This window comes from Salvia splendens, chromosome 16 (genome assembly GCF_004379255.2).
Source record: "Salvia splendens isolate huo1 chromosome 16, SspV2, whole genome shotgun sequence".
NCBI classification, from domain to species: Eukaryota; Viridiplantae; Streptophyta; class Magnoliopsida; order Lamiales; family Lamiaceae; genus Salvia; species Salvia splendens.
Genome location: NC_056047.1, coordinates 1709532 through 1930948, shown reverse-complemented (window position 1 = coordinate 1930948; position 221417 = coordinate 1709532). Strand labels below are relative to the sequence as shown.

Here is a 221417-nt window from a genome sequence, read left to right as displayed (position 1 = left end):
GCTGCTTGGGAAAGGAATCGATTCAGTGCGGCTAGACATCCGGTTAGCCTTTGCACGTCATGTATGGACTTCGGCATTGCCATGTTCTGAACAACTTGAACTTTTGAGGGGTTTGCTTTGAGTCCGTCCTTTGAAACCCAACAACCCAGAAACTTTCCCGAATCTACCAAAAAGGTACACTTTTGGGGATTAAGTTTGAGGTTGGCTTTCTTGAGCACGTTGAGAGTGGACTTGAGGTTGTGCTCGTACTCCGAAGTGCTTTTGCTTTTGACGACTATATCGTCAACATACACTTCGACCTCCTTTCCAATCAGGTGCTGAAAAAGCTTGTCTACCATCCTTTGATAAGTGGCTCCGGCATTCTTTAAACCGAATGGCATCTTTTTATAAGCGAAAATGCCGAAATCAGTAATGAAGGCCGTTTTTGAAGCGTCAATCTCATCCATTAAAACTTGATGGTATCCTTTGTACAGATCAAGAAAACAAAAAATTTCAAAGCCTATCAAAGCTTCTACTTTTTTATCTATGTTCGGAAGGGGATAGCAATCTTTGGGACAGTGCTTATTGAGATCGGTGAAATCTATGCACATCCGCCATCCTCCTTCCTTTTTCTTGATCATGACAGGATTGGCCACCCACGAAGGATACTTCACTTCGAATAACACATCCGCCTTCAATAATTGACGGACTTCGTCATGGATGACTTGACTTCGTTCTGCCGCAAAGAGTCTTTGCTTCTGTTTTATCGGCCGGACTGAAGGATCAATATTTAACCGATGAGTGATTACCTCGGGGGGCACTCCGGTCATGTCCAACGGAGACCATGCAAAGACGTCTTTATACTCCTTGAGGAGCTGGATGGTTTTTTCCCGAAGTAGGGGCGTTCCCGCGAAGCCGATCTTAACCGTTCTGGATGGATCGTCTTCGTACAGCTGAACTGTCATCGAGTTCGGCTCCGGTATGACTTCGGTCATCGCCTCTGACTCCGGCTGCTGTGATTGCTATGCTTGGTGGTGCCGATCTGACTGCTCGGCACTTCTAAGCGCAATTTGCAGACATTCCTTTGCTCTCTTTTGGTCACCTCGGATGACCGCTATCCCTCCTTTAGTAGGGATCTTGATGGTGAGGTGAAAAGTGGAGCAAACGGCCCGAACTGTGTTGAGCCAGTCTCTTCCCAGGATGATGTTGTACGGGGACCGAGCTTTCACCACGAAAAACTCAATCATCGTACTGGAGCTAGTAGGCGCTTTCCCCACCGTGATCGGAAGGCTGATAATACCTTCAGGGCGGGTGTCCTCCTGGGCGAAGCTCTTCAGGGGAAGCGGAGCCGGACTGAGCCGAGCTGGGTCCACTTCTAGTTTGTCAAAGCACTCTTTAAAAAGAATGCTAACCGACGCTCCTGTATCCACAAACACCCTGTGGATCAGTTTGTTTGCCACTCCGGCTTGGATGACAATGGCGTCTTGGTGAGGAGAGATGGCCGGGACGGGATCAGCATCCGAGAACGTAATCACTTCGTCCTGCTTCAGCCTTTTATGCGTTGGCTCCTCTCGATTGGAGCCTCTGCGCTCTGACTTTAGGGACGACTTGGTCTTCCCGGCAGGGAGAGCGTCAATAGTCTGGATTACTCCATCATATTGCGGCTCGTCATCGTCTTCGGGATCCGGCTGCCTTTTCGGATCCTGAGGAGCGCAGTTCGCGCCACTCTGCTTCTTATTCTTCTTTGGCTGCTTGCTTTGGTATTTTTTCAATGTCCCTGCCTTCACAAGAACATCGATACCTGCAGCCAAGTTTCTGCACTCCTCAGTATCGTGATCGTGGTCTTGATGGTAGGAGCAGTAGCTATCCTGTGGTCGGCGCGCGGCTGATTTCGTCATCCGCTTTGGCTTTTCGAATAGGTCAGAGTGCAGTTCGAAAATTTCCGCTCTCGGCTTGTTCAGCGGTACGAACTGAGCGGGCGGCTTCTCGGGATTGAGACGGGGTCCCAATCTGTCTTGCACCGGAGCCCTTTGAATTCTTTCAAATGGAGTCCGGCGAGGATGCCCCTGATCGCTATGATCGGGCTTCCTTCTGTCTCCTCGGGTCGATGAGCTGTCTAACGACCGTTTGCGACGGTCTGCCTCATCGGCCCGGGAGTATTGGTCCGCAATGTCCCACATTTCCTGAGCTGTCTGCGGACCGCACTCAACGAGCTTCCTGTAGAGAGCTCCGGGCAGGATTCCATTTTGGAATGCCGAGATGACAAGCAGATCGTTGAGATCGTCTACTTGCAGGCATTCCTTGTGGAATCTTGTCATAAAGTCGCTGATTTTTTCGTCGCGACCTTGACGAATGGAAAGCAGCTGAGCCGAAGTGATTCGGGCTTCCGCTTTCTGAAAGAACCTCCTGTGGAAGGCATCCATTAGATCTCGGTAAGATCTGATGCTGCCCTGGGGGAGGCTATCGAACCACCTTCTCGCGTTCCCGATGAGCAGCTCGGGAAACAGCTTGCACATGTGGACCTCGTTGAGACCCTGGTTCGCCATGTTATATTGATAGCGCCCCAAGAAATCGTGAGGGTCCACGAGCCCGTCGTAAGTCATCGACGGAGTTCGGTAGTTCTGTGGTAGGGGAGTTCGGGTGATGTCGTCCGAGAACGGAGTCTTCAGTGCTCCGTACACGGCGAATCCGATATCTCGTCGGTATGGAGGAGATTGAGTTCTCCTGTGATTCCGGTACCGAGGAGGAACTGGAACATGTTGGGGACGGGGATTCTTTCTCCTGGGAGATGCGACACTACTGCGGTAGTGACTTTCTTGTGCGGAGGGAGAAGGAGAATCCGCCGTTTTCGTCTCCGGCTGCTTTTGGCTTTTTTGCAGGAAGGTTAAGAATTCCTCCTGCTTCGCCGCCAAAAACTGCTTGACAGCCTCATTCAAATCGGGCTGCTGGGAAGACTCAGTGGGACGATTTTTGGAGCGGCTTGTTCCTTCGCCATGAGAACTGGTGGTGGTCTCCCGAGGCTGTTTTCCAGACCTATGGGATGGATTGGCTTCCTCCTGGTTCTCACGGGCAGGAATACGGGTACTCTGCGATCTGGTATGCATTTTTTGGGTGGAAAAAATGGATCAAAAATTCGCTTTATCACAAATTTTGTTCTCTGTTTCCCACAGACGGCGCCAGTGATGGATCCGCGAATTTCTGATGTTAGTAAAAGCTGGTAGAGAAAAAAGACTACGACACAAGGAATTTACGTGGTTCGATTTACTGAAGTAAATCTACGTCCACGGGAAGAAGGGAGGGCAAGATTGTATTGCTTGATCTGGGATTACAGCTTACAACACAGACTTGCTATATGATATTTTATCTCTAGAGAGCTCAACCCTTTTCTATCTGATCTAAGTTCTATTTATACATTGAACTAGGATCGTGGTTTGCAGCCCCACTAACAAGATCGTGGGTGAGCAATAACTGCTCAATAACTGCTTCGTACCACTAAATAGATCGTGGGTATAGTGGAGGTCGTGGAGGCCTTTCATGAGTCCACTAACTCCTAGTTCGGTCGAATGCTGAGACCGAACTGCTGGACTTTACCGATCAGCTCTTGCCGATCTGAGAGGAGAGCTTGACTGGTCGGCTTTTACCGAGCTGTAGGCTGAGTCCGAACTCTTTGGTCGTGCCGAACAGATACTCTTTCTTGGGCTCTGGGCTGATGGGCCGTCACTGTTATTGGGCTTGCCATTAGGGTTTAGTTCGTACCCCATCACTACCCCCCCCGAAAAGCGAAGTGAATCACTTTGGCGAGGTGAGTCACTTCGGCATTCTGGATAACGGTAAGGGGGAGGCTGACGTCAGGGGACGTGCCTTGCGCGTGCCTGCATTAAATGCGACAGTAAAATCCGGCCGTTGAATCCTGAAAAGGTGGGATTCGAAACGGTGCGACGATTTTGAAATCTTCGCCGAATCTGATAAATACCTCCTTTCTTCATCATTGAAGTACTTTTGCGACTGCTTCTTCTGCACTCTCTCTTTTTTGCGAAAATTCTCTCTCCGCTTTCAAGAATTTCTTCAGACTTTCTTCACCTTCAAAAAGTAAGAAAAATGTCTTCTTCTTCTTCTTCGGAGTCGGGTAGCGGTAGGAGAGGCGGTAAGGGGTCTTCTGGCCGGAAAGAGTCCGGGGAGAAGACCGTAGAGTATTTCCATAGTATTTTGAGTAAGGATACTGTGATATCCCTACCCGAAAAATACTTTTTTCCTGGGGGGAAGGTGGTGGTACCTGACGGTGATCATAGGGCTGACTCCCCGCCGGAGGGTTACGCCACCGTGTACGAGGCCTGCTTAGAATGCGGGCTTCGTTTCCCCCTCCCTTCTGCCTTTATAGATTTACTAGATTTTTTTCAGCTTCCTTTAGGCCAGGTGACTCCGAACTCTTGGAGGCACTTGTCGGCCTTCGCTGCCGAACTCCGTAGGTTAGGAAGGGATTTGTCTTTGAAGGCGATCCTTAAATTCTTTCAATTTAAGAGGAAGGGGTCTTGGTTCTACTTGATCCCTGTACAGCCCTTTAGGGCCTTTTGTAAAACGAAGTGGCCGAAGTGGCAAAACCGCTTCTTCTACTATGATAGGACCGCGGCTCCTAGTTTTCCCTGGAGAGGGCCGAAGTCCGTTATCCGTCATCCTCGGCCTGAACCGTTGGACGAGCTCGATGGCGAGCTCAACAAGATTCCCATAGTTAGGAAACAATACACGGAGTCTGAGCTCGTCAAGGGCGACGTCGTGTTCGACATCTCGTCTTCGGACGAAGAGGCCGAGGGTGAGGATTTCTCTTTATCTTTATGCTCTACTGCTTTAACGAAGAAAACTAACCTTGCTTTCTTGCTTTTTGGCAGTGTACATGTTGAATAAGGCTATCCGAAAGTCCTCCGAGCTTGTGGAGCCGGAGAGGCAGAGAGCCTCTCGCTCGGCGTCTGAAGCCGAGAAGAATCCGAAGAGGCAAAAGACCTCTTCTTCGGATCCGAAAGAGCCGGAGCCGTGTTCGGCTAAAGGGAAGGGGAAATTTCATGAGTCCCCAAGAGTGCCGGGGAAAGACCTGGTCATCTCCGAGGTGGTTGCAGACATCCCGGAACACGTCCCTGAGCCTTTTCAATGGCCGACGAATTTTGTGGAGGTAAGCTTTCTGACTTGGCTTCTTTTCCACATTTTTTGATGGCCATTCTGTTGAGTTTTTTCCTTGTTCATCTTCAGAGAGCCAAGCTCGTCTCTGTGGAGCTCTCCAAAGCATCCCACGACTACGAGGAGATGCAGAAGAAGTTGCATCTTGCTCGTAGTCTGGCCGAACAGGCTGAGGCCAAATTTGAGAGGGCCCGAGCTGCTAGGATCTCGGCTCAGGATGAAGCCCGGTCAGCCAAAAACCAGCTCATCATCCTGCAAGAGCAGACGAAGCACCGGGAGGCTCAGAAGGAGGCTGCCGCCGTGGCTGCCCAGGGGGAGGCTCTCCGTGTTTACACGGAGAAACTCTTTTTGAGCAGCCAGTTCTCGGCCTTTGTCGGTAGTCTGGTAAGGCTAATTACCGATAAGGGCGAGCAGGGGGCCGACGTCGTGCTGCCTCTGTACAGCCGAGAGATAGCAGCTCGGCTTCAGAATCTGCCGCTCCTTGAGGAGCTCGCTTCATCCTCGGTCCTGCTTTCTGCAGACCGAGTCCGGAGTTGTCGAGCTGATCGGGACGAGAACCTGGAGGCTATCTTTGCCTCCGTGGGACCCGTTTCACCCGCTTCGACTTACAACGGAGAGGGTGAGGCCGAGCCGCTGGAGCGGGAGGCCGAAGTCGAGCGGGCCGGGCATCCGGAGAAGGAAGCCGATCAGGAGGCGGAGGCGAGGCCGGCAGGATGCGAGGCCGAGGCTGAGGTAGCTCAGGAGAAAGAAGCTGAACCAGACCAAGGAGCCGGAGACGAAGCTGGCGGAGTATGATTTCGTCTCCCTTCTCTTAGTCTAGTTTCTTCCTTGTAAAATGGCCTTGAAGCCCTCCTAGTGTAAAAAATTTTCCTTGTGAATGAAAAATTCTCTACACTTGTCTTCGTATAGCTTTTCGTACTCGCCTTTATTCCTGTTGTATTTTACTATCTGCTCGGTACAGCTGCCGAACTAATATAGCTGCTTTGTACTCAAGGAGATGGAGATACTTCACTGGAAACGGCTGTACTCTTCGGCTTTAGACGAAGCTGAGAAAAGAGCTATAGCCGATCAGACGAAGAATGACGAGCTTCTGGCTCGTTTAGTGAAGCTGGAGGCCGATAATAAGGACTTAGAGTCCGATAAGAAGGATCTGGAGGCCGAGCTGAATATGACCATTGCTGAGAGGACTGCGTACGAGGATTACATCCGTGTGCGCGGGGGAGTGACCATATCAGATGTTCAGAGTCGAGTTGACGAACTGTGGGAGGAATATCATGTACTCCGGAGGAACAATGCGCTGGAGAGCTCGGCTTGCCAACAAGTTTTGAAATCATTACGGCGCTGGGCTTCTCGGTACGACATCATTCTTTCCCGGCGTCCCTCAATCGAGAGATTCCTTAGGCATTTCCCGCCAACAGATGCTCGCACTCCAGATCAAGCCTCTGGTTCCCTTGTTCAAAATCCTACTCCAAGTCAACAACGAACTCCGGAACAGCCGGAAACGTCAAGACGAGAACGGGCTCAGGAGCAACCGGAATCGTCAAGACAGGGACGGACTGAAATTCGCCGAGGAGTTGTGACTATGAGCGAGCAAGATCAGCGGATGCTTATTGCAGAGACTCTTCATCGCCGAGGGGTTAGAGCTTCTGGGGCTCGGGGAAGAGGCGTTGGGTCGAGGATAGCATCTCGTCGACCTGCTTATTCTTCATCTGCTCGGAACAACCGAACTCGGCTTCCAGAGGATTTTGCAGATAGGTGGCTTAACTTCAGCAACCCTGGACAGTAGAATAGTCCTTTGTAATAGCGTAACGCCATTTTGTAGGGTAGCGGAGTTGTATGCCGAACAAGATTTGAAAAATGAAATTTTGTTTTCGCTTCTAACACTGTATTTACAGCTTAGCGAAAAAATTTCATCGTACTTGTCCTCGGTCTTATGAAGTAAACTTCTTTGACCGGACTTGGTCCTTGGTCTTATGAAGTAAACTTCTTTGACCGGACTCGTCTTTGGTCTGATGAAATAAACATCTTTGACCGGACTCGTCTTTGGTCTGATGAAATAAACATCTTTGACCGGACTTGGTTTGTGTTCTAATTTGGCGATTTTTGTCGCCGGGATCGAACTTTCCCTTGTCCTAATTCGGCGAGTTTTATCGCGTGGATCGGACTTTCCCAGTTAACCGAAGTGGTCTTATGCAGTAAACCTCTTTGACTAGACATGGTCGTCCCCGGTCTTATGAGGTAAACTTCTTTGACCGAACTTGGTCGTCCTAATTCGGCGAGGTTTATCGCGTGGATCGGACTTTCCCTTATTGCAGCTCGTTTCAGACGAAGTGCTTATTTCTTAAGCCGAATTGTGGTCTTGTATCCTCCTTGGAAGCTTGGACTCACAATCGTTGGCTTATTGCAGTTCGTTTCAGACGGACTGCTTGTTAAGCTGAATTGTGGTCTTATATCCTCCTTAGAAGCTTGGACTCACAATAGTCTTTAATAATCGATCTAAAAAGGGGATCAGTCTTTAAAGAACGATATACCTTGGTACCATTTGTAAGAGACGACAAGCACATAGAGACAAAACACATAGAGAAAAAATGAAAAAGATGAAAGAAAAAAAACTTTAAACTTTTTATAAAACGACAAGTAAAAGGTACAAGTAAAAAACAAACAAATAAAAACATGTACCCCTATGACCGAACTAGACACAAGACAGACTGACCGGACTTTGTCTCTTACAAGTGGAACTTCTTGAGGTTGGAGACGTGCCATGTTCGGGGTACTTGTTCTCCTGACATGTGAGTCAATTTATAAGACCCTTTGCCGAGGACTTCTGACACCCGATACGGACCCTCCCATGTGGGCTCGAGTTTGCCCAGCTTTTCTGCTCGGCTTACTTCGTTGTTTCTCAAGACGAGATCTCCCACTTGAAATTGAAGCTTTTTCACCCTTTGGTTATAATACCGGGCTACTTGCTCCTTATACTTGGCTGCTTTTATGCACGCCAATTCTCTTCTTTCTTCGGCGAGATCTAGTTCTGCTCTCAGTCCGTCGTCATTCATTTCTGAGGAGAAATTTAGAGTTCGGGGACTGGGTACGCCGATCTCCACCGGAATTACGGCTTCAGTGCCGTACACCAGACTATACGGAGTTTCACCGTTGGAGGTTTTGGGTGTAGTTCGGTAGGACCATAGGACTTGAGGGAGATTTTCTACCCATTGTCCTTTGGCTTGTTCTAACCGAGCTTTTAACCCTTTCACCAGAATCCGGTTCGTTACTTCCGTTTGTCCGTTTGCTTGGGGATGGGAGACCGAAGTGAACCGCTGTTGAATGTTCAGCTCTTGGCACCAATTCTTGAACGTCTTGTCGGTGAACTGAGTCCCATTATCCGAGATGAGGATGTGGGGTATGCCAAATCGGCACACTATGTTCTTCCAGACGAAGTCCAATGCCTTTGAGCTCGTTATCGTAGCTAATGGCTCAGCCTCCACCCACTTCGTGAAGTAGTCCACGGCAACGATAAGGAATTTCATTTGCCGAGGAGCTTGAGGAAGTGGTCCCACTATGTCTATGCCCCATTGCATGAAAGGCCAAGGGCTTTGCATAGTGTATAGATCGGTCTGCGGCATCCTTGGGACATTTGCGTGAATTTGGCACTTCGTACACTTCTTGACGAGCTGCACTGCCTCTTGTACCATGGTTGGCCAATAATATCCCCATCTCAGAACTCTTTTAGCTAAAGCTCTGGCTCCGATGTGGCTACCGCACGATCCTTCATGAACTTCTCTGAGGATGTAGTCCGTCTCTTCTGGTCCTACGCACCGCAATAACGGCTGGAGGTAAGACTTTCTAAAGAGGATTCCTTCATGAAGTTCGTACCGAAGTGCTCGGCACGTGATCTTCCGAGCTTCTCTCTTATCCTCGGGCAATTGTCCTTGATCCAGATACTGCAAGATCGGCGTCATCCAGTTCGGCGAGCTGGATACTGAGTGTACCTCGGCTTCATCAATGCTTCGATGCATTAATTCTTCCGCCTTTGAGCTCGGATCTGAGGCCAACTTACTTAAGGTATCTGCTCGGCTATTTTCCGCTCTGGGAATGCGGATTATCCGAAAATAGGAGAAACTTCGGCTGATGCTTTGCGCTTTGTCCAAATACTTCTTCATTCTCTCGTCACGGGCTTCACTTGTACCCAACATGTGATTTACTATGACTTGTGAATCACAATGGACTTTGAGAGATTTGACGAGCAGACTTTGCGCTAACTGGAGTCCGGCCAGGAGGGCTTCGTACTCGGCTTCATTATTAGTAGTGGGGAATAGGAACCGAAGTGAGTAAGCTACCTCGTGTCCGTCGGGAGCGACAAGTAAAATACCAGCTCCACTTCCCATCTTTTTTGAAGCTCCATCTACGAATCCGCTCCAGCAGTCCGGCGGCTCTACTTCGGATTCCAAGGGCTGTGCTAGTTCGGCATTGGCAGAATTCTTCTGTTCGGCAATAACAGGAATTGCTTGATCGAACTTCGCTTCTGCAAGAAAATCTGCCAAGGCTTGTCCCTTGATGGCTTTCCGAGGTAGATATTCAATTGTGTGCTCTCCCAACTCTATAGCCCACTTGGCGATTCTGCCTGATGCTTCTGGTTTGGTCAACACTTGCCGAAGTGGCAGATCAGTTAAGACGCATACCTTGTGAGCATAGAAGTATGGCCGCAGTCTCCTTGCTGCATTTACTAATGCCAGAGCAATCTTTTCCAGAGGTTGATACCTGGTTTCTGGACCTCTTAATGCTCGGCTTGTAAAATAGATGGGAAGCTGCTTTAGGCCTTCTTCTCGTACAAGCACCGCGCTGATGGTTTGATCCGATGCCGCTAAATATAAGAATATTACTTCGGCTTCGGTTGGAGCAGAGAGAATAGGAAGCTCGGCTAGATAACTTTTGAGCTCGTCAAAGGCCTTTTTCTGCTCGGCTCCCCACTCGAACTTTGGTGCCTTTTTCAACACCGTGAAGAACGGCAGTTGCTTTTCGGCTGCTTGAGAAAGGAATCGATTCAGTGCGGCTAGACATCCGGTTAGCCTTTGCACGTCATGTATGGACTTCGGCATCGCCATGTTTTGAACAACTTGAACTTTTGAGGGGTTTGCTTTGAGTCCGTCCTTTGAAACCCAACAACCCAGAAACTTTCCCGAATCTACCAAAAAGGTACACTTTTGGGGATTAAGTTTGAGGTTGGCTTTCTTGAGCACGTTGAGAGTGGACTTGAGGTTGTGCTCGTACTCCGAAGTGCTTTTGCTTTTGACGACTATATCGTCAACATACACTTCGACCTCCTTTCCAATCAGGTGCTGAAAAAGCTTGTCTATCATCCTTTGATAAGTGGCTCCGGCATTCTTTAAACCGAATGGCATCTTTTTATAAGCGAAAATGCCGAAATCAGTAATGAAGGCCGTTTTTGAAGCGTCAATCTCATCCATTAAAACTTGATGGTATCCTTTGTACAGATCAAGAAAACAAAAAATTTCAAAGCCTATCAAAGCTTCTACTTTTTTATCTATGTTCGGAAGGGGATAGCAATCTTTGGGACAGTGCTTATTTAGATCGGTGAAATCTATGCACATCCGCCATCCTCCTTCCTTTTTCTTGATCATGACAGGATTAGCCACCCACGAAGGATACTTCACTTCGAATAACACATCCGCCTTCAATAATTGACGGACTTCGTCATGGATGACTTGACTTCGTTCTGCCGCAAAGAGTCTTTGCTTCTGTTTTATCGGCCGGACTGAAGGATCAATATTTAACCGATGAGTGATTACCTCGGGGGGCACTCCGGTCATGTCCAACGGAGACCATGCAAAGACGTCTTTATACTCCTTGAGGAGCTGGATGGTTTTTTCCCGAAGTAGGGGCGTTCCCGCGAAGCCGATCTTAACCGTTCTGGATGGATCGTCTTCGTACAGCTGAACTGTCATCGAGTTCGGCTCCGGTATGACTTCGGTCATCGCCTCTGACTCCGGCTGCTGTGATTGCTATGCTTGGTGGTGCCGATCTGACTGCTCGGCACTTCTAAGCGCAATTTGCAGACATTCCTTTGCTCTCTTTTGGTCACCTCGGATGACCGCTATCCCTCCTTTAGTAGGGATCTTGATGGTGAGGTGATAAGTGGAGCAAACGGCCCGAACTGTGTTGAGCCAGTCTCTTCCCAGGATGATGTTGTACGGGGACCGAGCTTTCACCACGAAAAACTCAATCATCGTACTGGAGCTAGTAGGCGCTTTCCCCACCGTGATCGGAAGGCTGATAATACCTTCAGGGCGGGTGTCCTCCTGGGCGAAGCTCTTCAGGGGAAGCGGAGCCGGACTGAGCCGAGCTGGGTCCACTTCTAGTTTGTCAAAGCACTCTTTAAAAAGAATGCTAACCGACGCTCCTGTATCCACAAACACCCTGTGGATCAGTTTGTTTGCCACTCCGGCTTGGATGACAATGGCGTCTTGGTGAGGAGAGATGGCCGGGACGGGATCAGCATCCGAGAACGTAATCACTTCGTCCTGCTTCAGCCTTTTATGCGTTGGCTCCTCTCGATTGGAGCCTCTGCGCTCTGACTTTAGGGACGACTTGGTCTTCCCGGCAGGGAGAGCGTCAATAGTCTGGATTACTCCATCATATTGCGGCTCGTCATCGTCTTCGGGATCCGGCTGCCTTTTCGGATCCTGAGGAGCGCAGTTCGCACCACTCTGCTTCTTATTCTTCTTTGGCTGCTTGCTTTGGTATTTTTTCAATGTCCCTGCCTTCACAAGAACATCGATACCTGCAGCCAAGTTTCTGCACTCCTCAGTATCGTGACCGTGGTCTTGATGGTAGGAGCAGTAGCTATCCTGTGGTCGGCGCGCGGCTGATTTCGTCATCCGCTTTGGCTTTTCGAATAGGTCAGAGTGCAGTTCGAAAATTTCCGCTCTCGGCTTGTTCAGCGGTACGAACTGAGCGGGCGGCTTCTCGGGATTGAGACGGGGTCCCAATCTGTGTTGCACCGGAGCCCTTTGAATTCTTTCAAATGGAGTCCGGCGAGGATGCCCCTGATCGCTATGATCGGGCTTCCTTCTGTCTCCTCGGGACGATGAGCTGTCTAACGACCGTTTGCGACGGTCTGCCTCATCGGCCCGGGAGTACTGGTCCGCAATGTCCCACATTTCCTGAGCTGTCTGCGGACCGCACTCAACGAGTTTCCTGTAGAGAGCTCCGGGCAGGATTCCATTTTGGAATGCCGAGATGACAAGCAGATCGTTGAGATCGTCTACTTGCAGGCATTCCTTGTGGAATCTTGTCATAAAGTCGCTGATTTTTTCGTCGCGACCTTGACGAATGGAAAGCAGCTGAGCCGAAGTGATTCGGGCTTCCGCTTTCTGAAAGAACCTCCTGTGGAAGGCATCCATTAGATCTCGGTAAGATCTGATGCTGCCCTGGGGGAGGCTATCGAACCACCTTCTCGCGTTCCCGATGAGCAGCTCGGGAAACAGCTTGCACATGTGGACCTCGTTGAGACCCTGGTTCGCCATGTTATATTGATAGCGCCCCAAGAAATCGTGAGGGTCCACGAGCCCGTCGTAAGTCATCGACGGAGTTCGGTAGTTCTGTGGTAGGGGAGTTCGGGTGATGTCGTCCAAGAACGGAGTCTTCAGTGCTCCGTACACGGCGAATCCGATATCTCGTCGGTATGGAGGAGATTGAGTTCTCCTGCGATTCCGGTACCGAGGAGGAACTGGAACATGTTGGGGACGGGGATTCTTTCTCCTGGGAGATGCGACACTACTGCGGTAGTGACTTTCTTGTGCGGAGGGAGAAGGAGAATCCGCCGTTTTCGTCTCCGGCTGCTTTTGGCTTTTTTGCAGGAAGGTTAAGAATTCTTCCTGCTTCGCCGCCAAAAACTGCTTGACAGCCTCATTCAAATCGGGCTGCTGGGAAGACTCAGTGGGACGATTTTTGGAGCGGCTTGTTCCTTCGCCATGAGAACTGGTGGTGGATTTATCCCTAGGCTGTTTTCCAGACCTATGGGATGGATTGGCTTCCTCCTGGTTCTCACGGGCAGGAATACGGGTACTCTGCGATCTGGTATGCATTTTTTTTTTGGGTGGAAAAAATGGATCAAAAATTCGCTTTATCACAAATTTTGTTCTCTGTTTCCCACAGACGGCGCCAGTGATGGATCCGCGAATTTCTGATGTTAGTAAAAGCTGGTAGAGAAAAAAGACTACGACACAAGGAATTTACGTGGTTCGATTTACTGAAGTAAATCTACGTCCACGGGAAGAAGGGAGGGCAAGATTGTATTGCTTGATCTGGGATTACCGCTTACAACACAGACTTGCTATATGATATTTTATCTCTAGAGAGCTCAACCCTTTTCTATCTGATCTAAGTTCTATTTATACATTGAACTAGGATCGTGGTTTGCAGCCCCACTAACAAGATCGTGGGTGAGCAATAACTGCTCAATAACTGCTTCGTACCACTAAATAGATCGTGGGTATAGTGGAGGTCGTGGAGGCCTTTCATGAGTCCACTAACTCCTAGTTCGGTCGAATGCTGAGACCGAACTGCTGGACTTTACCGATCAGCTCTTGCCGATCTGAGAGGAGAGCTTGACTGGTCGGCTTTTACCGAGCTGTAGGCTGAGTCCGAACTCTTTGGTCGTGCCGAACAGATACTCTTTCTTGGGCTCTGGGCTGATGGGCCGTCACTGTTATTGGGCTTGCCATTAGGGTTTAGTTCGTACCCCATCACCGGGCATATGGGGCCGCTCGTCAACACACCTGTGTTACAAATTAAATTTAAAAAGTAACAAACAAATATCACATAATATGAGTATAGGTAAATGTTTGATTTTGTCATTAGTTTAACAAAAATGTCACTACTTTAAGATAATTGCAAAGAAATATCTATTTAACTTGAAATGTCCCGCATAATTTTTTAATGCTAAAGTGATAAGACAAAAATCAATTATTTACCGGAAAAGAAACAAAAATTTGTCGAATAGATGAGAGATTAATTACCAGCTGTAAATCGAGCTGCATCGCTAGTTGGCAAGATGGGAGATAAAACGACGACGGAGAGGAAGAGAATCACCATGAACGACTTCAAATTATTGTTTGCCATTGAAAATTAGTTTAAAATTACTGTATAATTAAAAACTGTAATCTAATGCCTGCTTCTTTGGGAGGATAGAAAGGTGTATTTATACGCGTAGTTGAAGAAAATATTGTTATAATAATTGTAATTATTAATAAATATGTCCACGAAAATAAGCAGTTTAATTGTTGAATGTGGAGTTTTGGATCTACATATAGCTGGCGTTGATTAATTAAATTACGTCTTGTTTTTCTTTGTTGCTACAGTAGTATCTTTCAACGTGGATTAATTTAACTGGATTTCAAGGAAGAAATTTGATCACTTCTATTATTTATAAATTAATGTCCTATAATATTAGCAAGATAGTTGACTATATATTTAAATTTTAAATTAAGAACGTTCATAATAGCATTTAGCACATCTCATATTCCTCCTGGTAGTCATTAGCCTATCTGATGGTCTATATTCATTTTAATTGTAAGTGTTTATTAAATATTAAATGTTAGATTGAGTGAAAAAAATAAATAGAATTATGGCTTCACACTACTTCACCACTAATACTTTCTTCTGTTTCACTCGAGAACATTCTTGAATGACATGAGATATTAGAAGGAGTTTTAGGTGTAGTAAGTATATAGAAAAAAGGTAGTTTAATATTTTAATAAGGAGAGACGGAAGAAAGATTTATTTTCAAATATAGAAAATGGATATCTTGAATGAGACAAATTAAATGAGAATGATGTAAATCTTGAGTGGGAGACGGAAGGAGTAGTTAGATAAGAAGGATGTTGTATGTTAACGGGTTGTAGCGCAGTTGGCAGTGCAGAGTTGTGGTGACCTTGAGGTCACCGAGCAGGATTAGGTGGATTCACGAAAACGGATTCGTACATCCGTGATCAAACCTAAATAAATGTATGCCGACGAATTTATTGGACGACGCATGGAAATGTACTATATTGATACAAAAGGAGAAAGAAGTCGATAAGGAAATGTAAGGTGTATTCCGCTCTCCTAAATTGAACATCATACTCTCTCATACGACGCCGTTTCGGGCTCCATTCCCGTCGGTGGTCACGCCGCCACCGTGCCGCCGGTGTTGGGCATCTTCGACGAGGCAAGCTTTATCTTTTGTATTCAAACTGTACCTCACTTGTCCTTATGTTCATTCTCGATTGTACTCTTCTTTTTTCATTCAAATTGAAACCTAGTTTTAGTGGATTTTGGAGTTGCAAGTTAGCTGTTGAACCTGTAGAGCCCTTAGACACCTTTAGTTTTGGTATCTTCGAATTCGAATACTAGAAAAGTACTGAAACGTGACAATATTTATTCGATTGTAATTAGTCAAGTAAGGGGCAGTATTACATAATCAATGTTTCAGATCTTAAAATTATTCAAAATATGCCATTAAATCATTAAAGCATTAAAAGCAATTTGTCAATTAAGTAAAGTTGGGACCTTTTCCATCTTACAATTTTTAACAATTGTTATTTGATTATAGTTACCTTGACATGAGTTTACTTTTCTGTGTTATTCTGATTATTTCAGCAAATTTCCCAAGTATTAGTACTGCTTTAAAACTGTGTTGAAGAAGTGTTGAAGAAGAGTCAGATATGGCGTATGCTGCTCTTCTTTCTGCTTTGCAAGCGCTGAAGAAGGCAACACAGCAAGATTTCATTTCCAATCTCTTCTCAATCAAACACCAAATCACAATTCTTGATGAAAAGTTCTGTTTCTTGCGAGATTTCCTCGAAAACGATCCACCACCAGCAAGTCGAGACCTCACTCATATTCTCGAAGGACGAATCAGAGAAGCTGCTTATCGAGCTGAAGACATCATAGATTTCCATATTCAGAACCAGATTGTCCCTGTGCCTGTCCCTCTCACTGTCTCTGTCCCTATCCCTGTCACTGTCAAGACAAGTTATTGGCGAACTCTCTCTGCTTTCTGGAGGTTCTTGTCGTTATCAGACAAGCAAAGGAGAATTAAGGATTTTCGAGCTGACAACTGTGTGAAGTTATGTCATGTTCGGGCTGACAGCTGTGTGAAGTTATATCAGGAGTTTCAGAAAGTGGTGGATGAAGTTGAGTCCATTTTGCAACAAGTGGAACTGATCAAGGAGAGTCGAGAATTTGAATCTTTGCATATGAATGATCACCACCCTACTGGTGATGCTGATGATGTTGGTTGCTCAAGAATCACACCAATGGCTATGGTTGGATTCGATGATGAAATGGTGGAAATCAAGAATCAGTTATGCGGAGGTTCATCCAGTCTCAAGATCGTTTCATTTGTAGGAATGGCCGGGATTGGTAAGACGACTTTAGCCACTAATCTTTTCCACGATCCGCTAATTGAGTATCACTTCCATGTCCGTTCTTGGACAACCTTATCACAAGATCATCAAAGGCCAAACATCCTCCGCAGCCTTCTTCGTTCGATGACTGAGAATCTAGGCCTGGGGTTGGAAGAAGTAGATGAGCTTGTGTACAAGAGTTTGAAGGGGAGAAGGTATCTCATTGTGTTGGATGATATGTGGAGTATTGAGGCGTGGGATGACGTGAAGATGCTGTTTCCAGATGATCACAATGGAAGCCGGGTCATCATAACCACGAGACTAGCTGATGTGGCAGCTTACACCAACTCTGGTGCCTATTTTCACCAGATGAAGTTCTTGAATGACGAGCAGAGCTGGGACCTTCTCCGTGGGAAGGTCTTCGAAGAAGACTGCCCTGATGAATTGGAAAGTGTTGGGAAATGGATAGCGAGCAACTGTCGCGGGCTTCCCCTTTCGATCATTGTGGTTGCAGGGCTTCTCAAGATGGACATGAGGAAGCATCAATGGGAGAATATCGGGAGGGATGTGAGTTTAGCTGTGACAGAAGCACGAGGCGAAGAAGAAGAAGACGAGCGTCTTCCATGGAAGATATTGTCTTTGAGCTACAACCATTTGCCTCATCATCTAAAGCCATGTTTCCTCTCCATGGCTGCTTTCCCAGAAGACTACCAAATCCCAGTTTTCAACCTCATAACCTTGTGGGTTGCTGAAGGCTTTCTCAAACCATTGGAGTCCAAAAGCTTAGAACAAGCGGGCGAAGAGTACTTGGAGGATCTTGTCAACAGAAGTCTAGTTCTGGTGACGATGGAAGGGTCTAACCGGAAGCCAAGATTATGCAGCATACATGATCTGTTGAGAGATCTATGTGTCAAGAAAGCTCAAGAAGAAAAATTCCTTCACCCCATGATTAGAATTCAAGAAAGCATGAAGCACAAGCGCCGCCTTTGGTTCTCCAAATCTGTGGAATGCCTCCATTTCAAGAGTGCGATCGCCACAAACCCCCCGGCCCGTTCTGTCTTCTGCTGCTCTTACAAAGGTGAGGTGCTCAATGGCTTTAACCAGCTCAAGATACTTCACATTCTTGAAGTGAACTTCGAGTCCTTTCCTTGTGAGATACTTCAACTCCGTCGTCTCAAGTTTATAGCTTTCTCGAGTGGATTCATTCGCTATTGCACACTTCCTCCATCACTGCCTAAACTTGAGCATCTGCAGAGCTTGATTGTGAGTTCATCAGTTAAGTTTAGTCCACATGAGTATAGGGCAGTTGCACCTTTGCCAATTTGGGACATGCCACAGCTCAGACATCTTGTGTTTCTTAACATAACCTTGTCTCCTGCTTATGGTGTCTTAGAAAACCTACAAACACTATCAAGAGTGAGAAACTTCATCTTCAGTAGAGAGGCCATTGAGAGGCTTCCAAATTTGAAGAGACTGAAAGCTATCTACACTGGTCATGACCCTTCGTTATATGAGCTTGGTAATCTCATCCATCTGGATAAACTCGAGACGTTGAATCTGTTCTTCGCCCCATCTTCGCGAATGGAACGTGTTGAGGGTGTTAGGTTCGGTGTGCCCCTAGGGATCAAGAAGCTGACTCTTGGGGGGTGTGGGATTTCTTGGGAAGAAATGAGGGGTATGATAGGTTCTTTGGTGAATCTTGAAGTGCTCAAACTGGAGTATTTGAGTGTTGTGGGTGAGGAGTGGGTGGCTGTGGAGGGGGACTTCCCTATGCTGAAATTCTTGCTCATGGAGAGGCTTGATCTCAGGTGTTGGATGGCTGAGGGTGTAGATTTCCCGAGCCTCCAGCGCCTGATCATCAGGCATTGCTCGAGGCTCGAGGGTATCCCTTGTGGTGTTGGAGAAATACCAACGCTTGAAGTGATCGAGGTGGATCATTGCACGCCCATGGCCGCGGATTCGGCGAGGGAGATACTCGAGGAGCAAGTGAGTATGGGAAATGATGCCCTCCATGTTCGTGTTAGCCCTCATTAGTGTTATATCAAGGGCTGATATTGATAATTGCCGACATGGCATACATTTTCAGGGGTCGCATACGTTGCAAATGGTAAAGTTAGGGACCATTTTTGTAGTTCCCTTTTCCAAAAATATGATTCTGAAATCAAATTAAATTTAAAAATAATAAATTGTTAATGTGGTTGAATTGAAATATGTGATTGTGTTATTATTGTTTTTATATACCTACAAATCTAAGATCTTAAATAAACAAGTGAATATTTGATTATATCATAAACTATTTGATTCGTACCAAAAATATTTTTAATTTTCAAGAAACCATGATTAGTTGTCGATTTCATATTTATTTGGTCTTTTTTTTTAATAGTTATTGAATAGCTAAAAGAATAAAAAATATCAAAGATTAGTGCAAAAGTCTCTTTAACTGATTATATACTAAAATATCAAGAAACCGAAAAGATTAAATACCAATTGTCCAAAAAACTAAAATATACTGTATTTTGCCTTCATGTGCGATGCTATACACCAGTTAATTATAGAGTCCGAAAGGAAATAATTGAGGGACAATTTATTTCCTATTATATCTTCACACGATATTTCCTTGTGAAATATGTTTTCTAATGTGACTAAAATCAAGACTCTAGTATATAATGAAATCACTGGTTTGATATCGCCTAAATAATTCGTTGTGTTATTCTCCTGTATATTTGTGATTGTATACTTATTTCCCAACAACATCATCACTGCAATTTTTTTAAATTCACATTTATAGTCTAACCAAAAAAACTACCAATAATTAATTTAGCAAGTTGTTAGCACTATAAATCAAATTTCCACGATATACACTTGGCAGTTTACTAATTACAAAAATACGTCAAAAATACCTAATACCTATGTGTTAGCTTATTTAAATCAAAGATTGCATTACAAAATAAATCATTAGTCAATACTCACACTTAGAAAAATTCAAACTGATCTTTTCGTAATAGATTGAAAGTGAAAACACCAAACTGCGTCATCTTATTACATACAATAACAAACTCCTCTCGATTAACCAACAGGGATTCATCGAAATTAAGCACATAAAACGACATGAAAAATCCCAAAGGACGAATGAAGACGACGTCGTATTCCGAAGCTTAGTTTTTTTAACGTCGGCGAGGGCGGACGTTGGTAGCGCCGGTTGCGGAGGAATGGTAGCCGGCAGCGTAGAAGGTGGTACAGCTCCGAACTTCCGTCGACTTCAATTTGTACGTACCATTCCTTGACTTTTCCACAGTGATGCTTGTCTCTTTTTTGTATATGTATGAGATTGATCTGTTGTATGCACTATGTAAACTTCCATCAAAGTCTTTTAGAAATAATACTATATTATATGGAGTACTTCATAGTAGTACTTTTAATTTAAATCTTTAGGCAGATTGATGAAAAAATTAGTACTCCTATAAATATTGCCCAATTTTTAATCATTACTTATAATATTGATGAAAAAAGGAGTAAATAGAAAGATGCATTAATTGGCAATCCATTTGTCTTTCACATTACCTATATGTGGATGCGCTGCTTATCTGTCCCGTATTCCCTCTACCGGGCCCAGCATCTATCCGGCCCGTATTCCCTCTACTAGTCCTCGGTTTAGCCCCAGTCCCGACCCGGCCCGCCATATATAGAGAGAGAGAGAGAAAGAGAAAGAGAGAGAGAGAGATTGTGAAAATATGAAGTGGGATTGCGATTTATTTAGAGAATGCATGGCTATTTAATTAGGAGCTCCAAAGGATTATAATAGTGAAAACAATGTTTTAGTCTATGTTTATAATTTTTCATTAATTTGTCAGGTATGACGTTTAAGGTTAACAGCAAGATCAGTTTAAAAGTCGATGATGGAATTATAAATAAATATTATGACGTCGGTGTATATATATTCAACGGTTTTAGGTAAATGATGCGTAATCAAAAAAAGAAGTTATTGGATAATTTTATTCTTTGAATAACTTTTTTATATTACTAACATTTTATTTCTCTTTCTCTCTAAATTCTTTCAACTCTTTTTTTTTAAAATTTATTTCATACGTTATAAGGAAGTAGTGAGTATTTAATACACGAATCCCTCCAAATGCGACTTTTAATTGCGGGCTTGATCATTTAGACGGACAAATTTACCCTTTAGATGGATTAAGAATTTAAAGGTATGAATAGTCTTAGACTAAAGGCCCATTTTGATCCTTAACATATTGCGATTTTTTTTTATTTTGGTCCAAAACATTATCTTTTGAATTATTCGATCCCTCACAAATAAAAACAGGCCACATTTGGTCCATTTTGGACGGTTCCGTTAAAATTTGACGGAAACCTAAAATTTGACCTAAACCTCACGAGGAGGACTTTGGCGCCACTAATCTCGATGAAGATCAGCTCCTCTAACGAGGAATTGCGGGGTGAGGGTGGAGTTAGGGTTGGGGGGTGTAGTCGGAGACATATCCGAAGCTGAGCTCGGTGACGTGCGAGGCGGGGGTGTAGAAGAAGTCGCAGACGACGCCGTGGGGGCGGAGGAGCAGAGGTCGTCGGGGAAGAGGCGGCGCCAGGGGGTGCCTGGGCTGACGGAGTTGAGGATGCGGTCGAATTGCCTGCCCTTGCACGTCGCCGTCCACTCGAGGACGATTTTGGCGGAGCTTGGGGAGGGGCAGTGCGGCAGCGGTGTGTAGGCGGCGAGGACAGGCGGCTGGCCGTAGGTGAAGGAGAAATCGTGTTGGAGAAGGAGGTAGGAGCATGGTGCGGTGGCAGTGAGCTGGATTGGTTTGGTGAGGGAGGAGGAGAACCGAAGGTGATGGTACGGTGGAGCTTGGTGGCGGAGATGTTGGAGGGGGGAATTTCCGTCAAAAAATTGACGGAACCATCCAAAATGGACCAAATGGGACCCGTTTTTATTTGTGAGGGACCGAATAATTCAAAAGATAATGTTTTGAACCAAAATAAAAAAATCGCAATATGTTAAGGACCAAAATTGGCCTTTAGTCATAGTCACTCTAATGTAACTACTACAAATTTTAATTGTCCCAACAGAGACCGTTAGTTTAGTCTGGGAAAATTATTCATTAACATAACTCTCTTTAAGAAATCAAAGATCCAAAGTTCAAGTGTCTTGGTCTTTATTTATAATTTCTTAGTTTTTCTTTGCCAATCTCTACACTTCTCTAAGTATCCATCCTCAATTAAAAAAGAAAGTGACTCAATTATTGTCTTGAGCCATTATAAACGAACGATACCGAATCCATCTAATAGAGCTTATGTGTTCGAACACATAATGAAGATGCAATCCTCGGAACGTATAATTAAGCAGTGTGGCGACCAACACTATTAATTGATGACAAACGAAAAACGAATTTATTTATTTGTAAATGTTTATTGATATAGAGCTTACATTTTATTTTAAGTAAGACGATAACAAAGGACGTTACGGAGATCCATTGGTAGTCTCTACCGAAGCAGAAGAAGCCGAACAACACTTGCAACACGACTGCGGTGGTGGGGGTTCGCAGCATAAACAATCTGGGCATATAGGGTGCCTCGACACATCTGTGTTATACAAATTAAATTTGAAAAGTAATAAACAAATATCACATGTACATAACTAGGTCTAAATGTTCGAATTTGTCAGTGTTTTAAACAAAATGTCTGGACTTTAAGATAATTGCAAAATAATATGTCCAGCGGAATTTATTTCAAATTAATTTTAAGCTAAAATTGAAACGTTGAGTACTTTTTGCAATTCTCATAATTAAGTTTAAGACATTTTTATTAAAATTATGCATAAGTGATAAGACAAAATCGATTTTTTACCCCAAAAAAAATAAAAATTTGTCGAATAGATGAGATATTAATTACCAGCTGTGAATCGAGCTGCATCGCTAGTCGGCAAGTTGGGAGATAAAACGACGACGGAGAGGAAGAGAATCACCATGAACGACTTCAAATTATTGTTTGCCATTGAAAATTAGTTTGAAATTATAATTAAAAACTGTAATATATGTCTGTCTGCTTCTTTAGGAGACTAGAAAGGTGTATTTATATGCGTAGTTGAAGAAATTATTGCTACAATAATTGTATTATTAATAAATTTTCCAATGATGTCCAGTTTCCAGGAAAATGTGAAGTTTTGGATTTATTTCTACCCTGATTTGATTTATTAAAGTACGTCTTGTTTTTCTTTGTTACTAGTTACTACAGTAGTATATTGCATCGTTGATTAATCTCACTGGAAAATTGGGTATCAATATCAGAAAGGAAGAAAATTGATCACTTGTAGTATTATTTATAAATTAATGTCGACCCTCTCAATTAAAACGTCATAATTTACTAAAAACGAAAAATTAAACCGAGATTCATACAAGTTGATCAATTCAAACCTTCTTTTCGTTGTTAATCTTCATTGTAACTTTTTTTTAATTCTCATTTGTTGTCTAAGAAGAAATAAACAAATAATCAAGTTATTAAATCAAATTTACACGACAGACCATTGAGGCCTTTGGAATGTGTGATAGTCCTAAATTGACCAAGTCTCCTCGTCTATTTTCATAAATTCTTTCTCTCTAGTACTTTTCAACCATGATATTTTATAAAATAAAATATTATTTGAACGACTTTTTTCTAATTCTCTCCCAATTTCAGATCTCATAAAACTTTCCAAAGTTTAGAAATTTATATACTTTCCAAAATGCATCTAGTTATTTAAATTTGAAATAATTGAAATGAATGGCTCAAAACGAGTCATCACGTAAAAAATTGATCTCGCGTGAATTTTCACTATTACGTGAAATCGTTCAATTCATGCTATTTATTGCATGGATCATTGATTTTAGTATAAACACTTTATTTTAATTTATTAAGGATTAAATAATCTATTTACACAGAATAGTTAGAGTATAATATAATTAAGATTTTAATTATTATTTATATAATCTATTCTTCCATAATTAATAGTCATATTTATTCCATTTTCGATATTCACAAAAATATAGTTGCATTTTATTTTTGGTAAGTTTGTCTCTATTGGAATTAATCTCATTATTCATTTATTAATAATACTTTAACCATATGTTCTTGACATTTATTTGATCATATCAACGGTATATGGCAACATATACAACACATAATACATAAATCACACTATAAAAAACAGGACAATTTTTTTTTGGTATAGTCGCATCACGGTAGATATGGGCAGGCGCAGATGCAGCAAGGCGGCGTGTCGGCCTGGCAACACGAGCAAGGTCCACACGACCCGTCCCTAAATTGAAACCCTGCACGCAACAACACCCACAAAATTTTAGTATGATGAAACAAAAGTATAGACAACTTTTGATATGATTTTGGTAAGAATGTTACTTGTCTTGTTTGTGGCCCGAGCCGCCTCGGATGGAAGAACAGCCGCGGCGAGGATGATGAAGAAGATGATGAGAAATGATGCGATGATCAAATTACTCTTCTTCATGTTTCGCTATGCTTTGATTTTAAGTATGCAAGTCTAATTGTAGGTGATGAGTTTTTGCCAAAATTGAGCCTACTTTTATATAGTGGTGTGTAAATGCAATGATTTTGACTCAACTTGTGATTTTCATGTTTCTACGAATTTGCTGGTGAATTTCTTGGTCCTATTTTTCAAAGTCTCATACATTATTTAAAGTTGACGTTGTGTTATACGCTTCACTTGGAAGTTGGAAGAGACCTTGTTTGTGGAAAAATAGGTATGTGAAGACGAACAAATTAAGTAGACTTAATTAGTCGATGCACAATTTCTTTTTCCAAAAAGGGAAAAAAAATCCGATAAATTACTGTAGAAGCTTTGAATTTTACCTTTGAAATTTGTGTCGTTGGTACGATTTTAATAATTAATAGAGATAATAACCACTTAAATCGCAAAGAGTTTGATCTTCTAATCCGTTCTTTGAAGTTTGAAAACTTACAAAGTTTCAAATTTTGTTATTGTTCTTTCCGTGTATAAAACGACATCTTTAATGATGCTAAAAACAACGTTGTTTAATTAGAATTAGCTCCAATTAAAACGTAGTCTTCACTCTATTAAGAATTGACTCCAGTTAAAACTTAGTCTTCACTCTATTAAGGGATTTTAATACTTTAATATAAGGGATTTTCAGTTCAAGGGTTACCATTTCATTAGTCTTCAATGTATTAAGGATTTAAGGGAGTTGAATTGACTTCATTTATCGCGATGGAAACTATTTGTATGCATCACGAATTCACTATTTGTATGGAAACTATTTGTACATTTGTCCAAATAAAATTCAATCAGAATTCACTAATCCAAATTTGTACATCTGTCCTAACCCTAAACTATATAGAAATGTTATGTCACGTAACTTCGTTGAAGCCTCTCTCATTCAGTTTGTGTTAATTTTATAATTTATTTTGTTTTATATATTTATTTTAATTTTAATAATTCAAAATTAATATTGACGTTGTTAATTTTATAAATCTTATAAAAAACATAAGCCAATTTTGCTCATTTTTCTATAATTTCAAATAAATAATATATAAAAAATAAAAATTTAGTTTATGTAATTAGTTAAAGCATTGTATATTAACTTAAAATTATTATATAAAAATTAAATTAAATATATAAAATAAAATACATATAATAAACGTGGCGACGTGGGTAAAAATTTTGGTGGGCTTAATTGGGCCATGTGTAAAGTATTTTATACTAGATCAGACCTGATAAAATATTGGGCCTCTTATACCTAGACTTAAGCATGAATCCTTAATGAATTTCAGTTTCAAAATTACTTTTACTCTGTTATTGAAACCAACACAAATTACAATACATATATATATATAAAAAGCATACAATAGTACCACTCAAAAACTTTACAATCTCATTACATCACTCTCACTCCTCACAAGATTCCAACAATTCTTCACTTTCACCACCTCAATTTTGCTGGGAAATACTGTATGAGAGAGAGCATCATATGATCAGAATCAACATAAAACCCAAAAAAAAAAAAGATTATCACATACAACCAAAGATAAATAAAATCCAAATGTATGGCTAAAAAAATTCACCTTTTCAATGAGAGAGAGGTAGTAAGGCTTCACTTCTTCCACATTGATCCTCACCTTACTCTTGCTGTACAAATCATACTTGCTGCAATTCAACAAAATCACAAACCACCAAAACAAGTAAGCAACAAAGGGAAAAATGGATTCTTGATTCTTGATCACTAATTTAGGCAATTCCTTACTTGAATATTTGAAGCCACTTGAGATTTTCTTCATCTTCCTCATTCATCAAGTGCTTGTAGGCCCCGGATCTGTGCAAAGCTGAGGCAACACACGAATTAGATCGTGGGCCCCACCACCGAGATTCGATGAATATTTTGTTTAAATTATTTATGTATGTACCGTAGAATGAATGGTATCGGATTATGAAAAGGCCAGCAGATGCCAGACTTGATTTGTTTTCCTTAGCCACCTTTAAATAATAAGAAAAAAAATTATATGTCGAATTAATGCCGATAAACATATGATATGAAAAGATGTAACACGAACATGTAACATAAGTAATTAAGTATGGTGTGTACCAAATACATGTAGTCATCGTGCCCCCACGACATTAGTACTTTGTCGAGCCCACAACCCTCCTTGTACACTCCGAACTTCGTGTTGTAAGTAGGGTTGTTGTAATCCGGATTTTCCTTAAAATGCTACACAAAATTAAACAACAAAAGTAATTAAGATTCAAAATCTCTATAATGTTTCAAAGCCTAAATAGTTCAAATTTTAGCTAAAGACCTTGTGATGAACAATTGATTCGTCGAAACCACATCCAACGGGGAATGTATCTCCCACGACCGCCCATTGCGGTAGCTCCCCAAAGCTAGGGTGAAGAAGAACTTTTCCAAGATCTACGCGAGACAAATTCTGTTAGATTAGATTGACAATATATATGACTGAATATTCGGATGAAATCATTTATACCATGAATTAGGCCAGTCAAGTGTAGCCAGTCTTGATCAGGATAGTCTTTTCGGATGGCTTCAGCGGTTTGCAACAAGTGCTCAATTTGAGGCTCATCCAAATCAGGATCACTCTCATCAACAACATTGTTTAGGAGTTCACAACACTCCCATATGCTCATTTCCACCTTGTCCAATTTCCCATATTCTGCTCTCATTCTTTTCACCTGCACCCGAAATAAAATAAAATTAATAACAATATTAATTCTCCTGTGAAAAAAATATTAATGTGAGTGAGAAATTACAAAGTCATAAGTCTGGTTAATGTGATTGGTTCTATAGAAATTCTCCACCCCTTCCTGCCTCTCACTTTCAGCATCATAATCCCTGTTTCAAATAAAACACACAATAATTAATTCATTAAATTATGCAAATAAAATTGAGTGAATTAAAGTCCTACACAGATTATTATTATTATTATTATTATTATTATTATTATTATTATTATTACAAATAATAAAAAATTAATTATATATATATGTGTGTGTAAATTGATTGAATTAAGTCCTGAGAAAGGTTCATGATTATTCCTGGTCCAGTAATATGAATTTGTCATATGTCCAAACATAAAATTGATGTCCAGAATTTTGTCGGTGGCGCTATCATGTCATGAATCAGTGCTTACCCAGAATTTAATGATGATTAACAAACAGTTAATTAAGCAGTGTTAATTGAGTTTATCCAATTAAAATTAAACGAATTATGGGAGAGAGAAAAACACCTAAAGTTATGGCCAAAGGAATTGGCATGTGGCATCACAAATCCTTCATTGTAAATCAAATCATTTTCACTATGCCCCTTTTCCTCCACTTCAAGCCCTGTTTTCCAACCACAAAAAAAAATACACAAGAATAAAATTTAAAAAAGACTGAAATTAAATTAAATCCATAATAAATTCTTTAAATTAAGAACTAAATAAACATATAAACTCAAGAAAAAGGGTCAAAACTACATCTAAAGGGGGAAAATAAAAAATATGAAGTAAAAAACCAATAATCTCAAGAAAAAAAATGAAAATTACCAAAGTGAGGATGGTGAGGAATGAGGATAGTCATCTTTAATCACAGAAAATATGAAGAAACGAAAAAGAAGAAGAAAAGAAATAGTTGTTGGTGGCATTTTTGAGGAAGAAAAAGAGCAGTATTTATAATTGCCGGAAAGTCCTTCCCTGAGAATTCAGAGGAATGAAGTCCTTCACTGAAATTCTGCAACTCTTATATACTTTTTCCTTCATTATACTAATATTTATTATTAATTTAATATTGTAGGAGTATATTTTGTTTACTATAGGAATTCATTACTTATTAAACCGCCAGCTGTCCAGGCAATAAAAAACAAAACGTGAAAAGATATTATTGAGAGGCGCGTGGGGACCACGCTGAGTCAGACTCGCGTTGGATTATCACATTTCCTTCTGATTGGAGGTGGGCCCCAGTGACGTGGATGCCAGCCAAGGAGTTAGACATTTCAAACCTTAAAACAGATTCTGTTAAACTTGTGATTAATCTCTCTGTCCTTTCCCATTTAAATTAGCATTTTTTATTTTTTTTTAAGTATAGGAGTATATTTCACTGAAATGATATATTTTTAATATTGATATTCTTATTGTATTCTCTCATCTGTAACATTTTGTGCTGATAAAGGAATATTTAGTTACTAATGAAACGGATAAGTACAAATTTAGTGCTCTATCTTTTATTAATTTAAAAAAGTACGTAGTATATCATAGTATTAATTATCTTATCTGGTAGTATTTTAATATTTTTATTTTAGAAAATGATTTCGTATTTTATTTTATATTCTTGATCTCAAGTTAATTGTGTATTTTTTAACACAAGATTTAATAAAGTGATATTTAGTAGTAAGTTAACTAGAGATAATAATGTATAAGTATTTAATTAAGTAAGTAAGGGATTGAAACAATGTTAATCTGTGTTAGATTTTTTATAATATTGGTATCAATACCAAAATAGTAGTTGCAAATAGTACAAATTGATTCAAAATTTTGAATTATAGTGTACTAATATTAATGAGATATGAGTACCTAATATAATGTGAGTGTGGTATATATAGTTTATATGTCTTCAGCAAAACTTACATAAAATGCGTCCGTGCCTCTCCAAAGAAAAATTGCATCTGAGATTATTGTAATCTATATATAGTAAATGCGTTGATCTTCTTCAAATATAAAATGGCTGCAGGCATAAAGTTTCGAAGTAATCAAAATATATATATTGGATAAGCTTATCCTCTAACGTTTAATATACAACACAAATTTATAATGCATATTAAAATTCATATATAGATATATTATTATTTTATTGAAAGTTGAAACTGTATATTTATAATTATATCTAAATATGGAGTACTATTTTTGCCTGAATCAATTTTATCTTAATATTTTTAATTTGTTAATTACTGTCAATCTTATGATCATAATTTCATAATGCAACTCTTGTTCTTTCTTGTAAATATGAGAATTAGGTTATTCGAAGTTTGTTCTTGACATAAAATATTTGGCTTCGATCATATCCCATCTAATTTTTAATGTTTGTTTCATCCGTGTAGAGTTCTAGTTTCGTCAAACTCTTTACAACCAAATATAATAATGTGCCTTTATAAAGTGATGATAATAAAACATAAGTCATGTCCCATCTATTTTTTAATCGAATGTTAAAGTCTCTTACCAAATATTTTTATGAAAAGAGAATGAAGTGTTACTTGTAAGATTGGAAAATGTAGAACACACAAGTCAATCGATCTGATCTAGTAGTAATGCGCAAATCAATAGTGGTGGTCAAGAAAAATTGTGAAGGAATTCTAAGTTCAAAAATATATTATGCAAAATTGATCAAGATGTGGAATTAAGCCTATATTATAGGTGTATTTTTATTGGGATATTTGCATCTAATATTATAAAAAACTTTATAAATTTATTTTTTTCACATGAATGTTAAACTTGAAACATAGTTTTGATTTTTTTCTATTAACGACAAAATCCGACTATATATCATTTGTTATTAAATCATACTGTATAAGATATGGTTATCAGTATCACTGAAAAATGCTAGTAATGTGATTATCAAGTTCCTAGAAGTCAAATGTTATTATCCATTTCATTTTAATGTAGTTGGATTGTATAGTCGATGGAAAAGAAATTAACAATTGAAATAATATTTAAATTTATGATATTATATGTCAAGTTCAAAAATCCTGATAAAAAAAATTTAAATTTTTTTTGTAATATTAGACATTAATATCCTATTTTTATTTATATTTTCCATTTGATAACTAGATGATCTAGCACAAGACAAATTTCGCCTAATTAAACATTTTGACTAGAAAAGTTTGTATACGTACTGTTGACATAAGTTGGGTTTTCGTGGTACGATTGATGGCTGATTTTGATACGTACTAGCTTTGATTAGTCACATATAAAAGGTTATATGTGTGAAATCATTTTATTCATAATAATACTATAATCTACTAATTAGAAGAAGGGAAAATATATCTTAAAAAGTTAATAAAATCACCCCACTCTTACATGCATCAATTACATAATCAGGGCGCAACTAAAATTATAAAATTTAATCAAATTATGGTACATATCGATATTTTAAAATCATTAGAAGAAATTATAAAGTTTGTTACTTGTTTATAGTATCTTATAAGCAAAAAATTGATTAAATTGAATCCAATATAGCAGTAGGAATCATAAATGCAATTATTGCGACGAGTATTTATTTTAATACAATTGTTTAGTTGAAAAAATCAACAATATAATTCAATTAATCCAAAATTTTCAATTGATTTTAAATTTTTTTTTTGACATATCAGAATTTGATAAAATCAGTCTTTCCAATTATTTAATCGGACAAATTAAAGAATTATGTGGTTCAAACTCATGTCATAATTTGGACGGTGAACATTCACGAGTTGAAAACTTTGTTTTGGACTTTCTCCCTATATTACCATATCCACTTTTGTCCCATTCTCTTATATAATCATTTCCACATGATAATCAGTGTAGAAATAAATCTAAGGCCATTTATTGACGGAAATCCGACTCCTATTTATATACGGATTAGTAGATTTGACCATCTTAAAAAAAAGTTTTTTATGGGATATAAAATACTCGAATCAAATCAAGAACATATAATAGCAGTACAGAGTTCAGAATATAAATAACAAAAACTAAATAAACATAAAGTATGTCGTGATATTGAATGCTAGATTGTCATCAATTTTATATTTGAATATATTGATGTTACATTGTCATCATACATCATCATGTAAGCTTTGTCATTTTAATATTTAGAGTTTAGATTTTAGAATAGTAAATTATATTCAAAGGTAGGTAGTAGGTACAATGCAACATTTGGCAATTTTAGATTGTAAAGGTACACGTACCATTGCTAGATATTTATAACTTCGGAAGAGTGGCATAAATCCCTAACTCCTATTTTTATTTCTGGACCGTTACAGTGTACTATAATAATAAAACTAATCAAAAATTAGAGCGACTTTTACTTTAGTGAAGGTTTTGACTATATATCTTAGTGATAATCCAGTTTTAATAAAATTTACGTCACATTCAATAGTGTTAGTAAGTAATTTAATTCATTTTTCTGAAAAAATAACTTTAATTTTTTCTATTTTATTATTAAATATCACTTTCTTAATATATTTACCCAATAGAAATTGTTGGTATATACTCCCTCCGTCCCCCAATTTGAGTCACTCTTTTCCATTTCGGGCCGTCCCCGAATAAGAGTCACTCTTCTCACTTACCATTTTTGGACATCAAAATTACCCTTTATTACACAAAAAGTCAAATGGGCCCCACATTTCACTACCTAACTCCATTTATTACACCACATATTCAAACTTTTCCTTAAAACTCGTGCCGAGTCAAAGAGTGACTCAAATTGGGGGACGGAGGGAGTAGTTTTAGTTGAGATAGAGAAAATAATAGATACGCTACTTCGTCGGTCACCGTCTAAGCAACTATTGTTGGTATTGCCACGTCATTGCACAAAACAGTTATGCACCACAAACTCGCTGCACGTGGAATTTAACGAAATGTGTGATCTCCAGTCTTGTACAAGTGTTTATATTCAACAAATGAGTGAAAAAACGTGATAATTTAGTAATGCTCACAAATTTAGCTTCATCTGGTATAAAAATAAATTAAACAGTAGTACTATTATTATATATAAAACGAGTAAAAGAAAATCCAATTTCTTACTTATTTAAAATAATTACTCCTTCCATTCTCATTCAAAGTGACCACATGATTTGATTTTAGATGGAATTATTAAATGTGATAATATAAAGTGAAAAATGTGATTGAATATTTTAATTTATTTTTAAATACGAAAATGTAAACATCTTAATTAGGACTAAAAGGAGTATTACCAAAGCTGAAAACCGACAGCTTTGTGCAAAAACCGCTATGCATCACTGCCCGATTAACCGATAGAACCGGCGGTTTTCAACACGTTTTCTTTGAACCGTAACCGGCCTGCCCCATAGGACTGGAACCGTGGGTGATGCAAGACCTTCGTGAAGCCATGTAGCTAAGCAAGAATAAGATCAAAAGCAACATAACTCTTAATAACAACATATTGAAAACGAAAGCATAAATGTCGCAACTAACCAGCATTACTCAAAACTGCCGTTCTACTCCAAAAGGGGCAAGAGGCCTAAATCAAACATATATTCGAATATTCCATAGATATCAACTGTAAGGAATGAGAAAACCGGTTCTAACATACACAATGACTATACCTGTCTATGTTACAATGTACTATCAAGTGTCGGCATCGGCCATCTGTTATCAGGAGTTAGAAATTGACTCGTACTGGAAGTTGAACTGAACGACTCACCGTTGGTTTCTTAGGATTTGTTGGCTGCTCGTGCCCTCCAAATTGAATATGTGCAAGCAAATCTATTGTTATATTTTCATTCTCTTGGATGGGCCTTGATCGATGATGGGATCAACAGTCGCCAACTGCTCCTGCTGGGTATCGGAGCTCTTCTCTCCCTCGGGAGTGGGAGGAGCATAACCCTCTGGAAAAGGCGGTGGCGGGGGAGCAGGAGGCAGCTGCGAAGAAGTATAACTTAGTTGATATGCATCACAGAAGAAAATGGCTAAGAGCCTAGCATACATTTACTGTTCAATGAGAGGGGCAGCGGTACATGAACTATTTTTACATCATTGAATTGACACGAGAGAAAAGAGAATACACGATCAAGAGATAAGGTTGCCCAAAAGATAACCAATTGCATATCCTATGTGATGCTTTCCTTTTACCCTCGCTTCAAACTTTTTAACGAACGTAAAAAAGTTGATAACTTGAAATAAATTGATACAATTTGCACCAGTAAAGCAAGATTGTGCTCTACCTTGCGTTGCAGTGAAGCAAGAATATGGTCTACACGCTTAAGTTCCTTGAAGTTAATGGTCTCTTTAGGAGCTTTAGGTTCAGAGCTTGCACTCTCATTTTCAGCATCAACTGTTTCAGAGAAAAGCACAAATGAATGCAACACTCTTGAAAGGTAGGATCCCATTCACGAGCTTCCTCTATTTATGGAAGCCTGAGCTTTCAACTAAGAAGGATCTACAGGTTAATATATTGTAAAATTTCTCTCTTTTCTCTACCAAGTAACAGTTCTCCTGCTTGTGAAATGTGAATCATATCTAGTAGAAATGGAGGGCATGTTTTGCTTAAGGTGCTTTTTCTGCCTCATGCATGTGCAGATCAAAGTGACGAGCAAAATGCTGCATATAAAATACAATTAAGAACAAATATGGATTGTTTTGAAGATGCTGTTTTTGCAGTAATTTTTTTCATTGCAGCGGTTATGGGATTGCAGCATTCTTTGTCATAGGAATTGAAATTGAAAAATACCGTATCCAATTTTCTCTAACTTCGATGCTGCAGTGTTGAATGCCTTCGATATATGGTACAGCGCACGTCCCTGGCAGAAGATAGCTCAGCATTAGACAAGGAAATACCCAAAGCCTAACATACGCAAGCTACTACATACCATTTCAAATTTATGAACATCTGATCAAAAATCAATAGAATGGTGGGAAAGAACATGAACACTGAATCTTTCTAGAGGAGCAAAGGGATATGATCAATATCATTCCCTTTCTTCCTATCCTTTGAACCTAAGAACTCGAAATCCCACAATAGAAACTTCAGAATGAGAAAATTGGATATGGTGGCAATGTGCATACACCCAAAAACATGTGAGCTTGCAACAAAGGCCACTGCACATGAGAAATTAAACCAAACTACCCCAGAATCTACTGCCAATTCATATCGCTATTTAAAGCTCAGAAAATCAGAAGGGGTAGAGGAACACTAACAACTCGAGAAGAAAATACGTTGCAGAGCTGAGGCGCCTGGTACACCGATCCATCCAAGATGTAGTAAGTCAGCATAGGCATCACCTTCTCAGGTCCATCCCTCTTTTGTTATTTAAAAACAAATAAATGTGGCTCCAACACTTCACTCAACATAAACTCTGTTCCTGTCATCTTCCTTGATGCAGAAAATTACTAAATTCGTTACATCAAACTTCACCTCAACACACAATCTTCACAAACTTCATCTCACAAACTCCAAATATTTTTATAATTAAGCTCAATTTCAAGCAGACCAAAGGAAATTACACAATGAACACCTTATACCCAAAAATGTATAATCAATAGCCATCTCTACTAACCAGGATTGAATTAATGTTTACCAAAACACTGTTTCAACTTTCCAATCCTAAACAATAGCAATCGAACTATCTGATACTCAATAAAAATTGAGACTTACGAGAGGTGAGAGATGTCGAGGGGGTGAATAGCGCGGACCCGAAGCTGCTCATTATTGCACGAATAGTCGTAGAAGGGGGGGAGAGGGCGAAGTAATCGAAAACTAGGTTTCGGTCGAGCGGATATGTGTTGAGCCATAGCTGATCGCGAAAGCAAATGCTAGTCATGTCTGTTCCCGGCGGCGGCGTAGCCATGGTTCCATCCGCCGGCGGTGGAATCATCGGCGTCGTCGCCATGGTTGTGTATCTTGCAGAGTAGAAGCTCAAATTTTAGGGGCGAGAAGTCACATATTTTTGGTCGATTTTTGTTTAATAAAAATCCTCTATTAGTATCATTTCGACTTTTCCAAATCCAATTGATATCATAACCTTTCAATTAAATTTTTTATTTAATTATATAATCAATTAGAAACAATTTAGACCCGAGGCGAGGAAGTCTTTCGATTTATGTCCCTTCCTTTTGAGGAGTCTTCTCTCACGAAACTGTTTTTCTTCCACAAATTTCCTCTTGTTTGTTTCCTTTCTCACAGAAAAAAAAAGAAAAGTTAAAATAATCCCCAGGTGAAATTTCCATGAAAATTTCCTAATAGCTATCAACCTGTTGGAATTCAACTCTGTGGATTCCAACAGACCAATACTCTTCCATCCAATCCACCCCAACCCAAATCAGTTTCCCCTAATCCAAACATATTCGCCACCTGTTTGAAGAATTGCCCCAGAGAGAAAGAATCGCTTAATCCTGATCAAAATTGCAATCTTTATTCACCATACGAAGAAAAAAGGGAATAAAATATGTCTAGCATCTATTCGATTTCCTCTGCGAATCAATCTCCGGCGAGATCAAGTGATCAGAAAATCACGCAGTGCACGGTGAGCTGCGTGTATCAGACGCACATTGCCGGATACTGGCGCAATGTGACTGTGGTGTGGAGCAAGAACATCATGATGAACTCGTTGCGGATTTCTGTGGAAAGCGTTGAGCGTGATCAAGTTTGCACGTGCAAGCTCGAGCTTAAACCTTGGCATTTTTGGTCAAGAAAAGGCAACAAAAGTTTCATGGTTGATGGGAATCAGCTCGAGCTCTACTGGGATTTCCGATCGGCCACATTCTCTGGTCCAGAGCCGAGTAAAGACTTCTACGTGGCATTGGTTTTCGGTGAGGAGATTGTGCTGTTGCTCGGTGACATGGAGAAGAAGGCGTATAAGACGACGAAAGCTCGAGCTGCAATGGTCGAGGCTCTGATGTTTTACAAGGAGGAGCATGTGTTTGGCAAGAAGTCGTTCTCCACGAGGGTGAGGTTCGATCAGGGCAGGGAGCACGATGTGGTGGTGGAGAGCTCGACTGCGGGGGACAAGGATCCAGAGATGTGGATTAGCGTTGATGGGATTGTGTTGGTACACATTAGGAACTTGCAGTGGAAATTCAGGGGCAACCAGACTGTGGTAGTGAATAATCAGCCTGTGCAGGTCTTCTGGGACGTGCACGCATGGCTGTTCTGCTTGCCTGGGATGGGCCACGGCCTCTTCATCTTCAAGGCCGGGGGCGAGGGGGACAGTGAGGGGGATGACGACACTCAGTGTGATGGGAGTGACTGCAGCGGCCCCAGCAGGTACTCCTCTGCGAGGAGCTACTCAAAGTCCGTGGAGACGTGCTTCTTTCTGTATGCGTGGAAGATTGAGTGAGGGAGGAAAAAAGGCTTAAAAGAGGTAAGGGGGTGTAAAGGCAAAGTGGTGTAATCTTGTGAGGTTTGTTAGGTAAAGTTTTATTAAGAATGCACCTTGTTTTTTTTTGTTTTTATTGCTTGTGTTCTTGATGATTGTTTTAACACATGTTTTGTGCTAGAATAGAACATAAACTGATTTTTTTTGTCAAGTTATATACCCTTCATTTAGGCCAAGAAATCATTTTTCTGACTATACTTTATCATCAAAACTGTTGGTTTTCAAGTCTTTTTGAAGTTGTTTTAGTACTACTATTTCAAGATTTCTAAGTTCATCATGTGCTCTCTAAAATTAGCAGTTTTTGAGATGCCTGAGCTTCTGTCTTAACATGTCTCTGTTGATTGTTATTGTATGTTACCAGATTTGACTATATCTTGTCACCTATTCTATTGCAGGATTAATACGTTCAACCAAAGACTAACCGGCTGATCTTTCATGGGGAAACTCTATATGCAAACAAGGCTGCTCCCCTCTTTAAGAATACTCCAATTTTTTGTTCCTGATATTAATACACCAATTTTTATTCTATAGTCCATGATAAACAACTAACTCTACCTTGTATCTGCTCCATATGACGGCTCCCTGTACAAGAAGTTTTGCAGCTACAGAACTATGTAACAAAAGATCCCTACCCATTTGTTTGTACCAGGCAAGTTAGAAATGTAAATAAACTTCAAACATTTTGCATTTGTGAAAAAGACTGCATTTTGGATACCATTTCATTCACCATACAGTGCTAGCCCATCTTTATTAATGCCCTCTTCTTCATCATTTCATCTAGCAGTACATCTTAGAAGGTGCTACCAAAGTCATTGCTATTTGTGTTGTATTATGTGAATATATATATGAATATGAACCTGCTGTTGTGTGAATCTTGCTCAAATGTCGAAACTAGGATCTTGCAACATCATGTATGTGTATCTAGGAGTTCTTTTTCCCTCTAAATCAATATGAATCTATTTGAAAATTATGTGGGATTTGATCAAATTCGTTTGCATCGTGTATTTCTGTGTGTTGTGTATGTGTGCAAAGACACCATAGCCCATACAGAGTTGCATTGAGTATTAGTATTTATATTTTGGTGAGTGACAGATGATTCATGTATTGGGCTTTTAAAGCAATTTCTGAAGAATGGGCCAAATAAAAGTGTGATCAAGTCCTAGTAAAGGTAGCTTTTGAGATGGGCCTTTCAGAGAGGTTTTATCTAATTAATAATTAGCCAAGGATTAATTTCATAAATTGCTACTCCTACTAAATTGTGGCATTTGTATAATTGTAACATGGGTAAACTGCCAAAAACCACAAGATTTTAGTGTTGTTTTTGCTTCTGCTATTGCCATTTATAACAAATGTACATGGTAAATTAATAATTTTCCTCCCTAAATCAAGAGCACATTTTCCCCTAAAACCAAACAAAAACACATACATATTTCTCATACAAATTAAATTTGGTAAGCCATGGTCTGATTAATAATCTAGTGGCCACAAAAAATTTGAAGTGTGAGTAACAATAGATGTATGCACGTGCAAGTTGGGGTGATGAGTCCAAAAAAACAACCTCAAAAAATGCCAAAAAAAGAAGCATAAAACATGTGCGTAGCATTAATGTTTTTGTTCCGAGAATGGTGAGTTTCAAGGATCACGCTTTGGATTGAATCAAGGAGACAGGACCACTGACTAATAACACACTACTCTTCATTAAGAGAATGTTTACCACTGTGGTTAATTACTTAAATTAAAACTACCTTAATTATTTTAATACAAACAAACTAGATCTCTCCTAAGATAAAGTGGCACTTAAGTACAAAGCACTTCAATATGTATAATATTGCAAGTACAAAAAGGTCTTCAATATAAGCTGTTTAGGAGCTTATAAATTTTTAAAATATTTGGAAAAATAAGTTACTCCTAATTATAAGATGTAAAAATAAGCTCCAACAACGATGAAAATTACCATTATATTTATATATAACACTTGTAAAAAATCATTATAGATGGAAAAGGTGATCGGAAATCCACTTATAGTGGTCTTGCATTGTGGGTGTCATGATTGTACTCATCATTAAAAGATGATTTATACAAGTAACAACTTAAAGCAATAAAAAAGGCAATGCTAATGATGGCTTCATAATTATGATCCTTCAACCTTTTAGCATGTTAAAGCACAATTTTGCAATCATATAATATCATTATCTAATGATGAAAGAGTGTCATTACAAAAGTCATAAAACGGTTAATAATCATAAAACGGTTAATAGTCGTATTTTATCATGTCAAATATACTCATACCTAGATCAAGAAATTAAATTGGAAAACCAATAAAAAAGAAAAATTGATTAAAAAAAGGTAAATATTTGACTTGGACTCATCTTCTCACACTAATGAAGGTAATACCATACGTTTCATTTCGGAAATAAAATGTCCCGAGAAAAAATTTCTGGACGAAATTGCCTTATACTCGTCAGAATATTTTTAACGGGGCATTTATATTCAAAATAAAACGTTGGGTAACTTTTTACAATTAACAGAGACATTTTCGTTAAAACGCTAAAACGGCTCGAACCGGGGCTGCTGCTGCATGGCGAATGAGTAGCTTAGCAACGGCGAAAATGCAAACTTCGTATTCGCGGGAAAATTATGGACCGTTGGATCAATCAAACTCTTCTTCCCCAACGCTTCGAGAGCTCTGACCTGCGATCTGAGGGATTTGAGATAATTCGCCGCTTCATCCAGCATCGACGCCGTGTCCATTTTCCCGCCGCCGGGGACCAGCTTCTGCAAAACCCTGATTCTCTCGCTGATCCTCTCTCTCCTCTGCCTCGCCGCCACCGTCTGCGGATCGCTCGAAACCCGCACGTTCTTCCTCCTCGGCCTCTCCGCCGCCTCCTCGCCGAAGCTCACCGGCCTCAGCGCCGCCGCGCGGTAGATTAGCTCCTTCATCTGCGCGATCGCCTCCGCGTCCGGCTCGTCGCCCGACGACTGGAAATTGATGTTCGAAGATGACGGAATCGGAACCGGTTTTTCTAATTTTTTTGAAATTTGCCGGTTTTCCGATGTGAGGTGGAAACCGCCGCTGTGATCGGAAAATTTCGACCGGAAATCGAGATTCGTTGATCGGATCGGCGCCTCTCTCTTCCTCTTTTTGTCATTAGCTGAAGATCCGTGGCGATCTTGAGTGATTTCTTCTGAATTTCGCGAAAATGAAGGAGCTGTTTTCCTCAGTTTCGCGAAATTCCAGAGGTTTTCGCAGTCCGAGAAGATGAGGGAGATTCCGTCGTCTTGCTCGGCTGATGTGGCGGTGGTGTTGGCAAGGCAGTCGAGGGATGCGAATGAGGCGGTGTTTGCTGCCGATCCAGCATTGACGGCGACATCCCAACCGTTGTTGTTGTTGAAGCAGAGAGGGTTGTAATTTGTGCTTGACATTATGAAGCTTTGCTGAAGCACATTGCCCCAATCAATATTATCCATTTGATTCTTCTTTGTCACTATTAATCATGAAAACAAAATGGTTTAAGGTAGCAAAATTGGGACAAGTATATATGGTGTAAAATCAAGAAGAAGAAGAGATAAATTATGCAGATGCATACCTTAAAGAGGAGCAGAATCAAGAATTAGTTATGAATTGTGCTGATTTGGGATAGAAGCTTATATAGAAAGAATAATAGGAGGGTTTATGTATATTTTAATATACTACCACACTAAAAAATGAGCAGTACTTGGAAACTAGTACTACATGCTATTTGAATGAAGCATTTTATAATTTAGTACTACTATTATTATTTTATTTTTGACAGTTGACAGGAGATGCATTTGGTTTTTCAAAAGATAAGGCTTTGTGAAGAGCATGAGATTTCAGAAGTAGTAGTACTCCTCCAAAAGCTGTTTTAGCATGCGCTCTGTAAAGGTTGTAATTTACAAGATTATATTTTGATCTTCAAAGATTTCCACTAATCATAGTTTAATCATAGCTATTTATCATATGGAAATGGAAAATGACCTTTTAGATAGAAGTAAGGAGGTGAGTAGTGGGAATGATTCGAAATTTTAAGAGGATTTTAGCATGCAATACAAATTGTGTTTTGCTATCATTGATAAGACACTAGCTAGATAATACAACTTCCAACTTGCTCATAGGATTTTGTCTCCTTCATATTTCAACTCTATTAGTAGTATTCTTCTCATTTGTTTAGTTTATCATCATTATATCACCACCCGAATTGGGTGATACAATGTCAGGGGTCGATCGATCCCACTATCAACCCATGATCGATCCATGAGAACCACAAAATTTCATTAAGTTCATCTTTCATTGAAGATGTCCCAAATTGGAGTTCACTTCTGTTCTTCATCCGCCATTCTTACCTGCGCCAGTTGTCGTTCTACACCTACCTTACTATTTTAGCTACGATCTTATCCATTGTGTTCAATTCCACAAGTTCTGTTTACTGGATCCTGTCATTGCATACACACATGCACACAAAGCTGTAGACCTTGCCACACTCTCTCTCACACACATATCAAGATTGGTTTTCACTTCTATTCTTCTTCACTTTGTTCGATTACACACGAGTTTCGCTTCCTGGATTAGTCATCTCACACACCCAATTAAAGTTAGGCATGACCACTCTCTCACTCATACACACACATCTCTTATTCTCACACACTAGTGGCTAGATAGGCAGGCATTGAGAAAATCAGGGAAGGTTGTTTCAGATGGGTTTCCCACATGCACCCTATCAAATACAGCTCACCAAAATGGGCTGCCATTGCAGTTTCAGCTGCTTATTTGCCAACTCATTATTTAAAATGAAACCAACAATTTTAAATCCCTAATCTTTTTTAAAAGATCTATATATATTTTTTAATTTTAAATTCAATTATCAGGCTTACATTATAAATTAAATCTACTATCTTGGATTTGACTGTTTGCTATCATCAACTACATTAGTTTTTTCTTGTTCATAATTAATGGTACAATGTCGGTGGTCAAAATAAATACAGTTTGAAAATCATCAACAATAATATTATCTTCTCAAAATCAGTGATACAATTTGCTAATTATCCAATACTTATACCAACCATATTGATCAAATAAAAATATTCTTTGATCTATAGTCAACTTATTCCAGGAATGAAAACAAATCATATCAAATTCTTGAGATTTAGTCATGTCACATGCGAGTAGTATTTTTGACCCATCTTTAATCTCCTTATAAAATTACAACTCCATATATCAGATTTAAAAGGGGGCCCAAATTTAACCCGGCCCACTTAACTCTAAATGGTGTTGAAGTATGAACAATGAAATTATAGAATATTCAAATTACATAATATTGCTATTAAAGATAAATAATTATAAAGTATGAATATCGAATAATGGGTTGTATATAATGTGTTTTTGAGTTAAAACTAAAAGTAATTAACAAATTAGGAGTATTATATAGTAATAAAGTTTATGATACTTTTATATATGAAAAATAATACTATCACTTGATTGTGTTGCGTTGTTGCCGTCGCTTAGAAACCGGTTGTTCTTGTAGAACCGGAACGGAATCGGCTCGAAGAAAGGAAGACGATTCCGACCCCACTCTATGTTCAAAATCAGTATATTTTTCCGGTTTAAGCTAGCAATCACCAAAACGGTCGATTTTTATGGCCAGCTCAGCAAAAAAACCATCCAATTATAGTTGTCGGAACAAATGCTGAAGAGAGGTAATTGAATTTTATATATTTGTTTTGGATTGCCATATTTAGATATACTAGTACAATTCATTATGTGAATGGGACACATTCCCTTCTTTATCTTAATGTATTTATTGCTGTTATTATTTTTTTATTTTTTAAAAGAGTAATTTAATCAAGTGCATGTCTTGATTTTGTGTCGACCGTCGGATATAATTTGGAAATAATCCCCCAACATTTATTATACGAATGGATGGGGGCAAGAAAATCAAAATCTCAATATGATAAATTTGAAGGGGACCCTTTCTTTCATGATAGAAATTCGGATTTAGTAGCAACGTCATGATCATTATGAAATTATCTCAAAGTTCAATATTTCTTGTTAAATACTCCATTCGTCCCTTTAAGTTTGTCCCACTTTTTCGTTTCCGTCTATCCCATAAAATTTGTCCCATTTCACTTTTACAATTTTTGGTGGTGGACCTCATATTTCACTAACTCATTCCTACTTACATTTTATTATAAAATTAATATATAAAAGTGGACCCACATTCCACTAACTTTTTCAACTCACTTTTCATTATATTTCTTAAAATTCATGTCAGATCAAAATGGAAGAATATTTGGGGGACGAAGGGAGTAATGATTAACATATACTATATCATATTTATAACAATATAACGATGATAAATCATAATATTGAGTAATTTTAGGAAATGTCATCCCAATCATAATCATACTAATTAACATTTATACCCTTTTATAATTAAATCAAGTAAAAAAAATCTACACGTCATTTTTAAGCCATTAGATCAATAAATCTAATGTCTGTCAATTGCTCTTTATTACTTCATCCTTACCATAAAGTTTGTTATAGTTTGACCCAACACAGATTTTAAGAAATTATTTGACTTTGAATTAAACGGAGGTGTGCAGTGGAATAAGAGTTCCACATTGAGGAGATTGATGAGTGTATTTAATGTCTATTTTTTATTCCAAGTGGGATAGACTAAAATGGTAAAAAGAGACAAACTTTGTGGGACATAGGGATACATTATTTAGATCTTAGTTATTATTTGAAAAAAATATTAAATAAATAAAAATACATGAAAAATAAACTCTCCAAATAAATAAAATAATAAAGGTTAATTCTTTTTTAACAAGGAGAATTAGAAATGCATTACAATTTCATAAATTGGGCCAGATCTTGATCTAATTTGGTACGAATTCGGGTTAGCTGTGTACCGTAGGCCTACCCACTAGCAAATCTAAGGCCCATTAAAATATCGGGCCGGTCCAGTTAAATGGAGATCCAAACTCCAATCATAGTCGACCCAAAATACTAATCATTCATATCGTTCAGTTATTTGCCGCCGGTTTTCACTTCCCCGTCGACCACTGAATTTATCCTAACCATGGCGGCGGCGGTTCCCTCCGGCGGCGTTCATCTGCTTCATCCTCGCCCGTGGCTACGGCACCTCCAGCGAGCAGCTCGGCCGCTCTCGGGTATCGCGGCATCTTCACGAGTCGACCACGCTGAAGAACTCAATTCCACGGCCGAAACGCCTGAACCTCCAATGAGAAGAAGCGAGGAAAAGGATACGGCGGCGTATTACCCGAAGCGAGGCCAGATTCTGGAGCTCGTGTGTGAGAGCTTAGCTTACAAAGGCAAGGGCTTGTGCAAGGTCGCCGGAACCGGTTTCGTCGTCATGTGCGACCGCGTGCTGCCTGGGGAGAAATTCATCGGACGCGTGACGCGGAAGAAGGACAATTATGCTGAGGTGTGTTTAATTATTTGACTGATTTTGATAATTTCATTGATGAACTCAAAAATTGTGGATTTAGGTTGAGTTGCTTACATTAGTGATTGCTAATCTGCATCTGCTGGATTGATATTGGATTATTAATGGTAGTATTCTGAAATTAGGAGATGGAATGGCTGAATTTTGAGTTGATTATAGTGGCTTATTGAAATGGCAGGTGAAGAAATTGGAGACAATTAGTCCGCATTGGGATATGGTAGAAGCGCCATGTGAGTATGCATCACACTGTGGAGGTTGTAAAACACAGAACTTGTTTTACGAAGCTCAGGTCAGGGCGAAGGAGCAGCAGGTGCTCGAACTGGTTGTGCATGTTGGAAAGTTTTCTAATAAAGACCTCGAAGTTGATGACGTCATGAAGCCTATTGTTCCTTGTGATATCCAGTTCCACTATCGGAACAAGGTCAGTGTGTATAGATAATCCTGCTATACCTCTATGTACCTGATTTTTCCATTGTTAGGAAGGAAATTCATCCGAAGATTACTAGTAGTTGTTATGTATTTCAGCTGCATGTTTTTAGCGTAATGCAATCAAACATGAGATCGTCATGTTTCATAATCATGCAATACTAATCTACAGAAATGAGATTTGCAAAATTAATGGGGGCTGAAATAGGGAGAAATGAGAGAAATTTACGAGTCTGATCATTTTTGTGGCTATGTAGATGGAATTCTCCTTTGGGACCAAAAGGTGGGTGCCGGCAGAGATGTTATTACAAGAGGTTGAAGAACCCAACAAATATGCTTTGGGATTGCACGCTCCTGGATTTTTTGATAAGGTTCTTAATGTCGATAAATGCTTGTTGCAAAGTGATCCAGCAAACAAGGTATACAAGTTCATTTCTCATAGCTTCTCATTTCCCATTAATAAAACCTATCATATTCTGGTATAGTGTGATTGTTGCTGGATTTGTTCAGATGTTTCTATGATTTTGAGACAAGTTGTGCATGTCCGTTGACCCTATGATGAGATATAGACATGCTAAGTAGGTTATTTTATAGTATCATATTCCTCTATCAACAAGCATAAGAATATAATCTACCATCACTTACCTTTCCGTGACAAAAAAATTGTCTAGCCATATAACAAGAATGGGAATGTCTGTTGTCTTCTTGATATATTGATTATATTCTTAGTTTTCCCCGATTCAGAACTTCATTTGTTGGTGTCACAATAGGGTGTGTGTGGTAGAATATGCTAGATCTTTTCTTTTTAAAAAATCTCTCTGATTTATAGGTCCTTGCAGCTATTCAAGACATTTGGAGAAACCCAGAATTCGGTCTTTCTCCTTATGATGTGCACTCCCATCGTGGATTTCTGAAGCATTTCATGCTCAGAACTGGCAGGTAATAGAGTTAGCTGTCTATGTTATTATTTGCTGATATTTGGTTTTAGTTTGAACCCTGTAATTATGTTGCTTGAACTTCTCTTTTACAGAGAAAGATAACACTGTGCCAATAACCTTCTATCCTTAGAATAGATGGAAGGATCAACTTTGAATTCTTTTTATAACCATTCCCATGTAGCCTAATATTTGAAAATAAGATGTTGAATTCCTAGGATGTACCTGTATCAGATACCACTAGGATCTTTTCTGTTTCAGTGCCCATCTATCTAGAAATGGCCATTGGCATTTGAATATCAATCTGACTGCACTGTTGCAGGAATGTCGAAACTGGCCAGCCTGAACTTATGGTTAATTTTGTGACTTCCTCTTACCAACCAGAACTGCTGAAGCCCCTTGTAGATAAAATTTCCCCCTTCCCTGATGTGGTGAGTGGTTAAATATATGTTTTGCTGATTTTTTCAGTGAGCTGCAGAGGACTCACAGGATCTAGTTCTCGCCAAAATTATTATAGTTCACTTTTTGATTTGTTTTATACACTTTACTCTGGAAATATTTTCTCTTGAGCTCAAACATATCAAATTGTCATAGCATGACTAAATGGGTGCAGAGAGATTAATGTTATCAAGCTCCCTGTCTACTAATTTTTTCGTAAGTTTATTTCCTTGCCACATACGGGTCATATTCCTTGTGATTTGTGAAGGCCCTGTTATTCTGATCAAGGCGGATTACACCCAAATTAATTTTATAGTATGTAAATGTAGTATCACTGTGAAACAGTGTAGACCTACCAAATATCATTTGATAGACATAAGTTTTGATGATAGTAAGGTGTAAACTTCATACTGCAGGTAAGCATCATGAACAATGTAAATACTTCTGTGGGAAACACATCCATGGGAGAGCAGGAGTATACACTCTTTGGCAAACCAACAATTACAGAGAGCCTTAGAGGTTTAAACTTTCAAATTTCTGCCAACTCTTTCTTCCAGACTAATACGCACCAGGTATGCAACAGAAAGATCAGAACAGCTTCATAGGTTTTGTTATTTTGTGTTTCTCTCTGTTGCATGCGTTGATTTTACAGTCTTTATGACTAGATTGATCTTCTTTAAGATTATTTCCTATTCATGTTAACAATTGATGCAATCTGTGAATAGTTATATACTGCAGGCTGAGATTCTGTATAAATTGATAGAGGACTGCTCTTTTCTGAAAGGAGATGGATCGGAGATCGTTTTAGATCTCTTCTGTGGGACAGGAACCATTGGTTTAACACTTGCCAAGAAGTAATCTTTTTAAGCCTGCTCCATTATTTGGATGAGAGTTTATATAGCTAATGATGTTTTCCCTTAATTGTTTTATCTCTTCTCAGGGCGAAACACGTTTTTGGGTTCGAGATAGTTGACCAAGCCATAAAAGATGCACGTCGTAATGCTGATCTTAATGGAATAAGTAATGCCACATTTGTTCAAGGGGATCTTAACAAAATTGGGGAGAATTTCGGCGAATATTTTCCAAAGCCTGATCTTGTCATCACAGGTTATTATCTTTCTCGATTCAGTTACCTTGTTATCTTTGAAAAAACTAGTACTGGTTGCAGTTTACTAAATCTTGCATTGTATTTAAGTCTATTCTATATTTTTCTGGAGAAAATGCTTGAGACATTTATAGTAGCATAATTCAAAAATGCTAAATATCAAGTACATAGTATTAATTATTCAACTGATACATTCATATAATTTGTATCCAACACCTTTAATATCCGGGGATCAATGACTAAGAGTAACGTCTTTGATACAGCATCATTGCGATGACTGATGTATTTCCAATGATGCAGACCCTAACCGGCCCGGCATGCACATGAAGCTCATCAAATTTTTGCTAAACCTAAAGGCGGACCGGATTGTCTATGTATCATGCAATCCTGCCACGTGTGCTCGTGACCTTGATTACCTCTGTCATGGCGTGGTAAGTCATTATTTCTGTATGAAGAGCTTGTGATGTTAGATTGGAGCTCATCCCGAAATTCTCAATCACGCGAATTGTTGATGCAGCCGGAGAAGAGTATAGAAGGATGCTATAGACTGAAAAGCATTCAACCAGTGGACATGTTTCCACACACTCCCCACATTGAATGTGTTTGTCTGTTAGAGTTAAATGGATTCTGATTCTACCCCATGTCGCAGAAAGCTCACTATGACAGCGGAGTCTGAGATACATGATCGGTAAGCCATTCGAGATATCCTATAGCTTGTTCAAAAATGTGGATAAGGTGTGAACATGACAGAAAAATACAAGTTTCTAAGTATTTATTTTTGATCATTTAGAGAAGCTGCAAATGGACTCCTAATCACTATGAAAAAGCAGAGCATTATATTTGTTTCGAACTTTCTGATCATTCAACACGTTTAGCGTCCTGATTTAGAAGCTTTGAATCTTTAATGGAATTTTTTCTTGTTATTATTGGAGCAGTTAGTTCTTTGTTAGAGTAAATCCTCATCGCCCCTTTTCCTAGCTCACAGCTTTGAACTCTATTTTTGGCAGTAGCATTTCCTCAAATACCTGTTGTGCATTCTCCTTCAAATAACGACATTAATTATGTAGAAGCATTTGACTATATTTTAATGGTTTTTCAACTCAACTTGGTTTAAAATTTACAGTAGAAATTCAACATTGGTTTAAAATTTTAAATAAATCTCTAATACTATAAATTGAAACTGAGTTATCAATCCGGAGACTTAGGATTGAATCAAAATCACGTAATAACTCTCGAAAATTTTCGTAACTCAACTGATTTAAACCAAAACTTCCGTAATCTGTCTAAATGGAATGTTTGTGTCAGCCTCGCTCCTAAGTTTTCATATAGCAAAACCTCAACTCATTCTCTGATAAATATCTTGAACCAACTGTTTGATGAAATGCCTGAACGAAAGTTTACCCTCCAAGTGTTTGTGAATAGTCATGATCTATTTAATTTCTGTTTTTCAAATCGTTGAAATTTCTTACTCCCTCTGTCCCACGCTACTTGAGGCGTTTCTTTTCGGCACGGGATTTAAGAAAGTTGTGTTTAGTGAGTTCAATAAAGTAGAGGAGAGAATAAAGTAAAAGAAAGAAGAGAAAGTAAAGTAAAAGAAAGAATAAAGTATATGAGATTAGATGTTTTGTTTTTAGTCAAAAAAGGAAATGTTTCGAGTAACTTGGGACGGAGGGAGTATTAATATTAATTTAGATTTAGTATCCAATTAGCTCGTATTCCATTACATTACATGCCTTTGAAATGGTTCTACTATTTGGGCTACTAATGATTTGAATCGAAGATGAAAAAACAAAAGGTTGACGTTTCCACAATAATTCAAAACTTTGTTATAAATTTTTCTCTTCCTCTTAATTAATATAGTACTTAGTATATAAAATATCGTAGTAGAACCTTGATTGTATTTTGAGCCCAGAGTAAACAAAAAAAAAGAAAAGAAAAGGAGAGAGACAAAAAATTAACACACAACACAAGAACACACCATTTTATTCATATCTATCATCAGATACATGTATCTTGGAGATGATGAGAAAGGCAAACCACACAAATTGGAAATTGGAAAAGCAGGAAATTATTGGAGATGATGTGATGATAAGAAAGGAAAAACACACAAATTGGAAATTGTTTGGACGCCACACATATGGAAGGAAAGGGAAGAGTGAAGACGCATGCCAAGCTAGAGAGGTATGGGTTTCCCGACCTCAAAGTCCATGTTGTAATAATTGGAGCCGTAGTAAATACCATCATTGTTATGTGTTACAGTGTGTTGTTGACCGGTGGCGGAATCAACGTCTTCCTGCGAGTAAGAGAAGAGCACACTGTAGCTTCCCTTAGTTCCAATGTAGCTAACTTTGATGGAGCTGTTAGCAGGCACATCAGCTGAAGCCATTAACCATAGTTGATTTTTTCGTCTCTGTCTCTTCCGCCCACGACCACTCCTTCTTCACTTCCACAGATGCTTCAACTTTTCCTCTGACAACTTTGGCGATGTTACCTTCGAAGGCCACCTTCAGTCCTCCCGTCACACTCTAACTCTAACTACTCGTAAAAGTAGACGTCGTACGTTATGGTGCTCGTCAAGGTTGTCTTCTAGTTCGATTTGTTTGTAAGCATGGCTGACCCAGCTATGAATGGCTACCGTAAGGAATGTGAGGCCTATTTTTATATATTAGTTTTATACTCCCTCAGTCCCACTCAAGATTGCCGCATTCTTGAGTGACGCGGAGTTTTAGGTGGAATAGTTGTGGACATCTTGAATGAGACAAAGGAAGTATAGAATATGAGTTGAATGAGTTAGTGCAAAGTGAGGTGTAGCTACTATTTATAGTAAAAGTGAACAGGAAATCCTAATGGCGGATGGACAAAAAATAGTAAAATGAGACTTCTAATGGCGAATAGAGGTGATGCAGTTCTAAAAGACAAGACCTGGAAGCTAAGCAAATTATATTTTGGGTTTTATTTTTTCCTAGTTAGGTTCCTTTTTACCAGTTCAGTCATTCCCTATACGTTTCTGTATCAGGAAGGTGTAATATTTTTGTATTTTATTTTGATTAAATATTGGGTCGAGCTTTAAAGCTCCTTCCAGTTTTCTAATTCCACCCACTATTTCAACCCACTTTCTTTCACATTTCTTAAAATCATCTCTTTTACTGTATCTATTTTTTCTCTTGTATTTTACGAAGTTCTCATTAAAACTTGTATCTCATGTCCAGAGATCTGATACGAAATTTACACTAGAAATTCAACATTGGTTTAAATAAATTGAGTCATCAATCCGGAGACTTAGGTTTGAATCAAAATCAGGTAATAACTCTCGAAATTTTAAGTAACTCAACTGATTTAAATAAAAACTTCCATAATCTGCTGAAATAGAACGTTCGTGTCAGCCTCGTTCCTAAGTTTTCATGGAGTATAGCAAAACTTCAACTCATTCTCTATTAAATTTTTTGAACCAACTGTTTGATGAAATGCCTGAACGAAAGTTTGCCCTCAAAATGTTTGTGAATAGTCATGATCTAGTTATTTTCTGTTTTTGCAAATCGTTGAAATTTCTTATTAATGTTAATTCAGGTTTAGTATTCAATTACATGCCTTTAAAATGGTTTTATAATTTGGACTACTAATATAGGTAGGTGACTGTGAACAAAATGATTTGGATCGAAGATGAAAAAACAAAAGGTTGACGTTTCCACCATAATTCAAAACTTTGTTATAAAATTCTCTTCCTCTTAATTAATATAGTAGTAGAGCCTTGATTGTATTTTGAGCCCAGAGTTAAAAAAAAGAGAGAGAGACAAAAAATGAAACACACAACACAAGAACACACCATTTTATTCATATCTATCATCAGATACATGTCCTAAATAAAATAAGATTCTCTAATTACTAGTTATTTTAAGTAACATCTACGACATGGGCCATATACCAAGTCAATCATTTGACTTTTGAATGGGCTGTTTGGTTTTATCAAATGAACATTTTTTTAGCTCAAAGGATAAGATTATATCTAAATTTTTTGAAGGCCATGTCTATGGCGAGCAATAATATTAGACATTAACTTAATAAAGATTGAATCATTCAAAACAAATTCAGGCCATTCCCACAACTCAACCAAATTAAGGACATTCAAAACAAATTCACTTTCAAAGATTCAAATTTCTTCACTCTCTTGTTCTCATCTATTATGAATGATGTTTCTGTTAAAGGATATAATCCCATATATTTATACACATTCACCCTTTTATGTACTAATTGATTTCTTCATGAGTTTGGTGTAATCAATTTGATGCTAGATTCAAGAGAAATGAGCGAGATATAATATACTCCATCCGTCCATAAAATTTGTCACTTATTTCTATTTTCGTCCGTCGCCAAATATTTGCCAACTTGCACTTTTACCATTTTTATTGTCTCGAACTTTTTGATCATTCAACACGTTTAGCATCCTGATTAAGAAGCTTTGAATCTTTAATTGAATTATATAAAGGAATGGAAGTACAGAAATCACATATAATATTTTTATCCTCGCTGAGGTATAAAAAATATACTAACAAAATAGTGACTGAATATGATGAAGTTCATTTTATAGAGAGATTGCAATTAAAGGCCCAATGATTTATTTTGGTCCATCAATCAATTTTAAACTTGCTGGTGTGCACAAGGCTTTGCTCAGACTCTCAAATAATAGAGACTCAGACTGTAATTATAAGCTAGCTTCGTTGGTTCTTACGAAATGGAAACGTGCTATCTATCAACAAACTAACAAATCACTTATTACTTATATTAGTAAATCAAATTGGATACTAAACCAAAATTATACTACTAATTAATAAAAAATTTAAAGATTTAAATAAACACAAAAACTAGGTCATGAATATTCACAAACATTTGTAGAGCACACTTTCATTCAGGCATCTCATCAAACAGTTGGTCCTAACAAAATTTAATCGAGAAAGAGTTGATGTTTGGCTATATGGAAATTTACGAAGAATGGTGAAACAGAACTTCTACCGAGACAGATTATGGAAATTTTGAATTAAATAAGTTTAAATTATCAAAATATTCGTGAGTTATATTTCTTAAAGATGGTAATCGAGAGAGGCGATGAGTAGAAGAAGATTCATGGTGGCTGGAGTTTGAAGAGGAGAATTGTTTTTATTTTTTGTTGTTGTTATGTTTGATACAAAACATTCCCTTTTATAGGGATATTACAACTCTTAGAAACTCCCACTAATTAATTGTGTGTCTAGGTAAATACCACCTATTAAATGTAGCAGCAATTACCAAGTAGTTGGTACTTGGTATTTGGCCAACTAGCCGTTGTGCATCTCCTTTTGACACTCCCCCTCAAGTTGAGCGACGGTATCTCTGATGTTCAACTTGGTCGATATTTCTCTAAAACTCTTTGGATTTACTGTCTTGGTTAAGATATCAGCTAATTATTCTTCCGATGGAACAAACGGAAACTCTATAATTCCTCTTTCCAGTTTTTCTTTAATGAAGTGGCGATCGACCTCGACATGTTTGGTTCTGTCGTGTTGTACTGAAATGGATTTTCTGATATGCTGATTGCTGCTTTATTGTCGCAGAATAGCCTACTTTTACGGTTCGGGGAAAAACCGATCTCAGTAAGCAATCTTCTTAGCCACATAATCTCCATGAGCTCACTTTTAATTCCTCAGAACTCTGCTTCAGCACTAGATAAGGCAACGACTTTTTGCTTCTTACTTCTTCAAGTGACCAGGTTGCCTCCAATAAATGTGAAGTATCCGCCGGTTGATTTTCTATCGACCAGATTACTTGCCCAATCAGCATTTGTATAACCATCTACTTCAAGATCCTTCCCTCTTTTTAAGAATATTCCAAAGTTTGATGTGCCCTTGAGGTACCTTACAATTCGTAAGGCTGCATTCATATGTTCTTCTTAGGGTTGGTGCATGAATTGGCTAACAACCGCAACTGCATAAGCAATGTCTGGTCATTGGGATGTGTGGCTGGAGGAGGGTCTGTAACTCCATTTATGTGAGACAATAGACCCTTTCCTCTGAAAGGAATGGATTTTGCACGCGTGTCATAGGCACGTGTCCCTTCATATTCAACAATATTTATAAGTTCCCACTTTCCAAAATACTATTAATTAGCATATGGTAAGTTAGGGTGTCGAACCCACGAGGAACGGTAGCATCCGTTATGTATTTCCACACTTAGGAGTTGGTTTTGGCGATGCCGCCACGCTCTAAATCAGGGGTGAGAACTAAACTAAGAAATATAAATAACACTTAAGCTAAGGTGGGAACTAAATGTGCAAATAAGATGCAATTAGAAGAAAGCATATAAACTGTGAACGCAGACTGGGCAAGTTGACAAACTGGGCAGTTTGGCAGGAAAATAAAAGCAGTGGCGAGAAAATTACAACACTTAGCGAAAATAAGAACATTCGGAAATAACATGCATGAGCATTCCTAAGATTAGAATGCAAGAGAGACTAAGGTAAAAGGCTAAGGAAAATAAACTAAGTGTTAACTCCTGAAGAAAGCTAGAAACTTGGAAAGTGACCCTTAAAAGTGGCTAAACTAATTAAGCCCTAAAAACTAAACTAAATCACATGTAAATGGGAGGTGGAGTGCAGAAATTAACTAAGCTAAATGGCTGCCAAAAGTGAAAAGAAAGCATGTCCTTGTTGTCTCATAAACCCTATTATCCAAGGTGTAAAACCAATAGATAAAAACCTACAACTAATGGTTCTTTCACTTACTTCTAAAAGCTGATTTTATCTACTAATCATACACTAAAGGCACATAAATCAAGTGAGAGAAAAGACTACATGACTGCTACACTACTAACCAAGCTAGAGAAACACAAGATCAACAAGTAAACTAGCTAATCATGCATTGGAAACACCAAATGAAAAGCTGAAAATTAAAGCACTCAAACATGATGAAAGAAGCTTAAAAACAGCAACAATGGAGGATGAATAACAAAGCAAGAAATTAAACCACAAACATTACACCTAAAACATGCGAAACTAATTAATCTAGGTGATCCAAACTCTAAACATGAACACAACTCTTTTTTTTTTCTTCTTTTTTTCTTGAAAATTTCAAAATTAACAACTAACTAAAGCAATTAAAACTGACCTAAAGACATTGGGAAAGATTTTTACAAAGCAAAAAAGTTTAACACACTAGAACAAGATAAAATAGAAAACTAAACAAGAGCTAAACTTTAAAGCACATTAAATACTCAAACACTTAGAGAAATTACTACTTGAAATGAGCTTTTAAACCAAGAACAACAACAATAACTAAGAGTGAGATTGATGCAAAAGAACTCCAAACGTTAAGAACAAGCAACTAGAAAAAAAATAAACACTACTACTAAATTACTACTACTTCAACCCATGGTGAACAATGATCTTCGCAGCCTTTAGTTTGAAATCTCTCTTCTTAAGGAAGAGAGAAGTTTTCTAGAGAGAAATAAAATTAAACTAAACTAAAGAAAGTGATGAGTGACTAGTGGTTGTTGTCCTTGGAAAGTTAAGTACTTTTAATACATATCTCCAATAAAAGATATTTCCCCTTCTTTTTTACTCTTCAAGGGCAGATATGGGCGTGTGTAGCAAGTGGGATTTGTCCTTGATAAGTGTGTGGAAGTGGCTTTAATCATTTTCCCGCCGGGTTCAAATTGGCCAATCCAACAGCTTGGGCAGTTAGTCTTCTTTGCCTTCTTCCTCCCCATTCTTCCATTTCATGACATTTTGCCCTCTTTCTTGCATGTTTTCCTCTTCGTGCCTTCATTAAGCAGCTTCCGAACTTAATGATCCATACCCTGCCAAAAAGAATTTTTTTTTATATGCAAATATTCAACTAATAAGTGCGAAAAGTGATCAAATCCGAGTGACGAAAACTAGCCTATCAAACCTCCCCACATTTGGATCATACTTGTCCCAAGTATGTGGTTGGACTTTTCACTCAATTGCTAGTTTAAGTCACTCCCCTCTACTTTCTACACACACACACTAACTAAAACAAAACATAACACAAAGACATTTACTAAACACAAACACACACAACGACTCGAGAAACACATGAAAGACAAACCAAGTAAGTTGTATGAAAAGCGTAATGATACCCCCAAGAACCAAGCTGAAAACAGATTTTTAAAACATAATTTTCTTCATCGAACAATGTGGTTCCAACCGTCGGTCTCATCAAGATAGTTAAGCACATATCACAAGCAAAAGATTCACTCCCTGGCCCTCTCAAAATGTAAGGACAATTCTCTCAATAATGATGACGAAGATACAATCAAGGAGATATCACTTTATCACATGTAGCTCAAGAGGGTCTTGCATGGGATGTAATGGGGCTTTGGACCATTTAAATATTGTCGGTTAGATCCTAGGGGTCCTAAGCTATTGAGTGTAGTACAACAAAAACTTGCGCTTATTCTCCAAATGGGTACTTAGAAACTCCAAACGCAATCACCCACAATCAAACCAAATGTAGAGATGCACTTCTTCTTCTTCTTCTTCTTCTTCTTCTTATTTGATCTACATTTCCACTCTTTCCTTGTCATTTTCTCTTTGTTTTTCTTCCTTCCCCTTTTTTTTCTTCTTTTTCTTTTTCTAATTTTTTTCTTCTTCTTTATGTTTCCCTTTTTCTTTTTTTTTCATGGTAGCCACTACTTTCTTCTTTTTTGGGTGGAGGGAGGCATATTTTTTTTTGTTTTTTGATGTCCACATTTGCTATCTCTTTCCTAAAATGTGGTGATCATGTAGGGGCAACTAAGCACATTTATTTTGCACAAGAGGGAAACCATTTTCTAACTTTAAAAAAAAATGTAGGCTCAAGGTTTCAATGGGGCAACTAGGGGTAGCTCTTTTTGGTTGATGTAATCACAAAGAATAAGGCTCAATTTGGCTTTTCCTAGTGCCCTCTATTTATGCCATAGTGACCAAGTGATATCAACAATCATGCAATGCAATGTCATTCCACGCTCAAATACATGTAGAAAGTGTTCTACTTTGAGGCTTTGAACCTTACCATTTGTGGGTTTTTACGCAAGTGGAAGTGCTTCACATTTCCATCACACTCAACTTCATTCAATCAAAACCACAAGTTCTTGAATAAATTTTTCAAAACAAAGCAAGTCATTTTTTTTGCTATGATTCAACAAGTCATTTTTTTGCTACGATTCAATAGGGGGACCATTACCAAATTATGCATCAAGGCTTGGGAAAAAGATAAAACACAACTCCTTACAAAAACGACACAACACAAACACGACCGAACAACAAAACAAACCCCCTCCTCACACTTAGACTTTGCTTACCCTCAAGCAAGTTTGGTTAAAATGTTGGAAAAGGAAACACATCACATAAAACTTAGAAAACCAAGAACAACACACAAGAATCCCACCTCCTCACACTTGGACATTGCTTGCTCGAGAGCAAGTAGACCAAGTGTTTAGAGAGAGATTACTAGCAACGCAAAACATTCACAAAGGCCGGCAAGGCCACAAAACATGCAAAACAAGGCCGGCAAGACCACAATAACAAAAACTTTTAAGCAAACACTTACGTCACACACACAACACATATATACAACAAATAAAAAAAAGGGTTGGATAGAAATCACCTCCCCCACAAAGCGGGGGGTACGGGCTTATGTGGCAGGTGGTGGTGGAGGTGGTGCAACTTCCTCCTTGGGTTTCGATTCCAAGCTCATGTGTCGGCTTCACGGCTCCTCCAGTTATAAATGGCATATCAAGACAAATTCCCTTATTACAGACTGCTCCATTATCAAGCTTATATTTTATCATAAGCTTACTTCCATCAGCCGTATTTAGGGTTTATGAAGTTTTAGAAAAGTATCGAGAAGGTATTAATCCTTCATTGATGCAATTCATATCAGCACCTGAATCTACCATAGCAATAGCTGAGAATGAGAATTCCCTTTTAACTATGATAGTAATCAGTATATACCATTTGAGAGTTATGATTTTATTAATCATATTAACATAAACAAGTTATCCAAGATTACCTTCTTTAGGTGTAGAAGAAGACTCTGCTTCTTCATTATCAGAATTATTATTCTGTGCAAGTTCAAGGAAAGAAAATCCATTTCTTAAACTATAAGTTCTTTTTTAATAGACTTAATTTCTTGAACTAAATCATTATTACTGACTTCTTTCTCCTTATTAGGAGTCCTTATTCTTCCAAGAATTTCTTTTAAGATATAAGCTTCAGGTTCTGCAATTTTAATTTCTTTCGAGGAATTTTTTGAAGTATAATGTTCTAAATATTCTTGAAGAATTTTTCTTCTTTTGTCCTAATCATCTATTTGATCAATGACTTCGAGGATAAAATTATCTTCCTTGGTTAAGACACATAAACCATTAGCTTTACAAAGAGTTTTGTAATAGTCACAATTACCATTACAGTCTGAATCACTAGAGTCAGGTGATTCTTCAGAATCACTTTCATCTTCTGCGATAGTAGCAATTTTAAAATCTTCTTCCTCATCTGTTTCGGACAGGAAGAGTTTTTCTAACGTTTTCTTTAAACCTTCATCATTAGATAAACTATTGATCTTTCTTTTCATTTTACACTTATTAGCGTAATGTCCTGTAATGTCCTGATATGAGACATATATAACAGACAGGCCTTTTGTTTTTTTTTTTGAATAAAGAACATCTTCATTAGATGTTTTTCTAAACCCTTTTTCTTTTTGCTTTTTTCAAGGTTTAGAATATTTATGAGATTTAATGAACCTTATTCTTTTCTCGATGATTATCGAGATTACTAGAGTTAATTGGAGGTGAACCAATTTGTTCACAAAAATCTCCAATAACTTTCTTTCCAAGTACCTTTTGTTTTTTTTGAATAAAGAACATCTTCATTAGATGTTTTTCTAAACCACCCTTTTTCTTTTTGCTTTTTTCGAGGTTTAGAATATTAATGAGATTTATGAACCTTATTCTTTTCTCGATGATTATCGAGATTACTAGAGTTAATTGGAGGTGAACCAATTTGTTCACAAAAAACTCCAATAACTTTCTTTCCAAGTACCTTTTGTTTTTTTTTGAATAAAGAACATCTTCATTAGATGTTTTTCTAAACCCTTTTTCTTTTTGCTTTTTTCGAGGTTTAGAATATTTATGAGATTTATGAACCTTATTCTTTTCTCGATGATTATCGAGATTACTAGAGTTAATTGGAGGTGAACCAATTTGTTCACAAAAATCTCCAATAACTTTCTTTCCAAATACCTTTTGTTTTTTTTTTTGAATAAAGAACATCTTCATTAGATGTTTTTCTAAACCCTTTTCTTTTTGCTTTTTTCGAGGTTTAGAATATTTATGAGATTTATGAACCTTATTCTTTTCTCGATGATTATCGAGATTACTAGAGTTAATTGGAGGTGAACCAATTTGTTCACAAAAATCTCCAATAACTTTCTTTCCAAGTACCTTTTGTTTTTTTTGAATAAAGAACATCTTCATTAGATGTTTTTCTAAACCCTTTTTGTTTTTGCTTTTTTCGAGGTTTAGAATATTTATGAGATTTATGAACCTTATTCTTTTCTCGATGATTATCGAGATTACTAGAGTTAATTGGAGGTGAACCAATTTGTTCACAAAAATCTCCAATAACTTTCTTTCCAAGTACCTTTTGTTTTTTTTTGAATAAAGAACATCTTCATTAGATGTTTTTCTAAACCCTTTTTCTTTTTGTTTTTTTCGAGGTTTAGAATATTTATGAGATTTATGAACCTTATTCTTTTCTCGATGATTATCGAGATTACTAGAGTTAATTGGAGGTGAACCAATTTGTTCACAAAAATCTCCAATAACTTTCTTTCCAAGTACCTTTTGTTTTTTTTGAATAAAGAACATCTTCATTAGATGTTTTTCTAAACCACCCTTTTTCTTTTTGCTTTTTTCGAGGTTTAGAATATTAATGAGATTTATGAACCTTATTCTTTTCTCGATGATTATCGAGATTACTAGAGTTAATTGGAGGTGAACCAATTTGTTCACAAAAAACTCCAATAACTTTCTTTCCAAGTACCTTTTGTTTTTTTTTGAATAAAGAACATCTTCATTAGATGTTTTTCTAAACCCTTTTTCTTTTTGCTTTTTTCGAGGTTTAGAATATTTATGAGATTTATGAACCTTATTCTTTTCTCGATGATTATCGAGATTACTAGAGTTAATTGGAGGTGAACCAATTTGTTCACAAAAATCTCCAATAACTTTCTTTCCAAGTACCTTTTGTTTTTTTTGAATAAAGAACATCTTCATTAGATGTTTTTCTAAACCCTTTTTCTTTTTGCTTTTTTCGAGGTTTAGAATATTTATGAGATTTATGAACCTTATTCTTTTCTCGATGATTATCGAAATTACTAGAGTTAGTTGGAGGTGAACCAATTTGTTCACAAAAATCTCCAATAACTTTCTTTCCAAGTACCTTTTGTTTTTTTTTTTTGAATAAAGAACATCTTCATTAGATGTTTTTCTAAACCCTTTTTCTTTTTGCTTTTTTCGAGGTTTAGAATATTTATGAGATTTATGAACCTTATTCTTTTCTCGATGATTATCGAGATTACTAGAGTTAATTGGAGGTGAACCAATTTGTTCACAAAAATCTCCAATAACTTTCTTTCCAAGTACCTTTTGTTTTTTTTGAATAAAGAACATCTTCATTAGATGTTTTTCTAAACCCTTTTTCTTTTTGCTTTTTTCGAGGTTTAGAATATTTATGAGATTTATGAACCTTATTCTTTTCTCGATGATTATCGAGATTACTAGAGTTAATTGGAGGTGAACCAATTTGTTCACAAAAATCTCCAATAACTTTCTTTCCAAGTACCTTTTGTTTTTTTTTGAATAAAGAACATCTTCATTAGATGTTTTTCTAAACCCTTTTTCTTTTTGCTTTTTTCGAGGTTTAGAATATTTATGAGATTTATGAACCTTATTCTTTTCTCGATGATTATCGAGATTACTAGAGTTAATTGGAGGTGAACCAATTTGTTCACAAAAATCTCCAATAACTTTCTTTCCAAGTACCTTTTGTTTTTTTTTTGAATAAAGAACATCTTCATTAGATGTTTTTCTAAACCCTTTTTCTTTTTGCTTTTTTCGAGGTTTAGAATATTTATGAGATTTATGAACCTTATTCTTTTCTCGATGATTATCGAGATTACTAGAGTTAATTGGAGGTGAACCAATTTGTTCACAAAAATCTCCAATAACTTTCTTTCCAAGTACCTTTTGTTTTTTTTGAATAAAGAACATCTTCATTAGATGTTTTTCTAAACCCTTTTCTTTTTGCTTTTTTCGAGGTTTAGAATATTTATGAGATTTATGAACCTTATTCTTTTCTCGATGATTATCGAGATTACTAGAGTTAATTGGAGGTGAACCAATTTGTTCACAAAAATCTCCAATAACTTTCTTTCCAAGTACCTTTTGTTTTTTTTTTGAATAAAGAACATCTTCATTAGATGTTTTTCTAAACCCTTTTTCTTTTTGCTTTTTTCGAGGTTTAGAATATTTATGAGATTTATGAACCTTATTCTTTTCTCGATGATTATCGAGATTACTAGAGTTAATTGGAGGTGAACCAATTTGTTCACAAAAATCTCCAATAACTTTCTTTCCAAGTACCTTTTTTTTGTACTTACTTGTGTAACTTTAAATCGTTACACAGATTTATTCCTTCAGAGATAATTTCTGAAGCAAGGTCACCATAAGTGTAATTATGGAATGGAATTAATCCACCATGTTTTTGTTTAATCCTATTACGGACCTTTTTAGCAAAGAAACTAGGTAGTCCTGATAAGAACTTTTCTTTATTAAAGTCGTGATTACAATCTTCTCGAGAGAAGACTTTTGAAAAGAAAACATCTTTATACCACTTAAGAAGATGATAATTTGTTTACCTGCAAATGATCAGGCGGATCTGGAGGAGGGTCACGATTGATAACCATGTTTTTGAATTGATTAAAAATCTAAATCCTGTTCTGACTCTTGGTCAGTTTCAAGATTTAAAGGAGAACAGTCTTTAAGATTAAGGTTATTAATTCTCTTTGCTATTTCTTCTATCATTTCAGAAGAGGAATTAGGAAAGAGTTTCAAATCAATTTTTTCAGATGACATGGGTTTGAATAAAATTTAATCATCCTTAATGACCTTAAAAGGTTCATGAAAAGTTTCTGGAATTTTTTCAATTCTACAAAGTTGATCTCCTATTGATCGAAGATACAAATTTGTAAAATTGTTCTGGGAAATAACATCAATTTTCCCAGTTGTTTTTTTGATCGGAGAAGCCAGAACTTCCTTGTCTCCAAACTTGATACAGAGATTTAACTCAGGGGGATGAACACTTTTAAAGGTTCTTCCTGTTTTACTTTTGAATTCTCTATAAGAAGATTCAATAGTAAGAATACAATCAATATCCTTAAAATTAGGATAGTTTCTTTTTTCAAGCTTATAAATTTTTTCAAGAAATTCAAAGAAATCGTGAAAACTTCCGTAATCCTTTTTCAAGAATTTTTTATAAAGTTTAAACCATTTCTCTTGACTTTTTACTGGTTTAAGATAAAACCATTTTCTTTCAAATCTATAATTTGGAGAATAAAATAATTCTCTAGATTTTCCTTTTAAAGGACAGAAATATTCAAAAGGTTCTGAATCTTTCTTCTTTTCTTTCTACTCTTGTAAGGACACTAAGTGAATAATCTGAATGTCCCATTTCCGAAAGAGTAGGAGAAGTTCTAGTATTACTAGAAGAAGGAATTTCTACCTTATATTCAGGATGATTTAATCCTGATGATGAAAAACATGTTCCTTTAATATTTTCCTTTTCAAAGCTAGACAAAGGAACATAAGATGTAGACATTCTATCAGGCTGTCTTAAATTTAGACGAGCGATTCTCTTGTCAGAGAACTTGATTACGACATCACCATTAGGGTATTCAATAATGTCTTCAAGTTTTCTTGGTTCAGGTTCTTCAGGTTCAATGGCTTCTTCGAGGAGCCATTTTTCAGGTAATTTAACCTGATCCCAGGTAATAGTTTGGGGAATCTTAACATTACTTTTTTCTAAATTAGTAACAAAAAGAGTAGTCTGTTTTTCAGACCTATGAGAAATTTCTCTACATCTTGGAAAAGGAGTATTCATAAGTTTATATTGTATTCTATATGTAAGAATAACATTTTCTGCTTCCTTAGCCATATTAAAACCTTCAATTTGAATATCTAAGCATAAAGCATGCATCAAGGTCTTGTCTGTTATTGACAGCACAAAATTAGGAAAGCAACTGAAATAAATTGGTCCATCACAAAGGCTAGTTTCTACAATTCCTAACAAAGAATCATGAAACTTAAGATGTCTTTTGTCACGGACTGCAATTAAAGCAGAGGTATTTAAAACAATTCTAGTTGCAGGTTTTAGTCCAATTTGAACTAATCCTAAATGGAGGAATCTGTAATTCTTTCTATGTTCTTCAATTAGAGACTTAGAAAGAAGTTTAAAAGAGCTAAATCCAGTTCCTAAAGAAATGGATTCTTCAACAGTTTTTACGATATAATCGCAAGGAGTTATATCAAAAATTCCTTTTCGTTTATAAACGGAAGGTTCATCTGGCATTTTCCAGTTTTGAATCGATTTTTCAAAATTTTTTGAAATTATTATTTCTTTTTTTTTAGTACTATGTGTACTACTACTGCTACCATCATGTCTTTTAGACAGTGTTTTGCCTAAGAAATTCATTTCTCGATCAACTGTCAACGTTTTACGCCAACATCCACAACACTCCTTGGCTTAAGTATGTTATACAGGCTACGTGACGAATGGCCAGAGCTGTTTTCCCAAGAAATAAAAACTTAAAAGCAAAATAGTGTAAAATACAGGAAAGGAAAGAAGATAATAGTACAAAAAGTAAAATTACAAACTTAACTCTATTTAAACAGAATTATAAAACATACGAAACTTTACACATGAGTTACATACCTGCCACTAACGAGAAGAGTAGGGAGAGAGTGTAGGAAAGTATAAGCGTACAAAATATTACAAAAGGATTATATTGTAAGTGTGTGGAGTTCTCAACACATGAGAGAGTGTGTGAAAGTGAAACGCGAGAACTCCAAATGAGATGATGCCTATTTTTAAAGCATCAGCCGGACCCCAAACATTCTTCTATTTGAATTAGAAGAAACGTCATTGCATGCGTCAGGCCTGGTGAGTTGGAATGCTGAGTCACCTACTTTGCTCTTGCAGTCAAAAGGTAGATGCTTCTTTGTCAAAAGTTGATCAGTGCAATAATATATGCTGCCACGGATTTCAAAATGTGAATAGTCTCTTGTCGGCAATAATTTATGCTGACATGATGAGTGCGAGTAAGAAAGTCTCTTTGTCTTTTAGCATTATTGATAACTTCAAGACAAAAAGGAATATTTTCATTAACATCCGTTAATGATAAACAACGCCTCCTTGGATCTTGTTCATAGAATTCAAGCTCTTCTGTCTAAAGAGAAATAGTTTTATTGAGGCTGCTAATTTCACTTCCCCAATCATTTCTTTTAGAAAAATAGATTTTCATGGGAAACTTGAAAAGAAACTGATAATTATCAGTAAGGTTGAGTGTCTTGCATAAGATCATCAGATTGATGGCCCTTAGCAGAACCATCCTCGGAGATTTTCTCCATAGAGTCATCGTCGGAATCATCCTCACAGAGAATTTTTTTTAAGATGTTTCTTAAGATCACTCTTATTATTAGAACTCTGAAGGAGTTCTTTGATAATATCTGCAACATCCCTATTTGGAATCTTTGGAGCTGATTTAATTGGTTCAAGATTAAACATTCCCTTTTTTTGGAGAACATTGAATCTTCGAAGAAGTTGAACTTGTCCCACCATTTGATGAGTACTCTTCTCTCTAGATAAGGGATATGACATTGGGTCACTTCAAATTTCTTAATCGGAATATTTCTAATGATAATATTCCATTTAAGAATCCAGGGAACTTGGCAATCAGAGAACCAATAGATAAACCACTGTCGAAGTCCCTAAATTGAAGGACTAACTGTGCTTCATTATCCTATTGTCGTAGCAGAAAGTGTCGGCAATTGAAACATAAAAATGAATATAATAATATCTCACATTGGTGTATACAAAGAGCTTAATCCACTATATAAGTCTCATGGGTCTCTCCTCTTATCACCAATTGGTTTTAGGATGGAACCCATGGATTTCTATCATGGTATCAGAGCGGGTCGTTGACTGTGGGTCATATTTAACTGACACAACAGTATATCTGAGCTGAAACCGAAAAAAATGACTGACCCAGCAATATAACTGGGCTGAAAATTTGGGCCAGTGGTCCAACCGGTCGAAAAAAAAATTGGGCCGATTGTCCAATCGATCATAAAAAAGTCCAACCCCTAACCCCTCATAAAAAAGTCCAACCCCAACCCCTCCAAGATTCACCTTGAAGGGTTTGAGGGAGGGTGTTGGCAATTGAAACATAAAAATGAATATAATAATATCTCACATCGTTGTACACAAAGAGCTTAATTCACTATATAAGTCTCATGGGCCTCTCCTCTTATCACCAATTGGCCGGGATGGAACCTGTAGATTTTTATACCATGCTTTGATATAATCAAAGTAATTGAACCATGGTCTATTATCATAGTGACAGAATCAAAATCCACCGATTTAGTGGTTTCCAGGATATGGAAATAAAACTGGTGAGACTTTGGATGCAGGAACGGATTTGCATGATCCTGCAAATAAAATGATGCTACCTCATTTGGTGCAAGGTTAGAATATTTTTTCTCAATAGGACATACCCATTCCGTTGACAGCGGAATATAAGGGTATAAAAATTCATTAGTCTGATTTGACTTAATGCCGATGTTATAAGCATCTTCTCTCAATTTGAGCTTTGATGGAGTATTTTCCGTAATCTCAGCTCTAAGCTGCTCAGGAGCTTTGGTGATTGCTGCCTTATAAGGTTGCAACTTGACTGATGATTCAGAAGACTGATTAGTCTTTTCTTTTCCCTTGTCGATCCTTTTCTCAGGCCGATTCATTTGAACCCTGCAAAAATTCACGAGTTAGAAAGTCAGGTAGGGAATTATTACTTCCCTTAATAAACTCTATATCAAAATCGAAAACAGATAAGATTCCTTGCCAACGGGCAAAGATCTGCTTAGAGGCTAAATTTTTAACATCTTTTTCAAGAATATCTTTAGCCGATTTACAATCTATCCTGATTAGGAATTTTTGATTTATTAGATCACTTTCAAATTTTTGAATACACAGAACCAAAGAAAGAATTTCTTTCTTGACTGTGGAGTAATTTTTTCTTGCTCCTTGCCAGACTCCAGAGGCAAAACGAACAAGAATCTCCTTTTGGTTAATCCTTTGTTTTAGGATTCCAACCGTAGCCAACATCTGATGCATCTGTTTCGACAATCTTAGGGGCATCAGGGTTAGCAATAGTAAGACTAGGAATTTCTTTAATTTTTGCTTTAATCTTTAAAACTGCCTCAGTATGGGCGCTACTCCATTCTGGGGGGTTCTTTAGCCTGTCAAATAAAGGTTTAGCGTCGAGAGGTAAATTCTTGTAAAAGTCTGCAACATAATTTAGACTTCCGAGAAATCGTTGAAGTTGATTCTTATCCCTTATTTCATTTGGGAATTTATCAGCATAACAAATAGATCTATCAATTGGAAAAATAGTTCCTTCCTTGATAGGATGGCCAAGAAATCTAATTTCAGTTTGAAATAATTTTATTTTCTCGGCAGAAACAACCAAACCGTTATAAACAGCAGCATTAATAAACGCTTTTAAATGTTTAAAATGTTGATCGATAGAATCAGAAAAGATTAGCACATCATCCATATAACATATACAAAATTGAGTATATGGTTATAAATTGTCATTCATAATGTGCCGAAATTCAGAAGGGGTATTTTTTAACCCAAAAGGTATCACATTCCATTCGTAATGTCCAAATGGGACTGTGAAAGCAGTTTTGTATCTGTCTTCTTCAGCAATTTGAATTTGCCAGAAGCCAGATTTCATGTCAAATTTTGACATAACTTTGGCTGAATATAGCCTATTAAGAAGATCTCTTTTATTTGGAATAGGATACCTAATCCATCTAAGAGCTTTATTTAAAGGTTTGTAATTAATAACAAGTCTAGGCACTCCTCTCTCGAGTTCTGTAGCATTCTCAACATAGAACGCTGACCAGAGGCGGACGCAGAAAAAAATATGATTGGGGCTGTGATTTCTAAATTTTGTTCTAAAGTTATATTTTTGGGGTTTTAGATCATTTATAAGGGCTTTTATATAATAATTTACATTAAATTTGAATAAATTTTAAAAATTTATAAAAGAAAATAGTTTAAAAAATATTTTTATTAAGGGCTTTAGCCCTACCCTATTTCTACATGGATCCGCCCATGCGCTGGACAACTCCATGGGCTATAAGATGGCCTAATTAATTTTTTGAGTAATAACTCATCGATTTCTTTTTTGCAAATTTCTAAGTGTCTTGGCCTCGTAGCGATAGGCCTAGCCTTAGTAGGAATTTGACTTTCTTTAAAGTCGGGTTCATAAGGGTATTCGGTCGGTTCGGTTCTAACCGAACCGAATACCCGGTTAACTGAAATCAAAAGGAACCGAAATTGAAGCACCGAACTGAAACCGAATTTGCCTCGATTCGGTTCGGTTCCTAACCGAACTAGGTCTGTTCGGTCCCGGTTAACTGAACCGGAACCGAAATTCAAAAAAAATGTGATTTAGAAATTAAACTTTAATTCTTCATTAATTGATCATTTGTTAATGGAATGGGTTGATAATAAAGATCAAGTCAATTTGATTTGTTTTTTCTTTTCCGAATTCTCCTATTTGAAGATTCCCCATTTTGAAGAAATTAATATGTTTAATAGTTTCGTGCCGTGTTCGTATAAAATTTGCAATGATTACGGCAATTATATAGGAAGGAGAACTTGACCTTAATTTAATTGGAGAATGAATAAACAATTAAATTGGTAAATATCAAACAATACAAAAGCTTTCAAATATCGATGTGTAGTATTAAAAGGGTGTAACAATCCATATATAGATGAACAAAGAAGTAATTAAAAGGGTGTAGCGGATATAGATGAACAAAGAAGTAATAGAAGGATGCTCCATATGAATCAAGGAAAAAAACCGAAGCAAAACTAACTTTCTTGCCATAGATAATTCTGGAAAAAACAGAATAAAAAACTAACAGTGAGGAAGAATGCAAACAATTAATTCTCGGCCCCTTTTCAATTCTTGCAAACAGAATAAAAAACTAACAGCAGATAATTCTGAGGAAGAATACAAACAATTAATAAGTCCCATAATCAATCCAAATCAAGTCCTACTATTCTCGGCCCCTTTTCTTTTCAATTACCAAACTTAGGATTCAATTTCATTCTACTCTATCCTCCAGAGACTTATTACGTGCCAAATCCCAACAAATAAAATAAAAAAATCAAGAGAATTGGGGTGAGATTCTTCAAACTAGGTGAATCAATTTCTTACCTTGGAATTTTGCTAGAACTGAATTTCGTGGATAGTGAAGGAGAAGGAATGAATGAGGGCACACCATGACGCTCTCGGCTCAATGGCGCGACTACGTTTAATCGGTTCCAATGGTTAATCGGTTATTACCCGTCGGTTATCGGTTCCGAACCGATAACTGATCAACACCTAAATCCGGAACCGACCCGATAACCGATATCGGCGGTTCTCAAAATTATTGTTTTTCGGTTCGGTCATCGGTTAACCGACTAACCGATGGCCGAATACCCGCGCTAGTTTTATCGTTGCTGTGTCGAAAGAGGACACAGTGATGTACCATGTTCCAGGCGATTGATTGATGTCCGGAGCGGTGAACCGACTAACCGACGGTGAATTTGAAGTTGTAAGCATTGACGCCATCGATCTGATCAGTCACACTGATTTTGCCTGTGGGCTGTGGTGGAACTCCTATCCCTCTGCGTGTAGGAGAACGGAACATCGCAGGTGTGCTATAACCAAAACTAATTCCATACTTCTGCAAAATTAACACTAATAACTTTATATACAATCATAATACTACTACTACTACTACTCTATTTTGCCTCTCAAATCCATACTCTTTTCTTTTGCGTATATTATCCCAATTATATTAAAAATATTCTTTGACATTATATTATTCTATATATCCCAATTAAGTTAATATATTTATTTTAAACATGGATATTTAAATATTATATTAAATTTAGACGATTGTTTTGAACACGGAATTAAGAAATTATATTAACGTTAAATAAAAATATATGAGAGAATGTAATAAGAGAAATAATTAAGATATATAAATGAAAATTAAGAGAAATTGTAATAAAGTAAAGTGATTAGATGTTTTGTTTTTTTTTCAAAGAAAATAACTTTTGAGACATCATAAAAGGAAACACGACTCAACTTAGATTGGATAGAAAAACTTAATTAGAGAATTAAAGGATGAAAAAAGGATTAAAAATATACTCTTTTTTAATAAAGTAGAGAGTTTTAAAATCAAATCCTATGATATATATATATATAGAGTTGTGATCAATGTAGAACCAATTTTAAAGACCGAACTAGAGACCAAATCTGGGCCATTAGATCTAGTTTTTTTGATGAGATGTGCTGCTGTGTAAATTTTTCGGTCTTCATTACAAGCCCATTTTACTTCATTGTATAGGTTTATTACTTCATTCAGTACGTAATACCTTGAAACTACAACATGTTTTTACTTTCTTCCAGTAGGTTTTGAAATGATTCAACATATGTTTCATTTGAATTCATTGACCTGCGTTTTTACTTTATTTACATTAAAAAATGCAATTTATTCAAGTGTGTTTATTACTTCATTCAGAAACGTTATTACTTCATTTGATAAGGTTTTTACTTCATTCCAGTAGGACTTCAAATGCTTCTACACATACTGCATTCCAATAATTTATCACATCATTCCATGTGTTTATTACACCATATCAGCGTTGTGGCGGTGGTGATAGATATTGTAGAGAGAAAGAACGGCACGCGGCGGCGAAACCGCATTTACGTACTGGAATGAAGTAATAATCCTACTGGAATGAAGTAAAAACCTACTGGAATGAAGTAAAAACTTCGTAACATGTTAGTATGACTTATTTACCTTCGGATGAATTAAAATAGGCTCGTGATGAAGGCGAAAATAATTGATAAATTTGTGTCTCTCATCCATAAAAAAGTAGATCTAAAAACCCTAATTTGGTATGGTTCGGTGGTTCGGTATTTAAGAGTGGATTTGTGAATAATGGGACTCTATATATATATATATGTATAAATTAATTCAGCATAACTATCTTAAATTCTATAAATCCTGTTTTTTGTTCCATCGGAGCTAGTATTTTCTCACATGATGAATCCAATTAGACTAATAATACTTCGATTTTTTTCATTTTAATCTTACTTCAACAATTTTAAACTACTAAAATTATTTTAAAATTTTATTATCTCTCATATTCTACTTTCTATTTCTCTCTCCTACTTTATTAATTCATGATCTGTACTAAAAAACATGTAATTTCGCAAATAAAGCAAGATATCAAAACCTGTAAATTCCATAATTCCAAGCAAACCACATCCGGTTATGAAATGTCCAAGTTCTTGCATAATTACCACAGTTGAAGCCCAGTCTAATTGCCACAGTGGAAGCCCATCTATCAGATAGCATTAATAGGCCCAATCATCTTAGTGGTTTTATTTAGGGATATTGGCGTCTAATATTATGAAACTTTCTAAAATTTTGTTTTTTTCACGAACTTTAAACTTGGCGTATAATATCATGTACTTGCATAGTTGTTGAATTTTTATCGCCGGTGACAAAATCCGACTACATTTCACTTACCTTCACAACATGTCGGATATGGTTATCACTGAAAAATGGTAGTGACGTGATTACAACATCCTTAGAATAGAGATATGATGCAAAACAAATTTATTATAGGGGCTTGGCCTTCCGCCTTTGTAAGAGAATTATTATATATGGAGTACTAGCTAATGGATAGTAGAAAATTCTTAAATTCACTACTTCACTAGCCTTATGCCATTAGGCCCAATACAATTTCGGCCCAGCTAAGCCCAGAAATTTTATTCTACCATTAAAATATAAAGGTGTTTGCATTTACTAATGTGGGAACCAAACTATACATCTTTCAGTGAAAAATGTAGTAACAATTAAAAGTGACCCAAAACCCAAATCAAAACCCAATCTGCAAATATGCAGCCAATTCTCACATAAGTTTGAGCACACCAACCCATCACCATACTCACAGTTCATCGTGTCGATGGTGATCGATCACGGGAGCTCCCATCCGGCTGTCCGATATGTACCGGACAACTAACGATGCGTGAAGAGCTGCGCCCACAGCAAGGCCGCCTTCGTTGATGGTGAAATGCGGGGAATGATGGAAGGTCGGCTGCTCCAGCGTCTCGTCTTTCATCCCAACGAAGAAGAAGTAGCCGGGGATGATCTCCTGATAGAACGAGAAGTCCTCCGATCCCATCAACGGCTGCATCTCTTTGACTCCGGCTGCGCCAAGCATTTCGCCTACAACTGTCGTAAAGAGTTCGTGCAGGCCGTTGTTGTTCACGGTCGGAGGGAAGAAGATCTTGTTTTCTGCTTCGAAGTTGACAGTTGCATTGCATCGTAGAACCGCAGCTTGCCCTAGGATAACCTGTGAAAAAATCAACGTTTAGCCGAACCTAATCATTCTTCGTGTTTGCATGCTAGCTCTAAACCTTCAAATACTCGATCCTATGTTTTCAAGGTGGCTGGCCGGTGAAATTCGGATCACCGCTTTTCTAGCTGGCCGGAATCGACAGCTCTACTCAGAAGACAAGAATCTCGAACAAAACAGAGAATCATTGAAGAAAAAGAAAGCATTGGTGGTAGATCTCCGAGTTTATAATGTGACCGATGAACAAGGGGAGTTTTCTTTTTAGTTCCAAATGTGGAGAAGTCTAAGCAAAACGCAACTAACTCAACATGTATAAATGAGTGTGGATCTTGAAGAAATGCGAAGGCATAGTTCGAGGTTCCCAGCATTGTTACCTGTTCTATTCGCTGCTTAAGATGCAGCAAGCTCTCGCTGGAAAAGGCACGGAAAGTGCCACCAATTGTAACAGAATCCGGGATGACATTAAACGCGTCGCCGCCTTGAAACTTACCGACCGTGACAACCTGATCAGTCAAAAGAGTGAATTAAACAAGTGATGTATGGTCTGTGTTTTTCATGATGAAAGAGATTTTTACCTGAGAGTCGAGAGGATCAGCCTCTCGAGAGACTAGATGCTGTAAGCTGATAATCACATTTGATGCAGCTAATATTGGGTCTATCGAGTGCTGAGGAATGGCTGCATGCCCGCCTCTCCCGCTTATTACAGCTTCAAAGAAGCCACTCCCTGCCAGGAGAGGACCGGGCCTAGTCGAGACTTCGCCTGGTGGCAGGAGAGTACTCGAATGGATGCCAAAGATGGCCTCGACATTCTCAAGTGCCCCGTCTTCTATCATCTTCTTTGCCCCTCCGCCTCCTTCCTCTGCAGGTTGGAAAACAAGCACAACTGTTCCCTGAAATATTAATTCAACGAACCTCAGTAACTAGGATTACCAATTCTGATTGTGGTATAGATTTTCTGATCTCCCAGCGCAATTAGGTCTATATGTACCAGAGCTGAGACACGACAAAGCTACAGCTAAAGGGATGAAGCTTCTAAAAAGATAAACATCCACAAAAGGGAGGGAGCTGTTCTACTTAGCTTCTCGTGATACTCGATTTGCCATTTTTATACTACCATTTCGATTCCAGTTTCAGAATTCTTCCAAGATCCAAAAGCTATCACGGCTTGCCTTTCTTCCTTTTTCTCACTGCCTGCTTATAGAAAGATCATTTTCTAACTAGCTTATTCTATCCTTCCAAAAGCTTCATTGATATAACGTACATGATTTATAAGACGGCCCAAATGAAACAAACATATTATGGCGAACAAAGACCAAGCCCAACAACAAAACGTTCCGAACAATAATAATGTCTACTAGGGATCAAGCCTCAACTAAAGCACCCTCACTAGCTCAAATCGACTCATTTTCCATGACCGGAACTATGATACTCCTACACGAGCATACTTATGCACGCATATCTCAGAAAAACAAGACATTTCGTGTATAAAACAAAATCAGGCACAGAACATAATCAATTATGATCTCATGAACCATTCAAGAACATCAAGTAGCGATGATCAAACGCGTGAAAATCATCGAGAAGAAGTATACCTTCAGGAGGTGGGTGTGCTGTTGAAGAATCTTAGCTGCACCAAGAAGCATAGCAACATGAGCATCATGCCCACAGGCATGCATCTTCCCATGGTTCTTACTCTTGTGATCCCATTCCACCATTTCCTGCCCATATCAAACCCATTCATATCCAGCACAACAAAGGGGGAAATCCAATCCAATCAAATCAAATCAAATCAAATCACCATTACCAATTCAATCAAAACAGCAAAAGCAACAAGAAAACAGGAACCCAATTCAAATCACTAAACAAACCGAATCTCAATATCAAACAGTCAAAATACCCAATCAATCACTTCAAGGCTCTCTCTTGGAATCACACACACAAACACAAAAACACACATACCTGTAAGGGAAGGGCATCCATATCTGCTCTAATTGCAACAAAGGGAGGTTCCCCTGTGCCAATATAACCAACCACACCAGTAATTGCAAAAGGGTACTTGTACGGAATCCCCATCTTATCCAACTCTCTTCTCACAAGTTTGCTCGTCTCAAATTCTTCATATCCCAGTTCAGGATTCTCGTGTATCTCTCTCCTAATCCCCACCATCCAATCAAAAACCTCATCTTTCTTGGCGAAGTTGAGGAAACTCTTGGGAATTTCAGAAGGACTCCAAAAAATTTCTGCAAAAATGGGTTTGCATAAAAACAAGTGGATGAAAAATAAGAACAACAGCTTTGAACAACTCATGAGTTCTTGAATCCTCTCTCCCACAATAGTTTTTTTCTTAATCTAAAATTGTTTGGGGCATCGGCCAAGTATTATTCAGGCCCCAAGAAAAAAGATCAGTTTTTGAGTTGAAAATTTGCGATGTGTATGATGTATCTGTCTCCAATTTCGTAGTTAATTTATAGTGTCCCATTAAATAATTTATCATTCTTTTACTATCCAAATGAGCTTAATCTTAGTTGAATAAATGGTGTGTTGTCCACTAAATTAATTAGAACTAGTAATTACAAGAAAATATTCCCCCATGCATTTTACACATGTAGCATAACACAATCGGTATTTATATTATAAATTTAATTCATAAGTCATCCAAGTGATCTAAAGTGTCATAGCGTCATAGGAAAGAAAATACCATAAATTTATAATATAAGTAAAGAAAAAAAATACTTACTCCTCTCCGTTCATAAAAAATAACCTCATTTATGGATAAAATAGATTTTAATGAGAAATTGGAAAATTAGAGAAATGTAAATAAAGTAGGAGAGTGAAAAAGAAAAAATAAAAGAGAGGAGAAATTATGAGAGAATGTTTTCATTTTTGAAATAAGACTAGTTTTTATGGACATCCAAAAATTGGCAAAATGAATTTATTTTTCATGGTGGAGTATTAGTTTAAGTTTGGAAGTAGAATTTATATTAAGTTAACAAGTGTGTGTATTTAATAGAAATTAAATTGAATTCAATTGGATTGGATGAAAATCAGTCTACGAATGTAGACATGTAGAAGAAGTATTACTATTGACTATTAGATGGCACATACATCAATCAATGATTAGAAATAGGAGTAGAATTACTAAAGAAAAGGTGGTGGCAATAATAAAAAGAGGACAATTAGTCCATAAAACCATAAACTTTGTCTAATTGTTGGTATTTTACATAAATTTTAAAATTAGTATACTATATAACATCACAAACTTTGCACTTTATTTAGTATTTCTCTAGGCATGTCTATTATTATATTTGACTAACTTACGAGGCTTTTTTATCATACTTGACACAATTAAATCAACGTGGTTTTCAACGCGTCTTTTTATCCTACATGTTATGAACTTATAAAGTGGTTTAAAATATCACAAATCGTATTACGATTGCCTACGTAAAATAAGATTTTGATGAAAATATATTATTTGAGTGAGCTTGGGAAATACTAAACAAAATGCAAAGTTTGTGATATTATAGACCAATTTCAAAGTTCATGGGAAATACCAAATTTTAGGCAAAGTTCATGGTTTTAGCGATTAATATCCCATAAAAAAAATACTACTATGTTGTATAATTTGCACAAAACGTTTATGATAATTCAGATGCAAGATTCTCCTAGTGAAACTAACCATATTTATGATAACTTAGATCAAAATGTAACACGTAATTTTACATAGTTCAATTTAATAAACACAACGCTTTCCAACAAGATAATTAATTATGTGCATTTTTTTGCCATGAACCCTAATACGTACAAAATAGAATTTTATGCACGTGCGTCAAAATCTCAAAATCGTGGAGTAATAATTTTTGGAATATAACAAAAGTAGGCGTAGATTTCTTAGAATTAGAAAGGCCTAACACTATACAACGTGTTGCACCATCACAAATTCCACTATTTACTTCACGTGTAGAAAATCATGTTTCTGATTGGAACATATCATAGCTCCCTTTCCGGCACATGATTAATATGAAAAAAATGCTTTTTTTTATTCGCAACGAGGATCAATACGTCATATGCCACGTAGACCAATACGTCATATAGTATTTGTGGACATTTTCCCATATATTAATGTTATAGTACTCCCTCCGTCCCACATAATTTGACCCAGTTTTCTATTTTGGACCGTCCCACATAATTTGACTCATTTCACTTTTACCATTTTTGGTAGTGGACCCCACATTTCACTAACTCATTCCTACTCACATTTAATTATAAAACTAATATATAACAGTGGGACCCACATTCCACTAATTTTTTCAACTCATTTTTCATTACAATTCTTAAAACCCGTGCCCGGTCAAAGTGTCCCAAATTATATGGGACGGAGGGAGTATCATTTAGTATCCAACATCTCAATAACAAAGTACTATCATTTAGTATCCAAAATTTCATGTTATAGTATCATTTAGTATCTCAAATCTCAATAACAAAGTATAGTACATTTACTACTTATCAGCAATAAACTAATGATGCAATAGAGACCAAAATCAAATATACTAATATGAACACCTTGATTACAAATTTAAGGGTTCAAAAGTAGCAGTGCCTCTCAAAATTTGTTGATAATGGAAAGCCTCTAACTCAAGTAGCATAAAACATTCACTCGCTTCGCGTACCAAGTCGTGTAGGGATTTGATTCGAGACGAGTATGATTGCTGTCTTACCAAGGCTTAAACCTTCTGTGTTGTATCTGGTTGAGCGTTTAATGTGCTAAAGAAGCAAAACCATTTCACGCCCATCGAATCATCTTTAAGATTCTATTTGTTCAGTTAAGTAGTGCTCGATCATGTCATCCTCATCAACTGCGCCAGCATAATAAAATGCGTGTCAAACTATTTGACGGAAAGATGGAAGAGGGATTGGGGGAGGGGGAGGATGACTCACCTTCGAAATCGTCATCATCAAAGTCAATATCTTCATCGATTTCTTCATCGTCTTCAGCAGCAGCTGCAGCACCTTTCTGGATACACCAAATTGATGCAAGGAAAACTTGTTACTATCTCAACCGAGGCATGTCCTAACAATAACGTGTTGTCCTAATAGTTGAACATGCCTAGAAGGAAAGGTCTATACTAACAGGTATAGATATATACGCATATTTTAACGACTACAATTTGCATGGTGCCATGATTATATAATAATATGTGCAGAATATCACAAGAATTAATGAACTGGAAGGAGGAAATACCGCGGAAGCCCTTCCACTTTCAAACCACTGCCTGCCTGAAAGTCTTTTCTCCTTTGGAGCAGAAAGTGCAGAATCTGGCATTAGCCTAAAATGGTAAAGAAAATTATTTACTAAGAAAATCATATCTAGCCAGCTTGCCGTAGAAGGCATAATGGGATTCAAATCCATAAACCAATCATCAGATCACCTAGACCACCCCTGGGGGTTCGTTCCCCACTTCCCCTAATTCACGTTTCCATGGGATTAAATCATTAAAACAGATGTAAGATTATGAAACTCAATTGGCTCTTTCAAGAGCTAATTCTGCTTCAATTTTCTCACGCCATGCCAAAAATGAGTCAACAGTAACAGGTTCTCCATGTGGTATAATAACCTGAAAAGCACCGGAACCTAAAATATTAAATAAAGCAAGGTAGAAAGCGAGATTGATTCCATAAAAAAATTCCCACGAGGCCTTTGTTTTTTGAAATTTCCACAAATTTTTTATCCCTATAATAAGAAATCCAACAGATCATACAACTTAAAAAGGTTTTTAAGTACATAGATCTTCAATGGTTTCTGCCAGCGACACAAGATTATGTCAATCCTTAAAACTGACACTATCATGCTCAAAGAACACAAGAATGAAAAGTCAGCTCGCATAAACTACAAAGGCATAACTTCAGCTTGTAGTTCCATTTTTGGTGGCAGATGTGAAAAATCATTAGGAAATATAGAAAGTGCGGAACCACCCTCTTAGCTGAAGGAATTTAGCATGATAGGAAGTATGAACATCCTTACATAAGATAGTGATGGCACAGGGAAAAGCTTAAAATCTTCATATAGTTTTTTAATGGAAGGATAGATCAGACACATTTAACTCAGGAAAAAAGAATACCTCGTCTTTTGCTGCCTCATCTTCCTCATCATCATCATCCCCAGCATCTTGGGCAAATCTTTCAGAGAGCCATTCCTGAGCTGATGTAACCAAAGTGTAAACCATTGCCATACCAAGATTTTCTGCTGCCTGTAAAATGAGCATTATAAGATACCTTGAGGTGTATAGACTTGTAGTCGTGCGGAAGACTACATATATAGAGATCAAGATAGCAGCTTTCATGAATCATGATTGAACAGAGAAGAAGCAATGCCACATTATATCCTCGCATTCACCCAGCACAAAGGGCTTTCTCCTTTATTTTCATGTAATCATTCTGGTCAAGTTCTTGCATATTACTCTTAAACTCAACCAGTCACTCATAGCTGATGGAATGAAGCCATCATATGTAATATTATGTGAGAAAAAGAAACTATAAAGAGTCATTCAATGAAGTTACATGCAGTTTTATGTCTCACCTCCTGTTCAAGCTTTTCCTTGAGAGCTCTAAGATCTGATGTGTGGATTCCTTTCAAACTGTAAGAATATGCACTCTTCAGCTATAGAAAATTTCATCAGAAATTTGTTGGAACTTTTGGCAAAGTATTTTCATGTTGTAGGTGTAGAATTAATTCCTACCAAATTCTGAAATATGATTCAACATTTACTGCTAAACTAGTGAATAAACACAGACATAAAAATCCACAAAATAAGATATAAGTGACCTTTTAAGATTGAGAAGCGGAGGTTCATCAGGATAGTTTTCTGTGTGTGAGAAAATCAAGGCCAACCGTACTGCCAAAAACAGATTTATGCCAAGAGCTATTAGTCACTGAAGAAAAAGCCATCATCAGGTATGACTTATGAACACTAGCAGATAATCTTCAAATAAGAACAAGGGTGGCAAGGAAGTTGTAGAACCTGACGGGATATTTGAATCATCCACCTCATCATCCTGTTGAAGTAAAGTAGCAATAAGACCAAAGAAGTGAGCTATATAACTTAAAGCCTAAAGGTTGACTCGTAAGTCGTAATGTTTATTATGCTCCAGTACATCGAAGATATGTTTACCTGGGGACAGATGGTTATCTCAAAACAACGATTTGAAGTATTCAGACCACTTTCGCTTGAATGAATTTCTAGTAGAAGCAATCCACTAGACCGATTAAGTTATAGGGTTTAGGCGCATAACAAAAGGGAAAAGAAAAGGAATAGCAAAACAGAGACCTTTGAACTCATCCATAAGAATTGCTTCCAAGGCTTCGATCTCCTTGTCCTGCTCCTGCTTGTAGTCTTTAAAAATCATTGTTGCAAATCCAAATGAAAATAAACCGGAGAGTTAGATATTTTGCAAGGGAAACCAGCTCATACACATTACACAATCAAAACTAAAGACGTCCAATCCAGACCATTGCAAATCCAAACTCCTAAACCTTTCTAACATTGCAATTATAGAGTATACTTTTTTTTTATTTATTCCAACACAAGTAATATAACAGAGTAATAAACTCAGCCACCAAATTCAGCTCATATGATCTAAAATTGGGAGGTGTCATCACAGTCTACTAAACCAATTCATATGATCAGTTTTTCACATTTTCCAATTTGAAATTTTCTCCCCTATCTAGAGCTTCGCCAAAACCCACTCGATAGCATTTTTATAACATTTGTACCAGCTAACCACGCCTCAGATATTCGAATTCCGAAGAAAGAGAAAATATTCAAAATCAAACCTCATTAAACCCAGCAAATCAAGACAAATTTTGACCCACTGAGAGAGAGAGAGAGAGAGACCGCTCCTCAACATTGAATGCATAGAACTATTAGCTCAAAGCCATTCCAAAATCTAATTGTACAAGGAAAGTTGAAACCTTGGAAATACTACTCAGTGCAAAAACCAGTCTGAACCCTAAAATCAATCTTCGTTATCAACAAAAAATCCGATTCAACTTTCACGAAGAATACCTGTCATTGCTTCGTTGATGAATTCTCCTCTCCTCCTTCGATTGCAGAAAGAAGTAATGAATACAGTACACTTTAGAAAGATTGGAAAAACCTAATCAGAACAGTGGAGGCCGTGGGACCCACAGACATTGTCTTTCTAATCTGCTGTGCTCAGCTGCACAGAGCCTCATACAAAAGGCCTTAATCAAATTCACCTGAAATCAATCAGAGCCGTCAAAAACAAATCTTGATGAGAATTTTAACAGATTTGATGCATGTAAGACAGGTGTAGCGAAATCAATATACACCTTGCCGTGCCTGATCACAAAATTATAATTAAAAAAATTATTGTTAGGATTTTCAAGAATCTCTCTTCCATGAGCTCTCTTCTCCTCTGTTTCATGATACTAAAAAGGTTTAGCTATTGATCCCATTTCATCACCCACTTCACAGAGAGCACACACACTTCTCTACATCTTCTGGTTGTTTCTCTGCATCTATAAAGCTAATATTTTGATGATGAAATCCGAAACGCGTCGGAGGAGAATAGCAGAGTTTTCTCTTAGAATGTGAGATGAAACAATTAATAGATTCTGGATTTTCCCTGAAATTGAGGGAGGAATAATAGGGAAAAAAGCTTTTTTCTGCCTAATTTCTATAGCCAGATCTAGCTCTCTCTTTCTAATCCCGATTAGCCTGCGTTGTCGGTCTATCTTTTCCTTTTTCTAATTTTGGTTTGTTTCATGCTCTAATTTTACCGGATTAGCCCTCCAATCTTCTACTCTAGCTTGTACCAGTGTGTTTTGTGGAAATCTTTTATCTGATTTCTGTTTTTCCCCTAAATTTTGTAGATATTAGAAGGAATTCAGCTGCTGGTGCACGAGGGTTTGGGATTTTGCTCGAGGGCTGTATTTGATGGTGTTTTGCTATTTGTTCAATTCGGTTTAAGATACCTAATTTTTTTGGGTTTTGGTTTCTGAATGGGAAGCTCCAGTGAGGAGCCTAGCAAGGCCATTGATATATCTGTCGGCGGGTTGGTTTGGGTTCGAAGGAGAAACGGTTCGTGGTGGCCCGGCAGGATTCTCGGCCCTGAGGAACTCCCCGAGGGCTGTGTGCCGGCGCCGAGATCAGGGACCCCTGTGAAGCTCCTTGGCAGAGAGGATGCGAGTGTGTAAGCATTGAGTTTAGCCCTACTGTTTGTTTCCTTGATTGAATTTTATGATTTGATAGAATGCTGATTGTGTGCTTCTGTTATTGAATTGTTATGATTTATTGGATGCTGATTGTGTGTTCAGTCATATAAATGGTTCTGGTTATGCTTTTGGATGGGAGAGAGGGAGAGAATCAGTCATAAGAGAATGGTTCTATTAAAAAAAAATTGAAGAAAAAAGGATCACAAGAATGGCAAATGGTTGTGATGATGATTCGAGTTTTGGTGAAGTTATCTCATATAGTATGACTTAGTATTTCTGTTGATAATCAGAAATCATTAAGCATACAAACTTTTCTTTTGCTAGAGGAACAGAATATGAAACTTATGCTTTCCCTTTGTCTCTAGAAACGAAGAAGAAAGAATATCGATGTTCGTTTCACCAATTTGTTATCTGAAAATTTTAGTTGAAGTGTTTTGATTTATACTGTATTTCAATTTTACAATGATGCTTCTTTGGTTGTTTTTGCTGTATCCACATGTTTCTGGAAGGAGATTTTTGGTAACGTGTTATCGGTTTATTGATAATGTGCTGAAGGGTTATCAGAATTCTTAATTCAGTTACAAAAGTTATTAGTATTACTCTTTAACGTTCTGTTTGGTTCTAAAAATGGTGAAAAATATCTGGTATGATGGAATAAGTTTGATTCGGCAGATAAATATGCAGCTTCTTCTCCCTACCTTATTCTTTGCATATACTCTTTAACTCTATAATAAAAGGTAGGATTATTACAGGGAGAAGATTGTCTTATCTTGTTGGTTTTGTAGTTTCCCTATTGTCTGGCCTCCTTCCTTGCTTCAGTTGGTATGAACTTGAAAGGTGTTTTTAGATGACAAACAGAAATTGTCTTTCCTATACATATTATTCATGCTGACTGCATATGGATCTAAATTCTTGTCAATATTTTTCCAGGGATTGGTATAATCTAGAGAAGTCGAAACGGGTGAAAGCTTTTCGATGTGGGGAGTATGATGATTGCATTGAGAAAGCAAAGGCATCTACAACTCTACTTTCCAAAAAGGCAGTCAAATATGCTCGAAGAGAAGATGCTATCTTGCACGCACTTGAACTGGAGAGTTCTCGTCTTGGGAAAGACTACCATGAATTGGAATTGCCTTCTGAACCAAATTCACAAGCTGGGGAGCAACCTCATGCTGAGGAGTCACCTTCTTCATCTCATCGTGTTGAGGGGGATGAAGATATGGATGAGAATTTAAGTATTTCCGTAGATGATCCAGAGTCAGCCCCAGAACCGTCACATTCCGGGGTTTCATTTGAGGAACCATATCATGCAGGTGCAGTTAAGGTAGAGCCTAAGCGGCAGAGAACTCCGAATGACTCAGATGATGGAAGCGAAGGAGTAAAGCGTATGAGAGGACTTGAGGACCTGGGGATGGGTGTGTCATCGTCAACAAGGAGAAAGAGATCTCAGGTTGCACATGTTCATGAATTCCTGAAAAAGAGAAACCGCCGGCGCCCGCTAGCGAAAGTTCTGGAGTGTACGCCCATGTTATCTGCTCCTGTTGTTTCTGATCAACAATCTAGTCCTACTGGATCTTCTGTTCCTGTAGCATCTGAGAGCAAGGTTTCTGAATTAGAATCGAATGAATCGAAGATAAACAACAATCTTGCAATGAATAACAATTCAGATAGTACATGCGAGAATGTGATGTCATTGAGCACGCATATACATGCAGATGCAGATGCAGATGCAGATGCCTTCCTTGGATCCAAACCGAAGGAGAGTGAAATTTCCAGCATGCTAGAGATTCCAGAGAATGGATCTTCAAACGGGATGTTCGATGTGCCTCTTGTTGCTGAAGAAAAGCTATCTGCAGGTATAATAAATCATTGGCTGGGGATTACGTTGCATTATCTGTGGTTCTTAGCTCTCGATGCTATTTTTCTTTGTTCCTGCAGGTTTATCCACGACTCATTGTGGTACATCAGAAAAGGCTCAGGTTGGAGCTGGAGCCCAGTCGAGCCAGAGTAGTCATGTCGAGACTATGTCTTTAGGAAATGAAGAGCACAATGAGACGGGTTCTACTAGTTCAGGCACTGCTGATGTTCATGCTGTCGGCCAGAGGATAGAGAAAGGTACTTCTGAGTGGCAGCTGAAAGGGAAGAGGAATTCTCGTTCGAGGAAGGTGGATATGGATGATGAGGCCGATACACATGTGACTGGTCACAGACGGGATGACTTTTCAGCCAGCTCTAGTCGGAACGTGGACCCTAACCGGGTTGGTGGATCCCTTATATCAGATATACAGCTCGAAGATTTCTGTGGGTGGAGCCGGAACACTCACAAAGACTCTCAAACACGAGGATCAACGGCTGAAATGGCCACGCCCCAGAGACTGCTTCCCTATCGTCAGTCTCGTTTGACAGTTAACCCGAAGTACAGCTCCTCCGATTTTTCGCTCAGGCACCATACCGCAGGTTCTGGATTGTATGATGTCAACGTGGAGGTGAAAACCAGCTACCGGCCGGAGGGTGTCCCGTATATCTCTCTGATGAGCAAATTGCGGGGCCAGCCCATCATTGGCCACCCACTGTCGATCGAGGTATTGGACGACGGCTTTTGTGATGATATACTCGGTATTTCTGAATGTTACAGCAGCAGCTCGGAGCTCCAAGGCAAACTGAGTAATGCCTACACTTTTCTTCTAAATGACGACACGGCCTATGACCGGAAGCCGCGCGGGAGGCCGCCCAACAAGCGGCGCTTGGGGACGAAACGTCCGAAACCGAGGAGGAATGAGCTCTTGTCGAAGAAGATCAGGACGCTGTCTTCGTTAACAGGTGCTCACAGGCAACGCCAAGTACAGAAGAAGAAGCCGGCGGGAGAGAAGCTCAGGGGTCCTTCGATAGCCTGTGTTCCGTTGAATGTAGTTTTCAGTAGGATCAATGCAGCCTTGAACTGCTCTGCGCCTCATCGGGCTGCAACGGGTAGTGTCTGAAGATTATCTCCTCTGATCGGACAGACGGGGAGTGAGTTGCGGGAAGTGTACAGTGGCCGGAGTGGGGAGATTGGGCTGCTTTGGCTGTGTATAATTAGTTTCAGGTGTTCATCACCTTGCTAGATGAAATTGTAGACTGCTTGCAGAATTTTGTAATTAACTAACTTTTGATATTTGTTGATTACTGCATTTGTTTTAATGAATCATTCTGTGTGTGTGTGTGTGTGTTTAGTAATCTGCTAAGAAATGATCTGAATACGGATAGTTGATGGCATGATCCGTTTCCTGTGTCGTTAAGCGCTTTCATCAATATGCGTAACGCGTTCCATAATGTATATCTTGTCACAACTTTTGAAGATAGTCGATAATATTATGACTTCCATAATTTTCTCAATTGTCACGTTAATTTAATTTTTTAGGATGCAATGTAACACAGTTTTGGTGAAAAAATTGTTCATTGGTTGAAATGTATTCATTAAATAAATAATTAATTGAAAAAAGAAAAATAAACTATTAGTCAATATGGTTGTCCAATGAGATGATAGCGTAGAAGTTTAAACCTCTATAAAATTAACATTTACAAGTTCCATGAATTACACAGAAAACAACAAAAGAGCATTAACTCAGAAACCAAATCAATACTTGAATCAACCAAGAAATCTGCCGGAGCACACCACCACTGAAGCCAGCAAAGCAGGTGCAGGCGGGAGGAACGGTAGCTAAGCTGTGCAGAAGGAACTGGCTAGGCAGGAGGCACGACGACGAGGCTGTGAGGAAGGAGTGCCGGCGAGAGCCGCCCGACGACGCCATGGCCGGATAAGAATAGAGCCAAGAGAAAGGGGGAGATGGATGAATTGGGAGTTCAACCACGGCGAACAGCTCGCGACGGTCCGACATCAGTAGCGGTGGTGGATCGGTGACGAGAGGGAGGTGACGACAGCTCTTATTGTCGGCGAACTGAACGGGAGATGAGTTAGAGGGTGTGATGTTTAGAGGGTCTTCAATTTGGGGAGAGAAGAAAGCATGGGAGAGAGATACCGAAGAAAGAGAAGATCGGTGGACGGGGGAGGAGCTGAACCGCTGAGTACAGATCGTAGGCGGAGAGATCTGTATGTTCTGGTTTGGGGGACTGTGGAGGACCGATAGAGGGGAAGAGGCATATGTATTTGTATGTATATTATGTTTAGTTTGTAGGATGGGTATTGGGGGGATTTAATAGTTTAAGTTTTGTATATTTAAATTTTAAGCTTTTTAGTAATATATCACCTATCTATATTAATTGGATATGTGTAATTTAAATAGACATATAAAAAAAAGACTTAAAACATTATTGATTGCTTTCTGTAGCTTTATTTTTACCTGTTCCGCGTTCTTCTAATTTGTTGATAAACTACACGAATTAAAAACTTAAATTATACTCCCACATTTTATGTTTTAAAACATTATTATGAGATTTTAAATTTTAATAAAATTGCAGCCTACTGGTTCACAATAAGATGAAAAAGACACTGACGTACGAGTTACGACATTAATTTATAAATTTAAATCATCATCCAAATAGAAATTTTGATAAATTGAATAATATTTTTTATCTTGAAAAATACATTACAAAAATCTGCAGTATCTTTGCATTCGGTAAAATCTTTCAAAAAAATAAGTATTTAGTGACAAATTAAAAAATATTGGAAGAGTAAAAGATTAACATGCTGAGACCATATAAAACTGGAGTATCATTTTCCTTCTTAAAGGTGGAGCTTGCACACGCCTCTATTTTCTTTTTCTTTTTCTTTTTTTATAAATTGTACACATGTCCGATTAATATCCCTTCTAACTTTCAATTATATGAATAAAATTGAGTGGTCATAATAGACATTTGTTATTACGTATTTTACAAATTAGAATGATTTTCAATTTTGGCAATTTACTCTAAACTGATATTTGGATTTTATGAAACTAGTATAAATGTACTCCACTTTATTGCATATCATTATAATTGAGCATTTATTTTTTTGTGTTTTTGCAATAGTGATATTACTAATAAAAATATTAAAAATTACTCCATTTGTCCCGCTTAAGATGACACATTTTCCTTTTTAGTTTGTCCCAACTAGGATGACACATTTCCTTTTTTTGAAACTTTTTCTCTCCAGTTAATACACTCAACCACTTTTTCTCACTCATATTAAATTATTCATTTTTCTTTCTCTATCTATTTTAATACTTACACCCACCTTTTCTCACTCCAATTTAACACTTTAACAAATAACTTCTAAAATCTCGTGCCGACCAAGAAATGTGTCATCTTAGTCGGGACGGAGGGAGTACTATTATGTACTGTATTGTATTTGGACCGTCTCCCATAGTTGATAAGTTATTACTACGCAATAGTTTCACACTGTAGCTCTTTTCGTGCAGAGAGCCTATTACTACAATTTAAATTCAAACTATAAAACTAAGAACAAAAACCTTTAGGGCGTGTTCACTATAGGAGATTTCCATTTCTAACATTTGGAAGAATTAAATTTTTCAAGAATTGAACCATAATTAGCCACATATATAATTATTTTCCCCATTGTTTAGTATCCTAGAATTGGCCAAGAATTGAACTAAATATTACTCAAAATAAAGCCTTTGAACCAATAGAATTATGGATTGACAAATTTATCCATCCAAATGGAAAGGTGGAAAAGTGGAAAAGTGGAAAAGTAGGGCAAATGTGTAAAACCAAGTCCATTTCTTGGAGCATTTTTCAATATACAAACAAATCTTACCTAAAAGGCAAGATTTCAATTCTTCCTCAATTGGCATGAATAGTGCGGACCCCACCTCAATTGTAAGGACCCCAACAATTAATTAGTGGAAGGTAGGGGTGAGCAAAAAAACCGGTAACCGAATATCCGAACCGAACCAAACCGAAATTTTGAAATTCGGTTCGGTTATTTCGGTTTTTCGGTTCGGTTCGGTTTTGAAAATACAAAAATTTCGGTTTTTCGGTTCGGTTCGGGCGAAGAAAAAAACCGAATAACCAAATTATATATATATTCTATTAATTTAATATATTATATTATATATAATATATAGTATATTCTTTTAATAAATTCTAATATATTATATATATTATATGTATTATTAATTTTATATTATATATAAATATTCTATTAGTATATATAAAATAAAATAAATTACACACATATATATATATATTAATATTATATTTATTTTTTCGGGTTTTTCGGGTTTTTCGATTTTGTTCGGGTTTTTCGGTTTTTCGGGTTCAGTTCGGTTTGGATTTTGAACTAAATTCGGTTTTTTCGGTTTTGGTTCGGTTTTGATAAAAAACCGAACCGAAACCCGAATGCACACCCCTAGTGGAAGGTAAACACCATAATTCCCCCAATTGGATCAAGAATTGACCAATTCTTACATAGTGAACATGCCCTTATAGATTTGGAACAATACCAAAATATCATTTTAGAATATTGAAACATATCTTATAATAATATAATGCAATCTTTTTGAAGTTTGTTTGAATAATTATCTATTGATTAAAAAGACTAATTCAAACCTCTTCTCCAAAAGAATACCTTTAGCCGGAAAACTTTTTTAGAAAAGTGTGCAATTTGACTGATTTATATTACTCTCTCTGTCCCTTTTTAGTATCCTATTTGAGTTTGGCACAAGTTTTAAAAAATATAAAGGAAATTTGGTGAAAAAGACAGTGTAATGTGGAACCTACATTTGTGTATATTAGTTTAATAATAAATGTGAGTGAATAAAAGTTAGTGGAATGTGAATCCTATTACCATTTATGGAATAATGCTACCGGAACTCCTAAATTGAGACACCAAAAAATGGTAAACCGGGACTCCTACATGGGACGGACGGAGTACAAGATATTAGCATGTGGTTATTGGAAAGCAATGTTACAACAACTCACAAAAATAAAATTTATTTTTTTACGTATTTGGTTAATAGATTCAAACGCGAATCAATCAGTAATTCTTGAGCATTTTGCCATGCATAATTTCATTCTTCAAAGTGCTAAAGAAGCTACGAAATATTGCAATGCCGATTTTCAGTCTTTAAGGTGCAGAAGAAGTTAAGAAATATTGTATTTCCGATTTTCAGTCTTGAGTGTTGTTTTGTTTTAAGTTTTTGTTCCTATTTATGAACATCAATGTTTGATTGATCAAAATTAAACTATTTATTTATTCAAATTATATGATTTTTTCATCTTTGATCCTTAGTAGAATAGTTTCTTTGTTTGTATATGTTATTCTAACTATGCCACAAGCTTTGATTCTTAGTCACATATCTCCTATTTGTGTTTATAGTCTTATAACTACTTATATAATTAACACATATTCTTAAGTATGAACTTCATTATATTCTTTTTATCCTTTGTTTACTTACTTTATAATTTATTATCATTATTTGAAAATTCTATGTCCCGTGCATAGTACGGGTGATAAAACTAGTTTGGTATAAGAGCATCTCCAATGGCGGACGTCCGGTCGGACATCCGGTTGGACATCGCGACGGGCGACCGGGACGTCCGCCATTGTGGCGTTTAGGGTCGGATACGGACGTCCCGTGAGGACGTCGGGTGTCCTCGGACGTCCCGGCGACGGGCGGGCGGACGTCCGCCACTGTGGCAAGGGTCGGACGTCCGGAAATTATTTTTTTTTAAAAAAAAAACTCTATATATACGGCTCGTTGAATATGTATTTTTGCCCGTATTTTGCTTTCCCGTATTCCGTGTCAAAATTATATTTCCGTTTTTACGTAATTAAATTATTGTGATTTTTTTTATTGCCGGATGTCCTAGTGGGAAGGGCGATGAGAAGGGCGGATTGTGCAGGGGATGTCCTAGTGACGTGGCAGTGGGATGGGAAGTCCTAGTGACGTGGCAGGAGGTGTTTTTGGGATGTCCTAGTGGATGTCCTAGTGGGATATCCGCCCACTGGAGATGCTCCAACGTGAAAGTTGAAACCCACGACTTTTATGCAAATTTGTATATCAGTGACACAAAAGTCATGGATTTTAAGTGTAAACGATTAAAAAAACACACAAGTTTTAAATTATTAGGTGGATATGTAATTAGCAGAGACTGATCCATGAAATGCTTGAATGCAATATTGAAAATTTTATATGAGTTATAATAAAATACTCCCACCGTCCTAACTAAATTAAGAAATTGTGTTAAATAAAATAAAAAAAAGAGAATAAAGTAAAAGAGATAAAAGAGATGAGAGTAAGAGAAGAAATAAAATAAGAATGACCAAATATTTTGATTTTATTTAAAAAGGAAATAATTCAACTAAAAGTTTAGGACATCCAAAAAAAGGAATACGATGCAATTTAAAGTATTGGTTGATCTTTTATTAGTGGAGAAAGTTTTCCATCAACTATTCTAATACTCAGTTTGCAATATAGGAAACATCCACCAGATGACTATAATAACAAAAGTTTTAGTAATAAAAATACTACTATTAGATACACTAATAAGAAAAGTGTCTCCACAAAAGCAGATAGTGGATAGAGTCTAAAACATTGAAAATGGCATGAGTTAAACAAGTTAATCAGTGTATGATTGCAATATAATAAGCAAAAGCATACAATACTGGTCATCTTTATAATGGATCCAAAATATTCTGTTCTTGTTCTTCATTCACCTCCAATGTTTCTCCTTTACCAAAACGATCATTGGATGGAACTAAACTAAGGAACAACCTGATATAATCAGTATGTAAAAACACAATTTGTTTTTCACAACATTATATTAATCTGTATGTTTAATTTAATATTACCTCATGATTATCAGCCTCAGGAACATCTTGTTCAGCCTGAAAAACAAAGAACATGTTATAGTAATAGATTATCAATGCTAAATCTGATTTGAATAACGTTATTCACCTCAATAGCATTTGTAGCCACAACGTCATCATCCCCAACTCTCCCGCCCTCAGGCTCAGGAACCTGACAACAACAACATAAAAATCAGTAGCAAGTATATTACATATTGAAATATGCATTACAATTATCAGCAATATGTTTACCTCATCCTTTGGCATGTGAAAGTTCCGTATGAATTCAGATTTGCGTTCTATGGTCTCCACTATGCATTCCATGGCCTCAATCCATTCTGGGCAATCAAACTTCTCATCCTTCAGTGCCTGCCTCAGCATTGAGACAAGATCTACTTCCTTTCCATTTTTTGGTTGAGCTTGTGACAACCCCAAAAGCTTCATCGTTGCGTAGCATATAATCTTGGTGGACTTTAACCTCCTTAGACCCGGTGGCAAATCTTTTAAAAGCCTAAAGAATGCAGATGTTGTTTCCCTTACGTTATGCATTGCGTCCATTAGCTCATTCTGTATTTTCTGGGACTTTAAGGTGGCAGCATCGGACTCAATATCCGAGTAATGGGCAGCAGGTCGTTTGGTACCTTTAAAAAAAACCAAATATGTGAAAAATTATGTTAAAATAAATATGTATTCCTAGAGAGGAAAATCTATACACCAATCAGTACTAAACCTGTATATATAACCAATCAACAGACAAAGCATACGATTCTAAACTACGAGAAGATATAATATCATTGAAAATCTGTAAACATGAGAATCTGTACAAAGCAAACATTCTATATAGTGAGCAATATGTATATCAACAGTTATAAAATATAGTACAATCTAAACTCTTTCCTTTTTTTCAGATTAAATACTGTTCATAGACATTGAATGTCCAATCATTTTTTTCAAAAAAAGTAAATATAATTTTCAACTTTTATGCAGATAAGAACATTATATATTATGGGTGAGCTTTACAGTTTATCCTAAACTACTGGTCATTTTGTCAGGAATTCATTTCATATTTTAAGAAGATAAAATTAATGAAATTCTACACATGATTTGTGATTTAAAAGTTGAGCTTGCCATTCTATAACCGATTAAATATCCACATTAACTGTAAATTATCTGAACGATAATGCAATCAGTAACAGTGATCTTCAACCGATAATTGAACAGTAATAAGTTTAGGAATTATAAATAGGTAATACCTTTTGATTTTTGAAGATTAGTCGATTGTCCCATTTTCCGATTGATGAACTGAAATATCAAGTTTGAAATGGATACGGATTTCTAGATAAAAATGAGTTTCAAAATATCGAGAATCAGTTTTGGAGAGCAAATGATTAACATTAACAAGCGTCGTGGAGAAGAAAAGGGGTGAAGATGAAAAGACGTGTCTGGTTTTTACCAAATTACCCTTTACAGATTCCGCCATGCAATTGCAGATTTCGTTTATAGATTAATCTCGGTCATCAAAAAATCCAATCTAACGGCCTATATATAATCTCAGTTATTATCTCTGATATTCCGATAACAGGATCCGTAGGGGCATTTCTGTTATTTTGGTAACAGCATATGGAGGGGCAATTCTGTCATTGAATCTCGTTAGGGTTTATGCCCCGATTCCCAAATCACACATATATTTCACAACATCGTCTCCATCAGTCTTCCTCAAGGCCGCCTCACTGTGAAACCCTCGACTCCCCATTCTCTCTATCAGGTTAATCCTCGCTCGTCAGCAGTGTGTAGATGCAATTCAAGCATTGATGATTCTTATTTGATTCTAACTTTGCTGTTTTGCATCAGAAATGGCGACGGTTCCTGGGCAGCTGATATGGGAGATCGTGAAGAAGAACAATTCGTTTTTGGTGAAGGAGTTCGGGAACGGAACCGCCAGTGTGAAGTTCAGCAAGGAGCCTAACAATCTCTACAACTTGCACTCCTACAAGCACTCTGGTTTGTTTCTCGAACTTTCTTCCTTGTAGCGTGATTTCTCGCCATGAAATTTTGTTCGTGTTTTTTTCGATTAAAGAGTGATAGGATTGATTCGGTTTTTGTAAAAGATTTTTGGATTTATTATTCACTATTAAATTGTAAAATAGTTCCTGTTGTGAATCTCAGACGATTTTAATGGCTTCTCTGCCGTCTACTAAGGACCTCTCATATCGCAAATCTATGTATGGCTAGCATTTGTACGGACAATTTTCAGTGCATCTCTATTTTGGTTCTGTTTTACAAGAGTATTGCTTATTGTTTATGCACCAATTGTTAAATAGAGAGAACAGAGATTTTGATTGTTTTTGTGCTACATTTGCTGGATTGCTGAATTTTCCTGATTGGTTATCGATTGGATATCTGTTGGAAGTTGGCTGTGTATGCACATCCATCAAATTGAACTCTGCTCTGCACATATTTTTACTAATGGATTGTAAATAGGATTGGCAAACAAGAAAACTGTGACCATTCAACCAGGAAAGGATCAGTCTGTGCTGCTTGCAACAACTAAGACCAAGAAACAGAACAAGCCCTCCACTTTGCTTAACAAGTCTCTCATGAAGAAGGAATTCAACCGCATGGCAAAGGCTGTTGTCAATCAGGTAATATAACATAGACCCTGTTTCAGCTAGTGCTTCATGTATGTTATTTCCGCGTTTTGCATTGTTTGTCTACACTAGTGATAAACTCATCAATGAGAACTCTTAATGTGGCAAAACTGTTTTAGCAAAAATGTTACTAGTGTTGTTTATATGCTCAGCTCTCTTTTATGGTCTTATCTCATGAGTTTTAGAATCCTTTGCTGTTTTAAGTAACACTCTTATAAGATGATGATCTTTATGATGGAAATCGATCAAGTAGATAATGTTGCTCAACTAAGAACAATCATATTTGTTTCTACAACTATTATTGCTCAAGTCCATGCGGATGATGTTGATGCATGTCATGTTAACTGCGTCTCTTGTGATTGCAGGTGGCTGATAACCATTACAGGCCGGACCTGAAGAAGGCCGCACTTGCAAGGTTAAGTGTTGTTAACAGAAGTCTCAAGGTTTCCAAGTCTGGAGCCAAGAAGAAGAACAGGCAGAGAATGATCGCCTAGATCTGGGTTAGAATATGTTGAGCAGCCGATGGATAAAGCTTGAGTTTCTTTTCATGTCTATTTCGTGCACTTATACGTGCCATGGATACCAAATTTTTTGCAGTTGTCTTTTTCGTGCACTTATATATGGTTCAGATTTTATTGAGTGGAGCTATGGTATTTATTTTTTGGACCACTATATATGCATATAAATCGCCCTGCTCCTTTATTTACCATTTTCTTCTCATTTTCTGCTCCTTCCAATCCAAATAAAAATCACATTTTTTTATGAATCTCGTATCCGTTCGTTCTTGGCATGAGGCGTGTTGGAAAACTCTCCTTCCAGAATCTAAAATATTTCATGAGCCAGGTCAGCAATAGGGGCCGGCAAAATATATTGAAATATCGAAATACACTTATTGTATTGAAAAATACTGAAAAATACCGAATTTTTGGTATGTCATATTTTTTGGTACGGTATGATACCTTACCGACAGATTTAGGTACGACAAATGTATGAATTTTGTATATACCGCAATTACGGTATATACTGCAAAGTTACGGTATAAATTATATACCGTAACTTTGCAGCTGTAAAAAATTTGCACTTCGTCTTTTTTTCACAATAAATCTCTCAAAAATCAGTATTACTTGATATTTTGTAAATGTAAAGTTGCTCATGGTTTTCAATTTATGTTTTTTTTCCTAAATTGGTTATGTTCAATACTCCACTAACATTGGTGGAATTTTACTGGGTGAAAAATGAAAGATACGTGGGAATAAATATGATATTGAAGTATAGACAGAAGATGAGCAGATTAACTGAAAGGTTCAAGCTTAAGGTTGTTGGAACTTATTACTTTTAACACAATTTGTATATTTAATATTCGAATTAGTAATAAGTAAAATTAAACCTCTAATTAACTAGCATAGTCTAAAAAATATTGATGATAAATTTTCAAATAAATAATTTATACTACTACTGTTTAAAAGGGACATTTGAAATACTAAGCCCAATTCAACTCAATGGAGGATCCACTACCTAGGGTTAGGTCGTCGACTGATCCTATCGTCGCCCCACGAGGGCAAAAATACTCTAAATAAATTCGGTATCTGGGATTGCGGCCGACTTTATAGTGAAACAGCTCTGCCTAGCTTTTCGGGATTGGGATTCTAATCCTTTCTTCTTTAGTCTTTACCATCCATTGTCAGTGACAATCACCACACCGTTTTTTGGCTTCCGATATAGGTGACATTTTTTTTCATCATACGAGTTCCGCAATTGATTCAATTACACCATTAAATATAAGCTTGTCAATGACGTGACGTGATGATGCCAAATTAAAATGAAAAATATTACTATTACAAGAATTTCGATTATAAGGAAAAGCAGCGTGTTGGAAAACTCACACACTTCTACGAGCCAGGTCAAAATTCCTCCCTCACACGCAAAATAAACAAGTCAAATTCTAAACAAAATTCGAAGATTCCCACATAAATTATATGCTTCCCTTAAACTCAACAGATCTAGCAGTTGGAATCATTATCAAGTCAACTCGTTTTTAATTAGAAGTTGGTAGAGTTAATTAGATCAAGTTGAGGTACTTGAGGTGCAAGTTACATAACAATCACCACTCTATTTCATACTATATTTTGTGTCATATAAATATATCAACGAACATAGTTAATATCGATTAGATGGAAGTGAATTCCATAGGCAAATCTGTATCTTTTAAGGAAGCATCAGCACATTCACAGAGCATCAAGAACTCCGGCAATGGAGTGAAACGAAGGCGTTCGAGTTCAAACTCAAAGGCCGGCTTCTGGTTCACGGAGATATACATTGATCCCGGTGTGAAGTCTATCAAGCACTTGGATTCAGCCAAGATCAAGGATGAAATCAAGAAATGGGCTAAAGCAATAGCCGAGCAGGTCGACAGAAGGAAAATGACCTAACCTTCAGATAGGAGTCTGAGACCAAAGGTCTCGGATTTAGTCCACCATGACATGATCTTTAAATTTAATATTGCAATTACAAAAAAAAGAAAAAGAAAGAGTGAGATAACAAATTTAATGGTAGTTCTAGTGATTTTAGAGTAGTGTGGAACTTGTTTTTCCACATTATGCAATGGTGTTTTCTTCAAAAATATAAATGTATATATACACATTCCTTTTTTACATACAGACAAGCAAAATCATAGGCAAACAATAACTATTTTTGTTACATAACACATACTCTAATTGCAAACAAAACCCTAAGTAATAACACACACATAACACAACAATCTGTTCCGTTCGGACAACGACCATCACACCGGTCACTCTCACCTCTTCCGGGCAGATCCTACAATAGGCGAGAGCTGGATCATATTCCACGACTCACGAGGTCTCAGAATCGAAGCCGGTTCTGGCGATTCAACGTCCCTAGGCATCCTTTTTGGATACATGAGACCTTACTTCATCGAAGCATTTCTCATCACCGTAAAGGCTTCTCAAAAGTTGTCTAGTACACACCTGTTCTGCTTGAGTCGCATTCTTCACCCGAGCAGCTTTCACCCATGCCGGCTCCTGTTAGACGAGTAATTCAAGAAAAAACGAGTTAGCAAATTTTACTACAACCGGGAGGGAGAATGCACACGTAGAAGTAGAAATGAGGCGCCTACTTCTGGGACAATGCGCGAGAATCCAAATTTGATGAACAAGAGAACGTGTTCCATGACTAGGATTGCAGCAAGCCCGGGCGACAGGTTCCAGTTTCCTTCGCGATCATACATGCATACTAGGAGGGCGCTATTAGTGCATATCGACATCACTATCAGAAACTGAAAACAGAACACAACCCGAGTTCACAAGCTGAAAAGATGTTAGGAAATGGAACTTAGTCATGACTCGGGTAGGGAAAGAAACCTGAAAAATATTTAGCCATGCTCCAATCGTCTCTTCAGCACGAGGTGTGGGCCTTCTCATCATTGCAAGCAACTTCAGAGCATCTGCTCTAATCTCTGTTATGTTAGTCTGCAAATCAGCGCGAAAACAAGAGATCGTTATGCAACAGATTTGCTCTTTTTTCACAATTTCACACGAATTACAAAGCTCATATATACTACCATTGCTGCGAAGGCGAATGCAAGAGGAAATGCACAAGCAAACATCATGATCATTCCGAACTGCAGCACCAACTCCAGAAAATCTGCCAGCATTTGTTAATATCCCGAATAAGTCATCAAATATGAACAGTTTAACATGCAAATCGAAGAGACTTCTGTTTTTTGTCTTATTAAAGCGATTTAAGATGTCGTGTATTACCATCAAAAAGTCCATCTTCGATTTCCTGGCCTATACTTGCATTGTAAGCAGGTTTAAGGTACTCCTTCTCGACCCTAGTAAAGCGCGATTTGCCAGTTGATGACTCTTTGTCTCGCTTTCCCTTGTTCCTTCAAGTGGTGCACGAAGCTCACTTGTTTCAGATACAAACTCGATCACCCCAGAGGTGGACTAGAAAGATAGTTGTAACGTTATGCAGTCGAATATACCTGACAGCTCTGTATTTCTTGAAGCGATACGACAAATACGGAATAGCATTTTCCAGTAGATTCTCAATCACCTAAAACACAGTTACCGGGGCAGCAAAACCACAAGAAATCGAAAATGACTAATTGAAGTAAAATCTGCAAAAGAAAGATGTCAATTAATCCATTTCTACCTCGGATATTACCAGGCGTTGGATTAGAAGTTGTCGGAGAGTTGTGATATTACGATGCAGTAGAGCATGATAAAATACTCCAATATACGATTGCATGAAATAGACGCCAAATACCTGCTTAGGACAAAATTAGAGTCGCATAGCTTTCAGACGACAAAGACTGTGCATTCATCTTTCTAACTACCTTGTATACTAAGCTGTTTGCTTTGTTCTCTGCAGTGTCGAATTTTTCGTATTTAATAAGTTTCACAGCAACCTTGCCACCCATCCTTGTGAAGTACTGGATCACGAGGAGGTAAACTGCCGTTAGACCAAACCTGGGAAATACAAACAGAGGAACACATTTACAGATAATAATAATTTGCCCTCAAAGTTTATTCTTCATAATAATTACTAATGCTTGAGTTTTCTTCATTTGATAACAATGAGCGTAGAGTTGCGGGTTTTGTTTGTCCAATACTTACTTTAGAACATCTGTTCCTAGATCCTCGTAAAGATGAGCATAAGTTAACTCGAACGGTAGCTGGAGACATATGATGCTCAGTATGATGAAGGCGTCGTTCCTTACTCTTAGCAGCCAAGTAAACCACTCTTGCCTCTGGAAATTCGCCTTTTCTCTCATTCTATCTATATTTTGTTTCCTCATGTGTTCTGAGGGAAACCGAGACAAGCTTGGCTCCGGTTTCATAGATCTATACTCGCATTCCAAAGAGGCTGAATTATATATCTGCAGCCTGCATCACACCGACAAGAGAAAACAAGAAGATATAACACGGGAGAGGAGAAATAATATGATGTCATTGAAGCAACACCGGATACACACCTAGCTGAAATGGCTGCATTCTTGCGTTTCCAGAATTGGAAAAACAGGACAACCCATGATATGAAGGACATGAAGAAAAATGGAAGAACCGCAAATTGCAACGATCTACACAAACAAAGGTAGGGGATTAGAGCTTCTAGGGGTTGATTTAAGTTAATAGAATATGCACTTGCAGAAAAAAGTTCTAGATTTTACCCAAAGTCCATCAACTGCACCACAAGACCCAGCGAAGCCGGAAATAGTAACCACCTTGTATACATCCCAAGGAACGTAAAATAGGTGGCGATCTTCACGACATGCATTGTTTGAGTAAAGCAAAGTTAGAATAATCCCTTAACAATTATGTCCAACAACTGGGCATTAGCATTTACCTTCATCCCATAATAGGCACAAATATCATCGATTGGCTGGTGTGTGACGTCTGACCAGTTCATCGCCCAACTTTTTAAGAGTTGCTTTCGCTTCTTTTCATCTAGGAAGAAGATATATGATGGTTTATTGTAATATCTGCATTGGAACAACTTAAACATATGAGATAGATGAGTACCATGCAGTGGAAATACTTCTTTGACGACGTCCATTGCCTCTAATTTCAGGAGTAGAGATTCCCCCGGTTTCCAGTTTTCTTCTTTACTATCAGATCTCAGCACTACAACAGACTCTGCAGTGTTTACCTGCCAATTTCTGCTTTAATCAGCATAAGCTCCGGAAAGGGATTAAAACTAGACTGAGTCCAATTTTACTAATCACAGATGCACTTCTTGCACAATAGTATGTAACAAGATTGGCATTAGAGTTCAACCCTCTAGTTTTTATAACGAAACGGAAACGAGTTCAATGGAACTATCACAGTAGTTCCATATGAACAATGGATTTACCCCTTCACTAAATCGTACTACTAACGCTGATTTAAACGAGTTTTAGGTATGTACGACTTACAATCCCGTATATTATATGATTGTAGCAATGGAATCGTTCGCACCAACTGAACAAGGAGCCGTCTGGTAGCCTAATGAAAGCCTCGGCCTCCTCCCATTCAAATGGAAGATCCATCCCTGAAGGAGACACGGGTCATTGCAAGAATAAAATCAACAGAATATATATATGCTAAAATGAGAGCTAACTGAACCAATCACCTAAATAAGTTGGCTTTCTGAACTGCAATGCAGCTGCAGCCCTTCCAATGACTTCATCCGATGCTGCCAACTGCAAATAAGGGCAATATCGACGTCGTTTGGCATAGTTTTGGAAGACAATCACAGAACCAAGAACTCTTAACATATGTAAATCAAGAATGCAGCAAAATGTGACTGATTTCATACGTGATTCGATGAAAAGATCGAAACTTGAAAATAGGAATCCAAGAGACAATGAAAAGATAAAATTATTACCTTGATGAATTCATTTTGAAGGCCATCATCTCTTTCAACAATGAGCCCATTTTTCCTGAGCTCATCAACAAGAACATCAACGCAATGAGCTCCCTCTCTCTCATCTCCTCTGTTTTCACCCCATTTGGGAACCGCCAATGCTATCTCAAAACACACGCCCTTCTTGTTCCCTGTCATTATCGGTCATTTCCAACGCCCCAAATCAGAAAAATGCACCTCCAAATATAATAGTACTATTAATTTTTGTTCAATAATCTAAAAGATAAGCAAAAAGGGTCTCTTTTCTCCCTCATAACTGCACATACTCTCTTCTCTCTAAAAAATGTCAAATCTACACGAATCCTTGCCTCCATGTTTTTGTCAAAACAGAAGGGATGACAATGAGGGAAAAATAGGAAAAAGACGAAAATCGATCCTACTAGTAATAGACACACGAGCTCAGGGAGGGAGAGGCTTACACGTGGCAATCAAGACTGCTAATTTTTGTTTCTATCAGGAAAATAAATAAAACCAAAAATAACCACTTAACAATACACCATTGATTTCTACAGAAACAATTTAAGTAGTGGTAAAAGGGGGAGAAATTGTATCTTCATCATCATACCTCTTTCTTCCTCAGTGTTGCACAATGACTATGGAAAAATGAAATTTTTGGAATAAAAAATTGTTCTTTTACACGTGGACCTTTTCACATCTTGCTCCATGCAGAATCTTTGTTCTAAATTTCGTTTTTTTGGTTAGGTGTCTATCATAATTTACAAGAAACTACAATTTGTAATTGGAACTTTTGTTCCATACAAACCTTCTTCTTTAGTAGTACTATTCCAACTTTTGTTAATCATTTATAGTCTGGTGAAATTATGCAGAATAAATATCATTAAATAATCAAATGTTAGGAATCACATGGAAGATAGAAAGTTGAGATACAATAAAAGATCTAAAATGGTGAAATGGACAAAATAAAAAGTTTTTCATAGCTAGGATGATAATAGAAGTACTCCCAACTAGTACTATATTTTTATGTAATATAAATAGGTTCATGATTCATGAATTTATCTATACATTGATGTAATGATGTTACTTATAAGTACAATGTTAAATATCAGTAATGAAGTGTATTAAAAAAACATAATTATTAAAGAAAATGTAATATTTTTATTTAACTGGAAGAACTAATATCCAATAATTTTTTTGGGTTCAATTTATATAGAATTATTTTTTATACAATTAGAATAATTTGTCTACGCGTTTCGGAAAAAGTCGTTGTAACGGTAACTTACCCGACAAAATCCATCCAATCAGAGCGCAACATATCAAGACCCGACCCATTTCTCCTAATCCGGATCGGATAGATCCTCCCAATTCGATTACAAAATATCTTCCTCTGCACCCGTCCCACCCGATCCATGCTCCAAAAGCGAAGACAATTTAAAGGCTAGAAATCCCAAACCCTTCCCCAAAATTCTGAAAGCCAACAATTCCATTCAATCCGAATCCAATTCCCAAAATTTTCAAATCCTCTTTCCAGAAATCGCCATGGGCAACGCGGAGAAGTTGATGCAGCAGATCATGGATCTGAAATTCACGTCGAAGAGTCTCCAGAGGCAGGCGAGGAAGTGCGAGAAGGAGGAGAAGGCTGAGAAATTAAAGGTGAAGAAGGCGATCGAGAAGGGCAACATGGACGGCGCCCGGATCTACGCCGAGAACTCGATCCGCAAGCGCAACGAGCAGATGAATTACCTCCGCCTCTCCTCCCGCCTCGACGCCGTCGTCGCGCGCCTCGACACGCAGGCGAAGATGAACGCGATCAGCAAGTCCATGGGCAGCATCGTCAAATCGCTCGAGTCCACGCTCGCTACCGGCAACCTGCAGAAGATGTCGGAGACGATGGACCAGTTCGAGCGCCAGTTCGTCAACATGGAGGTGCAGGCCGAATTCATGGAGAGCTCCATGGCTGGCAGCACCTCGCTCTCGACTCCCGAGGGCGAGGTTAACAGCCTCATGCAGCAGGTCGCCGACGATTACGGCCTCGAGGTGTCGGTCGGCCTCCCGCAGGCGGCGGCGCACGCCGTTGCCGTGAAGAGCAGCGAGAAGGTCGACGAGGACGATCTCACCAGACGCCTCGCGGAGCTCAAGGCGCGTGGTTAGGGTTTTGAGCTGCTTTGAAGATCTTCGGCACCTAGGCTTTTTCTATATCGATTTTGCTTAGGTTTTGCTGTTTTCTATCTCTGTGATGTACAATGAATCCGTGATTTCTCCAGTTTATCTGATTATTCTGGTATTATGTGTATAATTTCCTTTTGACAATCCGTTTATCTCTCTAATTAATCAAATCTGTGTTGCTGGTTTACACAAGGCTATCAATTCTGCATTTTCATTTTGATTTTGATTAAATTGATTATAAATTGATTATTATCAGAAGTTTATTTCTGGGATGTAACATTGAGATCTCATTAATCAAATTCAAACCTTCGTTACAGATTTATTTAAGGCTATGAATTCTGCATTTTGATTTTGATGCATTTGATAATTTGGTTGCAATCAGAAGTTTGTCTGGATTAACATTGATTCTTGATTTTGTTGAGGGATTATGATTTTTCATTTCCATTACATCAATAGATTCCCAAATCAAAGTAGCTATAACCAGTCTAATGTAGCTATGAAACACAATTTACAATCAAGTGATTCTCAACTTCTCCGGTCTTCAACCTTCAAGGCCGACGATCAGCGCCCACTGCGAATCCATCGACTTCTGGAGTGAAGTTTTGTGGCCATGAGCAGCGGTGGCCTATTATACACATCCTTGGTCGGCCATGCTGCTTGCGATTGTCAGGAAAGCAGATATGGCAGCTCCGTGCACCAATGACCTGCAGTAGAAGACAGCGAATGAAGGGAGGTAAGATGGCTGGGTTTTAGAGCAGACACATACAGTGTTGGATACGAAGTTAGCCTTACTCGGGGCTTTCTTTCTGGTAACCGAAATCAGCTGCTGATTTCAGTGCTCTCTGGTAGGTTTGCTTCATCGCTTCCTGCAAATGCAAATTAATCATGTCATGCATAGAGGATGTGATACGATCCTCGTCAGTCACAGACCTGCAATTAAGACGCGTAGCCTAGGAACTTCACAACAGTGTGGACACTCTAAACAGCCTAAAGTTAAAAGTCCTAAATTTGTAGCAATAATCCCAAGTTTATTTGAAGGTTTCTCACCTGTAGCTTGGATTCAAAATCTTCAGGTGACCAATTCAAGTTGCACTCTTTTAGTTCAAGTTCTCCGGCTACTACCTGCAGTACCATATTAAGTTTCGAACATTGTTTGAGCGTAAGATAGTAAGAAAAATAGAGCATACCAATGGAATGACAAGATTGTGTGTAAACATGTAAATGCTTTAGCTTTCAAAAAATTAACTTGATTTTAATCACATGTATCACATCAATCAACCAACAACTAAACAGTTGTTCTCGAATTTTCAAGAAGCATTCATCAGAAATGTAATGCAACCTTAGGCATTGAAACTGAACAATGTTATGATAAGCATCAAAAAGCATACCCCACCCACTCCAGCAGCCATAGAAGGAGCTACTAAGACATTGGCCTTCCTTAAGACATCAACCGCTTCTGGTGTACAAGGCATATTCGATCCTAAACGGATAGAAAGTAGTTTAAGACGACTATAAGAGAACAAAAATCGTGTCAAAAGGGGTTGCTAAATGTCGGGCATTACCTTCTACAAGTATGCGGCATCCTGAATTGACCAAGTTGATAGCATCGGACTGGTCAATCTCATTTTGGGAAGCACAAGGAAATGCAACATCACACGTTTCATTCCAAGGCTTTGACTCATCATAGTACTTCGAACGAGCATAAGTCTTCGAATAGTCTCTGCAAGTAACGGCAGTAATATTAAGTTGGTAATTTCTAAAAACTGTAGTGCACACTGCACACCACAGAGCTTACGAACCTCAAACTTCGATTCTGAGCTTTAATGTCCCTCAAGAAAGATATTTTCATGAAATCAAACCCATCCTCATCCACCAAATAACCTTTTGAATCTGTGAATCATAAGCAAATAGAAGTGGAAAAATGAATGTAGTTCTGTAGATAATTCACCAGCCATTCAGCTACTACAAGCGAATCTAACAGCTGGGACCTCAAATACAATGGCATTAGATATCCCATAGGCAGCCTATTTTCGATATCCAATGAGTAATTTGCGCCAAATGCCAAGCGAAAGCAAGTCCGTTACATACCTGAGACTGTTATAGGAAGCGCACCATAGGCAATAAGCTTCTCCAGGACATGCATCGATATCTTTCCAGAACCACTAACTGCACATCTGGGAATTGAAGAACAGATGAAGATAAAACATGTTATTGCAAGATTCTAATAGCACCAAGTTATGTATCACTCAACCAAGGCATGCACATAACAGAATTCTCTCGAGAACTAGGGCACATTTTAAGATATTCAAGATTCAAGAAGAGTTTTGTCTTTCTCCATGAGACAATTTAATATGTTTCCCACTCATTTTTCACAAGTAATAAAGTTATATCAAAGTACAATTTCATTCCTATAGAAAAGCAATCTAGACAAGAGCATGGACATTGCACAACAGTGGGGAAGAGAAAATCTGAGAAAAGCCAACATATGCGGTACAAATATTATATTAGGCAAGATATGTTTGCACAATATAATTGGTGAAGAGTAGAACCTTAGTCCTTTTAGTTCTTTATTCATGTCAGCAAGCATAAGTTGAGCGAAAAATACCTGCAACGAGCAAGAAGGTAGAGTTAGCAACAAACTAAGATTCAAGATTGCATACAAAAGATAAGAGAATGTTATTCACCAATCCATAGCCAGTAGCTTCCGTTCTGAGGCTGGAGCCAGGCCAGTTTACTCTAGGCCCGGTAAAACTTCCCTACACAAACATGAGTTTCAAATGATTAGTTATTAAGTAGCAACGAGTCTAGAACCTTTCATTCGTCCAATAAAGAAAAGTATATGCAGTACACAGATTAATAAAATCGGATTTAACCTGAGAATGCCCGGTCAGACGTCTATATTGTCCATACAAATAGCCCATTTCACGAGTACCAACGCCCATCTCCTCTGAAGGGAGGTCCTACATTGTGAGGAAGCAATCATAAAGCCAATAATGTAATGGGAAGAGCCTTCATGAAATGTAGTACCATGATAATACCTTGTCGGGACCAAGATAGCGGTATAGCTCATTCATGAAGCTCTGGCAAAACCTCATGATCTGCACATGTGGTTCAGAATTTCAATAAGTAAAGGTTAATCACATAATTTCAATATATTGACTCAATCAAAAGTTAAATACGACCTCATTGTCACTTTTTCCCTTAGGATCAAAATCGCTTCCACCCGAAGAGCCTCCAAGTCTGTATGGAGATAAAGCATTTTTAAAGGTCTGCATGAAAGAAATTAGGTGTTGTTAAGGTGTTTACTCAAAGTCCATTGAACTTCAACTTCTAGGGGTTACTAATGAAATTTTACATACACATAACAATGAGAAACGAATGGGAGATTTTCAGTGAAGAAAAAGTTGAAAAAACTCATGAAAAGAAGAGAAAATGAGATGTACAAGGGTGACAAAATACTAACATGAATTTGTTTAAACATGGCAAAATTTACAAAGAAATTTGGGATTTTATAGATCACAAGCATGAGAAACCTGTTCAAAGCTGAGAAATTTTGCAATGCTCAAGTTCATCAATGGATGGAAGCGTAGGCCACCCCTGCATGGACCAAGTGCCTGATTAAAGTGAACACGATATCCACGGTTGACATGTGTTTCACCCCTATCGTCAATCCATGGAACCCGGAAAATAACCGTATGCTCAGGTTCTAAAAGCCGCTCCATGGTATTTACAGAGCTGTAGTGTTGCAGTAGTTATAATAATGTCAATAAACATCATAAGACAACACAAATTCAAGAGAAGATACACTGCTCCGAAAACATATGTACATAGCAACTTACTTGGAATTTTTTGAAATTACTCTCTCTAGAGAATGAACCACTTCTTGCACAGATTGAATGAACTCGGCTTCATGAGGATCTCTTCTAAGTGCGGCCTCAACAATAGATCCAGCCGTTTTTGACATGAGAGCTGTGCTAGGAATCATGGTATGATTGACCGAAATAGTAAAAACCTCACATTTAGATATGAGATGTAGCCCAAACACAATATAGAAACCAACCAGCCATGCTTCATATACAGATAAAGGATATAAGAAACAAGAATACAAGGTTTCTTTAGCTCCACTTAAAGCAAGAAGAATATATGTACCAAATGGAACAACATTGAAAACATAAAAAAGAAAAAAAAAAAACATTTTTGCTAGTAGTTTAAACAAAATAGAGACAAAAGGACCCACCTTTCACAAAAATGGGTTTGTCAATGATTAATTTCTCTTTAGAGGCTTGCTGTAGGCGAAGAGCCTCTTTGTGAAGCAAGCTATTATTATGCTCCTCCAGAGCACTCATCTGCATATTCCTACTCCCTTCGTTTCCATAAGGGTTACGTCTATGCTTCCTTCCATACTCTCTACACACGGAACAGAGTATCCTTGGTGTCCCATCCTTGACATCAACGTACGCCCACTTATACGTATCAGCCCACTCTTCCCTCCATCTTTTAACGACCTTCTTTTTCCTTTTCGCAGATTGGGCCTTCGACAAATCCTGATCCTCATTAGAGAGCTGAGAACTCATCATAAGCTTGTTGTCAGCAAGGTCTTTGCCAGAGGGCTCGTGCGATTGAACACCAAGAAAAGAGTTATGCACAAAAGAATGTTCATCATCTCCGGGGCCTATTTCCAAATCAATCTCTTCACCAAGTTCCCGAACAAGATGATGCCTCTGAGCCTGTTGGATCAAGTTCATCTCATCCATTGTAGAAGGCATCCCAATCCCACCAGCTGGAAGCAACATTCAGCATGACAATGCAGCCGTTGGCTTAAATTGTTTATCGTCTGCAAAACCGAACAAGCACTGATCTACATGACTTTCTTTTAGGGAAGATATATCTGTGCTAACAAATACTATGAAATAAATGGGATAATCATATACCAGATAGAACTACTTCACAACCTCACATAAGATCATATTATACTTTTATCAGTATTATATCAGCAAATAAGTTATTAAAGCTTGAGCATTTAGCAATTTCCCTAATCATAATAAAACAAGAATGTAACAAAAACAAGCTACAGCGCAAGAAAGTGAAACAAAACATGACATACATGGCTTCCAAGTTGAACCAATTTCATTTAGAGATGAAACCAATTAAGCGAAAAAATACTTACTTTACATGAATTAATCCAAGTAACCAAGTTCAACGTTCCCACATACAACCAAGCCCAAATTGAAAAAGATTTGATTTTTTTACCTCAAAATGAAAATCTCAATCAATTAGCTCGGGACACACTGCGATAAATCACAATTCAAAGAGAGGGATCATAATTCCAATCGGATTTTAATGCAGAAATTGAAAATAGGGACTTTGGGCGTTCTTCTGTGTGAGATTGCGAGAAAGAGGGGTTTTTTTAGGGGGACAGAGAATGATTGGATGAAAGAAATGATTTTTTGAAAAATTAAATTACAATTACTTTCGTCGTAAATAAAATACACACCAATTTCCATAATTTATTACTCCTAGAATAGGAATAGGATATTGATTGCGTTGTACTGTGAATTTAATTGCAATTTTTGGGAATTAAATATCGATAAACTGAATTATTTTTTGCAACAGAATAAATCCTATTCGGCAAATGTATGCATTTTTTTAGTTTAAATGTACCTTCGAAATTGGGATCTCTATATTTATATACGTATACTGTATGTTATAATGATTGCGGATAGTCTTAGTAAAAAAAAAATCGATTAATTTTCATATGAAGTGTATGAAAATCATATGTACTTATTATCTTAGTACATTGATAGATTTGAATCAAAAAATTAATAACAAACTTGTACACTAGCATCATTCTTGACGGCAGATTAATTGACAATTATAACAAACTTGATACTGATGCACTAAAAACTTAATTTTACAATTCACTTCCAATTTCAAAAATGGTCTACATTTCGTCTATACATAAGATTAATAACCCAATAGTGTTTTAAAAATGACAATACACAATTAAATTATCATTAGGATAAATATTCGATTTTCTTCACTTGCCTTTGACAATGGAACACGAGGAGAAATCCAAAAAACTAAGAGGGGAAAACAGTATGCTGCTTTCCATGTGCAAAATTTGAAACTATGCATATCTTCCAAAATTTTCAATTAACTAAAACAAAAAATCAAAGCAGCCACAAATTATTTAAGAAATTACGAATATCTCAGGCTTCTGTTTATTAATTTCAAGTACCAGTATATAGTACTCCTATTAAGATCACATATTGCTCATTCGTGTCATGCTCTATTGCAAACATAAATGAAGGAAATGTGGTAATATTATTGGTTTGGGATTTACTAAGATTTAGTAAGGAGATTAAAGGCTGGGAAACACAGTATCAACAAGACATTGTTAAAGATACACAAATGTCACGAATTCCTCCCCGAGTTATTGCAATGGGAGCTTCACAATTTTTTCTTTCTTACCTAAACAAGAAATCGTCACATTATAACCATAAATGAGCTCTTCAGTAAAAGTATCCAATCACTTGACCACCAACATTTTGCCGAATAGCCTCCTCATGATCCAGAACGCCGTTTGGCGTTGTGACCACTACATAGCCCCACTGTGTAATAAAGCATATGAATCATCAGCCTGGGGCCATTTACTGTAGCTTCATATCCATAAAAGTCGAAAAGGTATCCGTTGAAAATGTGACATTATCATTTACAATATAAACATACGGCTGCATAGTAGCATCAAAAGATAAACACACAGCATATAAGGCTGTAGGATAGAGATAAAACCAGATACTAACCTCTTTAAAACGATTGTTCGGGATGTGCCCGGATCAACGTCTTAAGAACCAATGTTTATTCAGCATCATTCATAAAAACCAAAATTTAGTTCCCTAATTGAACATTAACCAAAAAGTCTCTTGCTGGTGTCATTAAATTATCAGGTGATTCAGGTCTCTGACTACATATAGAAAGCAATGACCTAAGTGAAACATTGATCCATATTCATTAACTAGATTAAACTACCAAATTCAAGAAGACGAGACCAAAGCCCTCACATGCAAAAACATGTGATGGCTTTGAACAATATAGGCAATTAAGAAATCGAATCAAATAGGACAATATCACATCATTCAACTATCACAGCCTAGATGGAACAGCACATAACAGGATTCAAATCACCAACGTATAACATTGTGCAGGAAACAATCAAACCTGGCGTGTTGGCAGCATGCGAGTTTTGTAGGTCTCCATATACTGAGCCTTAATGTCTTGCCTATAAGTAAGAGCCCGACAATCGTTCACCCTCCCCTGCAGCTGCACTGTTATCCTCCCCACCCTATGTGGATCATGAACTTGAAAATCCTTAACATAACCTGTCATTTGACTCATTTCACCATCACTCTAAGCTTATTCACACCATTTTACACTTTTAAAACAAGACTAACCCCCGAAAAACAGAACCAAACATCATTTACACACTGAAACATGGTTGATTTTGTGGATGTCTAAAATCTAAAAATTGATGATTATAGCGTTTGTTCAGTCAAACCTCTAATCAATACTACATGATAATAATTTATAAATTCTTCTAAGATAAGATTTATGGATCAATAACATGTCTCCCTCACATATGCTTAATACGCCATAAACGCCGAATTAGAATCCAGTTTTGCAACGAATCATTTGAATATTACGAAGTAGAAAACAATTGCAAGACTAAGACTAGCAGCTGTTAAGAAAAAGCATTGCATACCTCTGTATTTCATGATTTGGAGGAAAGAGGCGACAACATTAGAGATAGGCTTGAGCTCAGCCGAAGCGAATCCCCGCTTTTCAGCATTGACAATTGTTCTCAACGCATCGTTCAATATTCTTCTTCCCATTTTGCATCCGTTTTCTTCACTTCTGCAGCTAAAACCCTTCCGCGATGCAGATAAGGAGAGAGAGAGAGAGAGAGAGAGAGAGAGAGAGAGAGAGATGCTAAATTTGGGAGATTTTGAATTTGGGTTTGGGCTATAAACAGTATTGACTCATTGGGCTCGTAAAATAAAATTATTTTGAAAATGAAAAAATATAACATTAAAAAATTAATTTAAAATCATAACAATTGATTTATGGTCAATTTCATATATTTCAAACCTTGCAATTTTTATTATGACTTTACTATGATTAATAATTGCCCCACGAAACTATTTTTCAATGAATTTGGTAGTTAGCTGAATTTTTCGATTCACAAATGTGGAATAACCTCATTATTAGATAAGCACTATAGTAAAAATGTGGTTTAATTCGAAAAAATTGAAAGTTATGAAATCAATTAGAAGTCAATAAAATTATTATTTAAATGATATTTTTTCTTTTATCAATGCTCATAAAAGTGTGAATATATATAGAGTATATAATAAAAAAATTTATTTTTAACAGTATTTTATCGAGATTGCCCTCGCAACAAAATATGGGGCAAATTATTTTATTTTTTGGTATTGATATATTCCACTATATTACCATAGTACACGAAAGATGATAATATGAAGATTGTTTATTTCTAAAAAGAGAAAATTGAAGGACGAAAAATGAAAACAAGAATGTTCAAATTTGAAATCATATTAAAATTCAAAAGAAACAAAATGTGGAACCACTTTTGGTTCCTGTTATGTGTACCAGCATCATCAACAACTATGATACTAAAGAAATGTCAAAATTGGGAGAGAAATATAAAAAACTAATGTCAAAATTGGGAGAGAGAACTGTATAAAACTATGAGGTTCATCTCCCTCAAGAAACCACAAGAATATATACTGTACCACAAAGAACCAAGACAAAAACAAATATATTACTCACTCATATATACAAGTTCAGTATCTCTTTGCAGCACGAGCTGTTGCCACCGGCTTTTTGAATACGGAGGCTAGATCTGGGAGCTTTTTTCCGTCAAGGTTTTGTCTGGAACTCCGCTAGTAATGAAGGATGATCATGAGGCAGTGTTTGTATAAAAGAATCAGTCCTTTTTATATGAGGTGGCGTAGTCTTTGATCATCTGTTTCAAATGCTGCAATGAACATAGACAGGAGTCGTGTTAAAACAATGGACAGAATCAAGTCATGAAGTTTATAAAGAGGAAGAGGTTAGACACCTTCAACTCTTCATAAAGCACAACGAATATTTTCTTCAAGCGTTTATGTTTCTGCAATACATTAAGTGTTAGTCTTAGAAGAACCAGAACTCGTCCACACAAAAAAGGCTCTAGAATCTAGACATCAACAGATTTGGCACTGTTCACTGCGATGGTTGCAGTCACCAAATTATACTTTGGAACACAGTTATGAAGCTACAACAACATGAACGACCACGGGAATAAAATGGCCACATAAGATTCTTAAAATTAAACTCCATGAAATAAACAATAAAGTGTACCTCCCCACATTGACGAAATGATGACCTCATCTGCTCCAAGATGTCATTATATTTTTTCACATCCCTACCTTTGTAAGCCTCAAGATCCTTACCAAGTTTACTAAACTCATCCCTAACAAACAGGATATATGAAAGTCAGTGGACTCAATTAGTCCAGAATCAACAATCAGAACTAGTAGGGCTCGACATACCTGTATGACTCCAAGATTTTGTTCAAGGAGCAATAGCTCTCGTACTTTTCTTGATATTCCTTCACATATTCTTTGTACCTGAGAAGTAGACATGCATATATAACTAAGCCAGAAATGTAAAAGAACATATAAAAAGGTTTGATGCTGAGGAAAATTTTCAGATACTCCAGGAAAACCATAAGATCACTGTTTGTACTTACTGAGAAATATCCCTTATCGGACCCTTCAGCTCAGGCTGCTCCTTCTCAAATTTAGTGAATGAACAACTGGTATCATCTGAAGAAGAAAATTTCTTTTGTTGCTGGCTATCATTGCTCCCAGTCAAAGCATCTGTTCGTCTATCATTCGAGACAGTTGGCCTATTGGACTTCTGTTTCTTGCTTTGCTTAGTGGCACGGGGTTCGACTCCTTGTATTGGATCATGCTGCTGTTCTATTGAATTACCTGGAATTTTCCGGGAAGCATCTCCATAGGCTTCAATGCTAGCACCTCTGCTCATCCCAGCTTCCGCAAATCTAGTTTTACCACTCACTTCTGGTGCTGTATTTTGCTGGGAGTTGATATCCACTTGGGGCTGATGATGTGCATCAAGAGGTTGGGTGCTTCTATGATGAGGTCTTGTCCGGTCATCAACATAATTTTCTTGGGCCTTCCTCCTATAAGGTCCATCTGGATTGCTGGAAATAACAGCATCTGGATTTGGTGAAGACATTTTTCCCGGATCCGCTGGGATCTTATCAGAAGTCTTTCCTCCACTGAAATCTGAGTTCCAGTATTCAGCATCCTTTCGTTTGTTTTCCAAATGTTTAAAAGAATTTTTCCTCTCAAATTGCTTCTTAGATGCTGGAGCTTCCTCATGGGAGGGTTCTCGAAATTCACCCAACTCTAAGTCTGACTGCTCTCTTCGAAGTACACCATTCCGTCCATTCATCATCGGAGATCTATCGGCAGTACTCGGAATGTCAATCTTGGGAGAATACCCCCTGTGTGAGTTGAAACCAGGGCCTGTTTCCTTCACCTTACCTGTCATTTCAGATTTTCTGATATTGGGTTCTATGATTGGTGCATGTTTGTCTCCAACTCCGGTGGAAAACTGTAACTGCTGTTGCTCATTAAGCAAACCAGGACGTTTACCAGCTCGTTTTTCTCCAGAAGGAGCCTCAGTCCATCCACGACCTTCAGAAGATTTTTGCGCTGGCTGAGAATCGGAAACAGGTCTATGTGATATTGGTTGATAGTTAGGACCTGTTTGTTGATCGAAATAATGTCTATCATTTTTGTAGGTTCTGTCTTCCATTAGGTCAACAGGCTGAGTGTCTATGCCTTGCAGAGGCCTATCAGGCGAAAATGAGTTGTAAGGGCTCTCGCCAAAAAGAGAGTTTATAGTCCCCGAAACTGGTTCGCTTGAGTTTTTAATCTTTGACTTCTTTTTGCTGTGTCCCCTGTCTTCCAAATTATTATCATCAGAGCGTCTTTTAGACTTTCCCTTTGATGATCTTCCCTGAGTATCCGACTGGCCATGTTTGAAGCCATCATTGACCATGCTACCTGATTCTTCATATCCTTTTCTCTCAGAGACTCGTCTTTCTTCGTCTTCTTTACCGGCAAGTATATTATTAGCCAGGGGCATTTGCAGACCATGGTCACATTCAGGAGAGTCTTTCTCAATCTCAATCTCAATCTCACCAAAGGGATCTTGAATATCTGAATTCCCTATATCAATAGGGTCGTTATCAGGATCTTGCAATTTATGCTCGGATTCATTCTCATCATCACTATTCATAATATCTAAATCCTCATCAGATGCCTGCTTGCTGCTCGAAGATGCATCGCTATCACTGTCACTACTACTACCCACTGGGCTTCGGCTTTTACTTTTGCTAGGACTTCCACTATCACTGCCACTGTCACTACTATCACTGTCACTTCCACTATCACTGGAGCTGCCAGCCACACCTTCGTTATTGTTAGAAGGATTTTTGTCACTTATATTTTCAGGCGAATTCTGAGTACCTATTTTCTCTATGATGTTTGCTAGATGAGTAGGTGTATAATTCAATTCACCCGGTTCATTATTGGTATCTGTACTAATGTGAATGCTAGGATCTTCCCTAGGAAGTTGGTCAAACTTCCTAGGTGCAGGAGATTGGTCACGATTAACTTCTGGAGAACTGAAGACATATATAATAGTTAGAGCCCAACAAACAACCATATGCATACCAAAAGAAAGAGAGAACAAAAAAAAAATGAGACAAGTAAACACACACCTTCTGCTTTGAGGTAGCTTCTTGGAGCTTTCCATCTCCACTCCTGCGTTTAGGAAATATCTCCCAGGTGCTTGATAAATTGCAATCTGTCAACAAAAATTTGATAGTTGAAAGTATTTAACACTATTGCTAACCATTGCTATCAGGAATATCCTTACTTGTTTCAATATGGGCTCAATTCTCCGAGCCGAGTTGGGCATTGGATCTCCAATAGCTCTCTCCAAGGCCTGACAAAGAAAGGACATCAGAGCATACTCACCAAAAGGCGGAAGGAAACTACAAAGTTGCAAATTTAATTTAGAATCTTAATGTAAAGTGCATTCCCCTCCCACATCCTCTATCATCTCAAGTACAAGTGGCAAGCGTGTCTTTGTAGTTCTTTAGTTATGATTTTCAGGGAAGATTGAAGTAACATAATAGAGACAGAAATTGCTTAAATGCCAGCTCACCTTAAGGCTCATTCCTGTAGACTGATGCTCCAGGAGTAGAGAAGTAATCCGACTCTTTAAATCAGTAGGTTTGGCCTCAACATTCAACTTAGATCTATCGCTGATGGTACTATTCCTTCTGTTGGCTGTATCTTTTTCAGAGCTCAAAACTTTATTCAGATTTTGAGTTGCCGCAAAATCCGAGACAACAGTTTGTCCCTTCCCAAAATCACCAATTCCGATTGGAGATGTTGAAGGACCACGTTGCTCTGGCTGGGAAGATAAAGGTGAGCGAGAAGAGAGCCTCCCCTTAGGTAAACCAGGCTTAAAAACAGACTTTGGAGGTCCACCTGCCATAATCACAGATATGGCTTGCTAGTTACTACTATATTAACAGTATAATGAAGCCACATACAGAAATTTCTCAGTTCTCTTTCATGAATATACTCAAGAAAAAGAATGAAATGAAGATGTCCTTCATTATTCAACTCATTTCTATAACATTTCAAGTTAAATTCTACACATTACCTGAAGTTGGTTCAGATTTTGGCTTCTTGAAAGGAGGTTCTTTCCGATTCTTGAAACTTCTCCATTGAGTAGCTGAAACAGAATCACATAGAATCAACACATAAAGCTGGTAACAATCAGTCATAATACTGCAGAATGCTCTTCTGCCATACTACTTCTATACCATCTCAAAATTCTTATCTATCAATTTTGACTCATTACAGATTTAAGTCGAGTGCCAGAAAAAAAAAAGTCTTAGATACAAGCAGATTACTATCCTTAAATTTAGTGGTTGGTAAGCCCCACATTATTTTTTAGTGAAGAGGGACATCCTAAGGGGGAAGCTCCAGATTATGCAATTAGCCTTAAGAAATGTTGTGGCTGTTTATTGAAACCAATATTCACTTCCAGTAGTAATTGACAAACCAAACCTAGAAAAAGTACAAATTATGGAGAAGCTGACAAAGAGAACTTTCATCAAATTAAGGACCACTTACACTCAGAAGCAGCAAATGCCTTCATTTGATTCTTCATAGCTGGATTCTGATGATCTAAAACAATTGATCTGTTATCACGAAAAGAAAGGATTAAAGAAACAAATAAACTGATAGGGATAAGTTCAACTTTGAACCCATGGAACCATCATGCTCAGTGGTTACAAGTTAAATTTGAACAAATTTTTATAGCTGACAGAATATGCAGAAATTCATTCTTGCACATTCAAGGTGGAAAACAATACAATAAATACCAGTGGGTTAGGTAGATGTTACCAGTATCTCATATCCTTACTATTGGATCTTCTTTTATCATATCATCGAAACTGGGAGTGCATTAGTCTCTGGAAAGTTCCAGCAAAGGTAAGAAAAATTAATTTTTTTGGAATATTAATTAAGTTCTTTCACAAGCACAAGTTGACGCGTAAAATTTTGATGTTCAGGCCAATGGATTGAAAACCTCTCTAGTGTTTCGCTCTCAAGACTGGGATTGGGTATACATCAGGAGGGACTATTTACTATTAGAAGTGACACTGACACCCATAACAAATATGCACATGTAATCATATTATTCCAAAAAACACACACGTCATTTAATGCATGCCCGTAACCAAAGCTCACCAGCCATCCCTCCCACAACCTATGAACCCAAAAAAATTAATAAAGTTATACACAGAATGAAATGAAGGAACTAGTTAAAGAGCAAGAAAAAGATAAAGAAAGAAAAAGCAATGGCAGAATATTTTTAACCACACATACCCCACCTTCCGCCTACTCCCCCAAACAAAAAAAAATTCTCAGAGAAGCAATATTTTTTTAGGATAATAACCTGCTAATATCATCAGCCATAGCAGCAGGAATGTTTCAGATTATTCAGAATCTTCATTTTACCTCCCATAAATGCAAATCATTATAATATATTGTAAAAACTACTAAAAATTATTTTAATCTGAGAAGTCAGTGCGCGAAGGCTGAACTAATTCTGACACCATGAAAGTTCTGGAAAATGACGTACTTTCGTGATTTCATTTTGCGTTCGGCTTCTTCTGACAGCCTTTTGACGTGATTTTTAGTTGATTCGTCTAATTCTCGCTCTACATTAACCTTACGCCAAGTGCCTCCTGACTCTACAAGCAAGCCATTTCCATCATCACCACTCTGACGTTCTTCATATACATCACATAAGTCCCCTGGTTCCCTGGACCAAGTGAATTTGATGGCTTTGTCCCCTACTTGAATAACCTGTTGAAAGAAAATAAGAGCACTGAGCATTCAAATGTTGTATTGTCATCAAATATAAAGTCAAACTTTATAATCTCATATCTATCCTGTGAAATCACCTACAGGTAATTATATCTTATAAGCACTGTCAATGTATCAATATGCAAAAAAACTTATCATCCTATGTAATACTAATCTATAAACTTATAAATAAGATGAACGGGGAAGTGCAACTCATACTCAAGGGAGGACGCGCCAGGGTGCCAATAAAATGCTAGGACGAAACAAATAACTTCTTTCTGGTATTAATAGAAAAAAGAAAGAGGCACAGCATTGCAGGTGGCTCTTCGGCTCTATGGCATTCTCAAAATGTCACCCATTTGGATGAAAGCTAACAACAAGTAGGCAAAGGAGGAGGGTAGCTAACAAATAATTTCTGAACAACAATCGACATGATATTAATGTCAGCTAGGAGAAGAACTTACTTGTCCCAATGTAAAAAGGGAGCCTTTATGCAATTCACTGTCTTCAAATGTTTCTAAATTGAAATACCTACAAATGATTACTATTTTCAGAGGCTCAAAAGGTTTTCCCTATAACTATTGTATAACAAAGACATGGGACTGACGTTCTAATATATAATTGAAGGGCAATCCTCTTATACAGTCCATATTCTGAATTTTACCACAAAATGATATGTTTCCTATAAAATGTATCAACACAAAAACTCATGGGCTTCTCTGTGGGTAAAAGTCATCAATTGAAGGACATTAATCTCTAGTAATCCAAAGTCATCAATTGAAGGACATTAATCTCTAGTAATCCAAAGTCATCAATGGCAAGTCCTTTTCCCTCTTTGTTTCCTTCATTACCAGATTCATTGCGTTTCTCAATCTAGGCTACTAAACTCAAAACTAAGCAATTTATGCTTAAGTTATTCATATCAAACGAAAGCCAGCAATCTGCATCATGTTGTCGCAATAAGAAACCATCAGATAAAATAAAATAAAGAAACTCATATATTTTCTGTGCCAACCATCTAATTCGAGCAATAAATATGGAGCTCGGAATACAGTCTAATCTCCGATTTGCAGTTCAACCCTATTTTCATGCTTCAATATAGACAGGCAAAAGCAGAAGTCTACTACGGAACTAGAGCAATTAATCACAAAAACCAAATTATCTAATTGTTCCCTAAACCCTCCTCCCCAAATAATCAGCCTTAACCGCATTTGGAAAAATTCAACCAGAACGCCACAAATTGAATCCAAAAACTCACATTCCCACTAGCATTAGCACCGAATTTGATGCGCGCCGCACCACCCTGCGCCTCCACCCGCTTGATCTCCTCCACAAGGTCAGCAGTTAGCTTGATTGCCATCCCGAAATTCAAAGGGTTCTCCCTAACAAGGCTGAAGCTCTCCTCCACCTGCAGCGAGGAGGCCGGCGGCCCGCCGCGACCGCGTGGGCCCCCGCCCATGGATAAGCGGCTGGCCGGGGTAGGGCGGCCGGTTGGCGGCGCGTGAATGTTCCTTTTTCCGCCGCTTCCGCCGCCGCGGCCCATCTTTCCGGAGGCTCCATACATTGATTCCCGTTTTGACACCGGGTCGAGGCTTCCGCTCGATTTCTGCGGCGTTGGAGAGATTCAATCGCGGCGGATTCGGAAACAGTGGATTTTTTTTACCAGTGTTCTTCAACAAGGCAAGGGGAACTCGGCGAAGAGCCGACCAACAATGGTTGAATTTGGGCTTTTTTGCAGTTTTTTTCTTTTTTTTTATAATTCACGGTTTTTCCCTAATTTCCATATATTCCCTACTTAATTACCCATTCGGATTAATTACCTGTTATAAATGCTATCTTAACAATGTGATTTAAAAATTGTCTAAATAGATTTTATAAATATTGTTTTTCCGTATAAATATTAAAATGATTGAACGTTATACATTACATTGAGGCTATATGTGCTTTGTGAAAATATCTGCATAGATCGATTAAATATAATTAATTTATAACCAACTTATTATCTTCAATATTTTTATTGTCATTAACATAGTTAACACACCACTTAGTATCAAATTATCAATTTTCTATATACTATGATTGTCTATAAATATATTGATAGTATGACTTATGCTAAACATTGGACTATTAGGAAGTGTATGGTTGTTACTTATGTACTTTGAAATTTGTTGTGCTACTTTGCGTTAGATTAATGTTAGCAAATAGCAAGTGTTCTCATTTTAGACAACTACTTCAAAATTGGTGTTGTTTCAGATTGAACCAATCAATAACTCAATAGGTTTTTTATCACTCCCACCCTCCGTTTCAAAGGAGACGCTCTTATGTGGGCAAGAATTATAAAAATATAACAAATAGTGGATTAGAAAAGTTATGGAATATGAAATCCACTTTTATATATTGATTATATAATAAAATGTTGGTGAACTGATTTAGTAGAATTTAAGATCTACTATAATAAAAATGAAGCGCAACTCTTATTGTAGGATGAAAAATGAAGTGCAACTCTCGTTGCGGGACGAACCAAAATGACATGCGTGACTCTAGTTTGATGAAAAAATGAATTATAAGAAGCAAATATAGTACTACTACAAATTAAAGTCACATATTTTTATCGGTTGCCCTATATCAATTTCAGGAATCAGTTGCCCTTCTGCGCAAGCTAAGAAACACGCACGACACATAGTAAAGCTTCGATCTTTTCCTCACCGTACTCACCCGCTACCATGTTGAAAGGTACGATCAGCATCATTGCAATTTCGATTTGTATTCGGTGGTGCTTTTTCTGCGACGAATTCGCTGTTTAGTTTGGGATTTTGAATTGTCGCCACCGTCTAGATTGACTGTTCAAGTTTTTGGTTTTTGTGGTGCTCGTAGTTTGAATGTGTTTAGTTTAGAACTGTCTCGATGAAGATTTAGTTGTTTAGATCAAGCGAGGCAAACTTTAGTTTTGAACTTCCAGGATGAATTGAACTTTTTTATCGGCTTGATGTGGGGTGAAGAGAATGTAATTTTTGGTACAGCCTGGGCATCTGCTCCGGTTTTGATACATGATATGCTACATCGGGAATTATCTAGCAAAGCTACGGTTTTGAATGGGGCAGAAGTATCGGGAAATAATTGATTGTCAAACTAAGGTGAAGCTGAATGCTCGTGTTCTGGAGTTAATAGATATAGTTTTTATCTTTTTAATTTTGGATGGTAGCGAAAGCTGGCATTTTATGTAAACTGCTAAACTCTCAATATCATAGTGAAGAGAACATATATATTATATCTGGTGTATAGGAAACGATGATTGAGTAGGATTTGCCAAGCTTGGCACACATATGTTAGATGATTGCACCTTGCATATTTAGGAACTCGTTTCATTTTATACATGACATGCTTATCTCCTGTGATATTTTTATGCAATTTGTGCTATCTAGCACCCGCTGCTCCAAAATCGTAATAATTTATAACGATTTTTCAGTAAGTGTAAAGTGGCAAAAGGAAGTGTTTTCCAATATGGAAATTGACACTACCCAGCCCCCATACGTTTTCAAGTGCCAGTTATATGACTTAACAGGAGTTCCACCGGAGAGACAAAAGATTGTGGTTAAAGGTGGCTTGTTAAAGGTATAGAAGCAGTTGTTTATTAAGTGAGGGCGTCTTATTGACCTTTTAAAGAGTTTTGTGGTTTTGTTATAATTTTTATCAACAACAACATGCCTTATTTTGCTGCGGGAACAATTTTGAGATTTTCAATATAGTGTGAGTTCATAATACTGATGCATTCCCTTGTGACTTTATAGGATGATGCAGATTGGTCAAAAGTAGGAATCAAGGAGGTAGTCAACTAACTACTCTAGTCTATTTGTTAATTTTGCCCTCATTGTAATTCTAGCTTTACATGCCACTTTTGGGCATGAATCGTGTAAATGAGCCTCTTATGATATGAAGGGATGAGGGACCCACGAACCCTCCACCGTAATGGTGTTAATCTAAAAAAAGGAGGTAGTTGTTTTCTTAATTGGATAAGACCCTTCATAATCGTAGTAAACCCTGAGTCATACTTCCTCTGTTTGCTCAGGGCCAGAAACTAATGATGATGGGAACGGCAGATGAGATTGTAAAGGCTCCAGAGAAGGGGCCTATTTTTGCAGAAGACATGCCAGAAGAAGAACAAGCGGTTGCTGTTGTAAGTCCATTTGTATTTCCACAACTTCAAAGAAATAGTACTAAAGAGTGAAGACGAGTGATATCTCGGGCGGGTTAAAGCTTTTTCTATGTACTGCCATGATTTGGTCAAATGGGGAAATATTGCAAGTAAATACAGTCGAAGGTTTTTAGAACACTGTAATAATAGATATTACTCCCTCTGTCCCATAAAAATATGGGCACTGGGTATGGCACGAGAATTAAGATAAAATTGGTAAAGTAAGAGAGATGAGGAGAATAGTATGGTAAAGTAAGAGGGAGGAGGGGAATGGTAGTTAAAGTGGAGTCAGTGGATTGTGTAACCTACATTATTTAATTGATTTAACTTTTCCAAAAATGGAATGCACATATTTTTGTGGGACGGAGGAAAATGGAAGTGTACGTATTTTTTTATGGGACGGAGGGAGTAGTATTTTTTCTATTTTATGATAAGATTGTTATAATTGGATTTTCTCCAATTGAGTTAAAGGCAGAAGGTTTGGAGGTTATCAATCAAAAGTTGAAATCTGTTTGTTCCCTTTATCAGTCTCGCTGCTTTGGGAGTATTCATATCAGATTGGGAGCTGTCTTATTCTGAACCTTATTTATTTCTTAACAATATATTAATGAGAATATGTTGAGAAAGTTAAGTGTTCTCAATGTAAAACAAGTTTGACTATGTAAAAACTAATCCTTTTGTGTAAGCTGCACATGCTTTTTGGGAAGATGTTTTGTTTGTCTGACACCTTCACATACTTATGTGTGATTTGAACTTTAAAGAAGTTGATTTACATTGATCTGATCTGTTCACATTTGCTTCAGGGTCATTCTGCTGGATTAGTAAATCTGGGAAACACTTGTTATATGAACTCTACATTACAATGTTTGCATTCGGTGCCAGAATTGAAATCTGCCTTGATACAGTGAGTTGTCTTTTTGACCTGAAAAAAAGTATTGCCTCAAAATGTTTGTCTATGCTACCGCAGTTGGTATTATATGTTGTCTGGTTATTATTCAGGTACCCTCCTCCTGTAAGAAGCAATACTGTTGACCAATCTTCTCATTCATTGACTGTTGCAACAAGGGAATTGTTCAACGAACTTGATAAAAATGTCCGGCCAGTGGCACCTGTGCGGTTTTTGACGGTATGATCTGCTTCAGTTCATACAACAATGTCTATTGTTTCAATTTTGGGTTAGATCGGTTTGAAATACATGGTAACCGGTCAGCAGGGGCGGACACAGAAATCATCACTTGTAAGGGCTATTTTATTAAAAAAAATTGTTTAAACTATATTCTTGTATAATTTAGCTCATGGAGAAGGGCTTTTGTATAAAAAATTACATAAAATTGGCATAAATTAAAAAAATTACAAAGGAAAAATATTTTAAAAAAATCATGTTTATTAATGGCTTAAGCCCCTAGTCATTTGTATGTGTGTCCGCCTTTGCCGGTCAGACATCAGAACATGTGCTTCTTTCAAGGTTCCTTTTGTATCGCTATATGTATGGACCTTATTTGAATGCGCATGGGATGATTCTCAATGCTGATTGCTGATTCACATTTTCGTGGGCTGTTTATTTGTGCCTGTTTTCAATGCCAGTTGTGTTAAACTGAAATGTTCTTGTGAGAGATGAAATTACAGAACCGCAAACCGTTGCATGTATGAAAGTATATTGCTACTCACATGAGCTATGCTAATGAGCCTTACTATATTTTCTGTAAACTAACAGTTTGTTTCATTCTCTGGATTTTTCTTTTACTGATCATCTACTTTTGTAGGCTTTGCGGAGCAAGTATCCTCAATTTGCTCAGCTTCACAATGGAGTTTACATGCAGCAGGTATGCAAACAAGGATGTCATTATTCTAAATTTCTGTTTTGGATTACTAACAATGGAATTTTCTCTCTCTAGGATGCTGAAGAGTGCTGGACGCAACTTTTGTTCACCCTTTCGTCAGCACTGAGATCTTCTGGTTCTGGGTAACACACTTGCTGGATGTTTCTTGTACTGAATGTTTCTGGACAAAGTATTATAAAAACAATAACTAATTTTTGGGGTCACTTTATCTTACCTGATTTGAGTCATTAACCATCAACCTTTCCTCATTACACTATTTACACTCTTACTGGGTTCTGTGTTTTTCTTCCCCCTTATTAATTCAAATTTTTACACATTTGGCATTGGATAAATGTATTTACTTCCGATTAATTTCTTTTGCAGTGAAGATGCAGATGCATTGAAGAAATTTTTTGGTATAGACCTTGTTAGCAGGTCTGCATTAGTTTCTTCTACTATCATTAACCACTGAAATTTGATGTTATATGCGATTTAACACCACTGTTTTGTATACTGGTATTCTTTAGGTGCTATTGTATGCCTACTTTATGTAGTTAATTCCAATGTTCTTATTAAAATTTTAAGCATAGAATATCATGGCTTTTTGCATGATCTATATGCTTTCTTTGCTCTCAATCTTGTTTCATTGCTTAATCCTCTGCTCAATTAGCAGGATTTATGGAGATAAGTGCTTCTAAAACTTGATAGGAAGTTGTACACTTGTACTTGATATTAAGTTTTCAATTAGCATTATCAAAATAGGTGTTCTATTCAGCATTTTCTAGAGCATCTACCCAAAGACTAGTTTCAGAATCATAGAATTCAATCCTAGCACATTGAAAATGTGTTCGGGGAAATTATATTATATCCACTGCTGTCTGTAACATAATTAATAATAGCATCTCTTTTGTTGTTTGTGACCAGAATCCATTGTCCTGAAAGTGGCGAAGAAAGTATGGAAACAGAATCTGTTTATTCACTTAAGTGCCATATTTCGCAGGAGGTGAACCATCTACATGAAGGTTTAAAACGTGTAAGTTTGATATTGTGGTGATTTGTAGTATAAAGTTCTTACCTCAATATTTGCTGAGTGTTTTACATTATATTCATTTTTACTTGAGGTTCATAGCAGCTGTTCATTCTTTCTATTTCTAAATATTGCTAAAAAATTTCCTCTATCCCAGTGCATATCATTGTTGTGATAACTGAAACCTATGTCTTTTCCACGTGGTATAATATACATTGTCAGTTATAGACATAGATGCTACACTTGGCTTAAATGATACAGCTCTGCTTTGTCCACTACATTTAAGATTCCTATGTCTCCATCTTGTAATGAATGGATGTAATTGTTAATCCTTCTGTTGATTCATATGTTCAGGGCCTGAAATCAGAATTGGAGAAGTCGTCGCCTTCTCTGGGTCGGAGTGCTGTATATACTAAAGATTCTCGGATAAATGACTTGCCAAGGTATTACATACTCAACAATTTGCTTTACATTTTCTGATCACCTGCTATGCTTTGCACGTCTCTGCACATTGTTACTCTTAATGGATATATATTTGTAATATGATAGTACCTTTTTACCAGAAAGTTCTGCCTTTTGCAAGTTGACTAATCCTTGTACTGCCAACAACAGATACCTGACCGTTCAGTTTGTCCGGTTTTTCTGGAAAAGAGAAACAAACCAGAAGGCCAAGATTCTGAGGGTAATAGTTCTTTTACATTAAAGGAATTTCATTTTTCCCTAATGGTGGAATCCATGATTAAAACTTCAAAGATGTAAAACTAGAAAATCATTAGGCCATAACCCGTGATCTATTTAATTAATCTTGCAAACATATACACTAAGTTGATTACATATATATAACCATACATTAATACTCCAGTAAAAAGTGAATATCACTCATGTATCCTATCTATAGATTCCATAGGAACATTTTAAAAGTTTTTTTTCTCCTCATTGAAGAATTGTCACTTCTTTCCTAATTCATTCTGAGATATTTCGGCAACCTAATTTGATTACGCATATTTGTTAATAGGTTTAACTTTGTAGTATTATAGAAGCGATACAAATTTTGTGATTCTTAAGTTACATTGACATCCTGTTGGTTCGATTCAGCTCATGGAAACTTAATTGTGTTTGCAGAAAGTGGACTACCCGTTGTCGTTAGATGTGTATGATTTGTGCTCTGATGATCTTTGCAAAAGATTGGAAGTTCCTAGACGGGTACTAGCTCGTGCACTGATTAGCATTGTCATACCTTTGATTTTCTCTAGTTTTATGTTCTCTTTTCTGTTGATTGTATCCTCATTTCAAACACCAACATATTTAGCTTCTAAGAGACGAAGAAGGGAAGAAGGCTGGTCTAAAAACTAATGAAAGTAGCTCAACTAAGGACAATGATGTTAAGATGACTGATGCTGAGGTAAGCAGTTTATCTGACTAGGGAGTTAAACTTGCAATAAAACAAGAGCTATTACCCTGCACGCACATATTTTCTTTAAGGTCCGGATTGAGTTTTTATATCCTATGCAGGGACCATCAAATGCAAGTGGGGATTCGTCTGTATCTGCTCCTGGAGAAGGTAATCATCCTTCAAAAATTTTCCATAGAACCTTTTAATTTAAGTGTTGCGTTAGAACAGACCACAGTTGCAGCATTCTGTGTTTATATTTTATGGGAGTCTGAAATGGGCCTGTTTATAGAACAATACATTGTGCTTTCTTGGCTTTTGTGGGTGCAACCTAAGTTTCTTTAACAGTCTAACTCGAAATGATCTCTCAACTTTGCTATGTCTGTTGACTTGCTTTCTCCTTTTAGGTGCTCCCCCTGAGAAAGAGAAACACTTGACAGGAATATATGATTTAGTTGCTGTGCTTACACATAAGGGTAGAAGTGCTGATTCCGGGCATTACGTTGCCTGGGTTAAACAAGAAAATGGTTGGTTTTAGATGAACTATTTTTACTTTTGTATCATATTCTTCTCATCAGATTGTTTCATTATGCTTCTTTGCAACCACAGGCAAATGGATTCAATTTGATGATGATAATCCAATCCCACAAAGGGAGGAAGACATCACAAGACTATCTGGAGGCGGTAAGCGCACTGCATAGATCTTCTTTTCTTTCCCCACACAATTCACAGGATTACTTAGAAAACACTGTTTCCCCACATTTTTTAATGTAAAAATTCTCCTCAATTTCAGGTGATTGGCATATGGCTTATATCTGTATGTACAAGGCTCGCGACATCTCCATTTAGCTTTAGGACGAATGATATCATCCGAACTCTTTAGAAACATTCCTCTCTATTTGAATACATAGTAGAGGTTTCTGCATCCCAGAATCCATTTGTTCAGTTGCTGAGATGTTATATTTTTCTTAGTCCAGCCATCTGCCACAAATCTTGCTTGTATACTTCCTTATCTTTGTTATTTTCAATGGATTGGTTTGAAATTTTCTTCATTTAAATTGCTTTCCTTAAATAGTATGCATATGTCAAAATATTTTGCAGCAATGACAAGACAAAATGGTGAAATTTGAGACAATATGAATAGTATTGTCTCTTAATTATTAGCACATGAAGATATTTCTCAAAAGATTCACTCTTGTTATTGCCTTAGCATCTAGCTATTTTAGGACATTTCAAAACACCAGCAGATTTTGTCAAGTCCCTCACTCTCAACCCATCTTCAACTTCAAACATTTGATCTGGTGCGTAGCTTGGCCTCATTGTGGCACCCGCATCGACCGTTGTCGTGAACGAGGCTCCATTCTCGAACACATCCTCTATAGATTTGAAGTTGCCGGTGAGACCACTATCCCATGTTATCTACTTGTCAATAGATCATTTCATTATATTTCACCAAGTGTAGCATCTATTTTCTATTTGCACATTTAACACGCGTCGATAAAATATTAAACGTCGCGTACCTCCTTGTTGCCTCCCTTTGGCGCAATGAAGAGGTTTGCTTGGCTCTTGATGCTAGGGTTCATGCTCCCTCCAATTGCATATATCCCCCATCCTAGGTAAAGGTTGTTAACAACATGTGCATATCCAAATCGAATCCTACAAAAACATCACATGATCTTAGAATGAGAAAAAGGAACAATATATAATCACAAAACATACAAAAGGATAGCATACCTTGGCATTCTTTGTACGCAGTTCGGGCCGAAATGGTTGAAGGCAACTGTGACCCTCATGTCTTTATCCCTTCGAAAGCCGTCATCGTGCCCGAGAAGCATCACTTTATCTTGAAACCTAAACCAGTTGTTCGATATGGTGATGTCTGTTGATCCTCTTGTGACATCAATCAACCCATCCTCACTGTCGTACATTGTGTTATGATCGATCCATATCCTCGAAGACGACACAATCCTGATCGCGTCCCCGTCTGTTGGGCCCAAATGCATGATCTCCCCTCCCGGACCCTTCACCGGGCCGGGCTCTTGCGGCTTGCAGTCATGGATGTAGAGGCCATGGATAATCACATTAATGGCCTGATACATTATTAAATGTCACATTCCCCTACTTCTAATTAACTCATTCTTAAATTTGTAAATTAGTTTATATTGATTGCATTTGATGTTACCTTTTTAATAAGTAGGCATCCACCATTTGCAATGTGGACATTGGCACCTCTTGCATCAATTGTTGTCAAGCTACTAACAAGGAGGGGTTTGGAAAGTGTAATGTTCATGTGCCTCTTGAATGTGATCCAAATCTTGCCTGTGATGCTTGTCATGGCATGCCTCAATGTACCGGGCCTCGGGCTCAAGGGGTCGTCGCTAGGGTCCGTTACTTTGTAGTTGATCACGTCGTCTCCGATGTTGTTGAACATTTGTCCCGCGAATCCAACGGCACACGTAGCTAGTTGTTGGCGGTTTCTCCGCCAGTCTGGGTTCATTCTCCAGCACTTGTCGATGACATTCATGTTATCGATAGTTCTTCGGGCCTCGACCCGGCCTGAACTCAATAGGATGGCTATTGAGATAGCCCGGATCAAACACAAGGTGATGCCTTGCATGGCCCTTGAGGGCATTGTTCAAGATTTTTTGGAGGGATTTTATGTGTAAAGAGTGATAAATATATATTATAAATAGATATGTATTTTATATATTGAGAAATTAATATTTTGTGCATGGGACTGAGAATGGAAATGATGGGGCTTTTATACATGTTGATATGAATTGTTAATGGTGTTTGGTAATGGTAGGGCTCTTTTTTTTGTGGTGAAAATGACTGGGTTGAAATGAATGGTGGTGAGATAAGTGTTTGTGCTTAGAAAATTGCAAATCAATATTAGTGTATGAATGAGAGAGCTTAAATTGTGGAAAACAATACGAACTATTTTTCATGTCAAGTTTCATTGACTAATTTAATGTACTACTGTACTAGTTTTCCACTGATGAAGACAAACAAATAAAATCAAACTAATAAATTTTTTTACTATATACTATATGCATTCTTGTTGAAGTAATTGGATGAGTAAAATAAATATACACAATTTCATATTTACATTACCAAAAGTGAATTACTCTATTTTAACTAGCTCAAACTCTAATACTTCGGTCATTATGCTTAGGTATTTGAAACCTGATAATAATACTCGTTAATATCTCCTACTACTATATATTTAAACTTATAAAGTGTATATACTATTATATTAAATAAATTAAAATTATAGCAGCAGTTGTTTACCAATCTCAAAAAACACTAAAACCTCATTTGGTATGTAATAGTACTCCCTCCGTTCCTTGTTAATAGATGCATTTTTTTTCGGCACGGAGTTTAAGAATGGTATGTTAAATGAATGGTGGAAAAAGTAAGAAAGATGAAGAGAGAATAAAGTAAAAATGAGAATTACTTTTTGCCAAAAATAGAAATGATTCAATTAACTTGGAACTTTCCAAAATAGAAAAATGACTCTATAACATGGAACGGAGTGAGTACTTCTTTCGTCTCAGATAAGTTGTCATATTTAGGGAGATTATGAGATTTGATAAGTTTTTTTTATTTAGTGTGCTAAATAGAGAAAGAAAATACTACTACATGTGTTGATTGATATAATGAAAAGAAAAAAATAGCTCTAATTGAATGATTAACGATGGTTTATTTTTGAACACCAAATGAAAGTGAGTTAGCATAGATTGTCCAAGTACATCTTCACCTGTCACAAAGCATGGCTGTTAGAATTTATTTATTTACTGTGTAGTGTTATCCAATGTTTAATTATAATGGAGTTGGTTGTGGACTTACCTCACCATAATTTTCATAAAATTAAGGGAAAAAAAATCATCCTATGTCACCGACTCACCGTTATCTTTTGGTTGGATAATCTGATTAGATTTGACAATCTCTTCCAACTTACATACACATATAATTTAAGTTAATCAACTATTTCATATATTACCAGTGATAAATCATTATACAATTTTGTTTAATGGCACGCATTATCAACCAAGAAGTAGTACAAATTAATTACGTAACATTTTAATCTCAATTTTAGATCAGTTTTGTAAATTCAACCTTAATACTTTAGCTAAAAGAAAAACCGGAAAATTTATAAATATGATAGGGTAATTTCTTACTCCTAATTAATGCAAGATTACACACATAATTAAAAGATTACAATATTTCTTTATTTTAAGAGAGAATTAGTGTATTTTTGCAACCCAGTAGCCATGGAAAATATGGAGTATAAAAAAGAAGAGAGAGAAATATATGAATTTGATAAATAATTTTAGACAGAGAAAAGGGAGGAAGAAACATTTTCCCACTCTCTATACGTACAAATCATTATATCTACACGTAGAGAGAGAAAATCTGAATCCTCGTTGCTGTTTTGTACTAATCGATGTCGTATTTGATTATACACACTCCGGCGGAAAATGTTCGAATCTGAATCCGACACAACGTTGCTGCTCCGATCTTCGTTCGATTCCTAAACCTAATTCGGATTTTTTTGATGAAGTGAAAGCAGGAAAGGGAAATAGCTAAAATTAGTTGTTTTGTGAGGTTCCATTTATATATTGCTGTTGCTTTTATTTCTGATTTCGAGTGTCGTGTGAAATGGACGGTGGTGGTGGAGAGGTGGCATCAGCTGAAGGGGGTCCACCTGGGCTGCTCGACTGGAAATTCTCCCAGGTCTTCGGCGAGAGGACGGCTGGCGAAGAAGTACAAGAAGGTAAATGATGAATTAGCGGATGAGGCAGGATAATGTTTGCTTTGGGTTTGGATCTCTTGGTTAGGGTTTGGGTTTCTGTGGATTTGATCTGTTTTTGGATCGTTAATGGATTGAATTTGTAGAAATTAATGGGGTTTGATTGGGGATTTTAGTGAGTGTTTTGCATGTCAGTGTCATGTCTAGTGTATTGAGAGATGATCCAGAGGTGTAGAGCGGATCAAGTTCATTGTTATTATCTCCTGTTTATCATCTGCCTGTGTTTGTTTTCTGTCATTTTGTGATTTCTGCTGTTTGCTAGTTTTAGAGTTTCCTTCAATGTTTGTCTTTTGCTGTGGCTTTGAACCATTTTGCTAATCATGAATCTGGATTTGTGAAGAAGATATTGTATTGCTTGAACTGCAAGCTCCAAATTTTATGTTGACAAAGTGAGAGTTTTCTTATTAACTCCCTGCATGCAGTAGATGAGGTGTTGTCCTAGCTACTATAACCTTGCTCTGCAGCATACGCTTATCCAAGAAGTAGCAGAAGTTCATATAGTCCCCTTATCATTTATTCCTTCTGTAGCTTAGCTTTGATTAATTTGATGGAGGAGGCAGCATAAGATGATGTATGGCTTCCTTAAAGTTCCAGTCTTGCTGGTATTTTACAAGTGTTGGCCAGAATATGCTGACATGTGATCTTGATCTTGAAGAGAGTTATAAGATGCATTCTCTGTTCAGTACGTCATGCAAGCATATGATAAATGCATATTTTAGGGTTATGCCATTTACAAAGATATGGGGAAAGAGTCCTGAGCACAGACTACTTCCTTGTAAAAGGAAATTATTAGTCTATTCTCATTGTTGCAGTATTATGTTATTAAAGGAGAGAACAAAGATACTAAAAAAGAGCTACTGCATCTACTTGTTGCCAAGTTAGGTAGTACAAGTGACTCCTCTTCAGAATTATTCTGTGTCCGCTCTAGGTGAGTCTAAATCTTCACAGATTTCATTAGTAAGGATTAAGGATTGATGTAGCGGTGACGGCCAAGTGGTTGAATACATAATCATTGTTAAGGTTCTAATTTTCTTTGAACACAGGTTGATTTTGGTAATGAGATTCTGGATTATGAAATGACATACTGGTTCTCTCAGGTGTATCTGTAATGAGTTTGGATGTCTTCCAGGGAGAGACCTTTTCTTGCATGTGTTGGGGGGGTGGGGGGAGTAAGAAATAAATTAGAAAATTTGTTTCAAGGACACTTAAATTTTCTCTAATATTACACATTACGAGTGCTTCTTTCTATTGTTTTGGCTCTCACAAGAGAATATGAAGATTTTCCAGTTACTGAACTTGTATGAATCTCAGTGTTGCTACATGTTGTAAACTTGTACCTGTATTCTAAGTTCTTGGAACATTTGGTTGAACTTGGCTCTTTTGGCTCATATCACATGATTTTCTTTTTTCCTTATTATTGCTCAAGTAGTCCGCTTCCATTGGCATCAGCAAAGATTCCAAGATCAGCACTGATTTTTTACCTTTATGTTCAACATCTACAGTTGATATCATATCAGCAATTGAGTTCGATAAAAGTGGTGACCATCTAGCCACTGGTGACCGTGGTGGAAGGGTTGTGTTATTTGAAAGGACTGATTCAAAAGAGGTGAAAGTTCAACTGGCAAGAACACGTTCCATTTTATGTGTATTCTGTTAACTGTTACCTGACATTTTAGCTATAAAATATTTTTGTTTGCAGCATGGTCGGAATCGTAGAGACCTAGAGAGGATGGACCATTCAGTTGGTCGGCATCCTGAATTCCGTTACAAAACTGAGTTCCAGAGCCATGAACCTGAGGTACTTTCTTGGCACTTGCTTGTCTGCTATTGTTTCTTTTGCTTTCTGAACCATGATATTTGCATATAATATATATTATCTCTGATATATGAGCCTTGTTTCAATGATTTTCTTTGTTCCTTTAAGTCTTCTACTTTTCTTTATGTTCTCCTATTTTCTTAATGAAAAGTTGAATGGAAAACTCAGTCATTCTGATGATTCTTGAACATATCTTTATTCAGTTCGATTATCTCAAAAGTTTGGAAATCGAGGAGAAAATCAACAAGATTCGCTGGTGTCAGGCAGCTAATGGTGCTCTGTTTCTTTTGTCTACTAATGACAAAACCATCAAGTTTTGGAAGGTGAGAAGGTTCAAGTTTCCATTACAATTTGGAGAAATGTGTTGATAATTAATCAGAAGATTTTCATTGTGCCTGTCTGCTTCCTCCCTCTCTGCATTGCTCTAATCTTGTGCTGTAAACAGGTCCAAGAGAAGAAAGTAAAAAAACTTTCTGATATGAATGCTGATACAATTAAAAGTGCTGGAAATAGTAGTGTTGCCAGTTCAAGTATTTCTTCTGGTCTGAAGCAGGGTCTTGCTAATGGAAACTATACCGACCGGTCTAACAACTCTTTGAGCAATGCCTTGTCATTTCCATCTGGGGGTATCCCCTCCCTGCGGTTACCAGTGGTATTTGTACACAATTAAGCTAGAGTTTCACATTTTCATTTAAGAGTAATTGTCTCCTGGGAAGTTTTCCTCAAAATGTTTTGTGTTCATTTTTAGAAATTGAAAATTCTAGGCCTTTTGTGTTTACTGTTTATATGTTTTTGGTGTTCAATTCCACTGAGTTTTACTTCCCAATCATTCTTCTTTTTTCTAATGCTCGATTATGCCACGTATAGGTCACAAGCAGCGAGACAAATCTTGTTGCAAGATGCAGGAGAGTATACGCTCATGCACATGATTACCACATTAATTCTATCTCGAATAACAGGTGAAGACTCATACTAGTTTATTTTATTATATCTGCGAAAGCTTTTTGACCTTGAAATTTTGTATGCCGCCGAACTTTTAGTACAAGCTTGATTATTCAGTATTCTCTATTATCTTATACCCCTTAATGATGCCTGCACCTTAGAGGTGAAATAGCAAGATCAAGTTTAATTGCTCCAGAAACTCAAAGCCTACTTATGGTTCATAGTTTGGTTGGGTATTTTCTAACTAAGATGGAGGAAAAGAAATGCTTCTTTTTGTTCACTAAGTTGATTAGACTCGTCAAAGAACCTTAGTAAGCAGCACAAGCAATTCAATACATATCTTCTTTCCAGTTCTCACATTACCCCACACACAGATGTGCTGTGATAAATATTTTTCTGTACAGTTTTGGTAAAAGTTTTATGCTATTGAATTTGTATAGAATGCCAAGATTAACATATGAAAGAATCAAATTGTTTCCTTCGAATTGATTCTTTGAATAGTGTAATCAGACTCTGTGGTCCATGCTGCAGTGACTAGTAAGTCAATCGCCCTATATTGTGGTTCATTTGTTACAAATGGGAGCATTAAATAATTAGAAAATTGAGCAACTGCTTTTGTCCTCACTCCATAGATATAGCTGCAACCTACATAAAAATACATTTAGGCTTGAAAGTCCTTCACAGATAAGACGTAGAGACAGGATTCAGCATTTTAAGTTTTCTGCAATGTGCAATCATATTTTTATGCTTGTTAGTATCTTTTGCTATTTTTGGTTCTTTCTGATAAATTTGTTTTATTGATTTCTGGTCTAATTATTAATCTTTTGATGCTCTGCAGTGATGGTGAAACATTTATATCAGCGGATGACCTGCGGGTTAATCTTTGGAACTTGGAAATAAGTAATCAGAGTTTCAATATTGTTGATGTGAAACCAACAAACATGGAAGATCTGACCGGTAAGTCATTCTTCTGTTGGTTAGGATCCAGGTCCCAATTAATTGACCATTTTCATGTCTCACTGCAGAGGTGATCACATCAGCAGAGTTTCATCCTACTCATTGCAACACGTTAGCATATAGTAGTTCAAAAGGATCAATTCGTCTAATTGATTTGCGTCAATCTGCCTTGTGTGATTCACATTCTAAGCTGTAAGTTCTGTGATGGCTATTTATATTTTTGATATATGCTTCTGTCGTTCATCAGTTTGATAGCTTTTATAGTGGGCTGATCAAGGTTGTGAGACTTTAAGTTATTTATTGTCGAAACAGTGTTCTTCAACTTTGGTCTGCCTTGCTTAGGAATGTTCTATTTATTTTTGAGACGTTGACATTCCATCAATAAAACAGATTTGAGGAACAGGAGGCACCTGGCTCAAGATCCTTTTTCACTGAGATAATTGCTTCAATATCAGATATCAAATTTGCAAGGGATGGCAGATACATTCTGAGCCGTGATTACATGACCCTTAAGGTACACGTTTTTAGCCGGTTCTTTATATTTCTTACAGGGTTGCTGCATTTCTAGTAATACTTCCTCCTTTTAGCTGGTTGTTTATTTGGTGGCAGGAATTGTTAATTCATTGAACTGTAGTTTTTGGTGCTGGTGGAGTACATTATAGTGAATAAACGACCTAATATATACATATATTTATAGCTAGCCGTTTGGTGTGTCAAATTTTTTCTAGAAGTTGAATTGCACCAACTACTCAGATTGGATCGATGGATAGGTAGCAGTTTGACCTGTCTAAATATTTACCTCAAAGTGGAATGCATTAAATTATTATGGCCTTATTTATTTAAGTACTTCACTAATTGGCTGAAGAAATCCTGATGTCTTCCTCCTGGTTTGCTGGATATGAGAAGATATCTATCTCACTGCATGCTTACGCATTTTAACATTAGCATGTGATAGTCTTATTTAATGTTAACCACCATCCTCTATTCTCTCACTGTTCCATGTTTGTCTCCAGTTATGGGATATTAATATGGATTCTGGCCCAGTGTCGACTTTTCAGGTTCATGAATATCTGAGACCAAAGGTGAATGATTCTATCTATTTAGGGCCATTTATCCTAGGATTTTGAACAAATGTAGTTGAACACTTGAACTGATCAAATTACTCTGCTGATGCCCAGCTATGTGACCTCTATGAAAATGATTCCATTTTTGATAAATTTGAATGCTGCTTGAGTGGCGATGGCCAACGAGTGGCAACTGGTTCTTACAGGTATCCCAAATATCTAACTAGTTGTTTTGTTATTTATGTTCTGTTAGTAAGAAAGTGCAAGTAAACTTATTTACTATTTTCAGCAATCTTTTCCGTGTGTTTGGCTGTGGTCCTGGGAGTACGGAGGCTACAACACTGGAAGCAAGCAAAAACCCGATGAGGTATTTTATTAGAATACATTATGTGGTTATCATACTCTGATCAAATAAACTAGTATTTTTCTTATTGCTAAAAATTATTCTTCATTTTTCACCCCAGGAGGCAGGTCCAGACCCCGTCGAGGCCTTCTAGATCCCTGGGCTGTAGCATCTCCCGTGTTGTCCGAAGAGGTACCCTTCTCCATCACTGACTTCATATTCTATCCATGTTATTTTTCCGTTTTCCCTATACTGGAAACAACACTGGCTTATACATCGCAGGTGCAGAGAGCCCGGGAGTTGATGCCAACGGGAATTCCTTCGATTTCACTACAAAGCTACTCCACTTGGCATGGCATCCATCTGAAAACTCTATTGCCTGTGCTGCTGCCAATAGCTTGTACATGTACTACGCATAAAACTGAGCTCCTCCACGACCTGGTCATCATTCTCGGTAGCCTTTTTTGAATGCTTCATTCAGCGGAGTGAGGCTCTTCCATTTTCTCACGTATGATTTCCCTGGTATATCGCGCCAGGGTTCCAATATGTAGAATCTCACAAGCGAGCAAATATGTCAGTTGAACCTCTGCGAAAACTGCCTTCTCCATCTTGCTTCTTTCGCCTTCTAAATTTCTTTTATTTTTTACTCTCTTCTCAAAGAGAAAGATGCTCTCATCACCAGTGCTGGATAGAAGTCGGGAAGGAACGCGGTCGTAGCTCTCCTACAAACAGAAGGTGTCTTATATTGTCTCTAGTTTTAAGTTAAATGTAGTTTTTACTTGAAATCTTGCTGGAGAGGAGGAGCTGATTAACTTTGATGGATCACTCTTTTGTAGGATATTTTGGCCCTTTTCCCCCTTTTTTGATAGAGTTTTTATTGATATTTATTTTGTAAAAGTATTGGGCGTTTGGGTTCTATTAATTTGTACAATATTTTTCAATCGCGTAGAGATTGGTTGGGCTTTAGGTTTTTATTAGCTCCAGTTGCCAAGTACTAATACTTGTGGTTTTGTTACAATAAATTAGCTATTCAGATAGCCAAAATAATATAGTACTTGCTTGATAATTTTGATATCATATTTGCCTCTTTTTTTCCTTGTATTTGCAGGGTGTTTACTTTGTTGTGTGTATGTGGTGGATACTGTTTAATTTGGTATATCTTCGAATTATTTTGTATTTTTCGGAAACATCGTTATATTTGCCTAATTTCGAACTCTATATTAATATAGGGATAGTGAGGGGCTAAAATCTCATATGCTGCAAGTTTAAAGATTCTACAAAAAGAGAGCATTATGAATAATGGAATAAAGTAAACAAAAATGAGTAAATGTTTGTTTTTGTGAAAAATGAAAATCAATCTCATGTGTGGACAACCAAAAAAGGAAATTCAATCATTTTAGTGGGACTGGGGAAATATATTATTATGATGAAATTTATTATTTTTCAAATATTTTTATATATGAATTTAAAATTGATGTGTATTAGATAATAACGAGTTAATTATAACAAATAAATTCAAGTACTATCATTTATATTTTGTATTCTCCTATCATTAGTATAGCTATATGTCGATATCGACAGTATGTATTCTTCAAATATTGAAAATGCCTATGGCCTCTAGCCATGCGTCTTAAGTTATATTGAGGCTTTAAATTAGAGACAACGAAAAAGTCGTCAACTGGGATGTGGTTATTAAAGGTCTAAATATTGGTTGTGATATCCTACAGTTAACGTTCTCTACAAAGATTTTTTTTTTTAATATTTATGATGTACATAATATATATTTTTATAATCAAATTTTACTAATTTGTACGTATTTGTTTTTTGCTCTATACTTAGATTATATATAAATAATGAAATATAGAGTAACTATTTGTAAAACCCAGTTGATAATTACATGTTTATTAGGGAGAAGTCCTTGGCCTCTTGGGTGGTCATAATATTGAAAGTATTTTATATTACTGATTTTTAGTATTAAGTATACATATTGTTAAAGTGTGATTTTTTATGTTTTTATTTGAAATTTAAAAAATATTATAGTTAGCATTTTTTTTTTAAATTCTTGAAACATTTTTTTAGTTCTATACTAAAGTTTTAATATACACTCCCTCAGTCCTAATACTGTAAGCAACACATTTTCCTTTTTTGATGTCTTACTCAAGTTAATGCAACATCAATATCTTCACTTTATCCTCTGTGTTACATTATTCCTTCTCCGCTATAAATTCACAAAAGATATATTCACGTGCCGAATAGGAAATGCTCCACTCAGAGTGGGATAAGAGAAGTACATTTTTTTTGTGAAGTGTATATAATAATTTTATATTTTATTTCTATTTAATTATTTCGAATTTGTATTCAGTAAGTGAAAATCATAAGACCCGTGCATAGCACGGGTGATGATACTAGTTGAATTAACGCTGCAAATTTTGGGATATTCCAATTCTGATCTAGTTTCAAAAATTAAGAATTGACCAAATTACCCTCCGCCAACAATATCCAACACATAAGACTGCAATTTAACTCTATTTCAACATTTAAATCCTAGGCGTCCATATAATTGATCTAAGGGCTAGGATTAGTGGTATGGTGTCACTCTAAACATGATATATATATATATATATATATATATATATATATATATATATATATATATATATATATATATATATGTATATGTTTGTGTTAAAATGACAACACCTCTTAAAGTGACACCGTGACACCACATGTACAGCAATATTATAAACGCTACGCAGCAATCTATAGATTGCTGTATAGCGTGTTGGATATTGTTGGCCGAGAAAAATTGTTGTATACAGTGTTGCATATTGCTGGCCAAGATTTTTACCCTTTTTCTGCCACATGGCAGCTTATTATTCGTCCACGTGTACAAATGATTGGCTAGGAATGGTGATATGGTGTTATTTTAAGAGGTGTTGTCATTTTAACGCACCCCCATATATATATATATATATATATATATATATATATATATATATATATATATATAGGGACGTATTCATTTCCTTTTTGTATCTTTTGTTCTTTCTTTTTAATCTCAGCCCCACGATTTTGTCATCCGACGGTTAGATTGGTGTCACGTCATTTAATAATGCAGGATTTTCAGTTGAATAATGCACACCGACTTATAATGCACCATTATAGTGTAATAATGTAGATTTTCAGTTGAATAATGCACACCGACTAATAATGCATCATTATAGTGTAATAATGCAGATCATCTGGACCGTTGATGAATGAGATCTAACGGCCCATATTAAGAAGAATAAAGGATCTAAGGGATGAATAGGAGAATAACGCCCCCCATATATATATATATATATATATGGATGTGATCATATGATAACCCATATTTATGGTTATAACCTAATAACCCTCATTCTATGGTCGAAATATATCATATTATGGAACAGAATATCATTTTATGGATTAAAAGTATCATATATATTTATGTTATATTTATACTAAAATTTAAAAATATAATTCTCTATTATACGAAAATAAAAAATAAACTTGTTTTTTTTGAATATTTTGGTATAATAGATTTTTTTCCAATATAACAAGTATAACGGTATGTCGTACCGCAGTTCAGTATACCGCAAAAGTACGGTATACCGAAATGCGGTACGGTATACCGAAAACACGGTATGGTAACAGTATCAAAAAACTACATTACCTAATTTCCGGTATACCGAAAAATTCGGTATGATATCGGTATGGTGTTTTGTCATACCGTATATTTCGGTACGGTATACGGTATGACACTTAAAAATAGGATATAAATAAGGTGTGATTGAATTACTTTTGTCATTTTGGTTTGTCATATAAAATTAATCCACTTTTTTTATTTTTAAAAATCTTTTCATCAAAAATCCAAAAGTAAAAGTCACATTGATCCAATCAAATTAAAATTGTAAAGAAAAAAAAAAGCAACAAAAAAAATAGTAATCAAATTTGTCGAATGTAAATTGCTCAGGCTCATAAAATCATTACACTGTTATGACCTCATTCACAAAGTCGTCACACACACACCCAACTAATAGACAGTGCAAACCCACAAAAACTGACAGAGATGGAACAAATGATGTGAAGTGTTTATTTTACCTGCCTGATTGCATCTAACTGGATAAAGACAATGATAAATTGCACTAAAATGACATATCACCTCAAACTTAACCACCCATATATAAACATCTGAGCAATAAACATTGAATCCACAACAAAGTGGTACAGGTACAAGATTACAATTAACCACACTCCTGAGCAACTGATAACAAAATGGAGAAGATTAAACCATCTAAAGCTTGGAGCATAAGTGACACAAACACCAATCTCCATAGCTCCAATCAACCATCAATCTTCACTACCAGAGCTGGCGTCATCACTGCTAAAATCTTCACCACTGTCATCTTCAATATCAAGCTGCACGTGCCGTACCTGAATAGGCTCTGGAGCTTTCACCAGACCAGGAGGGTCAGGCCTCGGCTGCTCCTCGACTCTTGGTGGAAGAGGGAGAGCATCCAGTGAGGGCAACGGGTCACCAGGCTTCCACCCGGGAGGTGGAGGAGGTAGCGCTGATAGATCGATAGGCAATTCCACAGGCATACCAGGTTTCCATCCCGGTGGCGCAACTAGTGTAGAAGGGTTCAAGCCTTGGATTGCTGATAAGCCTGCCAGTGGGTTGCTTTCTGCAGGTGGTGCAGCAGAGGTTTCAATGAGTGATTCGATGATTTTCTCTTTACCTTCTTCTGTTTTGGGCAACCCAATGTCCAGATCAGCGAAGTTATATAACTGTGATGCGCGCATCTGCTCATCTTGTGGCGCGGGAGGGATTGCTCCACGGAGAGGACCTTGCCCAGCACCGAATTCTGGAGGTGCAAAGGTAGTGTAGCTAATTTTATGTGCGTAGGAGAGTATATCTGATAGTTTGAGCCGAGTCTCAACTGTAGTTTTGGAGGAATCGTCTGCATCATCCATTGACTTGGTTCTTTTAGGGCGACGGTAGTCAGAATAATCATCAACAAGCATGTCAAGAACATGTTCGGTTTCCTTAAGTTTGTTGGCAAATGCAAGAAGAGAAGCATCTTTTGACCTGATGTCGCGAGTGAGCTTCTGTTTAGCATCTTGAAGATCAAGTATCTCCTGGAGTTCAGCAACGGCTTCAAAGAGCTGAGTCTGAAGGGTGGTGAATTGGGCGATGATTTCTTTGGCAGAAGAGGGAACAGAGTCTGCCTGGGCAGGTGTTGAGGACTGTGCTTGTGGAGACAGGAAAGAAGGCAGAGAACCTCGAAATGCACTAATCCAATGTGGGCGATTGGGTGAGACTTCAAACAGTTTAGAAGCAAGAGATGCCATTTGAAGGAGAAGAGATTGAGCTCTGGGGAGAGGTGGTAAGAGAGGGAGCAGAGTTGATGATAAGCAAGGAGTCGTTAACTGATTCAGTGGCTGGTGGGACTGTTGAGTTTGTGGGTTTTGAGATGAGAACTTAGGTGGGTTAGGGTTCTGAAGAGACGGAGAGTTGGGGTTAGGCAGGCCTAACCTGGCTGGGGACTGCACAATCTGGTGGGGAATACTTTGCAGCATTTTCGAATGTTTTCCAGTTACAAGAACTCCTACAAACAAGACAATAGTAAGTGCATGTTTCTAATACGGCCAAAAAGAAGAAGATAGATAAGAACCAATATTACACAAATTAATGTTCTCTTGAACTCCATCAGAAATATCAACTCACTTGTGTTATCAAACATTACCTACCAAGGAATTAAATAAACAGGATATCCAAATTCAGCATATATCAATCCCCTTCATATTCATCTCATATCAAAATAAGATGACAATTCATATTTGGCAAATAAGTACTTAATAATGAAATACATGACAGTTGTAGTTCTAAATGCAATCACGTAATCTTAATTTAAGAAATCGCGTTCTAAGGTAGAATATACTAGCTCCGTACCTCGTGCGTCAAAAAGGTCTTGATCAGGTATACATTCTACTCCTGCACCCTAGGGTTTAGTCTTTAGTGTATATTACCCATCTTCCTTGGACAAGGCCCTTTAAATATCTCCCATTAGTATAAATCTTATGTCACATCCATACAGAAGTATTTACTCATTTCATAACACGTTAAGTTCAAACTACATAAAAGCTTAGGACTAAAAACACTCAGATATTTAAACCTCATACGTTGTAGCAAAATTTAATTAACTTTACGTATGATGTATCATTGGAACACATGTAAAAGAAATTGAAGAACATGTAGCTTTTCACATCGCAGAATAGCTCCTGTGTGTACTGAATATGTAACACATTAGAGAATATAGAAATAATACACATATACCAACAACCACAGAGACCAGTGCATAAGAAACTTAAACAATATAATTATATATATGTGGTGTGTATGCCTATATATTTTAAATACAAGAGCATTATACATGAATATAGTTACATACAAACTATGATCATGTCAATTATATAGTATATATTTCTACTAATAAGATAAATATTAAAAATAAATTTGCAACTAAAGAACATAATAAAAAAGATTATTTTTTGAATCGCTTATTTAAATAAGTAAATGCAAACACAACTGAATCAAATTACAAAAGTCTAAGCTGCACGCATTTTTTTTGCAGAATGCAAATGAAATAGTAGTAACAAACAATAGAACAAGATCAAAACCTACACCCCTTCTCTCTTCCTCTTCTTAGAGCCAAGCCCTTCACCGGGAGACCCCCCGTCAGGTAGGAGACCTTCTCTTGAGGGCCAAGACCGCTACACTCATCCTCATCCTCATCAGAATTATTACCCAATACCCCAACTGCATGTTTAGCCTCATCATGTAAACTCTCGGATTCAGCAGATCAGGAACAGCAAACGGGTTCATCATTTCACCAAAACTCCCCCCACTGAAGCACAACAATCTTGATACCATCTCGATGAAACCAGAATTAGCATCATTTGCATTAGAAGGCTCAACACTAGCATCTTTTCCAACAAGGTTAACCAGAATCTTGCTGCCCTCTCGATGAAACCAGAATCTTGTTGTAGTTTAAAGAATCATCATTTGCATTAGAAGGGTCAACACTAGCATCTTTTCCAACAACATCCATAGCTAGAACTAACTACACTCCTTAAGAATCACAACATCTTGATAACAAGTAAAATGAAACCTAAATCAGAAGTTCCCAACATTATAAACCCTAATGATCAACAAATTCCAAGAATTCTCCACAATATTTAACAAAAGATCTTCAAGAAATTATTGCAATACTCAATGAATGAGCCCAGTTAGAACACCAAACTCACGCAGTCAAAATAGTCCATTAGAAACAGCTGAGCAGATTAGGGATTAAATATCTCAACAAATTCTACGACTCGTGAGTTGAAGAAAAGAGAAACAAAACACCACACGAAGCCAAAAACAAGAACGGAATGCCACAACTACACCACTGTTAAAACTGCTCCCAAAGCTATTCTCTCTGAAATTAAAGCACCAAAAACTCCATAAATGCAGGGAGGGAAAACACATACAAGACGGCATCACACACGAGAAGGAGAAAAAAACGGATCACCAGATTTCTCTACAAAAATAACTTGAAAGGAGCAACAACTTATCATCTGTAAATTTGTTTAAAAAGATAACTATTCCAACATACATACATATTACATATATAGATACTACTACGTTTTATATATGTATGTGACAATGTATAGTGTATCATTCACCCATCATCATCAACACCTATTATCTGCTAGCTGCTATATTCTTCAATCTCCATTTCTAATTCTAAACAAATTTATTTGAATGAAACACATAATAGGGGTCAGCCTCAATCTTACACGCCTATACTAGGGAAATTAAGCATGCATCTACACTCATTCATTTCCCATTCCATTTGCCGAGGTATATTTAAGGCCCCTCGTCTAAAAAATTGAATACGAAACACAAATAACTACGAATATGAGAAAGAACCAAGTTAAATTCAAAAGTTTGTGAACACAATTTTCCGAAAAACACAGTATAAGAAACTTCACTTTGGCTTTCCATCAAGCACGAAATTTATGGTAAGAAAATTCGAGTACCTGATTTTCCATCAATCGATAATCGAGAAGCAGCTAGGGCACAACGATTGGAGTAATTCTAAGTCTCTTCCAAGAGAACTGCTTCGCGCAGAGAGAGGGAGAGAAAGCGGCAAGGAAGGAGAGAGGGAGAGAAAAAAGATTAGGGCTTTTTCCCTTTTTTATATGACCCGATTATAGACTTGACCCGGAACAGGGTCCGCATTTTTTAAAATTTTGACCCGTTTTTTTATGGAATTGAATTAGAATTCTTTTGTTGAGCTATGGAATTGAAATTGTGGAATTGGATTCAATTCTAAATCCGAGTAGATTTATATTACCGAACATCGAAATTGGAATTGAAAGCTCCAATTCCAATTCCGAGGCCCCAATTTCGTGGTGCCGAATGCACCTTTAACATACTTTTCTTTCTATCTCTTAATTTCAATTTTGCATCAAAGCATGTTCCGTTTAAAAAATTCCTATTTTAGCAAACGGAGAAGGTATATATTATTCAGAGCTCTAGTTTTCTTCATAATTAACATATTCTTTTCTCTCCATAGACCATTCATTTCCTGTGATTCTAATAAAATATTTTATCCAATCAAATTAATAGTAGTATTAAAAAGACCAAGCTGAAGAATTAAGAGTGAGATTAAAGAAGTTGTGATATCATATATAAACATTTAATTCTTTATGAATTAATTTGTGAAATAATACAATAATTGGCTGTGACATATAGTTAACGTGTGATGGGGGATGAGGGGTGCTACGTAATGATATTTTGTCTATATAAGTTCTAATTTGAAATTAATACTCCTAACTTGTTATGTTTTTCTATACAGTAGATTTTTATTTACTTGTAAGAACTGAGGGATGAAATTGAGTTTAATGGATGAGTTTTGGTAGTTGGTGCCCTGTGATAGACTACTCTAAGTTCTATTTGAGTTTTATAGTAGTAATATTTTATTTTTACATAATACAGTAGTATTAATTTCAAATAATAATGTATACTACTCATTTTCGACTAATTGAATTTTTGAATATATTAATCTGATTATAAACTATATGCGTCTTTGTTATAACTTAGCTTTATAATTATCTAGGATTTTAATTTATTTAATGGATTTCAATTAAGTAATTTCCAATTGTCTAATTTATGTTTTCAGAATATGATATTTTCTACGTATAATTTTAGTATTGAAACATTGTCCCCTCTAAAAAACTAAATAACTTTTTTTTATAAATGCATTGTATACTAGTATAGTATTTACATATATTTTGTTATAATTATGTAAATACTAATTATTAATAATTGACTTATTTTATATAAAGGAGAACAAACATTATTAGTAGCAATTGAATTATAATATCATTAGATATTTATATTATAACTTTAAAATTAGTTTTACACAAAATTTAAATAATAATACAAAAATAATAAATAAAAATATAAAAAGTGATACGAAATCACATAAAAGAATTGAAAAGAAGGTTACATATTCTTGTTATTTATTGGAGTGTTAATGTTCAAGGATAATATAGTCAAAAATAAATTGTTGCTTTCTAGATGAAATAAATTAAAGTGAATCAGCAATAAATGTATAATATTTTATTAATATTTTAAGTTTATGGCTGGTCATAATATGACCATTTAGCACTACTCTTTTTTTAATGGAAATCACATTCCACTTACTCATTTCACTCATATTTTATTACTTCCTTCAATCCCTATTAAATGTCTCAAATTTGACCGGCACGGGTTATAGGAAATTGTTTTACTTTGTGAAGAAAAATAGATGAAAAAAATTAATGGAGTGTGTGTCCTATTTTTATGTAGTGGTTTTATAATAAAATGTGAGTATGATAAGTTAATGGAATATGAGGTTCATTTACTAAAAGTAGTAAAAATGAAATGGAGCATTTATTGGGGACCGTCCAAATAAGGAAATATGGGACAATTAATGGGACCGAAGAGTGTACTAGTATAAAAGTAAGTACTCAGCTCCACCCTATAAAAATATGAGCATTTGGAATAGCACATGAATAAATGCGCAATAGACAAAGTAAGATAGAATAGTAGCCTGCATAGAATTAGGGTTAGAAATTTCTAACGCGAAATTCCGTGGGCGAGATTGGCAGCTTTACTGTAGGACTCCTTCAAGAGAACAACGGCTCGGATTGGTTAATTGTTCCCAATAAAAAAGGTGCTGGATGTTTTCAAGAATATGGAACCCTTTTGAAAGTTTGTTACCATTATAGCAATCTCGAATATCAAAGATTTGCAATTCAACCAAACTACATATACCCTCTGGTAAACTTAAGACATGATTCCTACTTAGGTTAAGGTTTCTCAAGTGAACTAAATTCCCAATTTCTCCTGGAATCTTTAATAAGTTAAGAATGCATTTTACACCTCATACTATTTGTTCATGATTTTCCAGAATTTCTTGAAATAAAAAACACATTGCTAAATTGTTCAAGTAATCTCTAGTTCAACCGAAGATTTTGATTGAATTTTCAAAGATTTAGACATGAGTAACGATGTCGTTTTTAGTTGTGTGGAACTGAGTACTTGGGCTCATCTGTTGGGCTTGGGCCTTTAAATGGGCCGAAACACCTAACAATCACAAAATGAATTACAATATTCATACAAATTTTTATTAGTACTCCCGGAATAGTGAGAAAGTTACTAATAAAAGTTCACTTATTTGTACATTTTTTAAAATGTTTACATATTTAAAAATATGACACTTCTACATTTACGGGAGAAATGGTAGCTAAAAGAAAAAATAAAAAATTACTCCTTTATTGTCACTTTATTAGTTTATTTTAGTTGTATTATTGGGCCTTCTTTATTAATCTAATGCGACTGCTGCTAGAAACTGGGCCCTTCACCAAAGCTCAAAATTAGTTTAAAAAATATGTGGCCGACTAAAGAATCAAATTTAAGTTGATAATAGTAGTATTTTGTTTGTCCACAAGTAATAGTCATGTACACAAAAGTTAGTCCCTTTATTTTTATTTTTTTTGGTACATTTGTCTATCTAATGAAGTAGATCACATTCTGCACTAATAAAATTTTGATCATTTTTTTTATTACTATTTCTCTCTAACTTAGCTAATTTCACATTAAAACATATGCCGTCATTATTAACTATGGATAATGGACGGAGGTGTAGATGAGAAACAAAATTAGGAGTCCAATCAAATATTGCCTAGTAAGATTTTGTTTTTTTTAGTGTTGGAATCAAATAATTTACTCAAACCATACCTCTAGTAGTGGTGTTGGAGCAGATGGAGTATTTAGAAGTGAGATAAGACAAGGCCACAAGGCTGATTTCATGTGATTTTGGATTTTATTCATCCAAGAATTAAAATTCAGAAAGGTTAGAAAATTTTCAAAATGTGAAAGGGAAAATAGACTAAATCTAGAGTGGGGGCTAAAAGATAATAGTTGAATGAGAGTTTCTGATTATTCTGACAATTGACATATCAATACCAATAATGCCTTGTTGTTTGTGGGGGCATTGGATCTCATAGGTAGGAAAGTTATTGGAGAGAATGTCATATTCTCTTCCAATATGCTAGCAACAATTTTCCTCCCACACTCCATAGCTCAACTAATATGATTTTATTTTATGTCTAAAATTAGCTGATAATATGCATATTTTGTTGTATTTTATGATTCATTATCACAGCTTTTAGGATTTGATTTAATTTGATTTATTGTATAGTAGCTAAGATATAGCTAAAGTATTTCTATAGTCGAATCTATCACAAGTTTTGAACTTTTCTACGTATAATAAACACAATACATTTGTGGGTGTATACCACGGTTTGATTTTATGTGACTAAAATCTCTTGAAAAACTATTTATTAATCCAAAAAATTTAGTTCCAATTAAATTATTATGTTGTAAATTGCAATAGGATATATAAGAGCTATAGAAAATCAAATCGACTAGTTAAATTAAGTACTAGCATGGATAGTGAAAATCTCTATATTCGAAAAATCTAGATATAGATTTGGTATCCAAAATTGGTAGTGTATGACAAAACTGAATTATTCATAAATTATACTCCTATGACTTAAAATTAGAAAAATCTATATATGGGTCAGATAAATAATAAACGTGACAAATTTGCTGGTGGCACGTCGCTTTAAATTAGAAAACTTATAGGTTCCATTATTTATTTTTTGAGTTTACACTGTTTGATTATTTCATTTGATCCATCGATAATTTTTGTAAACACTTATGTAAATTATTGAATTATACAAATAATATTAGGCCAGCAAAATGTGGCCCATTGATTACGAGACAAGGAAGGACCTAGCTGTAGTTAAATGGAGTACATTATATTTAATAATGACAAAGCCCCACAAGGCCCTATGATATTGAAATTTGGAATTTTTTTGTAAAGTCACACAATCCCAATGATATTTTGTCCAATTTTAAACTACTAAATATAAAATCAAATTACTGCCCTTGAATTCAAAATTTTAATCTTTTATGTACCTCCCAGCAAAAATTCAAAAAATTAATTAATGTATTAAATGTTCCCTGGCCTTGATAATAGTTTTGTTGTCGAGAGCATTTTTAAGTACTCTAATTTCGATAACAATTCCATATTGCTCATGTTTTCCTTTTTTCTTTATTAAGTGTGAAAACAAAAAAAGTTGTAAATCCAACACAAGTGATTTTCAAGAGGAAAAACAAGATGTACCTAATTTGTTATAGTAAAGATCATTTATATCAATACATAAAACTATATAAAAACTAATTATTTTACATAATTGTCACAGACCCACAATTTGCCTCAATTATTTGTAGGGTTTTGGTCTCTAATTTATAATTTTTTGCCAAAATTTGGTATGAACTTGAATCTGTCAATTCCCCGCGGTCTTAGTTTCCAGCAAAAAATTCAGTACTCAAGTAACATACTCCCTCCGTCCCGGACTACTCGCACATTTCCTTTTCGGCACAGAGATTAAGGATTGAGTGTATAGCAAAGTCAACAATTGCGGTTGTAGGTGATAATTTTTACTAAAAATGGAAAGAGTACAAATAACTTGGGACGCCCAGAAAGGAAATAAGTGCAAGTAGTCCGGGACGGAGGGAGTAAAAACAATATTGTTTATAGCTCTTGAAAAATATCGCCGTTCCTTATAATACTAATTAGTTTGCCGACCTACATAATTTCACATGTCACGTAAAAAGTGGGTCATTTCTATATTTTAAAAATTGGTATAACATGTTATTAAGAGCACATTCATTACTTATCTATTGTTGTAATTACTTTCTCGATGTTACTATGAAAGAAAAGGGTAAATTTCTTCATTAGACAGTAAAGCATTGCTCTCAGGTCTCAGCTATTGTCATCTAAATCCACAACCATAAAAAAACCTAGTGGGGCATAATCTACTAATAATTCAATTATAAAGTTACCAATTATTATAAAAATCACAAACTTTAAGAGATGTGATTATAGTTACCAATTGATGAATCCGCGAATTTCTGGTGGTAGTAAATGCAGGAAAGTAGAAATCACAACACAGAGATTTACGTGGTTCGATTTACTGAGGTAAATCTACGTCCACGGGAAGAAAAGAGGGCAGAGTTGTATTGCTTGATCTGTTTTCTACAGCTTACAAATACAAGCTTGCTATATGATATTCTCTCTCTAGAGTTGGTGAATCCTCTATCGGATCTAAGTTCCGTTTATATATAGAACTGAGATCGTGGCTTGCATCACCACCCTAAGTCGTGGAGGTCACGGAGGTCATGAGATCCTGCATGGCCACTAATTAGGCGGTGGCTTACATCATCAGTAATTATGTCGTGGATGTCGTGGAGGTCATGAGAGCCTGCATGGGTCCACCACTAGATAGATCGTGTCTCCCAGTCCGGTATTGCCGAGCAGCTTTTGCCGATGCTGAGACCGAACTGCTGAACTATTGCCGAGCAGCTTTTGCCGATCTGAGAGTAGAGCTTGATGCCGACCTGAGGGCAGAGCTTGATTGGTTGGTTTTTACTGAGCTGTAGGCTGAGGCCGAACTCTTTGGTCATGCCGAACTGATACTCTTTCTTGGGCTTTGTGCTGGCTTGTTTAGTACGTACTCCATCACTACCCCCCCCGAAAAGCGAAGTGAATCACTTCGGCATCCTGGATAATGGTACGGGGTAAGTTGATGTTTGTCCTCGGTCTTATGAAGTGAACTCTTCTTTGACCAGACTTGGTCCTTGGTCTTGATGAAATAAACATCTTTGACCGGACTCGTCTTTGGCCTGATGAAATAAACATCTTTGACCGGACTCGTCTTTGGTCTGATGAAATAAACATCTTTGACCGGACTAAGCTTGTGTCCTAATTTGGCGAGTTTTATCGCTCGGATCGGACTTTCCGTTGTCCTAATTTGGGGATCGGACTTTCCCTTGTCCTAATTCGGCGAGTTTTATCGCGTGGATCGGACTTTCCCTTGTCCTAATTCAGGCAAGTTTTATCGCGAGAGTCGGACTTTCGTTGCAGTTCGTTTCAGACGAAGTGCTTGATTTTTAAGCCGAATTGTGGTCTTGTATCCTCTTTAGAAGCTTGGACTTCACAATCGTTGGCTTATTGCAGCTCGTTTCAGACGAACTGCTTGTTTAAGCTGAATTGTGGTCTTGTATCTTCTGTAGAAGCTTTGACTCACAATCGTTGGCTTGTACATGTTCTAAGAAGGGGATCAGCCTTCGAAGAACAAGATACCTCAGTTACATTTGTAAGAGACGACACTCACATAGACAGACACAACGCACGTAAGACAAACAAAAACGCACATAGGCAAAGAGAGCAAAATAAAAAACAAGGAAAGCACATAAGACTGACTGACCGACCGGGCTGTCTCTTACAAATGGAACTTCTTGAGGTTGGAAATGTGCCATGTTCGGGGTACCTGTTCTCCTGACATGTGAGCCAATCTGTAAGACCCTTTGCCGAGGACTTCTGACACCCGATACGGACCTTCCCATGTGGGTTCGAGCTTGCCCAGCTTTTCTGCTCGGCTTACTTCGTTGTTTCTCAAGACGAGATCTCCCACTTGAAATTGCAGCTTCTTCACCCGTTGGTTGTAATACCGGGCTACTTGCTCCTTGTACTTGGCTGCTTTTATGCACGCCAATTCTCTTCTTTCTTCGGCCAGATCTAACTCGGCTCGCAGTCCGTCATCATTCATTTCTGAGGAGAAATGTAGAGTTCGTGGACTGGGTACGCCGATCTCAACCGGAATCACGGCTTCAGTGCCGTACACCAGACTGTACGGAGTTTCACCGCTGGAGGTTGTGGGTGTAGTTCGGTAGGACCATAGGACTTGAGGGAGATTTTCTACCCATTGTCCTTTGGCTTGTTCTAACCGAGCTTTTAACCCTTTCACCAGGATACGATTTGTTACCTCCGTTTGTCCGTTTGCTTGTGGATGAGAGACCGAAGTGAACCGCTGTTGAATATTCAGCTCTTGGCACCAATTCTTGAACGTCTTGTCGGTGAACTGAGTCCCGTTATCCGAGATGAGGATGTGGGGTATGCCAAATCGGCACACTATGTTCTTCCAGACGAAATCCAATGCCTTCGAGCTCGTTATCGTAGCTAATGGTTCAGCTTCCACCCACTTCGTAAAGTAGTCCACGGCAACGATTAGGAATTTCATTTGCCGAGGAGCTTGAGGAAGTGGTCCCACTATGTCTATGCCCCATTGCATGAAAGGCCAAGGGCTCTGCATAGTGGATAGATCGGTCTGCGGCATCTTTGGGATATTTGCATGGATTTGGCACTTCGGGCAGGTCTTGACGAGCTGCACTGCTTCTTGTACCAAGGTTGGCCAATAATATCCCCATCTCAGAACTTTTTTAGCTAAAGCTCTGGCTCCGATGTGGCTACCGCACGATCCTTCATGAACTTCTCTGAGGATGTAGTCCGTCTCTCCTGGTCCTACGCACCGCAATAATGGCTGGAGGTAAGACTTTCTAAAGAGGACTCCTTCATGAAGTTCGTACCGAAGTGCTCGGCACGTGATCTTCCGAGCTTCTCTCCTATCCTCGGGCAATTGTCCTTGATCCAGATACTGCAAGATCGGCGTCATCCAGTTCGGCGAGCTGGATACCGAATGTACCTCGGCTTCATCAATGCTTCGATGCATTAATTCTTCCGCCTTTGAGCTCGGATCTGAGGCCAACTTGCTTAAGGTATCTGCTCGGCTATTTTCCGCTCTAGGAACGCGGATTATCCGAAAATAGGAGAAACTTCGGCTGATGCTTTGCGCTTTGTCCAAATACTTCTTCATTCTCTCGTCACGAGCTTCACTTGTACCCAACATGTGATTTACTATGACTTGTGAATCACAATGGACTTTGAGAGATTTGGCGAGCAGACTTTGCGCTAACTGGAGTCCGGCAAGAAGGGCTTCGTACTCGGCTTCATTATTAGTAGTGGGGAATAGGAACCGAAGTGAGTAGGTTACCTCGTGTCCGTCGGGAGCGACGAGTAAAATACCAGCTCCACTTCCCATCTTGTTTGAAGCTCCATCTACGAATCCGCTCCAGCAGTCTGGCGGCTCTACTTCGGATTCCAAGGGCTGTGCTAGTTCGGCATTGGCAGACTTTTTCTGTTCGGCAATGACAGGGATTGCTTGATCGAACTTGGCCTCTGTAAGAAAATCTGCCAAGGCTTGTCCCTTGATGGCTTTCCGAGGTAGGTACTCGATTGAGTGTTCTCCCAGCTCTATGGCCCATTTGGCGATTCTGCCTGATGCTTCTGGCTTGGTCAAAACTTGCCGAAGAGGCAGATCGGTTAAGACGCATACCTTGTGAGCATAGAAATATGGCCGCAGTCTCCTTGCTGCATTTACTAACGCCAGAGCAATTTTTTCCAGAGGTTGATACCTTGTTTCTGGACCTCTTAATGCTCGGCTTGTAAAGTAGATGGGAAACTGCTTTAGGCCTTCTTCTCGTACAAGCACCGCGCTGATGGTTTGATCTGATGCCGCTAAGTATAAGAATATTACTTCGGCTTCGGTTGGAGCAGAGAGAATAGGAAGCTCGGCTAGATAACTTTTGAGCTCGTCAAAGGCCTTTTTCTGCTCGGCTCCCCACTCGAACTTTGGTGCCTTTTTCAACACCTTGAAGAACGGCAGTTGCTTTTCGGCTGCTTGGGAAAGGAATCGATTCAGTGCGGCTAGACATCCAGTTAGCCTTTGCACGTCATGTATGGACTTCGGCATTGTCATGTTCTGAACGACTTGAACTTTGGAGGGGTTTGCCTTGAGTCCGTCCTTTGAAACCCAACAACCCAGAAACTTTCCCGAATCTACCAAAAAGGTACACTTTTGGGGATTAAGTTTGAGGTTGGCTTTCTTGAGCACGTTGAGAGTGGACTTGAGGTTGTCTTCGTACTCCGAAGTGCTTTTGCTTTTGACAACTATGTCGTCGACATACACTTCAACCTGCTTTCCGATTAGGTGCCGAAAAAGCTTGTCTACCATCCTTTGATAAGTGGCTCCGGCATTCTTTAAACCGAATGGCATCTTTTTATAAGCGAAAATGCCGAAATCGGTAATGAAAGCTGTTTTCGGAGCGTCACTCTCATCCATCAACACTTGGTGATATCCTTTGTATAAATCAAGAAAACAGAAAATTTCGAAGCCGATCAAAGCTTCTACTTTTTTATCTATATTCGGAAGGGGATAGCAATCTTTAGGACAGTGCTTGTTTAGATCGGTAAAATCTATGCACATCCGCCATCCTCCTCCTTTTTTCTTGATCATCACAGGATTGGCCACCCAGGAAGGATATTTTACCTCGAATAGTACATCCGCTTTTAGTAATTGGCGGACTTCGTCATGGATGACTTGGCTTCTTTCTGCCGCAAAGAGTCTTTGCTTCTGTTTTATCGGCCGGACCGAAGGATCAATATTTAAACGATGAGTGATTACCTCGGGGGGCACTCCGGTCATGTCCAACGGAGACCATGCAAAGACGTCTTTGTACTCCTTGAGGAGCTGGATGGTTTTTTTCCCGGAGTAGAGGCGTTCCTGCGAAGCCGATCTTGACCACTCTGGATGGATCATCTTCGTATAACTGAACGGTCATTGAGTTCGGCTCTGAAGTGACTTCGGTCATCTCGCTTGCCTCTGACTCCGGTTGCTGTGATTGCTATGCTTGATGGTGCCGAACTGGTTGCTCGGCACTTTTAAGCGCAATCTGCAGACATTCTTTTGCTCTCTTTTGATCACCTCGGATGACCGCTATCCCACCTTTAGTGGGGATCTTGATGGTGAGGTGATAAGTAGAGCAAACGGCCCGAACTGTGTTGAGCCAGTCTCTCCCCAGGATGATGTTGTACGGGGACCGAGCTTTTACCACAAAGAACTCGATCATCGTATTGGAGCTTGTAGGCGCTTTTCCCACCGTGATCGGAAGGCTGATAATACCTTCAGGGCGGGTGTCTTCCTGGGCGAAACTTTTCAGAGGAAATGGAGCCGGACTGAGCCGAGCTGGATCCACTTCCATTTTATCAAAACATTCTTTAAAAAGAACGCTGACTGACGCTCCTGTATCCACAAATACTCTGTGGATCAGTTTGTTTGCCACTCCGGCTTGAATGACAATAGCGTCTTGGTGAGGAGAGATGGCTGGGACGGGATCGGCATCTGAAAATGTAATCACTTCGTCTTTCTTCAGCCTTTTATGTGTCGGCTCCTCTTGATTGGAACCTCTGCGTTCTGCTTTTAGGGACGACTTAGTTTTCCCGGCAGGGAGAGCATCAATAGTCTGGATTACTCCATCATATTGCGGCTCGTCGTCGTCTTCGGGATCTTCATGCCTTTTCGGATCCTGAGGATTGCAGTTCGCACCTCTCTGCTTTTTGTTCTTTTTCGGCTGCTTGCTTTGGTATTTTTTTAACGTTCCTGTTTTCACAAGAACATCAATACCTGCAGCCAAATTTCGGCACTCCTCGGTATCATGACCGTGGGCTTGATGGAAGGAGCAATATTGATCCTGAGGTCGCCGCGCGGCTGATTTCGTCATCCGCTTTGGTTTTTCGAACATATCGGAATGTAGTTCGAAAATTTCCGTTCTTGACTTGTTTAATGGTACGAACTGAGCGGGCGGCTTCTCAGGATTGAGCCGTGGCCCCAATCTGCCTTGTACCGGTGCCCTTTGAATTCTTTCAAAAGGAGTTCGGCGAGGAAGCACCTGGCCGCTTTGATCGGGCTTCTTTTTCTCTTCTTGGGATGAGCTGTCTAAAGACCGTTTTCGACGGTCTGCCTCATCCGCACGGGAAAACTGGTCCGCAATGTCCCACATTTCTTGAGCTGTTTGCGGGCCGCACTCCACGAGCTTTCTGTAGAGAGCTCCGGGCAGGATTCCATTTTGGAATGCCGAAATGACAAGTAGATCGTTGAGATCATTTACTTGTAGGCATTCCTTGTGGAATCTCGTCAGGAAGTCGCTGATCTTTTCGTCGCGACCTTGACGTATAGAAAGCAGCTGAGCCGAAGTAATTCGGGCTTCCGCTTTCTGAAAGAACCTCCTGTGGAAAGCATCCATTAGATCTCGGTAGGATCTAATGCTGCCTTGAGGAAGGCTGTCGAACCACCTTCTGGCGTTCCCGATGAGCAGCTCGGGGAACAGCTTGCACATGTGGACCTCATTGAGACCCTGGTTCGCCATATTATACTGATAGCGTCCCAAGAAGTCATGAGGATCCACGAGTCCGTCATAGGTTATCGACGGAGTTCGGTAGTTCCGCGGCAAAGGAGTTCGGATGATATCGTCCGAGAACGGAGTCTTTAACGCTCCGTACATGGCGAACCCGACATCTCTTCGGTACGGAGGAGAAGGAGTTCTCCTGTGATTCCGGTGCCGAGGAGAAACAGGAACATGTCGGGGTTGAGGATTCTCTCTCCTGGAAGACACGTCACTACTGCGGTAGTGACTTTCATGCCTAGACGAGGAGGGAGAATCCGTCGTTGTCTTCTCCGGCTGTTGGCTCTTCTGCAGGAAGGTTAAGAACTCCTCCTGCTTCTCAGCCAAGAACAGCTTGACAGCCTCATTCAAATCAGGCTGCTGGGAAGACTCGGTGTGTGGACCTTTTGAGCGGCTTGTTCCTTCACCGTGAGAACTGGATACAGACTTCTCACGAGGCTGCTTTCCAGGCCTATGGGCTGCTGGGTTAGTTTCCTCATGGTCATCACGGACGGAGGCACGGGAGTTGTGCGATCTGGCATGCATTTTTTTTTTTTGTAGTGGAAAAAGGGTCAAAAATTCGCTTTATCACAGATTTGGTTCTCTGTTTCCCACAGACGGCGCCAGTGATGAATCCGCGAATTTCTGGTGGTAGTAAATGCAGGAAAGTAGAAATCACAACACAGAGATTTACGTGGTTCGATTTACTGAGGTAAATCTACGTCCACGGGAAGAAAAGAGGGCAGAGTTGTATTGCTTGATCTGTTTTCTACAGCTTACAAATACAAGCTTGCTATATGATATTCTCTCTCTAGAGTTGGTGAATCCTCTATCGGATCTAAGTTCCGTTTATATATAGAACTGAGATCGTGGCTTGCATCACCACCCTAAGTCGTGGAGGTCACGGAGGTCATGAGATCCTGCATGGCCACTAATTAGGCGGTGGCTTACATCATCAGTAATTATGTCGTGGATGTCGTGGAGGTCATGAGAGCCTGCATGGGTCCACCACTAGATAGATCGTGTCTCCCAGTCCGGTATTGCCGAGCAGCTTTTGCCGATGCTGAGACCGAACTGCTGAACTATTGCCGAGCAGCTTTTGCCGATCTGAGAGTAGAGCTTGATGCCGACCTGAGGGCAGAGCTTGATTGGTTGGTTTTTACTGAGCTGTAGGCTGAGGCCGAACTCTTTGGTCATGCCGAACTGATACTCTTTCTTGGGCTTTGTGCTGGCTTGTTTAGTACGTACTCCATCACCAATTATTATAAAAATCACAAACTTTAAGAGATGTGATTATAGTAATGCAAGTAACTTCATGTAATTACTTAACACGTTATTTCTCGACAGTTTATTAGCTTAATTTTGTCTCAATCGATAAATCCCAAATTTGTGTCGAACTTAATGCCAAAAACCAGATCCATTAAATTCAAATAAAAGTTTAAATATTCATCGAAGTCATCAAAAGGGCCCCTCGATTTTATATAATTACAATTTCGGACCTTCGTCGAGTGTGGCGGGGGCCACACTTGAGAGCCGTCGAATGGAAACGCCGTTAAGTCACCGTCAGGCATTGATTGCATTAAAGTGACAGTGAAGTTAGGCAACGGCGCCACGTTAGCTGACAAGACGGAAAACGTTTTCCATAGTATAGGGAGGTGGGATTTTCTAAAACTGAGGTTAAATGTTTTGACCACCACAAATGAATGTAATTTATTAATTGGTTTTAATTTGGTTAAAGTGAGTTGGTGTAGGTACATTCTTATTCATGATTTGAATTCATTCTATATTCTCTTTTAAAGTAGGCATCTCACTTTCTTGATTTGAACTAAATGTAAAAATTAATATTTTTTTTGCATAGAATGATAGTTTTGCCGGATAGAATGATACTATGAGTTGATAAAATGATACTCTTGACTGATAAAATCTAAGTGACTGATTCAGAGTATCATTCTATCTGCTGTGAGTATCATTTTATCAGTCAAGAGTATCATTTTATCAACTCATAGTATCATTCTATCCGGCAAAACTATCATTATATCCAATAAACCTATCATTTTATCATTTTACGTGATATTTGGTGAAATTCAGAGTATCATTTTATCAACTCATAGTATCATTTTATCAACTCAGAGTATCATTCTATCCGGCAAAACTATCATTCTATGCAATAAACCTATCATTTTATCACTGTATCATTTTACGTGATATTTGGCGAAATTCAGAAATTAAATGAGCGAAATGACAGTTTTACCCCTCCGCCTTGTTTTATGAAGTAAATCTAAGTTTGAATCTCAACCGCGTGATTTTAAAAATGTGCGGTCCAGATTTAGTTATAGGGTTATTACGATATTTAGAGGTTATCAATATAACGCACCCCTATATATATATATATATATATATATATATATATATATATAATTTATCAACACAAGAAAGATTGACAAATTTATATCTTTGTGTTGATATTTTTAACATATAATATTGATATTTAGGTATTAGTTATTACTATAAGAAGTTAGTATTTGATCACAAACCTATATATATATATATATTATAAATATTTTGCTAATTTTTTTACTCATTTTTCTTCTCAGTCGAAGAACTATACTGCAAACAATTGAAGAAGTGCTTATAAAATATGACACCTTGTCCTCTGATGTTTTTAAATGAACAATGTCATGCTTAATTTGAATTTAAGTAACTGAAATACCTTATTCTAAAAAACTAACTGAAAATACCACAAGCATTACAAATTCATAAGAAATAATAACACCATAAAAAAAGATTATCATCAAAACTTCTGACAGGTCAGTAGAATGAGAAATTGTCTTAAATGGAGATGAATCAATAGTGCAGCTTTAATAAATATACAGAACAAGTTAAATGCACAAAACTACTGAAAGTCATGATTACATGTAGCTGCTACTGTTTAAATAAGACCTAAGTTTTTCCAAAACGACAATATTTAAATATAAACAAAGAGCAAGCTTAATGAGAAAATAATTCAAAATAATAGTATAAAAATTTGTGGGACATACTAATGAAATCTCATTGAATTGAAAACAGCCTTATTTTTAGATAATAATCTAATTATTCATTATTGTGACTGTATTGCGCCGGCCACTGTATACTGAAATTTACTTATTAATAAAGACAAAATATTTATGTTCTTTTTTACTTTTTAATTTGAATACTGTACTAATAAAGACAAATCTGCCCAATTAAAAAATTCATCTTTATTTGCACAAGCGCGCCATATTTTTTTCAAAACTCTTACCAATTTTTAGTATAATCATATAAAATCACAAACAATGTCATTTCTAATTGGGATATTGGCACCTAATATCATGTAACTTTTAAAAAATTAGATTTTTCCCACGAACTTTGAATTTGACAAATAATATCACTAACTTTATCCCGAATTTTTTATTTTCACCAATGAAAAAATTCCAGCAAATAATATCATTTTTTCATAATTTCCCGACAACAACTTCGAGAGTTTCAAGATATTCAATATTTGAGAATAGTTTTTCTTGAAGCACACCCTCCAAATTTGTTCTTCAATCTATTAATATTGCGGGAATTTTTTCATTGGTGAGAAATAACAAACTTGAGGTAAAGTTCGTGATATTATTTGCCAATTTCAAAGTTCGTGGAAAAAATTCAACTTTTTGAAAGTTACGTCATATTAGGTGCCAATATCCCTTTCTAATTTGTCATCTTTCTAAATTGAAATAACAAATCCCAAAATTTTAAAGTTTATAAATTGACTTATTTAGTCAAAGTTATTTTTACTCTTAACCTTAAAATGATGTACTTTAATCGTACATATCATCACGTTAATACACCTAGAAACAATTATATTTATTCACAACATCAAAATTTTACACATATGCGCCAATTTAGCACCATATTTGCTCGAAAAAAAATTATCATAGGCCAACTATGAATTTTTGACCAAATTTTGTGATTTTAAATTTGTGATTTCATGTGCAATTAATCCTTTAAGATATCTTCAACAAATTGAATTTATCTATTGATTTAGAAAGGCACGATCATATTAATTGTTATTAATATGTGAAACAGTGAAAATGTGGTCAACTAAGTGCCGACGTTTTAAGCATCCACTTCAGTATATCCAAAGAGCTCAGCTCATTAAATATTTATAAATTAACTAACAAAATAATGAAATATGCCAAAACTTATCACTAGTAAACATCGAATAAATTTTCAAATTTAAGACACATCGATACATCAATTATACTCATAAAAGGAGGTGTGAATGTCCACCTTTACTCTTTATTATTTCAAAATCAAACATTATATGGAATTTGCTTTATTAACTTTTACCTCTGACGTTATTATGCTTTAAGTTTGAATTGTTACTTTCGAATAAAACCAAAATATTTGAATTATTGAAGTCCAAGAGCATTTAAAATATTGTCAATTTTATATTACCACCACGTGGAGAAATTATTTATATTATTACCCCTTTAAATTCGAGTTGTGGAAAGTGTAGAAATTGATTATCTCCTTGTTTTGGTAACTTCCAAAATTGATAACTAAAATTCCCTTTTTTGCTAGCAATACTTGTCTTGTGGTATTTGTCACGTCGCATATCCAAATTATCACGTGACTGAGATATAATGTTATTGTAATTATTTCTATTTTTGTTAAAACATAATGAATAAACATACACATGCTAGCTGGATTGATTATAATTATTGGTTCCGAGATTTAGTACAGTTTCTTATTTAAGTTTAATTGGATTTTGGAAATTAGAGATAGGATTAAATACTCAAACCAAACAAGGGGTAATTTTTACGTAAGGGGTTAAATTGAATAAAAATTCAAATATCATTGTAAATAAAATTACAAATTTAATCAACTCATTCTAATTTATTTTTGAGTCATTCCTAACTCAATAAAAATGTTAAAATTTCCAACTATAATTTATTTTAAATTGAATATTAGTACTCCATTTAATAATACAGTACTAGTATTGTTGCTTGACGTAATAGCCGACGCCTACGTGCAGGTCCATCATATTTTTTAAAGAAAATTTAAATTTTATTTATTTAAAAAGTGTTACATAAATGTAAAACGAGAAATATGTTATCTCAAACTTTGAAATATGACCCTTGTTAAAGAATATCAAGTGAAGTTAATCAAAAACTTATTTGGAAACAACTAATTAATATATTTTTCGCTACATGCCACAATACATTACTACAAGAAAATAGAGATCCATTAAATTGTAAAATAGTGATGGGAAAGTAAAGTATTACTATTAAAAAATCATAACTAAATTTCAGAATGTAATTTCCTACATAACTAGAGGTTCAAATTTTGTGTTTGAAAACAGTCAACTTGTAAAATCATCACAGCTAAAATCTTTTAAATAAAGGTCCTACCACTCATTCACACTTGAATGACTCTAAGGTCAAATTTTAATATAATGCCTCTATGATTAATTTCTTTACAAATGCACATCTTTTTAGAATACTGAAAAAGTCACAAATCAAGTGCCCAAAATTCTTACATAAATAAATTAATTAGTTTTTTTTTTCATATAAAAGAAAAAGTGAAACCAACAATTTATACTTATAAAAGTTTTTTAGTAGTAATAATCAACACATATTGGAACAGTATTTATAGTTAATTGAGCAAATATATATTTATAATTAAAAATTATTCTTTGGAAACTCAAAAATATCTTTAAATTTGAAATATCTTGTCCGATTAAAAAAAAAATAAAGTAGTCATAATTTCAAAATAAAAGGTGAGAGAAAAAAAGGTCAAAACTGTAGTTCAAACGCAAAAACCAGGGATCTCGACAGCCCAAAAACCTCGACGGCGACATTGTCTGGAGCAGTAAATATCACCCCAGAGAGAGAGAGAGAGAGAGAGAGAGAGAGTTTTGAGAGAGAATTGGAGCACCTCTCTCTATCTACATCCGCACAGATTTTGCAAGCATCGTCTCTTTATGCATTGTATTTTTTCTGTGTAGACATTTACCTGTCGCTGTTACAAATGTAAGTCCATCATTGCTCTTTCTTTCCCCACCACCCCACCCCCTTACACTAAATAAGGAGTTTAATCATTTTTCTCAAGAATCATCACAGTGCCAAAAAAATTCAATCTTTTTAAAATTTGTTATCTGGGATTTCATTTACATCACTTGGGATTTTGAGTTGGTGAGGTTGTTCAACCAGAATGCTCATCTCATGTAACATCCCTTTCTCTCTCTCTCTCGTGAAATCGTTATCCATGTTGTGATGTTTAGTTGCTTTGATGTGAAAGAAGGAGAAACAATCATGATGATAGACAACAATGTTAAACTGCTTTCCCATTTTCTAATAATTTTATTTGCTTTCTGTGTTTTTTCTTGGATTTTCTGAATGGGTTGTGGGATTTTGCAGGAAGGGATTTATGCTTTCGGTGATTGATTGAGAAGTCTTATCTCATAGCACAGAAACTCAACTCTCGGGTCACTTCAGCAAAGTTTTCTTGATGAGCAGTGAAAAGGGAGGGGGTGCAATTTCTTGAGTTGTTATAGAAATCTGAGCATTCTGGCATTCCAATAATTAAGGTTGGAGGAGGAAAGGTGCTGTCTTGGTTTGAATCTTTCTGTGCCAAATTTCAAGATTTAGGCCAAAATTTGACCTGTCTTGATTTGAAAGGAGGGTATGTTTGTAATGTGGAGGTGAAAAAGGGGAATTGGTTGTATTTGCTGTGTCGTTTGTGGTGTAGCCAGAGATCAATCATGTGCCAAACAGTGGAGTCTTCAGCTTGAAAAGAACTCACCCTGCAGATCCATTCACATAGCTGTCTTGGTACCACTTCTGGAAACTGCATGTTACATTCACTCTCTGGTTAAAACCCAAAATGTTTTAAGATATCATTGCTTTGACTGAAAAAGAAAAGAAATTAAAATCACCTTATAACTTATGTAAGTATATTGGTTGATTCTTGGTTGAAAAGGGCTTCTTTTTTCTTGGGGGGTGGTAGAGAACAGTGAGCAAGTCAGCTGTAGATGCATGAGTTTCATCACAGCTTTTAGTGGTGGTGGGGCAGAGAGGGCCTAATAATGCACCTAATGTTTCTTGTTGTTGCTTTCATTTGTAGACAAACATTCATATAATTCTTCAAGCTGTGGCTGCCTCTTGAGAGAGACAGAAGAAACTTTTTTGCTTAGGAGGGGAATAATTTTTTTTTTTTTTTTTTAATATGTTGTGAAGATGAGTAGAGAGTTGAAGAAAGGGGAAAAGGGTTCTGCCATGGCTGAGAAGGTTGTGGTGGCTGTGAAGGCAGCTAGAGAGATTCCTAAGACTGCTCTGGTTTGGGCTCTGACTCATGTTGTTCAGCCTGGGGATTGCATCACTCTTCTTGTGGTCATATCTTCACACAGTTCTGGTAATAATTTCTTACATTGGTTTCATTTCTTTTCCTTTTTCACATGGAATCTTGAATTCTTGCAGTGCCTTATGTTTTTTCTTTTCTTTGCCTTACTTCTTTCCTTTGTAAAGCTTTAACCTTTTTGTTAGCCGTTAATGATTTTGCAGTTTCAGAGTGTTTTTTATCCTTATAATACTGAATGAAAATCTTGGTTTGTGTATTATGATTATAGCTCCTTGCCAGTTAACCGTTTTAAGGGCGTATAGGTGGGACTTGTAACTCAATCCGAAAACTCGAGCTTGATGCTATAGCATTTATTCTTCATACATGTGATGTTTCTACAGTTATGCAGGTTTTTGTCTATTGTTTGGTTTATTTATGTCCGTATTGCTTCCGAGTCCACATGGTGGGGACTTTTCTAAACCGAGTTCCTCGACATTTCTTTTGTACTCGTTCACACTTTATTGAAATGATTATACACAACTTCTGTAGTAAGTCCTTTCCATCCCCGTCCAATCCCTAAACCGTACAAAATTTCCTCCCACGTTAGAGTCGCGTGTCAAGTGTCAGGGTGTCGGAGCTGGCCCAATTTGATGTCGGTTGAAGTTTTTTTACAGTACATTTTCATCTCAGCTGCTGTCCTAGCTTCACAGAGGATTGTGTTGTGTTTCATCATTATTTCCATGTTTCTTGTGTGAATTTTTCTTGTTTTTTATGGCATCTCATTCGACCCTCGTTGATCAGGTAGGAAGCTATGGGGCTTCCCGAGATTCGCTGGAGATTGTGCAAGTGGTCACAGGAGATCCAACTCTGGTACAAATGCAGAGCTGAACTCTGATATTACAGACTATTGCTCTCAAATGATTCTTCAGCTTCATGATGTTTATGATCCAAATAAAGTAAGTAGATTGGGAATTCACAAGTTTTACTATTGCTACTTTGCTTGAAAACAGCGATGAACACGACTTTATCTGATAAAAATCGCAGATCAATGTGAAGATAAAGCTCATCTCTGGGACGCCATGTGGAGCAGTCGCTGCAGAGGCGAAGAAAAACCACGCGAATTGGGTTGTTTTGGACAAGTAATTTTCACCATCATCCATCTTTATTAAGCTCATTAACTGTGGTTTTAGAACATGTTTATATCATGCAGACATCTGAAAAATGAGGAAAAGCGATGTATGGAGGAACTGCAATGCAACATTGTTGTCATGAAGCGTTCGCAGCCAAAGGTTCTACGGCTGAATTTAGTCGGGGCAGCTAGAAAGGAACCAGAAACAGTCAGCTCGGACGATAACAAATCTTCTGAGAAGCAAGAGATCAGAAAGGATTGCCTGAATCCCACTCGTGGACCTCTCGTTACCCCTTCGAGTAGCCCTGAGACATTCACCGCCACTGAAGCTGGAACGTCGTCAGTCTCAAGCTCTGACCCCGGAACTTCTCCTTTCTTCATTGCTGACGCCAAGGAGTGCCTTAAGAAAGAGAAGCTGCTCGTTACTAATCTAGAACGACGAGAGATTGATGAGTCCAGTTCGGATTCTGAAAGTGAGACTCTCTCTTCAACTTCAAGTTTGAGGTTTCAGCCCTGGATGGCTGATATCGTCAGTTCGCGCTGTCAGTCTATGGATCATCTCGGAGAAAGTGCTCGTATGCAGAATCCCGCCACCAGAGCTCTGCTTGGTAAGTTGTGTAAGCACGACGATGAGGCTGGTTTTCGATCCCCAAGCTACCTGTCTAATCTTGATTTCAGCGGCAGTTTGAGAGAAGCTATCTCGTTTTCGAGATCAGCTCCACTCGGGCCTCCACCGTTGTGTTCCATATGCCAACACAAGACGCCCGTATTTGGGAAGCCTCCGAGGTGGTTCACTTATGCGGAACTGGAGCATGCAACGGGAGGGTTCTCGCAAGCAAACTTTTTAGCTGAGGGCGGTTATGGATCTGTCCATAGAGGAGTCCTCCCCGATGGCCAGACCATCGCGGTCAAGCAGCACAAGCTGGCGAGCTCTCAAGGCGATCAAGAGTTCTGCTCGGAAGTTGAGGTTCTGAGCTGCGCTCAGCACCGGAATGTTGTTATGCTGATTGGCTTCTGCATTGAGGATGGGAGAAGATTATTGGTGTATGAATACATCTGCAACGGATCCCTTGATTCTCATCTTTACGGTATGCTTTCGCCTTCTACATCCGGAATTCTATTTATCTGCAATGCGGGTGGTTCAATTGAGAACTATTTTGAAATGAGAACTTGAGTTCCAACTGATATGTTTTGCGCTTCCAACTGATAAGTTCCGATTTTAAGATAGTTCTCAATTGAATTGATTCCTATATGCTATTGATATATCAATATAACATTTGTATATGTATGCATTGGAAACTTACAGGACGCCATCAAAAGACGCTACCTTGGAATGCTCGGCAGAAGGTGGCAGTCGGAGCAGCTCGTGGGTTGCGGTATCTTCACGAAGAATGCAGGGTTGGTTGCATCGTGCACCGAGACATGCGGCCCAATAACATCCTCCTTACTCATGATTTTGAGCCATTGGTACTAGCTCTTAATCCCCACTTCTTTTCCACCTCTCTCTCTATTATATATTTGATCTTTCTTGATGGTAGTCTATTCTTGTCTGTGCAGGTGGGAGACTTCGGCCTAGCTAGATGGCAACCCGATGGGGAGACAGGAGTCGAAACCAGAGTAATCGGGACTTTTGGGTAAATCACTCATCTTTGTTTGCTAAGGGACATCAACCATGGTGTTCAATAACATTGAGATAATGCTATCCTTCATGAAGGTACTTGGCACCCGAGTATGCACAGAGCGGTCAAATCACAGAAAAAGCCGACGTCTACTCATTTGGTGTCGTGCTGGTGGAGCTGGTCACCGGGCGCAAGGCAGTCGACCTCAACAGACCCAAGGGCCAACAGTGCCTCACGGAATGGGTAAGACACACTTCGCTTTCCATACCAAATCGTATGGCAAGTGTTTCGAGGCTGACCCTGACAAATTACAGGCGCGGCCATTGTTGGAAGCGTATGCTGTCGATGAGTTGGTAGATCCGAGGCTGGGAAGCTACGCAGAGGGCGAGGTGTACTGTATGCTGCATGCTGCGTCGTTGTGCATACGCCGAGACCCTCAAGAGCGGCCCCGTATGTCTCAGGTAAGAAGAAAATGATTATATCTAGTCATATTACATGCTTTTTTTACAGACAATGAAATCTATGTACCTCGCCTTGGTGAAATAGGTGCTTCGAATACTGGAAGGCGACGGGATGGATTCGGGTCAGCTGATGACACCGGGGTCGGAGGTGGGGAGCCGGAGCGGAAGGATGGCGAATGATTTGTCCGGGCGATTTAGCTCGAATCTAGCTCTCAACTAGAGACAGAGGGCCTTATGTATCCATCAAGAAGTTGTTTTAAATTGATGCTGTCTGTCAAGATTTTTGCCTCGTGTATAGCAATGGTAGTGTAAAGTTTCTGTTTTCATTATATTGAGAAATGGATACCCTATTGCTTGGTTAGTAGTAATGTATACATATGTTGGTTTGACACAATCTTCATCTAGAATCAAGTTACACATATCTCTCTATTCCTGCAATTATTTAGCTTAATATAGGAATGAATGAAGAAATTCATCATTTTTTTGCTGTTGTCAAAGAAGGCTTTGTTCATTAGATTGATTAAAATCTAAGCCCAAATTGTTTGGGCTTTGGCTATGCATAGAGTATCTTTTGTGGCTGCACTATTATTATTCAAATTTTCAATTTCAAAAAGAGTGTCTTTGTTACAGAAAAATAAAATATTTAATTGTTACTCAAACTTGAAAAGAATGATGAAACAAATAAAAATTCAAAATTGACCCAATATTCATAATCTTATGGACAATTAATCATTATCCATTTTCTAAATATGCTGGATGAGCTTTAGAATTTCATGCGATGCGAATATAAAGTTTGATAACTTTTTTCACTTTTTATTCCATCCTTTTAAGATTGACATGGAAACCAAAGTTGAAAAAGTAGTACTCCTAGTAATTGGTTCTCACACTGATCTTTTAGTACTCCACTGTGTTTAACCCAAATTATTAAGCACTAAACGTGCTTTATCATGATTGTAACCATTAATTAGCATCGTAACGGGAGCTTTATAATTTTCTTTATTCTATGAATCAAGAGCTTATTGGTACTCTTAAACTCGGTTTCCGAGCTTAACATGGTTTCTGCTTCTTTTGATGATCAATCATTTCATTTAGAGCATCCACAATGGTGCCTAGCGCCGGCGCTAGGCGAACCATTGGAGGAGCCGAAAACCGCCGAGCGGTTTTCCGGAAATCAATTTCACCTAGCGCTAGGCGGTCAAAATCCGCTGGGCTATGCGCTGGGCGATCCGCTCGGCTCCATTGCAGCGCCCGGATCGCCCAGCGCATAGCCCAGCGGATTTTTATTTTTATTTTTTAATTTTCGAAACACTATATATACGCGATTTGCACTTCATTTTCATTCGCACCACTTGTATTAAGTAATGTACTTTTTGCGATTTTGAATGTAATTTTTTTTATTAATGTACTTTTTAAAATTTATTGTACTTTTTTAAAAAATTAAAATAATATTATTAATGTTTCCCGTATATGTCTCGTAAATTAAATTCCGTATATTGTGTTATTAGTGATGTGGCTATTGATGTGGCTGGGCTATTTATGATATGGTTAGGCTATGGCTGGGCTATTTCTGATGTGGCAGGAGGATTTTTAGTATTGATGATGTGGCAGGAGGAGTTTGTCGTTAGGCTATGGCCGGGCTATTGCTGGGCTATTTCTGATGTGGCAGGAGAATTTTTAGTATTGATGATATGGCAGGAGGAGTTTGTCGCTAGACTATGGCTAAGCTATTGCTGGGCTATAACCACTGTGGATGCTCTTATCAACCCACATAACATTTTATTGATATCATATCAATAAACTAATTTTAATAACTGTCGCGTTATATTTTTGCTATGAAACACATACAAGCTACAAATACAGTAAAACTAAAAACATATAAAAGAAGCCTTAATCTTGAGAAAATTGTTAATTATAGTATTTCTAAGATAAATTTGTACTATTAATTTTACTATCCCAAGCGATTTTTAAATGTGCCCACTTAAACACGTAACAATTTATAAGCTGCACGACAATAATATTATTCATGCCGACTCTTCATATTAATTTTAATTAAAAATATTAACATTGTTTACGAATTAATCACAATATTATCAATTCATAATTTGGCTCATTACACCATCAATAAAAGCACCAATCAATGCACTCATCACTCACGGTGTGATCGTGGGTAGTTGAAGATTCAAAATATCTCAAAAGATAGAACATAAAATTCCATGATTCAAACTTCAAACTTCAAACTTCAAGCATAATTGAAGCTGTAGATTTTGGTAAATAAATTCAGAGAGTTGTTGAATAAATACACCTCACGCATACATTGAACAAAATTACAAAAAATTTCAACAAGTCAACAACTGATAATCACGATCAATTGATTTTTGAAAATTCACCAGAAACAGTGGAATTGAAAAAGGATAAACAAACACGATCCAAAAACGAAATTGAAAAAAAAATCAAGAGGAAGGCGGACTTGCTGACCTCAGCAGGCCCGAGGACTCCTCATCGGGGCACAAATTGTCGGTCCTCCTCACGACGGCGTGCACGAGCACCACTACCGCCGCGACGAGCAGCGCGCTGAGGATCTCCGTCGTCGCGCCGGTGAAGAGCAGGACGAAGATCGTGAGCACTCCGAGCACGATCAGGACGACCTTGTCGCTGAAGAGGCGGCCGAAGATCACAAGCGGCTCGTCGCGGAGGAAGTAGAGGAAGAGCCACACCGCCATCATCGCGAGGAAGACGATGAGCGAGATCGGGTGCCAGAGGAGGCTGAGGAACACAATCCCGAGCGCGACGATGACGTAGTTCATGCTGAAGTAGGCGAGATTCGTGCGCACGCGCGCCACCGACTCGCGGAAGGAGCGCGGCAGGTCGAAGCTGTGGAAGTCGGCCATCTCGGCCCAGGGGCGGCGCGTGCCGAGGCCTTCCTTGATGCGCTCCTTGGCGCGGGAGATGTACTCGAGGTTGACGGAGGTCGCCGCCGGGGAGGAGGAGGTCGGGATTGTGCCGTAGCTCGTCATTTTTTGCGGCGGCGAATTTGGGGGTTTTTGAGAAAAGGGGGAAAATTGGAAAGGGGGAGAAGAGGGGATTGGGGGTGTAAATGAAGAAGCGTGGACGTAATGTAGGGAATAAATTATTCCGGTGAGACACGTGGGTTTGTTGAGTATATGCTCTAGTGGATCTAGGATTTTTATTTTTATACTCTTTAAATAAAATTTGATTTATGTACATTAATTAATGATTTCTACTTATTTAATTAGTAAGAATATCAATTCCAGAATTTTTGATTGAATTTGGCCATGATGTTAGAAAATACAAAAATTAATGTACCGTACGTTGTATATCTACGTTGAGTGATATTTGGTCAGAAATTTCACTATAATTTTTGGATAGTAGTAGTACACCCTCCGTCTCCGATTAATTGATACTTTTTGATTGAGCACGGGTTTTAAAAAATGTAAAAAAATATAGTTGAAAAAGTTAGTGGAATGTGAAACCCACTTTTTTATATTGGTTTTATAATAAAATGTGAGTAAAGTGAGTTAGTGGAATGTGAGACCTACTTACCATTTATGGTAAAAATGAAGTGTGATAATTATTGAGGGACGTATCGAAATGGAAAAGAGTGACAATTAATCGGAGATGGAGGGAGTATCATTTATGATAGAACAACTCATTTGGTGCAAATTGGGAAATCTTCCAAAAGATTTACATGCCTAACATTCTTGTGTCAACGAACAAGATTTAGAAAATGTTTAATAGTATAATGAATTGAGAATGGAAATAGAATAAAGATTAAAATATAATGACTATTCCCATTAATTGAGGAAGAAATGGATATTGCCTAATTTAGTGGGAATGATAATTCCTAAAGAAGAGTTATACCAAATCATTTCATCATCTCCTTGATCATAAAGTGAATGAGCTTGATTGAAGGTTATAAATTAAAATTCTACTTGTATTATCTTATAACCACCTAGCTTATTTATGACTTCATAAAGTGAATTATATAAACCTATAATCTCATTCCATCATAATGAGTATTTTTGTTTAGTCTTGACTTTTTAGTATAAATAGTTACAATATAAAATGTGTGTATTTTCCTCCAAAGTGGTGGATAACTCTAATTTGATTGAGTTACAATTTTTACTTATACTCATACTAATTAGAGAGAAAAAGAATAATTTGCGTAAACGAACTATAAACTTTAAGCAATCGTTATTTGAGAAATTTTTAGTTAGTATATGCCAAAATAAAGCTAATATGTTGTCAATTAACATGCATATAAGGTCGATGAAAACTAATGGAATTTGTCTTTACTAAGTATTTTGTTTTACTTTATAATTATGGGGCTTATATTGTTATCGATTGACACGTATTGGAAAGATGTTCAATGACAAAACTTAATTTTTTATGTAATTGTTTCATCGAGAAAACTCTAGCACATTTTGTTGCACTTATAGAATTTAATAATAAGTTTCAATGTTGAAAAAGAGTTGATGGTGAATGGGGATGATAAATTGATAGTAGTATTAAGATATGGAATTATATTTGAACATAAAATATAAATAATTTAATTTGTGTGTAGATCACGTTGGTAGGACCGAATGAGTTCAAGTTCACAAGTTATGTAATTTATAGTGAAATATACTATCATAATATAATGTTGCAATCAATTGACAATTTTAGGGGCCCCCTCTCATTGTTACCTCCTCCTCTTTTGCCAATTGGAGTTGCTCAACTTATTCTTAAAATTTAAACTATTTTTATAGATATATCATAATAGATTAAATTTAAATTTTCATTGACTACATCGAATCAATGAATATGTGTACCAATAGTTTTGCTTTCTTGATAGCTTTATTAGTGAAACGAGGTTTTATTGAAACGAAGAGAATGATGTGAAAAGGTTTAATATATAGTGAGATTTGATTTTGAGAAACTCATCAAAATACAAAACAAAGGAAAACCCCCCAAAAAATGATGAGATTGTATAAAAACAAAAGGTAAAGAAAAAAAAAACAAATAATATCCAATCCCTATTAAATAAACAATGGTTGGTTGTATAAAGTAGAAACACATTTCCAACTAACCCCCTCACATGGATATGGGCTTTGGGCTTTTTCTTGTTGGACCCAAATGTGGATAAGACCGCACTCATCAAAGTGGGCCCAATACTAACAAGAATGCCTTACTTTCACCACGTGGCTTGTTTTCCACTAATTTATATAATATAAAAAATACTACATCAGAAATTGAAAAAAATACAAATACCTAACTTTCATCGAAATAAATTAACTTCTATTATTGTGGGGGGCCTTCAGAAATTATAATGTCACGTGTCCACGACATTGCAAATTGGCCAATGATTAGTTGCATTTGATAGAAACTTTGATTGGTATACACAAAAACAACAAATGTGTAGTTTATAGCATCAATTAATATTGTTTATACATAAAATTTATAATGTCTTATAAGTAAACACTTTAATCTCTAGTACTTAATTATATTAAATAACTCATTATTCCAGTCGCCTAGTCTATAAATATTGTCATAGTTGTATACTTTATACATGGAAATAATTGAATTCCTTTAAATGTGATTAATAATGATTTCTGATTTATTTCCATATCGAGTAAAACTACTTGTCCTGTTAATTGGAGGACGTTTTATCAACTACATTGCATCTCATCATTATGTAATTGTGTGATCTTGTTTTCTCTAATCTTTTTCTTTGTTTGATTTTATAAATGTATAATGGGCTGATAATCGAGTATTTTAAATATCAAAATGGCCCATAAGTTCTTGAACCAATTGGGCTTCCAAATTCCCATTTCGTTTTTGGATTGTTTAGTAATGATTATTTTTATATATATATATCAAATGTACAAATCAATTCCGCACTCTTTTCTTCAACACACCAAATAATAAAATGGGTAAAATAGGGTTAGGTTAGTAAGCATAATTAACTTATTATAAAAAAATTAAAACATACTCCCTGTCTCTCATTTAAAATTACCTTTTTCATTTTTCACATGTGTTTTGGAAAAATCATACTAAATAGTTAAAGTGGAGGAAAAATAAAGTAAGAGAAAGAATAATGTAGAAGATAGTCTCTTTTAATTTACTTTCTCTCCATTTTAATTATTTATTACTCCATGACTTTTACAAAATACATGCGAAAAACGAAAGGGATCATCTTATCTAAGACGGAGGGAGTATTAATTATAAATCTATTAACGCTCCTTTCATTATTCAAATGCGAAATTTCACTACTAAAAGTCAAGAAAACAAATGTATTCAAAACATCAAACAAATTACATTTTATACTCCATGAAATAGTGGCATCCAAGCACATGTGTTGGTGGTGTAACATAAACATCATTTATAAATATTAAACGAGAATAATTGTCACCACAACTTAATAAAAAATAATTTCCTCCCCAATTGTAACTCAGCCGAGGAACTATCACAATCCACGTAGATGCACGAAATCTTTAGTATTTTATTTTTATTATGTCATGACCTAATTTCGATTATTAATTTCATCAATAGTAGTATATCACTACTAGATTAAGTACATAATTAATCATAAATTTACATGTAATGGCGAAGGCTGATTCCAATATCTGCATTATTGATCTTAAAAAAGACTAGTCGCATGCAACTCACTCAATATTTTATGATTGAATAAAATCTTCATCCAATTATAAGTAACAATATAATAATTTTCAATTTTAGTCAAATTCTGGAATATTCTACATTTTTAAAATTCGAATGATAAATTTCAAAGAAATGACATTTTTTGTGATTCTACATACAATTAACTCAAATATTAATCTTAATTATTCTTTGAAATACTTTTTCTCATAAAATGAAGAGTTATGCTTACATAAAAAAGGCGTTGAAAGGATATTCCAATTTACTTATAATGTATCTAAAGGAATCATGCCTAAGCTGACTTATATAAATCACATTACTTTTGCATTTTGCAATGATAACTAGGATTTTGAATATTCATGAAAAATCTTCAGCTTAAAGCAAAAACAAACACTCCACATCATTGATTTCCCTCTAAGACTCACAAATATGTATCTTCACAAGTTTTCTCAGCTTGCTTAAATTACACTAACATTTTTTTTCCATTTATATATATAGCCATCAACTTCCTTGCTTCTTCTTACATACTTTCTGATCTCAAAAGGGCCATTGCTAGATTTTGGGGATTGATCTTCAACTGTTTGAACATGAATGAAAATGGCAAGTTTCTTCATGGCACGCTCGAAGTAACGATCTTTCGTGCTACAATGTCCAAACCATCTGTTCCATTTAAGGCAAGTTTCTGTCTTGATCATTTATCTTGGAAGAAAAAAAGGTTCTTGATGCTTTTAGTCTATTTTTTTATGCTTTAAGTATATGGCTTTTGACTAAAAAAATGGTTCTTGATGCTTTTACTCTATTTTTTTATGCTTTAAGTATATGGTTTTTGACTAAAAAATGGTTCTTGATGGGTTTAGGCTATGTTTTTAGACTAAAAAATGGTTCTTGATGCTTTAGCCTATGTTTTTAGACTAGAAAAATGGTTCTTGATAGATAAAAAAGGGTTAGCCTATGTTTTTGGACAAAAAAAAAGGAAAAAAAATGGTTCTTGATGCTTATAGTCTATGTTTTTTGATGTTTTTTTCATGAACTTTGGTTGTGTAGTTGCAGTGTATATCTTTAGGTAGAAGGTCTTCATATGTGACTATCAAGATTGACAACAAGAAAATGGCAAAAACTACTAATGAAAGTGATCATGTTTGGAACCAAACCTTCCAAATTCTGTGTGCTCATCCACCACAGACAACGATCACGTTGACATTGAAACGAAAGTGTTCTGTTTTGGGGAAGATCGACATACCTGCTCATAATCTTCTAGGCGAGTCGAGCTTGATCAATGGCTTCTTCCCTTTATCCAAACAGAATGGTGAGCAGAAGAAGAAGCTCAAGCTGCAGTTTATTGTGTGGTTTAAGCCTGCAGAAGACGAAAAAACTTGGGAGAAAGCATTGAAAAATGATAGATATCAAGGTTTGAAGAATACCTCTTTTCCTATGAGATCAAACTGTGGTGTCACATTGTATCAAGATGCTCACCACCATCCCTCGTTCCACCCGCCCTCGAATGGTAGGCCTAGGCGCCTCTGGGAGGACGTGTACAACGCGATTGATGGCGCGAAGCACTTGATCTACATTGCCGGATGGTCATTCAATCCAAGAATGGCCTTGGTGAGTCTAACAAAAGTATGATCATCATTTTTTTCCTTGAATGAATGATGATTTTGATGTGTTTTGTAGGTGCGTGACCCTGAGACGGATGTCCCTCACGCGCGTGGGGTGAAGCTCGGGGAGCTGTTGAAGCGTAAGGCAGAGGAAGGGGTGGCTGTGAGGGTCTTGCTGTGGGATGATGAGACGTCGTTGCCTTTGATAAAGAACAAAGGGGTGATGAAGACTCATGATGAGGATGCATTTTCCTACTTCAAGCATACGAAAGTCGTGTGCAGGCTTTGCCCGAGGCTGCACGACAAGTTCCCCTCTGCGTTTGCCCATCATCAGAAGGCGATAACAGTGGACAGCCACGTCGATCACTCTTCAAGAAGCCGCGAGATCATGAGCTTTCTCGGTGGATTAGACCTGTGTGATGGGAGATATGACACAGAGGAGCATTCCCTTTTCAAGACTCTAAACATGGAGTCTCATTGCTATGATTTCTACCAAACTAGTCTCCAAGGGGCCAGCCTCCACAAGGGGGGGCCGAGGGAGCCATGGCACGACGTTCATGCTTGTGTCGTGGGCCAGGCTGCTAGAGACGTGCTTGAGAATTTTGAGCAGAGATGGACGAAACAATGTGATCCGTCTCTCCTAGTTCCGGTTAGCTCAATTCAAGAACTGTGTCAGCAGCCTAATCCTGAGAGAAGTTGGAATGTTCAAGTTTTTCGATCCATTGACCATGTCTCCGCGAGCCCTCTGCCTAAGAGCCTTCCCATCGAGAGAAGCATCCATGAGGCGTATGTGGAGGCGATAAGGAGGGCGGATAGGTTTATATACATTGAGAATCAGTACTTCATAGGAGGGTGCCATATGTGGGAGGAAAACAAGCATTGTGGCTGTGGGAACTTGATTCCTATTGAGATTGCTCTCAAGGTGGCTAGTAAGATCAAGGCGAGGGAGAGGTTTAGCGCGTATATAGTGATACCAATGTGGCCCGAGGGTGTTCCTGAGAGCGAGACGGTTCAAGACATACTGCATTGGACTAGAGAGACCATGAAAATGATGTATAAATTCATAGCAGAAGCAATTCAAGAAAGTGGTGAGGATGGTCATCCAAGGGACTACTTGAATTTCTTCTGCCTTGCTAACCGTGAAATCGAGGTAAAAGGCGAGTTCATCCCTCCGTACAATCCACACCCTCAAACACAGTATTGGAGTGCACAGAAGCATAGGAGATTCATGGTTTATGTCCACTCAAAACTCATGATAGGTAACAAATTTTTTTTTTCAAGATTCTTGGACTATTGCTATGATATGATATGTTCTTGAACTAATCTGAGTTTTATTATTGACCCCTTTTTTCACAGTGGATGATACTTATCTACTGATAGGCTCAGCGAACGTGAACCAAAGGTCGATGGATGGGAAACGAGACACTGAAATAGCAATAGGTTGCTACCAAAACCAGCCAAAAAATGGAGAAAACAGCATCATCAATGGAGGGGTTCGTGCTTTTCGTCTCTCGTTATGGTACGAGCACACTGGGAGAGACGAAGAGGTGTACAACGAGCCTCATAGTTTGGAATGCGTGAAGACTATACTATCAATAGGTGACAAAATGTGGAAGATTTACAGCCAAGATGAAGTCCAAGATATGGGAGGTGTTCATTTAGTGACTTACCCTATTAATGTGACTGACAAGGGCTGTGTGGAGGATCTAGCGGAGATAGACGGCCATTTCCCCGACACCAAGACACCCGTGGGAGGCAAGAGATCGAGCGTTGTTTCGTCTGTATTCACTACATAGAAAATCTAGCACTATAACTGCAGTTGAGGGAAAGACTAATAATATCTGTAACTCATTCAACAAAATTGACTTCAATTGATCATGAATGCTCCAAATATTATTGAAACTATGCTGTATTATGATTAATTATTTTACATACCCTTTTGTCTTAGCAATCAATGCAATCTACCACCTTTAGACTATGGAGGAAAATCTGATGAACTTTTATTGTTTTTTCCCATTTCATCAATACAGAAGCAATGGTATAGTCAAAGGACTAAAGACATTATCTAGGTGTATTTGTATCCATATTATGTACAAGATTTTCTTTCTTATTTTCTTAATAAATAACACCAGATTACAAAATTCTTGACTGATCAGATTGTGCAAATATTGAATGGTCCACCAAACTTATATATCCCAAATCTCCAAAATCAGAAAGAGGCATCCATCCTTTTCTCCCTTACGACGTCGTTTGAAGCCTTCGATCACGACAAAGATGAAAACTTTGATGGAATACAAGATGTTAGCAGATCTAAGGCTGCTGCTGATAACCTTTCTTTGCATCCCCATTGGATTTTTATTTGGCTCCTTTCTCAGAGAAATGCATGAGGTTTCTTGAAAAATCCCCCAAAAAACTATACTAGTAGTATTAAATAAGTTTTACATTAAATTCTGATATATATCATTTTCTTGTGTGCAGGTCCAAAAAGACACCTTTTATTCACCTTTTGATCTTTCATATTCTAGCTATGCTGATGACTATGATTCAAGAAACATGTCTAAAGTAAGTTCACAAATTCTCATTTTTCCACACACTAAAGGTGTCAAGAAACAGAAAATTTTCATTGCAGATATATATAGCCTCAAATCCATGCAAAGAAGCAGCATTATCCCAAGGAATGCCCTCAGATTTTTCTCTTCAAGTTGATATTGGAAATGTGAGTATTAAAATTGAATTTCAAAGATATGACATTTAATTTGATATCTTCAAAGATTTGATTTTTCTTGAAAATGTGATGTTATTTGTTAGGAAACAGCAAAAAGACCAAGGTATCTGCTGGCTTTAGCAGTTGGGATTCAACAAAAAGATATTGTGAACAAAATAGTCTCCAAGGTTAGTGATATATTTAGAATTAATATTTTTTATGAAAAATATTGTTTGAAAGATCATTATTTCTTTTGTAGTTCAATGAAGATTTTGCAATAATGTTATTTCACTATGATGGGAAAACAAGTGAGTGGGATCAGTTTGAATGGTCACAAAGAGCAATCCACACCACTGGTCTAAAACAAACAAAATGGTAAATGAATCTTGAATATTTTAGTAACATGTTTATGATCTTCACTAAATCACAAAAATCTGATTTTTATGACTTAGTACTATTTTTATTTAATTTTTAATTATGATAAAACACAGGTGGTTTGCCAAAAGATTTCTCCATCCAGATATAGTGGCTGAATTTGAGTATATATTCATTTGGGATGAAGATTTGGGTGTAGACAACTTCACTAGTGAAGAGTATGTTGAATTATTTTTGTCATTAAATAGTATTTTATTAGTGTTTCACTATTATAGTAAAATATGACATATTTAAATGTACTTTTTGTGGTATATCCCATGTTATTTTTTTGATGATATTTAGATATATAAAGATTGTGAAGAAGCATGGACTAGAAATATCACAACCTGCTATTACATCAAGCACAGAGCCAACATACAGGATCACAATGAAAAGAAATAATGTGGAAGTTCACAAGTATGTATTTAGTATTTAATTTATATTGCACAATAGTAATGATAGTATAAGATATTAAGGCTAAAATGTAAATAAAATTATTTTGCAGGGACGCAGATGAAAAATGTGAAAATCCTCTTTACCCTCCTTGTGCAGGGTACATATTTTATTTACTGCATCTAGTATTTTTTTTGCGAATAATCAAAGCGATAAAAGGTTGAATCGAGGTCTATTTTACTGTACACTTTTTAGGTTTGTTGAGATTATGGCTCCAGTATTCTCAAAAGAATCATGGAGCTGTGTTTGGAAAGTGATTCAGGTATTATATTCAATAAATTGATTGTGATAGAGAGCTATACTATCAAAATCTTATACAAATCTTTTGTTTGATTATCAGAATGATTTGGTCCATGGTTGGGGTATTGATTTTGCATTTTGGAGATGTGTGAAGGTTGGTCATAATGAATTATACTACTCCCTCCATCCCACAAAGATTGTCCCATTTTTCCATTTCCATCCGTCCCACAAATTTGTCCCATTTCACTTTTTACCATTTCTGGTAGTGGACCTCATATTCCACTAACTCATTCATACTTACATTTTATTATAAAACTAATATATTTTAAAGTAGGACTCACATTCCACTAACTTTTTCAACTCACTTTTCATTACATTTCTTAAAACCCGTGTCCGGTCAAAGTAAGACAATCTTTGTGGGACGGAGGGAGTACCTTGATAATGCTTGAACTATTAAATACTAGTATTAAATACATACTTATTATACTAGTTGGAAGAGGGCAAATAATTGTTTTCCTTGAAATGTGACAGGTCCCTCATGAAAATATAGGAGTAGTTGATGCACAATGGGTTGAACATTTAGTTTTGCCAACCCTAGGAACTCAGGTAATTAATTAAAGAGATATAGCAATTTAAATAATGATTTCTGGTTAAATTTTGGTAAGTCACGTAAGATTTGGAATATAGGGTGAATCAATACAGAAAAATAAGACGAAGCAGAGGTCAAAGGTAAAGTTCTCTACCTCTTTACTATATTTTTTTATAAAGTTTTACATAATTTTATTATTTTAATAAATTTTAATTTTAACATTTAAAGATTCTTGAACCATCATCAACATAATCAAACTTTAAAATTTTGTGGATTGACCTTCTATTTCAGACTCGAGCAAGGTGTTATGAAGAATGGAAAGAATTTGAGTGGAGAATGAAAGAAGCAGAAAAACAGGAATCTCAGAAACAGTCAAACCCTCCGAATTAGGAATAAGAAGAAAGAAATCTAATTCAAATTATTTTGTTCTTACATTTATACATGTATACAAATTCTTTTAACTACATAGTAATACACCAAAATGAATCATAGCATAGAACATGATGAAATTGCTTTGTTACTGTCTAATTCCCTGCTCAATCTGCACTGTAGATATGTTCTGGCTAGAGCTGTCAAAACCGGCCCGACCGAATTCCTCGTTTGAACGGCCGGTTGACAGTTCTAGTTCTAGCACAATAAAACCAATTAGACAAAATAGATAAACTAGTTCTCTGTGACCGCAGCAGGAAAGTAACAAGATAATCAATCATGTCTCAGCAACACAAAATGAACATAAGCACAACATATCACCATTTAGCTGTGCTGATTCTAATCAGACTGAAACTGTTCTAGCAAGATACTGATTCATAAAGACTCCAAATATATGAGAGGACAGTCTCAGATGTTTACTTGTGGTAAATTCGTCTCCCAAAACATTTTCCCCAGCAAGCTCAAATTATGAAACGTGACAGAGCCTCGCAAGTGATAATAAACGAGAAAACACAATAGTTGCACGTAAAGATATTTTTTTAATGATGAGATTTTTGCTTGATTACCAAACTCAAAACTGATTTCTGAATCATAGAGCATTTGCAGACTTAAATTTAAGAAAAACCAGGAGAGGGAACTTATTGTACCTGATACACTTACCACACATGCTGGAGAGTTTTTGTAAAAGCAGCAATAACTCCTCATCTGCAAGAAACCCCAAAGTCATTCAAATATTTTTTAAAAGAAAGGACACTACACTGTCTACACTAGAGACAGAGATAATTTACGAGGAAGCATAAAGAAGTACTATAGAAAATAGAAACATGACATGAAGATTTCCCAAAGACGAGTCTCACACAATAGAGCATCACTAAGGGTCTCTTATAAGATGGTATACAGAATTTAACTGCGTAATGCCAGAAAACTTCTCTCTCTCCCTCCTTCCAGTGCAAAGGAGCACAACTGGACAAACGTCTACCTCACTCCATCAAAATCTAAGAGTACCCAGCATGTTTCCCATTAAACCTGTACCACTGCTTATTCGTTCTCGCACAACTGACACAGTGATATTCTGAAATTCATCTTCAGTTCTCAATCACCTATGCCACCTTTTAACTCAGGGAAAGCACTGGAACAAACTATTGAGACCATAAGCTATATAATGAGGACTTTTCAACCATTGCCTTTGTCATCACAGAATATGACAAGAAACACCCAGAGCAGCTTCCAAAGAATGCTATCTTAACCAAATCTTTGATCAGATGAGAGAGCTATGCCGTTTAACTTACCTTAAATTGAAATGACGGAATGGATGTAAGTTAACCAAACTAGTCAATTGCTCAGCTCTAGATTGAAAACAACTGATTCCCAGCCCAAGTCATGGAGTAAACATACAGATACTATTCACAGGAAATAGAGTATCCAGAGCCAAAGGGAAACACTCTTATGCATAGAAAATCATTTCTATGTCGATTATCATGGGTAACCTCCTTCCGTTTCAAGAGGCTGGTCCGCATCACGTCACCCATGTCGTCGATTTGGATAACAAAATATGGAGGTAAACGAACACCTAATATCTGATTCACTCTCCTCTATCAGAGCATATCCAGCATAACGAACAATTTTAAGCAAGAAGTCAAACTAGACTGAAGAAACAACTTGGTATGGGTCAAGGCAGTTCCAGAACAAGAGTGATAAAGCATAAGCATGATTTATAGGGGGGGAGGGAGAGTGCACTCACATCTTAAAGCACCTGAACAAACAAGTACATACAAATTGCAAACTAATCAGGAGAGGCAGTACCCAAGAAGCTGGAGTACAGTGTTTGCCCTTTCATCTTTCAGCTGCTCACCACCTTCAGTTTTTCCATCTTTCCTGGTTCATGCTGCATAGAGGACTTTGCTCACTGAAGACGTGAGCTTTACTTAACTAGATATATATGTAACCAGGGATCTGGGAACCATATAGGAACCTTAAAGAGGTTTTCCCATCTGATTAGGCTGGAGAGAACGACAAGATTCTGATTGCTAATCCTAACAAATAGTGTGTATAGTGACAAAATGCATATCCAAAGTGCCTTAGGGGAAATTTTGTATTCCACTTCTCAAATCCAATGAAGCACATTCTAACCATCCTAGAAATAAGGTTAATCTACATACCAAAAACAAATCAGTAAAGGTGCAAATAAGATACTTCTGTTGACCAAAAACATACACCAACAGACTTTCCCATTCCTAGTAAAATCAATGGCACGCAGCAATAATCACCTATATATAAACCTTCCAAATTCCATCGCAGTGTTGTTAAGTCCTTAGAAAATCAACAACAGCCAAGAACAAGCTTAGGGGAAAAGATGATACAATCTATGGTCAAACTAAACTTGGATCACAGAGAACCGTTCCAAAGCCTTCGGTCTTGAATTGCATCTTACTCATTGATATTTCACTCAGAGGGAGTAAAGAATAACTTAGTTAGTTTATATGTATGTTTCTAGGCTATATAACACCGATACGCCACCCTGTTGCCGTATCGCGTATCGGATACGTATCCGATACCGATACGCGACGGATACACCGTCGATACGTATCCTGGGCGTATCCGCGAGCTGGGCCGTATTGGGCCGGGAAACCTCAGATTCGATACGTATCCTTCGGCGTATCCGCGAGCTGGGCCGTATTGGGCCTTCATCCTCCTCTATCTGCAAAGATCTGAGGTTCTCCTCTTCGAAATCAACGTCCATCTCTGTCGAAGAACTTCGCAACTTTCAATTTACGAACTTCAATCCGATTTGGGAACAAAATCGACAGTTAATCGGATATGAAGAAGAAGAAGAAGAAAGGGGAGGCGCCGCTATTGCCTCAACTAGGGATTGAAGAAAATTGGAAATGGGAGAATGAATTGGGCAAGAAGTAGTCACGATGGAAAAGGAGTATATTTGGGGCTCATTTTTTGGGCCAATTTATTACTCCATTAACTTTGTCTAATTTTGTAACTATAAATAAATATTTTGATCAATATTATTGGTAATATGGATAAGTATAACCAAAAAATCGATGTGGTGTAATCGACCATAAAAGAAATTGACTTTAGCTTTTAATATTTTGTAATTTTATTATTTTTATTTGTATAATGCACTATTATTATTTATTAAAAAAATAGTTAAAACGTATCCGCGTATCGGGTTGTTTGGGAAAGAGCCGTATCCGCGTATCCGTATCCTTCGGATACTGATACGCGTATCCGTATCCGTGCCGCATAGTTTCTAGGCATAGGAAATGATACAGCAGCTACGAGATGCCTCCGCAGATGCTCTAAAGATTGTTGAGTTCTGGCGCAAACCTTAGCCAAGCAAAAGAAGATGAGTTGCAAGAAACAACAAAAGAATCCTCGAAACTCAAAAAAGGAATTTGATCTTGGTTAGATCCATTTGATGCAGAGTTTAAATGATACTTACTCAAATAATTCCTAAGAAGCACTACAATGTCTACTATAATTCAATAACTATTCCCTGACAAAAAGAGTTCTATCTAACTCTAATCTGCATCAGCTATATCAGAAATAATAAGACTTCACTAGAGAGAGTTCTATCTAGCTCTAATCTGCATCAGCTAATTTAGAAATAATGAGACTTCAGTCAATCACAATTTAATTAAACCTGGAGAACATGGCCATCAACAACTTCTAAACAAACCAATTCAAAAACTAGTTTCAAATTTTCGACAATGATGTCCAAAACCCATTAAAAGAATACGCATTCCTCCAAACCCATGGGACCACCCTTCATTCCCAGCAACTCAAGCTCTAGCACTTAAATAGTATAGCATTTATCCAAATCTTAACAACCAACTCCATGGATGCTTTGATATGAAACAATCAGAAGTAGAAACCACAGTGTGAAAGTAACAGTACAAATAGATTGAAGATAGTGAAGACAGCACTAAACATGCTATTGAGTCATGATTATAGTCGAAGGAAGAAGTTAAGATAGAAGCTCTACTCTAAACTCCTATACAGATGTTTAAAGATAACAAGTAATAATAAGCATTAAGCAACAGGATATAATAATTAATAAGCACAACGTCAATGTCACAGTTTTTTGCCCTTTACTCTATAGGGAAGCAACAATACTTGCAAGGGACGCTCTTCCGCAATAATCCTCCACATATCAACGGCGATTCATCCTTGGCTTTTCAGGGCCTCCCCAGGAAGCAGAACTGGAACCATATGTAGGAACCTTGTGTAACAAACAATAAAAAGTTAACCAGATGATAACTCATCATAGAATAAGGTATTAGATATAGAATTTAAATGATTGAAGTTCCTCTATAGTTGCACTCACACCTGGTGAACCCCATATCCGTCATCATAAGGGGCATGAAATTTGGCATCAGGGCTTTTGTACTTCATCCCATAGGCTCCACCTCAAAAACGAAATACAATGAGTCAAAATAATGGAAAAGGCATCTTAGGGACTAGACCAAAGAGAACAGATGGTTTAGCTTCTGCAAGTGCGAGATAAGAAAGAATCAAAGATGCACCCTTTTTCTATGATGAACAGCTGAAATGTACCAAAACCAATAGAAGAAAAGAGATAGAGAATATACTAGAACTTAGAAGTCTTTACGACTTTTACACGTTGAATGAAGAGCCTTTAAAGAAATGAGAGAAGAAAGTATCAACCTGCATTCCATACTCTAGCATCAGAAATTGCAAGCTCAGAACGCAGATTCTCAATTTCACGATCCATGCTGACCAAGTTCTTCTCCATTGCCTGCCTCTGTCCCATCAACTCAATACTTGCATTCTTTTCAAAGTCAACCGCAGTTCTGCAAGTGTAAAAATGTCACCTTGATCGGAACAGGAGCTCACATGGAAACCATACAAAAAGAGCCCAACCTTATTAACAGTGCAAGATTTTCACATAAAAAAGGTACTAAGAAAGAGCAAACCTTGCTCGCACAAGTTCCTGATGCAGCCCATCAATCTCAGTCTTTAAAGCAGGAATGTTCTGGTTTTCAGCCCGAAACTTTACCAGTTCTTGAGAGAAAGCCTGAACTTGCCCCATTAGATCCGTACTAATGGAATTCAGTCTCTGTATCTCATCATGAAGTTTTGAAGCCTCAATTTTCAAAGGCTCGGTAGACCGAAGTTCACCTTCCAACTTCAGAACCCTTTCGATAAGCTCCCCAGATTGGAGGTCTTGTTCAGCATGCATATCAGTAATGCCTAGATCCATGCGGCGAAACTATTCCCTCGCAGAATTTAAGTCTCGCTCCAAAGAAATTCGATCCTCAATCAGTCTTCGGTTTTCATCTAGAAGCCTACAAAGCTCAACATGTTGAATCTCAAGTTCTTCCTCTAACAGAGCAGGATGAGGAGGTATAGGCCGGGTCAAAAGGCCTAGGGGAATATGCTCCTCCACTGGATAGCCACGCCAGTGACCAAAAACTTCACGAGAAACTCGGTTCCTTCCCACCATCTAAACTTTAACATGAAAACAAAGAAGAAATGAAGAGCACATTAATAATGCTGAAACGGTGAGGAAAACATCACTAAAAGAAATGGTTTCATTGTATGAGCAGCTTCATTGTAACAAATTCTACTGTAGAAATGCAGTGTGCTTTAAAGTGTTGAACCAGAAAATTATACAGTAAGATGACCACATATACACAAAAACCTCCTTAATTTAAATTCCATCAGTTCCAACCTTCCAACTCAGCGAATCACCAGTATTCAATTTCCCATAGACGAGTCCACAAAATCTAGTTAAACATGAAATCTAAATCAAAATCAAAACGAATCCACGATAGAAGGAACCTCAAAATCAAATTCACAAGTTTGCACAATAAACATGAAACTGTGGAGATTGTATCACCCCATCACATGACGCATACAATCTAAGAATTCTCCAAACAAGAGTCATATACAAGATCATTCGACAGCATAAATAATACTCCATTAAACAACAAAATTCAAACCTCCATATATATCTGAAATCTTTGATCAAAAAATATAGGAGTACTATTCAGTAAAAATTCCTACATTAAACGTGGGAGAAAACGAAAATTGAGAGAACACAGCAATGTAAAGAAACAACGCGGTAGGATTTGTAGAAAAGCTTTAAGTTGATAGAAACAACAAATTGTTACGATGATATGTCGTTGTTATTCAAGAACAACTGCAGCGGCCAAAATTCGAGAGGGTGTGTTTTGTTAAGATACAATTAAATAATCAAAATATAATTTTAAATGTGAATAAGATTTAAAAAAATCAAGGAAGAATCGGTATTAAAATTAAAACTAAGATTAAAACCGAGGGTTCGAGACCAAATTCTTTAAAAAGGAATAATATCATTAAATAAGAACTACTAATTAATTTCGTCATGTTACTGCCATATTCGCGTCGTCGTACTCGCATTCATACGAGTTGTGTCATGTTCTTTATCGGATAACGATCCGACACGCATAATTTGTTGGGCCTAGTAATATATCCATGAAATGCAGTTAATTAAATTTATTGTAAGACGTTAAGAACACCCCAAATTTATGGGCCATTAACTCCGGGCCCATATCCATTTTGCTGCTGAAAGAGTGAAAGTTGTATAATTGGGCTGGAAAATATATCATATAATGAGCGGAGAAATGATATGCTACATATTATATGTGAGCTCCTTATGTGAGCATCATTCTCGTTTAACGCATATTTAATATTGTTCGTTTCGATTTATATATTTAGTTTGATTCTAATGCATTAAAAATGTTATTTGAATTTTTAATTTAAAAAAATTCATAAAAATCAAAGCTCGATTTGCTTGTTTTCTCTATAAATTCAAATAAATTAATAAACTAACAAATTAAGCTTTGATTTTTATTAATTTCATGAAATTAAAAATTCTAATAACATTTTTAATGCATTAGAATCAAATTAAATATATAGATCGAAACGAACAACGTTAAATATGCTTTAAACGAGAGTGGTGCTCACATAAGATATGTAGCATATCATTTCTCATTAGTCGAATAAGCTATACGATAAAAATAGGTTGAATCGAAATAATTTTTTTTATTAGTATATAGTTTTTGTGTTTTGTTTGTGGTTGGGCCGGCTTGATTGATCTCCATTTTTAATTGAGATAGCATGGATTATTAGTCGAATAAGCTTTACGATAAAAATAGGTTGAATCGAAATAAATTTTTTTTATTAGTATATAGTTTTTGTGTTTTGTTTTGTGGTTGGGCCGGCTTGATTGATCTCCATTTTTAATTGAGATAGCATGAATTATAATGGGGTCAAATATGAGCTAGTTCAAATGCTTGGTTGGTCTTTCATTTAATTCATAATCCAAATTTATTTAAAGAGTTGAGGTTTTTGAACTTTATAAAACTATAAAAATCTCTATAGATAAGAGATAATACAATATTTTATTAGTGTTGTATTACTACATGAGCAATTTCGTCTGGATACTTTTGTAGAGGTTTAAGGTTATCCTAAAATCTAAAATATTATCAGATAAAATTCTAAATAATTTGAGAAAATACATCCCTTCAAATAAAATTCTAAACCATGAATATTCATCCTTCAAATTCTCTATTAGTTCATACTATATGTTAATTGCATAATGGCCGACATGAATTTACATATTCTCCCTATGATTGACGAAAATAGTGAAATGACCCAATCACAATCCTTCAGCTGTTTCCAAATGTCAATTAAAAATTAGTCAATTTTTGCAATTCTCCTATGTTGAACAAGTACAAGAATCACGTTTTTACCTTTTTCTAATTACTATCCATTTTGTCGTGTTACAACTTATACTATAACATAAAATATTACTTCAACCAAACGGTCCAAACAAAACCCTTGTTAAAGCATTGTTTCCACTAATTAAATTTCAAATCCGATAAAAGTTGAAATTTCTCGCATCAATTTTGACTTCCCCATTCGATTTGTCTAAATTCATCCCAAAATAACACTAGTGGAAGGCAAAAAAGTAGCCAATAATCCTTTATGTTTGAATAATGCAATCATAATTATGCCCACTTCGCCTAACTAAAGAATCAATTTCCAACTTTGTATTCCATTTATACAGACACAAAGTTAAAAGAAAAGTAATCTAAAGAATTTGCAGAAAAAAAAAATCCCTCAAAGTCTTGTTCTTATCTTGTTTCAATTTTATAGTGTTCTTACATGTCGAATGTAAAATATATATCGTATTATATCTATAAAACCCATAAAATATGGATATGATTACAAGGAGAAAATCATAACTCTTACATGGAATTCCTAAATATTAGTACATCATAGGAACATATATATCTATATTCTCCCTCTAAATATAGTACTAGTATATTATTAGAAGAAAAGAAAAACAACAATATTATTGGATAAAAATGACATACTACGTCAGTCTCAAACTTCCCCACACGTGTGCACTGCATAACAACTTTCAATTTTTTGAAAATAAATCTTCTTTCCTTGTCTTCATGTTGGTTGGTAGTTTTGTCACCTAGTCAAATTTTTTTGTAATTTTTTTCAAAGTAGGATATTTCTAGGGTTTGTTGAGAAGTCACCTCAAAAGATGTCTAAGAGTATCTTCTTCTTTTGATCCACACTGGCATTCGTCTCTTCATCCTCACCGTTGGAAAATTTACAATGGAATCATCCTCAGCTTCCCATCTGCAATTCAAACAAGACATTCGTTTGGTTTCGACCAGACATTTTGTCGCTTATTGAATTTTCGTAGATAATTAATATAGTCAATTTTGAAACAAATAATGAAAATCTCATGCTTCGTGATATAGTCACAATGTAATATAGAATCACTCCAAGAAGAAAAAAACATTTTTTCTTAATTTGATTTTAGTTGGTTGGATTGCCTAGTCAATGATCAAATTAGCATGACCCTAATATGTAGACTTGATTTAATTGTAAAATTTGGAAGATTAATGTGATATTTCAATAATTAGAGTCCAAATGATTGCGTACATTTTAATAACAAGATTTAACATTTGATACATCACTTAAGTAAATCAATTTATGACACCTTTTATGCTTCTTTATCATATTTAAAAGTTTATGTATATGTTACTATTTCTCTTTCCCTTTCTTCTAATTTCTCCCTTACAAAATCTTTAGGTGATTGTATTTCTTTTGACTATGCAACTTTCTTTTTAAACTTAGTTTCAGGCCCCTACCTAGTTTTGATAAAATTAACTTTTCCCTAAATGAATCATTAACCCATATCTCCCAGCTAAGCAAAGGTGCATACCTTTAAGCCATAAACTTTTTTTTTCTTGTCAACACTTTAATCAAACCAATGTCACGTTAAACGAATCATGATCAGATTAATAATACTGATGTAAAAAGAAATTATCATATCATTGTTTATTATTATATCATTATCATTAGGAATGTGAAAAAAAGAAATTATTAAGCATTGTTACTACTCCTGACTAATTCACTCAAGATTAGAAGATTTTTTGTTAGAAAATGGGGAAAATTTGCAGCAGATACATATCATACACTAATTATCAGTCCTAATTGCCTAATAAGACAGTAATTAAGAATATAATAATAATTCTTTTTTAAAAACATTAATGATGAGTACCTGAATTGGGTAACAAAATGATGTAGGAAAATAGAAGTCTCCAGCCTGGCCAAGTCAAGACCTGGACACAATCTTTGTCCACCTCCAAATGGGGTGAAATTACCATTGTTAATTTCCTTATCCTGTCACCCAAATTAATCATACAAAATTAATAATTTAGTATCAATAATATATATACAATAATGAATTATTTTAAGAATCTTACTTGCCATCTCCATGGATTGAACTGATAAGGGAAGTCATACAATTTATCATCCAAATGCACTGATCTGAAATATGCAAAAACACACCATCCTTTTGGGATCAAATGCCCCTTTATTTCCACATCTTTCATTGCTTTTCTCATCACTCCTGTGATTATGTTACCCATCCTTAATGTTTCCGTGATCACCTGTTTAATTTTACGGTCAATCTTGTGTCTCGTATACTATAAATATACACGTAACATGTATCGTTGATGCTAATATAAGGAGACTTGTTAGTTAATTAGATTGCATGATTTAAGGCAAACTTTTTGGTGATTGGTGAGAATTTAAGCCCATAAGTAATAATTGTCACTTGAACATATGCACGTGTGACATAAAAAGAATTGGGAAATTATGTAGTAATTCTTACTGTTTGTGTAAAGGGCAAAGAAGATCCATAATCATTCCAAGAAAATGGCTCTTTGAGTTTCTCCTTGTGCTTCTTCAGCTTAATGTTCTCTTCCTATCACCATAAATTAAACAAAATAATACAAATATAAGAAAGGGTTTTTAAGTTAAAAAAAATTCTTAAATAGAGTTCGAACGTGAGAATCAATAGCACTAACGAGTAAAGTATCTACACAATGTTTAATTAAGGCGTCGCCGCGTTCTCACAGTGCAGATACTTTATACGTTAAGTGCAGTGTTGTCACAATAATATTTTTTATATAATAATAATCAAAATATAGAGAGAGGGGAAGAAAGAGACTGTTAATTGAGTGAGAGCAGCTGGACAATCTGAGAGGTATTTGATGGCAAGAGACATGAGAAGTGGGACAGAATCCTCTCCAGGAATCATCAAATCAACCATATTTTCAGCAATTAATTCATCTGTCAATTGCTCATTCTTATCATTCAACAATGCATCCACCACATCTTTTGTTACTCCTTCATTACAACCCCTTTTTTCTTGGATTATCCCATCAATTATCTTTACCATCTTCCTTTTTGCCTGAATAAAAACAAACAAAAATAAATTATGAATAATAAACTCAAGTATACCTTCCTAAACATATAATTTTTTTTGACAACTTGCCTTTAATGATCGGTAGAGCTGAGTCCCAGGAAAATTTAATGGAATAGACATAAGTCCAGCAATAAATTCTTGGAAATATTTTTTTAGCAGCTCCATTTCAATACCAGGATCCAAACTAATTAATGCTTTGACTAGCACTTGGAATGCAATCTGAAAAAATTAAATAATAAATAGAATGATAAGAAAAAAATAAATTGAGGAAAATTTAATAAATTTATTGTAAGAGGAGACATAATAATCACCCAAGTAGCAACTTTGTGGACACAATAAGTCATGCAAAAGTAACTCATGTAAAAAACACCAATGATTAGGTTTCAAATTATTTCCCACATATTGTGTAGTAGTATGAAATTAATTAGGTGGTAATTATCTCCAAAAATTAAAGTACAAGCTGCACTAATCATTCAACATATAGATAAAGGTATTTAAATTACTTCAACAGTTCAACTTTCCACTCTGTGAAGTAATCATGCAAACATCAAACAAAAAATCTCAAAACTACTCCAACTCAAACACACACACACGTGTGTATGTGTGATTTTCCAAGAATTTAAATTTATGTATTCAACCACCAAACCAAAAACTTAAAATTTTTTTACTACTAATATATAGCTTAATTCCCAAAAAATTAATATTTTTTAAATGACTTACATTCTTGGCTTCATCTTGGATGTAAATTGGGGAATCCTCTCTCCATCTTCCCATTGATTCCATCACATACCTCTCCATCTCTGCAGTGATCTGGGATTTTAGGGTTGCAGATTTAAAGAAACTTCCAATCAATCCATGAATCCTCCTCTGCAAACTTCCATTAATGACCAAAATAGAAGATTTCCCCATCAATTCCATTAGTGATTTGGGGTAAGATGGGATGAATGTTCTTGCATCACTTTGAAGAATTATTTTGCTCACTTCTGCATCACTCGACACTATAGTAGGACTACCAAATAAATGTGATTTGAAAACTTTCCCATACCTAAAAAATAAAAATAAAATTAAAATAAAAGCAATCACATATATTCAAGAAAATACCAAAAAAAAGTGAAATATAATCATTTAAATGCAAGAGATGTTAGGGGGCAATAGCACCCCCTAAATCAAATTTTTTTACTCACATTAAATATTGTGTATTTTTCAATTTTGTAGCTTTATACCTCAGTATTTATGTGCATGAGTGTGTGTATTTAGGACTCACGTGCGGCGGCGTTTGTCGACGAAGCTCTCCGGCTGGTCGGAATAAGCGGAAGAGATGAAGTGAATTGTTTCTCCGACAAAAGGGAATATTCCAAAGCTGCCCAAAGGAATCTTTGATGATTTGGTGGTGCTGTTGAAGTTCCACCAATTTCTGATTTTGCACAAGCAAAATATTACTGCTGTCACTACCAAAATCAACAAAACCTCCATTTTTTCCTTTTTTTTCTTTGGCTTGGTGGGATTTTTTATATATATTGAGAGAATGAGGGAGGGTTTGATGAAGAAGAGAATGAGACAGAAAATAAGTGAAAAGGGGAAAAGAAATTGAGGTGTGAGTCAGCACATATTGCCTTGAGAAAGTGTGTGATTTTGTATAGTTTGCTATACAAAAAATAGAACCCTATGCTTATAAAAGAGAATGTTTTTTAGTTCATTTTTTTATTGAAGGCAATCTGTTTCATTTTCACTTTACTTATTTGATCCACACTAATTATTATTTTATCGTTAACTTAAATGGACTATATATTTATAATTTACATGATTATTGTAGGTTACTTAATAATTTATATGATGATTGTAGGTTACTTTATGTCATAATGCTTATATTTTTTTTTTCTATAGTTAGATATTTAGAGATAATTAAATTAAGACCAACAATCAATCCCTAGAATTAGGGAAATTAATTAATTAATATCATAATTCAGCAATGGTTTAAGTAACAAAAAATATGACTATAAGATACTCCTCCTAGTTTATATATAACTTAATTAAATGCATTACAATATACACCCCAATCATCTTTACAATGAGATTCTCTACCTCCCACCAAGATAAACCTTCTTTCCATCATTGTTAAAATTATACTCATACACTATTATTGTTTTATTATTTTTCTTGATTGGAATGATGAAAGTGTTTTTTAACACATAAAAAAGAATTTGATTACTAAAAAATGTCCCCACTGAAATGATTGAATGGTGGGTACAATATGAGTGGGATTTATGAGAGGAATCCCCTCGTGCATTCATGTGACCATACACACCATAATAAAATCCAATACACTCCATATTTATCTCATATAGTAATAATTTCGTATTTTATTTTATTCAAATACACTTTAATTTTATTAGAATTTATGAGCTTTTTCTTCAATATATGTTGATTATTTTGTTGGTGTACGTGTGATCCAAAAGGGGGAAAGTAAATTATATTAAATCTCTATTACTTTTTGTTGGTCAAGATTTATTATTTCGTGAATGCATGTGGCTTGAACGGCTACCTCTCTTTAAATAATTGGGAAGTTAAGGTTGTTGATAATTGTCATTAAGGGTAATGGCCTTCATTCTTGTAGCCAAAAGCAAAGCTATTAGTTGAGGGGCCATTGGATATTCGAACCTTTTCTAGTGTTCATGTATTTATAATCAAATAACAAGAAATCTTGAATGAATATAGTGTGTGTTTTTGTGATTGTGACATGTAATATTGATTTTAAAGAGAGATTAGAAATAAAAAAATTATATCAAAGTGGCCAAGAGAAATTTAAACCCTTGTGCCTAGCAATATTGTTTTTTACTTTCAAAATTAATTCAGAAATAATTCCACATATTATTTGATCAACATATATTAGATATATCATATATGTGTATAAGTTTGTGTGTGTATATATAAGACCTTATAATTTTATGACTTTCAAAGGCCTTCTTTGACTGCCGGCGCAGCTACAAATAATAAAATTATAAATCGAATCATCTACACTTTACTTTTTTGTATAAAATTCATTTGGGGAATTTTCAATAGTAATCTCCATACCTCATCTTCCTTTTCTCTCATTTGAATTTGCTAAATTGTTATTATAGTTAAAGGTGTTAGTTCAAATTTGGCACTTTTGCACAAACCCCATCATTCCAACACATCCTTGAATATGATATGCCTATATCATTCCCCTATTGGGCCAAAATCATAGCTTAAAAAATCATCAAAATAATATTGTTAAATGTGGAACGATTTTTAAAGGTTTATGGATAAATTAATTTAAGTTGTGTGAGTGTGTGTATTTTGTTAATTTTTTGGTTTCGTGTGGAAGTTTGCATGTTGTTTAAGCTTTAATGGGGATTAGTGGAGTCCACATCTTAATTGGGGTTCGTTTACTCTATTAATTAAGACTAAATGTTATTCGATCAATGTTTTCAACTAAATTATTAAATATTCATAATTATTTATTTTATATATAATAGATTAAATCAAGGGTATTTTGTGATCTAAATATACATTAGTCGTATTGCATATATTATCAACATATACGGATAGATAGCAAATTAGTAATTGTCGGTTATAACTTGTTCGTGTAGATAATTTTTCTCTCATTTTCCAGTGTTACCCTTGAAATAAATTATTCCAACTATTTAGCTCTGTATAATATTATTATTTTCATACTTTCGTATCTTCATTTTTAGATTGTAATGGGGTCAACACAGATTTTCCTCGTGGCTCAAGAAATTTTATGTCAACCAAGAAATAATTTATAATTCTATAGTATATACTCCCTCAGATCCAAAAAATAAATTTTTTTTTTGTATTTTGATACGTCTTATAAATTAGTTTATTTCTGTTTATGATTTTTTTTTGCCATATCTTACGCAACTAATAATGTAAATCTCATTATCTACTAATGCTACTTTATCTAATATTTTTCTTTTTCTTTTTCCTATACTTTTTCAATTTAGCATTAAAAGATAGACCGTCAACAAAGTTTCTATTTTTAGAGGGTTTAAGAGTATTTGCAAGCCCCATAACATACTATATATAGTATTAGAATAATTTTCTATCGATAGAGGGATAGTTGTTTGATTATTAATTAATTGTTGTTGTGTCAATGGGCTTATGGACAAAGCCCTTGTCATGCAGGCTTTTAACTTTATTATTGGGCCTTTCTATTACTATGTGGATAAAATTTATAGTAGAGTGTTTAATATATAGTAGGCTAGTAGCAATTGAATGAAATCGAGGAATGCAAGAGCCTATTCAGATTTTTGAATAATTGAACTTATTTTGTTTGTTTGTAGACCCAAATCATAGAAATGTGCCGTCTTTTAAAGCCTAATCTATCTTCAAAATGGGTTACTCAAATGTTGAGACTAGAGATTAAAAGGTTCAACTATACCCTAACGACGGATTAATTAAAACTTATCAATTATTAATCAATAAAGTTCGAAATAATTACAAATCCTAATATGAAAATTTGAACAGATTTAAATGCAGTTTGTAATGAAATATATTTATAATTGCATATATAGGGTTTTGCAAATTTAGGTCGAGCCTTAAAAAAACAAAGAAACTCTTTTTAAAAGAGAAATAGAAAATCTAACTATTGCAACTTCAAATTTAATTACAACTTGCATGTAACAGCCTCAAAATTCTATACATGAACTTAATAATGAAATGTTTGAAAATATGGTATTGGATTTCTACAAATATAAAACAACTTTGCAGTGAACGTTGTCTTCACATTCCAAAAGATGGAAAATGGAATCAATACTTGTATTAAAGCGAACGTTATCTTCACATTCCAAAAGATGGAAAATGGAATCAATAATTGTATTAAAGCTGGAAATAAAGATGATGGTTTGATTTCCACCTTTAAACCAAGATAAGAAAATATAAGGGAAAAATACTTTAATTGTTCTAAATTTTGTGTTGTCGTCGTCCTCTGCAGCACCTCGTTGCCACCGTCGACCGCTACACAACCATAGTTTGCCAGCCTTGCAGGTTAAGTCACGCTCTCTTATTGCTCTTTTTAGTCTTTTAATTAAATTCTGAAGTTTATTAAATAAAGATGATGGTTTGATTTCCACCTTTAAACCAAGATAAGAAAATATAAGGGAAAAATACTTTAATTGTTCTAAATTTCGTGTGTTGTCGTCCTCTGCAGCACCTCCCGGACGCTCGTTGCCACCGTCGATGACCGCTACACAACCATAGTTTGCCAGCCCTGCAGGTTAAGTCACGCTCTCTTATTGCTCTTTTCTCTTTTAATTAAACTCCGAAATTTATTAAATAAATATTCCAAAAGCTAAAAGTATAAAAGCTTGTTAAATCTTAATTTGTTGATATAAACAAAAAATTAGAAAATAACCTAACGAAATAAAGTCTGTTTTAAATTAAATGTTATATTTGCCCAGAATAAATTAAAATTTAATAAATATGTGCAGTAGGATGAAAGCGTTAAAAAATGATTCAGATTAGATTTAGGCGTAGCAGTTGATAAAAATACAATTACTGTGTAATGATGCTCTAATTAATAAATGTGTCTCTTTATTCAGCCAGCCTTAAACTTAATCTCTATCAGCCAGCAACGATTTAGTCTACCGTGCAGGTAAGTCGCGCTCTCTCATTGATTGCTCTTTTCTGTTTTCAATTTTCATATTAATTTTATTTGAAAAAATCATGTCTTAATATTAAAGATTATTAAGTGGTATTAGGTATAAGTATATGAGTATAGGTGCAAGAATTTCTTTTATTGATAAATTGCTCATAAATGTTGTTTTGTAAGTGTTGATTGATTCAATGATAGTAAACATATGATGATAGAGATACATGCTCAATTTAAAACCAACGGTTCAAGTGTTCAACCTTCAAATTGAACCGGTCAACCCGGCTTGAAACCGTTGACCAATGTGTTGAATGAACCATAACCATAACCGCAAACGCCAACTATTTTGTGGGGTTTTGGTTCCAGTTCTAAATATTTTAACGTGACTTAATAATTTAGTCCAAAGACAAAATCTCTGAATTATGGCCACCACTGTAGCCGAGACCAAATCGAAGCCGATGATGCTTCATAAATTATTCATCTCTCTTGTCTTTCTCTAAAGTTGTAGACTTGTCATTTCTCAAGCTTCCTAAATCTTTTTTACTTCACTCAGACTATGCATGCCTTGAATCATCTCTAACATGCATCAAACTCTTGCTCTAATTCTATTTTTGCTTTCTATCCATCCTCAAGCTTTCTTTCTTTCCTTCCCTGAGCTTCATTCAACTTCTTCTCCTCAAAACACAAGTCCTAATGCCTATTTGTAGAGATCCAATGTCACTTAGCTTCTACATGCACTTGCCCATTTATTTAATCTTCTTCCTTTATTCCATGTACCTACAAAATTCTGCCTAATTTATTATTCAATACTCCTTCTTCAATTGCTCTTGTAGCTTCTCTAACTTTAGTACTCAGCTCTTCGGGAACATGTCCTCACATATATGCTTCTCATTCTCTAAATCAATCCATTCATTTCCAACCACAATTGCAATATTGCTTTTGTGTTCTTTTATTGCTGACTCAGCCTTGTCAATTTCTAGCAGCTCCAACCTTCCTTCTCACTTGACCTTCATTACACTTGTTTTACCCAAGACTTATCGCAACACACCAAACTCTATACTTTTTTCAGTCTCTTAACTACAACTTCATCTTCTCTCCAATCGTCTGCACTCTTCAACCATGCTCTTTATCTCCAATATATAATGTTCTCGCAAAAATGTTGATCTTCTCCATCGATTCTTTCATTTTTGGGGTTTCTTTGTAACTTTACTTTCCAATCATTGAGACCCAAATTCGTCAATAATTACAAAGTACATGTTATAAGAAAACATAAGAATTCAATTATATTAATTAAAACGACAAAAAGATCTGAATGTTTGTCCCACATACTGCTCATCATGCAGTGAAGAGTGATCACGACTTTTCAAAAAATAAAAAACAGTTGTAGTAGTAGTGTCACTTATCTAAATCCAACCATTTGGATTGATTTTCAGGATAAATCAAAAAAAAAAAAAAACAGCTCCAAATAACATAAATGGCGGATGCTATAGTTTCAGAAGTGGTGGGGAGAATTGCAACTATGTTAGAAGATAAGATTCGGTATGAAGTCAATTTGGTTAGAGGCGTGAAGGACGAACTTCGTTATCTTTCCAAGAAGCTCAACACTATCCGACAGGTGTTGGATGATGCAGAAAAGAAAGGAGTGAAAGATGAAAGTGTCAAAAGATGGTTGAAGAAGCTCGAAGCTACGGCCTATGAGATGGATGATATTTTGGATGAATGGAACTATTCTCTTCTCAAAGATAAGGCGGAAGGTTCTAGCAGCTCCAACCTTCCTTCTCACTTGACCTTCATTACACTTGTTTTACCCAACACTTATCGCAACACACCAAACTCCATACCTTTTTTTACTCTCTTAACTACAACTTCATCTTCTCTCCAATCTTCTCCCCACTCTTCAACCATGCTCTTTATCTCCAATATATAATGTTCTCGCAAAAATGTTGATCTTCTCCATCGATTCTTTCATTTTTTGGGGTTTCTTTGTAACTTAACTTTCCAATCATTGAGACAATGTTGCATAGCCAAATTCGTCAAAAATTACAAAGTATATGTTCTAAGAAAACATAAGCATTCAATTATATTAATTAAAACGAAAAAAGATCTGAATGTTTGTCCCACATACTGCAGTGAAGAGTGATCACGACTTTTCAAAAACTAAAAAACAGTTGTAGTAGTGTCACTTATCTAAATCCAACCATTTGGATTGATTTTCAGGATAAATCCAAAAAAAAAACAGCTCCAAATAACATAAATGGCGGATGCTATAGTTTCAGAAGTGGTGGGGAGAATTGCAACTATGTTAGAAGATAAGATTCGATATGAAGTCAATTTGGTTAGAGGCGTGAAGGACGAACTTCGCTATCTTTCAGAGAAGCTCAAGTCGATCCAAATGGTGTTGGATGATGCAGAAAAGAGAGGAGTGAAAGATGAAAGTGTCAAAAGATGGTTGAAGAAGCTCGAAGCTACGGCCTATGAGATGGATGATATTTTGGATGAATGGAACTACTATTCTCTTCTCAAAGATAAGATGGAACCTAAGCAAAAGATAGGATGCTCCTTCATCAGATCTTCTTGTTTATGTTTCAAAAAAGTTTCAGTCCGTCGTGATATTGCCAAGAAAACTGAAAATGTGAAAGCTATGCTTGAACAGATTTACGAGGAGAGAAAGAAATTTGATTTTGTCATGGCTCCGCCTACAACTGATCCCGTGCCCACACCTTGGCGAGTGCAAACCACACCTTTTATTGACTTGACGAAAGTTCACGGGGTGGATATACATAACAAAAAAGAAGACATAGTGAGCAAACTAATGCTTAATGGTGGTCATACCCAAGTTTTGTCTATTGTTGGAACCGGGGGACTTGGGAAAACAACTCTTGCCAAACTTGTTTATAATGATGAACGAGTGAAGGATTGTTTTGAATTAAGAATATGGATTTGTGTTTCTGACCCATTTGACGTGGCTGGGATCGCAATTGGAATTGTTAACGAAGTGGGAAAAGAAACGATTCCCCCAAATTCCAACCAATTGACACTGGTATTAAAAAAGCTAGAGGCATCCATTTCGGGAAACAAGTTTCTTCTTGTGCTGGATGATGTTTGGACAGAAGACAACACCAAGTGGGAGCCTCTGAAAATCAGTCTCCAATGTGGTGCAGCAGGCAGTAAAATTCTGGTGACAACGAGAAAGGAAACGGTAGCTAAGATGGTCGGTACCTTAAACGATGATATGTATCACCCAAATAAGCTTAGTGAAGAAGAATGTTGGTCTTTATTGTGTGACACATCTCTTCTTGGAAAGAGTGATGAAGAATGTGGAAAATTCGAGGTGTTTGGCAAAAAAATAGCTAGAAAGTGCAATGGATTGCCTCTTGCTGCAGTTGTTTTGGGAACACTTTTGCAGTTCAAGGATTTGGAAGGATGGAAAGATGTAGAGAAGAGTGAAATATGGCAATTGGAGAATGCAAAAGTAGAGCTTTTTCCTCATTTGGTTTTAAGCTACAATGATTTGTCCCCGGCTCTTAAGCGTTGTTTTTCATATTGTGCCGTCTATCCTAAAGATCACCAAATTCATGCAAGGACTCTGATAGAAGAGTGGATGGCGCAAGGTTATCTAGGTTCTGATAGTGGAAATGGAGCACTGGAACTCAAAGGGCGAGAGAACTTGAGAAATTTAGCAATGCGTTGTTTGATTCAGGACATTGAGAAAAGTGAGTCGGGGGAGCAGATAGAAAGGTGTAAAATGCATGATATAGTACATGATTTTGCTATGTTTCTTAGGAAGAATGATGACACAGAGAGAAGTTGTCAAGCTTGTGACTCTTCATTGGTTTCTCATGTCCAAGAATATCGGAGTCTTCCGTGGGACTATGAACCACCAGTAGATGAAAGAGACGGAAGTTTTCAAGTTTGTAATTGCATGAAAAGTCTTAGGGTGTTAAGAATTAAGAAAAATGTTAGTCTTATTCCAGTAGGAATAGAAATGTTAATTCACTTGAGATGCTTGGATTTTAGTTGGATTGAATTGCCAAAGGATGACCTCGAAATCATATGCAGGCTTTATTTCTTGCAAACTCTTCTCTTATCATGTTGCGGCGTAACAGTGATACCACGAGAAATTGGAAATTTGAATCAATTAAGACGACTTGACTTAAGTATGAATGGACTAGAAGTGATTCCACAAGAAATTGGGAATTTGGTGAAGTTGAGAGAACTTGACTTAAGTCATAATTATAGAATGAAGGAGTTACCAGAGAGCATTTGTAGTTTGGTTGAACTGCAAATCTTGAAGATTGAAGGCACTCGTATCAACTGTGTGCCTGAAGCATTAGGTGAGTTAAGTAATCTCCACACACTGCAACTGTGCGAATTTAAAGTTGGAAGTGAATACAACAAGTTGGGTTTTCTGAAAACAGTATACCGTTGTCTTACCGAATCTCTACGATTGGAAATCTACTGGAGTAGTATGAGTGAAATGGAGGAATTGGTTGAGGATGCTCGACGAGCAGAGTTACAGACAGTCCTTCAAAAACTAAAATCACTCAATATATATTTCAGGGGTAGGATGAATGAAATGGAGCAATCATCATCATCATCAATGTGGATGGAGGTAGCAGAAGCTCTCGTGCCTCATCACAACTTGAAGAAATTGGTAATCAGGAGATATGAGGGCTCCAGGCTTCCGGATTTTATGTCATCACCCCACAACTATATAAAAGAGATTCATCTGACTTTTTTGAGTGAGGTGTCATCATTGCCGGCTATGGGGAAACTACCTTTCTTGGAAATTCTTCAGTTTTATCGTTTAGATGAATTGATGTTTGTGGGAAGGGAGTTTATAGGAATAGAATCTTCATGTGATGATGTTGTTGTTGCATTTCCTAAACTCGAGGTATTGAATTTTAGTAGATGCTCCAAATGGGAGGAGTGGGAGGACATGACGGAGGAGGAAGAAGAAGAAGAAGAATCTGCGGCCATCTCCATCATGCCATGTCTCACAAAATTGACTATCAGATCGTGTACGAGGTTGAAGAAGCTGCCGCATCGCCTCCTGCATAAAGTCTCCTCGTCTTTGCAGTCCTTGAGTATCATTGATTCAGCAGAGCTAGTAAAAACATACGGAGAGGACAAGGAAGGTTCAGGTTGGAGATCCATATCCCAACATAATCCCCAACTTCAACTTAAACTTCGCCTATAGGTCTAATGCAGACATTTATGTCTTTCTATTTGTTTACCTTTTTTGAGATTGAATTTGGGATTGCCATATGTATTTTTCTTCTTTAGTTGTAATTTTTTATTAGACGGATACTCTTTTTCCTTCATGCTGTTTTTTCCTCTGGGTTTTTTTTACCATGAAGGTTATAATGAGGTCCGGTCTTGAGTGATCATTCTGTGGTCTCCAAGGTTTAGGTTTTATTTTTAAGACTAAAGTCCCAAAATGGTCATTAACATATTGCGTTTTTTTTATTTTGGTCCAAAACATTATCTTTTGAATTATTCGCTCCCTTACATTTGAAATCGGATCACATTTGGTCCATTTTGGACTGTTCCGTCAAATTTTGGACGGTTTTAATTACCAGGTCACTAAGCCATCACTAACTGGGAGAAACTTATCCGTCACAAATCCGTCACTAATCCGTCACAAATTCCGTTACTAATCCTCCATTTCACTTCTCCCCTTCCCCTCTGAAATCTCATGCTCTCTACGCCATGGCAGCCGTCGTTCACACCATGACTTCCGCCATCCGCGACCCTGTGGTAGTAAGTCGCTCTCGAGTTTTCGTCTCCCTCGCCGTCGTCAACGCTATGGCCGCCGTCGTTTGCGACATGGCGGTAGTGGCGGTGACCCGCTAAGTTGTTGTCGTGACTATTCTCGGAGTGAGATCCGAGCCGGCGTGCTCCATGGCCGCTGTTGTTTTCCATTTTTTTTGTGATTATGGATTGAGAATCAATTTTAGAGGTTCAATTCTTCCATCTGGATTCCGTTTGCGCAAATTTGAGCATGCAAATCGATTCTAGGTTCCTTGGTTTTGATTTTAAAACTCGATTTTCTCTCATTTATGAATGAATCTATTGATTGCCAAATGCAATTTCTTCAACTAAAAAAAATGCATAGAAGAGAAGGGTAATAATGTCACTTTAGCTCCCACTTAAACAATAATCAAAAAATATTTGTAACGGATTAGTGATGGATTAGTGACGGATTTGTGACGGATCAGTTTCTCTCAGTTAGTGACGGATTAGTGACGGATTTGTGACCCGGTAATTAAATTTGACGGAACCGTCCAAAATGGACCAAATGTGATCCGATTTCAAATGTGAGGGACCGAATAATTCAAAAGATAATGTTTTGGACCAAAATAAAAAAAAAAACGCAATATGTTAAGGACCATTTTTGGACTTTAGTCTATTTTTAATAACATAATCATTTATCTTTTTTTAAATTGTATAAATAATATACTCCTATTTAGTAAAGCTACTCAAACTGATTGGCGACTCAAACTCTGTACCTTCTCTCAAACTCTGCAATACACGATTATTTATGGGTTGAGTCGAAAATTGGTAAGTCAATCAAATTTGATTTCGGTTAGTCCGTAATTTGAATAAAGTTAAATTAAAATTTAATGGAAATCAATCTCTTACTATTAGAATTAACAATATAAATATAATTAAAAAAAGGCTAGGAACTCGCCTAATATCTAATATAAAATTACTCATATAAGGCCCAATAATCAGCCCATTAAAATAACGGCCCGGAATAGTGTGTTGCTGTTGTACACCAATATGTTCGAAAATTGGGCTTTATCGACGGCCCAAAGGGGAAAACTCTTGTCGGCATTTCGACAAACATTGTATGGGCGTCTTGTAGAATACTCATTCACAAAATACTTCTGGGACATTTCGTCGAACTGATTTTACGCATAACAAAATTATGTTCCTTGAATATGAATCATAGATGCATTTCAGTCGGTTAATGGGCAGAATGCATATAAATTTATTTGATATAATTTCTTCTTGACATTTTGCCGATAACATTGGGGACATAGCATGAACATATGAAATTCCAAATGAAACTCGAGAATGTTAAAAAACACATTCAGAAAGCAACTAATGAAGTCAGAGATTAAATTAAACTGTTAAGATTAGTCTAATTGAAATATTCAAATTTATTTGAACAAACAAAGTTTTAATATGGCTTCTTTTTGGACCTAATCTCAGAACTGGGCTATCTTAGGAAGCCCAATCAATATTACATATGCAAATCTCATTTAATGGGCCTTTTATTAAGCCCACACAATTTAAACAGCAATATACCACAAAAAACCTCATTGAAAATCAGTGGCCCCAAAGGCCATGGCATCAATTTTGGCTAATTCATTTAATGGGCCTTAGGAATGAATATATGCCTTTAAGTTTTATAATTAAATCCATTAGGCTACTTTATAAAGCTAAAGTTATGCATTTTATAATCCAAAATTGAACAAATAACCCCAAAGGAGGCCTAATTCTTGGCCCATTCATCTATTTCAAAAAGTAATTAAAAATTAGTAGGACTACAATTTACCAGCCAGCAGAAGAGAAGAATGAGGAAACACAACTAAAATATACTGAACTCATAACTCTTGCCTCTTAACAACAAAACTGAAATCAAGCTCTCCCCATTCAAACATTACTTCAAAAACTTTCTAATTAGACTGTCAACTTAAGTCTATAAAGCTCTCATTATATATGTTGCCAAATCAATGCCACTATTCAGATTTTATAAATTCAGGTATTATAACATCATTCCACTTCTAAAAAAAATTAGCAAGTAAATGTGGTAGTATATCACATTTATAAATAGACAAAAATTTATGACAATTAAATCCTTAAATTACTTACTTATCAGGAACCCTAAACCCTAAAATCAATGCACAAGGAATGGATGGTTCGAATTAAAGTGGCAGTAATATTTTAAATGAAATATTCACATATTGTTTAAAATAAATAAGTAAACAAAAATAAAACAGATTAACCTTCCAAGTCATATTATATGTATATTATTTTTATTAATATAGTATATATAATACTAATAGATATAAATCGAATAAATTTAAGTTCACAATAAGAAATATTCGAGTTGTAAAGCATACTTTAAAGTTTATCGGTAAACCTGTGATTCATTTTTAATTTATATAGGTTTTAAATTAGATTTTTAACATATCAATATTCATAAGAGCATATTAAATCAAGGATTATCCGAGCTTGTTTAGTTCATAGATTGTTATTGTTGATATGTACATGTAATGTTAACTATGTATTACTATTAGTTGTGTACTTGTATGTTATTAATATAGATGGATCTATTAAATTCGAATCATACTTGAAGCCCAAACCATATAGGCGACTGCATTTACGAGGTGTTTATTTGAATCCCTCTATGAATAAAATCTAGCTAATTACTTTTTCAATCTATTTTCTATATTTATTAATTTTGAATGAAAGCTTGTGTTGTTCTATCACAACCAAGACTATTGGTTTGGAATAGATCTGATCATCTGAGTATATATTTTTTTCTTATAACTATTATATTCTTCATTTGAGTCAAATCATTAATTAGTGCTCTATAGAATAAGTAAATAAAGATAACAGTGTAGAGATATTTAAACATTTAATAAAATTATTAATTTATTAAAATTTATAAAGTAATTTATTCTGTAACTATCCAATCAACTACCGGTCGTCTTTAAAATATTGAAACAGAATAGGTTGTACAAATTTATTCTTTTTTATGGTCACATTGGAAAATAATGATCGTAATTATACTCATTCTGTAACAACCCACCCAAATCCCAATTGACTACTTTTGAAAGCGTGTGAGTTTATTTCCACTAAACATTCTGTTTTCGACAATAAACAATGCGAGCTATTAAAAGAGACATTAAAGTGTCCACTAATTGATGCTAATTGATTAGAGATTACAATGGTAGATACTCAAACGATAGAAATGGCCATATTATAACAACCACGTTCTTTTCCCATTTTCTCATTAATGGTGCCACCATTAATTGTAACAACCATTAATCTAGCACTATCAATCAAATAACCGCTAGTGGACTATTTAATACAGTACGCAATTAAGTTATTTTATAATTAATTATTGATTAATTAATTGTACCGCTTTAATTAGGGAGCGTATGGTGCGCTTTGTTAATTTGTAATGATGCTTGGATTAAGTAATGTTGATGAATGGCTTCGGAGACTACCTTTCTTCATTCCACCTAACCTAAAACCTAATCTCTATTATTAGTAAAGATAAAGAGATTACAAATTTGTATCAAAACCCATTCTATACCCAATGTTTCTATTATTTAAAAGATAAAGAGATTACAAATATTATAATAAAAGTAAAAATACAAAGATACAAATTGATACATGTTATAGCAAACACATTATATCTCTTAATCGCCAAACTATTAAATTAGTTTTGCCTCCATTAAACTATTAAAGCGCATTGATCGTAGCTTGAAAAAAGTGCAAAATACTATGAGAGAGAAAGAAAAATTTTGTTGAAATAATATTAGTGGATAGTTGGAACATATCATTAGTAATGTAGTGTGTGATGAAAAAATTTTATGCAAATTAGAATAGATAAATTTTTGTGGACAAAGAATATAAAATTAACAAGCATAGCGCAATTAATGATTTGCATGTGATTTTTGGGGTAAGATGGGATGAATGTTCTTGCATCACTTTGAAGAATTATTTTGCTCACTTCTGCATCACTCGACACTATAGTAGGACTACCAAATAAATGTGATTTGAAAACTTTCCCATACCTAAAAAATAAAATTAAAATTAAAATTAAAACAATCACATATATTCAAGAAAATACCCAAAAAAAAGTGAAATATAATCATTTAAATACAAGGGGTGTTAGGGGGGCAATAGCACCCCCAAATCAATTTTTTTTACTCACATTAAATATTGTGTATTTTTCAATTTTGTAGCTTTATACCTCAGTATTTATGTGCATGAGTGTGTGTATTTAGGACTCACGTGCGGCGGCGTTTGTCGACGAAGCTCTCCGGCTGGTCGGAATAAGCGGAAGAGATGAAGTGAATTGTTTCTCCGACAAAAGGGAATATTCCAAAGCTGCCCAAAGGAATCTTTGATGATTTGGTGGTGCTGTTGAAGTTCCACCAATTTCTGATTTTGCACAAGCAAAATATTGCTGCTGTCACTACCAAAATCAACAAAACCTCCATTTTTTTCCCTTTTTTTCTTTGGCTTGGTGGGATTTTTTGTATATATTGAGAGAAAGAGGGAGGGTTTGATGAAGAAGAGAATGAGACAGAAAATAAGTGAAAAGGGGAAAAGAAATTGAGGTGTGAGTCAGTACATATTGCCTTGAGAAAGTGTGTGATTTTGTATAGTTTGCTATACAAAAAATAGAACCCTATGCTTATAGAAGAGAATGTTTTTGAGTTCATTTTTTTATTGCAGGCAATCTGTTTCATTTTCACTTTACTTATTTGATCCACACTAATCATTACTTTATCATTAACTTAAATGGACTATATATTTATAATTTACATGATTATTGTAGGTTACTTAATAATTTATATGATGATTGCAGGTTACTTTATGTCATAATGCTTATATTTTTATTTTCTATAGTTAGATATTTAGAGATAATTAAATTAAGACGAACAATCAATCCCTAGAATTAGGGAAATTAATTAATTAATATCATAATTCAGCAATAGTTTAAGTAACAAAAAATATGACTATAAGATACTCCTCCTAGTTTATATATAACTTTAATTAAATGCATTACAATATACACCCCAATCAACTTTACAATGAGATTCTCTACCTCCCACCAAGATAAACCTTCTTTCCATCATTGTTAAAATTATACTCATACACTATTATTGTTTTATTATTTTTCTTGATTGGAATGATGAAAGTGTTTTTTAACACATAAAAAAGAATTTGATTACTAAAAAATGTCCCCACTGAAATGATTGAATGGTGGGTACAATATGAGTGGGATTTATGAGAGGAATCCCCTCGTGCATTCATGTGACCATACACACCATAATAAAATCCAATACACTCCATATTTATCTCATATAATAATTTCGTATTTTATTTTATTCAAATACACTTTAATTTTATTAGAATTTATGAGCTTTTTCTTCTATATATGTTGACTATTTTGTTGGTGTACGTGTGATCCAAAAGGGGGAAAGGAAATTATATTAAATCTCTATTATTCTTTGTTGGTCAAGATTTATTATTTCGTGAATGCATGTGGCTTGAACGGCTACCTCTCTTTAAATAATTGGGAAGTTAAGGTTGTTGATAATTGTCATTAAGAGTAATGGCATTCATTCTTGTAGCCAAAAGCAAAGCTATTAGTTGAGGGACCATTGGATATTCGAACCTTTTCTAGTGTTCATGTATTTATAATCAAATAACAAGAATTCTTGAATGAATATAGTGTGTGTTTTTGTGATTGTGACATGTAATATTGATTTTAAAGAAAGAGATTAGAAATAAAAAAAATTATATCAAAGTGGCCAAGAGAAATTTTAAACCCTTGTGCCTAGCAATATTGTTTTTCACTTTCAAAATTAATTCAGAATTAATTCCACATATTATTTGATCAACACATATTAGATATATCATATATGTGTATAAGTTAGTGTTCAATTATAATCTCATAATATAAATAGAGTCATGATACAGTGTATATATAAGACCTTTTAATTTTATGACTTTCAAATGCCTTCTTTGACTGCCGGCGCAGCTACAAATAATAAAATTATAAATCGAATCATCTACACTTTTCAAACTAAGGAAGGCTTTTCAAATAGGAAAAAGATGTCACTCCAAGTTGCTCATTAGACTAGAATTATTCTACACCTATATCGAACGCACATATTTGGGATTAATTAATCAACCTAATCGCTTGCACTGAACATGTTTGCGACGTATAGTTCACAGTCAGTTGAACACTTGTTCCATGAACTAACTTTCGAAGAAATTAAATTCCTGCGGAAGCGCGGGAATAAAAGATCATCTACTATGCGAGCTTACCTAATCCGTCGTCAAATTATCCTCTGAATAATTCTAATTTAACAACACATCAATTGATTAATCCATCCAAGTTTATGTTGAAGAGACGATAAACAAGGATTAAATATCTATAACGTTAGAGGCCTCTAAAGTGATAGAATCTAACAATAAACACATCAACGATGTCAAAACGTGAATTCAAAGGTGCAGATACATTCAAACAAGTCTAGTCACAACTTGGAGCAACATAAAGAGCTTAGCCTAAACACATGGTAATAATAACAATTAAAACCGTAGGAAGCGTGCTCTTGTTGAGTGGAATGGAGATATGGAGATAGATCGTCGGAATGGAATTTCTTCCTTCTCTTCTTCCTCCTCTCTTTCTCTCCTTTCTTCTCACTTTTCCCCCACTGTAAAAAAAACGTGCCAGACGTCACACCCCCTGACCCCTTTTCAATCACTTCTTTTTGTCTTTTTAAAAAAACCGTCACATCAACTCTCTCTCCTCTCCTTTTCTTTTTTTTTCTTCTGCCAGCGAACTGCCTCCTCCCTTGGGAAAGGAAACTGACGCACAAAAATGCAAATTGCAGTTATAATTGATCCACCCTGCCGGGTGGATTATTTGGCACAAAATTCACCCAGCCGGGTGACCAATTTTAAGGACTTGCTGCAATTTTCGTGTCTAAACATCATACCCAGCCGGGTGGATTATTAAGCATAAAATACACCCGGCCGGGTGACCATCTCTGAGAGCTTTCTGCACAGCTTTTCACCCTCCGAGCTTCATTCTTTATTCCACCATTTATTCCTCTTCCTACACCACAAAACATACTTTTGCAAGCATCAAACTATATAAATCATATAAAGTTAGGGGAATAAAAATGAACAATATGATTCACATCGAATCATCTCTAACATGCATCAAACTCTTGCTCTAATTCAATTTTTGCTTTGTATCCATCCTCAAGCTTTCTTTCTTTCCCTCCCTGAGCTTCATTCAACTTCTTGTCCTCAAAACACAAGGCCTAATGCCTATTTGTAGAGATCCAATGTCACTTAGCTTCTACACTTGCCCATTTATTTAATCTTCTTCCTTTATTTATTCCATGTACCTACAAAATTCTGGCTAATTTATTCTTCAATACTCCTTGTTCAGTTGCTCTTGTATCTTCTCTAACTTTAGTACTGATCTCTTCGGGAACATGTCCTCACATATATGATATATGGTTCTGATTCTCTAAATCAATCCATTCATTTCCAACGACAATTGCAATATTGCTTTTGTGTTTTGCTTGTTCTTTTATTGCTGACTCAGCCTTGTCAATTTCTAGCAGCTCTAACCTTCCTTCTCACTTGAGCTTGATTACACTTGTTTTACCCAACACTTATCGCAACACACCAAACTCCATACTTTTTTTTAGTCTCTTAGGGCATCCACAATGGGACGTCCGATGGCACGCCCGATGCGTGCCATCGTCCGCCCCATTGTGGGTGCCCGACATCGTCCGCGCCATTGTGGGCACGACGGACGATGGGCGCGGACGATAGGCCATCGTCCTCGCCATCGGGCGCCCCATTGCGGGATCAGCAGACGATGGTCGCGGATGATGCCATGCGTTTTGGATTTTTTTTTATCGAAACCTCGTTTCTCATTCACTTGTTCATACGAACATCTCGCCTCTCTCGTTTCGCTCACATTTCTACCTATCTCACATACCAAAATGAACCACGACGATGACACCACTAGTTCTAGCTCCTCGAAGTTGGGTAGTTCGCACTCGGAGACCTCGGCAGCCTTAGATGCAGCCGTTGAAGAGGCCATGGCGGAATGCTTACTCGAACTACAGCAGCGAAGCAGATCCGCAGGTCTATTCGACGTCGGACGTTTGTTAGACGCGACCACGCGACAGCTCACCAACGTCTGGTTGAAGACTATTTTGCCGATCAACCACGGTGGGGACCGACTGTTTTCCGCTGGTGGTTTAGAATGCCGCGTTACCTATTTCTCAGCATTATCCGGACGTTGTCATCACGTGATGAATACTTCACGTATCGGGAAGACGGCATCGACAGACCCGGTCTTACACCGTTGCAAAAGTGCACGGCTGCACTCCGTCAGTTGGCCTACGGCACCACGACGGACATTTTCGACTAGTACATCCACGTCGGGGAAACAACAGGCCGGGAGTGCTTGAAGAGATTTTGTAGGGGAATTGTGGAGGCCTACGGCGACACATATTTGTACAAGCCGACTGCCGATGATTGTCTGGGCCTGATGAAGATGCACGAGACGGCGCACGGCTTTTCTGGGATGCTAAGGAGCATCGACTGTATGCACTGGGAGTGGAAGAATTGTCTGACGGCGTGGAGAGGCCAATTCACTAGTGGATACAAGGGCAGCCACTCGACTTTGATCCTCGAAGCCGTCGCTGACCATCGGCTCTGGATCTGGCATGCGTACTTCGGCGTAGCCGGGTCGAACAGACACCAACGTCCTCAACTCCTCCACCCTCTTCGCCGAGCAATGCAACGGCAACGGCCCGGCCATCGAGTTCACTGCCAACATGCGCCGATACCACATGAGGTACTACTTGACCGATGTCATATACCCACGGTGGCCTGTTTTTTTGAAGACGATCAGCTGTCCAATGGGTGAGAAGAGGGTTTTATTTGCGCAAAAGCAGGAGTCGGCGCGGAAGGATGTCGAGCGGGCATTTGGTGTGCTCCGATCACGGTGGGCCGTTGTGAGAGGGCCGGCTCGTCTTTGGTTCAAGGAAGTCATCGCCGACGTCATGTATGCGTGCATTATCATGCACAACATGATAGTCGAGGATGAAGGTGGGAGCATCACCGAGTGGAACAATGATGACGGTGCATCTAGCTCGTCCAGCACGGCGACCGAGCCCTCCGCTAGAGGATTACCGTCGGCTTCAATGAGGTTCTAGCTAGACAGGCCTCAATGCGCAACCAATAAGACCATGCGCAACTCATGAACGACATGATTGAAGAAGTGTGGGCCCGTAACCACCGTCGTTGAGTTTGCGTATTTTTTTTAATTCGTATTGTAATGTATTAAATTTTATATATGAAATGAAGTTTTTTCCTAATTTTTTGTTATTTAAATATTCAAATAAAATAAAATGCATAGGGCGCGCCATAGGGCGCCCCATTGCAGGTGGGGTGTTAAGGATGAAGTTCCTTAACGATAGAAAATCACGTCAAACGTCGCGGGAACTTCGCCCGTCAATCAATCCGGCGTCGAAATTTAGGGTTTGTGCTTTGTGCACGAGAGAAAAACGATAAATTGCTTAAAAAAAGTATTTTGTTTCTTGATTGATCAAAATAAATAACAATGTCCACTATTTATAATAGTAGATACCCTAACTTAAGGTACAAGAAAATAATCCTAATAAATATGAAAAGATATGGTAAATCAATAACTAACTAATTAATAAAGATATGAGGATATTATTGAAGATATGCTCGTATCATGGGGGTAGGAGGATAAAGCTGCTGACGTAGTGCGCCATAGGGATGCGCTTAACTATAACTTCATCTTCTCTCCAATCTTCTCCGCCCTCTTCAACCATGCTCTTTATCTCCAATATATAATGTTCTCGCAAAAATGTTGATCTTCTCCATCGATTCTTTCATTTTTTGGGGTTTCTTTGTCATTTAACTTTCCAATCATTGAGACAATGTTGCATTGCCAAATTCGTCAAAAATTACAAAGTATATGTTCTAAGAAAACATAAGAATTCAATTGTATTAATTAAAACGAAAAAAAGATCTGAATTTTTGTCCCACATACTGCTCATCATGCAGTGAAGAGTGATCAAGACTTTTCAAAAAATAAAAACAGTTGTAGTAGTGTCACTTTTCTAAATCCAACCATTTGGATTGATTTTCAGGATAAATCCAAAAAAAACAGCTCCAAATAACATAAATGGGGGATGCTATAGTGTCAGACGTGGTGGGGAGAATTGAAACTATGTTAGAAGATAAGATTCGGTATGAATTAAATTTGGTTAGAGCCGTGAAGGACGAACTTCGTTACCTTTCGGAGAAGCTCAAGTCGATCCAAATGGTGTTGGATTATGCAGAAAAGAGAGGAGTGAAAGACAAAAGTGTCAAAAAATGGTTGAAGAAGCTCGAAGCTACGGCCTATGAGATGGAGGATATTTTGGATGAATGGAACTATATTCTTCTCAAAGATAAGGCGGAAGGTTCAGCTGAGCCTGAGCCTGAGCAAAAGATAGGATGCTCCTTCATCAGATCTTCTTGTTTATGTTTCAAGAAAGTTTCAGTCCGTCGTGATATTGCCAAGAAAATTGAAAATGTGAAAGCTTTGCTTGAACAGATTTACAAGGAGAGAAAGGAATTTGATTTTGTCATGGCTCCGCCTACAACTGATCCCGTGCCCACACCTTGGCGAGTGCAATCCACACCTTTTGTTGACTTGACGAAAGTTCACGGGGTGGATATACATAACAAAAAAGAAGACATAGTGAGCAAACTAATGCTTAATGGTGGTCATACCCAAGTTTTGTCTATTGTTGGAACCGGGGGACTTGGGAAAACAACTCTTGCCAAACTTGTTTATAATGATAAACGAGTGAAGGATTGTTTTGAATTAAGAATATGGATTTGTGTTTCTGACCCATTTGACGTGGCTGGGATCGCAATTGGAATTGTTAACGAAGTGGGAATAGAGAAGATTCCTCGGGATTCCAACCAATTGGCACTGGTATTAGAAAAGCTAGAGGCATCCATTTCGGGAAAAAAGTTTCTTCTTGTGCTGGATGATGTTTGGACAGAAGACAACACCAAGTGGGAGCCTCTGAAAATCAGTCTCCAATGTGGTGCAGCAGGCAGTAAAATTCTGGTGACAACGAGAAAGGAAACGGTAGCTAAGATGGTCGGTACCTTAAACGATGATATGTATCACCCAAATAAGCTTAGTGAAGAAGAATGTTGGTCTTTATTGTGTGACACATCTCTTCTTGGAAAGAGTGATGAAGAATGTGGAAAATTCGAGGTGTTTGGCAAAAAAATAGCTAGAAAGTGCAATGGATTGCCTCTTGCTGCAATTGTTTTGGGAACACTTTTGCAGTTCAAGGATTTGGAAGGGTGGGAACATGTAGAGTGCAATTATTAATCAATAAAGTTCGAAATAATTACAAATCCTAATATAAAAATTTGAACAGATTTAAATGCAGTGTGTAATGAAATATATTTATAATTGTATATATAGGGTTTGTAAATTTAGATCGAGCCTTAAAAAACAAAGAAACTCTTTTTAAAAGAGAAATAGAAAATCTAACTATTGCAACTTCAAATTTAATTACAACTTGCATGTAACAGCCTCAAAATTCTATATATGAACTTATTAAATGAAATGTTGGAAAATATGGTCTTGTATTTCAACAAATATAAAACGACAAAAATGTAAAGGTTTGCTGCCCCACAAACAACTTTGCAGTGAACGTTATCTTGACATTCCAAAAGATGGAAAATGGAATCAATAATTGTATTAAAGCCGAAAATAAAGATGATGGTTTGATTTCCACCTTTAAACAAAGATAAGAAAATAGTATAAGGGAAAAATACTTGTCCAAATTCAGGTTGTAGCCAAGCTAGTGAAAATAGTCACTGTCTGTATAGCCAATCCTGTGTTCTATTCAAGATCAAATGGCTGATGCTGTGATTTCAATTGTTGTGGAGAGAGTCGCAACTATCATTCAAGATCAGATTCGGTATGAAGTCAATTTGGTGAGAGGGGTCGAGAAGGAGCTTCTCGAGCTTTCTAAGAAGCTCGAGATGATCAGGAAGGTGTTGGATGATGCAGGAAAGAGAGGAGTGAACGATCAAAGTGTCAAAAGTTGGCTGAAGAAGCTTGAAGCTACGGCTTATGAGATGGAAGTTTGTGATTCTTCATTGGTTTCTCATGTCCAAGAATATCAGAGTCTATCGTGGGAACTTCCCGTTTGTTGGTATCGGTGGTGCACACACGAACTCCATATTAGTATGATATTGTCCGCTTTGAGCAAAGCCCTCACGGTTTTGCTCTTGGGGTACTCACCAAAAGGCCTCATGCTAGTGGAGTTGGGGAAGCCCATTTTTATGCTTGCAACTCTTGTTCGTTATCCGATGTGGGATATGGTTTGCTTCAGCACAATTCACCACACTGTTGATGAAAGAGTTGACAATAAAAACAATATGATTTTGCATACCAAGTCAATATAGTAATATTTTAATTAATGTCAAATGATGCTCCAATTAATTAATTAAATATTGATGTCTGATAACGATCTAACTAATTAATTAATTAACCTTGATCGATGACTTGGTTATCGGCATCGGCATCGGCACTATCTCTGAAATTTCCAATATAGGTGCCCAAGAGTCTTATCGTTTCCACCTAACTCCCAAACTCTATTATCACTATTAGTTGAATTAGTTTTGTCTCGATTAAATTATTAAAACGTAACAACCATAACTCAAATTAGGTTCATTCTTCACAGATTAGAGGTTGTTGATGTAGTTCATACTTGAAAGCGTTGACAATTGTAACATGTGGGCATGTGATTAGATACGAAATTGGCGTACCAGTTCAATAAAATATCATTAATGTCTAATTAATTAATGTTGATGAGCTGTTAGCCGGCTGTATTATTAATTTTCAAGTAGATTGCAGAGTCCTTATTTATTCAGCATTAATCGCTGTTACTACATTTGCCTAAAAAAGCAACGATTTTACCTAAAAAGCAGCTCGTTGTCGTCCTCTGCAGCACCTCTCGGACTTTCGTTGCCACCGTCGACGACCGCTACACAACCATAGTTTGCCAGCCGTGCAGGTTAAGTCACGCTCTCTTATTGCTCTTTTCAGTCTTTTAATTAAACTCTGAGGTTTATTAAATAAAGATTCCAAAACCTAAAAGTATAAAAACTTCTTAAATCTTAATTTGTTGAAAAAATTAGAAAATAATCTAACGAAATAAAGTTTGTTTTAAATTAAATGTTATATTTGCCCAGAATCAATTAAAATTTAATAAATATGAAAGCGTTAAAAAATGATTCAGACTAGATTAAGGCGTAGCAGTTGATATAAATATAATTACTCTCTAATGATGCTCTAATTAATTAATTAATTAATGTGTCTCTTTATTCAGCCAGCCTTAAACTTAATCTCTATCAGCCAGCAACGATTTAGTCTACCGTGCAGGTAAGTCGCGCTCTCTCAATGATTGCTCTTTTCTGTTTTCAATTTTCATATTAATTTTATCCGTACTGAATTTGAAAAAATGGTATTAGGTATAACTATATGAGTACAGGTGTAAGAATTTCTTTTATTCATAAATTGCTCATAATTGTTGTTTTGTACAGTAGTTTGATTCAATGATAGTCAACATATGATGATAGAGATACATGCTCAATTTAAAACCAACGGTTCAACCTTCAAATTGAACCGGTCAACCCGGCTTGAAATCGTTGACCAATGTGTTGGATGAACCATAACCCTAACCGCAAACGCCAACTATTTTTTCCAGTTTTGGTTCCAGTTCTAAATATTTCAACATGACTTAGTAATTTAGTCCAAAGACAAAATCTCTGAATTATGGCCACCACTGTAGCCGATACCAAATCGAAGCCGATGCTTCACAAAATTATTCATCTCTCTTTCTCTAAAGTTGTAGACTTGTCATTTCTCAAGCTCTTCTCCATTGTCCTAATTCCTAAATCTTTTTTACTTCACTCAGACTATGCATGCCTTGAATCATCTCTAACATGCATCAAACTCTTGCTCTAATTCTATTTTTGCTTTCTATCCATCCTCAAGCTTTCTTTCTTTCCCTCCCTGAGCTTCATTCAACTTCTTGTCCTCAAAACACAAGGCATAATGCCTATTTGTAGAGATCCAATGTCACTTAGCTTCTACACTTGCCCATTTATTTAATCTTCTTCCTTTATTCCATGTACCTACAAAATTCTGGCTAATTTATTATTCAATACTCCTTGTTCAATTGCTCTTGTAGCTTCTCTAACTTTAGTACTGAGCTCTTCCGGAACATGTCCTCACATATATGCTTCTCATTCTCATTTCCAACGACAATTGCAATATTGCTTTTGTGTTTTAGCTTGTTCTTTTATTGCTGACTCAGCCTTGTCAATTTCTAGCAGCTCCAACCTTCCTTCTCACTTGAGCTTCATTACACTTGTTTTACCCAAGACTTATCGCAACACACCAAACTCTATACTTTTTTCAGTCTCTTAACTACAACTTCATCTTCTCTCCAATCGTCTGCACTCTTCAACCATGCTCTTTATCTCCAATATATAATGTTCTCGCAAAAATGTTGATCTTCTCCATCGATTCTTTCATTTTTGGGGTTTCTTTGTAACTTTACTTTCCAATCATTGAGACCCAAATTCGTCAATAATTACAAAGTACATGTTATAAGAAAACATAAGAATTCAATTATATTAATTAAAACGACAAAAAGATCTGAATGTTTGTCCCACATACTGCTCATCATGCAGTGAAGAGTGATCACGACTTTTCAAAAAATAAAAAACAGTTGTAGTAGTAGTGTCACTTATCTAAATCCAACCATTTGGATTGATTTTCAGGATAAATCAAAAAAAAAAAAACAGCTCCAAATAACATAAATGGCGGATGCTATAGTTTCAGAAGTGGTGGGGAGAATTGCAACTATGTTAGAAGATAAGATTCGGTATGAAGTCAATTTGGTTAGAGGCGTGAAGGACGAACTTCGTTATCTTTCCAAGAAGCTCAACACTATCCGACAGGTGTTGGATGATGCAGAAAAGAAAGGAGTGAAAGATGAAAGTGTCAAAAGATGGTTGAAGAAGCTCGAAGCTACGGCCTATGAGATGGATGATATTTTGGATGAATGGAACTATTCTCTTCTCAAAGATAAGGCGGAAGGTTCGGCTGAGCCCGAGCCTGAGCCTGAGCCTGAGCAAAAGATAGGATGCTCCTTCATCAGATCTTCTTGTTTAGGTTTCAAGAAAGTTTCAGTCCGTCGTGATATTGCCAAGAAAATTGAAAATGTGAAAGCTATGCTTGAACAGATTTACGAGGAGAGAAAGGAATTTGATTTTGTCATCGCTCTGCCTACAACTGATCCCGTGCCCACACCTTGGCGAGTGCAATCCACACCTTTTGTTGACTTGACGAAAGTTCACGGGGTGGATATACATAACAAAAAAGAAGACATAGTGAGCAAACTAATGCTTAATGGTGGTCATACCCAAGTTTTGTCTATTGTTGGAACCGGGGGACTTGGGAAAACAACTCTTGCCAAACTTGTTTATAATGATGAACGAGTGAAGGATTGTTTTGAATTAAGAATATGGATTTGTGTTTCTGACCCATTTGACGTGGCTGGGATCGCAATTGGAATTGTTAACGAAGTGGGAAAAGAAACGATTCCCCCAAATTCCAACCAATTGGCACTGGTATTAAAAAAGCTAGAGGCATCCATTTCGGGAAAAAAGTTTCTTCTTGTGCTGGATGATGTTTGGACAGAAGACAACACCAAGTGGGAGCCTCTGAAAATCAGTCTCCAATGTGGTGCAGCAGGTAGTAAAATTCTGGTGACAACGAGAAAGGAAACGGTAGCTAAGATGGTCGGTACCTTAAACGATGATATGTATCACCCAAATAATCTTAGTGAAGAAGAATGTTGGTCATTATTGTGTGACACATCTCTTCTAGGAAAGAGTAATAAGGAATATGGAAAATTTGAGGTGTTCGGCAAGAAAATAGCTAGAAAGTGCAATGGATTGCCTCTTGCTGCAATTGTTTTGGGAACACTTTTGCAGTTGAAGGATTTGGAAGGATGGAAAGATGTAGAGAAGAGTGAAATATGGCAATTGGAGAATGCAAAAGTAGAGCTTTTTCCTCATTTGGTTTTAAGCTACAATGATTTGTCCCCTGCTCTTAAGCGTTGTTTTTCATATTGTTCCGTCTATCCTAAAGATCGCCAAATTCATGCAAGGACTCTGATAGAAGAGTGGATGGCGCAAGGTTATCTAGGCCCTGATAGTGGAAACAGTGCACTGGAGCTCAAAGGGCGAGAGAACTTGAAGAATTTAGCAATGCGTTGCTTGTTTCAAGACATTGAGGAAAGTGAGTCGGGGGAGCAGATAGAATGGTGTAAAATGCATGATATAGTACATGATTTTGCTCTATTTCTTAGGAAGAATGATTGCAAGGAGAGAAGTTGTCAAGTTTGTGATTCTTCATTGGTTTCTAATGTCCAAGAATATCGGAGTGTATCGTGGGACTGGGACTACGAACCTCCTGTTGATGAAAGAGACGGAAGTTATAAAGTTTGTGATTGCATGAAAAGTCTTAGGGTGTTAAGAATTGAGAGTCTTATTCTAGTAGGAATAGAAATGTTAATTCACTTGAGATGGTTGGAGGTTCGTGGTGTTGCATTGGCCAAGGATGACCTCGAAATCATATGCAGGCTTTATTTCTTGCAAACTCTTCTCTTATCAAAGTGCGACCTAACAGTGATACCACGAGAAATTGGAAATTTGAATCAATTAAGACGACTTGACTTAAGTGAGAATTATAGAATGGAGGAGTTACCAGGGAGCGTGTGTAGTTTGATTGAATTGCGATCTCTTTCCTTAGAAAGGTGCTCTCTAGAAGTGATTCCACAAGAAATTGGGAATTTGGTGAAGTTAAGAGAACTTGACTTAAGTCATAATTATAGAATGGAGTTACCAGAGAGCATTTGTAGTTTGGTTGAACTGCAAATCTTGAAGATAGAAGGCACTCGTATCAACTGTGTGCCTGAAGCATTAGGTGAGTTAAGTAATCTCCGCACACTGGAACTGAGCGAATTTAAAGTTGGAAGTCAATACAACAAGTTGGGTTATCTGAAAAAATTATACCGTCATCTTACCGAATCTCTAGAATTGGAAATCTACTGGAGTAGTATGAGTGAAATGGAGGAATTGGTTGAGGATGCTCGACAAGCAGAGTTACCGACAGTCCTTCCAAAACTAGAATCACTCAATATATATTTCAGTGTTAAGGTGAATGAAATGGAGCAATCATCATCATCATCAATGTGGATGGAGGTAGCAGAAGCTCTCGTGCCTCATCACAACTTGAAGAAATTGTTAATCGTGGGATATAAGGGCTCCAAGCTTCCGCATTTGATGTCATCATCCTTCAACTTTATAAAAGAGATTCGTCTGGAAGGGTTGAGTGAGGTGTCATCATTGCCGGCTATGGGGAAACTACCTTTTTTGGAAACTCTCTTTATTTGTGAAGTGGAGCAATTGATGTTTGTGGGAAGGGAGTTTTTAGGAATAGAATCTTCATGTGATGATGTTGTTGTTGCATTTCCTAAACTCAAGGTATTGGGTTTTAGTGATTGCTCCAAATGGGAGGAGTGGGAGGACATAACGGAGGAAGAAGAAGATTCTGCGGCCATCTCCATCATGCCATGTCTCACTAAGTTGCGTATCAATTGGTGTAAGAGTTTGAAGCAGCTGCCGCATTGCCTCCTGCATAAAATCTCCTCGTCTTTGCAGTCCTTGAGTATCATTGATTCAACAGAGCTAATAAAAACATACGGAGAGGACAAGGAAGGTTCAGCTTGGAGATCCATATCCCAATATAATCCCCAACTTCGACTTTACCCAAAAGTCTAATGCAAATATTTATGCTTTTCTGTTTGTTTACCTTTTTGAGATTGAATTTGGGATTATGATATGTATTTTTTGGTTTAATCATAAATTTTTATTAGACGGATATTTAGTAGAGCTACTTAAACTAATTGGCGACTCAAAACTCAATATCTTCTCTCAAACTCTCCGAATACATAGAGTGAAACTCGTTTGTTAAATATAGATTAAAAAAATGATCCATTCCTGCTTTGTGTTGAAGAAGAAGAAGAACAACAAAATAGGTAAACGGAAGAAAACAAACTATGCAAAGAGAAGAAAAGAAATTAACTAACAACTTCACTAAATGCTGAGTGCTGCGATACGGCACCAACGACCACACACTTAAATCTCTTTGATAATTTTACATTTAATCTCTTTTAAACAATAGTTTTTTTATTGTAAAATTTGCTTTAGAATTTTATCGAAATAGATCTATGTTCCATTTTAATTACCACAAATATATTAAATAATCATAAAATATTTCTATACTATATTAAATCACTCCTCAAGACTCGTCAAATATCGTTCTTATTTATTTTTTAAATTTGTATACTAATTTTAGTATATTGCATGTATTATAAATGAAGAACTATTAGGAATAAAACAAATACACATATTAATATAGGGTCTTGTTAGGTTGAGATTTTTTAGCTTAATTGAGAATTGAGATGCATTTTCAGCCACTCATTTTGAAATGTCAACTGCAAGTAGATTATGTCAACTAAGGGGTATTATCGTCATTTCATTTCAATAGCCAGAATATCAAATGTCAACAACTCGTATTAAAATGTCAACAACTAAAAAAAATTTAATTTTTTAAATTTTTTAAATTTTTTTTAATTTTTTTTAATTTTTTTTTAAAATTTCGCTCGATGTCAACTACGATGTGTAGTCTGCACATCAAATGTCAATAGCTCTGCACATCAAATGTCAACAGCTTATAATTGACATTATATATGTGTAGTTGACATGAATTGTATATGTAGTTGACATTATATGTGTGTAGTTGACATGAATTGTATATGTAGTTGACATTACATGTGTGTAGTTGACATGAATTGTATATGTAGTTGACAAAAAATAAAAAAAAATAAAAAAATAAAAAATCGAAAAAAAAAATAATTTTTTAAAAAAAAATAAAAAAAAATATTTATTAAATAAAATATATGATGAAATTACAAATATGCCCTTTCACAATTAATTAATGTAAAAATATTTTCCATGTGGCAAATTCTGGACCACTCATTTAATAAAAATGAGTGGCTTATAATGCATCTCAATTCTCAATTAGGCTAAAAAATCTCAATTGATCACAACCCTATTAATATATACTATTTTTAACCGGATTAGCTAGTTGGCTAGTTTGAAATACAAGTATTTATGGTTTGAGTAAAAAATTTGCAAGTCAATCAGCCCAAAAGCCCGATTAAAATAAGGGCCCGGAATAGTGTGTTGCTGTTGTACATAAATCCGTTCGAAAATTGGGCTTTAGCCCAAAGGGGAAAACTTTAGTCGGCATTTCGACAAACATTTTATGGGCGTATTAATCACAAAATGCTTGTGGGACATTTCGTCGAACTGATTATACGCACAACAAAATTATGTTCTTTGAATATAAATCACAGATTCATTTCAGTGAGTTAATGGGCAGAATGCATATAGATAGATTTATTTGATATAATTTCTTCTTGACATTTTGCCGAAAACATTGGGGACATATCATGAACATATGAAATTCCAAATGAAACTCGAGAATGTCAAAAAACACATTCAGAAAGCAACTAATGAAGGCAGAGATTTAGTTAACTGTTAAGATTAGTCTAATTGAAATACTTAAATTTTATTTGATCAAACAAAGTTTTAATATGGCTTCTTTTTGGATCTAATCTCAGAACTGGGCTATCCTAGGAAGCTCAATCAATATTATATATGCAAATCTTATTTAATGAGAGCATAGTAAAAACACTATCAATCAAATAACCGCTAGTGGACTATTTAATACAGTACGCGATTAAGTTATTTTATAATTAATTATTGATTAATTAATTGTACCGCTTTAATTAGGGAGCGTATGGTGCGCTTTGTTAATTTGTAATGATGCTTGGATTAAGTAATGTTGATGAATGGCTTCGGAGACTACCTTTGTTCATTCCACCTAACCTAAAACCAAATCTCTATTATTAGTAAAGATAAAGAGATTACAAATTTGTATCAAAACCCATTCTATATCCAATGTTTCCATTATTAAAATGATAAAGAGATTACAAATATTATCATAAAAGTAAAAATACTAAGATACAAATTGACCCATGTTATAGCAAACACATTATATCTCTTAATCGTCAAACTATTAAATTAGTTTTGCCTCCATTAAACTATTAAAGCGCATTGATCATAGCTCGAAAAAAGTGCAAAATACTATGAGAGAGAAAGAAAAATTTTGTTGAAATAATATTAGTGGATAGTTGGAACATATCATTAGTAATGTAGTGTGTGATAGAAAAAATTTTATACAAATTAGAATAGATAAATTTTTGTGGACAAAGAATATAAAATTAACAAGCATAGCGCAATTAATGATTTGCAAGAATTTGGTTATTAAAATGCTTATTTGTTACTCAACTGCATATTATTGTTTTTATTTAGTACAGTAATTAACATTGATTCACTGATAGTGATGTATGGCTAAATCAGAACATATGATTCGGCTAAATTGTAACCTGAACAATCTGACTGGGATGTTTGTTTAACAAATAAATACTATTCCTCTATTTGTTTATGTAAAACAAATATTTTCATTCTTTTTCTCTCATATTTTATTCATTTTTTTCTTTTACTCTCGTAATTTTTCAATCAGTACGAATTAACTATTTTTTTCGACGGACGAACTAATATAATATTTCATACTCCCTTTCTTTTTGAATGTCCCACCAAAAATATCACAATTTCTTTTTTAATATAAATTTTCTCACACTAAGAGCATCCGCAATGGGCGGACGATGGCAAGCCCGATGGCGCGCATCGTCCGCGCCATCCATCGTCCGCACCCATTGCGGGTGCGTGCCATAGGGCGCGGACGATAGTCGCGCCCTATACTTCGGTCGCGAAGGATAGCGCGGACGATGGCCATCGGCCGCGCCATCGTCCGCCCCATTGCGGCTGTCGCGGACGATCGCCGCGGACGATGGTCATCGTCCGCGCCATCGTCCGCCCCATTGTGGAGGTCGCCGACGATCGACGCGGACGATGACACGCGGTTTTGATTTTCTATTTAAATCCCGTTTCTCATTCAGTTGTGCATACGAACATATCGACTATCTCTTTACATATTCTCTCTCTACATCCAACCAACATGAATCTCGGCGACGACATCAATAGTTCTAGTTCGTCTGAATCCGGTGGTTCGCTTGACGAAGCATTAGATGCAGCTGTTGAAGAGGTCATGGCGGCATGCTATGCGCAAATGCAACGCGAGAAGGAGGCTGCGGCTGAGCAAGTCCATTGGCCTATTCGACATAGGTCGTATGTCCGACGCGACCACCAGGAAGCTCACAAACGTCTGGTTGAAGACTATTTTGACGAGTACCTCCACTGTGGCGAGACTACAGGCCGCGAGTGTCTGAAGAGCTTTTGTCGGGGGATAGTAGAGGCCTATGGCGACACATATTTACGCAAGCCGACAGCCACTGATTGCCAGGGTCTGATGCAGATGCACGAGAGGGCGCACGGGTTTCCCGGGATGCTTGGGAGCATTGACTGTATGCACTGGGAGTGGAAGAATTGTCCGACGGCGTGGAGAGGCCAATTCACAAGTGGATATAAGGGCAGCCACCCGACGATGATCCTCGAAGCCGTCGCTGACCATCGGCTCTGGATCTGGCATGCTTACTTCGGCGTAGCCGGGTCGAACAACGACATCAACGTCCTCAACTCCTCCACCCTCTTCACCGACCAATGTAACGGCAACGGCCCGGCCATCGAGTTCACTGCCAACAGACGCCAATACCATATGGGGTACTACTTGGCCGATGGCATCTACCCACGGTGGCCAGTTTTCCTAAAGACGGTCAGCTGCCCAATTGGTGAGAAGAGGGTTTTATTTGCGCAAAAGCAGGAGGCGGCGCGGAAGGATGTCGAGCGGGCATTTGGTGTGCTCCAATCACGGTGGGCAATTGTGAAAGGGACGGCTCGTTTCTGGTACAAGGAAGTCATCGCCGATGTCATATATGCATGCATAATCATGCACAACATGATAGTCGAGAGTGAAGGCGGAAGCATCACCGACTGGAATGAAGACGACCGTGCATCTAGCTCTTCCGGCACATCGACCGACACACCCGATAGAGGGTTACCGTTAGGCTTCGAAGAGGTTCTATCTAGACAGGCCTCAATGCGCAACCAACAGGAGCATGCGCAGCTCATGAGCGACATGATTGAAGAAGTGTGGGCTCGTAACCGCCGTCCCTGAGTTTGCGTTTTTTTTAATTCGCATTGTAATGTATTAATTTTTATTAAATGAAATTCAGTTTTTGAAATTCGTATTTTATTGTATTATTTTTTTTTAATTCATATGGATTTTGTAAATATTAAAAAAATGATGACGTGGCGCGCCATAGGGCGCGCCTTAGGGCGCCCCACTGCAGGTGGGGGGTAGGAGGATAAAACTGCTGACGTGGCGCGCTATAGGGCGCCCCATTGCTAATGCCTAATATATTTCATTCGTCCTATCTCAAGTGATTCGTATTCTTTTTTGTGTCGTACCAACTAAAGTGCTGCATTTCTTTTTTGAAAAAGACCAACACTTTTTTACCTAAGTGCTGCATTTCTTTTTTGAAAAAGACCAACACTTTTTTACCTCTCTTAATTAGACCTCTAAGACATATAATGGAGTATGCAATTTGCTTCGACAATAGTTCTAAGCAAATCTCATTTTTGGATTTTGAATAAAATAGAGTACCTAAATTCAGGTTTACATTAAAACAAATCCAATTCACTTTTTAAATTTGTGAGTAAAAATAGGGATTGGATAGATAATATTCTTTTTAGTTTTGAGATTAGCATAAATGGTTGGAGTAAAACCAATAGATAATTTAACATTTTTATTAAAATGAGGTTTAATTGATTGTAAATGAGGTCATTAATTAGAATATATCACTCACACTTTGTTCTATAATTAATATGTGCCCACTCAACGCAATTTGTATAAAATAAATAAATAAACAAAAATAAAATAAGATTTACCCCCAATTCATATTAATATATCCT

General features: G+C 36.8%; 25 protein-coding genes, 5 long non-coding RNA genes and 2 pseudogenes across 57 annotated transcripts; 12 read left to right on the top strand and 20 right to left on the bottom strand.

Moving 5' to 3' along the window:
• The first annotated feature begins 15167 nt into the window (after window positions 1–15167).
• On the top strand, window positions 15168–18761 carry LOC121771756 (putative late blight resistance protein homolog R1B-16). 3 transcript variants are annotated; one of them, XM_042168624.1, is made up of 2 exons: window positions 15168–15370; window positions 15845–18761. In XM_042168624.1, the coding sequence occupies exon 2, from the start codon at window positions 15867–15869 to the stop codon at window positions 18582–18584; it is 2718 nt and encodes a 905-aa protein (XP_042024558.1). In that variant the 5' UTR covers window positions 15168–15370; window positions 15845–15866; the 3' UTR covers window positions 18585–18761. The 3 variants fall into 3 exon arrangements, with proteins under 3 accessions (XP_042024558.1, XP_042024557.1, XP_042024556.1); XM_042168623.1 differs by having other exon boundaries at window positions 15802–18761; XM_042168622.1 differs by having other exon boundaries at window positions 15168–18596; window positions 18637–18761.
• A 3163-nt stretch (window positions 18762–21924) lies between these two features.
• LOC121771402 lies at window positions 21925–22580 on the bottom strand. The gene is made up of 2 exons (XR_006044024.1): window positions 22449–22580; window positions 21925–22139 (listed from the first exon to the last, which is right to left on the bottom strand). It is a non-coding gene; the product is annotated as an uncharacterized LOC121771402 (long non-coding RNA).
• Window positions 22581–23653: 1073 nt separating this feature from the next.
• Window positions 23654–24112, bottom strand: LOC121771360. Its single transcript, XR_006044005.1, has 2 exons — window positions 23949–24112; window positions 23654–23863 (listed from the first exon to the last, which is right to left on the bottom strand). It is a non-coding gene; the product is annotated as an uncharacterized LOC121771360 (long non-coding RNA).
• A 1237-nt stretch (window positions 24113–25349) lies between these two features.
• On the bottom strand, window positions 25350–34865 carry LOC121771727 (annotated as a pseudogene).
• Window positions 34866–35061: 196 nt separating this feature from the next.
• On the top strand, window positions 35062–36937 carry LOC121771726. 2 transcript variants are annotated; one of them, XR_006044204.1, is made up of 2 exons: window positions 35062–36190; window positions 36553–36937. XR_006044204.1 is itself a non-coding variant. In XM_042168581.1 (2 exons), the coding sequence occupies exon 1, from the start codon at window positions 35228–35230 to the stop codon at window positions 36116–36118; it is 891 nt and encodes a 296-aa protein (XP_042024515.1). In that variant the 5' UTR covers window positions 35062–35227; the 3' UTR covers window positions 36119–36142; window positions 36553–36933. The 2 variants fall into 2 exon arrangements, 1 of the variants encoding a protein (XP_042024515.1); XM_042168581.1 differs by having other exon boundaries at window positions 35062–36142; window positions 36553–36933.
• Window positions 36938–38704: 1767 nt separating this feature from the next.
• LOC121771901 (transcription factor bHLH87-like) lies at window positions 38705–39625 on the bottom strand. The gene has a single exon (XM_042168798.1). It carries the CDS (start codon window positions 39623–39625, stop codon window positions 38705–38707), a length of 921 nt encoding a protein of 306 aa, XP_042024732.1.
• Window positions 39626–43202: 3577 nt separating this feature from the next.
• On the top strand, window positions 43203–47468 carry LOC121772341 (uncharacterized RNA methyltransferase CT0009-like). The gene is made up of 10 exons (XM_042169403.1): window positions 43203–43620; window positions 43820–44062; window positions 44325–44486; window positions 44897–45006; window positions 45325–45433; window positions 45857–46012; window positions 46179–46294; window positions 46381–46547; window positions 46846–46976; window positions 47063–47468. Exons 1-10 carry the CDS (start codon window positions 43255–43257, stop codon window positions 47174–47176), a joined length of 1674 nt encoding a protein of 557 aa, XP_042025337.1. The 5' UTR covers window positions 43203–43254; the 3' UTR covers window positions 47177–47468.
• A 6370-nt stretch (window positions 47469–53838) lies between these two features.
• Window positions 53839–59850, bottom strand: LOC121770764. 3 transcript variants are annotated; one of them, XM_042167533.1, is made up of 2 exons: window positions 57614–59850; window positions 53839–57411 (listed from the first exon to the last, which is right to left on the bottom strand). In XM_042167533.1, exons 1-2 carry the CDS (start codon window positions 59848–59850, stop codon window positions 57282–57284), a joined length of 2367 nt encoding a protein of 788 aa, XP_042023467.1. In that variant the 3' UTR covers window positions 53839–57281. The 3 variants fall into 3 exon arrangements, with proteins under 3 accessions (XP_042023467.1, XP_042023468.1, XP_042023469.1); XM_042167534.1 differs by having other exon boundaries at window positions 53839–58213; window positions 58414–59850; XM_042167535.1 differs by having other exon boundaries at window positions 53839–58413; window positions 58616–59850.
• LOC121770765 lies at window positions 53839–62712 on the bottom strand. The gene is made up of 2 exons (XR_006043848.1): window positions 62564–62712; window positions 53839–56465 (listed from the first exon to the last, which is right to left on the bottom strand). It is a non-coding gene; the product is annotated as an uncharacterized LOC121770765 (long non-coding RNA).
• A 7057-nt stretch (window positions 62713–69769) lies between these two features.
• On the bottom strand, window positions 69770–72804 carry LOC121769912 (IAA-amino acid hydrolase ILR1-like 4). The gene is made up of 5 exons (XM_042166694.1): window positions 72308–72804; window positions 71941–72066; window positions 70924–71238; window positions 70723–70851; window positions 69770–70345 (listed from the first exon to the last, which is right to left on the bottom strand). Exons 1-5 carry the CDS (start codon window positions 72653–72655, stop codon window positions 69938–69940), a joined length of 1326 nt encoding a protein of 441 aa, XP_042022628.1. The 5' UTR covers window positions 72656–72804; the 3' UTR covers window positions 69770–69937.
• Window positions 72805–74749: 1945 nt separating this feature from the next.
• On the bottom strand, window positions 74750–78536 carry LOC121771107 (RWD domain-containing protein 1-like). Its single transcript, XM_042167899.1, has 11 exons — window positions 78409–78536; window positions 77671–77736; window positions 77515–77582; window positions 77365–77398; window positions 77169–77238; window positions 76923–76980; window positions 76465–76593; window positions 75869–75960; window positions 75588–75672; window positions 75284–75359; window positions 74750–75201 (listed from the first exon to the last, which is right to left on the bottom strand). The coding sequence occupies exons 1-11, from the start codon at window positions 78413–78415 to the stop codon at window positions 75149–75151; spliced, it is 738 nt and encodes a 245-aa protein (XP_042023833.1). The 5' UTR covers window positions 78416–78536; the 3' UTR covers window positions 74750–75148.
• Window positions 78537–78670: 134 nt separating this feature from the next.
• Window positions 78671–82764, top strand: LOC121771106 (uncharacterized protein At1g51745-like). Of its 3 annotated transcripts, none has more exons than XM_042167897.1 (4): window positions 78671–78802; window positions 79239–79558; window positions 80511–81436; window positions 81519–82764. In XM_042167897.1, exons 2-4 carry the CDS (start codon window positions 79368–79370, stop codon window positions 82556–82558), a joined length of 2157 nt encoding a protein of 718 aa, XP_042023831.1. In that variant the 5' UTR covers window positions 78671–78802; window positions 79239–79367; the 3' UTR covers window positions 82559–82764. The 3 variants fall into 3 exon arrangements, with proteins under 3 accessions (XP_042023831.1, XP_042023829.1, XP_042023830.1); XM_042167895.1 differs by having other exon boundaries at window positions 78755–78956; XM_042167896.1 differs by having other exon boundaries at window positions 78755–79121.
• Window positions 82765–88027: 5263 nt separating this feature from the next.
• Window positions 88028–89768, bottom strand: LOC121770556. Of its 3 annotated transcripts, none has more exons than XM_042167288.1 (5): window positions 89619–89768; window positions 88618–89006; window positions 88475–88537; window positions 88369–88404; window positions 88028–88291 (listed from the first exon to the last, which is right to left on the bottom strand). In XM_042167288.1, exons 1-5 carry the CDS (start codon window positions 89650–89652, stop codon window positions 88280–88282), a joined length of 534 nt encoding a protein of 177 aa, XP_042023222.1. In that variant the 5' UTR covers window positions 89653–89768; the 3' UTR covers window positions 88028–88279. The 3 variants fall into 3 exon arrangements, with proteins under 3 accessions (XP_042023222.1, XP_042023221.1, XP_042023220.1); XM_042167287.1 differs by having other exon boundaries at window positions 88028–88279; XM_042167286.1 differs by having other exon boundaries at window positions 88028–88274.
• Window positions 89769–90025: 257 nt separating this feature from the next.
• Window positions 90026–91682, top strand: LOC121772749 (60S ribosomal protein L28-1-like). Its single transcript, XM_042169959.1, has 4 exons — window positions 90026–90130; window positions 90217–90366; window positions 90847–91007; window positions 91379–91682. Exons 2-4 carry the CDS (start codon window positions 90219–90221, stop codon window positions 91505–91507), a joined length of 438 nt encoding a protein of 145 aa, XP_042025893.1. The 5' UTR covers window positions 90026–90130; window positions 90217–90218; the 3' UTR covers window positions 91508–91682.
• Window positions 91683–93662: 1980 nt separating this feature from the next.
• On the bottom strand, window positions 93663–97580 carry LOC121771577 (anoctamin-like protein At1g73020). Its single transcript, XM_042168399.1, has 16 exons — window positions 97404–97580; window positions 97149–97218; window positions 96952–97067; window positions 96560–96686; window positions 96384–96484; window positions 96208–96299; window positions 96013–96117; window positions 95654–95923; window positions 95374–95506; window positions 95190–95303; window positions 95020–95090; window positions 94793–94920; window positions 94594–94676; window positions 94394–94501; window positions 94150–94308; window positions 93663–94054 (listed from the first exon to the last, which is right to left on the bottom strand). The coding sequence occupies exons 1-16, from the start codon at window positions 97578–97580 to the stop codon at window positions 93911–93913; spliced, it is 1998 nt and encodes a 665-aa protein (XP_042024333.1). The 3' UTR covers window positions 93663–93910.
• Window positions 97581–98823: 1243 nt separating this feature from the next.
• LOC121771576 (ESCRT-related protein CHMP1B-like) lies at window positions 98824–99753 on the top strand. The gene has a single exon (XM_042168398.1). The coding sequence runs from the start codon at window positions 98940–98942 to the stop codon at window positions 99549–99551; it is 612 nt and encodes a 203-aa protein (XP_042024332.1). The 5' UTR covers window positions 98824–98939; the 3' UTR covers window positions 99552–99753.
• A 152-nt stretch (window positions 99754–99905) lies between these two features.
• On the bottom strand, window positions 99906–105022 carry LOC121771575 (NADP-specific glutamate dehydrogenase-like). Its single transcript, XM_042168397.1, has 16 exons — window positions 104817–105022; window positions 103804–104400; window positions 103406–103535; window positions 103100–103301; window positions 102749–102835; window positions 102605–102664; window positions 102440–102526; window positions 102251–102322; window positions 102116–102171; window positions 101655–101740; window positions 101366–101456; window positions 101129–101286; window positions 100955–101046; window positions 100614–100688; window positions 100359–100432; window positions 99906–100270 (listed from the first exon to the last, which is right to left on the bottom strand). Exons 2-16 carry the CDS (start codon window positions 104357–104359, stop codon window positions 100195–100197), a joined length of 1902 nt encoding a protein of 633 aa, XP_042024331.1. The 5' UTR covers window positions 104360–104400; window positions 104817–105022; the 3' UTR covers window positions 99906–100194.
• Window positions 105023–105871: 849 nt separating this feature from the next.
• On the bottom strand, window positions 105872–107543 carry LOC121769885 (40S ribosomal protein S15a-5-like). Its single transcript, XM_042166650.1, has 3 exons — window positions 107326–107543; window positions 106785–106945; window positions 105872–106177 (listed from the first exon to the last, which is right to left on the bottom strand). Exons 1-3 carry the CDS (start codon window positions 107453–107455, stop codon window positions 106079–106081), a joined length of 390 nt encoding a protein of 129 aa, XP_042022584.1. The 5' UTR covers window positions 107456–107543; the 3' UTR covers window positions 105872–106078.
• A 603-nt stretch (window positions 107544–108146) lies between these two features.
• LOC121771607 (dentin sialophosphoprotein-like) lies at window positions 108147–115854 on the bottom strand. 4 transcript variants are annotated; one of them, XM_042168443.1, is made up of 12 exons: window positions 115374–115854; window positions 113889–114115; window positions 112877–112944; window positions 112401–112472; window positions 111894–112222; window positions 111603–111671; window positions 111445–111530; window positions 109378–111348; window positions 109178–109255; window positions 108987–109098; window positions 108706–108756; window positions 108147–108621 (listed from the first exon to the last, which is right to left on the bottom strand). In XM_042168443.1, the coding sequence occupies exons 1-12, from the start codon at window positions 115677–115679 to the stop codon at window positions 108571–108573; spliced, it is 3420 nt and encodes a 1139-aa protein (XP_042024377.1). In that variant the 5' UTR covers window positions 115680–115854; the 3' UTR covers window positions 108147–108570. The 4 variants fall into 4 exon arrangements, with proteins under 4 accessions (XP_042024377.1, XP_042024379.1, XP_042024380.1 ...); XM_042168445.1 differs by lacking the exon at window positions 115374–115854 and adding an exon at window positions 113150–113217 and having other exon boundaries at window positions 113889–114027; XM_042168446.1 differs by lacking the exon at window positions 115374–115854 and adding an exon at window positions 113169–113217 and having other exon boundaries at window positions 113889–114027.
• An 847-nt stretch (window positions 115855–116701) lies between these two features.
• LOC121772602 (ubiquitin carboxyl-terminal hydrolase 6-like) lies at window positions 116702–123596 on the top strand. 2 transcript variants are annotated; one of them, XM_042169770.1, is made up of 18 exons: window positions 116702–116848; window positions 117582–117727; window positions 117904–117939; window positions 118182–118289; window positions 119111–119211; window positions 119307–119433; window positions 120071–120130; window positions 120203–120270; window positions 120512–120562; window positions 121052–121160; window positions 121509–121597; window positions 121767–121836; window positions 122277–122357; window positions 122464–122556; window positions 122667–122715; window positions 122952–123071; window positions 123154–123228; window positions 123338–123596. In XM_042169770.1, exons 1-18 carry the CDS (start codon window positions 116839–116841, stop codon window positions 123391–123393), a joined length of 1449 nt encoding a protein of 482 aa, XP_042025704.1. In that variant the 5' UTR covers window positions 116702–116838; the 3' UTR covers window positions 123394–123596. The 2 variants fall into 2 exon arrangements, with proteins under 2 accessions (XP_042025704.1, XP_042025705.1); XM_042169771.1 differs by lacking the exon at window positions 117582–117727 and having other exon boundaries at window positions 116714–116848.
• A 38-nt stretch (window positions 123597–123634) lies between these two features.
• Window positions 123635–125258, bottom strand: LOC121772603 (probable pectate lyase 9). Of its 2 annotated transcripts, none has more exons than XM_042169772.1 (4): window positions 124727–125258; window positions 124279–124634; window positions 124065–124200; window positions 123635–123963 (listed from the first exon to the last, which is right to left on the bottom strand). In XM_042169772.1, the coding sequence occupies exons 1-4, from the start codon at window positions 125174–125176 to the stop codon at window positions 123751–123753; spliced, it is 1155 nt and encodes a 384-aa protein (XP_042025706.1). In that variant the 5' UTR covers window positions 125177–125258; the 3' UTR covers window positions 123635–123750. The 2 variants fall into 2 exon arrangements, with proteins under 2 accessions (XP_042025706.1, XP_042025708.1); XM_042169774.1 differs by having other exon boundaries at window positions 123730–123920.
• Window positions 125259–126881: 1623 nt separating this feature from the next.
• LOC121772232 (serine/threonine protein phosphatase 2A 55 kDa regulatory subunit B beta isoform-like) lies at window positions 126882–133566 on the top strand. The gene is made up of 14 exons (XM_042169247.1): window positions 126882–127321; window positions 128860–128963; window positions 129057–129155; window positions 129377–129496; window positions 129619–129825; window positions 130041–130132; window positions 130954–131072; window positions 131141–131264; window positions 131463–131586; window positions 132086–132154; window positions 132251–132342; window positions 132426–132503; window positions 132601–132671; window positions 132762–133566. The coding sequence occupies exons 1-14, from the start codon at window positions 127207–127209 to the stop codon at window positions 132896–132898; spliced, it is 1551 nt and encodes a 516-aa protein (XP_042025181.1). The 5' UTR covers window positions 126882–127206; the 3' UTR covers window positions 132899–133566.
• A 3077-nt stretch (window positions 133567–136643) lies between these two features.
• Window positions 136644–140710, bottom strand: LOC121772201 (mediator of RNA polymerase II transcription subunit 4-like). 3 transcript variants are annotated; one of them, XM_042169210.1, is made up of 3 exons: window positions 140589–140710; window positions 139189–139543; window positions 136644–138112 (listed from the first exon to the last, which is right to left on the bottom strand). In XM_042169210.1, exon 3 carries the CDS (start codon window positions 138081–138083, stop codon window positions 136854–136856), a length of 1230 nt encoding a protein of 409 aa, XP_042025144.1. In that variant the 5' UTR covers window positions 138084–138112; window positions 139189–139543; window positions 140589–140710; the 3' UTR covers window positions 136644–136853. The 3 variants fall into 3 exon arrangements, with proteins under 3 accessions (XP_042025144.1, XP_042025143.1, XP_042025142.1); XM_042169209.1 differs by lacking the exon at window positions 139189–139543 and adding an exon at window positions 138457–138554; XM_042169208.1 differs by lacking the exon at window positions 139189–139543.
• Window positions 140711–158180: 17470 nt separating this feature from the next.
• On the top strand, window positions 158181–163265 carry LOC121772370 (inactive protein kinase SELMODRAFT_444075-like). 4 transcript variants are annotated; one of them, XM_042169446.1, is made up of 11 exons: window positions 158181–158321; window positions 158709–159122; window positions 159528–159702; window positions 160429–160583; window positions 160672–160766; window positions 160838–161844; window positions 162063–162223; window positions 162314–162390; window positions 162471–162618; window positions 162690–162836; window positions 162922–163265. In XM_042169446.1, the coding sequence occupies exons 3-11, from the start codon at window positions 159528–159530 to the stop codon at window positions 163054–163056; spliced, it is 2100 nt and encodes a 699-aa protein (XP_042025380.1). In that variant the 5' UTR covers window positions 158181–158321; window positions 158709–159122; the 3' UTR covers window positions 163057–163265. The 4 variants fall into 4 exon arrangements, with proteins under 4 accessions (XP_042025380.1, XP_042025379.1, XP_042025381.1 ...); XM_042169445.1 differs by lacking the exon at window positions 158181–158321 and adding an exon at window positions 158359–158515; XM_042169447.1 differs by lacking the exon at window positions 158181–158321 and having other exon boundaries at window positions 158649–159122.
• Window positions 163266–165050: 1785 nt separating this feature from the next.
• LOC121771732 (PRA1 family protein F2-like) lies at window positions 165051–165920 on the bottom strand. The gene has a single exon (XM_042168594.1). The coding sequence runs from the start codon at window positions 165848–165850 to the stop codon at window positions 165287–165289; it is 564 nt and encodes a 187-aa protein (XP_042024528.1). The 5' UTR covers window positions 165851–165920; the 3' UTR covers window positions 165051–165286.
• Window positions 165921–170035: 4115 nt separating this feature from the next.
• LOC121771729 (phospholipase D alpha 4-like) lies at window positions 170036–173018 on the top strand. The gene is made up of 4 exons (XM_042168592.1): window positions 170036–170164; window positions 170535–171095; window positions 171165–172347; window positions 172445–173018. The coding sequence occupies exons 1-4, from the start codon at window positions 170078–170080 to the stop codon at window positions 172882–172884; spliced, it is 2271 nt and encodes a 756-aa protein (XP_042024526.1). The 5' UTR covers window positions 170036–170077; the 3' UTR covers window positions 172885–173018.
• Window positions 173019–173467: 449 nt separating this feature from the next.
• LOC121771900 lies at window positions 173468–175878 on the top strand. The gene is made up of 13 exons (XM_042168797.1): window positions 173468–173476; window positions 173567–173650; window positions 173718–173804; window positions 173897–173980; window positions 174052–174167; window positions 174284–174385; window positions 174510–174623; window positions 174712–174759; window positions 174855–174921; window positions 175000–175053; window positions 175431–175505; window positions 175587–175628; window positions 175780–175878. Exons 1-13 carry the CDS (start codon window positions 173468–173470, stop codon window positions 175876–175878), a joined length of 981 nt encoding a protein of 326 aa, XP_042024731.1.
• Window positions 175879–175881: 3 nt separating this feature from the next.
• LOC121771734 lies at window positions 175882–178405 on the bottom strand. The gene is made up of 2 exons (XR_006044207.1): window positions 177721–178405; window positions 175882–176622 (listed from the first exon to the last, which is right to left on the bottom strand). It is a non-coding gene; the product is annotated as an uncharacterized LOC121771734 (long non-coding RNA).
• Window positions 178406–180082: 1677 nt separating this feature from the next.
• LOC121771731 lies at window positions 180083–181396 on the bottom strand (annotated as a pseudogene).
• Window positions 181397–184164: 2768 nt separating this feature from the next.
• LOC121771730 (3-epi-6-deoxocathasterone 23-monooxygenase CYP90D1-like) lies at window positions 184165–188364 on the bottom strand. The gene is made up of 8 exons (XM_042168593.1): window positions 188001–188364; window positions 187457–187781; window positions 186806–186955; window positions 186479–186721; window positions 186140–186232; window positions 185730–185915; window positions 185525–185646; window positions 184165–184593 (listed from the first exon to the last, which is right to left on the bottom strand). The coding sequence occupies exons 1-8, from the start codon at window positions 188207–188209 to the stop codon at window positions 184500–184502; spliced, it is 1422 nt and encodes a 473-aa protein (XP_042024527.1). The 5' UTR covers window positions 188210–188364; the 3' UTR covers window positions 184165–184499.
• Window positions 188365–191526: 3162 nt separating this feature from the next.
• LOC121771728 (putative disease resistance protein RGA1) lies at window positions 191527–216231 on the top strand. Of its 9 annotated transcripts, XM_042168585.1 has the most exons (6): window positions 191550–191620; window positions 191712–191764; window positions 191928–191993; window positions 192319–192371; window positions 193802–194122; window positions 213388–216231. In XM_042168585.1, the coding sequence occupies exons 5-6, from the start codon at window positions 193843–193845 to the stop codon at window positions 216135–216137; spliced, it is 3030 nt and encodes a 1009-aa protein (XP_042024519.1). In that variant the 5' UTR covers window positions 191550–191620; window positions 191712–191764; window positions 191928–191993; window positions 192319–192371; window positions 193802–193842; the 3' UTR covers window positions 216138–216231. The 9 variants fall into 9 exon arrangements, with proteins under 9 accessions (XP_042024522.1, XP_042024521.1, XP_042024524.1 ...); XM_042168583.1 differs by having other exon boundaries at window positions 191531–191764; window positions 192323–192371; XM_042168582.1 differs by having other exon boundaries at window positions 191531–191764.
• LOC121771733 lies at window positions 201703–202769 on the bottom strand. Its single transcript, XR_006044206.1, has 2 exons — window positions 202410–202769; window positions 201703–202189 (listed from the first exon to the last, which is right to left on the bottom strand). It is a non-coding gene; the product is annotated as an uncharacterized LOC121771733 (long non-coding RNA).
• Window positions 216232–221417: the final 5186 nt, after the last annotated feature.

Excerpts from the sequence above, each read along its gene's own strand:
- LOC121771756 (XM_042168624.1), top strand. The coding sequence starts at position 15,867 with ATGGCGTATGCTGCTCTTCTTTCTGCTTTGCAAGCGCTGAAGAAGGCA.
- LOC121771726 (XM_042168581.1), top strand. The coding sequence starts at position 35,228 with ATGTCTAGCATCTATTCGATTTCCTCTGCGAATCAATCTCCGGCGAGA.
- LOC121771901 (XM_042168798.1), bottom strand. The coding sequence starts at position 39,625 with ATGGATAATATTGATTGGGGCAATGTGCTTCAGCAAAGCTTCATAATG.
- LOC121772341 (XM_042169403.1), top strand. The coding sequence starts at position 43,255 with ATGGCGGCGGCGGTTCCCTCCGGCGGCGTTCATCTGCTTCATCCTCGC. Across the intron at positions 44,487-44,896 it reads AAAGTGATCCAGCAAACAAG|GTCCTTGCAGCTATTCAAGA; the intron begins GTATACAAGTTC and ends TCTGATTTATAG. Across the intron at positions 46,548-46,845 it reads GCCTGATCTTGTCATCACAG|ACCCTAACCGGCCCGGCATG; the intron begins GTTATTATCTTT and ends CCAATGATGCAG.
- LOC121770764 (XM_042167533.1), bottom strand. The coding sequence starts at position 59,850 with ATGAAGATGTTCTTTATTCAAAAAAAACAAAAGGTACTTGGAAAGAAA. Across the intron at positions 57,412-57,613 it reads TATTCAAAAAAAAACAAAAG|GTACTTGGAAAGAAAGTTAT; the intron begins GTACTTGGAAAG and ends AAAAAACAAAAG.
- LOC121769912 (XM_042166694.1), bottom strand. The coding sequence starts at position 72,655 with ATGAGTTGTTCAAAGCTGTTGTTCTTATTTTTCATCCACTTGTTTTTA. Across the intron at positions 70,852-70,923 it reads CTGATCCTCTCGACTCTCAG|GTTGTCACGGTCGGTAAGTT; the intron begins GTAAAAATCTCT and ends TTGACTGATCAG. Across the intron at positions 70,346-70,722 it reads TTAAGCAGCGAATAGAACAG|GTTATCCTAGGGCAAGCTGC; the intron begins GTAACAATGCTG and ends ATTTTTTCACAG.
- LOC121771107 (XM_042167899.1), bottom strand. Across the intron at positions 76,981-77,168 it reads CCGCTTCTCAATCTTAAAAG|TTTGAAAGGAATCCACACAT; the intron begins GTCACTTATATC and ends ATATTCTTACAG. Across the intron at positions 75,360-75,587 it reads AAAGTGGAAGGGCTTCCGCG|AAAGGTGCTGCAGCTGCTGC; the intron begins GTATTTCCTCCT and ends TGGTGTATCCAG.
- LOC121771106 (XM_042167897.1), top strand. The coding sequence starts at position 79,368 with ATGGGAAGCTCCAGTGAGGAGCCTAGCAAGGCCATTGATATATCTGTC. Across the intron at positions 79,559-80,510 it reads GGCAGAGAGGATGCGAGTGT|GGATTGGTATAATCTAGAGA; the intron begins GTAAGCATTGAG and ends ATATTTTTCCAG. Across the intron at positions 81,437-81,518 it reads TGAAGAAAAGCTATCTGCAG|GTTTATCCACGACTCATTGT; the intron begins GTATAATAAATC and ends TTGTTCCTGCAG.
- LOC121770556 (XM_042167286.1), bottom strand. The coding sequence starts at position 89,652 with ATGGGACAATCGACTAATCTTCAAAAATCAAAAG. Across the intron at positions 89,007-89,618 it reads TAATCTTCAAAAATCAAAAG|GTACCAAACGACCTGCTGCC; the intron begins GTATTACCTATT and ends TTTTTTTTAAAG. Across the intron at positions 88,275-88,368 it reads CTGAGGCTGATAATCATGAG|TTCCATCCAATGATCGTTTT; the intron begins GTAATATTAAAT and ends TCCTTAGTTTAG.
- LOC121772749 (XM_042169959.1), top strand. The coding sequence starts at position 90,219 with ATGGCGACGGTTCCTGGGCAGCTGATATGGGAGATCGTGAAGAAGAAC. Across the intron at positions 90,367-90,846 it reads GCACTCCTACAAGCACTCTG|GATTGGCAAACAAGAAAACT; the intron begins GTTTGTTTCTCG and ends GATTGTAAATAG. Across the intron at positions 91,008-91,378 it reads CAAAGGCTGTTGTCAATCAG|GTGGCTGATAACCATTACAG; the intron begins GTAATATAACAT and ends TTGTGATTGCAG.
- LOC121771577 (XM_042168399.1), bottom strand. The coding sequence starts at position 97,580 with ATGACAGGGAACAAGAAGGGCGTGTGTTTTGAGATAGCATTGGCGGTT. Across the intron at positions 94,677-94,792 it reads CGAAGATGGACTTTTTGATG|ATTTTCTGGAGTTGGTGCTG; the intron begins GTAATACACGAC and ends AAATGCTGGCAG. Across the intron at positions 94,055-94,149 it reads TCTCGCGCATTGTCCCAGAA|GAGCCGGCATGGGTGAAAGC; the intron begins GTAGGCGCCTCA and ends CTCGTCTAACAG.
- LOC121771576 (XM_042168398.1), top strand. The coding sequence starts at position 98,940 with ATGGGCAACGCGGAGAAGTTGATGCAGCAGATCATGGATCTGAAATTC.
- LOC121771575 (XM_042168397.1), bottom strand. The coding sequence starts at position 104,359 with ATGTTGCTTCCAGCTGGTGGGATTGGGATGCCTTCTACAATGGATGAG. Across the intron at positions 101,287-101,365 it reads GCTCAGAATCGAAGTTTGAG|AGACTATTCGAAGACTTATG; the intron begins GTTCGTAAGCTC and ends CGTTACTTGCAG. Across the intron at positions 101,047-101,128 it reads ATGCCGCATACTTGTAGAAG|GATCGAATATGCCTTGTACA; the intron begins GTAATGCCCGAC and ends CTATCCGTTTAG.
- LOC121769885 (XM_042166650.1), bottom strand. The coding sequence starts at position 107,455 with ATGGGAAGAAGAATATTGAACGATGCGTTGAGAACAATTGTCAATGCT. Across the intron at positions 106,946-107,325 it reads CCAAATCATGAAATACAGAG|GTTATGTTAAGGATTTTCAA; the intron begins GTATGCAATGCT and ends GTCAAATGACAG. Across the intron at positions 106,178-106,784 it reads GCATGCTGCCAACACGCCAG|TGGGGCTATGTAGTGGTCAC; the intron begins GTTTGATTGTTT and ends TTTATTACACAG.
- LOC121771607 (XM_042168443.1), bottom strand. The coding sequence starts at position 115,679 with ATGTATGGAGCCTCCGGAAAGATGGGCCGCGGCGGCGGAAGCGGCGGA. Across the intron at positions 112,945-113,888 it reads CGCAAAATGAAATCACGAAA|ATCAATTGTTTTAGATCATC; the intron begins GTACGTCATTTT and ends TCGTGATAACAG. Across the intron at positions 108,622-108,705 it reads TGCTTTATGAAGAGTTGAAG|CATTTGAAACAGATGATCAA; the intron begins GTGTCTAACCTC and ends TGTTCATTGCAG.
- LOC121772602 (XM_042169770.1), top strand. Across the intron at positions 120,131-120,202 it reads ATGGAGTTTACATGCAGCAG|GATGCTGAAGAGTGCTGGAC; the intron begins GTATGCAAACAA and ends TTCTCTCTCTAG. Across the intron at positions 121,161-121,508 it reads TACATGAAGGTTTAAAACGT|GGCCTGAAATCAGAATTGGA; the intron begins GTAAGTTTGATA and ends TCATATGTTCAG.
- LOC121772603 (XM_042169772.1), bottom strand. The coding sequence starts at position 125,176 with ATGCCCTCAAGGGCCATGCAAGGCATCACCTTGTGTTTGATCCGGGCT. Across the intron at positions 124,635-124,726 it reads GATGCCTACTTATTAAAAAG|GCCATTAATGTGATTATCCA; the intron begins GTAACATCAAAT and ends ATAATGTATCAG. Across the intron at positions 124,201-124,278 it reads TGCGTACAAAGAATGCCAAG|GATTCGATTTGGATATGCAC; the intron begins GTATGCTATCCT and ends ATGTTTTTGTAG.
- LOC121772232 (XM_042169247.1), top strand. The coding sequence starts at position 127,207 with ATGGACGGTGGTGGTGGAGAGGTGGCATCAGCTGAAGGGGGTCCACCT. Across the intron at positions 131,587-132,085 it reads GTGATTACATGACCCTTAAG|TTATGGGATATTAATATGGA; the intron begins GTACACGTTTTT and ends GTTTGTCTCCAG. Across the intron at positions 132,672-132,761 it reads CTCCCGTGTTGTCCGAAGAG|GTGCAGAGAGCCCGGGAGTT; the intron begins GTACCCTTCTCC and ends TATACATCGCAG.
- LOC121772201 (XM_042169210.1), bottom strand. The coding sequence starts at position 138,083 with ATGCTGCAAAGTATTCCCCACCAGATTGTGCAGTCCCCAGCCAGGTTA.
- LOC121772370 (XM_042169446.1), top strand. The coding sequence starts at position 159,528 with ATGAGTAGAGAGTTGAAGAAAGGGGAAAAGGGTTCTGCCATGGCTGAG. Across the intron at positions 160,584-160,671 it reads ATGTTTATGATCCAAATAAA|ATCAATGTGAAGATAAAGCT; the intron begins GTAAGTAGATTG and ends TAAAAATCGCAG. Across the intron at positions 162,619-162,689 it reads AACAGTGCCTCACGGAATGG|GCGCGGCCATTGTTGGAAGC; the intron begins GTAAGACACACT and ends GACAAATTACAG.
- LOC121771732 (XM_042168594.1), bottom strand. The coding sequence starts at position 165,850 with ATGACGAGCTACGGCACAATCCCGACCTCCTCCTCCCCGGCGGCGACC.
- LOC121771729 (XM_042168592.1), top strand. The coding sequence starts at position 170,078 with ATGAATGAAAATGGCAAGTTTCTTCATGGCACGCTCGAAGTAACGATC. Across the intron at positions 170,165-170,534 it reads AACCATCTGTTCCATTTAAG|TTGCAGTGTATATCTTTAGG; the intron begins GCAAGTTTCTGT and ends TTGGTTGTGTAG. Across the intron at positions 172,348-172,444 it reads CCACTCAAAACTCATGATAG|TGGATGATACTTATCTACTG; the intron begins GTAACAAATTTT and ends CTTTTTTCACAG.
- LOC121771900 (XM_042168797.1), top strand. Across the intron at positions 174,922-174,999 it reads GTGTTTGGAAAGTGATTCAG|AATGATTTGGTCCATGGTTG; the intron begins GTATTATATTCA and ends TTTGATTATCAG. Across the intron at positions 175,054-175,430 it reads CATTTTGGAGATGTGTGAAG|GTCCCTCATGAAAATATAGG; the intron begins GTTGGTCATAAT and ends GAAATGTGACAG.
- LOC121771730 (XM_042168593.1), bottom strand. The coding sequence starts at position 188,209 with ATGGAGGTTTTGTTGATTTTGGTAGTGACAGCAGTAATATTTTGCTTG. Across the intron at positions 187,782-188,000 it reads GTCGACAAACGCCGCCGCAC|GTATGGGAAAGTTTTCAAAT; the intron begins GTGAGTCCTAAA and ends TTTATTTTTTAG. Across the intron at positions 186,722-186,805 it reads AGCTCTACCGATCATTAAAG|GCAAAAAGGAAGATGGTAAA; the intron begins GCAAGTTGTCAA and ends GTTTTTATTCAG.
- LOC121771728 (XM_042168583.1), top strand. The coding sequence starts at position 193,843 with ATGGCGGATGCTATAGTTTCAGAAGTGGTGGGGAGAATTGCAACTATG. Across the intron at positions 194,123-213,387 it reads TCTCAAAGATAAGGCGGAAG|GTTCGGCTGAGCCCGAGCCT; the intron begins GTTCTAGCAGCT and ends ATAAGGCGGAAG.